The sequence below is a fragment of the Calonectris borealis genome, chromosome W, assembly GCF_964195595.1.
Source record: "Calonectris borealis chromosome W, bCalBor7.hap1.2, whole genome shotgun sequence".
NCBI classification, from domain to species: Eukaryota; Metazoa; Chordata; class Aves; order Procellariiformes; family Procellariidae; genus Calonectris; species Calonectris borealis.
This window is the reverse complement of record NC_134351.1, coordinates 23,165,356-23,453,713: the sequence shown is the minus strand read 5'-3', so window position 1 is coordinate 23,453,713 and position 288,358 is coordinate 23,165,356. Positions and strand designations below refer to the sequence as shown.

The 288,358-nt window shown below is 40.2% G+C and overlaps 2 protein-coding genes and 1 long non-coding RNA gene across 15 annotated transcripts; 1 reads left to right on the top strand and 2 right to left on the bottom strand.

The window, feature by feature from the left end:
• Positions 1 to 53,753: 53,753 nt before the first annotated feature.
• LOC142074744 (uncharacterized) lies at positions 53,754 to 57,895 on the bottom strand. Of its 2 annotated transcripts, XR_012670692.1 has the most exons (4): positions 57,827 to 57,895; positions 54,960 to 55,208; positions 54,590 to 54,726; positions 53,754 to 54,486 (listed from the first exon to the last, which is right to left on the bottom strand). It is a non-coding gene; the product is annotated as an uncharacterized LOC142074744 (long non-coding RNA). The 2 variants fall into 2 exon arrangements; XR_012670691.1 differs by having other exon boundaries at positions 54,590 to 55,208.
• Positions 57,896 to 66,406: 8,511 nt separating this feature from the next.
• Positions 66,407 to 274,226, top strand: LOC142074878 (nipped-B-like protein). Of its 12 annotated transcripts, XM_075135801.1 has the most exons (48): positions 66,442 to 66,995; positions 100,765 to 100,819; positions 145,453 to 145,596; positions 148,347 to 148,512; positions 149,714 to 149,844; positions 155,605 to 155,704; positions 159,111 to 159,262; positions 160,300 to 160,460; positions 163,766 to 163,859; positions 183,898 to 184,530; positions 207,357 to 208,862; positions 222,250 to 222,432; positions 225,249 to 225,446; positions 225,592 to 225,663; positions 225,749 to 225,838; positions 227,005 to 227,108; positions 228,692 to 228,778; positions 234,154 to 234,385; positions 234,692 to 234,843; positions 235,229 to 235,309; positions 236,399 to 236,499; positions 239,366 to 239,504; positions 239,706 to 239,788; positions 240,813 to 240,945; positions 241,873 to 242,016; positions 244,477 to 244,566; positions 244,814 to 245,028; positions 245,129 to 245,231; positions 246,178 to 246,276; positions 246,380 to 246,526; positions 247,721 to 247,855; positions 252,168 to 252,266; positions 253,480 to 253,533; positions 254,711 to 254,819; positions 255,384 to 255,520; positions 257,759 to 257,899; positions 258,226 to 258,319; positions 258,430 to 258,584; positions 258,850 to 258,940; positions 262,277 to 262,450; positions 263,005 to 263,195; positions 264,005 to 264,112; positions 268,131 to 268,331; positions 268,741 to 268,887; positions 271,063 to 271,358; positions 271,682 to 271,856; positions 272,489 to 272,674; positions 273,233 to 274,226. In XM_075135801.1, exons 3-48 carry the CDS (start codon positions 145,533 to 145,535, stop codon positions 273,596 to 273,598), a joined length of 8,319 nt encoding a protein of 2,772 aa, XP_074991902.1. In that variant the 5' UTR covers positions 66,442 to 66,995; positions 100,765 to 100,819; positions 145,453 to 145,532; the 3' UTR covers positions 273,599 to 274,226. The 12 variants fall into 12 exon arrangements, with proteins under 12 accessions (XP_074991913.1, XP_074991905.1, XP_074991902.1 ...); XM_075135804.1 differs by lacking the exon at positions 100,765 to 100,819 and having other exon boundaries at positions 66,437 to 66,995; positions 272,489 to 272,715; positions 273,233 to 273,505; XM_075135800.1 differs by lacking the exon at positions 100,765 to 100,819.
• On the bottom strand, positions 100,351 to 101,751 carry LOC142075015 (uncharacterized). The gene is given in 1 exon segment (XM_075136006.1): positions 100,351 to 101,751. A coding segment is annotated over 1 exon segment (1,401 nt).
• Positions 274,227 to 288,358: the final 14,132 nt, after the last annotated feature.

Here is a 288,358-nt window from a genome sequence, read left to right as displayed (position 1 = left end):
CTGACAGGAGTCGCCTCCAGAGGCTGAGGACTTGTGCCCCTTGTCCAACTGCTTTGTCAATGCCCCCTTCCCTAGAAAGGGATCCCAGCTGCTTGGCTTCCCTACCCTCTAATTCCAGGCTACTGGCCCCGTTATCCCAGCATCGGAGCAGCCAGGTGACAATGGGCTCGCCTGGACAACGGCTGAAGTCTTTTCGCATATCTCGCAGCTCACCCAGGGATAGGGATGAGGTGGTTACCATCTCATTTACGGGTTCTGCCTCCTCCTCCTCCTGTTCTCGTGATGGCCCTGGTTCATCTTCATCCCTTACTAAACGAGCTGATTTTCTTGTGCATTTTCTTTTTTGTGTAGGGGCGACTGATACCGGCATGGGTTGGTTCTCTGTCGCAGGGGGCAGAGGAGCTGCCGTGCCTGCCGTGGGGGGTGAGGGAGCCGCTGTGCTTGCCGTGGGGGGTGGGGTATCCACAGGGCCTGTTGCTTTGTCATCAGCTGCAGAGATGTTTCCTTCCCCTTGGGGGTTCTGAGTGGTGTTAAATAGGGCTCGGTAGGCGTGGGCCAGGCCCCAGCACATCATTGTAGTGATTTGTGTCTCCCTAGATTGGCCAGGGTGACAGCATACTTTTTCCAAATATTCTACTAAATTTTCAGGGTTCTGCACTTGTTCAGGGGTAAAGTTCCAGAACACTGGGGGTGCCCATCGTCCTAGGCATTTGCCCATGCTATCTCACTCGCCCTGCCACTCATAACTATCCAGCCTTGGGGCAGATCTCTGGATGACATTCTTGAATTGCTTACTAACCTTGGATAAAACCACAACAATATTCCCAAGGAGTACCAATAGATGTATCTTAACTACCCAGGGATGTTCAAGGTACTGACAAGTTATTTTAACAAAGGAGATGACATCATAGAGGAAGGTAGCGAGGGTGCCATTCTCTATTTCCTCCATAAAAAATCTCTCAGAGGAAAAGGTATACTTGCTAATGGTCTCCATGAGGTGGTACCCGAAATACAGAAACGGCTTCATTATGAATCCCAAATACCAAATAACCCCCAATGCCAGCGTTTTAGTAACAAATCTCCCAGGCAAAACGTCATTAATCACTGCAGAGCACAGCAGACTACAAAACCCAACTCCAATCTTTAACAGGTACAGCAAAAACAGGAGCATGGTGCAGAACAAATTAATATGTTACCAGATATAAATTCCTTAATATGTTCTAATTAATCTGTCGTTATCTCAACCCTTCGCCGCCTCACGTTGGGCGCCAAAAAGGACTGTCGTGGTTTAACCCCAGCCAGCGAATAAACCCCACGCAGCCGCCCGCTCACCCCCCACTCCGGTGGGATGGGGGAGAGAATCGGGAGGGCACAAGTAGGAAAGCTCCCAGGTTGAGATAAAAACAATTTAATAATTGAAATAAAACTAAGTAGAACAGTAACAATAACGATGAGAACAACAACAATAACAGAATACACAAAGCAGGCGATGCACAATGCAACTGCTCACCGACCGCCGACCGCGTGTCACGAACGGGGGCGAGCCCCCCCCCCACACCTGGTTTTTATACTGAGCTGATGTCACATGGTATAGAATACCCCATTGGCCAGCTGGGTCCACCACCCCGGCTGTGCTCCCCACTCCCGGTGCAAGCACCACCCAGCAACAGCCAAAGCATCAATGGGCCATCAACGCTCCTTTCACACTAAACCCAAAACACAGCACACCCCCCAAGCTACTGGGAAGAAAGTTAACCCTGTCCCAGCCGGAACCAGGACAGCTAGTCAAGGACTTTTCAGCTTCCCATGCTCTGCCAGGTGCACAGGAAGCTGGGAGGGACCATAGTCAGGACAGCTGACCCAAACTGGCCAATGGGGTATTCCGTACCATATGATGTCATGCTCAGTATATAAACTGGGGGGAGTTGGCTGGGGGGCAGCGATTGCTGCTCAGGGACTGGCTGGATGTTGTTCAGCGGGTCGTGAGAGGTTGCATCACTTGTTTTTCCTGGGTTTTGTTCATCTCTCTTTCTCTCTCTCTCGTTTTCCTCTTCATTACAATTATTATTATTATTATTGTTGCTGTTGTTGTTGTTGTTATTATTTTATTTCAAGTATTAAACTGTTCTTATCTCAACCCATGAGTTTTCTAACTTCTGCCTTTCCGATTGTCTCCCCCATCCCACCGGGGCCAGGGAGGGTGAGTGAGCAGCTGTGTGGTGCTTAATTGCCAACTGGGGTTAAACCACGACAGGTCTGATACGGCTGTTATAAAGCTAGCGAATAAAAAAAAGAAGTTTCCATTAGCTAGCTCCAGATTATCTTCCTTGATCACTATGGAAGAAAGGAGTATACATTTTTTTCAATGTTGTCTTAATGATGCCATAATCCTTGCATTTTGGTAAAATAACCTCACTCTACCTACGATGAAAGAGACAACACTGGTAGGAAAACCTAACAATTAACTGTTGCCTCCAGTCAAGTTTGAGAGTGTTTAGTTTGCACTGCATCTCGGCGTGGCAAGGGTGTGTATTATTAGAAATTGCTCATGTGGTCTGTATTCCCACCTGTGCACATCTGGTGGGACTTCCTGATCATAGCGTTTTCTTCGTTTAGGATGAGATCTTCAGCACCAACGATTCAGTGTTGTTTTCAGTAAATAATCATCAGAACCTGAGCTTACTCCTACCCTTTTCATCTGTGTCTGTTTTCCCTAAGGGTGTAAGATCTCTCACGCACCAGACATCTCCACTCTTAGTACTGAAACAAGCTTGTAATGCTAGCAGGCATGGCAGCTTCTCGTTTCATTGTTGACGAGGTTGTTATCCAAAGTCAAGTGTTGGGAATGAGTCACTTCACAATTAAATAAAATGTTTACATATCTCTTCAACCATATTATTTTCATTTCTGTTACACCTGCTGCTTTGTTTTGGTCCTTGTATCTCTATACTATAGAAGTAAAAACCATCAAAAAGACACTCTCCTCAGACCTCAACTCAGAAATTAAAAATACATAGTAGAAGCAGCTGAATCAATTTATTTTGTACTACAGGTCAAGGTAATTTATTTGCATTCATTTTTCAGTATTACTGAAGCTTTGCCCACTCCTCTTTTCAGAGCTTTCTTTGTCTCTTTTGAAATTCAGTGACTGCTCTCATATTGCCTCAAGTGCTTGGAAAAATCTTACTTCCCATGTGGAAGGATTCCCCCGTCTCTCTCAAAATACACCTTAAAACTTACCTCTTTTCCCCAGAGTGATAGAAAAAGAGCCATTTATATTCTGGTTTGCAAAAGGCAACAAGCTTTTAGGAGAGAAGAGACTGCCATTTCCACACAAACCTGACTCCTCAGAAGAATTGTATTGTTCTTAGTTTCACACCTTGCAGTTGGAAGGAGTCATAGTAAGGATATTAGCATTGGTTAAAATATTTCTTTTCTGCCCTATATATTTCTCAGTGTGTAAGACTTTTGCTGCACAGCCTGTGTAAATGCAGGGTAGCTGCAATCACAAAGATAAATACACACACTGTGGTGCCTCTTTGAAGCTCTGCAGTTTCTATTATTATTGTTCTTCTCTTCATCCAGGTATACCTCTTTGTTTCAAGTCTGTAGGAAACATAACACTTAACCTCATGGAAGGATTCTGTATTGCATCTCCTGTTTCGAAGTGGAAGGCTATAGTGGTTCTTTAGTTTCAGGTCCCACAGCCAGTTTCCCTCAGGCAGGCTGACAGCATTCTTTCCATCTGGAACCTTCAGAGCTTAATAATTTCTGAATCTCACATTCATTTCCAATATGCCTATCCATATCTCAATACATTTTTGTTTTTACTTTTTCTGTTTACAATAAAAATGTACATAAAGCTTCAGTAAATATATTAACAACATGGTATGTGGAGCACATTATACCATAAAATCACAGCAATCAGATTAGAAAATAAGTTTTATGTTAAATAGGAAGAAAAAGGAGAAGCAAAGCAGGAAGGAGCATAGAGTAGAAGAAGATAAGAGGAAGAGGAGGAGAAAATGCTTCAGTTATGAATGCAAGACAAAAGCAGTAATGTCTATAATTAAATTATTCTTCCATTAACTTGTAATCTATACAGTGTTTTCTCATATAATGTAGTTTCACTTAATGTTGTGATCTCTTCTTCCAGGCTTTTTTCTGTTTTCCAGTATCTTAATATTTTTCCACTCATAATGCTTATAGCTATCTATGCTGGATATTGACATGACATTAGTTACACCTGTTTTACACTCAAAACAACCTCCCACTTTTCTTCCAGAGCTCTCACTTCATTCTTCACATTCTTGTTGCAGGAATCTCTTACTCCCCTATCTGACAACCTAAGACTCTCCCAAGACTCTCCCTTCTGACTGTTATGTTTGTAACACAGGCCTTGATCCAACAAAGTAAAAATAAATGCAGTGTATCATGAATAAGTGAAAGTACATGGAGTCAAATATGTGCATTAGTTTCCACTGAATCAGACCTTACAGTATTGTGTGAATAATCAGGACGTTATTGCATAGATATTTGTATTCTTCTCCAAAATTCAAATGCACAAATTGCACATGACTCTTCTTCTGAAAATCTGACCCTAATCTCAAGTGTATATTTCAAAGTTCAATTTATCAGATTTCCATAACAGAATGTGGTACTTATTACTGGTAGTGTCATTCTGCAGGTATTTTTTTTCTCATGAATCTCTAGTTCTCAATTTTGCACTGAGGTAATTAAAAGAGATGAGTTAAAATGTGAAAATTACTTTCATTATTAGAACTCATAAAAACTAGTAGATTGAAACAACTAACAGATTTTTCCTGTTGCTCCTAAAATATTTTATTTTTAACTATATATTCTAATTACGTCTGACATGCATTCAACTATCTAAGTCCATATTCTCCTGTTCAGACTTCAACCAAATCAAGAAATCTTTATTATGCTAGTAAGGAATGAAGAATTGTACTTAAAAACAATGCCAGTCCTATATATTTACTAATTCTTTATTAGCATAGATCCAATATTGAGATAGACCCAAGAAAACACCGAGAGTTATTCTGTTAAACATAGCTTACAGCGCAGTGGAGATCTGTATCATTCCACTGGAAAGAGCAGGAATGCAAAGTAGCCCTTTTTACCCTCAGCTACAAAAAGGCTGCAATTCTACTTGGCATTTTCATGAGCTGCCCAAGGCAGGGAGAACTCCTGAGCCATTCTTTCCTCTGCTCATGTGTAAAAGAGAACCTAGCTCCAAGCAAGCACCTGAAGATGTGGTTCCCTAAGAAAGGTACTTTGCCTTCATTACAACTGGTAGAAAGAAACAACTTCCAGTCATCTTTTGACTCTCAAGAAAATTATTAACTAGGTCAACCTTTAAAAGAAAATCAATTGTGTCTTTGAAATGAAATAACAAATAGAATAAAATGTTGTTAGACGTTCCTTAAAAAAATCCTATTTTTTTCCTGAAAGCATATGTGGTTTTGCTCTGATAAAGTTCAGTCCTTCTTATCTGCAAAAAAGCAAGTCACCTAAGACTCAAGAGAAGCTTGTAACTGTACAGAGGAAGCTATGTCTATGAATACTGAGTATTAATCTTAGATCTAATCCTATAGAATAGTCTATTAGTATCAAGCAGGATGTTTAAATACTTTCCAATTTCCCTCTTAACAGGATTATCTATCAAGATAAAATGTAATCTCTTTCATTATTCACTCTGGTGATGAAACTGTCTTCCTCTCCTATCACAAATGACCTGCAAATATCCAGGCTGGTCAGTGGTGATCAACAGCATGTCATTTCATTGTGTGCAGATGGCAACAGTATCTGGAAGCAGAAATTTCGCTGCAAACTCTCCTGAGAGTAGCATATTAAAATATTGCCTTTGTGGAGGGTTGATGTGGATGCGGTAGGCCACTTACCATTTAAATAAATGTTGACATACTTAAAGGTTTTAAATATATCAACATTTAATTTACAAAATGACAGGGGAGTGCGTAATATGCATACACTGGTACTATAACACACCATGGCTGTGAAAAATAAAAAGCAGCAGTTGATGCCCCATGTGTAGAAATAATATGTTGTTTCTGTAGCTGTTCCTTGTGCGTTGTGCTATTTTTCTAAACAACCTTAACCATGAAAATCTGTAGGATACACTTAATATATTCAAAACACAGAAATGCTTCCCCACCCTGCTGTCATAGTGTCATAGTATACAGAGGGAAGGCATCAGGCAAAGAACGAACTTCTTCAAGAACATTAGCATTTTCTAATAAACAGTTAAAAAAGGAGGAGGAAAATGAAGTTGACACTTTTGAAGTGCAAACATGACAAAAGGGAGAGGTACTATATTCAAACACTACTGTTGCAAAAAAAATGTGAGTACAAGTATTTGCACTGAGTAGCTTATAGCCCAGAATAAAGTCTCTATGTCCTTTCACTGAATTTTCTTCACTACAGTGTAGATCCCATTTAAATAAATGGAAAATGGTATTTTCATCTTTTAAAAAAAAAGACAAACAAGAGGCATTACTAATGACAATAGATCTGGCTGGCTACCGTGTATCTCACTAGGGTCAGATATATCTGTGGATAAAACACTTAACATAAATAAAAAGCCAAAATTGGGTACTGAAAGGACGACTTTGGTGTTCACAAAATACTCTGAACAAGACCCTGACAATGAAAATGACCTTCCTGTTTCTGAGGAATATCTCACTGCTGTAAATGTATTCTAGTGGTAATTCTAATAGCGCATTTTTAACACAGGAACTTGCAAGTCAGACTGATTTCCTGAATCTTTCACAAGGGATTGGGTGTGTCTGTTCAGAAGAGTGCAAAAGTAAATTGTAATGAATAATTAGCAGCACACCTTGAGAACAGAGAATCCTCTTTTCCAGTGATACAGTAGTTTTCCAAGTCTTATTGTCAGAAGGGATAAGAAACCATTAGAGAAACCAGACCAATAAACCCAAGCCATTCATTGCTACAGAAAATTTCTGACTTTTCTATCTAAATCTGACGGAAATTAAGTTGTTTGTGAGTGTAACACAGCCTTACAACAATTTCCTGGGAATTGTGAAATATGAATACTACTTTGTACAGAATGCCATCGTAGGGAGCAATTCCATCTCAATAACCCCAGTACATTTCTCTGCTTCCAGATGCTTGGGAATTTTTCTGTTGAGCGTCTATCTACAATTTCTCTCTTAAATTCTTCAGATTGGATCATTATGTGTTTTTCCTTTAAGATTTTCAAATTTTGCTCTAAAAACTTGGAGGTCTTGAGTTATATTCCCTTCAGAATCCTATTCAAGCAGTTCCTTGCTTTCACTATTTGTAGTTAGTTGAAAATATGCCTCAGAAGTTCCTGTCTGTGCTTGCTTTTCACATTTAACAATCAATTCTGTAATTCCATTGTCATTTTCTGAAATGTATACGGTGCTTTACGCAAATCTAATAGGAATTCCAATGACCACAGATCCAAGAAGCCACTTGAAAACCTAACAATTGTCAGTTTTCCTGTTTCAGCCATTTTTTTCCATTTTACTCAGTACTCAGCAAACATAAATAACTAGATGATGTTACAAAAAGAACTTCCATTCTGCATGTGCTTACAATGATTAAGATTATAGGATTCCTTTCGAAATAGATTCAGAATACACAGCTGTTGTTCATTTTTAAAACAGTATTTCTTCCAGTGTTTCTCTTCTTCACCTCATTCACCTTCTGTAAAGTCAGTCCAAGGAATTTTGAGGGAAGCATTTAGTTTTAGGAAATTGTCGTGGTTTAACCCCAGCCAGCGAATAAACCCCACGCAGCCGCTCGCTCACCCCCCACTCTGGTGGGATGGGGGAAAGAATCGGGAGGGCACAAGTAGGAAAGCTCCCGGGTTGAGATAAAAACAGTTTAATAATTGAAATAAAACTAAGTAGAACAGTAATAATAACAATGAGAAAAAAACAATAACAGAATATACAAAGCAGGCGATGCACAATGCAACTGCTCACCGACCGCCGACCGCGTGTCACGAACGGGGGGTGAGCCCCCCCACATACCTGGTTTTTATACTGAGCATGATGTCACATGGTATAGAATACCCCATTGGCCAGCTGGGTCCACCACCCCGGTTGTGCTCCCCACTCCTGGTGCAAGCACCACCCAGCAACAGCCAAAGCATCAATGGGCCATCAACGCTCCTTTCACACTAAACCCAAAACACAGCACACCCCCCAAGCTACTGGGAAGAAAGTTAACTCTGTCCCAGCCGGAACCAGGACAGTATCCACCCCTTATTCTATACCATCTACGTCATGCCCAGGTCTCACATTTTCCCATACATTCCAATTAGTCACCACTACTTTTCCTGCCTTTTGATATATATGCACAGAGAGATATCATTCCCTTAGTCCATGGGCCATCCCTCTAAAACGTCCGTTGAGTTCATTTAGTCCATGACTTTGGGCTCCATCTGTCATAACAGCCTTTCAGGGCAGGAGAGATGGTGTGTGCTGTTGGACTCCTGCATGCGGAGGCCAGTTCTGGGTGCTCGTCCGGTTCTATCATCGTTGCACCTTGCTCAGTTTCATTGGAGTTCATCCTAGATTACTCTGGGTGATTCTTACTGTAATACTGTTAATATGGCATATGGTAACCATAGAAGTGATGACATACAGTACTATGTAATAACTAACATAATACAATTCAGTTCATTGGCTATTTTCACCCAAAATTAAATCCCCTTGAGGTACACACCGGACTTCCCCATCCTTTCTCATCACCCACCAAGTGCACCCAGGTCCCTGAGCAAAAGCAATCCCACGGATGGGTTTTCCCTTCCCAGAGGCAGGAGTAACCCAGACTGTCTTCCCCAGCATATTTCTCATATGCACGACAGGGACTTTATCTCCATCTACAGTACGTAAGGGTTTGGATTGGGCAGGGCCAGCTCGAGTGACAGATCCCCTAGTGTTGACTAACCAGGTGGCTTTTGCTAAATGTGTGTCCCAATGCTTGAATGTCCCACCACCCATTGCCCTCTCTGTAGTCTTCAGCAGTCCATTGTATTGTTCAATTTTCCCGGAGGCTGGTGCATGGTAGGGGATGTGATATACCCACTCAATGCCATGCTCTTTGGCCCAGGTGTCTATGAGGGTGTTCCGGAAATGAGTCCCATTGTCTGACTCAATTCTTTCTGGGGTGCCATGTCGCCACAGCACTTGCTTTTCAAGGCCCAGGATGGTGTTCCTGGTGGTGGCATGGGGCACAGGATATGTTTCCAGCCATCCTGTGGTTACTTCCACCATGGTGAGCACATAGCACTTGCCTTGTTGGGTCTGTGGGAGTGTGATATAATCAATCTGCCAAGCCTCCCCATATTTATATTTCAGCCATTGTCCTCCATACCAAAGAGGCTTTACTCGCTTGGCTTGCTTGATTGCAGCGCATGTTTCACATTCATGGATAACCTGTGCAATAGCGTCCATGGTCAAGGCCACCCCTCGATCATGAGCCCATATATATGTTGCATATCTTCCTTGATGGCCTGACGCATCATGGGCCCACCAGGCCATAAATAATTCACCCTTATGTTGCCAGTCCAGATCCACCTGAGACACTTCAATCCTAGCAGCCTGGTCCACCTGCTGGTTGTTTTGGTGTTCTTCAGTGGCCTGACCCTTGTGTACGTGAGCATCTACGTGACGTACTTTTACAGTCAGGTTCTCTACTTGGGCAGCAATATCTTGCCACAATGCGGCGGCCCAGATGGGTTTACCTCTGCGCTGCCTGTTGTTCTGCTTCCACTGCTGCAACCACCCCCACAGGGCATTTGCCACCATCCATGAGTCAGTATAGAGATAAAGTACTGGCCATTTTTCTCGTTCAGCAATATCCAAGGCCAGCTGGATGGCTTTCACCTCTGCAAACAGGCTCGATTCACCTTCTCCTTCAGCAGTTTCTGCAACTTGTCGTATAGGACTCCATACAGCAGCTTTCCACTTCCGATGCTTTCCCACAAGGCAACCGGACCCATCAGTGAACAGGGCATATTGCTTCTCATTTTCTGGTAGTTTGTTATACAGTGGGGCCTCTTCGGCACGCGTCACCTCCTCCTCTGGGAATATTCCAAAATCTTTGCCTTCTGGCCAGTTCATGATCACTTCCAAGATTCCTGGGCGAGTGGGATTTCCTATTGTCGTGGTTTAACCTGGCAGGCAGCCAAATACCACGCAGCCGCTCACTCACTCCCCCCGCCCCCCCAATGGGACGGGGAGAAAATCGGAAGGGTAAGAGTGAGAAAAACTCGTGGGTTGAGATAAAGACAGTTTAATAGAGCAGAAAAAGGGAAAATAATAATGATAATGATAAAACATACGAGTGATGCACAATGCAATTGCTCACCACCCGCGCTGACCGATAACCAAGTAGCGATCGGTACTTCCTGGATCACGCCTACCATTCATATACTGAGCATGACGTCACATGGTATGGAATACCCCATTAGCCAGCTGGGCTGGCTGTCCTGATTATGTTCCCTCCCATCTTGTGTACCTAGCTCAGTCAGTAGGCATGGGAGCTGTCCTTGGACTAGGAGGGCACTTAGCAACAACTGAAAACATCAGTGTGTTATCAACATTCTCCTCATACTAAATCCAAAACACAGCACTAGGAAGAAATTTAACCCTATCCCAGCTGAAACCAGGACACCTATTCGGGCCTGTTGTGTGATCCGTGCGACCCACTTACTCCACATAGCATCGGTTGCATGATGTGTAGAGGGGACCCTCCCTTTGAACATCCAGCCCAGCACCGGCAGTCGGGGTGCCAGGAGGAGCTGTGCTTCAGTACCAACCACTTCCGAAGCAGCTCGAATCCCTTCATATGCTGCCAATATCTCTTTCTCAGTTGGAGTGTAGTGGTCCTCAGATCCTCTGTATCCCCGACTCCAGAACCCTAAGGGTCGACCTCGAGTCTCCCCTGGTGCTTTCTGCCAGAGGGTCCAGGTAGGGCCATTCTCCCCGGCTGCGGTGTAGAGCACATTCTTTACATCTTGTCCTGCACGGACTGGCCCAAGGGCTACTGCCTGAATTATCTCCCGTTTAATTTGTTCAAAGGGTTGTTGTTGCTCAGGGCCCCATTTGAAGTCGTTCTTCTTCCTGGTCACTCGATAGAGAGGGCTTACGATCTGACTGTAATTTGGAATATGCATGCTCCAAAAGCCCACAACGCCTAAGAAGGCTTGTGTTTCCTTTTTGCTAGTTGGTGGGGACATGGCTGTTATTTTGTTGATCACATCCATTGGGATCTGACGACGTCCATCTTGCCATTTTATTCCTAAAAACTGGATCTCCTGTGCAGGTCCCTTGACCTTACTTTGGTTTATGGCAAAACCAGCCTTCAGAAGGATTTGGACTATTCTCTCCCCTTTCTCAAAAACTACTTCTGCTGTGTTGCCCCATACAGTGATGTCATCCATGTATTGCAGGTGTTCTGGAGCCTCACCCTGTTCCAGTGCGGTGTGGATCAGTCCATGGCAAATGGTAGGGCTGTGTTTCCACCCCTGGGGCAGTCGGTTCCAGGTGTACTGGACGCCCCTCCAAGTGATAGCAAACTGTGGCCTGCACTCTGCTGCCAAAGGGATGGAGAAGAACGCATTAGCAATGTCAATTGTGGCATACCACATGGCTGCCTTTGACTCCAGTTCGTATTGAAGTTCTAGCATGTCTAACACGGCAGCACTCAGTGGCGGCGTGACTTTGTTCAGGCCACGGTAGTCTACTGTTAGTCTCCACTCTCCATTGGACTTTCGCACTGGCCATATGGGACTGTTAAAGGGTGAGTGAGTCTTGCTGATCACTCCTTGGCTCTCTGAGGTAGGTTTTCCATCCCAGTTCCTCATGTCCTCTCCATGGTCACGCAGGTAAAACCACAGGGTGCCCCGGGGTGTGTACCCACGATGTCTCCTCTCTTGAGCAGAGGGATGCTTGCTCCTAATGGCTGAGACACTGGCCCGTGCAGGTGGGGAACAGGACATATCCTCTTTGAGTTGCTGGACCTCCTGAGACAGTTTCTCCACAGCAGAGACACAGGCCCGTAGGGAGGAAGAGAGACTTTCTTCATATTGCCGGAGTTGGCCAGCCAATTCATCCACTGTTTGTTCCTCTCCATCTCTCCAGGTCATTATTGCCAATGAGTTGGCATGAGACGCTGGTGCGCTCCGTACAAACTTCTGCCACATGGGTCGGGTGCATTTGACTTCATCTGGGTCTTTGCATAACTGCTCGTTTTTCAGGTCATCATAAATCACTTCCAGCATGGCTAATTCCCTCAGGTACTGGATACCTCTCTCCATGGTGGTCCACTTGCCTGGGTGGCATATAACATCTTCCTTGAAGGGATACCTTTCCTTCACACCTGACAGGAGTCGCCTCCAGGGGCTGAGGACTTGTGCCCCTTGTCCAACTGCTTTGTCAATGCCCCCTTCCCTGGAAAGGGATCCCAGCTGCTTGGCTTCTTTCCCCTCTAATTCCAGGCTACTGGCCCCATTATCCCAGCATCGGAGCAGACAGGTGACAATGTGCTCGCCTGGACGACGGCTGAAGTCTTTTCGCATATCTCGCAGCTCACCCAGGGATAGGGATCAGGTGGTTACCATCTCATTTACAGGTTCTGCCTCCTCCTCCTCCTGTTCTCGTGATGGCCCTGGTTCATCTTCATCCCTTACTAAACGAGCTGATTTTCTTGTGCATTTTCTTTTTTGTATAGGGGCGACTGATACTGGCATGGGTTGGTTCTCTGTCGCAGGGGGCAGAGGAGCTGCCGTGCCTGCTGTGGGGGGTGGGCTAGCCGCTGTGCCTGCTGTGGGGGGTGGGGTAGCCGCTGTGCCTGCCGTGGGGGGTGGGGTAGCCACAGGGCCTGTTGCTTTGTCATCAGCTGCAGAGATGTTTCCTTCCCCTTGGGGGTTCTGAGTGGTGTTAAACAGGGCTCGGTAGGCGTGGGCCAGGCCCCAGCACATCATTGTAGTGATTTGTGTCTCCCTAGATTGGCCAGGGTGACAGCATACTTTTTCCAAATATTCTACTAAATTTTCAGGGTTCTGCACTTGTTCAGGGGTAAAGTTCCAGAACACTGCGGGTGCCCATCGTCCTAGGCATTTGCCCGTGCTATCTCACTCGCCCTGCCACTCATAACTATCCAGCCTTGGGGCAGATCTCTGGATGACATTCTTAAATTGCTTACTAACCTTGGATAAAACCACAACAATATTCCCAAGGAGTACCAATAGATGTATCTTAACTACCCAGGGATGTTCAAGGTACTGACAAGTTATTTTAACAAAGGAGATGACATCATAGAGGAAGGTAGCGAGGGTGCCATTCTCTATTTCCTCCATAAAAAATCTCTCAGAGGAAAAGGTATACTTGCTAATGGTCTCCATGAGGTGGTACCCGAAATACAGAAACGGCTTCATTATGAATCCCAAATACCAAATAACCCCCAATGCCAGCGTTTTAGTAACAAATCTCCCAGGCAAAACGTCATTAATCACTGCAGAGCACAGCAGACTACAAAACCCAACTCCAATCTTTAACAGGTACAGCAAAAACAGGAGCATGGTGCAGAACAAATTAATATGTTACCAGATATAAATTCCTCAATATGTTCTAATTAATCTGTCGTTATCTCAACCCTTCGCCGCCTCACGTTGGGCGCCAAAAAGGACTGTCGTGGTTTAACCCCAGCCAGCGAATAAACCCCACGCAGCCGCCCGCTCACCCCCCACTCCGGTGGGATGGGGGAGAGAATCGGGAGGGCACAAGTAGGAAAGCTCCCAGGTTGAGATAAAAACAATTTAATAATTGAAATAAAACTAAGTAGAACAGTAACAATAACGATGAGAACAACAACAATAACAGAATACACAAAGCAGGCGATGCACAATGCAACTGCTCACCGACCGCCAACCGCGTGTCACGAACGGGGGCGAGCCCCCCCCCACACCTGGTTTTTATACTGAGCTGATGTCACATGGTATAGAATACCCCATTGGCCAGCTGGGTCCACCACCCCGGCTGTGCTCCCCACTCCTGGTGCAAGCACCACCCAGCAACAGCCAAAGCATCAATGGGCCATCAACGCTCCTTTCACACTAAACCCAAAACACAGCACACCCCCCAAGCTACTGGGAAGAAAGTTAACTCTGTCCCAGCCAGAACCAGGACAGAAATAAAGGATGAATTAACTGAAATAAGTTAATAGGTATCATGCTCATATTTAAGGACCTTACTCTGGCCTATAATAATTCTTAGTTTATCTGGTTTTATCATAATGATTGTCCAGTAGCCTAGCAGCATATTTTTTTAATAACAATCTCACTATCTTGGCAAACACAAAGGTGTGTTCATTTCTTGGTGACACATGAAAATTATGTAATTCATTTCTTGGTGCTACGTAAAAGTCATGTAATTCATAATTCTTTTTATATCCTATTGGAATCCTTGTTGATTGGAAATACTATATGTAACGTATCCTGGTTTATTCAAGTCATCCAGTCCCTAATGCTTTTTTTTGCATCCTGTACAAGGCAACTAGGCAAGTGCTAGGTCTGTTGGATAATACTGGGATAATACTGTATCCTTCAACTTATTGTCCCAGCCTTTCCTCTCAAAAGAGTGGGATTTCTCCATTGAAGTCATTTCAAATTCCTTTGACATTCAGGTGTCTTTGTGTTACTGTATGAAACAACCCTTTTCATCCAGGACATTGTAATCTTCTCATCCCCGCTTATTTTTTGTGGTTGGGTGCCTACCTGGAAATGCAGGCCATAACTTTATGTATGTCTTGAGCCAAATAAGCCAGCAATGCTGGCAAACAAGCAGTCTTACCTTCTCATTGTTCCCACCTCCTCAACATTTTCCTTGTCCTGGCACAAGTGCTTTCCCAGCCACAAAGTGAAGCACCTGGCAAAACTAGCACAGGCAAAAAGTAATGTTAGTTCACTGGCTGATAGGGTTCACTGACTGCATGAACACCTGTGCTAGGACAGACAAGGGGCTGATAGCAACAGTGAATTAGGAGAGCAGGACAACTTTGTTTTGGCAATGCTAGCTTATGCCAACTTAAACCATCTACCTTAGTTTCAGTTAGTTTATTTCTGGAGTCACAAACCACTCTTCAGTCAAACTTTGTTTGTCAAGAAAACCAACCAAATCTTCGTTGTTGCAGGCTTATCGGAGCTTTGTCCTATTGCTCAGTATCAATGATTCTGCGATTCTTGGAAAACTGGAGAAAACTAGGTAGTTTTATGCATTTGTTCCTTTTATTAAAAGGACACAACCCTCTTGCCTGACACCACTCATTTGTATTGTGATCTCTCCATCTCTTAATGAAAAATGTTTGTCCTTGTATCCAATCATCTTTCTTTCATGTTCTATTTTAATTAGATGCACTCCTCAGTTTTTATAGCTCACAGAATTTTATTTGCAAAACACAATTCTTACTATCCTTGCAGGTACTTGCTATTTCCAAATTCATGTCCATCTTTCCTATATATTATACTTTTACATTAATACCTAAGTCTCACAGAAAACTTCACTCAAAACAGTTTTTGAGATTTCATCCTCTTCAGCATTTCAGAAAGCTAGTTTTCAATTCATTCTGTCCATATGCATTTTCATTCTGAGAAACATTTTCTTTCAAAAAACTTAAGGTATTTAAAATATCAAGTAATTTAATTATTCTAAGAGGTCATGGCAAGAGAGGTCAACAGCTACCTACTTTCTGAGGCTATTGCTACTCATGTTTGCTTATACCACTTGGCTGGGAAGCATGAGTAGCTAACACCCCTGAGTACAAAGAAGCTTATCTCTACTGTAGCACAGCACGTATGAGGGTACCTTAGGCATGTCCAGGTTTGATAATCCATATTGTTGATTCCAACAGCCAGTATATTCTTCTCTACACTGGTGCTTCAGCTACATGCATTTAGCACTAAGATTTCCAGGAACAGACATGAGGCTCTTTGTGCTTCACCAGCTAGATCTGTTTCTCAGTATGCTGTTGGAAAACTTGTCTCTTCTTTCTGTATCTCTTAGTGGAAGTGATTTCAGCTCATCTATATATTTTAGCTGAAAACCAATAGCTTCTAACTTCCTGTGTGAGACCTCCTCTGTGAGATGCCACACTGGCTGGTCCTTGCTGCACCTTTACAGCTTAGCTATGAATGTTGAACAGATTGAGAACTTTCTGCTACTTCAGATGCTCTTCTGGAAAATAGATTTGATAGTTGAGTCTACTGGATTGTCGCAGGTGATCTATGACATAAATTCCCTAGCTAGACTGGACTTAGAGTGGTGTGCTCTAATCCCCTTGGACTGTCCTGAGTGGCCTACAGTTACCTGCTGCATGAGACGGTTGCCAGGATCCTCTCTCTTAAATAGGAATGCGTTTGGGATGCCATAAGTACGTTAAATCTAGGCTCCTGGCAGACGAGAGACTTGCTCTAGACTAGCCAATCCCTCTGACAGTGAAGAAGATGACAACATGGACTCTGGTGGTTTGGCAATGAGGGTCCTTCCCCTATGTCCTTGGTTTCCTTGGTGTCAGTTACCTATGACACCTTGTCACAAAATCACAGGGCTTTGGACTGTCAGAAGTTCAAGTTCAGCTCCTTGCTGAATATCTCATACAACTTATCATAGAATTGGCAGGTAAGATGAGTTCTTGTCTTCTTTGTAGACATAATACAGCCTTGATTTTCTTGAACTTGATATTTGTCAATTTATGTGAAGATGCCCAGCTTCAACCCAGTATCTTCATATTATTGCCTGGGAGCTTTCCCAGCAGTAGAGACCTATAGCTAGGCACAATCCAGACAAACATTAATCACACCTCAGGTCTCATAGGTTGTACTACTTTGTGCCAGCACTATAGCTCCTCACAGACACAGATTAAAAATAACTGCTTTGTGGACTGCTAGGCACAGCCTTTTATAGAGCCCTCTGGAAGATGTGGCCTGCAGCTGTGGAGAAGTGGTAAGAATATGAGGATGAGAGAAGGGGTTAAGGTAGTAGAGTGATTGATAGTAGTTAAAGGATTAGTCTGATACTTTGTTGTGTAAATTAACTGAGGCCCTCACAAGGACAGTTCCTGATAAGAAATAAAAACTTGCCTTAAGAACCAGCTAAAACCAACCCTGCAGTTTGAGCAAGAGTCAAGGAACAACTGAGCCTGCGCAAGAACAAAAGGTTACTAGCGGTGACGAAGAGGAACCACTAACCTTCATCCCCACGACCCCCCGACGACCACCACTAGGAGGCAATGCGCAAGCGCAGATGGGAGGGGTCTATGGAAATGACTTCTTGGAATTCATTTTAATACAAAGCGGGGACAGGTCATGCATATGTATAGGCGTATTACAAAACTCTATGAATATGTAATGTTTTACTGTATATATTTATGGTAAGCGCCACGTTGAGGCACACACGACTTTGGTGGGACTACCCCCCATGCCGCCCAGTGCTGAATAAACATACCTACTTTACAATCTCATAGATTGTGGAGTCCAGTTTCCGCAAGTCAGTTGTGGCGAGCCAGGCAGGAGACTCTCTGCTTCACCGTGGGATCGGCTGAGGAGCGGACGCCCCTGGGCGCGCCCCGAGCACTTCCTCGGAGGGAACTCCGCTGCCAGCCGCTCACCGTGGGAGTAGACAAGAACCTCCTGAGTCCGCGGAAAGAAAAGGTATGTTTTAGGAGAGGGGCCTGTAAGTCGTACGCGTGGCCGGGGCTGCTGGTAAATCACGCAGAGACGTCTGGCGTGCAGCATAGTCCCTGTATGGTAGGAGGGTACCCTGCATGGTAGGGGATTCGCTGACCGATAGAGCGGCCGCTAGCGATCTTGGGAGTAGATCGAGTGAATCCGAGGTTTCCGCTGCATCCCAGTGTTGGGAGCCAGGACGGACCTGCTAATGACTGGTATATAAGAAGCAGGAGAAGGGTAAGCGGACCTCCTCGCAATTGCGATTGGGTCATCTTTACGGTTGCAGCTGCTGGGTGGGAGTACAACTAGTCTGAGGAGTTGTACGTGGCATGGCCATAAGTATTATCATCTGTTGCAACAATTTATTGTGTGACTGAGTGTCTGTGTTGTATGAGTGAGACGCAGCACAGCTGCGAAGCGAGTGCGGAGTTCTGATCCGCGGTTCCGTAATCTCCGCGAGGAGAGCGGCCGGAGACAAATGAAGTGAATGATAGGATCGAGCCTTTGTCTTTTGTGTACGAAAACATTGTAAAATTTTGTGGAAAAGCAGTATTGTATATCTAGAGGGTTCTATGATAAGAAAACCTCCGATAAAATCACTGAGACAGTGCGGGAAGGAAAACCAGTCCCGGAATCTTATCAAAGGTTAAAAGAAAAGATCAATAAAGGGAAGATATGAAATGGGTAACATTCAAAAGGGAGTCTTGAAGAAAAGCCCCTTGGGCTGTGTGCTTGCTCATTGGAGAGATATTGTTGGGACTGGAGGGACAGAAAGTAAAAAGACTCTTATTAAGTATTGTAATCAATGGTGGCCGTTGTATAAATTAGAAAGTGAAGCTAAGTGGCCACTCAATGGATCAATAGACTATAATACTCTCCTACAATTGATGCTGTTTCTAAGGAGAGAAGGGAAGTGGGATGAAGTTTCATATGCAGACATGTTTTTTTTACCCTCCGAAACCATACGGAGTGGCAAAGGGACTGTGGAATGGTGCCACCACAGGACCCTATGGTACTCGCACTTGAGCAAGAAAATAATAAGAAACTTAAAGGTAAACTGAAGCGGTGTTGCTTGGCATGTAGTATTGGACAAAGGTGTATTAAAGAAACAAAATTCACCAGGCACCGGAACCAGAGCTAACTGACTGCTTAGAAACCATTGAAGCAACGTATGCAAGCCAACCAAATCTGAAAGACAGCCCCGTAGAAGACGGAGAAAACTGGTTCACAGACAGAAGCAGCTATGTCCTGTGTGGTAAAAGATACGCGGGATACGCTATTACCACTAGTCAGGAGATAATAGAATCAAGACCTTTGCCCCTAAATACCTCGGCACAGAAAGCGGAGATAATCGCTCTAACCCGTGCCTTGGAATTGGCCCAAGGAAAATTGTGAACATTTATACAGACTCAAGATATGCCTTCGGAGTTGTGCATGCACATGGGGCAATCTGGAAAGAAAGAGGGTTATTGAACTCTCAAGGAAAGAATATTAAACACGCAGAGGAAATTTTGAGACTGTTGGAGGCAGTACAACTCCCTGAGAATGTGGCAATTATACACATCAAGGCACACCAGACAGTGAGCTTGGAATTGGAAAGGGGAAATGAGCTGGCGGACAGAGAGGCAAAACAGGCAGCCAAGGCAAAGGTAAAAATAGAAGGGGCTTTAGTCCCTGATGGGCAAATCTCCCTAGAAGGTAAGCCAGAATATACCAAAGAAGATCAGAAGCTTATTGCAGACCTAGAAGGGTCATATAATAAAGAGGGGTGGGCTCTCACCCCACAAGGGAAAATAATCATTCCCTCCTATCTAACATGGTCTCTGATAAGGGAAGAACATAAGAAAAGGCATTGGGGGGCAGAGGCCCTATATAAACACCTAATTAGAGAGATCGTAGCTAGGAATCTATACACCACTGTGAGACAAGTGACTCAGCAGTGCGATCTTTGCCTCCAGACTAATCCCAAGAATACCCCCAAACCAGAAATGGGCCAAATTGGGAAAGGCAATGGGCCTGGGCAACAATGGCAGAACAATTTTTCAGAACTCCCAAGAAAAGGGGGGTATCGATATTTATTGGTATTAACTGATATGTTTTCAGGTTGGCCAGAGGCATTCCCTACCAGAACAGCCAAGGCTCGGGAGGTAACTAAAATATTAATACAAGAAATAATACCACGTTTTGGGGTTCCAGCAAACATATCTTCTGACAGAGGACCACATTTCATCTCAAAAGTAGTACAACAAATTAACCGCCATTTGGGCATAGATTGGCAGCTTCATACCCTGTATCGTCCCCAGTAGAGTGGCCAAGTAGAGAAAATGAACCACTTAATCAAACAGCAGTGTCCTGGTTTTGGCTGGGATAGGGTTAAATTTCTTCCTAGTGCTGTGTTTTGGATTTAGTATGAGGAGAATGTTGATAACACACTGATGTTTTCAGTTGTTGCTAAGTGCCCTCCTAGTCCAAGGACAGCTCCCATGCCTACTGACTGAGCTAGGTACACAAGATGGGAGGGAACATAATCAGGACAGCCAGCCCAGCTGGCTAATGGGTATTCCATACCATGTGACGTCATGCTCAGTATATGAACGGTAGGCGTGATCCAGGAAGTACCGATCGCTACTTGGTTATCGGTCAGCACGGGTGGTGAGCAATTGCATTGTGCATCACTCATTTTGTATATTCTATCATTATTTATTATCATTTTCCCTTTTCTGTTCTATTAAACTGTCTTTATCTCAACCCACGAGTTTTTCTCACTCTTACCCTTCCGATTCTCTCCCCGTCCCACTGGGGTGCGGGGGGAGTGAGTGAGCGGCTGCCTGGTATTTGGCTGCCTGCCGGATTAAACCACAACAAGCAGATTGTGAAATTGGGACAGGAAACTAACTTGGCCTGGCCTCAGTCTCTTCCTTTAGCTGTTTTGCACATACGAACTAGGCCAAGAGCAAAGGATGGACTGAGCCCTTTTGAAATCTTGTATGGACGACCCTATAGAATACAGAAAGGGATGACCACGCAAGCCGGGGATGAAATCATGACCTCCTACATGGTTGCATTGGGGAAACGACTCAGAAAGGTTGAGAAATATGTGGTTGGGACTCGAAGCAGGGGTTTGGATGGGCCTGTACATAATATACAACCTGGAGACTATGTGTATGTAAAGTCTCTTGCAGAGAAAACTTTGGAGCCGTAGTGGGAAGGACCATGCCAGGTACTCCTCACCTCCTTCACAGCAATCAAAATCAAAGAACAGAGCGCCTGGATCCATCATACCAGAGTGAAGAAGGCACACAAATCTCCATGGAAGGTCACGCAAGCCCAACTGGGAAAATTATTTTTTTCACGGTCATAATTATGTTTTGGGCGGGGGGAGCACTTCTAGCCAGAATAATATTGGGCAACCTTGGTCTCAAGCTTATATCGGATACACTGGATCCATGGGGATACATTCTGATCGAAAGGGTGCAAATCTATCTACCGTGGTTATGCACGGAAGTCAAGTATACTTAAAAGAAGTTCTAAAAAGAGTAGAAAAGGATGGAGAACATAAATGGTGGGATACACTTTTCGGATGGTCACCCACTGCTACAGGTATCCTTAATAACTTGTGTCACCCTATTATTGTTCTCCTAATTTTGTCCTGTATTAGTACTGTTTTATCTATAGTGCTATATGTTCTAAATTGGCGAATGGTAAAAAAAATGAGGTATTTGATATATGCTCATCAGCTCCGACAACAAATTGAAACAGACAAAAATCTTGGAATAATATAAAAGGCATTAATATTAAGTAAAAGAATTTACTAACTTTTTAGAAAAGGGGGGACTGAGAGAAGGGGTTAAGGTAGTAGAGTGATTGATAGTAGTTAAAGGATTAGTCTGATACTTTGTTGTGTAAATTAACTGAGGCCCTCACAAGGACAGTTCCTGATAAGAAATAAAAACTTGCCTTAAGAACCAGCTAAAACCAACCCTGCAGTTTGAGCAAGAGTCAAGGAACAACTGAGCCTGCGCAAGAACAAAAGGTTACTAGCGGTGACGAAGAGGAACCACTAACCTTCATCCCCATGACCCCCCGACGACCACCACTAGGAGGCAATGCGCAAGCGCAGATGGGAGGGGTCTATGGAAATGACTTCTTGGAATTCATTTTAATACAAAGCGGGGACAGGTCATGCATATGTATAGGCGTATTATGAAACTCTATGAATATGTAATGTTTTACTGTATATATTTATGGTAAGTGCCGCGTTGAGGCGCGCACGACTTTGGTGGGACTACCCCCCGTGCTGCCCAGCGCTGAATAAACATACCTACTTTACAATCTCATAGATTGTGGAGTCCGGTTTCCGCAAGTCAAGGACTTGCTATAAGCTTTTCAGAAGGGACAGGCGAGGAAGGAGAGGCGGTGGGGTAGCCCTGTATGTTAGGGAGCGCTTCGACTGTCTAGAGCTCGATGGTAGTGATGACGAGGTCGAGTGCTTGTGGGTAAGGATGAGGGGGAAGGCCAACAAGGCAGATATCCTGCTGGGGGTCTGTTATAGACCGCCTAGCCAGGACGAGGAGGCAGATGAAATATTCTACCAGAGGCTGGCAGAAGTCTCACAGTCGCTAGCCCTTATTCTCGTGGGGGACTTCAACTTTCCGGATGTCTGCTGGAAATACCACACGGCAGAGAGGAAACAGTCGAGGAGGTTCCTGGAGTGTGTGGAGGATAACTTCCTGACGCAGCTGGTAAGCGAGCCCACCAGGGGAGGTGCCTTGCTTGACCTGCTGTTCACGAACAGAGAAGGGCTGGTGGGAGATGTGGTGGTCGGAGGCCGGCTTGGGCTTAGCGACCATGAAATGGTAGAATTTTCGATACTTGGTGAAGTAAAGAGGGGGGCCAGCAAAACCGCTACCATGGACTTCCGGCGGGCGGACTTTGGCCTGCTCAGGACATTGGTCGAGAGGGTCCCTTGGGAGACAGTCCTGAAGGGCAAAGGGGTCCAGGAAGGCTGGACGTTCTTCAAGAAGGAAGTCTTAAAGGCGCAGGAGCGGGCTGTCCCCATGTGTCGAAAGAAGAACGGGCGGGGAAGGCGACCGGCCTGGCTGAACGGGGAGCTCTGGCTGGGACTCAGGAAAAAAAGGAGAGTTTATCACTTGTGGAGGAAGGGTCAGGCAACTCAGGAAGAGTACAGGGATCGCGTTAGGTCGTGCAGAGAGGAAATTAGAAAGGCAAAAGCCCGGCTAGAACTCAACCTGGCCACTGTCGTGAGAGACAACAAAAAATGCTTTTATAAGTATGTTAATGATAAAAGGAGAGCCAAGGAGAAACTCCATCCTCTATTGGATGCGGGGGGGAACGTTGCCACCAAGGATGAGGAAAAGGCTGAGGTACTCAACGCCTTCTTTGCCTCAGTCTTTAGTAGTCAGAGTGGTTATCCTCAGGGTACTCAGCCCCCTGAGCTGGAAGACAGGGACGACGAGCAGGATAAACCCCCCATAATTCAAGAGGATGAAGTTCATGACCTGCTATGCCACCTGGACGTTCACAAGTCTATGGGGCCGGATGGGATCCACCCGAGGGTACTGAGGGAGCTGGCAGAGGAGCTTGCCGAGCCGCTCTCCATCATTTACCAGCAGTCCTGGTTAACTGGGGAGGTCCCGGACGACTGGAGGCTCGCCAGTGTGACTCCCATCTACAAGAAAGGCCGGAGGGAGGATCCGGGGAACTACAGACCGGTCAGCCTGACCTCGGTGCCGGGGAAGATCATGGAGCGGTTGGTTTTGAGGGCGCTCACGAGCCATGTCCGGGACAACCAGGGGATCAGGCCCAGCCAGCACAGGTTCATGGAAGGCAGGTCCTGCTTGACCAACCTGATTTCCTTCTATGACCAGGTGACCCGCCTAGTGGATGAGGGAAAGGCAGTGGATGTGGTCTACTTGGACTTCAGTAAGGCCTTTGACACTGTCTCCCACAGCATTCTCCTAGAGAAGCTGGCGGCTCACGGCCTAGACAGGTCCACTCTTCGCTGGGTAAAAAACTGGCTGGACGGCCGAGCCCAGAGAGTTGTGGTCAACGGAGTTAAATCCAGTTGGCGGCCGGTCACGAGCGGTGTTCCCCAGGGCTCAGTACTGGGGCCGGTCCTGTTCAATATCTTCATCAATGATCTGGACGAGGGGATCGAGTGCTCCCTCAGTAAGTTTGCAGACGACACCAAGTTGGGCGGGAGTGTTGATCTGCTGGAGGGTAGGAAGGCTCTGCAGAGGGACCTGGACAGGCTGGATCGATGGGCCGAGGCCAACTGTATGAGATTCAACAAGGCCAAGTGCCGGGTCCTGCACTTGGGCCACAACAACCCCAGGCAACGCTACAGGCTTGGGGAAGAGTGGCTGGAAAGCTGCCTGGAGGAAAAGGACCTGGGGGTACTGGTTGACAGCCGGCTGAACATGAGCCGGCAGTGTGCCCAGGTGGCCAAGAAGGCCAACGGCATCCTGGCCTGTATCAGAAATAGTGTGGCCAGCAGGAGTATGGAGGTGATCGTGCCCCTGTACTCGGCACTGGTGAGGCCGCACCTCGAATACTGTGTTCAGTTTTGGGCCCCTCACTACAAGAAGGACATGGAGGTGCTGGAGCGTGTCCAGAGAAGGGCAACGAAGCTGGTGAAGGGCCTGGAGCACAAGCCTTATGAGGAGCGGCTGAGGGAACTGGGGTTGTTTAGCCTGGAGAAGAGGAGGCTGAGGGGAGACCTCATCGCGCTCTACAACTACCTGAAGGGAGGTTGTAGCGAGGTGGGTGTTGGTCTCTTCTCCCAAGTAACTAGCGATAGGACAAGAGGAAATGGCCTCAAGTTGCGCCAAGGGAGGTTTAGGCTGGACATTAGGAGAAATTTCTTTACTGAAAGAGTGGTCAGGCCTTGGAACAGGCTGCCCAGGGAAGTGGTGGAGTCACCATCCCTGGAGGTATTTAAAAGACGTGTAGATGAGGCCCTTAGGGACATGGTGTAGTGGGCATGGTGTGTTGGGTTGATGGTTGGACACGATGATCTTAGAGGTCTTTTCCAACCTGTATGATTCTATGATTCTATGATTCTATGATTCTTGGACTGCTAGCAGCCCACAAGGCCTGCAGAGTTACTCTTGGAGGACTATAGTAGGCAAAGAGTCAAATTTGCTGAGGACCACTGTATTGGGTCTGTCTGGGATGGAGTTAACTTTTCCGATAGCAGCCCTCATAGTGCTGTGCTTTGTACTTGTAGCTAGAACAGTCTTGATAACACACCAGTGTTTTGGCTATCGATGAGCAGTGCTCACACAGCATCAAGGCTGCCTCTCCAACCCCCACCCCCAAAGGCTGGTAGGCTGGGGGTGGGCAAGAGGTTGGGAGGGGATATAGCCAGAACAGCTGACCCAAAGTGACCAAAGAGATATTCCATACCATATGATGTTATGCTCAGCAATAAAAGCTAAGAGAAGGGGGGGAGGGGGGGCATTCGTTATTAAGGCGTTTGTCTTCCGAAGCAACCGCTATGCGTACTGAGACCCTACTTCCCATGAAGTGGCTGGACATCACCTGCTGATGGGAAGTAGAGAGTAATTTTGTTTTGTTTTGTTTTCCTTTGCTTCCACGTGTGGCCTTTGCTTTTCTTTATTAAACTGCCTTTATCTCGACCCACATGTTTTTCATCTTATTTTCTCCTCCCTTTCCTGCTGAGGAGGGGGACTGATAGAGCGGCTTGGTGGGCACTTGGTGGCCAGCCAAGGTCAACTCACCACAGTCCTTTGTGGCTCCCCATGTGGGGCATGAGACAACGGCAGTTTTGAATTAAGCATGCTATAGTTATAGTAGTTATTAAGTGGCAGCTTCTGTGCAGATTACAGGGTTTGCCAGCTGCACTGCTTATCTCTTTATTTTGCTGAGCTTGGGAACATGTTAATGCAAACAATGGCTATGCCCTTTGCCCTGGCATTGATGTCCTTACTGTGCGAACTATCTCATGGAGAAGATGAGGGAATACACCTCCCTCTTCCTATCCGGGATTGATGTGGGTGGTTTTACTGCGCAGGCTCCTGAGGTCCTTGTTCACCTTTACATGAGCTGTTTAATACTACTAATAAATACTGTTGGCATACTGTCAGATTTGTGGAATCTGGTGTCGTCCTGGCGTAAGAGGAGACAACTTTTGGGTGAGGCGATACTGAAACTTGCCCAGAGGCAGCCGGTCCCTGGGTGGCAGGGTGTGTGGAAGAATTTGGGCAGGTGCCTAGGGCAGTTATCACCTCCCATAGCCTGGGATTTTACACCTGATCAGGCAAGTAATCCTGGTAAATTGACGTGCCACCTGATAGAAGGGTGCCTTGCCTACCTCAATGAAAACCAACAGCCTCTAGCACTGTACTGGGGCTTGGCCTGTGCCTATCGAGCCACAATTCAGTACTATCAGAGGACTGTGGTTAAGACAGGGACCCAAACTACCTCTGAGAATGCCATGACTGAGACTGGGACACAAACTACATCTAAGAACATGATAGTTGAGAGAGGGACCCAAACTACATCTGAGGACACCGTGGTTGAAATAGGGACCCAAACAACAACTACAGTAATTGCCCCAGTAATGAAAAAGTAACAGTGGACAAGGAGGTCAACGGGTCCATATCATTGATTAGTAAGGGAGGAGGAAGAAGAGGAAGGGTTTGATCAGGAAGCCAGTCCTTCAGCAAAGAAACAGAAAGAAGTGAGAGAAATCAGACAAGAGGCAGAAACCACCCGGTCCCTGACCTCAAAAGAACTTCGAGACATGTGGAAAGATTACAGCTGCCAGCCATGTGAGCGGATTGCTGCCTGGCTGCTCCAATGCTGGGATAGCAGGGCCAACACTCAGCAATTGGAAGGTAAGGAAGCCCAACAGCTGGGATCCCTTGCTAGAAACTGGGGGAATGACAGAGGAATTGGAAAAGAGGCAGCAATCCGCAGTCTCTGGAGACAGCTCCTCTCAAGTGTGAGGGCAAGATATCCATACAATGAAGATCTTGTGAACTACCCAGGAAAGTGGACTACCGCGGACGAAGGCATCCAGTACCTGAGAGAATTAGCGGTGCTGTAAGTCATCTACGGTGATCTAGACAACGATGAGGTCTCCAAAGATCCAGATGACATCCTGTGCATACAGGCCATGTGGAGGAAGGTGGTCCAAAACGCCCCAACATCATATTCTAATAGCTTGGCAACAATGTATTGCCCCGATACGGATACACCAACTGTGGAGAGAGTGTCTTCCTGGCTCCAAAACTTTGAAGAAAATCTCTGTCCCTCCTCATCCCCATGGGCTGGCACCTCAGCTGTCAGGAGCATCCCACGGAGTCAGTACCCTCCTGTGCATGCCGCATGGCGCACTCTGGTTCTTCCTGAGTGACCAAGGGGAGGACATGAGGGAGTGGGATGGTGAACTCACCTTTAAGCTGGAAGCCCATGTACACAAACTGAAAGGGAAGACAGCTGTTAAGAAGGGGCCACCCAAGAAGGCTGTCAGCTTAGTTGCTGTAGAGACACAAGACGACAATCAGCGATCTCCCAGACATAGAAGGACTAAGATCACCTCCCTTGATCCTAGTGAGGGGACTTCTGCAAGGGTCAGACAGTGAATACTCTGACCAGGAACAGGAATAGAGGGTCAGGAGGAGGAAAGGGATGACTGGGTATACTGGACTGTGTGGATTTGATGGCCTGGCACATCAGACCCACAGGAGTATAAGGCTCTCGTAGACACCGGTGCACAGTGCACCCTGATGCCATCAAGCTATAAAGGGGCAGAACCCATCTGTATTTCTGGAGTGACAGGGGGATCCCAAGAGTTAACTGTATTGGAGGCCGAAGTGAGCCTAACCGGGAATGAGTGGCAGAAGCACCCCATTGTGACTGGCCCAGAGGCTCCGTGCATCCTTGGCATAGACTACCTCAGGAGAGGGTATTTCAAGGACCCAAAAGGGTACCGGTGGGCTTTTGGTATAGCTGCCCTGGAGACGGAGGAAATTAAACAGCTGTCCACCTTGCCCGGTCTCTCGGAGGACCCTTCTGTTGTGGGGTTGCTGAGGGTTGAAGAACAACAGGTACCAATCCCTACCACAACAGTGCACCGGCGGCAATATCGCACCAACCGAGACTCCCTGCTTCCCATGCATAAGTTGATTCGTCGACTGGAGAGCCAAGGAGTGATCAGCAAGACTCGCTCACCCTTTAACAGTCCCATATGGCCAGTGCGAAAGTCTAATGGAGAGTGGAGACTAACAGTAGACTACCGTGGCCTGAAAGAAGTCACGTCACCATTGGGTGCTGCCATGCCGGACATGCTAGAACTTCAATACGAACTGGAGTCAAAGGCAACCAAGTGGTATGCCACAACTGATATTGCTAATGCATTCTTCTCCATCCCTTTGGCAGCAGAGTGCAGGCCACAGTTTGCTTTCACGTGGATGGGCGTCCAATACACCTGGAACTGACTGCCCCAGGGGTGGAAGCACAGCCCTACCATTTGTCATGGACTAATCCAAACTGCACTGGAACAGGGTGATGCCCCTGAACATCTACAATACATCAATGACATCATCGTGTGGGGCAAAAAAGCAGAAGAATTGTTTGAGAAGGGAAAAAGAGTAATTCAGATTCTTCTGAAAGCTGGTTTTGCCATAAAACAAAGTAAGGTCAAGGGACCTGCACAGGAGATAGAGTTTTTGGGAGTAAAATGGCAGGATGGACGTCATCATGTCCCTATGGATGTGATCAACAAGATAGCAACTATGTCTCCACCGGCTAACAAAAAAGAAACACAAGCTTTCCTAGGCCTTCTGGGATTCTGGAGAATGCATATTCCAGGTTATATTCAGCTTGTGAGCCCTCTCTATCAAGTGACCCAAAAGAAGAACTATTTTGAGTGGGGCCGTGAGCAACAACAAGCCTTTGAGCAGATCAAACAGGAGATAGCTCGTGCAGTAGCTCCTGGGCTTTTCCATACAGGACCAGCTGTGCAAAATGTGCTCTACACTTCAGGTGGGGAGCACGGTCTCACCTGGAGCCTCTGGCAGAAAACACCAGGAAAAACCCTAGGTCGATCTCTAGGGTTTTGGAGAAGGGGGTACCGAGGATCAGAAGCCCACTACACCCCAACTGAAAAAGAGATACTAGCAGCATATGAGGCCGTTCAAGCTGCTTCTGAAATTGTTGGTACTGAAGCACAGCTCCTCTTGGCACCACGATTGTGCTACACTGGATGTTCAAAGGGAGGGTCCCCTCTATACATCACACAACCAATGCTACATGGGGTAAGTGGGTAGCGTTGCTCACGCAACGGGCTCGATTGGGGAAAACCAACCACCCAGGAATCCTGGAAGAGATCATGGACTGGCCAGAAGGCAGAGATTTTGGAGCATCTCCTGAGGAGGTGGCTTGTGCCCAAGAGGCACCACCATACAATGAGTTATCAGAAGATGAAAGGCATTATGCTCTGTTTACCAAGGGATCCTGTCATGTTTTAGGAAACCATCGGAAGTGGGAAGCTGCTGTGTGGAGTCCCACACGACAAGTTGTTGAAGCCATTGAAGGAGAAGGTGAGTCAAGTCAGTTTGCAGAAGTGAAAGCCATCCAGCTGGCTCTACAGATTGCTGAATGAGAAAAGTGGCCAGTACTCTATCTCTATACTGACTCATGGATGGTGGCAAATGCCCTGTGGGGGTGGTTGCAGCAATGGAAGAAGACCAATTGGCAGCGCAGAGGTAAACCCATCTGGGCTGCAGCATTGCGGCAAGGCAGCGCTGCCCAGGTAGAAAACATTGCTCTAAAGGTATGTCATGTAGATGCTCACATGCCCAAAAGCCACGCCACTGAAGAACACCGAAACAACGAACAAGTAGACAAGGCTGTCAAAATTGAAGTGGCTCAGGTGGACCTGGACTAGGAGCATAAGGGTGAGCTATTCATAGCTCGATGGGCCCATGGAACATCGGGACATCTAGGGAGAGATGTAACATACAGATGGGCTCGTGATCGAGGGGTGGACCTGACCATGGAGTCCATCACACAGGTCACCCATGAATGTGAAACATGTGCTGCAATCAAGTGAGCCATGCAAGTAGTCTCCCTGGAATAGAGGGCGGTGGCTGGGTTTTCGATATGGCGGGGCCTGGCAAATTGACTATATTGGACCACTGCCATGAACACACCAAGGCAAGTGCTACATACTCACCATGGTGGAAGCGACTACCGGGTGGCTAGAAACATACCCTGCAACCATGCCACTGCCCGAAACACCATCTTAGGCCTTGAAAGGCAAATTCTGTGGCGACATGGTACCCCAGAAAGAATTGAGTCAGACAATGGGACTCATTTCCAAAATAACCTCATAAACTCCTGGGCCAGGAAACATGGCATTGACTGGGTGTATCACATCCCCTATCACCCACAAGCCTCTGGAAAGATTGAGAGATATAACGGACTGTTAAAGACTATGTTGAAAGCATTGGGCAATGGGGCATGGAAGCACTGGGATATAAATTTAGCAGAAGCCACTTGGTTGGCTAACACCAGAGGATCTGCTAACTGTCCTGGTCCTGCCCAAACAAAGCCCCTACATACTGTGGGAGGAGACAAGGTCCCCGTACTGCATAGGGAAGTGGTTGGGGAAGGTGGTGTGGATTGTTCCTCCCTTGGGAAAAGGCAAACCCATTCACGAGATTGTCTTCGCTCAAGGACCTGGGTGTACTTGGTGGATAATGCGGAAGGATGGGGAGATCCAGTGTGTGCCTCAAGGAGATTTAACCTTGGGGAAAAAATAATCTGTGATGTGAGTTGTATGTTGTGGGAAGTAATGTAGCAGGAACTACCTGAACTGACAAAGAATGAGCTTCGCAAGGAACCAGGCGAGTGCAATGATGACCCAAACCAATCTGGTGTTGGCACCCAACAATCGAACATGCTGCTTCTCCTGTCCTGAGCGCCCATCTTGACAGATGGGGCCCAAGTCATAGCCTGTTCTTATGAACATTTGGGGGAGTGGCAGAAGCCCATGGAATGGGAGAATAATATGTATTTGTTAAGGGACAGGGGATAGTAGTTAATGAGAATGTATACATCTGTATGTTGGGTATAAAGATGGTTTAAGTATGTAGTATAAGTTGTAAGTGTTGGTAAGAAGGGATTTCAGTAATGAGAATTAGATACAATGGGATAGTTAGAAGATATATAAATGTATTAAATTATGTGGGACTTGAGCATGACGCAAATGGTATGGAATAAGGGGTGGAGATTAGATTGGGTCTGGCTGGGATGGAGTTAACTTTCCCCATAGCAGCCCTCATAGTGCTGTGCTTTGTACTTGTAGCTAGAACAGTCTTGATAACACACCAGTGTTTTGGCTATTGATGAGCAGTGCTCACACAGCATCAAGGCTGTCTCTCCAACAAAAGGCCAGTAGGCTGGGAGGCAAGAGGTTGGGAAAGGATATAGCCAGAACAGCTGACCCAAAGTGACCAAAGGGATATTCCATACCATATGACATCGTGCTCAACAATAAAAGCTAAGAGAAAGGAAGAGGAGGGGGGGTATTCGTTATTAAGGCGTTTGTCTTCCAAAGCAACCGCTATGCGTACTGAGGCCCTACTTCGCAGGAAGTGGCTGGACATCACCTGCTGATGGGAAGTAGAGAATAATTTCTTTTTGTTTTCCTTTGCTTCCACGCGTGGCCTTTGCTTTTCTTCATTAAACTGCCTTTATCTCGACCCACGTGTTTTTCATCTTATTTTCTCCCCCCTGTCCTGCTGAGGAGGGGGAGTGATAGAGCGGCTTCGTGGGCACCTGGCGGCCAGCCAAGGTCAACCCACCACAACCACGTGAGTCATGAGCAGAGCAACAGAAAAGAAGCATGCACTAGTGTGCTGGCTTTGGCTGGGATAGAGTTAATTTTCTTCATTGTAGCTAGTATGGGGCTATGTTTTGGATTTGTGCTGGAAACAGTGTTGATAATACAGGGATCCAGTTAGCAGATACATAGATATGGCACCTTCTCTTTAAATCCCTTCAGCAATTTCCACTTAAGGCAGATTACATTACTTACTTAGCTATAATCAGGAGCTTCAACACTGAACTCTACCTAATCTTGTCTGATTAGAAAGCTAATGCTCTGTTCTGGTGATAGGATTTATTGTGTTCAAGATTTCAGCATGTGAGTGTCTCATGATAATTTCTCCTTTAAATTCTCAAGGTGAAGATCTTTTACTACCTGCATCATTAAATACAAGAAGAAACACTTATAAACTGCCTTCTAATTTTTCATGCAGCTGATAAATAGAATGATTTTATTCTTGATAATTATTTCCTTCATTGAATTACAGGCTCAGCAACAGAATCTTCAGAAACACCATGATTTGCTAATTTGTATGGGAGGTTTTGATAACTGTAAATATAAACAGAAAGGTAATCTATTTTTCAACAATATTTTAAAGGACTAAGGTATTTAGAAGATAAGATATTAATTTTGTCTGTAAAAAATTTTTAATAATGCCATTTTCTTAGCTTACAGAATAAAGACATTGAACACAATGCAGTATATAGTAAGATTTATATTAAAATTATATCCAGTTAAATCTTCCTATCCTACTTGTCTTAGAAGAACTTCTAAGAGAAACATCCTACCACATTAGAACAGCTGTCACTCAAAATATGTGATGATCTACAACATTCTACTTGAATAAATATCCAGTTAAGAAGAGTATGCAAGTCTTCAGTGGAGTTAAACACAAAGCCATATTCATAATCAACAAGTACATTGGTATTCTAAATATGTTCTTAGGGCCCTAACTTACATCATTGAAGTTCATGGAGTTTTAGTCATTCTGGTTAACATGAGCAGGATCGGAAGCTGTCACAGAGTTTTAACTCAAAGACAATGGTCTGTCATGATATTTACCTGAAGTTCATTAAATCCTTTGAAATTTTTGACACAAATATGTTACCTGTGGAAAAGTTGGGTAATCAGGGAATACACCTAAACTTCCAGATTGAAAATTGACTCATTAATTTTAGTGAGGCAAAACCAAATGTATATGAAGATAAACATGATGATTATTATTTTTCTTATTCAGGAACAATTTTTGCTTTTCTCAGGCCCTAACTGAAAGTGTTTCTCACGTGCATTATTCTTAATTACCTCAGTCTCCTTAGTTACCCTGCTGTAACTGCTGTAGGAATGGGGATCATTGTTTTGTTATGGTTGTGTACAGCATTTCCCAGTGTGGGAGAGTAGGAAGGAATGGGACTGACCTGCAACAAAACCAGTAAGCAGTAACTCTGCAGAAACTTCATACCATTATGTTTAGGTGAAGTCTTGTAGGTAATGTTACTCCACCCTTACTTTTGCGTCTTTTCCCAAATAAGTTATTAACAGAAGAAAAGGATTCTGTTTTTAGCTTATATTTGAAAAATCATACTTTCTTGAATAAAATGTTATTGTCTTTAAAAATAAAAAGCCATTTATCTTTTCAGAAGGTGGACCTGAAGAAATCCATTTCTCAGAAAATGATGGTAGAAAAAAATTAATCCTTTCAAACAACAAAGTTCTTTCAAAATTCCTTTGCAGTAATCTCCTTATAAATTATAATAAAATAACTACAGTAAAATTATATTATTGATAAAGAAAAACACACGAGAAAATGGAAATATCAGAGCTTCATTAGCCAAGTCATTTGCATCAGACATTATCAGTGCTTGCAGTGGATGTCCAATAAAAAAAAAATCTGATTTTTTGAACAGATAATGTAATCTTTCTATGTGTCCAAGCACTGAATTTCACTTTGTAATATAATATAGTCTTCATCCACTCCTTGCTGTTTTGTAATATTCATAATATGTATAATATTATGAAACAATAAGGAAAGGCCAAAAGACAAACAGACGGCTCTAAAGTGAGATCCAAAGATTTAGTTTCCTGGGGGATAAAGCACTGTCACTAGTGACATCTCCTCTCTCACAGGTGCAAGAATTACTGAGAAGAGGATAAGATCAGAGAAGCAGAGGGAATAAAAATAAGAGATGGATACAAAAATTGGACCAGGGGAGGGGATTGTTATATAGATTCAAAAAAATTAGTACTCTACAAAAATACAAGAGGATTAAATAAACTAATATGGTCAGTCTCCCCAAGTAGCTAAGTAGTTTGTTTCCCAAAATTTAGGAAGGGCTTTTTTAAAGGATTGTTTTAAAGGGAGAACTGCAAGGTTGACAATAGGTAATAGTCATGGAATGAATAAGAACTGCAGCAGAAGTGGAGGCAATATGAATCCACAGATTTAAGTTGTAGTCCAGAGGACAAATAAACAAATGGACACAATGGAGATGCTGAATGACAGAACTTTTTGGGGACTTGATTTTTAAAAAATATCATTAATATATGATCACAGATGAGTGAGAGTAGGGATATGAGAGATCAAAACCTTAATTTCTGAAGTACTTATTAGCAAAAACCTTCATAATATAGCAACCAGAAAAAGCAATAGGGATTAAACAATGATAAGCTGTACTTAACTGGAATGGTTATGTACAAAGAGCACATATTTAGATCTCTCTTATGAAATATGGAGGTATCAAGTGAATTGCCCATCACTGCAAGCAAAAATTTACATATTTTTTTATAAATTAGTGGGACTGAAAAAGACATGTTTTCACTCTCACTCTTGTACCTTTATCACAAGATTACTTGAGAAGCCCAACACTTCAAAGAATGAAACGAGTGCTGTCTGTGTTAGCAAGTAGCACAGGGCAATAGGAGTCCATTTGTGCAGTGAAATCATCGATGCTGAGGACCAATGTCCTTTCTGTCTGTTTTGCAGGCCTCAGTCCCGTGAACTGAATGACCATTAGTGGTTAGACTGCGTTAGGTGCACTGGCATGCACATCCTGGTTCAGCATTCTCTGAGACTGTTTTGCAATGCAGACCAAAGCTAAGTGAGATGGTTGCTTCAAAACTAAAAAACTAATGAAGGTGCACCTTTAATTAATTTGATGATGCTAAGTGAATATTGAACCAATACCATGGCCTAATGATAGAATAGTGTTGTAGAAAGCACTTTTTTAAAGAAACACCACCTTAAAGGAAAGGCATTGTGGACATTGAGAAAATCAGATGATGATGAAGGGAAATAAAAACCTGATAAGGTTTATCAAGGTTTACTTTTAAATATGTGTCACTTTTCTACAGAGAAACTAATTCTTTTCATATGCAAGTTTAGGATTTACAGATTAATTTGAATCAAATTTAACTAAGTGCTAATGCACCCAAACTTGCTAACTTTATCCCTGGAAAAACACTGAAGACGCCCCAAAAGGAATATGATTAGGTAAGTTTTCAGACCAGATATTCAAATCATGTAAAGCATGATTTGAAGTCCTACTGAAACCAACAAGGTCTCTTTTCTTGTTTACTATTATTATCTGGGTTATCTACCACCCAACAGCCTTGATCATGGTCCTAAGTAATGAGCAAAAATAAAGACGTTACCTGTTTCAAAAAGATTACAGTATTACCTTCAAATACAAGGAAATTAAATAGATAAGGTGGGTGCAAGGAAAGGGGCAACAAAGTAGCAGTTAAACAAGAAACAGTTATTCAAAATGATATAACTGTTGCTAAAAATGAGCACAGTATAGTCATTATAAGCATCGTGGGAAAAGATTTGGAAAAGAACTGTGAAACAAATTACTTCATTGGTTTTGTCACAAGAATTTTTCCCAATCACAGGGACCAGAGGAGAGAAAGCATAATGGATGCTGCCTGAAGGAGTAGATACTTGTTGGGCAGAAGAGACTGTGAATGTTGCTGGGGTGAAGACTGAAATCAGCTTTCCCATACATCTGTAATCCAGCGGAGCAGGACAGGTGCTAGTAATAAAACCTCTAGAGGACAGGCAGTGGTTGTTTTTACTGCAATAAGTAAAAACTAAAAGAATATGACATGAGAATACTGTCCATTTTTTTCACTTCAGAAAATGCAACAGAACTGAGTTGCTACATAATTCTCTAGAAAATGTTTCCTCCTGTACTTCTTCAAGATGCATCCTCTACATTTGTGAAAAGTAAAATACAAAATAAGTTAAATATAGGTACTTAGTCATTTGCTTCAACTGGTCCACTGTAGGCACAAAAAACCTGTATCAAATATACAAAGAAATAAAATCAGATTAGTCTGGATTTCCTTTTATGGTTACCCTTCCTTGGAAAACGTTAAACAGCAGAAATAAAAATCATGAACTTGGAAAAAGTGAATTTCCATTCTGGAGATGACCCCTATACTCCTTGTCTTTCCTAATATCACAAACATACAAAGGCTGTGTTATACAACATAAGAGCAAAATTGTAATAGTTTGTTGGAATAATAGCTGCTCTAGAAGCCATGCTATCTTCTTTAGAGCCTAGCTCTATTTCCTTTTAAGTGCATAGGAAATTCTTACTGACAGTATTGGATTTTAGGTCAAGCCCCTTATCATCCCTGAGTGATTCATCAAGCAAATGCATCAAATACACAGAGCAAAACTATACCACAACCATAATACATACCTTAAATAAAACACAGAAGACACTGAAATGTGTTATTTGAAATAAAATCCACCCAACACACACAAGAAAAGAAAGCAGACTAACCAGTGGGAGCTACTTCCAATGCTTACGCAGGAAAGTCATCATCATCACTATTGGATTTAAAATCTACAACCCATGATTACCTTGGACAATTCCAGGTTAGCTTATATCCTTAAACCATCACAGCTACCACACCACTCTCATAACATCTGAAATGTAGCTCATTAATAATAAAGTAAATATAATAATAAAGCAGAAAGTATCAAAAGCAAATCAATAAATCAAAGGCAATTTTTGATAGCAAACTCCTTACTGTTTTTAACTTGAGAAGGACTTGTATCATCTATGAGTTGCTGTAGTCTGTGGGAAAAAAAAAAAAGTTAAGAGGCAATAAAATTTATTATTCACTAATGTGCATAGTGTTAATGGCCAAAGAGCTTCTTGACTGCAGCGCCATACTTTAAATTTCATTTAATATAGTTTGATATTCTAAATGTAGTACCACAGTCAAGACCAGCCTCAAGACAGCCACTGCAGCGGCCAGGGAATCAGATTTACAAGTGATGCTCTGCAGCTGTTACCTAATGCAGATTCATTAGAAATAAATTATTTAAAGATAGGTATAATCTGAAGGGTTTTAAATCAAAAGACTACATCAAATCAGTCCTCCTTGAGAAAGAATTCTGGCTTTACCTTCCTTATATTACTGTGGATCTACAGGTTACTTGGAGGAAATACATTCATATAGGCCACAAAAAACATGTTCATCATCAATGTCTCATTAGGGAGATGGAATTTGTTTATATTCTTTCTTGCAAACTCACATTCCAGCTGGAACCTAAAAATGCAGGTCTTCTGCTTTTAAAATCACAATGCAAATCTTTACCTGCATTAATAGAGGACAATCATTCAGATAAAAACTATGTTTATTTACCTTGCCACTACTCTGTACCTTCTTCTCATAGCTGACTTTATTCTGTAAAGTAGATATAAAATCTAAGAATCATAAAGAATTGAAAGGAAACTCATTTAGTCCATTCTCTTGCCCAAAGACAAGATCTAAACTATTCACTGCACCTGTCCTTAAACCTTCAGTGACAGAGATTCTACAATCTGACCAGGCCATCTACTCCAGTATTTAACTACCTCAGTGTGAAAATGTTGGATTTCTTTTCTCTAATGCTTAACTTAAATTTTCCTTCCTGCAAACTGAGCTGTTATTTCTTGTCCCATCCAGAGCAAACAATGGTGTTCCCCTTGCCATTTTCAGATACACTTTGCATATTTGAACACAGTTCTGAAAGCTTCCTCAAGCCATCCTTCTTTTGGCTGAACAGCCTGAATTCATTCAAAGTTGTTAGGCGGGTCATGTTTTCCAGCAGGTTATTCTCATTGATCCTTTGTAGGTTTTCTCCAGTTGTCCACAACTTTCTTGAAATACAGTGATCAAAACTGAACAAAATACTCCAGTTTAGGCTTTATCAGTTTCAAATACAGTGGACATATTACTTCATATATCTTACTGAGGATATTCTTATTTAAGCATCTAAATATTGTGCTTGATTATTGGACAGTAGCATGACAGTGCTGACAGATATTCGGGATACCTACTAGTACTCCCTGATCTTTCTTTACAGATTTGTCATTCTCCACCCTGCATTTTGCATTTGATTATTCCAACCTCCTTCACTTTGAAATATTTTTCATTTATGCCCTTAATATTTTTTTTCTAAGTGTCTGCTGGCATTCCTGAACTCTTTTTTCCATTAGAATCCTTTCCTATGGGATTTTGTTTACTAATGGTATTTTTATTCTCTTCCTAGGAGTCATGAATTCTAGAATTTAATGACCACAATCACCAGTGTTGCTTTTCACCTTCAAATTCTCAAATAACTCTATAACCATGATTTCAATCTCAGATGCACTTCACCGTTTTCCTTCTTACTGTCTGAATCAAAACTTTGGCCAATATGTTCCAAGAACTTGTCCATACTTTGCATCCTGCTACATGCTATACTTCTACCAAAGTTCAGCCTAGTCTGAAATGATCTCATCGCCTTGGGTTGATGTTCTATATTTGACTAAACATGAAAGCACCTTTGTTATTTTTCCCTTTTATCACCACTATGGACTTTAAACAGGTTTATCTCCTGACAGATTCTGCCTCTCAGAGCAAGCATGTATGCCTCAATATACGGGGTAATATCTTATTCCTCTTCTTCTGTCTGTCCTTCCTAATAAGGTTTACCATTCTATATTCATATTTCAATCATGAGACTTATCCTATGAAGTCACTGTTAGGCCAAACAGATCATAATCTTGATTAGGTAATAAGATTTCCAGCTTTTCATCTTTATTTTGATACTTTTTGCATAAGTATACCATACTAGAAGAAATTACTTAACATAGTGGTTTGTAAATAAAACATAAACTCAGCCCTATTCCTATTAAATTCAATTTAATTCATCTTGGACAGTTAGTTTTTATCTGCTTAATTTGTTTTTGTTCTCACTGCACAAAAGGGTGCTTTACCGACTAGGTTTCCAAACAGTGCAAAATGTTAGCATGTTTTTTAAACCTGGCAAACCTGTAACACTAAAGCAAATCATCCACATAAAAAAAATATAATTTATTAATATTAAGGGTAATAGAACTTTTTCAAAATGAGAAAATGTCTGATGCAAATCTTAGATGCAAAATTTTTCAACAACTCAATAATGCTGGGAAAATGTCAAGCTATGGTAATGTCATTATTAGCCTATCACCAAATACCTATCCCAGTGTGAAAATATATTTATATTATTATGATTTTGTTACCTTAGAAAAAAAATATTTTGAAGTTGTTTTATAGACCTGTAATTCTAAAATATATCAGCTACAACGAATGGAGTGTCTGGTACAATTTCAAAAGACTCCTTACACTTTCATTTAATTTCTCTTAAGATCATTTACAGCCCAACATGAAAACCTTTTAAGCCCATTGTTTCTTTTTGAGAGTTCCTTTAATTACTGTTTTAGTAAGATATTTAACTTACTAATATAAATTAGAATGTATCTTTTGTGGAAAGTGCAACTTAATTTGAATGTTATTTTAATGTATTGTTCATTTTAATGTATTTTTTTTTTGTCTTGTTCAATGAATCATTTATGAACATTCTAGGAGGTAAATAATATGATTTGGTAATAATAGTACAGTACATCTGTTATGTCTGAAGCAATAGTTACTCAGAGTCCTAGGAAAACTTAGGAAAATTAAATGGTCGCAGAATTGTGAGCAAGAAATTTCTCTGAAAATCCACATTTCAATCCATAAGATTCCCTAGCAGGACATGCACTTAGCCAGTGAAATAGAAATCAAAGCAGTTAGTTACCATTTAACAAGCTCTTTTGTTGATCAGACTAGAGGGGAATCACACTGTCTGTAGCAGCTACTAAAATGTAACAATACAATTTTTAAATAAGCTTTTTCCTGGGTAAGACACACCACATTGTTCTTCCAAATTCTGAGGGCTGTTCATCACTGCAGGCATGCAGTATGCAAATTAAACTTCTTTGCTCCAGCTGAGGCTGTACTATGCCCACTGAGCAATTCATCTTTGCAGGAAAGCAGGCAGTATTTGCACCATTAACCTTCCCTGAGATTTTACTGGGGGGAAACTTTCTTCATCATTTTGATGTGATTACATAAAAATCTTGGTATGGAAACTACCCTAAATAGAAACATCTTTGGATATGTCCTGGCCATGGACCTAGTATCTGCAGTCTTATCCATTTGGGGCATAGCACAGACTGTATACGATGCTTTAAGACAATTGTAAACTGTTTTTACCCTTTCCTGTGACACGTTCAGAATGCGTCTGCTCTAAATTATATCAGCAGAAACTGACATAATTTAGGAGTGTACATGAATCCTAAAAAAGTTTCTTTGAAAGAGTAAGTTTATTTGAAAAATGAAAGTCTCATAGTGAACACTAAAGTAACTGTTGCTCCCCTACCAAGTTTGAATACTCTAATAGTCTGTAGAAATAAGATTTGTCTGGGGTACTAACATCAATAGATTATAGACCTCCACAATCAAAATAATAGCTTGCTAGATATATTTGCTTCTCTTTTGCTACATAAACCTTTTAAATTCTCTAATAGAAAAAAGAGGATTTTTTTCCTCTTTAATATCTTGATTATAGCCTTAAAGGCCCACATGTCAGAACCCCTCACAATGAAATGTTCACAAACTAGTAAGAGAAAACAAAATACTCTGCATTTTTAAACTTCTAAGCAAAAAAAAACCAAAACCCAAACCAACAAAAAATACAAACAAACAAAAAAAAACTACAAAGAAAAAAATAGGGAACAAGCACATAAGAATTTAACTGAACTGCTCAATTGTTCTACTTTCCTGTTCTTTCTCATTTAGTCCTTCTTCCCTTGACTGTTTATCTAAACTGTAAACTATTTTGGGTGAGGGAGTTGTTTTCTCACTTTCATATTTGTCAGTAAAGATTGCTGGCATTCTGTACTAACAAGTAACTGTTATAAACAACAAGAAGTATATTCTCTTTCATACAAACTCGCTAGATTTTTTAATGATCGAGAATGAGAATTAGAAAACAGATTCCATACTTCAGCCTAGAAAACTGGAAATTAGCTGAGATGAAAGGAATGAAAGAGCCAGATCCCAGGAGTTAAGGAAGAGATGTTGATAGTGCCAACAGCGGCAGGAAGCAATGAAAGGACCTAATGTTAAAGGACTGGAAGGCACATAAAGGGTTGAAAATCAGACATGAGTGAATCACTGTAGCATGAATGTGGCTCTCATTCAGAAAGCTGAATGTTTCTAACTAGAAATCTGATATTATGTAGCTCCCAGATATTTGAAATTGCCCAAGCCAAAATGTTGCTGGGAAGAAAATTCCAAGCTTTACAGTAACACCGTACAACAGACAACAGTGACTGGGTCTGAAACAAGGGATGTCCTTTCTCCAGTGGCCAGTTCAGCAGTATCACAGAGAGGCTATGACACAGTTATTTTACAGACATCTCTATCTGCAGTGCAATCCATTTCTTTTTTAATGGAAAAATTTAGTATGTCAAGGGTACCCAAAAGTACTAGTAAATAAGTGATTTGGTTCAAAATGGAAATAAAGAATATGTGTGTGTTTATCACTGTATAACCAATAGATTATCGGATTCTATGAATTGATTTAAAAAATGATTACGTGCACAATGGTATGCACTGAGTCTACTTAAGAGAGAAACATGATAAGGAACTTGTTCATTCATGCAAATAGTCAGCTAGATGTAAAACAGAATAGCCACAGTATGAGAATAATTAATTCATAGTTGTATTTATGGAATTTGTAAGAACACATTAAGAAAGTACAATTCACATTTGCCAGTCTTAAAAATCAGGACTTAAATCACATTGCAGAAGAGCATAAACTGGTTATTAGTTCTGAGTGGCAGTATTTATACCTGTTATGATATATAACCAAAATTTTAAACATTGTGTTGATTAATAAGTTTGCCACTAAATGCAGTTGACTAAGGCTTGGTTCTCAGTGCATTTCTGTAAAATTTTGTGTAAAGCCATTATTTTAATCACTGTAATTGAAATGATGTTACCTGCTTTAATTCAAGAAAAAATTCTAAATAATTTTTCTTTTTTCATCTTGTAAAACTCACGTAATTCCCATATCACAACATAATCATCATCAGATAAAATTATTATTATTAACAATTTTCCCAGTACAGCTGGAACCATAGCCTAGAAAGTCTGATGTTCACTGCAGGCAAATTGGTAGAAACAATGCTAAAACATACAAATAATGGACACATGGATAAATACTGGTATGGGGGAAGTGTGAACTTGGCTTTTTAGAGGCAAATCATGTTTCACAAATCTTTTGGACCACTCTCAGCTCTTAATTTTTCCATTACACGTGGTCTTCCCAGATCCAACTCTCCCTCATTCTTAATATACAGAATGCTCCTATACTCTTTCTTACATTATACTAAATATATTTTCAAATGTCAGCTAGCTCCTGGCACAAGCCCAAATTTGGCAGCAGGTGACACACATAATTAAAAGATGGAAAAATCACTTCTTTGCTCAACACTGACTACTTTTTTTAATGCTGTTGCTTTACCACTTTGTTAACTTACCTGCTATACACTTTACTTTTCCACTTTTTTTTGCTACATTAAGTCTATTTCAAATTTGGAAATCTGATGTCTAAAACTGTGGTTCCAAAAATCATTTACTTCAGTGATGAGACTGTGGAATGTTAATTTTACCTGTATTTTTTTAATGGAGGGTATCTAGCGGTCTCTTGAAATGCCGTTTCTCAAATGCAAGACTACAGTACGTTGTAAAAATGAAGAAAAACTTTGGATTAGAAGCAGAAATGACTGTGGGAATTAAGTAGGGCATGAGAAAAATGTGCTAAAAATATACATGTTCCCAGAGTAAGAAGGTGGACAAGACCATTCTGCAGTAGCTGATGTCTGACCACTTGTATCAGTCAAGGTAAGAGGGGAAATTAAATTGTATGTAGAAATTCCAGCAAATATATGCCACAACCTTAAAGAAATGTCTGTATGGGATTTTTTTGTTTGTTTGTTGTTTTCCTTCCACTAATGCAGCTCTATTGGTGTTTCTAACAGTGGAGGCTACAGTGTAGGCAGGATGCAGGTGTTATCACCATGTCATCTGGTCCTGCTCAGGACAATACTAATAGAGAAAAATGCTTATAGATTTCTCTAGAAAAAGGCATTTTACTGCCTGTAAAGATGAGGTAATAATTATCAATGTTGTGAAGAGAACATTTTTACAATCATAAGAGATATGGTAGGATGGGATGAAGGAGAACATCAAGGTACCTCTCAAGGAAGTCAAAAGGAAGGTCTGAACTGGTAAGGTTCAGACAGGATGTGTTGGTATCTGATGTTAATAATCATACTGATAACAAAACAATCCATACTGGCAAATCTCTTCTTTCCTAAAATGTCTCACTTCCTGCCTAGCAACAACTTGTACCAGTATGTTTTCAATAATTGCTAATATTTCAGAAAATAAAACTAGATGCTGACAAGGAAAACTGCAAAACCCAGTTTAAATTTTTCAGTGCAGGGAGTGAAGCTATTGTTTGATTAGTTATCCACTCTGAGCAATTCATTTAGTCTCTCCGTAAAAACTTCTAACTTACTAATGATTAACAAACTTTTTACAATCTGGTTTAGAGTCACAGATAAAGTGTCACCCATAGAAAACATTAATTAAAATAGCAGTAATTCTGTGTGTATACCTAATTCTGGAATGATAAATGCACTGATTTTCAGATAGCAGTATGCTGAAAGTGTAAACTTTTCTGTGGAACCTTTTCAGATGTTTTTAATTTTTCTGTAGGCAAGATAATGAAAACTAAGATATTATAAAGTCTGTTATCCTTTCCAAACAAAAGTCTTTCAGATAACCTAATTTTAAGTGATTACAATACCACAAAAATACTAACTTTGTGGCATATATTTAATTCTAGTTTTCTCTCCACTGTTGATTTTTTGAAGTTGTACAGCATGTTGAATTCAGAGTTACCTATTGTTTAATTATTAAAATATTCAGTTCAGGCTTAAACTATTTTACAAATTTAGTATGTACTTGTTACAAACAGTATTATAAACATAAATATTACATGAACACAGATGCAACAGCATAAATATTAGCTATTCATGAGGCCTTATGAGATAGGAAGGGAAATCAATGTCTCCATCACTTGGTTGACAGGATTCAGATTTCTTTTTCAACCAGAGCAAGTCAAAGTAGGAATAAAACCTGACTCCCTATTTTAGAGACACTGAACTACTACAGATGTTCTTGCCCGTGGCTTGTAAAATTTCTCAGATTCATTTTTTTGAGAAAATATTATGAATGATATCCTTGTCTCAGAGACAACCATGGTGAAAGTGCCCTTTGACTATGATAAGTTCTCAATTTCAGCCTGTATTTAGAGATTTCTCCTCTCCTTAGATGATTTACTTAGATGCAAGATTATCTTTCCAAACTAATTTTATTATTCAATGCTCCTATATACCATGTTATATTTTCATGGGTGTAGCCTGCATCTCAGATAACCAACACCCTTTTAGAAGTACCAGGCCTTGAGAATAAGCACTTAGATAACATGTAGAGGATCAGAGGAAGGAGAAGGAAAACTACTGGGGAATAAGAGCTCTGGAGTAAATCTTTTGTATGTAGCCCACACTTATAAAACTGCTCAAATGAAGAGGATTTTTGTGTGTTTATTTTAAAGAAACTGAAGTTCCACATGCGAGAAAGAAGTGTGAGGCTTTGAATTGTTACCAGTTACTTTCCATATGTACCATTACTTTCCCACAGCTCTGTAACATCCAGTTGCGATGTTTATACTATGTATTTTTTGTTATAAATACCTGTCTTCCTAAACATATTCATAGCTCCAGTTTCTGCTGCTGTCTTTACATACCTAAGTCCCTGTACGACAAGCAGTTACACACACTGCTCTCTCTGATATAACTAAGGCCCTTCCACACAATCATTCATGCCGTATGGATTGATAGATTGCTATGTGCTGAATTAAGCCATTCTTTTTTAGTTAGGCAAAAGATTATGACTGATGCCATTTAGAATGTCAAATTTCTAAAATATATCTTCCTCCAAAGTGTCCTAATAAGTTTTGCACATTAGTATTATCACCACACATATTTACACATTATTTCATTATTCAGACTCAAATACCTCCTCTCTCTTGAGCAACTTCATCCTTCTTTATAATCCTATCACAGACTGCACTTTCTACAAAACAGGAAAGAAGTTTGTTTAAAAGTTGTCGTGGTTTAACCTGGCAGGCAGCCAAATACCACGCAGCCGCTCACTCACTCCCCCCACCCCCAGCGGGACGGGGAGAGAATCGGAAGGGTAAGAGTGAGAAAAACTCATGGGTAGAAATAAAGACAGTTTAATAGAACAGAAAAAAGGGAAAATAACAATGATAATGATAGAATATACAAAATGAGTGATGCACAATGCAATTGCTCACCACCCGCGCTGACCAATAACCAAGTAGCGATCGGTACTTCCTGGATAACGCCTACCATTCATATACTGAGCATGACGTCACATGGTATGGAATACCCCATTAGCCAGCTGGGCTGGCTGTCCTGATTATGTTCCCTCCCATCTTGTATACCTAGCTCAGTCAGTAGGCACGGGAGCTGTCCTTGGACTAGGAGGGCACTTAGCAACAACTGAAAACATCAGTGTGTTATCAACATTCTTCTCATACTAAATCCAAAACACAGCACTAGGAAGAAATTTAACCCTATCCCAGCCGAAACCAGGACAGTATCCACCCCTTATTCTATACCATTTACGTCATGCTTAGGTCTCACATTTTTTTAAACACATTTCAATTAACCACCACTATCTTTCTTTTTATATATACACATATATATATACACACACACAGATATCATTCCCTTGGTCTATGGGCTATCCCTTTAAAATGTCCATTGAGTTCATTTAATCCATGACTGTGGGCTCCATCTGTCATAACAGTCTTTCAGGGCAGGAGAGATGGTGTGTGGTGTTGGGCTGTTGCATCCTGAAGCCAGTTCTCATTTCGGTACTGCTGCGCTCGTCCAGTTCTATCATCATTGCACTTTGCTCGGTTTCATCGGAGTTAGTTCATTCTTCGTTAATCTGGGTGATTTTCACTGCTATACCGTTGATAGCAACCATAGAAATAATGATATACAATATCATGTAACAGTTGACATCAAAATTCAGTTCATTGGCTATTTTCACCCAGAATCAAATCCCCTTGAGGTACACACAGGACTTCCCCATCCTTTCACATCACCCACCAAGTGCAACCAGGTCCTTGAGCAAAAGCAATCCCACGGATGGGTTTTCCCTTGCCAGAGGCAGGAGTAACCCAGACTGTCTTCCCCAGCATATTTCTCATATGCACGACAGGGACTTTATCCCCCTCTACAGTACGCAATGGTTTGGATTCGGCAGGGCCAGCTCGAGTGACAGATCCCCTAGTGTTGACAAACCAGGTGGCTTTTGCTAAATGTGTATCCCAATGCTTGAATGTCCCACCACCCATTGCCCTCAGTGTAGTCTTCAGCAGTCCATTGTATCGTTCAATTTTCCCAGAGGCTGGTGCATGGTAGGGGATGTGATAGACCCACTCAATGCCATGCTCTTTGGCCCAGGTGTCTATGAGGGTGTTTTGGAAATGAGTCCCGTTGTCTGACTCAATTCTTTCTGGAGTGCCATGTCGCCACAAGACTTGCTTTTCAAGGCCCAGGATGGTGTTCCGGGCAGTGGCATGGGGCACAGGGTATGTTTCCAGCCAGCCGGTGGTTGCTTCCACCATGGTGAGCACATAGCGCTTGCCCTGTCGGGTTTGTGGGAGTGTGATATAATCAATCTGCCAGGCCTCCCCATATTTATATTTCAGCCATAGTCCTCCATACCAAAGAGGCTTTACTCGCTTGGCTTGTTTGATTGCAGTGCATGTTTCACATTCATGGATAACCTGTGCAATAGCGTCCATGGTCAAGTCCACCCCTCGATCACGAGCCCATCTATATGTTGCATCTCTTCCTTGGCGGTCTGAGGCATCATGGGTCCACCAAGCTATAAATAATTCACCCTTATGTTGCCAGTCCAGATCCACCTGAGCCACTTCAATCTTAGCAGCCTGGTCCACCTGCTGGTTGTTTTGATGTTCTTCAGTGGGCTGACTCTTGGGTACGTGAGTATCTACATGACGTACTTTTACAACCAGGTTCTCTACCTGGGCAGCAATATCTTGCCACAGTGTGGCAGCCCAGATGGGTTTACCTCTGCGCTGCCTGTTGTTCTGCTTCCATTGCTGCAACCACCCCCACAGGGCATTTGCCACCATCCATGAGTCAGTATAGAGATGAAGTACTGGCCATTTTTTCGTTCAGCAATGTCCAAGGCCAGCTGGATGGCTTTCACCTCTGCAAACTGGCTCGATTCACCTTCTCCTTCAGCAGTTTCTGCAACTTGACGTATAGGACTCCATACAGCAGCTTTCCACCTCCGATGCTTTCCCACAAGGCAACAGGACCCATCAGGGAACAGGGCATATTGCTTCTCGTTTTCTGGTAGTCTGTTATACAGTGGGGCCTCTTCAGCACGTGTCACCTCCTCCTCTGGGGATATTCCAAAATCTTTGCCTTCTGGCCAGTCCGTGATCACCTCCAAGATTCCTGGGCGACTGGGGTTTCCTATTCAGGCCCGTTGTGTGATCAGTGCGACCCACTTACTCCACGTAGCATCGGTTGCGTGATGTGTAGAGGGGATGCTCCCTTTGAACATCCAGCCCAGCACCGGCAGTCGGGGTGCCAGGAGGAGCTGTGCTTCAGTACCAACCACTTCCGAAGCAGCTCGAATCCCTTCATATGCTGCCAATATCTCCTTCTCAGTTGGAGTATAGCGGGCCTCAGATCCTCTGTATCCCCGACTCCAGAACCCTAAGGGTCGACCTCGAGTCTCCCCTGGTGCTTTCTGCCAGAGGCTCCAGGTAGGGCCGTTCTCCTCGGCTGCGGTGTAGAGCACATTCCTTACATCTTGTCCTGCCCAGACTGGCCCAAGGGCTACTGCATGAACTATCTCCCGTTTAATTTGTTCAAAGGCTTGTCGTTGCTCAGGGCCCCATTTGAAGTCGTTCTTCTTCCTGGTCACGTGATAGAGAGGGCTTACAATCTGACTGTAATTTGGAATATGCATTCTCCAAAACCCCACCACGCCTAAGAAATCTTGTGTTTCCTTTTTGCTAGTTGGTGGGGACATGGCTGTTATTTTGTTGATCACATCCGTTGGGATCTGACGATGTCCATCTTGCCATTTTATTCCTAAGAACAGGATCTCCTGTGCAGGTCCCTTGACCTTACTTTGTTTTATGGCAAAACCAGATTTCAAAAGGATTTGAATTATTTTCTTCCCTTTCTCAAAAAATTCTTCTGCTGTGTTGCCCCATACGATGATGTCATCAATGTATTGCAGATGTTCCGGAGCCTCACCCTGTTCCAGTGCAGTGTGGATCAGTCCATGGCAAATGGTAGGGCTGTATTTCCACCCCTGGGGCAGTCGGTTCCAGGTGTACTGGACACCCCTCCAAGTGAAAGCAAACTGTGGCCTGCACTCTGCCGCCAAAGGGATGGAGAAAAACGCATTAGCGATATCCATTGTGGCGTACCACTTGGCTGCCTTTGACTCCAGTTCGTATTGAAATTCCAGCATGTCCGGCACGGCAGCACTCAGTGGCGGCGTGACTTCATTCAGGCCACGGTAGTCTACTGTTAGTCTCCACTCTCCATTAGACTTTTGCACTGGCCATATGGGACTGTTAAAGGGTGAGCGAGTCTTGCTGATCACTCCTTGGCTCTCCAGTCGACGAATCAGCTTATGGATGGGAATCAGGGAGCCTCAGTTGGTGCGATATTGCCGCTGGTGCACTGTTGTGGTAGCGATTGGTACCTGCTGTTCTTCAACCCTCAGCAACCCCACAACAGAAGGATCCTCCGAGAGACCGGGCAAGGTGGACAGCTGTTTAATTTCCTCCGTCTCCAGGGCAGCTATACCAAAAGCCCACCGGTACCCTTTTCGGTCCTTGAAATACCCTCTCCTGAGGTAGTCTATGCCAAGGATGCACGGAGCCTCTGGGCCAGTCACAATGGGGTGCTTCTGCCACTCATTCCCAGTTAGGCTTACTTCGGCCTCCAATACAGTTAACTCTTGGGATCCCCCTGTCACTCCAGAAATACAAATGGGTTCTGCCCCTTTATAGCTTGATGGCATCAGGGTACACTGTGCACCAGTGTCTACGAGCGCCTTATACTCCTGTGGGTCTGATGTGCCAGGCCATCGAATCCACACAGTCCAGTAAACCCGGTTGTCCCTTTCCTCCACCTGGCTGGAGGCAGTGCCCCTCTAGTTCTGGTCACAGTATCCATCTCTCACTTCTTGCAAACGTGAGTCAAGAATTTCTTCATTGCAATTACAATCCAAAGTAAGATCAGCCCTTCTCCTCTGTCTGGGGAACTGTTCACTGGAAACTGGACCGTCGTGAGACAGGTTTTTCCTGACAACTGGAGCAGCATTTTTCCTGGGAGAACCCCCTTGTGTCATTGTTTTTCCTTGCAACTCACGTACACGTGCCTCTAGGATGAAGGTAGGTTTTCCATCCCACTGCCTCATGTCCTCTCCATGGTCACGCAGGTAAAACCACAGGGTGCCCCGTGGTGTGTACTTTCTATATCCTCTCTCTTGAGGAGAAAAACGCTGACTCCTAATGGCTGAGATACTGGTCCGTACAGGTGGAGAATAGGACATATCCTCTTTGAGTTGCTGGACCTCCCGGGACAGTTTCTCCACAGCCGAGACAAGGGAGGAGGAGATAGATAGTTTCTTCGAAACTTCTTCTTAGTTAGTCTGCTAACTAAGACATCCACCGTTGGTGCTTCTTCCTCTGCCCAGGACAGTACTGCCAACGAACTGGCATACGATGCTGGTGCGCTCCGTACCAACTTCCGCCACATGGGTCGCGTGCACTGGACTTCATCTGGATCTTTGGGCATTTGGTTGTTGTCAAGGTCACTATAAACCACCTCCAGCACGCCTAATTCTCTCAGGTACTGGATACCTCTCTCCATAGTGGTCCATTTGCTTGGGCGATATATAACATCTTCCTTGAAGGGTTACCTTTCCTTCACGCCTGACAGCAGTCGCCTCCAGAGGCTGAGGACCTGTGTCCCTTTTCCAATTGCTTTGTCAATACCCGCTTCCCTAGCAAGGGATCCCAGCTGTTTGGCTTCCTTCCCCTCTAATTCCAGGCTACTGGCCCCATTATCCCAGCATCGGAGCAGCCAGGTAACAATATGCTCGCCTGGACGACGGCTGAAATCTTTCCGCATATCTCGCAACTCACCCAGGGATAGGGATCGGGTGGTTTCCGTCTCGTTTATGAGTTCTTCCTCTTCCTCCTCCCCTCCTCGTGATGGCCCTGCTTTTCCATCATCCCTTTCTAAATGACCTGACTTCCGCTTCCAAGATTTCTTCTTCTGTACAGGGGCGACGGATACCAGCGACGGTTGGTCCTCTGGTTCAGCTGTAGTACCCGTCGCGAGGGTTTGGGTAGCTGCAGTGCCTGTCGTGGGGGTTTGAGTAGTCACTGTATCTGTTGCTGGGGTTGATCTCTGGACAGTATTCCTGAATAGTTTTTTAACTCTAAACAAGGTCTGAACAACATTCAGGAGACATAGCAATATGATCATGCTTGTTTGAACATCCCAAGGATATTCAAAATTCTCAGGGAATATTGTGGACGTCTTCATGAAGAGGATAGAAGAAAAAGGAGTTTCTGAAGATATGGAAGGGAAGGTGAACAAGTGGGAGAAAGTGTCCCATCCTGTCTCCCCCCTAAATTCATCCTCTGAGGTGAAGACGTAAGAAGTGTAATTATTAATAGTTTCCAAAAGATAGCTCCCAAAGAACAGGAATGATGGCAGTGCTGAGTACAGGCTCGTGACCAATAATTTTATCATAACATAAAGCCAGGTCACACAGTATAGCAAAGCAATGACCTTAATCCATTTCCCAGAGATGACCAACCCCACATAAAAACTGATAATCAGCAGTATAGACAGCCAGTAAGGTGCTACATACCACAACTCCAAAAACAGATCCAACAACTCTGAGAGCAAATAAACCAATATTGTGAACAGCGAGTACTAAACTGATATAATGAATGCTTATAACAAATTTGTTTTAACCCCTTCGGGTCAGATGTGTCATTATCTCAACCCTTTGACCCCCACGTTGGGCGCCAAAAAGGACTGTCGTGGTTTAACCTGGCAGGCAGCCAAATACCACGCAGCCGCTCACTCACTCCCCCCGCCCTCCCAGTGGGACGGGGAGAGAATCGGAAGGGTGAGAGTGAGAAAAACTCATGGGTTGAGATAAAGACAGTTTAATAGAACAGAAAAAGGGAAAATAATAATGATAATGATAATGATAGTCCTTGGACTAGGAGGGCACTTAGCAACAACTGAAAACATCAGTGTTATCAACATTCTTCTCATACTAAATCCAAAACACAGCACTGGGAAGAAATTTAACCCTATCCCAGCCGAAACCAGGACAAAAGTACTTTTAATTGTCCGCTTACATCTAAGAGACTATGCATGAGTGAGAATGTATTGCTTTTTGCTAGCCCATAGGAGATTAACCTGTTGTCCTTCAAATAGGGAAGCCGGAGCTTTTCCTCTATCACCATCTAGTGGGGAAGAAACAGGAAGTGCTGGAGGACCATGCAGTGGCTGTGGACCGGCAGTCGGAGCGATTACTTTCTATTGACTCTGCTCCTGTGAACAGCGCTTGGGAATACACTCAGTTCCCGTCACTTTCCACAAACATGCACATAACGTATCTGAACTTCATGAGTATGAAAGCAGGTTCTTGACTGAATGCCCTAACTGATGGATTTAACATTACCTGCTTTATCGGAATCTTTATATCCTGACATCAGATAACTCTCAGATAGGAGATTGAACTGAACGTTAGATCAGAGATATTAAAAAAAAAACAGCCCAATGGCTCTGGGTACATCACCTTTTTTAACCTTTTACCATTTATGACAGAAGCAATCAGAGTATTTTTGAATGCCATAAATTCCATGCATGGAGGTTAAAAATTAGAAACTGTTCCCTAGCTGTTATTGGGAGTAAACATTTGCTACAAATAATGGGTTTCTTGTAAATTAACGAGCCACAAAACTGGCATGAATATTTTAGGGAAATAAAACAAGTGGACATAATTTGCTCAACCCCTGAAACAAGGGCAAGAGGAAGACACTATGGTAAAACATGTCTTTGGGGTAAAAATTCAAAGAATAGAGGAAGACTTGTAACACTTATTTCCCTTTTTGCAACTTTAAAGCAATAACTAACAAAGTGGTAAAGGAAAAATGGATTTCAGGACAAATTTTATATCAAATAGGGCTAAAATTTAAAACATTTATTGGTATTTTGAGGGACATGGTAATTATTCAGAAAATTTTACTAGGGCTAGGGTATTTTAGTGTACGTGCTTCCAAACCAGATTTAAACTATTAAAGAGTGTCATTTCTCTCTTCATATGTCAATATAGAGTTTAGAGTTCTTTTTCTGACCTAGCTATGTATTTTCATACCTAAATTTCTTGTAAATATAATCCTAATACTGAATTTCTTGACATGAGAACTAGACAGAAGCTGACAGATGCCATGAGGGACATTCAGTTTAAAGCACTGCAAAAAAGCATTGATATGGACAACCTTAAATATCAACCAAGGCCAAAAGCGGCCAAGGTGCCTTTTACAAGGAAAGACTGAACCCAGAGTAGAAACAAAGGTTTTATATTATCTCCTTGTTTATTTCTGAAGGAAGAAAAACAAGCTGTGGATTTTAACCACCCCCCAAAGAATCATAGCCATCTGTGAGGCTGTAGTGTGAGAGAAAATAAGTCCTTTCTGGAGTCTAACTGGAGAGGAGATCAGGAGGTCAACAGAATCAACCAGAACTTCAAAAGTTCCCAGTGCTCCCAACACTTCCTCATATGAAAGGGAAAGCTTTACATTTGACTGAAGAGAACCAAAAAACAAAATTCACTGAGTGAATACAGTACCCTTGTTTACCCTTTTTTTTAAACTTGCACAAGTTCTCTAAGCAAAAGCAGACATTTCTCATATGCATTGTATTAAACAAAACCTTGCAACTTATTGTTATTTTGCAAAATGGTTTCCTTCTCTTTTTAGTTTTAAGGGTTGTGGTTGCAGTTGTACACCATGTGTGCTTTCCAGATTAGAAAACTAGGCCTAATGTTGAAATATAAACCAAATGTGCAAAACACTTTTCAGGCAAGAAGTTATACAGATGTAATAAATTTAAATATTCTAATGCCTAGTTTGTTATAGAAAATGTGATACCAGTATTCATGAATTGTCAGACACCAGTACAAGTAACTCACTTTGCTTGGCCTTAAGCAGTCTAGGAGCTGCAATTCATACATCCATTCATACAACTTAGGAGGCTTCTGGAAAAAGCTCTCCTGCACTAGTGCAGGTGACACGAACTTCTTGCAGAAGTTCTTCTACCAGAACTCTTTCCACATGTTCCCTGCTACCAAGACATGCCTAATAACCTTAATAACTTGGAGTAAAAGTAAAAATTTTCTTCTGCATTTACTTTAAGCTATATGCCTCCCTTTCTTCCTAAAAAATGTAAATGTCTCTTACCGTACAGTTCAGTATGGTTTAGAACAGTATACTTTGGGAATTAGAGAATAAAAGAGAATGGAAAGAAAAAGAGTGGTCCAAAGAAGGAACCTTGATCCAGCAAAGATGTCAGAGAAGGAAAATACTGAAAGAAAAATATTTAATTGCAGCCATTAAGGTCAGGGAAAATTCCAGAGAGATTCAGTGCTGTGAACCCAGGAGACAATCTGAGGAAGGGAAATGGGGTTTCTGGAGTTCAGTACAGCCAAGAGACTGAAGAGTCTGAGAACTGAGAAGTCAATAGTTTTTTTATAATGCTTTATTTAGGATAAAACTGAAGCTTTTTGAGGGATTGAATTGCCACTTGAAGTTGAGGGGAAGCAGGAACAGAGAAATGGAGGAATATTTGAAGAAACAGAAATTTTATCTAAATGACCCCTCACATTACATTATTTTAAAAAGTAAGTACATTTACTACATTTTTCTTTAATTCCTCTGCAATTCTAATTGGGAAAGACTATATATCAAAATCCGTAACATCTTACCATACACTTAAATGCTTAAATTGAGAAATGCAGGTTAGGACCCCAGGTCTCAGGTCAGGACACCTCCATGTCTCCAGTTATTGCTCAAGAGAAAAAAAAAGTTGTTTCTGAAAGGTGACTTAACCCACCTGAGAGGAGCAACCGCTCTCCACTGACTGAGGGCAATGTATGTCCTCAAGGGATGAGGAGATTGCTGACCTGGGGCAGCAGGTATGCCGCAGGGTCTACAAAGTTTTCCACTGCAAAACTTAAAAAAGAAAGAAAAAAATCAGTTTACCCAATCAATACTTAAGCATTGACACATATCTCCACAACACTTACTAAGAAGAAAACACGATGGATGACTTTACCTGATGGCATTTAAGTCCATCTCGAGAGTCAGTAGTCGTTTTCCCCATTTCACACTGCCCATATGAGACAGTTCTTACAACCCTGACCTTTCTGTGGTGTTTTAAGTGTGACAGAGCTTGAGGCAGGATCCAAGTCTCTGAAAGAAATAACCTTCTACAGGGGGAGGTTTGGATTTGGCAGAAAAGGAGTTAAAAGTTGAGTGTCGGCGCCGAGGAACCCAGCGGACTGTTCCATTACCCGGGGAGGGGGGAATCTACTTCCACGCTATTAATTATTCGCTATAAAATTAATGACAAAATTTCAAAAGGAGAGCGATAAATAGTCATTATAAAGCACGAGGAGGAGATCTATGAATTAAAAGATGTGAACCTGAGGTAAAATCCTGAGGGCACCTCTCTCCTTTCTCCTGCATGGGCAAGTTCCACTCAGCAGCCGGGTTGGTGTCGCAGCCTGGTTTGAGGGAGGAGGCGAGGCGACACCCCGGTAGCGTGTTTGGGGCTGGCTGGGCGTTTTAGGAGCTTTTAGATCCACTTTTATTTCTCCTTCCAGCATCACCGGAGTTTCCCTCCTCACTGGTGCAGTGGCTGCTCATAACAGGCCTCATTTACCTGAACGGGACTGGGAGGAGAGAAGAAAGAGAGGGCACGGGAGCAGTGATGGGAGATGGGGTTTGGAGTGACAAAGGCGCGGACAGCGGCCACCGCGGGGGCAGCCCGGGGTGCCGCTCAGTCAGGACTCCAGTGGCTTGCTTTAGTGCAAATAATAATATAATCTGACGTACTGAGCAAAAATCTGCTCAGTAGAAGAGGTGTAACAAACAGGCTTGGCTAACGGGAGTCCTGAGCGTAAATGCAAGTAACTCGACCAGATTTACTGCTTAAGAACCGGGGGCTGAGTGACTGAGACCCACCACAGGCAGTTCTCAGGAACATGCTCGGGCATCGAGTGCTTCTCCAGACATCTGATTACACTAATTTTTTTTGAGTATTTTAGATATATTGATTGTGTTCTTTAAGATCGATTTAAAATGTCAGTGTATACAAAAAATACTTTTTGCTATTAAGTGATTATACTGTGGCATCTTTGATTTAGAGGCCCATAATAAATATTTCTCAAGAAAGTGAGGAACTGGGTTCTTTGATCTGCACCTAGACAGAAGGAAACTGAGGGCACTTAAAATGTTCATGAAGTAGGTAGTGTAAGAGCAGCTATTAGTGATAAACATCATACTAAAAATATTTCTGTAGAATCATAAGCATGTGCAGTGCTTCCCAGGCAACTATAAAATGCCAAGCCCACTTCCTCTGAGAAACTCTGAAACTTAAAAGCAAACCAAAGCCACACAGAATAAACAAATTAGGAGCATAAAATGAGGTGAATAGGAGGGGTATTGTCTTTGGGAAGCCCATTTAATTTTTTTTAATGTGATGTTTTCTTCTATATGATTAATAAGAACATTTCTTGTCTGCCCAATTACTCCTAAGTACCAGCTGAGTAGTATAAGCAGTAATACTGTGGCAACACGGTATATATGGAGAGTCCACACACTAAAGAGAAAGAAGTAAGAGATTGAACTACATTATAACAATGGTGGTCCCTCTGGGGCACACCAGTGAAACAGCACCAGGAAGTTTGCATTAATCATTGTTCCTGCGCTATTTGGTTTTTTTTTTGGATAAATAAGGACTTCAGTGCACTAAGCTAGCAATCCAGAACCTTTCTTGAGCTCTACATTAACACATAACCAAAAATAGCATTTAATTAAGAAAAAGTTGCAGTATGTTTTTGCAGTCAAAGGGAAGCGTGTATGCTGGAGGAAACCTATTAGATTAATAGTACTGTAACTTTTTGCTTGGCACATACACAGTTTTAAGAATTTGTCCTTTAAATTTTTGCAGATGAAAAGAAAACATATTCCTAAAGCAAATAATTAGCTATTATTCTACAGCTACCAAAACATGTAGTTGTATTTCTATAGCCTGATTATTACAGCTCTATAACTTCCCTGAAATTACATGTGAAATTTTCTATTTCAGGCATTTTGGTATCAGTATATAGCATTTTGAATTAAATTTTGGGGAACTGGACAAATTATATTTATTACATGTGAAGAGCACCAGCCATAAAGAAGTCTCATATAGACATCTCTGAACTGCTTTTAGAAGAGGGTAAAGCTGTTACAAGGCCTGGTAAGAAAAACCTTCATTTAAATATACACATTTGTTTTTATTGTTGGGAGGGAAGATTATTAAAGGAGTGAGAAGGAGAAAAAAAAAGATGTAACTGCCTGCTAAGGATAATCAGTTTGATAGATCATGAATGTTCAACAGTTACACAGTTTTATACTAACTTCATAACACTATGAAGGTCATCAGAGTGCTGTGTAACACAATGTTTATGATAATGAAACAAAGCCTCAGAGGCTATAAAATATGTATGTGACACTCCTTCCCCCATAGGCCATGTTATATTTTTGAGTTAATCATCAACAATATAGGAATACTAAGCATTTTTCTCTTTTCAAGCTCTAGCTGGTATTAATGAGAAGATTTAGAAAATAAGGGGACCATAAGAATATCATGTGACTAACTGTAAAATAAAACCTTATGCTTTGCATTCAAAATTAAAATGGACTAGAAAAAGCTGCATTTACCTTTATTAATCTAGATTCTAAAAAACAAAACAAAATCCCCAAACTTCTATTAGTACTTGCTTAGATGACCAATTTTTCACAAAACTGCATTCTTAAGGAAAACTCAGATGAGGTTAACATCAAAATACATAGCCTGTACAACTCTACTTAACATGCCCCTAGACTGGACAGTCAACTTCAGTACTTCTGAAGATTACATGGAAACATCCAAGTTTTCATAGTATAAGTAATATGCTAAGCTCTTCACAGACAATCATAAACACAGCACATTTACATTTTAAATAAAAAAAGAAATGAAACATTTGCACTCTATAGTCTAAATGAAGTTTCTGAAACTAGGTGTGAAAAAAATGAAAATGGAAAGATCATATTTTCAAGTCTGCACATATATAACAATTTTTCTGAAACAGTATTTTCATGTAAGTACTTGTTATGCTATACTATACTTTAAATATAAATTTTATAGCATGGGTTTTACAATTAATCTCTTTACCAACAGATTATCCGTTATTTAACTGACTTTTTTATCCAAACGTTATTCAACACAAATACCTTTTCTATAGTATTAAAATGGCATACTCACCAAAGCAAATTTTACATTCACCTTCTACTCAAAGACATAGTAAATTCTTCTTTTGCCTCTATGGGCATTTGACTAGTCTGTAAACATGATTACGAGAAAAAAAACCAAAAAACCAGTAAGATCATTGCTTATAGAGAGATCCTCTTTTAAGCCAGTAGATTCTTGAAGAGAAACAGGTAAAGATTCATATTTTGGATTATTTTTGCTAATGAAGAAGAGTCAAAATAGGAAAAGGTGGCAAGTAAGGGCTTTTATATGCTGCCTCTATCTTTGGGAGCAAGTGAGAAGGAAGCAATCCAAAACATTAGGGAAAACAGAGTCTAATGGCAGAGAAAAGATAAACGTTGCCCAAGGAAATGCAGGAGAAACAAGCACTTTGACCAGAAGAGAGTGATCACTAGCATAGCCTGGAGTAAACACAAGACTGACTTAAGTCTGGAAATGAGGGGAAACAGCAATGGAACCATGGAAGGTATGAAAGTAATGAGTAACTTCAGGAAAATATCTAGTGAATGAAAGTATAAAAAATATTTTATGGGGCATGTGTATATATTTTCCTGTCAGGAAAATTCATATTTTGAATGCTGCCAGGTTATTGTAATTTATGGATCTATTTAGAAGGCAACTGTCTTTAAAATTGGAAATGTATTCTTACATGCTTTGACCTGAATGGCTAGTGGATTGTCTCTGTCAGAAAAAATATATGATGGCATCAGATATTTTGATGCACTCTATAAAGATTGTGCATACATTCTTTTCCTCTGAAACCATGGGAAAATTTCACTCAAAGTCTCAAGTCCTTTTTGCTTGACAGTCATCTTGAATCTCTCTTGCTCCATTTTTCTTAGAGCTACATTCCCAGTGATTGCTCAGACCTGTGTATGGGTTTCTGTGTCTTCTCTGCATCTGTTTCTATGGCATTTTACATCTCTTTTCTCACACATGCCTATCCTCAAAATATCCAATAAAACATGTGCTTCCCACATGTGCCTTTGTTTTGGGTGGTGACATGTACCCATGTTTTTGTGGAGGCTGTTCTTGTTCCAGAAAGTTTAACTACTTCTTACAGTGATTTTAAAGAGCACTGTCTATGATAACTAGCTGTAATATGTTTTATCTAACAACAATATTATGGCTAACAGGCCACCTTAATACATTGAACTCTGTGTGGAAAACATACTAGCAAAAGCACAGGTATACATATTACAGCCTCTTTAGGAGAGTCACTATATCATCTTTCATATGAGTACTTGCACTGGATTGAAATCTTTACTGGGAATACAGTAGAGAAAGTTGGCAAACCTACAAAATGTTCAATAGTAACTCAAAACTATAAATTAACATAAATTAACAATGCTGTGCACACTAGTGTTCTTTCATTATAGTCAAGATTTGTAAACAATTTCCACTTACCTATAACCTTTAAGAAAACTACTCATGCTTATCCTGTTATTTCTCCAAATATATACCTCTTAGGCCGAGATTTTCTATGCTGTTCTTCTCTTCAAAGATGAATTATGTTTCGGGAACCTGAGGGAAGTCATGTAGGTATTTTAAAACAGTGGGAGGACAAATAGAGAAATTTAAACATCAAAAACTAGAATTTAAATACATCATGATACAGAAAGGGACATTTTTCATAAATAGATCATTTTGACTTGATTTTTAAGTTATGGTGTTATGAGCGAAAAGCAGGTGCGGATCCCCCAGGGATGACACACAACACTCAGCAACTGAAAGCTTTGGCTTTAATGAAAGCATAGCGTTACTACGGTGGGAGCCCTGGGACACCGATGCTAATCAAATACGGACCTGACGCAGTGGAGCCCTGCTAGGAAGTGAAGCTTAAAGGAAAGCACCGCAGGGGTGGATAATAAAACTTGCGCTGATTAACATATCATACATATGCAATGTCTTGTTTTGCTCATTAGCGAACTAGCTGATGTAATGTAGGTGCTGTTGTCCAAATTCCGAGATCCGCAGCTGACCGCCCTCGTTGTCGCCTCTGCAGGGATATGTGCAGATGGGGGGGGGGAGGGGGGAGCGAACTATCCTGGGTTAACGTGACAACGAGATAAGATGTGCTTGGGACTCTACATACTCAGATGGGAAGAAGGGAACTATCCCAGGTTACTGTAACAACAAGATAAGATGTGCTTGGGACTCTACATACTCGGATGGGGGAGGCAAACTATCCTGGGTTACCGTAACAAAATCTTCTCGCGCCCTACATATGGCTATTTGAAAATTCCATGCTAACCATTCCTAAAAGGTATATTCTTATCTCAGTCTTTTTTTTTTCCTACTGTAACTGAGTTGCACCACCTAAGCAGAGACATTTATCTGTATTTAATTGCATTGTAAAAGCCCAGGCAGCTTCTCCAAGTCAACAATTCAATTTTATGGACCACTTATTGTCCCTGTCAAAAGTTAAAAAAAAAAAATAAGGCTTTGTGCATCAGAATGCATGGTATTGCAAGTCTGTGAGAAATTAAATCTTTGACAAGTTAATACTGGTTTCTGGCTCACTAAGGGAGCACCCACACATCTTCTGAAGTGCTGACAAAGCAGATGGACTGATGTTTGTCCCTATGACCACACTGAGAAGCAAGTTGCCAATATGTGTCCAGTTACAAAATGGAATATTTTTTTTTAAAAAGAAGTTATAAGAGGAATACTCAACATTCAGAAAATACCCAATGATGTTTTATTTATCCTTACTCCTTTTCCATTTTTATCTTAAAATCAATAAATTACATTTTAGAAGTTATTTTCATTACAAATTGATGTTAACAGCCATAATTTAAAGGACTGCAAAAGTTACTTGTGTTTATTTCATTTTATTGCACAATGTGTGTTTTCTGTTCCTGTTCTCACTGTAACATCCTTTCATAAGGGCCACAGGATGTCTGAAAGAGAGAGGGACATCTGCTGCAGGTTAGAAGGCTGTTTTAGCCACCATATAGGACTTTCTAAAATGTCTTCAACATGAAGAAATATCTAACTTGATAGCCAAATTCCAATCAACTTTCTTTTGTCAGGTTTCTGGATAAAAAAATTAGGTGATTAATTGCTTCAATAAAGAATTAATTGGAAATATGAACATGATTTACCTCTAGGTGGGGGACCACAGTTCCCTCTTACTTACCTTCCTTTTGGCTAATCACTCCAAGGAGACTGCATTAGGTGTGTCTATAAAATGCAATGTAAATGAAACCACCACCACAAAACATTCAGAGACATTGGAAATAATTTGTCTAAAAATTGTGTATTAAAATGTTCGAACAGACCTTGGCACGGGCTAAAATCATGCCAGCTAGTACTTTCCCAAACAATTCCTGGGCACAGTTTGGGAGTTAGTGTGAGTCAGGAACCATTCCCAATGGGCAGTAGATGCATGTGACTATCCTGTTTTGAAAAATAAAAGGGTTTAATAATAAAGGCATAAAACATTGTATGGCTACCAGCCTCAATGCCAGAGAACAGTCCCAGGCATATTTAACCTATTAGTTTATATGTAGCCATTGAATCTTTTGGCTGAGATGGTTAACACTTCAGTATCTGAAGAATGGAAAAGTTCTTTCTTTCAAAGAAGCAGTTTTTAAAGGCCTAAGCCCAAGAAGCTCTTTTAACATACATGATTTGGATAATCATCTCTCTGTCTTAAATCTTCTTTTTACTGTCAAGTTCATTAAAAAGGGAGTGGCAAGGCATTTTAAGCATGATATGATGTTCTCAGATTTCTTTAATCCATACAAGTGTGGCTTTCAGCTTGTGCTGAATACAACAGTCCATTAGGCCAATTTTTAATTTCTGTCCTTTGCCAGAAGATGAATGTCCACATTAATTTGCTGGCCCATGAAGCTGTATCGATTTACCTTTACACCTTAAAAAGTGAAAAAAAAAAAATTGCCCAAATGTTTTTATCTTCATCTTTCAAAATAATCCATAGTGGCCCTCACAGCTCTTGTATGAAATTGCACAGGATTTGTTATGTAACTGACATGCCGTTCTATATCTCTATTATAAAACATGACAGTAAGTTGCTTTCCCAGTGCCTGTCCAAAACAAGACTTTTGAGAGGATAAAGTCATATGAGGCTCAGATTAAAGAAAAAAAAAAAATTGTGGGAAGTTCAGGAAGTTATAGCAGGAGTGGTACCTGCTTCCTTTCTGAAGTTCACCAATAGTGAATCCACAGAAAAGAGCCTAAAGAGCATCTTAGGCAGATTTCAGATTTCTTTCAATGATAATGTATAACTGATCATTTATCTTCCCTACAAAAACAACTGTTATTAGGTCTGTTCTTACAGCCCTAATATAACAATACTGGGACAGTCTACTTGTCCAGCAGAGTAATCTATCACTGACCTCTTTTTCTGTTATATAATGTATTTTATTGTTATATATATTTTATAGACTAAATTACATATTTTACATTATCTATATTTTAAATTTATTCAGAATCCCTAGTGCCTTGCATAATCAAAACCTGACTGTAACATTCAAATGAAAACACTAGAGCTTTGTCTTCTATCATTTTTCCTCCATAGAGAACTGTTTTTTACAAGTATACATTTTAAAAGATATATCTGCCATAGAATTCATATCCCTTCTTCATACAAACAGAAGCACATTCTTAACATGGTAGAGATAGTGCAAGTTTGTCACTTAGAAAAAATTAAAAAATGAAATAGTATTATTTCATTCCATATGAAATTCTTGTTGGCAAATTATGCTAAATAATTAGAATAAGAAAAAAAAAAACAACAAACCTCCATCTGGCTTACCAGAAAAAAAAAATAATCAGTAGTCACCATCAAGTTGTAAACTTAGAGCAAGTACAGATATTTTACTCCTCAATCTGCAGGCTTCCTCGGCTTTTTATTTTACCTGTACCACCGAAGGCCCCATCTGATATTTAGGTTGCTTACTTCTCACGATGAATATTCCCCAGTGAATTAATTACATGGTGCTATTATTTGCTCCTTTGAACTAAAGTCAATGCAAAGAACATAACTTTATCTTACTTGTCATACAGCATTCATCATTACATTCTTCCTATTCGCTGTTGTAGCCCAGCCTTAACACCAGATTCCCAATTATTTGAATACTTAAATTTAGGATGATAGCTATATGATTGCATTACTATATTACATTCAGATAATGAGCTGAGTTACTTTCAATTATTTTAAAAAAATAAAAATTATACCATCATAATGTTTTTTTTTTTTATATATTTTACTGACACATCACATTTATTTAAAAATTCTGCCCAGAAATACATATTACCTATAAATTACTAACAGGTAAATATAACAATGTTTGTGCATCCTATTAACAAATTAAAATGACAGGTACCTGTATATTATACCAGCCCTTAAAGAGACAAAAATGGAAAAGCACAATACATTTTTCATTCATTCTATAGAAAAAATCAAATGACAACAAGCAACTTCTAAGAAAACATTGATGTCAGGTGTGTTTTTACTGTAATATTACATGCTGTCCATAATTTATGAAGCTTAATAACAACATGTAGCTGTCAGGGAAGTTAACATCAGAATGAAAAGGGCAAAGAGGTCTCTTCACTATTTTCAACAGTGTACGCACACATACTGTCTTTATAACTAGAAAGCTTTTTATCTCAGTACACAGTTGTAAACAGCAGCAAGAGAGGTACCTACAACTTAACATATTTTTTTGTGAAAATTGCTTGAGAAATAAATTTTTAAAACTACTGTCTGCATGAAGATCTTTAATTCCTGCCTTTTAAAGTTACACTAAAAATACTGAATTATTGTTTCTCTTTGAAGAACAAGAAATTAGTCTCAGAATAACTGACTGTGCAAATAGCTTAGATTTATGGGAGCCCATTCATTTGTTTAGAGCAAAAGACACATTCTCCCTTGACATTAAAGGTAGCAGGATTAGGTTCTAAAGCTTTACCCTGAAACTTGCAGTTCATTTTCAGGACTATATAGGTGTGGGTTTGTCAGGGGAATTCAGAGAGCTTTGCCTTCCTTTGCACTGCCACCAGCTTTGTTTAGTGCAGTGTACGCTCCTTAGTGTGCCACAGTCATGGTTGTATGACTGCATAGCTCCTCCCATACAGGTTAGGACCACCTCCACCCCATGACTAAGGTCTGGAACAGAAATAAGGTTTAAAGTATCTTTTGATATGCTTTCCGGTAATATTCTAAAATACTTGTTTTTATCCCTTTTTCTGGGCATTTCAGGCATAATGAGATGAACCCCATGCATACTAAAATATTTTTTAGGAACATAGTGAGCCTTCATTCTGTAATAAATTGTTGTGAGTGGACCTTTGAAGACAAAAGGAATACAAGGAACCACTTGTCTGAATGCAATTGAAGAATTTGCACTTTCCTTTTTAAAAGTGAATTACAGTAATATCTAATGGAATAAAACATATTTAAGCATTTAATTTCCCTTAATGAAAAAAAAAATCCTGATTTGCTCATGTGCGTTACAACACCACCTTCTAAAACAACTAATGACTTAAATTAGTTGTTTTCTTGTGCAGGTAATAACGTCATAGTACTCAGACAAAATAGCCATTTCTACAAATTCTTTTAGTTGAATGGGATTTTAAAAACATAAAATGGTCCAGTGACATTCTTACTGGAAAATTCCAGAGAAACAAAGTAGATAAATAGATGTTGTGTCTTACCATGATATTTGTACTGGCTAAACCATATTTGATATGGAAGACACTTGGCATTTGAAAAGCAAAATTTCAGTATTTCCATTTTATTTACACACTAAATCACCAATTAAGAAAAAAAAATCGTTATATAAATAAGTTACTAAAATCACATAAAGACTCCATCAACATGAATTGGTAACAATCAGTTAGAAGTAGACTGAAGTAGTATTCCTGGGCCAACTTTGTCATTTTAGAATCACATTTTCCTTTGAATTCATAGGTGTATATGTCCACATACATATGTGTATGTGAACTCTAAATAGGTAGTTTATTAAACTTTAGTTTGTTACCAAAAGAAGAAGATAAATATTTTCCCCCTTGACTTACAGAGTTGCACTGTATTACAAAAGACTTATGAACATGCTTCATTTACTACACCAATTATTTCTCTTTATTTCAAATGGATAACTTGAAGTTGTGAATGAATAAACAATTATAGGATTGGGACCTTTTATATTAACTTGGAACAAAGGTATATAATACATTTCTTTCAGAGCCCAGTTTACTCTGTCTCCATTAAACTTACATGAGCATGTACCCATTAGATATTAGTATTTCCAGTACTGAATTACTGTATTCTCCAGTGCTATCTTCATTTCTGTACTTTCAAACAAAAACACATACACTTGTAAAACGAACTTTGATTCATCCAACATTACGAATTTAATAGTTTTTAAGCTTGAGAGAGGCATTTTAAATCTGTATTAAAGACAGAGCATTATTCAGGAAATCCTAAGACTTGGAAAGATTCAAGTGCATTGGTGTAAGATACTATCCCTTTGTGCAAATAATATCCATCCAGAGCTGAAAGGGTGTGTTTATATGTCACAATATTTAAAGCTAGCTGTGTCCAACTGTATGGCTGAATCCTGAAGTCCACAGACAAGGAAGGCTTCCTCTAAAAATCAAAGGATTTTTGTCCAAGTACTGAGGAGCAAAACAACATGAGTAGGAAAAGACATAGTTAATTCATCAGATATAAATGATATTATCCCGTTCTATGATTATTCACAGTTTTACCTGTACAGAGGAAAACCAGAAAATCTTTCAGACTAGGACATTCTCTTTCGCCAAACACTCCTTCACAACCCACAGTTAAAATATTTCCAGTAAATCTGGTGGTGGTGGGGAGCATCAGCCTCCAGCAAAGGGTCCTTCATCTGAACATCAGCATTTTCCCCCGTGCTCGTCCAAAAAGGTTGTCTTTAAAAGCTACTCCAGTTCAGTACGTCCACCTGGAAATTCCTCGCCCCGGCAATGCTTTCAGCATCGGGTGTTTCAGTTCCTGCGACACGGCCTATTTACACCCACAGAGACGGACATGAACGATAACAGTAACTCCAGCAAGTGTCCCAGATCTGACACATCTCATCCGCTGGGGTGGGGGGGGACGACGGACTGCCACCTTTGTGGGTTCATTTTAAGACGCCTTTTTAAGTCTGCCTCCTGCGAGGTGGCATTTTGCAGTCCTCCTCCCCACCATCCTTAAGGAAGGCAAAAATAAAACCCAAAACGTGTGTTTTTTTCAACGGTCACTTCATCACAACTCACTGGCTGCCTTCCTCTCAGCGCAGGCCTAAGCGTAAACTCCGGTCTCGTTCCGCACACCAGAAGGGGAGAGAAAAGAAAGAGAAACTCAGGCAGCAGCTGAAGGAGTGGCGAAGGGGAGAGACAGCCACGCAGCGAAGACTCAGTTGTGCCCGCCGCTGCCAGGCGAGGCAAGGCGGAGGGAGCCACTGCAGCTGCAGCGGAGCTGAAAGGGAAGCGGCGTGGAGCAGCGCAGTAGCGGCGGCGGAAGCGACGCTGGTTGAGCGAGTGAGAAAGAGGCAGCGGAGGGAAGGGGGAGGCTGTTGGTGTTTGGCGCCGGTGGAGGGAGTCATTCCTGCAGCTGCACTTCCGGTCGGCATTTTGTTCTGAGAGGGAGCGAGAGAGACACACACACGGGATCCTTTCCTTTCCTTTCCCCTCCTTCTCTTTCCCCTCTTCTTCTTCCCCCCCCACCCCCCGCTCGGTACCGACTCACTGTGCCTAGGCTGCCACCTCCCCCACCCTCCTGCACTCGCATATACAGAGGGAGCGGCGGCGGCGGCCCTTTGGCAGCGGCCCCCGCCGCCCCCCTGCGGCTCGGAGTGTGTCTTGGAACCGGTTCGGTTCGGCCCGGCCCAGCCCGTGTTGATGTTGTGAAGCAGGCTCAGGGGGAAAGGATTTGTCTCGGCCGCTCACCCCCCAGCTCTACATGTTCGCTGCACTGAGGAGGAGACGGAAGAGGAGCCAGCCCCCCTCCCGGCCCGGATTATTGTTGTTATATTATCTCCCCTCCTCCTCCTGCTCCGCGGCGGCGGCGGCCTAGCAGCGGCGGCAGCTCCTCTGAGGAGGGAGGGGGCGGATTTCTCTCCCCCTCTCTCGGATTCTCGTTGGATTCAGACGCCGATTTGCTCAGGTAATCCCCCCTCCTTGTCTCCCCTTCCCCTCCCTGTCTTCTCCAGCAGCGGGCTGGGCCTCCTAGCCCAGGCGGCCCGGCGCTGCCGGGAGCAGAGGGGATTAGCTGTTATCCGGGGTAGAGGGGAATAAGTGGCAACCAGAGGTGTTTATTTCGCAGCCCTCCTTCCTGCTCGCTCGGGTTTGGCGGAGGAGATTGGTTCCTCCCGGGCTGCCGGGAGGCCTAGGCCCGGTGGAGAGCGCAGGCCCGCCGGCCAGCGCCTTTACTCTAGCTCGGGGATTAGAAAGGCGAAGCGGCTTCTCAGTGACAGGCCTCAACGCGGAGAGGAGCAGGAGGAGGAAACAATACAATTAGCCGCAAATGTGCACTGATCCTTTTGCCATATTTACAACTTCACCAGGGCAAGGAAGGAAGGTCCCAGCGCAGACAGCCCTCTGAAGTGGGGAAGGAGTAAGTGGAGGAATAGGGCACGAGAGACAATGTAAATACTCAGAAACAAAAATACCAGCTCTTTTCGCTATTACCTTCTCCTTCTAAACAACTCCGTTCTGAACATTCAAAAGTTCGAATGCACATGGATTTATAATGTGCAGAGGTTTAATATCTAAATAATATAGCGATTGATTAGTGTGTTAATCACTTAGAATATTGATAGCATAAAACTAGCGCTTGTGGGATGATTGTCACAACGTGGACATCTGCAGACCCAGGAAATAGAGATAGACAAGCATATTGTGTCAGGTACTCCACACAATCTCAATGTTCATGTGCTGTATACGTTACAGGAATATGTACTAAATTCAGACGAAATACTATTTTATACTCTTAACAAACAGAAAACGGGAGAGGGGTCGTGTGTTAAAGTGCTACGTTTATGACATTTCAGGGGCCAAGGTGAAGATGAGATCTTACCCTAATTACTTGAGAATCAAGAGTAAATTTAATTAAGTGAAAAGTGAGGAATGCTTAAAAAGTGTCATCCTTTCTTGTCAGGCCCTATCACTTTGAGATCCTGAGGTTGTTATTGGCTGTTTGTGTCCATGGTGTTTGAATATGTAATTAGGTGTCATTTTAACAGGTCAAATGTGTTTTGTAAATGATGGTTGATTAAGTGTCAGGTCTTTATTTATAAATGGTAGCCAATTTACAGTAAAGTAAATCTTGGACTTACTGTGTGGTAGAGTTGAGAGTGTTATTAAAAACTGAGGTAGATTTAAAACAAACACCCTGTGAACTAATAAAAATACTCCTACAGAAATTACATAATTGAGGGAAATTTTAAGATACCAAGTTTCATCTTTCATATAGATGAGATGGCAAACAAGTATCAACATTACATAATTTGTCTATTTTTCAGTAGGTTTTTTAGTTGTCCAGGCAGATCTGTTGTAATAATAAGTGGTTAATGTATCTAATAAAGTAACTTTCTGATATATTGTGTTTAGAGTCTTATAAACTGTGCTATCATGTCTCTGAGTGCCCTGATACATGTTTAAAAGGGTGAAGTTAATATAGCTGTCACGTAGAAGGTGTGTTTTTAATGCTGTTAATCTGTGTAGTAGTCAGTAGCGTGTCCGTGATTTGTATTGGTCAGGGAGCAGTTTGAATTTTAAAAAGCCTGAAGATCCTGCTGAGCCCCAATCCTGGCCTCCCTCCCACTAATCTCCCATTCCTGTCTTTGTGCTGCCTGGTCCTGTTAGACACTGTTTGCAACAGAGCCTCAGGCCTACGTGCGTGGAGAGGAACCATTTACACTATGAAAAAATAGCTTTTTATTTTTAAATTCTGTGAATTGCAGAGGGAGCCACTAGTTGTCTCTAACTGTCCCTATCTCTGTGTGCAGCTGAATTGCTGTTATCTTTTGGTCTGTAGCATGTGTAGAGGTCGAGTGTAACTCTGCTTTACAGGAAAGAAAGGACTGTGCAGAAGTAGTAGTTCTTGGGTAGTTTTCATCATCAGGAAGCGACGTGAGCTCTAGCGTTTCTTTTGTCGTCTGTTTCAAACAGCTCTCATTTTAACAAAAAAGGGTTTGTTAAGTTCACTACTGTTAGCTTATCTGACTTATTTTTCATTTAAGGAGGTTTGCTCTAAATATACCAAATAAGAGCAGGAAATGATCTACTGTAGTTATGTAGTTCCTGTCAAGTTTATCTTGCCAGGGTTGTGTTTACGGCACGCTCTTTTTTTTAATCAGAAAGCATGCACTTTTCTGGTATGAAAAATAGGTGTATTTATAGAGGGAAATTTAAGATGCTGCCCATTTGTAATTTGTAATGAGTTTTTTTTGGTTTTGTTCTTCTGAGCCATATGTGGTTAATCCTGAATTAGTTGCATTATCACAGTTTATGTAGTTGTAAATTTCTTTATCTCAGAAAAATATATTTAGCATACCGAAATACTTAATGCGGAAATGTTTATAAGATGACTTATTTTTGGTTTAGATTGTATTTTTAGCACATTTAAGAGCGTGTGTGTGTGAAGCAGGACTGTCAGTTTCATATTCCTTTTTCCCTAGTGTTAGGAGTTTATACTGGTCCACTGTTTATCACAAGAGCTAGCTGCTTAAGGAGGATGTAGTTATTTTATTCATGTGATAGAAATACAAAATTAATTATTCTCGAGGTGTTGGTTGTAACAATTATTTTAACTGAGAGAGGAAAATAATTTCTTGTTATCTTTTATTTTGTGCTTTTGACTACCTTGTACATTTTGAATTTGTTTCCTGTGTACACAGGTTTTATTTCTTTTTTTTTTTTAGCCTTATGCTATCTTTTAAAGCTGTTTTTATACTTTCTTTTTTTTTTAAACATACCACTAAAAAAATTATTTTTTTACATTTGAAATGTTTAAATTTTGATTTAGGACAAAACAGAACAGGATCAGAGAAGCAAAATTATACCACTAAAACCATTTGCAGATCCCTGCTCTACATAAGAGTACATGTACCCCGGTGCAACCTCATTGCATGTTTGAGACTCCATGTACATTAATGTTCATATGACTCTTCTTGCAGAATCAAGGCAATAGATGGTTCTAACCCAAGGAAATGACTATGGTTTTTTTGTTGTGTTTGTATGATGATTAAGGTAATACAGCCTTAATCCTAAATGTTTCATGCATATATTCCTCTATAATATAAACAAATTATATCTTGAAGGATACTAGATGAAAAATAGTCAAAGTGTGAATTGATTTGAGCCAGGAATTGGTATAACAAGTTTCCTATTGCAATTTTCTGTGTGTTCAGTGGCAAGTGTGGTACTTTTATGTGTGTATTATATTACAAAGTGTTAAAGTCATGGTATTAAATTTATATTAACATTTACTTCATAACTATTGCACAAGAAATGCAAAGTTAGTGGACAATTACTAGTAACTAGAAGGAAAAATATACTTCTATTCTGAATAGACATAGGAAAGAAATTAAATCTTCAAATTCAGAAATTTATGCTTTCTAGGAATTATTCTAGAGGAGTATATAATATTCATCAATGTGTGGATATTTTGACAGCAATTATGGGCATACTTAATTGGAAAAATATGAGTCATGATAACTTTAGAGTTTGGTGTCTGGTAGGTGTGTGCTGGATCGTCCAGTGTTAGAACAGCTATTTAGTGTCGCAAAATACATCACTAGAAATATTTAACACTTGAAAAAACTGTCCATTTCAATATGATACTGCTTATTTTCAATCTTGCCTTTCATATGCCTTTATTAGAAGTAGTACAGGTTAGGTTAGCTTCTGATTTTGAATCATCAGCAGTAACGAGCACTCAGTTACACAGAGATACCTACAAGGAAATGCTCGAAATTGGCGATACATGTGTATTATTGCTAATAACCCTGTATAATAATGATCCTTTTTAATAATCGAAGAAGGAAGTCCTTTTGAAATGACAATTGTTAAAGGCTTGTATTCTAAAAACCTTTAATATAATGTTTTTATTTTATCATTACATGCATACTTCTTCGTAGCTGATCCTGAGAAGTGAGATGTGGGAGAGAAGTGCTTTATAGTGATATCTGCTGCACCCCAGGAGTGAGGAGATTGTGCAGGACCTATGATTTGTGTCTCACTTCCTGTCCCTACTGTTCACTATGGAAAATCTCACTAGCAAAAGGGAGGGGAGAAAGGATTTTGGCCCAACTGTATGTAGAAACTAAAAGGAATTCCAGTCAAATTGAACACAGTTGTTGATACTGTACTTGAAGGTGACTACTTGGTTCACACAAATAACTAAAAAAAATAAACTTTGAAGAACATTTTTCATGTTAAACTCTTTAAGGCAGGAAAAAAATCTAGAAAAGTTTATTTTTATTGATTTTAGTATGCGTATCAGTTGATTCTAAGTGGTTTTCCAATCAAAGATCTCAAAATTCTTTATATGGGTAGATATTTTCATTTTTCAGATTATTGCTGTGGCTTAATTTGAAGCACTTTGTTTCTTGCAGGAGTGTGTATGTGTAGACATGCAATGCATTTTACAGGAACAGTGTTAAAAAAACGCTAGGCTGGAAAGTCAGGGACTCAGATAAGGAAACAGCAGACTAAGATTGCAGAAACAAACGTAATCCATCCCCCTTCTCCATATGCTGGGCCTTTAACTACATTACTGTATTTCCCCCTTACCCTCGTGGCCCCAGTTCAACGGTTCATACAGTGCATGGGAAATCGTAGCTGACTGGTATACTGTTATAACCTAGTTTATATATTTGTTTTTCTTTGTCATTCAGTGTGTAGCCTACTGCCTTATTATCTTCTATATACCATACAAATCTTTCATGAATGCTGAAGTGTTTTCATCTATTCATTTGTAGGAATTATCTCAAAATACATATCTGCACTTCACAAACATTAGAGATTTTTTTTTTGCGCATCTGTAAAATATTATTTCCATTTTACAGATGGAAGACTGAAACTGAGTCAAATAGTGAGTTTGAAAATTGCTTATAAATCTTGTGTAATTTGACATGCTTTATTCTTGAGATTTTTAGAGTTACTTTACAGCACTTAGGAAGTTCATAACATTGTTCTCTTTGACTATTTGTGGTTGTGAGTGCCCTGCATTTCATAGAATCATAAAGGTTGGAAAAGACCTCCAAGATCATCGAGTCCAACCGCCAACCCAACACCACCATGCCCACTAAACCACGTCCCTAAGCGCCTCATCTACACGTCTTTTAAATACTTCCAGGGATGGTGACTCAACCACTTCCCTGGGCAGCCTGTTCCAAGGCCTGACCACTCTTTCAGTAAAGAAATTTCTCCTAATGTCCAGCCTAAACCTCCCTTGGCGCAACTTGAGGCCATTTCCTCTCGTCCTATCGCTAGTTACTTGGGAGAAGAGACCAACACCCACCTCGCTACAACCTCCTTTCAGGTAGTTGTAGAGGACGATGAGGTCTCCCCTCAGCCTCCTCTTCTCCAGGCTAAACAACCCCAGTTCCCTCAGCCGCTCCTCATAAGACTTGTTCTCCAGACCCTTCACCAGCTTCGTTGCCCTTCTCTGGACACGCTCCAGCACCTCCATGTCCTTCTTGTAGTGAGGGCCCCAAAACGGAACACAGTATTCGAGGTGCGGCCTCGCCAGTGCCAAGTACAGGGGTACGATCACCTCCCTGCTCCTGCTGGCCACACTATTTCTGATACAGGCCAGGATGCCATTGGCCTTCTTGGCCACCTGGGCACACTGCCGGCTCATGTTCAGCTGGCTGTCAACCAGCACCCCCAGGTCCTTTTCCTCCGGGCAGCTTTCCAGCCACTCTTCCCCAAGCCTGTAGCGTTGCCTGGGGTTGTTGTGGCCCAAGTGCAGGACCTGGCTCTTGGCCTTGTTGAACCTCATACAGTTGGCCTCGGCCCATCGATCCAGCCTGTCCAGGTCCCTCTGCAGAGCCTTCCTACCCTCGAGCAGATCAACACTCCCGCCCAACTTGGTGTCGTCTGCAAACTTACTGAGGGAGCACTCGATCCCCTCGTCCAGATCATTGATAAAGATATTGAACAGGACCGGCCCCAGTACTGAGCCCTGGGGAACACCGCTCGTGACCGGCCGCCAACTGGATTTAACTCCGTTCACCACAACTCTCTGGGCTCGGCCATCCAGCCAGTTTTTTACCCAGCGAAGAGTGTACCTGTCTAAGCCGTGAGCCGCCAGCTTCTCTAGGAGAATGCTGTGGGAGACAGTGTCAAAGGCTTTACTGAAGTCCAGGTAGACCACATCCACAGCCTTTCCCTCATCCACTAGGCGGGTCACCTGGTCATAGAAGGAGATCAGGTTGGTCAAGCAGGACCTTCCTTCCATGAACCCGTGCTGGCTGGGCCTGATCCCCTGGTTGTCCCGGACATGCCTTGTGAGCGCCCTCAAGACGAACCGCTCCATAATCTTCCCCGGCACCGAGGTCAGGCTGACGGGCCTGTAGTTCCCCGGATCCTCCTTCTGGCCCTTCTTGTAGGTGGGCGTCACATTGGCAAGCCTCCAGTCATCCGGGACCTCCCCTGTTAACCAGGACTGCTGGTAAATGATGGAGAGTGGCTTGGCAAGCTCCTCCGCCAGCTCCCTCAGTACCTCAGATATTTCAACATATCAGGCTCATTGTTTCTCATGGTGGATTCCTAAGAGGTATAGAATGGTTTTTCGCTGATGGCCTTAAACATCTATTCAGTTTCAGCTGTCTTGATCATGCCCAGAGCTGCACAAGAATAGATTTCCTTTCCTGAAAAATTAAAAAGAATCATCCTCCATATTGTGAAGAAACCAAAATCTTTTAAAGTTTATCAGGAAGAACAGAGACAACTACTATATAATTACCCAAATCCTGCAAGTAATTAAACGGCTTGCCTGCAATATTGGAGACAGAGATTCAAAATATTACTTTGTGAACTTCCAGCAGGAACCAGCAACCCTGGAGAGTATCCTAAGCATTGGTTATTGGCTGTTAGGGGTAAAACTCTGCCTCTTAAACCGATAATTGTTGCAGTTGATGTAAACTGGTTGAATAGAAACCTCTGCAGCCTCGTGGTCAGACCATTTCATTGTGATGTCAGTCTGTTGTCCGGCTGCTGTATGGCTCTGTTAGGAAAGCAAGACTGTTCAGAGGTGTAGTAAGCGATGTAGGAAGTACAGGTTCAAATGCCTGATCTGTATCAGGCAGAGAAGTTCTTGAGCTTTTCCTCCCCCATATGGCTTTTTATGTTCTAATCATATGCTCTAGGCATGATCCAGAGGCTGTGGGTATATTATGGAACAGGTAGAATTTTTATTTCTTTCTTTCCTTGTGATGGAAGTTTTCTGTGAAAATAAGCTGCTTTTTTGTTTTTTTTTAAGAGGAGTTGTTTTTTGCAAACTGGCAGTTTCCAGCAAAAGATCTATTGGATGGGAAACGTTTTTTAATTGATTGGATGACATATGTCACGTGCCATATATGGGGCTGGGATCCTGTGAATAATAAAAACAATATATGATCATTTAATGAATGACTATTATAATGCACAAGGGACTGAATTGTAGGTGTAAGCAACCATAATACTGACATTTCTTAATACTTTAATGCTTGGTTTTATAGTTCTAACCTTTTTTCTCTTTTTTTATTATGTAATTTATCAAGCTCCTTGAATATAAACATGTGTCTGTGATAGTGCAACCCCTATCTCTCATATTTGAACTAACAGTCTCTCCTCTATGTTGACCAGGTACTCAGAAAAGATGAGGTTACAAATACTTTGTCTCTGAAATTTTGTTTTCAGGTCTTAGGTTTTAATAGAGACTGTCCCACTGTCTTGTATGTTATTTTCCATTCAGATATGTTGCTTCCTCTTTTTCTTCAGATATGCTTTCTGAATATTAGTGATGGGGGGAAAATTTAGAGAGCCCTCATCAGATGCTACGTACAGCAACTACTTTAGCACCTGTAGAAAAAATAAGCTGGAACATGCTTTTTGCAGTCTAAAAGCTGGGAAAATTTTCATAAGACTCTAATTGGTGAGAACTCATGGACAGTGCTTTGTGGAGATCTAAAATCAGTTTAACTTCAATTTTGTTTTCTGAAGGGAAAATTAAAAATCTGCCTGGTGATTTGTGTTTGTTAAATTCCTAGTTCAAATGAAGGAGATATGTGGTGTTTTTTTTTTTTTTTACTACAGTGGATGCTAGTGTGTGGTGGTGTTTTTTTTTTTTTTTTATAATAGGAAATGAATTTTCTTCTACTAGCATTCTCAGTGATGATTGGTTCTTCCTGGCAGGTTCCTTAAAAACTCTTGTTGAGGCATAACCTGTAACATAGAAAAACTTCAGTGTATCCTAATAAAATTTGGCAGTTATAAGCAATTAGAAACATTGCTTAACAGATTTGCTAGTCAATTTTAAGAATGCATGTTGCTCCCTGCTTGTTTTGTATAGGTGAGGCTGGTAGTGACTCCTCTCAGTTTCTTGACACTTATTTTTTAAAGGCACTGATTTTACTTCTGACTTTGCTAAACTTAAGTCATTTGGGCCGAAATTTTCTATGCTGGGTGACTGCCCGTTATTGACTGACTCTTTTAATAGAGCCAAAATAGTTCACTGTCTCCTAAGGGTCATGCTAGAGAAAAAAATGTTTAAAAAATAATTTTGACCTTTTCTTCAAGTCATTCGAACACCCCCATTCTTTTGGAGAGGAACTTAAAATTTGAGTGAGGTGACTTTTTGCATTAGGGATGTGCATTTTGTTGCCATTTGAAAATCTGTCCAAAAATTGGGCAAGTTATTAGTGTCTGAACAATTAGCTGGCTTCTCTGATTGTAGGCATTAAAGTTGAAAAATTTTGTATGCGCAACAGGACTTTCCTAATAAGTATGGTTCTAAGCAGTGAGATGTGGTACAGATTCTTAGTTTTCTGGTGTCCATTCCGTGCTTATCCACAGTGCTCATTTGTTTGAATGTGAAAAAGACAAGAACTGAGGTTGCAGGTGGCTGGAAGGGTGAACACATGGAGGAGAAGAGTGGTGGACTAGAACCAGACTTAGACAGATGGGGAGGGAATGGGAGTTTGAAGGGCAGGAATTGGGAGGAGAGTGGGAGCTTGGAGTTCCTAAGGAAGTAATGACTGAACTGAGAGGACTGGATAAAGGAGCCGGTGGGGCAGATACAAGTGTCCTTAGTGAAGATACAGGAAGAGCTGTGAAGCAGCCTTAGCAAGAAACTGAGACAGAAGGGTACTCTGGAATTGGGTGTACAGTCAAGGGAAGCAGTTCAGGGATGGGAATGGGTGGGAAGTATGTATTGAGAGAGACCAGAGAGGGGAAGAACAAATTGCCTGACAAGCCAGAAGTACAAAACGAGGATTGGCTGGGCCTGAAAAGTCAGAAGTATAAAATGAGGATTGGCTGGGCAAAGAAGCATTACTTGACACACAGGAATTTGTTGTTTGAATTGTCTTTTTTTTTTTTTTTTTTCTCCTGAGGAAATCACATAGTAAAAAAAAAAAGCTCAGAAATGTGGAATACTTCTTGTAAGAGCAAACGGTAGGGAATTCTGTAGTTCAGATTACTTGTGTAGTCTGCATTTGGCATCTTTGTGAATGCGTTGTGGTAGTCTTTAAGTCTGTCGCCACTATTTTTTCCTACAAAAGGGTGCCTGTTTCACTGACTGTGTAGAATGAATGTAGCCTCCTTAATAGAGATTAAAAAAAACCCCAAAACCCCAAACCAAAACAAACCCACCCCCCCCCCCAATACAAAAAACCAGGTTATATTAATGTCTTCTAGGATTGGCTTTAGATATTGTTGATCCTACCTTGGGGAAAGGAATAGACTCTTGAGATTGCTTCCAGTCCTGTCTTTTATGATTAAATATTTTGATTTCTCTTTGGTGTTCAATGTGTGCCTTAATCACTTCATATCATTAAACCCTGCTCCAGAGACAGAATTCTTAATTTCCTCACGGGCTTTTCTGTGATGTGTATTGTAATATTGGAATGCTTCACAAATACTTATTTGTTTAATGTTTTTGAGGAGAGTATGTAATCATGCAGGTTGGGAACTGAGATGCAAAAGTTGGTCTTTATAACTTTGGAAGTCCAACTGGATTTTAATTTTAAATTAACTTGACTTTTTTTGTTTCATAATGTGGGTGATAATATTAGAACAGATTTTGTTAATTTTGGTTATAAATATGACTAATCAGTTTTTGAAGAAAAATTGGGCTTCAGAGCATGCAGGAAGAAAGGAACACAGAAATATTTATCATTAGTAATAGAAATAGAATCAGATTCCCAAGAGCGGCATTTTTCTGTTTCCTGCTATCTGGTCTGCAGCCTCTTTCACTTCATACTTCTCTCTCATTTTTACTCGGAAGTTGGAGAGTTATGTATACAACAGACCATACAGCCTTATGAATAGCCTCTGATTCATTTCCAGAGCAGATCCTTCCTGTAAGCTGAATGAAGATTGGGCCAGGGGGTGGGAGGGGAATGTTACACAATTATATAATCCAAAAACTGTGTCAGAATTCTTGAGCGCAAGGGGCGTTTATTAACTTTTGATTGACTTTGCAAATGTGATCTTTCAGCTGGGGGGCGTGGGATTTCCTGGTAGAAGTCTAGAAAGCTTTGAGTTGATACACAGAAAAAGTAATGTTTGAGTATTTGTTGATATCAACTTTTCTGTGTTGAATGTTCTGTTTTAGAGGGTTTTTTAAAAGTCAGATCTTCAACATAATTTTAAATGATATGAATTTTAACATACGGAAATGCATTTAATATATCTTTTTAAGCATTGCCTTGTAAACCAGCTGTCATAGTGCAGTAAGGAAAATTTGTAATCTTGAGTTCTGCATCATAAAAAGGAATTGGAGTGAGATCAAAAAGGGACTTTGTTGTTGTGATACTGCTGTTGAACAGGTCAGCCCCTGAGTGTCAATCACAAGTTTGAGATGTGTGAGCATGCAAAATGGAACTCACAACTCCTGTGGTGCTGAGCAAAGGTTCCATATTGGTTAGTCAATAGAAAATATTGAAGATATTTTTACCTCCTGAAAGAGAGTTTAAATCAATTTATTTTATAATCATAGTCTCTCTTTAAGGCTTTTTCCCTGTTCTAATTCATTTTCTTTGCACTGTTAAGTAGTAGTACTCATTCAACAAGAGGAGAAGGGAATACTCGCTATCCCATAAAATCTTAGAGCCAATCGAAGACTCTAATGGATAGCGACAAATGCATGTTTGAACCGCCTGCTACTGAGGAGGATGTTAGAATCTGGGTGTCTGATATCCTGAGCAAGTGCCCTTCCTCTGTCCTGCCGAGATTTTGAGTGAAGGGATGGAGGCAGTGGCTAGTACACAGTGCGATGTACTCAGTTTTGTGTGTTAGGCATGTTCAAAGCATGTGTGTGTGACTGGACTTTCATACTCTGAGGATCTTGCCCAGGCTTAGGTGTAAAACAGATGTTGAGCTGCTTAGTTCTGCAAAAATAGTGGCAGTTCTGGCATACACTGAAGCAAAGCTGTAGGTGAAATTTCCTGGTGATAATTAAGGTGACTAATGGCTTAGAGAGTTGTAGGAACACACTGTGCACTCTAAGGTCACTATTATAAAAGATTATTTAGAGTTATGGCTCTGCATATTTACTCACTGTAGTAATTCCCTCTGGTTCTGTCTAGCATAATGTAAAGTTTAGTCATGTTATTTACAGAAATAGATAATTTATTTTTACCATGGAAAATATAATTAAAATATTTTAGGAATTGCAATAAAAATAGTATAGTTTAAAAAACTGTTTTGTCTGTAATTCTCTAAATATCATTACATGAACAAACCATCATAATACTGCAAGGTAAACATTCTCAGTTTTCACATCACACTGTAATCTTAGCCTGCAACCTGGAGGAAGAATAATAAAAGCTACTTATTTAATTTAGTGACATGTTAAATAATTATATTGAATTAGTAGACTTCAGAATAGGAATTCTCTCTTTTTCTGTAAATGTTTGTGTTTATTCCTGACAAATCCTTTTTCTAGGCTCAAAGTATACATATGATGTCATGGGATTAAGCAAATTCTTAATCGCATCTTGATAAATAATTAGCCAATGAAGTCTTATAAAAAACTCTGTAGATGGACTTCTGATGATTCAACATAACTTGTTAAGTCCTGGCAATTTGAAGTTATTGCATGCTCAGCTACAGTGAATGTTCAATTGTATATATGTAGCCTGTGGCAATTGCGCATAACTTGATTTAATTTAACCCTGTTTCATTGCTGGCTAAGGAAGGTTGAATTAGTTTGCATTTTTCATGGGCTAAGCGTATATGCGCAATTATTGAAAGTTAGCTGATGCACTGTAACTTGAGAGTCTGGGCTAATCAACTTGCCTAAATGTGGCTGAGACTTGGTGTAACCCTATGTGAATTTTGGGAGAGAACGATATTTGTCTGAATCAAACAAAACTGTTCAAGGTCTCCTACCTGCACCTAATTACTGATACAGGTGTAAATTTGAACAAGTGTTTTGGGAAGGACAGTAAAAATGGATGAAATATCTCATTGTAAAATATACTAATTTTGAAATCCTGTTAGAAGATATCATAAAGCTTGTTATAGATATATGCAGATAACTATTTTAAGCAAGAACAAAAAAACCTCATCTGTTTTATGATCATGAAGCTTACATGCTTATGCTATTTTGTAATGAAAACCAAAGAAAAATTAGAAAATAGATGTAATTTAAAAGTGACCCTATAGAAATAGCATCAGTTATCAAAGACGTTAAATTTGCTGTACAGAACTTAGAGGTTTTATTAGTAAAATGACATTCACCTTGATAGAAAGAATTCAGTTTCACGTGCATGGTTATGACAAATAAATATTCTGTAAATTGAGTTGCATACAGGTTCATTAGTGGAGTTGTGTGTCAAATAATGCTTTAAAATTATACTTCTGCAAATGCATTGCCTTCAGTGGGTTTACATAGATATAATTACTTGAAACTGATATATATCAACATATTTGCTTCCTGAAATAAGTTAGAATTTCAGTTGGACTTTAAATAGGTTAGTCCCTAAATCTTAGGGTATTCAAATATAGTAAAATATTTATTCACTGAACTCAGTGATTATAAATTGGTGCACACAAGACTATTTAAGAAGCATTTTTGGTTTTCTTTAAATAATACATCATAATTTTGTAGATTAGATTTACCCCATTAAGACCAACAGTAGCTTTAATGATTCTGTCATAGTTACTTAGCATTGTTCTTGTGGTTGATTATGACAAAACCCAAATTATTGTTAAGTATTTTATGAATCTTTGTGAGTTAAAGATGTTTGTATTTTTGGGGAGTGGGGTGGGTTGTGGCCTGGAGCACTAATTGCTAAGATGTAGTGGTAGGCTCCCACTTGTGATTTCTTTGCAATAACTTTCAGAATTCTGAACATAGTTTAATAAATTCAATGCTCATGTAGTTTACTAACATACTCATCAGTGGTATGTTAATGTAGATGTTAATTAGCTTCAGATAACTTGAGATAATTTTTATAATCACCTGTGTAAAAGGCTTACATATATGATTGGGTAATAACCCAGATATTTTTCCACTGAAAAGGACAGAGTCATGTTTGAAAACTTGCCTTAAAATCTTTTAGAAATAAGAAACACCTACTTGACAGCCAATGTCTTAGAAAAACTAGAAAAGGATGTTTGCTGTGAGTAAACATTAGGAATAATTAGCAGTGGGGGAGCTCAAGTTCTTTGTAATATGAACCTGGAAAACACAAATGTAAACGAATATTGGATAATGTGAAATAGCAGATTAGTACTCTACAGAATACTACTGTCAGTATAAATTTGTGTCTCAGATATAAATATTATCATGTGTGCCAAAGCATGCGGACAGTCATGTCAAATGTGTGGACTGGGAAGGCCACTTGTGGTTCTGCAAGCTCTAATTTATGGTCTTCCGTGGCAACTGTTAAAGAGAGAAAAAAGGATTATGAATTGAGATGTGTCCCTGGATCATGTCCCTTGGGTTTAATGTGAAGAGTTTAAATTTTTTTTTTTTTTTTTTTTATTGAAGAGGTAAACAGCCTGTTGTTACAGGAACAGATCTTGTCCTTGTTGCTACTTCTTAGCTGCTCTCCTCTCAGTTGTATGTTTTATCACAGAGGTTGGTGGTACGTTAGATATTACACTACTGGAAAACAGAACAGGAACTCAGTAGTTTGAAAGCCTGGGTGAATAGCTAGCAAAAGACAGTGTCCCTACCCATATAGGTGCCTCAGCGTCAAATGAAAAAAGGAAAGACAGGGAACTGAGAACTAGCTACTCCTTATTGCTACTTGAGTGTATATGTCAGTCTTGATGCAAGTTTGAGGTAGTTGAGGCCTGATCCATTTCAGCTGCTTCTGGTCTCTGTATAAATGGCATGTGAATGAAACTAGAAGGGTATCATGCTTCATTTTTAATGCTTCTGTATTGCCAGAATATTCCCATAAAGATGTGTAGTCTCTGGGTCTCCTTTGTGCTAAAGTAATTTCCAATTTGGAAAAAAAGCAAATTGATTATATTCCTTCTACAATAGCAAAGCTGCAGAGAACTGAGAATCTTCTCCAAACTGAGCCTGTGACTTGTGAAATAATGTTAATGTTTCACACTAGAAAGATTGAGCTACCTCTCTAAAAGGTGGGTGTATATCACTTGCATCCCAGGGAAGACTGCAAAGATCAGCTTTAGTTTTCCCTCGCAGGTACTGCCCTACATATATATAGCAGTGCTGTGTTTCACATCTTACTTTGTACATACTTGTTTTCATTTGTCAGTGAAGGATGGTAGGCAAACAGCTATAACTGTATTTTTCTCATAACAGGATGACGTGAAATACATAACACTTATTTTAGGATATTTTAAAATGTTTCATTTTTAAGTAATTAAAAGATATCATAATGATAATCCCATTTCAGTGGGGTTTTTATGTTTTTTTTCAACATATGTAAAACTATTTGTGACACTTCAAATATAATTTATCTGCATTTTAAAATCCAACCCCTTGCTAGAAAAAAGGGATACTTCACTGAAAATTGTTGCACTTGAACAAATTACGAAAATAAAGTGCTCAGCATGCAATTGTGTAAATTCTATTAAAATTAAAAAATTAAGCATGACTGAGTAATCTAGTCTTCAGTTTATTTATTGATTTGATTTATCTGCATGATCAATTGTGGCTGTTCATGTATCTGTAGCATATGGGCCACAGTTCACCTTTGCCTTAGCAACAGCTGGGACAATAGTGCTGCCTGAATTCTGTAGTAGAAAGCTTTGTATTAAAGCCTCAGAGAAATTGGGGGCTATAATTAGCCCTCTCTTCCACAGTAGTGAGTTTTAGATCCTTAAGAAAAGAAGATGGTAGTCATTTGGAGTGAAGTGCCTGGAGAACAAAGTACATAGAAGACAAGCAGAACATCCGTAGGTTGGATACAGGCAGAGATGGAAGGATTCGGTGTGGGTTGTCTTGGTGTGATCCTGTGAGGACTGATCTAACTTCATGGAGCAGTTCTTGGGCCTTCTCCATCTGCCCACAACATAGTCAGCTTGGCAGTTCAGTCAGTAACTTGGAACTGTGTCCCTGGCCTAAGACTTGCTTCTCTTTTATTTTAGCATATCAGTTTAGAATTTAGAGATGTATTTATAGGATGCATGTGGATTTTTATTTAATCAATAAAATGATATCTGCAACTCATACAAATAAAGAAAATTCACAAATGGGAAAAAGCAATTTTTGCTGTTTCAGTCATTAATTGATGACCAACTTTCTCATATTGGAAGGTGTCACTTACTCATATAAATAATGAAAAAATATTTGTCATATATTAATGAATAGCAAAGTAGTAGCAGTGCATTTATCCTCTCTGAGACTTTACCAGTCACTTCTTTGAAGAAGTAATTTTAAGAGCACTTTTTTCTTTTACTATGTAGTTTTTTGCCATATTTTTTATTTGTCAACCTCATTATCTCCTTGCTTTTGTAAGTGAGAGCTTGTATATGTGATATAATTTGAATATGCTTTCTGGAAAGGCCACATGAATACTTCAGTAACTGAAGTTGTAAACAGGTTTAACTAAACCAAAATAAGCCGTTCTTATACTGAGACTTAGATTTCTGTATTTCTTTGATGTTATTTTTAATATTCTACTTTAAAAAAAAGTTTTTTATTCTTTTTTATTAGTAAAGGCTTACTCATCTCTTCCCCCTTCCCACCCTCCCCCCAATTTTGAAATTGGCTGTTTAATTGGTAACTCTCATAAGGCAGTGAAGAAGCCACATCATGAAAGACCTCTGGGGGGCGGGGAGGGGAGGAATTCTTGTCCTGTTTTACTTTGCAGCATTGACAGAAGAGCTTGGTTGGGTGGAGTATGAATGAGGCTGTCTTTCTCTGGTTTGTGTTTTATAACATATTAGCAAATGAGAGCTTTGCAAGTGTGTGAGGTGAACAAGATGGAAAGGCTTTAGTCCCTTTCTCACCTTGCAAAATATGAACAGACATATTTCAGCTTGGGTGAGTTGGGTAAGTTTGTGGGAGAAAACTTGATTTCTGAGGGTTCTTGATGGACTTGATAGCATTAATCCTGCTTGCGTTATCTGAGTGTGTGTCTATATATAATACAAAAAGAACTGACAAATGTATTATTTCAAAAACAATTTGAGTACCAGGCAGAAAAAAACCCCAACTGGCAGGCAGTCGAGCTGTGACTCTAACAAAAAATGTCCCTTCTGATTCCTAAAAAATAGTCTTTCAGAATATTTGATTATTTTAGTATGATGTCAGTTGCCTTTCAGTCTGTTTTCTAAAACTATGACGGACATGTCTCAGTGTGTTGGAAATGACTTTTTTTTTTCTTTTTTTTTTTTCTCATAAGGATTTGTCTATCCGACTGAATGTATTAAACCACTGAGATAGTACAAGACCAGACCTTAATATTAACAGTAGTCACGTAACTCTTCTCTGTACTTCAAGTTACCTGTGCAGTATAATTTCTTAGCTTTTCAAGTTCCTAGCTTGAAGAGCAAGTGGCTAAAACATGGTAAGATGATGTAGAAGGTGGTGGTGTTATAAAAGTAAAAACCCAAAGCCTTGCAACTTTTAAAGTTTCCAGTACCTTATCAGCAGAGAGCATTTCTGCACCCTTTGTCTAGTCAGGTACCATAGACAGCTTGTGCCTTATGACTCTTGAAATTGGATGACTGATATTAAATTGTAAAGCAATGCCTTTTTCTACCTACTGGTCAAGAGATCTCAGTCATGTTGTGGCAGAAATCCTGACAATTGGATAGCAATTTTTTTTTTTTTAAGTTAACTCTTGGTTAACTTAAAAAAAACCCCAAAACAAACAAAAAACCCAACCAAACAAAAAACCAAACAAAAAAAAAAAACAAAAAAAAAAAACCACCCCAGTGAATTGCAATACGCTGTTTTTGGGAAATGGTATACAAACTGATATTTTTAAAGAATGTTTTCTTACAGTCTCTTGATTAAGCTTTGCCTTAACCATATATTTTGGATTTAACTTTGAATTTGCCATTTGCTTAGTAGGTCTCACTGAATTCCTGTGTAAGGTTATACCTTAGACAAATTATACCTTGATCTCCAAAAATGTCAGTGGTACTTGAACTAGGTAGTTTCAAAGACTCTCTCTCGGTTTCTACAACCAAAGACTGACTTGTAATGCTTGCTTATAATTTCTCAGAAGCACCAGGTGCTGGAGCATGCAGGCTGAAACCGGTAAAAGTGAGGGAAATCTTTCTTAGCTGACCTAGGCAATGAAATTGCTTTTCAGAGGGATTAAAACCACAAACAAGTATTATAAGAATTAACTGGGGGGAAAAAAAAAAAATAATGAAAAGTTTTTGGATAAGAAAGGCATTTTCCTTTGTGTTGTGCATTACCTAACATGTGGGATCTATTCTTAATTGAACTCTGTTGCTAGTGGGGCTGTATCTGATTGTGAGCAGTATAAAAACTGACACGGCCTATGATTAAATCATTTGCTGGACTAATGCAGTGTTGTAAAGCAGTCATAATTCTGAAACTAAGTGCCATATGTGCCTGGATAGGTTTGAGGTATCTTTGTTGGTCCTACTCAAGCAAAAGCCTCTGTTTCTTCTTACTGCTCATGCCGACTGAAAGATTAGTATTGTTTTGAATATGTCATGCTGTGATGGGTTGACCTTGGCTGGCCGCCAGGTGCCCACCAAAGCTGCTCTGTCACTCCCCTCCTCAGCTGGACAGGGGAGAGAAAATATAACGAAAGGCTCCTGGGTTGAGATAAGGACAGGGAGATCACTCACCAATTACTACCATCATGGGCAAAACAGACTCAACTTGGGGAAATTAATTTAATTTATTACCAATCAAGTCAGAGTAGGGTAATGAGAAATAAAAAACAAATCTTAAAACACCTTCCCCCCACCCCTCCCTTCTTCCCGGGCTCAACTTTACTCCTGAATTCTCTACCTCCTCCCCCTGCAGCAGCGCAGGGGGACGGGGAATGGGGGTTGTGGTCAGTTCATCACATGTTGTCTCTGCTGCTCCTTCCTCCTCAGGGGGAGGACTCCTCACACTCTTCCCCTGCTCCAGCGTGGGGTCCCTCCCACGGGAGACTGTTCTCCATGAACTTCTCCAACATGGGTCCTTCCCACGGGCTGCAGTTCTTCACAAACTTCTCCAGCGTGGGTCCCTTCCATGGGGTGCAGTCCGTCAGGAACAGACTGCTCCAGCGTGGGCTCCTCTCCATGGGGTCACAGGTCCTGCCAGGAGCCTGCTCCAGTGTGGGCTTCCCATGGGGTCACAGCCTCCTTCGGGGGCATTCACCTGCTCTGGCGTGGGGTCCTCCACAGGCTGCAGGTGGATATCTGCTCCACCGTTAACCTCCATGGGCTGCAGGGGGACAACCTGCCTCACCATGGTCTTCACCATGGGCTGCAGGGGAATCTCTGCTCCGGCACCTGGAGCACCTCCTCCCCCTCCTTCTTCACTGACCTTGGTGTCTGCAGAGTTGTTTCCCTCACATATTCTCACTCCTCCCTTCTGGCTGCTGCTGGTTCCCACGCAGTTTCCCCCTCACCCCCCCTTCTTGAATATGTTATCACAGAGGCGCTACCACCGTCGCTGATTGGCTCAGCCTTGGCCAACGGTGGGTCCATCTTGGAGCCGGCTGGCATTGGCTCTAACAGACATGGGGGCAGCTTCTGGCATCTTCTCACAGAAGCCACCCCTGCAGCCCCCCTGCTACCAAAACCCTGCCATGCAAACCGAATATACATGCTGCAAACAGCAATGCAGAAAATATAAGCAACTGCAGGTATTATTCTTTCTTTTAATAAGTTGCTTAACAGGCAGGTCCTTTAAGTAATAAAGTTCTGATCTGTTATGTTCATAACTTATATTTTTAAGTATTTGGTACAGTCTTTTTTTCTTATATGACCTATGTTAAATGAATGTAAGAAGCACAGTAGCCTGAAGAGCAGCCCTAAAGCAGAATACTGACAATATATGGATAGAGAAAATCTTGATGACCACAGTTCTTGTACTAAACTAAATTAAAACTCATTGAGCGATTCATCAGGAAAATAATAAAATCCATTCCTGAAATAAGCAGTTTTCAAAAATGGTGAAAGAGTAGCTCATTACCTCAGCTGTGTAACTGCCTTCTAAACTAAAAGTTGCAATAACCTTTCAGTCTCAGGAAAGATGGGATAATTTGTGGGTACATGAAGTAGGTAAATACAGTTATGTTTACAAGTTTATATAAATAGGGTATACAAGTTGTACCTTGTGTATGACAACCAACAAGTGTTCCATGCTTTTCAAGGAGAATATTGTTCACAAGAGATTTCAGGGTGGACAATGCAAAGGACTTGTGGTGAATCTAGGAAATGTACTTTGTATACAGAAGACAGAACAAAGCCTTTGGCTGTTAGTGTGAAAGGGGCTAATGGTAGAGGGAGCTGGCCTTATTGACAGCATGGAGGAGGTAGAATGGAGCATGATGTGAGACAAAGTATGTAAGTGATATGTAACATCAACTGGGAAAAAAATATGCTAAGTCTTGTAGCTGTAACATAGTGGGGTAGAAATGGAAGCTGGTTGAAGGGACAAGACAAAAAGGTGGACTCAAAATGCCTAGAAGACAGTTGTAACAAAGTAGTATGCTGTAGCCTGTGAGGACAAAATCGGTCTGAAACCAGAATCTAAATGACATGATCAGTTTAAAAAAAAAAAAAATATGCTGACAAACTGGAGGGAGTGTGACAGAGGACCACTAAGACGGTTAGGGGGCTGGAGCATGAAACTTTGAAGAAGAATCTGAGGTAGCTGGGTTTGTTTACCCTGTTGAAGAGAAAGCTAAGAGGGCTTGAAATGCTGCCGTTAACTAGTTAATGAGCATTTATATAGAAGATGAAGACGAGCTCCTCTGAGGTGCACAACAAAAGAAGCAACAGCTGCTGTTGCACTAAGGGAAATACTGATTGGATTTAAGGGGAAAAAAATTCAAGTGAATCTCTGTCCTTGGAGATATTCAGAACTTGACTGGGTAGGCCCTTAGAAACCTGATGTAACTTTGAAGTTGCTCCTACTTTGAGCAGAGTGTTGGTCCAGAGGTCCCTCTAAGCCTAAATAGATCTATGATTTTGTGGTAACTTCTGTTTAGAATCATTATCTATACTTGTGTAGCAACAGGAGTTATTGAGTGAAAGCAGTGTTAAAATATGGGACCAGTTAAATCTTCCTTGGATGACATATTCAATATAATCCAAGTGTGAACATGAAGTTTCATTTAAGCAAAATACTTGGCAGTTAATCTCCTGTCTAAGATGAGTTATATAGTACCTCTCATGGATTTGATGATATAAAATATTTCAGTTAGATGAAGATGTTTATCTAAAAGGTAGCTTTTAAAATGTATTTTCAAATTTCTGTCTCTAATTTACTGCATTTGCATATGCAGTTTTTGAAATTGTATGTTTAAATGATGTAAGAAAGAGTGGGAATAGTTGTACTAAAATATCTTGCACAGAGGTGTTTTCTACAGAGTGTTACTCAAAGCAATCATAATTACAAGTTCAGTTACTACATAAGATTTTTATTCTTTTCTCATATTCCTATGGATGGACTTTTTTTTGTAGATAGAGGCTGTTGTATAGCTTTAACTCAGTGTTCTTTCACAGTAGTGATATTTAAAGAATATAGTTTGATCTTTTCTAAAGAACATATTCTCTTAACTACTGAAAAGTTATATGCTGATATAGGATCTCATTTTGTAGGTAAGTGCAAGAAGGAATGTACTTTTATAGTAAAACAGTGTTAAACGTTAAAAGACTGTTAATAGTAAATACAAGTACTGAAGATGGATCTACAAGCTGTTTAAAATTGTGGATTTGTTAATAAGCCATGAATAAAAAAAATAAGTTAATTGTATCACTTGTGGATTTAAAGCTGCTAACTATTGTCAGTACAAGGAAAGATGGGAATACCTGTAAGGAAAAATTTGATGATGTTGACAGCTGCAGAAATAGAAGTAGAATGAAATTTAAGTGCCAAATGTTGATGCATTGAGAGATTCATTATTAGAATTTCTGCTATAAGCAGACAGCTTTTCAGCTGGGTATGACAGACGAAGCATAAGATCTGTGTATATTAATATTATTACAAAATACCTCATCAGTCATCAGTAAAATCAGACTATTAAAAAGCATATGCAGTTTCTGAATCCATTAGGAGAGGTATGTTTGTGTAGAGATATTCAAGTATCAGAGTATATGCATTGACTTTGAATCTCTGCGTGCTTCCTTTGTGCTCAGGAAAAAATAATCGGATGATATCAAATGTAGAGGTTAGAAAAAAGAATAGGAAAATTTCTTTTATGTGAAAACATATTTTGTAAGAGGAGACTCTCAGCATAACTTACGGTGCAGCAGTCTGAAATAATTTGTTAACACAGTGTCGTGGTTTAACCCCAGCCAGCAACTAAACCCCACGCAGCTGCTCACTCACCCCCCTCCTCCGGTAGGATGGGGGAGAGAATCGGGAGAGCACAAGTAGGAAAACTCCCGGGTTGAGATAAAAACAGTTTAATAATTGAAATAAAATGAAGTAGAACAGTAATAATAACAATGAGAACAACAACAATAACAGAATACACAAAGCAGGTAATGCACAATGCAACTGCTTACCACCTGCTGACCGATGCCCAGCCCGTCCCGAGAAGTGAGAGCCCCCCCTTCCCAGACCACGCCTCCTAGTTTATATACTGAGCATGAAGTCGTATGGTATGGAATACCCCATTGGCCAGCTGGGTCAACCGCCCTGGCTGTGCTCCCCGCCACCAGCTTCCCCTGCACCTGGCAGAGCATGGGAGGCTGAAAAGTCTCTGGTGCAAGCACCACCCAGCAACAACCAAAGCATCAATGCGCCATCAATGTTCCTCTCATACCAAACCCAAAACACAGCACCCCCTCCAGCTAATGGGAAGAAAGTTAACTCTGTCCCAGCTGAAACCAGGACAGTATCCACCCCTTATTCTATACCGTCTACATCATGCCTAGGTCTCACGTTTCCCAATGCATTCCAATTAATCATCACCACTTTTCCTGCCTTGTGATATATACACACAGATATCATTCCCTTAGTCTATGGGCCATCCCTCTAAAATGTCCATTGCGTTCATTTAGTCCATGACTTTGGGCTCCATCTGTCATAACAGTCTTTCAGGGCAGAAGAGATGGTGTGTGGTGTTGGGCGGTTGCACGCTGAGGCCAGTTCTGATTCCATTATTGCTGCGCTTGTCCGGTTTTATCATCGCTGCGCTTTGCTCGGTTTCATCGGAGTTCATTCTTCGTTCATCTGGGTGATTCATACTGCAATACAGTTGATATGACATAAAACAACCATAGAAGTGATGACATACAGTATTATATAGCAATTAACATCATACAGTTGAGTTCATTGGCTATTTTCACCCAAAATCAAATCCCCTTGAGGTACACACCGGACTTCCCCATCCTTTCTCATGACCCACCAAGTGCACCCAGGTCCCTGAGCAAAAGCAATCCCACAGATGGGTTTTCCCTTGCCAGAGGCAGGAGTAACCCAGACTGTCTTCCCCAGCATATTTCTCATATGCACGACAGGGACTTTATCCCCCTCTACAGTACGCAATGGTTTGGACTCGGCAGGGCCAGCTCGAGTGACAGATCCCCTAGTGTTGACTAACCAGGTGGCTTTTGCTAAATGTGTATCCCAATGCTTGAATGTCCCACCACCCATTGCTCTCAGCGTAGTCTTTAGCAGTCCATTGTATCGTTCGATTTTCCCGGAGGCTGGTGCATGGTAGGGGATGTGATATACCCACTCAATGCCATGCTCTTTGGCCCAGGTGTCTATGAGGGTGTTTCGGAAATGAGTCCCATTGTCTGACTCAATTCTTTCTGGGGTGCCATGTCGCCATAGGACTTGCTTTTCAAGGCCCAGGGCGGTTGGCATGGGGCATGGGATATGTTTCTAGCCATCCGGTGGTTGCTTCCACCATGGTGAGCACATAGCGCTTGCCATGGTGGGTTTGTGAGAGTGTGATATAATCAATCTGCCAGGCCTCCCCATATTTGTATTTCAACCATCGTCCTCCATACCAAAGAGGCTTTACTCGCTTGGCTTGCTTGATTGCAGCACATGTTTCACATTCATGGACAACCTGTGCAATAGTGTCCATGGTTAAGTCCACCCCTCGATCATGAGCCCATCTATATGTTGCATCTCTTCCTTGGTGGCCTGAGGTGTCATGAGTCCACCAATAATTCACCCTTATGTTGCCAGTCCAGATCCACCTGAGTCACTTCAGTCTTAGCAGCCTGGTCCACCTGCTGGTTGTTTTGGTGTTCTTCAGTGGCCTGACTCTTGGGTACGTGAGCATCTATGTGACGTACTTTTACAGTCAGGTTCTCTACCCAGGCAGCAATACCTTGCCACGGTGCGGCAGCCCAGATGGGTTTCCCTCTGCGCTGCCAGTTGTTCTGCTTCCACTGCTGCAACCACCCCCACAGGGCATTTGCCACCATCCATGAGTCAGTATAAAGTACTGGCCATTTTTCTCGTTGAGCAATATCTAAAGCCAGCTGGATGGCTTTCACCTCTGCAAACTCACTCCATTCACCTTCTCCTTCAGCAGTTTCTGTGACTTGGCATATAGGACTCCATACAGCAGCTTTCCACCTCCGATGCTTTCCCACAAGGTGACAGGACCCATCAGTGAACAGGGCATATTGCTTCTCGTTTTCTGGTAGTTTATTATACAGTGGGGCCTCTTCAGCACGCGTCACCTCCTCCTCTGGGGATATTCCAAAATCTTTGCCTTCTGGCCAGTTCGTGATCACTTCCAAGATTCCTGGGCGACTGGGGTTTCTTATTCGGGCCCGTTGTGTGATCAGTGCGACCCACTTACTCCACGTAGCATCGGTTGCGTGATGTGTAGAGGGGACCCTCCCTTTGAACATCCAGCCCAGCACCGGCAGTCGGGGTGCCAGGAGGAGCTGTGCTTCAGTACCAACCACTTCCGAAGCAGCTCGAATCCCTTCATATGCTGTCAATATCTCCTTCTCAGTTGGAGTGTAGCGGACCTCGGATCCTCTGTATCCCCGACTCTGGAACCCTAAGGGTCGACCTCGAGTCTCCCCTGGTGCTTTCTGCCAGAGGCTCCAGGTAGGGCCATTCTCCCCGGCTGTGGTGTAGAGCACATTCTTTACATCTTGTCCTGCCCGGACTGGCCCAAGGGCTACTGCCTGAACTATCTCCCGTTTAATTTGTTCAAAGGGTTGTTATTGCTCAGGGCCCCATTTGAAATCATTCTTCTTCCTGGTCACGTGATAGAGAGGGCTTACAATCTGACTGTAATTTGGAATATGCATTCTCCAAAAGCCCACCACGCCTAAGAAATCTTGTGTTTCCTTTTTGCTAGTTGGTGGGGACATGGCTGTTATTTTGTTGATCACATCCATTGGGATCTGACGACGTCCATCTTGCCATTTTATTCCTAAAAACTGGATCTCCTGTGCAGGTCCCTTGACCTTACTTTGGTTTATGGCAAAACCGGCCTTCAGAAGGATTTGGACTATTTTCTCCCCTTTCTCAAAAACTTCTTCTGCTGTGTTGCCCCACACGATGATGTCATCAATGTATTGCAGGTGTTTTGGAGCCTCACCCTGTTCCAGTGCAGTCTGGATCAGTCCATGGCAAAGGGTAGGGCTGTGTTTCCACCCCTGTGGCAGTTGATTCCAGGTGTACTGGACGCCCCTCCAAGTGACAGCAAACTGTGGCCTGCACTCTCCTGCCAAAGGGATGGAGAAGAACGCATTAGCGATATCCATTGTGGCGTACCACTTGGCTGCCTTTGACTCCAGCTCGTATTGAAGTTCTAGCATGTCTAACACGGCAGCACTCAGTGGCGGCGTGACTTTGTTCAGGCCACGATAGTCTACTGTCAGTCCCCACTCTCCATTAGACTTTTGCACTGGCCATATGGGACTGTTAAAGGGTGAGCGAGTCTTGCTGATCACTCCTTGGCTCTCCTGTCGACGAATCAGCTCATGGATGGGAATCAGGGAGCCTCGGTTGGTGCGATATTGTCGCCGGTGCAGTGTTGTGGTAGCGATTGGTACCTGTTGTTCTTTGACCCTCAGGAACCCCACAACAGAAGGGTCCTCCGAGAGACCGGGCAAGATAGACAGCTGTTTAGTTTCTTCCGTCTCCAGGGCAGCTATACCAAAAGCCCACTGGTACCCTTTTGGGTCCTTGAAATACCCTCTCCTGAGGTAGTCTATGCCAAGGATGCACGGAGCCTCTGGGCCAGTCACAATGGGGTGCTTCTGCCACTCATTCCCGGTTAGGCTCACTTCGGCCTCCAATATAGTTAACTCTTGGGATCCCCCTGTCACTCCAGAAATACAAATGGATTCTGCCCCTTCATAGCTTGATGGCATCAGGGTACACTGTGCACCAGTGTCTACGAGCGCCTTATACTCCTGTGGGTCTGATGTGCCAGGCCATCGAATCCACACAGTCCAGTAAACCCGGTTGTCCCTTTCCTCAACCTGGCTGGAGGCAGGGCCCCTCTAGTCCTGGTCATCGTATTCGCTGTCCACTTCTTGTAAGTATGAATCAGAAGTCCCTTTATTAAGGTCGGAAGTGGAATCAGCCCTTCTACTCTGTCTGGGAAACTGCTCACTGGAAACTGGAGCAGCAGTTTCCCTGGAAGGTTCCTCTCGTGTGTTTGTTTTTCCTTGCAACTCATGTACCCGTGCCTGTAGGACTGAGGTAGGTTTTCCATCCCACTTCCTCATGTCCTCTCCGTGGTCATGCAGGTAAAACCAGAGGGTGCTCTGGGGTGTGTACCCATGATATCCTCCCTCTTGAGCAGAGGGTCGCTTGCTCCTAATGGCTGAGACACTGGCCCGTGCAGGTGGGGAGTAGGACACATCCTCTTTGAGTTGCTAGACCTCCTGAGACAGTTTCTCCACAGCAGAGACACAGGCCCGTATGGAGGAAGAGAGACTTTCTTCATATTGCCAGAGTTGGCCAGCCAATTCATCCACCATTTGTTCCTCTCCATCTCTCCAGGTCATTATTGCCAATGAGTTTGCATGTGACGCTGGTGCGCTCGGTACAAACTTCCGCCACATGGGTCGGGTGCATTTGACTTCATCTGGGTCTTTGAATAACTGCTCATTGTCCAGGACATCATAAATCACTTCCAGCACAGCTAATTCCCTCAGGTACTGGATACCTCTCTCCATGGTGGTCCACTTGCCTGGGTGGCATATAACATCTTCCTTGAAGGGATACCTTTCCTTCACGCCTGACAGGAGCCGCCTCCAGAGGCTGAGGACTTGTGCCCCTTGTCCAATTGCTTTGTCAATGCCCCCTTCCCTGGAAAGGGATCCCAGCTGCTTGGCTTCCCTACCCTCTAATTCCAGGCTACTGGCCCCGTTATCCCAGCATCGGAGCAGCCAGGTGACAATGTGCTCGCCTGGACAACGGCTGAAATCTTTTCGCATATCTCGCAGCTCACCCAGGGATAGGGATCAGGTGGTTACCATCTCATTTACGGGTTCTGCCTCCTCCTCCTCCTGTTCTTGTGATGGCCCTGGTTCATCTTCATCCCTTACTAAACGAGCTGATTTTCTTGTGCATTTTCTTTTTTGTATAGGGGCGACTGATACCGGCATGGGTTGGTTCTCTGTCGCAGGGGGCAGAGTAGCTGCTGTGCTTGCCATGGGGGGGTGGGGTAGCCACAGGGCCTGTTGCTTTGTCGTCAGATGCAGAGACCTTTTCTTACCCTTGAGGGTTCTGAATAGTCTTGAACAGGGCTCAGTAGGCATGGGCCAGGCCCCAGCACATTGCAGTGGTTTGTGTCTCCCTAGAATGGCCAGGGTGACAGCATACTTTTTCGTAATATTCTACTAATTTTTCAGGATTCTGCACTTGTTCAGGGGTAAAGTTCCAGAACACTGGGGGGTGCCCATCGTCCTAGGCATTTGCCCATGCTATCCCACTCGCCCTGCCAGTCATAACTATCCAGCCTTGGGGCAGATCTCTGGATGATATTCTTAAATTGCTTATTAACCTTGGATAAAACTGAAACAATATTCCCAAGGAATACCAATAGGTGTATCTTAACTACCCAGGGATGTTCAAGGTACTGACAAGTTATTGTAACGAAGGAGAAAACGTTATAGAGGAAGGTAGTGAAGGTGCCATTCTCTATTTCCTCCATAAAAAACCTCTCAGAGGCAGAGGTATAATTGCTAATGGTCTGCATGAGGTGGTACCTGATGTACAGTAATGGCTTCATTACAAATCCCAAATACCAAATAACCCCAATGCCAGCGCTTTAATAATAAATCTCCCAGGCAAAACATCACTAATCACTGCAGAGCACAGCAGACTACAAAACCCAACTCCAATCTTTAACAGGTACAGCAAAAACAGGAGCATGGTGCAAATCAGATAAACTAATATTGAGAACAGATGAATCAATATTGTGACCAGCAGCTGTTAACAGATATAAATTCCTTAAGATGCTGTAGTTAATCTGTCGTTATCTCAACCCTTTGAGCCCCACGTTGGGTGCCAGAAAGGACTGTCGTTGTTTATCCCCAGCCAGTAAATAAACCCCACGCAGCTGCTCGCTCACCCCCCACCTCCGGTGGGATGGGGGAGAGAATCGGGAGAGCACAAGTAGGAAAACTCCCGGGTTGAGATAAAAACAGTTTAATAATTGAAATAAAACAAAGTAGAACAGTAATAATAATAATGAGAACAACAACAATAGCAGAATATACAAAGCAGGTGATGCACAATGCAACTGCTTACCACCTGCTGACCGATGCGCAGCCCGTCCCAAGATGTGAAGCCCCCCCTTCCCAGATCACGCCTCCTAGTTTATATACTGAGCATGAAGTCTTGTGGTATGGAATACCCCATTGGCCAGCTGGGTCAGCCGCCCTGGCTGTGCTCCCCGCCACCAGCTTCCCCTGCATCTGGCGGAGCATGGGCGGCCAAAAAGTTTCTGGTGCAAGCACCACCCAGCAACAACCAAAGCATCAATGGGCCATCAATTCTCCTCTCATACCAATCCCAAAACACAGCACCCCCTCCAACTTCTGGGAAGAAAGTTAACTCTGTCCCAGCCAAAACCATTATACATGGCTTCTGAGCTCCAGGTGGCTCATGTCTTACTAGCTTAGAGTGTTTACTGAGTGATACTCTATTCTTTCATGTAGTCATGCAACAATTCCCATACTTTTCTTCTCTCTTGTTCCACTTCTGAGCTTGTGACCATTTTGGGTGTAGGGTTTTTTTTCTTTTGGGGTTGTTTTTTTTTTTTTTGGAATTGATGCTTCTGCTGTTAAATTTGTCATATCTGTAAACTGCTTGTGTTCTACAGCTCCATCTTTACGGGGTTGCTGAGGGGTGGTATAAATGAGCTCCCTAAATATTTTGGAAGGGTTCACATCTGGAAAGGAGAGGAGCTACAGGCAAAAATGATGGAAGAAAAAGGGAATATAAGCTGACTCTGAATAATTCTAGTCTGGAAATTGATATGAAGCTCTAAAATGCAGAAGAATGAGATACCAGAATTACCTTCCAATAAGAATGATGAAGACAAAGTGTTTAACTAGTTAAGGAAGAAAAGTTGATGAAATTATTAAATGCTTGAAATACGTTACGTGATATTATTGATAAGGGTGTGATAAATTGTTTAATAATTTCTGTTGTATTTAATGTGAAAAAGATAAAAAAGAACCTGAATATTACATTACAGGACTGCTATATTTAGTCACATTCAGTGTCAGAGAATTACTGTTACATCTCCAGCTCCTGGTAGTTTTAGACTGTACCTCTCTTTGAAAAAGAACTTTATTAAGTATCTAATTTATTCAGATGACTTTCTAAAGTGTATTCTTAATGTTTTATTTTTACATTGATAGCTAAAGTTTCTGGTTTTTTTTTTTCTGTTGGGATTGTGGAATCATTGCTATTACTAGAAGGTGAGATGAATTTGTCTCCCTCACTTTGCGCATTTGGAACTTACTATTTATATGTAAATCCACTGGTGCTAATAGGATTAAGGTTTTTTGGATATCTGACGGTGGAAATGAAACAAACATTTATAGTGTTGAACTGTTTTCATTGAAAGATTTGTGCAAGTGTAATGCAGAACCTAAAGTAGTGGTGTGCTTGAAAGGAAGAACCTGATTTGATGCTGTGGTTGTAGGTGGATGCTTGAAAAGACAAACCTACTTGCTTTGCATGTTGCTTTTTCTTTGAAATGAACACAATAAATGGTGGTGTTGATTGTAGTCATACTGGTACAGGAGCTATTTGTTCGAGATATGAGAATGGCATTGTGCTATTTGATTCACAAAAATGTAGTTAAGACTCTGTTTTGGAAAGCTTACTTTCTAAATGTATATTGTATTATTTGTTCTCTTTAACCAAAACTATTTCTGTTGCTAAGGTGCATTCCTTCCTTTCAAAGGAATAGGCTTGTCTGTTTCATTTCTAGTCTAAAATAGTTTTAGTCTGTCCTCATGACTTTTCAATGGGGACATTTGTGAATGCTTTTGTAAATGATCATGTTTGATAGGTTTTAGAAATTTAAGTGTGTGGAGGGGATGTGGGAGGCTGAGGAGTTTTGTGTTCTGTTTCCTGTTTAACTTATGGCAGAAGTGCCTAGAGTCTCAATCAGGTGTACCATTCCATTTCTGTTCAAATTTGAAGAAATGTAGACAAAAGGGATAAAGACAGAAGAAAAATTGAGGCACGAAGAGGTGAATTTGACTAGGTCATAATCACACAGCAAATGAATTGATAGGCAAAAAGGAACCACAGTCTTTCTAGCCCAGTTTGGAGCCCCATTCTTTTGCTGTGATTTCAGTCCATATGCTGGGAGCTAAAGAATGGGTTGGTTATGACAGACAAACCTATATTCTATGAAAATCAGAGAATCCGAGTTTTATCACCACCTTGGACTGCAGCCCTATAACAAAGGCAAAGGACTTAGTGATGAATCTTCCCTTCCTTCCCCAGCAAGGTCAGAGCTCCTCAGGTGAGGAGTGGAAGACACTTCTCCAATTCCCCTATCCCAATAACTTACTAAACAGAGTGAATAGCATCATGATACTTGGCTGTATTGTTATTCTTTACTCGGTGTTAATATAATGAAAGTTTCAGATAGTATTACTCATTTTGTCTGAACCACTTGTAGTCAGCAGTACACAATTCCTGTCCCTGGCAGTAGAAGAAGCATGAAAACTTTCAAGTACTAACTGCTTCTGTTATGCTTTTTTCCCCCCATAAGTTTTTTGATTAGTTGGAAATTATTTGGAACTGGTTTGGAAGAAAAATTTTTTAAGTCTGGCAGTTACAGAAAGATAAATATTTGAAGTTCTTGAAGTTCATAAAATTCATGTGAAACAACAAAATTTCTAGGTTTGCAAAATTTAGAAGTTCATGCAAGCAGATTCAGTTGTATCAGTGAAGTAAAGCTACAAATGAATAGGGGTTGAATGAGACTTTGATTATATTACTTTAACATTCTAGGTTACTGTTGGTTATACCACCTTCATTTTCATGACTTGCTAAATTGCAACAGCATTTCATCACGAGCCCTGTTCTTTTGAATCGGGGATTTGATAAGTCACCTCTAACTCTGAGTTAAATTGCTGGTATGTTCAACTTGCTGACTGTCGTGTGTCACTTTCTGTAGTATTTCCCTATCTATCAATAAATGTTTCTTAAAATCGTGAGTGCTATGTGATTCCTTAGCTTGATTTCTTACAGAAAGAAACACAGTTGTACCAAATTCTGAACCTTCTCTGCCAGTATCAGCTGTATCTGGAAGAAGAGTGCAAGTCTTAAGTTTTAAGACAATTTGTTATTGCAGGCTTCATGAAGACTGTCTTGGCTGAATGTGGTATAAGCCCTAATTAGTCCTCCCCTGCCATGTTATCTTAGAATAAAACAGTCATAACTTCACTTTATAGCATTGACCAGCATCCATGTAGCACTGAATTAGGAGTAGGATGTTGTGTGTCTGTATTTAGTATATCTAGATAGATAAGGGTTAAAGGGTGATGTTCAAGTTAGTGTGAAGGTAGGATACAAAGCTGCATGAAACAAGTTCTCCTTAGTTCTCCTGCATGTGGAACAGCTTGTTTTGTACTTTGTATCTGCCTGTACCAGGGAGAGAAGCAGAGAAAGTGTCTTGGGTCATATCTAGAGCTTCTGATGATAATGCCTTGCTTCTTTCCATCCCTGGCAAAATATTTGGACTCTATGAAGTGTGCCAGAATTCTTGGATTACAGGCTTAAATGTTAGTTGGTTTTAAACTGTTCTGGCAATACTGGGACACCACTTTGAGAGGGCAAACCTTGCAATTTTAGGCTACTTCGTTACCAGGAGGTACACTTAAATAGCAAAACAATCCCCCCCCTCCCAACCTGAAATACATTTTTTTAAATTCTCACGTGCTTTCTTTCTAAAATCTAAAAAATCCCTTCTAGTCTGTAATAAAATTGAGTCTATAATGGAGAAACACTTCTGACCCAAATTATGAAGACATTCATTTCCATTATTCTTGTTGCTTTTTTTACATACAGAGTTCTGCTCAACTTGATGAGGTTTTTTGCATTAAACTCTTGAGTGGATGTTAAAATTACAAAAAAATCCGTTCTCCTTTACATCTGTGGAAGTGACTACTATCAGTTCTCATTGGTAGCAAAGGGTAATTTATAAGGAAAACTGCCTTGACTTGCCTGTCTTTCTCTCCTACTCTATGTGTAGCGTTTGTTGCAAAAAGCAAGTGATTCAGGTTTTCATGATGTTGAAAACTTCCCAGCACTCAGCTTGAGCAAGAATGGATTTTGTGGCACTTGCAAGGTGAAGGTTGGGAGATGAGTTGACTGTGCAATGGAGAAGTACAATAGCTGACTTTGAGGAGGAGCAGATGACTTAAAAAACTGTGGATTCTCCAACAGTGGCTCCCCTCACATTAAAAATCTTCAAGAATCATTGGTAGATACTCACTGCTGTCATTATCATCAGTGCCATCCATGGTTTAAATCTGCTTTAGCTGTCGTATGAGGTAGAATTGGAAATGCTGCATTGTGTTTCCATTTCCAACATGATAATGCTGCACTATATTCTTGAAATCTTTCTTTAGTTATCTTAGAATATTTAAATTGCAACAATGTTGACGCGCGGAAACAAACTCTATAACTCGAAAAGAATTATAAAGTAGGTATGTTTATTATGGCGCCGGGTGCAAGGGGGATCGCTCCTCCTAACTTGCACACCGGATCATGAAACAAGCATCCATTTATTACACAAAACATGCATATTCATTACGGTAGGTTGGGTTATTACAATTAATAGGCGTAACTATGATGTCATCCTCAGGTACTCAGTATCATAAATCTCCTCCTTCTGGCGCTTGCGCACTGCCATCGGGTGGTCGTCTGTTGGGGTCTTTTGGATGAAGGCTCACAGTCTTCTTCACCATGTATTTTCACCTTTGGCCCAGAATGCTGAGTTGGCTGAGTTCCAAATCGCAAAACCCGGTCTCAGCCAGATGACTGCTTCTTGTAGACAATGGAGTTCCTGTTATCTATGCAATTCTTGCTTGCACCCAGGTTGCAGCGTCTTGCCTTATTCTTCAGTGTGTTTACAACAGCATCTATCTTATCTAAGTTTCTAAGCTACAAATAGGTCGCGTTAACTTTTATCATCCTATTCTTCAAGTCCCCCCTTTTCTTTTTCCTTTTGCAAATTCTTTTGCTATATAATGCCATTCCTGGTGAAGTATTTACCCTCTTCTACTTTTTGTCTTAGCCTGTGCCTCTTCCATTCTTCATAAGTGTTTCCGGTTTGTTTACACATCCACATAAAGCACTGCAACATACAGCAAACTACTACTCCGAAAATAATGAGCATAATTACTGCTATAAAGAGCTGTTTGAGCCACGTGAAATTAGGTAACCAAGAAGTAAGCTTTTTCCAAAGTTCAAAAAGACCCAGTGAGGTATCATCCTGTGTTACCTCGTGTAACACCCTTGACTGCTGCCAGATACGTGTTATGTCTGTTTCAATCCTTTGTTCTTGATCTATATAGGAAAAGCAACTTTGATTTATTACCAGGCAGACCCCTCCCTCCTTTGCCGTGATTAAATCTAAGGCCATACGATTTTGCAGGACCACCTTACTGAGGGATGATACTTCAGTTGGCAGTCCCAGGACAGCATCTATGGTAAGATTTTCAATCTTTTCCACAGTGGCTGAAATATTTACTATAGCCCTTTCTAATTCTCTTACTCCTAACTGGGGAAAGTACCATCTCACAAAACTATGGAAAGCTGTTGGCCTTTCCGCGAGGGGATTAGTCGGGACCTCGCGTACCTTTCGCCAGTGCGTTCGTATAATTCCTGGTGGAGGATGCGAGTGATTACATACTCTGTTCTGAGGAATTACATATCCTAAAGTACAGATCCCACTCTAATAATTGGGTAATGATTTCCTAGCACGCCCATCCCCACACAGCCACCAGATTCCTTGAGGGGTTGGACAGCTAGGCACTGAACTGACCGAACTGCTTTCCCATTGGATTGACTGATTATGATAGACTCCCTTTAGAAATACTTTTAAGTCCCTCATTTTTGTTTCGTTTTGATAGTCTAAGTCACCCAAAGTGTCAATCGATGTTTTATCTTGCAAATTAATAATAGTTATGTTACTCAACCCAAAGTTTCCAAAGTGGGAGGCTTTAGTACATCCTCCAGCACTCTTGTTTCTGCAATTCTCAAAAAATATTTTCACTCCTTCATCCCAGAGTTGCAACTCAAATTTAGGCCTTTCTTCCCTATTTGTCGCATTGGTTTTACATTTTAATTTAGATGCTTTTCCTTTTTTCCACATATGTACTTTAGTGGCTTCATAAAGTATGGACCAGTTAAAAACCAGAACTCCAAACATAGGTGTTTCTAAATTTCCTCTGGGAAGAGCTGTACAGATCCAGCAGTCCGAAAGATTCAGACGGTCTACTACCGATTTGGTCATTTGTATGTACAAATTTTGATCCCATGCGCTTATGGTTTTCAACCATAGGCCTACTATACCCATGATCAATGTCCATCTCTGCGTTGAATGCGTAATTTCAAAGGTCCAGATGGTGTTGACTTCCATTGTGGTCGAGGGGCTTTCTTAACTCTAGTATGGTGTATCCACGATGCTTGTTCCTAAATCTTGACTGCCATATGAGAGGTCAGCAACACCTGGAACGGACCTTCCCACTTTGGCTCCAGGGGTGAATCTACAAGAGATCGTACATATACATAGTCACCAGGTTCAATATTATGCACAGGCCCATCGAGGCCTCGGGCTCTAGTTCCCAAGACCAATTTCTCTGTTTCCCGAAGCCGCTTTTGCAAGCTGTTGTGGTTTAACCCCAGCCAGCGAATAAACACCACGCAGCCGCTCGCTCACCCCCCCACCTCTGGTGGAATGGGGGAGAGAATCGGGAGGGCACAAGTAGGAAAACTCCCATGTCGAGATAAAAACAGTTTAATAACTGAAATAAAGTAGAACAATAATAATAACAATGAGAACAACAACAATAACAGAATACACAAAGCAGGCGATGCACAATGCAACTGCTCGCCGACCGGGTGTCACGAACGGGGGGTGAGCCCCCCCCCACACCTGGTTTTTATACTGAGCATGATGTCACATGGTATAGAATACCCCATTGGCCAGCTGGGTCCACCACCCCGGCTGTGCACCACCCAGCTACAGCCAAAGCATCAAGGGGCCATCAATGGCTCCTTTCACACTAAACCCAAAACACAGCACACCCCCCAAGCTACTGGGAAGAAAGTTAACCCTGTCCCAGCCGGAACCAGGACAGTATCCACCCCTTATTCTATACCATCTACGTCATGCCCAGGTCTCACATTTTCCCATACATTCCAATTAGTCACCACTACTTTTCCTGCCTTTTGATATATACGCACACAGAGAGATATCATTCCCTTAGTCCATGGACCATCCCTCTAAAATGTCCGTTGAGTTCATTTAGTCCATGACTTAGGGTTCCATATGTCATAACAGTCTTTCAGGGCAGGAGAGATGGTGTGTGGTGTTGGACTGTTGCATGCTGAGGCCGGTTCTGGGCGCTTGTCTGGTTCTATCATCGTTGCACCTTGCTCAGTTTCATTGGAGTTCATCCTACATTAATCTGGGTGATTCTTACTGTAATACTGTTAATATGGCATATGGTAACCATAGAAGTGATGACATACAGTACTATGTAATAACTAACATCGTACAATTCAGTTCATTGGCTATTTTCACCCAAAATTAAATCCCCTTGAGGTACACACCGGACGTCCCAATCCTTTCGCATTACCCACCAAGGGCACCCAGGTCCTTGAGCAAAAGCAATCCCACGGATGGGTTTTCCCTTGCCAGAGGCAGGAGTAACCCAGACTGTCTTCCCCAGCATATTTCTTAAGTGCACGACAGGGACTTTATCCCCCTCTACAGTACGCAATGGTTTGGACTCGGCAGGGCCAGCTCGAGTGACAGATCCCCTAGTGTTGACAAACCAGGTGGCCTTTGCTAAATGTGTGTACCAATGCTTGAATGTCCCACCACCCATTGCCCTCAGTGTTGTCTTTAGCAGTCTGTTATATCGTTCAATTTTCCCGGAGGCTGGTGCATGGTAGGGGATGTGATAGACCCACTCAATGCCATGCTCTTTGGCCCAGGTGTCTATGAGGGTGTTTTGGAAATGAGTCCCGTTGTCTGACTCAATTCTTTCTGGGGTGCCATGTCGCCATAGGACTTGCTTTTCAAGGCCCAGGATGGTGTTCCTGGTGGTGGCATGGGGCACAGGGTATGTTTCCAGCCATCCGGTGGTTACTTCCACCATGGTGAGCACATAGCGCTTGCCTTGTTGGGTCTGTGGGAGTGTGATATAATCAATCTGCCAAGCCTCCCCATATTTATATTTCCGCCATTGTCCTCCATACCAAAGAGGCTTTACTCGCTTGGCTTGCTTGATTGCAGCGCATGTTTCACATTCATGGATAACCTGTGCAATAGCATCCATGGTCAAGGCCACCCCTCGATCACGAGCCCATCTGTATGTTGCATCTCTTCCTTGATGGCCTGAGGTGTCATGGGCCCACCAGGCTATAAATAATTCACCCTTATGTTGCCAGTCCAGATCCACCTGAGCCACTTCAGTCTTAGCAGCCTGGTCCACCTGCTGGTTGTTTTGGTGTTCTTCAGTGGCCTGACTCTTGGGTACGTGAGCATCTACGTGACGTACTTTTACAACCAGGTTCTCTAATCGGGCAGCAATATCTTGCCACAATGCGGCAGCCCAGATGGGTTTCCCTCTGCGCTGCCAGTTGTTCTGCTTCCACTGCTGCAACCACCCCCACAGGGCATTTGCCACCATCCATGAGTCAGTATAGAGATAAAGTACTGGCCATTTTTCTCGTTCGGCAATATCCAAGGCCAGCTGGATGGCTTTCACCTCTGCAAACTCACTCCATTCACCTTCTCCTTCAGCATTTTCTGCAACTTGGCGTATAGGACTCCATACAGCAGCTTTCCATCTCCGATGCTTTCCCACAAGGCGACAGGACCCATCAGTGAACAGGGCATATTGCTTCTCATTTTCTGGTAGTTGATTATACAGTGGGGCCTCTTCAGCACGCGTCACCTCCTCCTTCTCTGGGGATATTCCAAAATCTTTGCCTTCTGGCCAGTTCGTGATCACCTCCAAGATTCCTGGGCGACTGGGGTTTCTTATTCGGGCCCGTTGTGTGATCAGTGCGACCCACTTACTCCCCGTAGCATCGGTTGCGTGATGTGTAGAGGGGACCCTCCCTTTGAACATCCAGCCCAGCACCGGCAGTCGGGGTGCCAGGAGGAGCTGTGCTTCAGTACCAACCACTTCCGAAGCAGCTCGAACCCCTTCATATGCTGCCAATATCTCCTTCTCAGTTGGAGTGTAGCGGACCTCGGATCCTCTGTATCCCCGACTCTGGAACCCTAAGGGTCGACCTCGAGTCTCCCCTGGTGCTTTCTGCCAGAGGGTCCAGGTAGGGCCATTCTCCCCAGCTGCGGTGTAGAGCACATTCTTTACATCTTGTCCTGCCCGGACTGGCCCAAGGGCTACTGCCTGAACTATCTCCCGTTTAATTTGTTCAAAGGTTTGTTGTTGCTCAGGGCCCCATTTGAAGTCGTTCTTCTTCCTGGTCAAGTGATAGAGAGGGCTTACAATCAGGCTGTAATCTGGAATATGCATTCTCCAAAAGCCCACAACGCCTAAGAAGGCTTGTGTTTCCTTTTTGCTAGTTGGTGGGGACATGGCTGTTATTTTGTTGATCACATCCATTGGGATCTGACGACGTCCATCTTGCCATTTTATTCCTAAAAACTGGATCTCCTGTGCAGGTCCCTTAAACTTACTTCGTTTTATTGCAAAGCCGGCCTTCAGAAGCATTTGAATTATTCTCTCCCCTTTCTCAAAAACTTCTTCTGCTGTGTTGCCCCATACGATGATATCATCAATGTATTGCAGGTGTTCTGGGGCCTCACCCTGTTCCAGTGCAGTGTGGATCAGTCCATGGTAAATGGTAGGGCTTTGTTTCCACCCCTGGGGCAGTCGGTTCCAGGTGTACTGGACGCCCCTCCAAGTGAAAGCAAACTGTGGCCTGCACTCTGCTGCCAAAGGGATGGAGAAGAAGGCATTAGCGATATCAGTTGTGGCGTACCACTTGGCTGCCTTTGACTCCAGTTCGTATTGGAGTTCTAGCATGTCTGGCACGGCAGCACACAGTGGCAGCGTGACTTCGTTCAGGCCACGGTAGTCCACTGTTAGTCTCCACTCTCCATTAGACTTTTGCACTGGCCATATGGGACTGTTAAAGGGTGAGCGAGTCTTGCTGATCACTCCTTGGCTCTCCTGTCGACGAATCAGCTCATGGATGGGGATCAGGGAGTTTCGGTTGGTGCGATATTGCCGCTGGTGCACTGTTGTGGAAGAGATTGGTACCTGTTGTTCTTGGACTTTCAACAACCCCACAACAGAAGGGTCCTCCGAGAGACCAGGCAAGGTGGACAGCTGTTTAATTTCCTCCGTCTCCAGGGCAGCTCTACCAAAAGCCCACCGGTACCCTTTTGGGTCCTTGAAATACCCTCTCCTGAGATAGTCTATGCCAAGGATGCACAGAGCCTCTGGGCCAGTCACAATGGGGTGCTTCTGCCACTCATTCCCGGTTAGGCTCACTTCGGCCTCCAATACAGTTAACTCTTGGGATCCCCCTGTCACTCCCGAAATGCAGATGGATTCTGCCCCTTCATAGCTTGATGGCATCAGGGTGCACTGTGCACCAGTGTCTACGAGCGCCTTATACTCCTGTGGGTCTGATGTGCCAGGCCATCGAATCCACACAGTCCAGTAAACCCGGTTGTCCCTTTCCTCAACCTGGCTGGAGGCAGGGCCCCTCTAGTCCTGGTCATCATAGTCGCTATCCACTTCTTGTAAGTATGAATCAGAAGTCCCTTTATTAAGGTCGGAAGTGGAATCAGCCCTTCTACTCTGTCTGGGGAACTGCTCACTGGAAACTGGAGCAGCAGTTTTCCTGGAAGAACCCCCTTTTGGGGTTGTTTTTCCTTGCAACTCATGTACCCGTGCCTGTAGGACTGAGGTAGGTTTTCCATCCCACTTCCTCATGTCCTCTCCGTGGTCATGCAGGTAAAACCACAGGGTGCCCCGGGGTGTGTACCCACAATGTCTCCTCTCTTGAGCAGAGGGTCGCTTGCTCCTAATGGCTGAGACACTGGCCCGTACAGGTGGGGAGCAGGACATGTCCTCTTTGAGTTGCTGGACATCCTGAGACAGTTTCTCCACAGCAGAGACACAGGCCCGTATGGAGGAAGAGAGACTTTCTTCATATTGCTGGAGTTGGCCAGCCAATTCATCCACCGTTTGTTCCTCTCTGTCTTTCCAGGTCATTATTCCCAATGAGTTGGCACGTGACGCTGGTGCGCTCCGTACAATCTTCTGCCACATGGGTCGCGTGCATTTGACTTTATCTGGGTCTTTGAATAACTGCTCATTGTCCAGGACATCATAAATCACTTCCAGCATGGCTAATTCCCTCAGATACTGGATACCTCTCTCCATCGTGGTCCACTTGCCTGGGTGGCATATAACATCTTCCTTGAAGGGATACCTTTCCTTCACGCCTGACAGGAGCCGCCTCCAGAGGCTGAGGACATGTGCCCCTTGTCCAATTGCTTTGTCAATGCCCCCTTCCCTGGAAAGGGATCCCAGCTGCTTGGCTTCCCTACCCTCTAATTCCAGGGTACTGGCCCCGTTATCCCAGCATCGGAGCAGCCAGGTGACAATGTGCTCGCCTGGACGACGGCTGAAATCTTTCCGTATATCTCGCAGCTCACCCAGGGATAGGGATCGGGTGGTTACCATCTCATTTATGGGTTCTGCCTCCTCCTCCTCCTGTTCTCGTGATGGCCCTGGTTCATCTTCATCCCTTACTAGACGAGCTGATTTTCTTGTGCATTTTCTTTTTTGTATAGGGGCGACTGATACCGGCATGGGTTGGTTCTCTGTCGCAGGGGGCAGAGTCGCTGCCGTGCCTGCCATGGGGGGTGGGGTAGCCGCTGTGCCTGCCGTGGGGGGTGTCGTGGTTTAACCTGGCAGGCAGCCAAATACCACGCAGCCGCTCGCTCACTCCCCCCACCCCCCCAATGGGACGGGGAGAGAATCGGAAGGGTAAGAGTGAGAAAAACTCGTGGCTTGAGATAAAGATAGTTTAATAGAACAGAAAAAGGGAAAATAATAATGATAATGATAAAATATACAAAATGAGTGATGCACAGTGCAATTGCTCACCACCCGTGCTGACCGATAACCAAGTAGCGATCGGTACTTCCTGGATCACGCCTACCATTCATATACTGAGCCTGACGTCACATGGTATGGAATACCCCATTGGCCAGCTGGGCTGGCTGTCCTGATTATGTTCCCTCCCATCTTGTGTACCTAGCTCAGTCAGTAGGCATGGGAGCTGTCCTTGGACTAGGAGGGTACTTAGCAACAACTGAAAACATCAGTGTGTTATCAACATTCTCCTCATACTAAATCCAAAACACAGCACTAGGAAGAAATTTAACCCTATCCCAGCCGAAACCAGGACAGGCGTGGGGTAGCCACAGGGCCTGTTGCTTTGTCATCAGCTGCAGAGATGTTTCCTTCCCCTTGGGGGTTCTGAGTGGTGTTTAACAGGGCTCGGTAGGCGTGGGCCAGGCCCCAGCACGTTGTAGTGATTTGTGTCTCCCTAGAATGGCCAGGGTGACAGCATACTTCTTCCAAATATTCTACTAATTTTTCAGGGTTCTGCACTTGTTCAGGGGTAAAGTTCCAGAACACTGGGGGTGCCCATCATCCTAGGCATTTGCCCATGCTATCCCACTCGCCCTGCTACTCATAACTGTCCAGCCTTGGGGCAGATCTCTGGATGACATTCTTAAATTGCTTACTAACCTTGGATAAAACTGAAAGAATATTCCCAAGGAGTACCAATAGATGTATCTTTAACTACCCAGGGATGTTCAAGGTACTGGCAAGTTATTTTAACAAAGGAGATGACATCATAGAGGAAGGTAGCGAGGGTGCCATTCTCTATTTCCTCCATGAAAAATCTCTCAGAGGAAAAGGTATAATTGCTAATGGTCTCCATGAGGTGGTACGTGAAGTACAATAACGGCTTCATTACGAATCCGAAATACCAAATAACCCCCAATGTCAGCGTTTTAGTAACAAACCTCCCAGGCAAAACATCATTAATCACGGCAGAGCACAACAGACTACAAAACCCAACTCCAATTTTTAACAGGTACAGCAAAAACAGGAGCATGGTGCAGAAGAAATTAATATGTTAACAGTTATAAATTCTTTAATACACGCTAGTTAATCTGTTGTTATCTCAACCCTTCGGTGCCCCACGTTGGGTACCAAAAAGGACTGTCGTGGTTTAACCCCAGCCAGCGAATAAACACCACGCAGCCGCTCGCTCACCCCCCACCTCCGGTGGGATGGGGGAGAGAATCGGGAGGGCACAAGTAGGAAAACTCTCGGGTTGAGATAAAAACAGTTTAATAATTGAAATAAAACTAAGTAGAACAGTAATAATAACAATGAGAACAACAACAATAACAGAATATACAAAGCAGGTGATGCACAATGCAACTGCTTGCCGACCGCGTGTCACGAACGGGGGGCAAGCCCCCCCCACACCTGGTTTTTGTACTGAGCATGATGTCACATGGTATAGAATACCCCATTGGCCAGCTGGGTCCACCACCCCGGCTGTGCACCACCCAGCAATAGCCAAAGCATCAAGGGGCCATCAATGGCTCCTTTCACACTAAACCCAAAACACAGCACACCCCCCAAGCTACTGGGAAGAAAGTTAGCTCTGTCCCAGCTGGAACCAGGACACATGCTTATTACATAATCAGTTAATATCTCATTTCCCATCTAAGTTGATGTTCCTGCCTGTACAATGTAAGGCCTCCCATACATTATTTCAAAAGAACTTAACCCTTCCTTAGTTCTGGGCTTAGTTCTTTTTCTCAGGAGTGCCAAGGGCAATGATTGGGGCCAAGATAAATTGGCCTCCTGTCCCAATTTTAGAATTTGCAACTTAATCAGGTGGTTCATCTTTTCCACTTGACCACTTGGTTGTGGATTATACGGGGTATGTAATTGCCAATCTATTTCCAAAAGCTTGCTAACTTGCTGAACAACTTTTGCAATAAAGTGAGGGCCTCGATATGACGAGATTACCGCGGGAACTCCAAATCTTGGTTTTATCTCTTGCAATATTATTTTAGTTACCTCTTTAGCTTTGTTAGTTCGGCAAGGGAAAGCTTCTGGCCATCCTGAAAAGGTGTCTGTCAAGACCAACGGATATTGAAACCCCCCTTTTCTTGGGACTTCCGAAAAATCAATTTGCCACTGTTGTCCTGGATAATTTCCTCTCCCTATTTGTCCAAATTGGGCCTTGGATCCTGTCTTAGGGTTATTTTGCAAACAAATCTCACACTGTAATGTTATCTGCTTAACAGTAGTATACAGGTTCCGAGCGACTATCAGTCGACTCAAGTATTTGTATAGGGCCTCTACTCCCCAGTGGGATTTTCTATGTTCTGCCATAACTACAGCCCGTAACAATGCCAATGGTATTATTATTTTTCCTTGTGAAGTTTTTGCCCACCCATCTTTTTCTATCTCTCCCTCCACGTCTTCAATTAATTTCTGATCTTCTTTAGAATACTTAGGTTCGCCTTCAATTTGTATTTTACTGTCTGGGATCAAAGACTGCACCTCTAAATCATTTTTATCTGCCACCCTTTTGGCCTCGCGGTCTGCCATAGCATTGCCCATTTCTTGAGAGGTGTTTCCTCTCTGATGAGCTTTACAATGCATAATAGCCACCTTTTTGGGCAACAATACTGCTTTCAAGAGCCTAAGAATTTCTTCAGTATGTTTTATATGTTTTCCTTGAGTAGACAGGAGTCCTCTCTCTTTCCATATAGCTCCATGAGCATGGACTACTCCAAAAGCATATTTGGAGTCTGTCCAGATGTTAATTCTCTTGCTTTTGGCTAGTTCCAGTGCTCGAGTTAGAGCTATGATTTCTGCTTTTTGTGCTGAGGTGTTTGGGGCAAGAGCTTTGGACTCTATTACCTGATCCGCAGTGGTTACCGCGTATCCAGCTTTGCGGACGCCTTGTCCAACAAAGCTGCTTCTGTCGGTGTACCAGGAGTCTTCAGCAACTTCCAGCGGCTCCTCTTTTAGGTCGGGTCGGCTGGAATAGACTGCTTCAATTGTTTCCAAGCAGTCATGTGATACTGGTTCCCCCGTGGTCCCTCTAAGGAAAGATGCTGGATTGACAATGTTAGTGACCACTATTTCCACATCATCCTGCTCCACCAGGATAGCTTGGTACTTGAGGAACCTCTGAGGTGAGAGCCAATGCCCTCTCTTTACCTCCAGTACCGCTGACACAGTGTGAGATACCAGTACTGCAATCTTTTGGCCCAGTGTGAACTTAAGTGCCTCTTGAATGTTTAATGCTACTGCAGCTACTGCCCTCAAGCAACTGAGCCAGCTCCTACTTACTTCATCAAGCTGTTTGGAAAAGTACACCACTGCCCTCCGATATGGTCCTATATTCTGGGCCAAAATTCCCAAGGCTATTCCCTGTTTCTCATGTGAGAATAACCAAAAAGGTTTGGTGGTATTCGGTAGTCCCAGAGCTGGTGCCTTCATTAGTTCTTGTTTAATCGATGGAATGCCTTGTCTGCTTCCCCGTTCCATCTAAGGTCTCTCGGGCTGGATTTTAAAAGCTCATAAAGCGGTTTCACCAAAAGCCCATAATTGTAAATCCATAGACGGCACCACCCTGTCATGCCTAAGAAGGTTCGGAGCTCTTTAACTGTTTGGGGCTTAGGGGTCCGACAGATGGCCTCTTTTCTTGCAGCCCCGAGTGTCCGCTGTCCAGCCGTGATCTCATATCCGAGATAGGTCACCAGTTGTTGAGCTATCTGAGCTTTCTGTGGAGAGACCCGATAGCCATTTAGTCCAAGAAAGTTTAACAGACTGACTGCCCATGATATACACAGTTCTTTTGTTTCAGTGGCTATCAATAGGTCATCCACATACTGTTCCAACTCCGTGTGGTCGCTCCCATTGTTCTAGATCTTTGGCTAGCTGATTACCGAAAAGTGTGGGGCTATTTTTAAACCCCTGTGGTAGAACAGTCCATGTTAACTGTGCCTTTCTTCCAGAGTCTGGATTCTCCCATTCAAATGCAAACAGCAGCTGGCTTTCTGGGCTCAAGGGTAAGCAAAAGAAGGCATCTTTCAGATCCGATATGGTAAACCAAACTAATTCAGGTGCTAATTTGGTTAGTAATGTATATGGATTTGCCACAACAGGGTGCAGATCTCCAACAATTTTATTAATAGCCCTAAGGTCCTGTACTATTCGATAACTACCGTCTGGCTTCTTAACCGGTAGGATAGGAGTGTTATATTCTGATTCACACTCCATTAATAGCCCATACTTAATGAATCGGTCAATTATAGGTCGGATTCCTTCCCTATCTTCCGTTCTAAGGGGGTATTGTCTAATCCTTACAGGCTGTGCCCCTTGCTTCAGTTTAACTATTATTGGAGAGGTATTTTTCACCCTTCCTGGTATTTCTGAAGCCCATACTCCTGGATATACTTGGTTCTGGATTTCCTCAGGTATTCCTGAACCGACAGGAGTATTTATAAGGGCTAGACTCAAAATTTCAACAAGCCGATCATTTCCTACTCGGAACTCTATTTTTCCTTTCTCAAATCTTATTTCTGCCTCTAATTGTTCTAATAGATCTCGCCCTAATAGAGGTCTTGGCGAATTAGGCATATATAAAAATTTATGTATCCCCAATTGTTTCCCTAACTTAAACTTAAGAGGTTTTAAAAAATACGCCTTCTCACTCTGACCAGTGGCTCCCCTTACCGTTACAAAATCATCATCTACAGGTGTCAAAGCTTGATTTAAAACCGAAAATGTGGCCCCATTGTCGACCAGAAACTCCATACCCTGCTGTTGTTTTCCTAGCTCTAAGGCCAATACAAAAGGGTCTTGAGGTGCTAAATTTATACCGCACTCCTTGTGCCATTCCGGATGGTTTCGCAAAGTGAAAAACATATCAGCATAAACAACCTCATCCCATTTTCCTTCCCTTCTTAGAAACAACATTAATTGTAACAAAGTATTATAGTTCAAGGTTCCATTAAAGGGCCATTTTTCTTCATCCTCCAACTTATATAAGGGCCACCATTGATTACAGTATTTTATCAAAGTTTTCCTACTCATGTTCCCACCTGGGGGTCCCCCTATATCCTTCCAATGTGCTAAAATACAGCCTAAGGGGCTCTTTTTCACAATACCTCCACTCTGTTGACCCCCATCCTGCTTGCCTGATTACAACAAATATACTTCAATATAAATTTTAAAGGTACAACTATTTTCAATATGTCGGTATGTTGAAGATATCTTTCTCATAACCAAAACTCATACATATGTTACCTCATTCACTTCATTCGTCTCCGGCCGCTCTCCTCGCGGAAAACACGGAACCGCGGATCAGAACTCCGCACTCGCTTCGCAGCTGCGCTGCGTCTCACACATACAATGCAGACACTCAGTCACACAACAGGGCCCGTTACGCTTCTCACTCACACCACAAACTGTATCAATTAGAATAATAATCCAGCTCACATATAGCATAAATCGTTAACTGTAAACCGTTTGCCACAAGTCCACACAGATCAGTTTAAACCATAATACACGGTACCGGATTTTACAACAGATGACTATAATTATGGCAATGCCCCCTACAACTCCTAACACTACAGTTAGGAGACCCCAAGGCACTTGAGGATACCACCTTATGGGGACTCAAACCCCAAACCCCAGGGGCGAGCACCAATGCTCTTTACCTCGCGTAGGACGTCTCCTCACAACTTACAGGTATCCCCTTATTCCATTATAACATACCTGGTCCGCTAAGAATGGTCCTTGTCTGTCCCTGCGATGATCTGGGTGAGTGGGGAGTCCTCCCGAGAAATCTCGGGGGCACCCAGAGGAGTCCCGTCCTCAGCAGGCCTTGCAGCCAGACAGAGAAGGTCCCATCTGGGGTGCCAAATGGACGCGCGGAAACAAACTCTACAACTCACAAAGAGTTATAAAGCAGGTATGTTTATTATGGCGCCGGGTGCAAGGGGGATCGCTCCTCCTAACTTGCACACCGGATCATGAAACAAGCATCCATTTATTACACAAAACATGCATATTCATTACGGTAGGTTGGGTTATTACAATTAATAGGCGTAACTATGATGTCATCCTCAGGTACTCAGTATCATAAATCTCCTCCTTCTGGCGCTTGCGCACTGCCATCGGGTGGTCGTCTGTTGGGGTCTTTTGGATGAAGGCTCACAGTCTTCTTCACCATGTATTTTCACCTTTGGCCCAGAATGCTGAGTTGGCTGAGTTCCAAATCGCAAAACCCGGTCTCAGCCAGATGACTGCTTCTTGTAGACAATGGAGTTCCTGTTATCTATGCAATTCTTGCTTGCACCCAGGTTGCAGCGTCTTGCCTTATTCTTCAGTGTGTTTACAACAGCATCTATCTTATCTAAGTTTCTAAGCTACAAATAGGTCGTGTTAACTTTTATCATCCTATTCTTCAATTCAACGTTATCATCTTATATTTTAAAAAAATCTGGATAGCATGAATTTGTGTAAGTTCTATGTTTTACTGATACTCTAAACTGCTTTGATCATATGTATAACTTCCATTAGTTTTTACTCTGTCTGGGATACCCATTGAAAATTTCTATTGCCAATGACTTTCAATTCTATAGTCAAAGTATGCAAGTTTAGTCTTTATTTTTTTCCACCGTAAATTCCTCCCAGCTTCTAAAATCTTGAGTTGCATTAGTTTCCTCGGTTTTGACTTGTGATCAGGCAGCTAGAACTGTGTGAGTTATCATTAGTGTAAACTTCATGATATGTAAAATATGTAGCCTATGCATTATGGTCTTAAAATAGTAAACAAGCAAAATGAATGTTTTATCTTTAAAATTATCAGAATGAAAAATATAGACTGTCATCATCCATGATGGTATACCTTTTGCATGTAGTATGTATAAGTTTGGATGGTGAGAGGATTAAATCTAGTTTACTTGATTATTTTTTTTTAAATGTTATATTAGTTACTGTTTTTAAATGTTATGTTACTGGTTTACTTAAAATTTATGTAAAGTTACTAAAATGTTTTAAAATTAAAGAAGTGTTTGCAAAACTAAACTGAACATTCTCAAGGTAATGACAGTAATTTCTTGAGGGAGATTCTACATGGAAAGAAAATTCAGTCTACACAGATTGAGATGAGGGGACAGACCTTTAGAAGTTGCTGCAAAAATTACAGGAACTAAGAGGGACAAATGAGAACCAGTGTTATAGGGTCTAAAAGTTCGACTGCTTTTTTGTTTAGTCCTCAGTAATCTGGTAAAGAGGAAAAACAAAATTATCAGTCTGTGCTGGTTATTGGTCAGTTCTGTAGTTTCTTACAAATTGTGCAAATATTGCTGAACAATGTCAGAAACACAGAATAATTTGTAAAACATTCAGTTGTGTCCACAGGTAAAAGAAAATGTTAATATATCTCAGTATCTGTACAGGTAGTACAAAGCAGCAGTCCAGCAGCTGACAGTGTAATTCTTTGCATCCAGTAGCTCTGTAGCTGTCATTTAAAATTGAATCTTAGATTACTGAGTAGTTAGCTTAAAAAAACCCCAAACAAAACCAAAACCAAACTGTACAACCACAGAACTATTGTATGCTTCAGTTTTGCATGGGCCAGTATTTGTTTAGCTTTCTGAGGCAGAATTCCAACTGAAACCAGTAGGAAGTGTGTAAAATAAGTGTCAGAGAATCATGCGTAGTTTTTTATCTTGACTACTTAATACATACAGACATTTCTTTTTTTTTTTAAACCCATTTAAACTATATCTGATGGCTTTACCCATACCCAGAGAAGGAGCCAGTGTTGTGATTTTTAGGATAGGCATTTATTAAAACAAGATTCCTGGGGATTATCTCTTCAGAAGATGGAAGGATTTAACATTTTGTTAATCCATAGATAATTGATACCTGAAAGATGTAGAATGAAGCTTACTATAAGTTGATCAGCGTCAAACCTGAAGAGACACTTAATTTCTCTCTTATAAGACATTCTTTATCAGATGAGATACAGAATCAATTGGTGCTTTGGTGGGAAATTGAACTTAAGTAGATAATAAAAAATTAAAGGATCTATTATCCATTTCAAAGACAAGATTTCAGTTGCACGGAAAAGCTATGATAAGAGGTTCAGCATCTCAGAAGAAATCTTACACTGAGATCCTGGCTGTTCATGATTGTTACTAATTCTGTTTCAGTGTTCAGAAAGATAGTAACATTAACTTGAAACTTTTAAATGCCTTGTATGTCCAACCAGAATTACTGGAGAAGTTGCATTTATCTGCAATTAAAAATTGTGTATCTATTATATAACAGCTGACATGAAGCATGGGACAAAATAATTTTGTATTGTAATTTGTAAAATGAAATAAGTTCTGAGAGATCCTTCTTTTTTGAAAGGCACATTATTATAAATGAGTCAATATCATTAGTCAAACACTTCAGTGAGATTAGAATTTTGCATTTCTTCCACAGTGCTTTCTGTTTTTGTTTGATCTTTGTTGTATTCAAGCCTGAGATCTCATGGACGTTGCAGAAGTCTTTGCCTTTTTCTACAGTGTTTTTGATCTTTGATTTTGTTATTTGCCAATGTAACCAATGCTCTGTTAAAGTGAGCAATTTTATTTTCTAAACCATTGGTGATCAGTGTTTTCATCAAGTTACATTTTATTGTGGGAAAATATTTTAGTGGGTTTCTGAGTTGTTTTTTTTTCAAATGATCTTTAAAAGGTTACTGTTACGTCTTTCCTTTCAGATTACCCGTTAAATTTTGTTAAACAATTAAGAAACTGAAGTAGTTCACCAACTAAATATCAGCTCTATTTAAGTCCCTGTTTTAGATGGAGTAAGTAGGGATGTTAAAACTTAAAAAAGTGGCTTTGATTCATTTTTTGCTTTACACATTCTCCCCCTATCCTCCTTATGGCAAGCCTTTGTAGATAGTTTTTCTGCTCGCTGTATGTTCTTTTTATACGTGGCTTTGGTGTCTTGATGAAGTTTGCATTGTTGCTTCCCTGCGTAGAGCAAAGGAAGCATACATACTGAGCCTGGGTGCCTCTGGATTATGGCCAGTAATTGTGATGTCATTCTTTAACAAAAAAGGAAATTCTGAGAACTTTCAAGTCAAGTAGAACTTCATGAACTGACAGGAGAAGTAGAAGACTATACTTTATGATGGATTCTCTTCTTTTAGAAGACTTGCCATGTGCATTTGAAGACACCTTAGATTGTATTTAGGAGACCAATTTCTTTCCTGCATGATACCTACTGCAGTTTTTTTGCTTGTCTCTTTGCGTAAAGTCTTTCTTTAAAAAAATCATTTGCAGTCAGCAAGTTTTCTGAATCAGCACTGTACAAGGTGTATGTGAATATTTTCACTCATTCTCATGCTGATGTTTTGAAAAGCTGTGATGTGCAGTACACGCACAAGGAAGGAAAGATTGCTGCTGGAAGATGTTATACTGTACATGTGTAGAGATGTTTTTAATAGGCTTATATGGACCTATGCAACTGTGTTTGTGGTGACATGGTAGTGGCTTCTGGAAAGGAGCTCCTTGTTTTTTCTCTGTATTTGTTGGCCAGAAAAAACTTCAGTTGAATATAGTTTAGGTAATATGTGTTTTGTCGTGGCCTACACTTACAGTTTATTCTCATGCAGTTTTATCTAATACAGGGTTGCAACACCTTTGAGAGAAGAACATAGGAAGGAATTAGCACGATTTCAATTATCTTCTGAAGCTAAATAAAAAATAATTAAAATGAAAAACTGATAGTGGATGCACATCTTCCATCACTATCTCCATATAATAATAATAGAATAATAGAATAGTTTGGGTTGGAAGGGACCTTTAAAGGTCATCTAGTCCAACGCCCTCTGCAATGAGCAGGGGCATCTTCAACTAGATCAGGTTGCTCAGAGCCCCGTCCAACCTGACCTTGAATGTTTCCAGGGATGGGGCATCTACCACCTCTCTGGGCAACCTGTTCCAGTGTTTCACCACCCTCATTGTAAAAAAATTTCTTCCTTATATCTAGTCTAAATCTACCCTCTTTTAGTTTAAAACCATTACCCCTTGTCATATACACATTTCCATTTTTGAAATCAATGCCAGAAGCCCCCAAACCCATTTTCTTTGGCAGTAAAGATGAGGCAGTTTGAGGCTCTTCATTAGATGCTGGTTTAGAATGATAGAATGATACAATCATAGAATCATTAAGGTTGGAAAAGACCTCTAAGATCATCGAGTCCAACCGTCAACGCAACACCACCATAGCCACTACACCATGTCCCTAAGCGCCTCATCTACACGTCTTTTAAATACTTCCAGGGATGGTGACTCAACCACTTCCCTGGGCAGCCTGTTCCAAGGCCTGACCGCTCTTTCAGTAAAGAAATTTCTCCTAATGTCCAGCCTAAACCTCCCTTGGCGCAACTTGAGGCCATTTCCTCTCGTCCTATCGCTAGTTACTTGGGAGAAGAGACCAACACCCACCTCGCTACAACCTCCTTTCAGGTAGTTGTAGAGCGCGATGAGGTCTCCCCTCAGCCTCCTCTTCTCCAGACTAAACAACCCCAGTTCCCTCAGCCGCTCCTCATAAGACTTGTGCTCCAGGCCCTTCACCAGCTTCGTTGCCCTTCTCTGGACATGCTCCAGCACCTCAATGTCCTTCTTGTAGTGAGGGGCCCAAAACTGAACACAGTATTAGAGGTGCAGCCTCACCAGTGCCGAGTACAGGGGCACGATCACCTCCCTACTCCTGCTGGCCACACTATTTCTGATAGAGGCCAGGATGCCATTGGCCTTCTTGGCCACCTGAGCACACTGCCGGCTCATGTTCAGCCGGCTGTCAACCAGCACCCCCAGGTCCTTTTCCTCCAGGCAGCTTTCCAGCCACTCTTCCCCAAGCCTGTAGCGTTGCCTGGGGTTGTTGTGGCCCAAGTGCAGGACCCGGCACTTGGCCTTGTTAAACCTCATAAAGTTGGCCTCGGCCCATCGATCCAGCCTGTCCAGGTCCCTCTGCAGAGCCTTCCTACCCTCGAGCAGATAAACACTCCCACCCAACTTGGTGTCGTCTGCAAACTTACTGAGGGAGCACTCGATCCCCTCATCCAGACCGTTGATAAAGATATTGAACAGGACCGGCCCCAAAACTGAGCCCTGGGGAACACTGCTCGTGACCGGCCACCAACTGGATTTAACTCCATTCACCACAACTCTCTGGGCTCGGCCATCCAGCCAGTTTTTTACCCAGCGAAGAGTGTACCTGTCTAGGCCATGAGCCGCCAGCTTCTCTAGGAGAATGCTATGGGAGACAGTGTCAAAGGCTTTACTGAAGTCCAGGTAGACCACATCCACTGCCTTTCCCTCATCCACTAGGCGGGTCACCTGGTCATAGAAGGAAATCAGGTTGGTCAAGTAGGACCTGCATTCCATGAACTCGTGCTGGCTGGGCCTGATCCCCTGGTTGTCCCGGACATGGCTCGTGAGCACCCTCAAAACCAACCGCTCCATGATCTTCCCCGGCACCGAGGTCAGGCTGACAGGCCTGTAGTTCCCCGGATTCTCCTTCCGGCCTTTCTTGTAGATGGGCGTCACACTGGCAAGCCTCCAGTCATCCAGGACCTCCCCTGTTAACCAGGACTGCTGGTAAATGATGGAGAGTGGCTTGGCAAGCTCCTCTGCCAGCTCCCTCAGTACCCTCAGGTGGATCCCATCCGGTCCCATAGACTTGTGAGCGTCCAGGTGGCGTAGCAGGTCGTTAACTGCTTCCTCTTGGATTATGGGGGGTTTATCCTGCTCGCCATCCCTATCTTCCAGCTCAGGGGGCTGAGTACCCTGAGGGTAACTGCTGTGACTATTAAAGACTGAGGCAAAGAAGGCGTTGAGTACCTCAGCCTTATCCTCGTCCTCGGTGGCGACGTTCCCCCCCGCATCCAACAGAGGATGGAGATTCTCCTTGGCTCTCCTTTTGTCATTAATATACTTGTAAAAACATTTTTTGTTGTCTCTCACAACAGTGGCCAGGTTGAGTTCTAGCTGGGCTTCTGCCTTTCTAATTTCCTCTCTGCACGACCTAACGAGATCCCTGTACTCTTCTTGAGTTGCCTGCCCCTTCTTCCAAAGGTGATAAACTCTCCTTTTTTTTTCCTGAGTCCCAGCCAGAGCTCCCCGTTCAGCCAGGCCGGTCATCTTCCCCGCCCGTTCTTCTTAAGGCACATGGGGACAGCCTGCTCCTGCGCCTTTAAGACTTCCTTCTTGAAGAACGTCCAGCCTTCCTGGACCCCTTTGCCCTTCAGGACTGTCTCCCAAGGGACCCTCTCGACCAGTGTCCTGAGCAGGCCAAAGTCCACCCTCCGGAAGTCCATGGTAGCGGTTTTGCTGGCCCCCCTCCTTACTTCACCAAGTATCGAGAATTCTACCATTTCATGGTCACTAAGCCCAACACGGCCTCCGACCACCACATCTCCCACCAGTCCTTCTCTGTTTGTGAACAGCAGGTCAAGCGAGGCACCTCCCCTAGTGGGCTCGCTTACCAGCTGCGTCAGGAAGTTATCTTCCACACACTCCAGGAACCTCCTCGACTGTTTCCTCTCTGCCGTGTGGTATTTCCAGCAGACATCCGGAAAGTTGAAGTCCCCCACGAGAACAAGGGCTAGCGACTGTGAGACTTCTGCCAGCCTCTGGTAGAATATTTCGTCTGCCTCCTCATCCTGGCTAGGTGGTCTATAACAGACCCCCAGCAGGATATCTGCCTTGTTGGCCTTCCCCCTCATCCTTACCCACAAGCACTCGACCTCGTCATCACTACCGTTGAGCTCTAGACAGTCGAAGCACTCCCTAACATACAGGGCTACCCCACCGCCTCTCCTTCCTCGCCTGTCCCTTCTGAAGAGCTTATAGCCATCCACTGCAGCACTCCAGTCGTGAGACTTATCCCACCATGTTTCCGTGATGGCGACTAAGTCATAGCTACCCCGCTGCACAATGGCTTCCAGCTCCTCCTGTTTGCCGCTCATGCTGCTTGCATTGGTGTAGAGGCACTTGAGCTGGGCTGCCGATTTCTCCCCCGACATTGGCGTTCCGCCCCTAGGCTCTTCTCTAGTGAGCCTGGTTTTATCCCCTTCCCCCTTCGAATCTAGTTTAAAGCCCTCTTGATGAGCCCCGCCAACTCATACGCGAGAATCCTTTTCCCCCTGTGAGACAGCTGAACTCCATCTGTCCCCAGCAGGCCCGGTGCTGTGTAAACCTCCCCGTGGTCAAAGAAGCCAAAATTTCGCTGATGGCACCAGCCCCTAAGCCATGTGTTGATCCGATGAGTTTTCCTGTTCCCTTCAGTATTCTTCCCTGCCACTGAAGGGATCAAGGAAAACACTACCTGTGCTCCCGATCCTCCCACCAGTCGCCCCAGTGCCCTGAAGTCCCTTTTGATCGCTTTGGGACTTCTCTCTGCAACCTCCTCACTGCCAGCCTGTATAACCAATAGCGGGTTTTAATCGGAGGGCTGTACCAGACTAGGGAGTTTCCTAGTAATGTCCTTCACCCGGGCCCCAGGGAGGCAGCAGACTTCCCTGTGGGATGGGACTGGCCGGCAAATTGGGCCCTCCGTCCCCCTCAGAAGGGAATCACCTATGACAATTACCCTCCTTTTTTTCTTAGCAGAGGCAGTCGTAATGCATGGGGCTGACTGACTGGCCTCGGGCAACCCCCTGGATGGGCCTTCATCTGCGTCCTCATCTGCGTCCTCGTTTGTCTGGCCCTCAAGTTCCAGGGCCCCAAATCTGTTGTGTAAGGGCAACTGGGAAGGTTGAGGTGAGGGAGGCCGGGCGGGGATTCGCCTGGCACCCCGAGCAGGGAGCTCTGTCCATTCCCCTCCGTCTCCTGGGTCCCCTCCTTCTGCCTGGTGGCAAGAGGGCAGGGGATCCTCCGCTTCTTGTGGAGCCTCCACTTGCTGCCCTTGCCTCAGGGACGGTAGGGTGCGGCTCCACCAATCTATCTCCCTCTCGCACTCCCTGATACTCCTTAGCCTCTCCACTTCCTCCTTCAGCTCTGCCACCAAGCTGAGCAGATCATCCACGTGGTCGCAGCGCACACAGGCGTCGTCTCTGCTGCCCTCTTGTACAAGGGACAGCCTCAGGCACTCCCTGCAGCCGGAGACCTGGACAGATGTATGTTTGCGTAGGGGCTCCGTCTGGGTCGCCACGTTTCTCCTGGCGATGGCTTTCGGCCGAGTGGATACCATGGCCAGATCCTCTTCTGGGAGGGCGATGACCACGAGTTGAGCTAGCCTCTGGAGCCTGGAGCGGAGCTGCGCCCTGCTCGCACGCCCTGCCGGCGCGAACTGCCGCGCCACGGACTTCTGACGCGCCACGCCCTGTTTGCCCGCCCTGGGGGCTGCTCTTGTATCTGAGGGGGTTTGGCCGCCGTCCCTCCTGTCCCCGCCCACTCTGAGTCAGAGCTGCCGCTCGTCAGGAGCTCACTCCTCCGGCTCGGGGCAGGGGGGCTGGGGCACCCTCTCGCTCCCTGCGCTTTTGCCTTCGCGGTTTTTGCCGTGGTTTTGCCGCTTCGGGAAGGGTCCCCCGGCGCGATCCTCCGCTCCGGAGCCCTTCGCCTCATAACAATGTTTGAAACTGTCTTTGAAGCATTTCTTAAGTAACAGTCATTTAGTTGCAGAGAGGTTCTTTATTCCAGATGCTGTTCACACACTTTTTCTGCTACGGATTTGTTTTGACTGTTTAAAATAGTACCTATTCTAAGAGTTTAGATTTTTAGTTTTAGTTTAGATTTTTAAATTTTTTTTTTAAATCCACAGAAGAAACAAAACTTCTTTAGCAATTTAAATGAGATACCTAACCCTCTGGTTGGAGATTAGATGTGTAAACCTCTATTCAGGTGATACTGGGTGAATTGCTTAGTGTGACCTGAAAGTGCTATGACTCCTCACTAGGAAGGAACTGAGTCTTTTTTTTTTTTTTTTAATTTCTCTTCCTGCAAAATTAAACCCTTTGAATTGTGGAAAATATGTGCAAATAAAACCTCAAGCTGGTGGTATAAGCATGTATTCTCCAATAGTCAGTACACAGATACAATGGGCGACATACTCCAGTTTAAATGCTGCTCTAGAGTGTTCATGTATGGGTAAAGCCTTTCACCTCTCCATCAAAAATCATTCTGTGCTGGAAGGGATAGAACGTCTAAAGCTCTTGACATCTACACCTGCAAATAGATGTTAGTGATTTAATTTATTCCAGCTATATTTGTTTAGTTTTGTAATTCAGTCCATTTAAATGCGAGGTTGAAAACCTTTTATTTGGGGGGGGAGGGGAGGGGGAAGTGTGAATATGATTTTCATGCATCTTTAGCATACAACATGGAAATGCTGAATTTATTACTGTTGTCCTGTAGTGTGCACCCAACAGAGCCCCACAGCATCTTGTGCTTTTCCAAATATACCCCTATCCCGGTACAGCAGTGTTCCCTATAACCTTTTGCATTACATAGTCCTGCCAGGCTGCTGTCATCATTCACAATCCTTTCCCTATCCCTCATGAATGTTTGGAAAATCCTTATTATACGGTACACAAATTTCATGCTTGAAGCAGAGGTGGAGGACAGAGAAGACATTCTTAAAGTTACCTTTAAAATGTTCATTTGTATAATGACAGTGTGTTTCGGTTTGATAGTCAAGGAAAAATATCTTTTGCTCCCTGTAATTTTTCCAAGAAATTAGGGTGACGTAGGATTGGTGGGGGCTACCCAGGTCATCAAGTTTAGCTCCTGCAATAGCTATAATGATACAATGATTGTCTACCTCAGAAGAAGCCACGTAAAATTCACTCCATGTACCGTTTTAATTCGTCTCATAATTTCATTCTGACAGCATTACCATACAGACAGTATTACCTGTAGAAACAGAGAATTATTAGTAGAGCAAGATATTAAACAATTGGGGATGCAAGTATAAAACAGTGGATAGAGAGGTGATGGATGGCAGGGTATTCTTGTAGGGTTTTTTTGCAGTTTTTTAACTTATTTTCCAGTTGTTCTCTGTAAGAGCATTGCCCTTGCTACTTCTTTGCTGCTGAATTTTGTGTTACACAGCTATGAAAGGTCCTGACTGGTGGTTAGTAGTTCCAGTAGCTATACTAAAACTGTTCTGTGGACCAGTAAATTTGTTCTTATTGCAGCTGATTGTTCAAGAGACATTTTCTTTACTAATTTTCAGGGGGGGTGGAAGTTTCTATTTTGGGGGTGGAATATTTCAGTATGTATTTATCCTTCAAGTTTTAAAAATCTATTGTAGTTCATTGCTGTACCCTAACAGTCATTTAATAATGAATTTATGATCTGGTAATTCTTGAAATTAAATTATGTGAAATAACACAAAAAAATTACAGATTTAAATGCAACTATATGACCTTTTCATTCTTAGCTCCTTTACTTCAGTAATGTGTAACATTTGCTTTTCTAGCTTAATAACGAATTAAAGCAACGCTATTAGCTTTTAACCCTTTCAGTTAATCATCTTTCTTGTTATGGAATAAGCATATTGCAATTACCAGCTGCATTTCACTTTTTACCTAAGTGGTTACCTCTGCAAAGGCTTATCTAGAGAGACACTCTCTGTATATACTAAATTTCTCCTCATGGTTATAACTTTGTTTATTTTGGCCTTTTTCTTTCTCTGCTTTGTAAAATTAGATTTCCAAATGGAAAGCAGTATTTCAGATAAGGAGACTATTAATTTGTCATATAGTTTACTAAGATGGAGTATGCACTAGAAACTTTTGCAGACACATTTGTTATGAATTTATATATGTGTGATGTTTTCTTGGTGGTCCTAGTAAAGGTGCAGATTTTGCTGATGAGTAATTTCTGTCAGTGAATTGATATAAAATATATAAAAATATGCTCTTAACAGAAGTTGTCGAACTAGGGAATTGTGCTTTTTTTTATAGCTAAAAGCTTAAATGCTGACTGAAGCAGTAATCAGAGGAAAACTGATTACTTTCTGACTGCCTGCTCTTTTTTTTGAACATTTTGTAATGATATATCTCTCTTCCCTAGTTTGTATTTATTTGTACTAGTTAAAGACAGACCGGGAAGTTCTGCACTCTTCAGCAGTGGACTGTGAAAGAAGGAAATGTCAGATTTTAGCAGTGAAGGATAGGCCATTTCCTCCTCACTTTAACCCCCTAATCATTAGTTTATAGAAATAACTTGGAGTCCTGATTATTATTATTATTATTATTTTGTATTGATCTCCATCTCTCATTCTGCTAGTTTTCTAGTTTTGGAAAGACATTTAATATTGAATGATGTAGTTAAAGCAAGATAAGGAAGCAATGTGTGGCAGATTTTGATAATGCCTTTGAAAGTATTGCTGAGTTCCTGATAAAGGTCTATGCTAAGCTCTGATCATTTACTCTTTCTTCAGTTTTTGTGCCTTAATCAGCTTTTAATTTATTTGTCTCCCTCTGCTTGGTCACCAGTTTCTATTACAAAGTCTCTTACAGGTTGTTCTAGAAACCATTTGACATCAGTTGTATGTAAATTATATTTTCACAAGCACCATCTGTAGTCATACTTCTCATGCTTACATAATTCTTGCAGTTAAAATGCCATGACCTGGAATCTTCATGAGTTGTGGAGTTTGGTTTCTTAGTATCATAGTTGCATGTTTATTAGTTTTATGTTTTAATGGGCATTTAAACTACTTTTTCAGATACTGAAAGTAGGACTTGGTAGTATAAAAATCAGAAGGTCATGTAGTGCCTTTTTGAAAGAGCTATCCAGTTTTGACCACTGCATCCCTTGAGAGACCTGTTCTTGATCATTTGCATTTTTCAGTTTGTTCTTTGATCTTCAGTCATTTCAAAACTGTCAGATGAATGCCACCAAATCCTTTTCTTTAATCACACTGCTTGAAGCAGCTCCTGTATTTTGGATGGACTCCTGTATTTGATGATAAAATGTGCTAAGAAGAGGGAAACTGTCTTACAGTTCTTGTCAAGACTCTAATAATGGTGTGAAATTAAGAGAGTAATCTAAATTCTTCTGTACCTGGAGATGTTTTTGATTTCCTGATATTTCTGTACAGGACTCATCAGTGCTGCTGTTATCTAAAGGCTATAAATGTATTTAGATGTTTTAAATTAAATCCTCGATTCTATGAATAACATAACTGCCTCCCTCTTCTTCATCACCAGTTTCTATTATAAAGTCTCTTATGGGTCATTCTAGATACAACAGATTTCAAATTGTATGTAAGCTATACACTCAAAAGCACCATCTGTAGTAACACTTTTCATATTTATGTAATTCTTGGATTTAAAAAGTCAGGAAGAAGTACCAGCTGAGGCCTTCTTTAGACAACTAGAAGAATCCTCACATTCCCAGGCCCTGGTCCTCATGGAGGACTTTAACCACCCTGGTATCTGCTGGAGGGACACCATAGTAGGGCACAAGTAATTCAGGAGGTTTTTAGAGTTAATTGACAATTTCCTGACACAGGTGACTGGCTGATGAGTGATATGCTGTCCTTACAAACAAGGAAGAACTGGTTGGGGATATAGGTTAGGGCAGCCTTGGCTGCAGCAATATGAGATGGTGGAGTTCAGGATCCCGAGAGGAGGGAGCAAGGCAAATAGCAGGATCATAACCATGGACTTAAGGCTTTGACCTGTTCAGGGGTCTGCTTGGAAGTATCTCTCGGGATACAGCCCTGGAGAGAAGAGAGATCCAGGAAAGGTGGTTGATTTTTCAAGGATCACCTTCTCCCAGCTCAAAAATGGTCCATCCTGACGTGCAGGAAGTCAAGCAAAGGTAGCAGGAAGTCTGCATGGAGACCTGACAAAACTCAAATGTAAAAAGGAAATATAGAAGTGTAAGCAGGATCAGGTGACCCAAGAGCATGCAGGGATGTCTGAGCATGCAGGGATGGGGTTAGAGAAGCCACATCCTATCTGGAGCTGTATTGTGAAAATGTGAAGGGCAACAAGAAGGGTTTCTACAGGTACATCAGCAGCAAAAGGAAGACTGGGGAAAATGAGGACCCACTTCTGAATGGGAATAGGGACCTAGTGACAAAGAGCATGAAAAAGGATGAAGTACTCAATGTTTTCTTCGCCTTGGTCTTACCAGTTAAGACTGGTCTGCAGGAATCCCAGGCACCTGAGGCCAGTGGGAAAGTCTGAAGCAATGAAGGCTTACCCTTGGTGGAGGAGGATCGTGCTAGGGAACATTTAAACAAACTGAACATGCACAAGTCCACGGGACCTGGTGAGATGCATCCATGAGTGCTGAGGGAACTGGCCAATGTCATTGTGAGACTACTCTCAATAATCTTTGAAAGATCAAGGTGATCGAGGGAGGCACCAGAGAACTGAAAGAAAGCAAATGTCACCCATATCTTCAAGAAGGGCAAGAGGGAGGATCTGGAAAATTAAAGGCCAGTCAACCTCACCTCGATCCCTGGGAAGTTGATGCAACAACTAATCCTGCAGACTACTTCCAAACACATGAAGCACAGGAAGGTGATCAGGAGTAGTCAGCATAGATTTATGGAGGGGAGATCATGTTTAATAAGCCTGATAACCTTCTATGATGAGATGACTAGCAGCGTGGATGAGGGCATGTTGATTTTTTACTTTAATAAGGCTTTCAACACAGTGTTCCATAACATCCTCGTAGACAAATCAATGAAGTACAGACTAGATAAGCAGACAGTGAGGTGGATCAAAAACTGGCTGAACTGCTGGGCTCAAAGCATTGTGAACAGTGGCATGAAGTGCAGCTGGAAGCCAGTCATCAGTGGTGTACCCCAGGGGTTGATACTGGGACCAGTACTGTTTAGCATCTTCATTAATGACCTGGATGATGGGACAGAGTGCACTCTCAGCAAGTTTGCAGACAAAATGGGGAGGAGTGGTTGATACACCAGATCAGTGTGCTGCTATTCAGAGAGACCTCAACATGCTGGAGAACTGGGCAGACAGAAACATCTGTCAGTTCAACAAAGGAAGATGCCAAGTTCTGCACCTGGGGGGTGGATAACCCCATGCAACAGTACAGGCTGGGGGACAACCAGCTGAGAAGCAGGTTGGCAGAAAAGGACCTGGGGGTCCTGGTGGATACAGGGTTGAACATGAGCCAGCAATGTTCCCTGTGGCAAAGAAGGGCAAACGGCATCCTGTGCCTCATTAAGAAGAGTGTTGCCACGAGGTCAAGGGAGGTGATTCTTCCGCTCTACTCATGAGTGGTGATACACATCTGGAGTGCTGGGTTCAGTTCTGGGCTCCCCAGCACAAGACAAACATGGGCATACTGAAGTGAGTCCAGCAAAGGACCATGAAGATTGTTAAGGGATTGGAGCATCTGGTATTTGAGGAGAGGCTGAGAGAGCTGGGACTGTTCAGCCTGGGGCAGAGAGGGTTCAGGGAGATGTTATCAATGTGTTGATAAGATACCTGATGGGAAGGCAGTAAAGAAGATGGAGCCAGACTCTTCTCAGTGGTGTCCAGTGGCAGGACAAGAGACAATGGGCACAAACTGAAATATAAGAAAGTCCATTTAGACGAGAAACTGTTTGGCTCTAAGGGTGGTCAAACATTGGAATATGGGGGGGTTATGGAGTTTCCATCCTTGGAGTTATTAAAAATCTGACAGGACACAGCCCTGAGCAACCTGCTGTAGCTGACCCTGCTCTGAGCACAGGGGGATTGGACTTGATGGCCTCCAGAGGTCTCTTCCAACCTTGACCATTCTATGATTTTTTCTTCACACATAACTCCCTTAAGACAGAAAAACGTACTCACGTTGTGCATATCATCACAGCTGGTAAGCGCCAGCTATCTATTACAGAATTCTTTTATAGCATTACTTCCTGATTTCAGTAACTTATCTTTCACACATATTTTACTGCCAGGAAATGCAAAATCTGCTTCTTGTCCCACGTATATTTCAGAAATGGCAATTTATTTCCTAGATACTTTATCACTCCTTTACTTTTAAGGCTCTTGCATTAGCATATATAGGAAGCTTTATGGGATGTGGTGTTTTTTAAAAATATGTCCTTTCACATGTGCTAATTTTACTAATTAAAAATATCTTTTTCACTCCTCTTATTTTTCCTTGGAAAGCCATTAAGTATTCAAGAAGTTACTGGGGGCTTGGTTTTGTCTGTGTTTATGCTTTAGAGCTGCTTGTGCAGTGTGAGCATATAAACCACTTTATTACAAAGAATATTCTTACCATCATAACAAAATTGCTGCTGACCATCTGTTTCCATTGGATCCTTCTGAGTCAATAGCATCTATCACAAGTTTCTTTAATGGGATTTTGATTTAAAGCATCAGCTTTAAAGTTTTTAGGTGTGTTAGTGGAAATTGTGATGACCACTTTCTGCCACAGAGATAAAACAGTGCTTTGAGCTTAAGGGCCACATCCTACCATCCTTATGTATGCAGTCTGCATTGATACTTCATTCTAAGGAATAAACATGATAACAAGAAACTGGATTTAGACTTATGTCTAATTTCACTGTAGCAGAAGATGTATTAATTCTAAAAGGAAAACACAGTTATAAAAGATGGTACTCATGAAAACTGAGAAAAGTTGCAAAGTGTTTCTCATGAACAATGCTGAAAAAAACATTGCTATTGAACTGTTGAAACTTACCTTGGGTTTTGTTATATTTCATTGGAGCTTAACATTTGATGAAATTTCTGCTTTATAAGTGGCTATACTCTCTAATTTTTGTACTTACTGATATAGTAAGTATCAGAGGGAATTGTCACTTTGGAGACTCGTAGTGTGAACCTTTCCAGTTTCCTCAAATTATTATCTCAAATAGATTTCCAGCTAGAGCTTATTCCTGTATGATATGCAATGGAATTCAACTTTCCTTTAATAATAGAAACCCTTTTTGTCCATTATGTATTAATAAGTGGTGAGGTCTTTGTTACTAAATTAACTTCAAAAGAGGTAGAAAAACATAATGGAAATTTTATGGGAGTGATTGACTGCTTACAGCTTTCCAAGATTGCCTGTCTCACATAATATCCTGGACACTGAAACAGCACTTGTATAAGAGGTTTTGCATGCTTTGTGAAGGCTAGATACCAAAATTGCCTTCTGAACTAAGAACTTGGAATCAGCTCAAGAGCTATAGCAAGTCCCAGTGCTTTTTCCATCTAGTTTCAAAATCTGTGGTGAGGAGTGATTCTGAAGGATTTTCTTCCAAGAGGAACCTGAGGTATAGTAAAGACATTTCTAAGAACCAATATCTTAAGGAGTTGTTTCTGTGTATGTGGTTTTTTGTTGTGCCTTTTTTTTTAAAAAAAAAAAAACCAACACCTAGGATGCAGTTTTCATCATCATTCAAGCTTTGGATGATGTACTGTCAAGCTTTGTGTGATAGTGTCGTGGTTTAACCCCAGCCGGCAACTAAGCACCACACAGCCGCTTGCTCACTCCCCCATGGTGGGATGGGGGAGAGAATCGGAAGAGCAAAAGTGAGAAAACTCGCGGGTTGAGATAAAGACAGTTTAATAGGTAAAGCAAAAGCCGCGCACGCAAGCAAAGCAAAACAAGGAATTCATTCACTACTTCCCAGTGGCAGGCAGGTGTTCAGCCATCTCCAGGAAAGCGGGGCTCCATCATGCGTAACGGTTACTTGGGAAGACAAGCGCCATCACTCCGAACGTCCCCCCCTTCCTTCTTCTTCCCCCAGCTTTATATGCTGAGCATGACGTCATATGGTACGGGATATCCCTTTGGTCAGTTGGGGTCAGCTGTCCCACCTGTGTCCCCTCCCACCTTCTTGTGCACCCCCAGCCTACTCGCTGGTGGGGTGGTGTGAGGAGCAGAAAAGGCCTTGACTCTGTGTAAGCACTGCTCAGCAATAATGAAAACATCCCTGTATTATCAACACTGTTTCCAGCCCAAATCCAAAACATAGCCCCATACTAGGTACTATGAAGAAAATTAACTCTCTCCCAGCCAAAATAAGCACACAGAAATAGCAGATGAAGTATTTAGCTTTAATTAGATAGTGATTGATAACATCTTGTAATGGTAATATCATGTTATGTTTAAGTTTAAGGCTCAGCTTTGTAGTGGATCACGTAGTATTTGGGGGAGTTTATCATCAGTAAAACTCTGCAGGTGTATTAAATGAAAGTTTAACTAAATAGAAGTTTTATATTTAAACTATTGTAATGCAGACTGACAGTTTAGTATAGTACACAACTATTTTACTGCCTTTTTTTTTTCTCCAATTAGAAATGGCATGGTTTTGCTGGTTGGAGATGTATTCTTTGGGGATCAACATACCTGTTTTTCATCCTGGTTGAATAACTGTAGTGGTTGTTCTAAACTATAGGTACAGTCTAATTTGGGAAGTAGAAAAGTTGGATCCTTGGATCCAGTGTTTCCAGTTCATCCACTTCAGCTGGTTGCAGAGAGCTTATTTAACCAAAAGTCTGCATATTTGTCAAAGCAAGAATAGGAAGCCCGTGGCTCATACTGAGTACTGGCACTTAAAGCTGGAAGCTGAATCTTTTCCTGTGAATAGAATAATGATGACTTTGTTGCTTCCACTGACCACGTAGGAATAAATGCCTCTGTCATTATGGATACTTCTAATTTTCTTTAAAAAGACCGTTCCAGTTGGAGATGTTGAGTTACCCGTTTCTTTTTGCAAGATGCATTTAAAAAGCCTCTGGTGGTTTGTGTTGGTTTTTTTGTTTGTTTGTTTTTGTTATTGTTCTTTCTTACAGTAAAAGGGATTTTTTTTGAAATATGACTATTCTGTGTACATGTCAATTCTCTTCAAGCAAGTAACTTAGTTTCTGTCTTCCATCAAACTAATACACAAATAGGTATAAAAGCCAAAAATAAAAAATACAGCATGGAATAGCTTTGGGAAACGAGTAAACTTAAGTGTAGACTTAATTCTTTGCAGAATTTAGTGCAATTTCTGGATTACTGATGCTCTTTTACCTTGTGATGACTTTTATAGGTGTATGTACTCTTGGCGTGTGATTATATGTTAATTGTAACTTACTCGGTCTAAAGAGGTTAGTGTGGTTAACTTCAGGGAAAGTTTTTGCTTTGTTACTGTCAGTGTCAAGATTAGAAATGTTAGATGCACCTTTCCTTGGGGCCTTTGGAATGTAAAAGTCTCACTATTTTTCTTTAAAATTGAAATGGATAAAATGCCTACTTTTAGAGGAAGAGTTGAAAAAAATAAAGTATTCTGCAATTGTTGAAAATATTAATTTTGTTAATATAACATTGCTCAATGGCTTGTTTACACTTTTATCTTTGGAATAGGGAGCCTCAGTTTTTGGGAAATACTTTCTTCCTCAGTTTAATAAAATATGTTGTCTAAATGGCTGAATTCTGAATTGGTTTTGGATTAATTTTGTTGTAGAGCAAGTCAGGTAGTTATATGCCATGTATAATAAAGATTACTGCTAAAGAAAATATGTAGTCAGTTTGAGTACACAGATATATTTAAAAAAAATATTACTTTTTATTTTTATTTTTTTCCCAGTTTCTGGGCAGTCTGATCTTGGTGTCCCTGCTTGAGCAGGAGGTTGGACAAGATGACGCCCAGAGGTCACTTCCCACCTCAACCATTCTGTGATTTTGGGAGAAAAGCAGTGAGATACGCAAAATCATGGATGCATGCACACATTAGTAGTTTTCTATTCCTTCCTTCCCCCTCAAAGGGGGGCGGGGGAGGGAAGAAAGAAGGGAAAACAAGTATAGGCAATATCTTTGGTATTTGTTGCCATGGACTATCTACCTTATTGGTACTAAAAGGCTTTGTTCAGTGCGGTGGAGAGTAGTTGCAGTGTTAGCTTGATGGTACTTTTTAGTCCTGTCAAATTTTAAGTTACTTGTTTTCTGCTGTTCCTTGTGTTGCATACTGAAAAGGAGAGCTCTACAGAAATATCTTCATGGGCAGACCATGTTTTATGGAGGAATGGGATTAATACATAAATCATGGACATGAGGAAAATGATAAGTAGTTGGGGCAGGAGAAAGGCAGGTCAGGAAAAAGTAAGATTGTGTGTTGTGCCTTCAGTCACCTAAAAGCTGTGTTCGTAAAAGTTTTGGGAAGTGTAACTGTCTTCCTTTTGACTCATTTGTCTTTGTGCTGTCCTCTGAGTCAGCAGAAGCCCTATTCTGTAAGAGGACGGGAATCCCGGTTGTAGTTACTGATTGCATGTATTTAACATCATTCTTCCATCTTCTTTCGCAGTCTCTATACGTGCGCATGCATGTATGCATGCACACCTGTCTGAGGAACTGAGCTGCTGCTTTCTAACTCTGTGACTCAGCCTCATAATTGGGAATTGTGAAAGACAGCTGGCGAAACATAGACCTAAAGGAGCAGAACAAAACCAGACTAGAATAAAAAGACATACAATTAAAAAAAAAAATAATCTTGGATGGGAAAAAGGGCAGTGAAGGATAACTTGTTTGGTTGGTAATCACAGTAAGTTTCATAGACAGTTTTGTAAGCTCTTTGGCCTTCTTTGTCTCCTCCTTGTGCCTTCTGGAATTGCTGTGGAAGGAGGAGGTAGCCATTATAGAAGTGCCGTGTTCTGTGTTTTTCAAAATAGTCTGCAAATGAAGTGAAAATTTTTATCACAGTTCTTCAGTGGGAAAATTTCTCGGCTTTTTGTGTCATGGATTATGGTCTTGCTTTTCTCTTTTCAGTGAAAATAAAATCCAGTATTGATCGCCCACAGTCTAATCTCTTTATATGACCTGCAGTGTTTTTACTTGGTCTCCTGTGATATGCCTTGGTTTTGACATTGTTCTCCCTCTAGATTGACAGTTGATCAATCTTGAAATGTCATAATGAATCTTCTGTTTTCTTTTATTTGTTCTACCCACTTTTATTCTGATTGATAAGTTTATACCAGAAGTTATGACAGAAATTTCCAATGTGATACTTTGAATTTTCCCTATTTCTTGGAAAACCAAAATTGAAGCTAGATCACAGACATATTATTTGTGTTCAGCTGAACTATTTCAAGATGTGTGACTGACTTTGTCCAAGTAATTAGAAATAAAGGAATTACTCAAACCTTGTCTACATAAAGGCACTTAAGGCTTTTAATGTAAATTAACAGGAGAAATTAATTTTAAGTGGTTTATTTGAGCTACATTAAACATTTGAGTTGATATTCTCATTCAGAATTAGTAGCTTGAATTCAGTTGTTTTTATTTTACTGTAAAATTAAGTTGTGTTGAATGAACTCTCTTTAATTTGAAGAAAATTTCCACCTGGTTTGAGGTGGTTAAATCTGTTAAAGAAAAAAAATCAGATTAGTGTTTTTGGGAATTTCTACGCATAAGGATGTTTTCTTCAAAGTAGTGTTCTTCATTGTACTTGTTTTATAGTAACTGGTTTGTGGTAGTCCTTTCCACACAAATATTTAGCTGTTGTTTTGCTCCAAATTATTACTTCTACAAGAATGCTTTCACTGTTAACAGCTATTCCATATTCCTTTGTATTGCTGCTGGGCTTGATGCCTTGTAGAATTATTCCTGCAGTACCCAGTGGAGGTGAGCTGAGTGTTTAACACGGACAGGTCAAACATTAAAAATCCCCAAGCCTTTTTGTGCATGGCCAACATAATTTTGAGATTCCACCTGATTGTTATTGATGGAACATTTGTTTATGCTGTGACATTGGTAATTTTGGAAAATTTGAAAGTTGGGAAGTTTAAGCTTGACTGAAGCGATCATAGCCTGTGAGCAGCTTTGCAAACCAATTGCTGCAATTGCCAGGTAGCTTTGGTTTAGATTTGTGACATCTGCAGCCTATCAAGAGTAGGATATGGAAGATGATCAGTAAGGTGAAAGAGACACTGCTTTAGAGAAATGCTTTTCTTGGAACTGCGTCCCTTTTTTCAGCATGATTTGCGAGCTTAAGAAACTTCTATCACGTTTGTGCTGCAGACATAGGAGAACCAGCAATAGCAGCAGAAGTTCAGGATGACATAGGACACTTTCCTAAGTAACTGTATGAATCCTTCCCCAGACCTACGAAGGCCATACCCCAATATAATAATTTTCCTAGCTATTGAGAGATACCCGATTCTTACAATCTAGCCCCAGTTGCTCATGGTGAGCTGTTCATCATTTGAACTTAGTTGATTAACAGTAATTCCAACACAATACCTCTAGATGTTGTGTGCTGTATGCTTCAGGGCTTATTAATAACTTTGAATATGTGTGCTTTCCCAGCTGTAGTCTCCATTTGTTTCCTATGCTATGTCTTTGAGTTCATTGTGCTCCAAAAGTTTAGCTGACTATAATGTTCATATGAAGAAAAGCCTTTAGTCAACAGACTGTGTGTGCAGTTGGGAAAAAGGAATATCTTGACTGACTAGTGATATTGTTTTACATGCTTGTTGATAATCTCTTTATTTATAATGTTCATAGGAATGACTACCTGGAAGATAATAAAAAAAATAAAATGCCATAAAGTAGAGAGTCAGGGATTCCTGACACTAATCATACTTTTGTAGTCACAAAATCATGAAGCTCTACATTTTTAGGATTGCTAAATAGGATAGTGTATGCCAAAAAGTTTATGTAATCCTGAATTTTAGAATATAAACGCTAACTAAAATCAGTTATCAAGAGATGAAATTTTTCATGTTTGAAGTATCTTACACAATTATTTTATTTATTAGACACTAACACTGCATTTATTTTTTTCAAAGTTACTTTTGCTCTTGTGTTTAATCTTTCTAAGCAATGTGTTTTTGCAAGATGTTAGTAATGTTAATTAAAATGTTAAATTCCATTGATTATTTTGGGATTTTTTTTTTATAATGTTAGCATACTTTCCTTTAGAGAGAGTATATCTTATCTGTATGTTGCATGAGCAATATAAACTATCTCTTGTAAAATGAACCAAACGGAACAAATTTTGGATAGTGAATGCTATAAAATTACAAAAATAATTGCATTACCAGTAATTGTGCAAATGTATACAATAGGGCAATACAACCAAACCTCTTTATGTGGTTCTGCACATAGTCGGTCAAAACACTGATTTATTTAATAATTTTCTGCCTAATGATCATGGCACTTGTTTATCTGCAAGTCCCTCCGTCTAATAATTTTGGAAAGCATCAGCTAATTTCAGTTATATTTTACAGGGGGTGAAAGTCTCAGGACAGTTTAGTTTGTGAAAATTGGTTGTTGGATAGAGGAGATACTCATGTCCCCATTGAGGAAGAGGCTGCAGCATATGCCGTCTCTCTTCCATCTAGCAGCTCAGAGGTGTGGGAGTTGATTTGATGTGAGGGGAGGAAACTGGGTGTGTTACAGAGGGCTGTTGTAGAGCCTTTGGATGGAGGAATTGCATCGTTGTGGTGAGGGGATGAGGGGGAATAATACACCAATCCAGAAGAAAAGCATCTTAACCACCTACAGTGCTGTACAGCATCTCTCTTAGATGTGCATGGAGCTTAAGTTGAAAAACAGGCAACAAGATTAGGACAAAAGTGAATAACATATCACAGGTCAGTATTAATTCCTATATAAAAGGACAGTGAGCCGCTTTTGAAATGCAACACACTAAATCTGTTTATATAGAATTTTCCATTGGCATTTATTGTGGATCTCTAAAGAAATGTTATAGTTGTGCATCTGTTTTCTTAGTGTGTATTAAAGAAGCTTAGAGGTATTTTAATTGTTTTTCAAAGCCAAAAAAGAGGCAAAAATGGTGTGAATGCAAAACTTGTGCAAAATCAGCTACTGCCTCAACAGGTATATTTCTTCCCAGTTTTGTTTTATAAAGGTTATGAATCATCTGAGAGAGTTCAAGGACAGAAGTGCAAGATTAAAAGTTGGAAGAGACTCCTGAATTAAATAGGTTTTGGTCCAGTGTTTAGTCACTAGGTTTTCAACCTGGTTAAGATCCAACCTAATTAAAGAAAGAAGTGTCTTTAAAATATAAGTAATATAAGTACACATTTTTTTTAGAAAAGGGTAACGCTACTACCAGCTAACATAAATGAGACATTCGAGAAAAAGTTGAAAAAAACCAAGTTACTACTTCCTCTCTCATACCTGTCACAACTATTTTGTTAACAAAGATGTGTGTTGCAACCTGAAACGCTCTCCATTTGACAGAGCTGACCTACCGAACCCTTTTAATTGCTCTTGCTCTTCTACACATCTCTTGGCTATTTTCTTTCAATAAAATGAACTGTATCTAATATCAGCTGCTGCTCGTGTGCCTGAGCAAGCAAAAAGGCTGTGCTCACCAAAAAGAGCACGATTACAGATGTACTTTCTTTGTTGCAATAAAAGTTGCATGTGGAATATGTAGTGCAGATGAGAAATAAATGTATGAACTACTGAAGTAGCTCGGGGTTTTCCCTTTATGTTTGAATTTCTCAGCTATGCTTAATATCATGATTGCTTCCAAGCAAAATTAGCTTTTTACAGTTTAATTCTATGTTCGCTTCTGCAGAACAAAAAGAATTCAGTAGCTCTCAGTAGTGTCAGAATCTTTGACATGGAGAGGCTCATAAAGAGGATATTTATTGTTTAAAAAGATGTAAAAGGAGCAGTAATAAACTCCCTGAATAACTGGATTCTCCCTGACAGAAGTTTTAGCTGCTTTATTTTGCAGAACTGGTGAACATAACTACCCTACTAAGGTATTTCATGTCTAATAGCTATTAATGTTATTGTGCCTGCAAAAATAATGTGTATTTTATATAGCTTAACTTTTTGAAACATACCAGTTCTTTGGTTTAGGTTTTGCTACCTTATCAGTAGGACTTGATCTTGTATCACTTTTCTAATGAGAAGGAGCCAGTAGTATCTTATTTTGGAACCAGGTGCAAGATTTTTGTTCCATTCACTTAAATTTAATCGCCATGTTTTAAGAAGACAACTGAGCTGCCTAACAGTAAGGCTCTTTAAACAGATTCTGTTTTGCGTTAGTTCTCTAATGAAATAGCAGGAAATACACTTTCCTGTGGAACAGTATTCTTGGTTAATTGCATAGCTCCATCGATGCATTGGGCGTTTTCCTTGAAAATCAATAATTCTGAGATTTGCATTTTCCTCTTTGGCTGAAATAATCTACACTTGTTGATCATCACAACACTTGTAAATATAATTTGGTTTTCTGCAAATTTTTGGGACAGGTTGTGTTGCCCTAATGAATGGGCTTTTACTTGATGCTTAAATGTCTTATTTGTGTATGAAGGACTTGATATGGGCTCATTTTAAAGAGTTCTAAGTGCTAAGGCACCTGAATTAAATATTTGAGATGTTATTTTTAAGTGGAGAACACTGTTTATAAGTGCTTTTAAATTTTTATATAAAAGAAAATGAATAAAAAGGAAAAGCTTCCTGTGCTTACGAGAAGAAAATGGCTTTAACAGAAAAAGGTACTGATGCTGTTGGGGACTGTTGTGGTTTAACCCGGCAGGCAGCCAAACACCACACAGCCGCTTGCTCACTCACCCCTGCCCCCAGTGGGATGGGGGAGAGAATCGAAAAAAAAAAAGTAAAATTCATGGATTGAGATAAAGACAGTTTAATAAAACAGAAAAGGAAGGGAAAGTAATAATAATACTAATTATGATGATAGAATATACAAAATGAATGATGCACAATGCAATTGCTCACCACCTGCCGACCGATACCCAAGCAGCGATCGCTACTTCCTGGACCACGCCTCCTATTTATATACTGAGCATGTATACTGAGCCAGTCCCTGAACAGCGATCGCTCCCCCCAGCCGACTCCCCCAGTTTATATACTGAGCATGATGTCATATGGTATGGAATACCCCGTTGGCCAGTTGGGTTAGCTGTCCTGGCTATGCTCCCTCCCAGCTTCTTGTGCACCTGGCAGAGCATGGGAAGCTGAAAGGTCCTTGACTCTGTGTAAGCACTACTTAGCAACAACTCAAACGTCAGTGTGTTATCAACATTCTTCTCCTTCTCATCCTAAATCCAAAACACAGCACTATACCAGCTACTAGGAAGAAAATTAACTCTATCCCAGCCGAAACCAGGACAGGGACCTATTCCTTCTTTTCAGGAAACTGTGTTCTAATGAATTTTCACCCTTTGTGATTGCAACGTAGCAAGAAAGGTAAACATTTCCTGCTAGACATTCATGTAGTGTAGATCAGGGAAGCTGCATACTACCCATAGGTATCTGCTCTCTGCACATGCTTAGTTTTTTTTTTTTCTTGTTGTTGTTTGTGGGTTTGTTGTTGTTGGGGGTTTTTTTCTCTTTTTTTTTTTTTTTTTGTGTTTGTGGTGGTCCGGTTGTGTCAATTCCTCTCCTCCCCCAGGAAGAGTTATTACAGGTGCAAAGCACAATTATGCTTTACGTTCGTTTACCCTAGTAGAAACTGTGTGTGCGCTCCTGCGTTAGGGGGCATCTTTCCTTGAATCCACAGACCTCTCATGCTGTGTATGCTTCCACCCCCTTTACTGGGGTTTCTCTTGCCATTTACTGTGGTGTCACTGCCACTACTATCACATGGGCAGCAGAGGCATCAGTGTCATTGTTATCGAATAAACAGCAGAGACCAAAGGAATGTGGCAGTAGCCACAGAGGAAGAAGCTGGTTACTCTAAAGTTTTTTTCTAAAGGTTGCTTTATATTCAGAAGCAACTTACACTTGGCCCAGTACAGTACTTTTCACTAAGATTTCTTTTCTTATAGTAGTTGTAGTTTGTAGTGATTTGAGCAGCTATTATTGGAATAGTTTTAGGAAAACACATTATGCTAATACTGGTTTAGAAATTATACTAAATAATTTTTATCTCAAACTTTTTAATTTTTCACTTGCTTTGTCAGCATCACTCAGATTCTGCTGGCTGATCACTTTATGAACCAAACATACGGATTTCACTTAGTATACTGAATTTCATCTGGTTTGGTGCTTCTGGGATTTCTGTATTTCTATTTTCAAACTTAATTTTTTGTAGCCAGTATTGTAGAAGGTGAAACTATTCTGTATATGCTGTGAACTTCCTGGTTTTATAAACGCTGATGTGTTTTCATGGGCTTTTATCGTTAATAATGAGTCTTCTGGATTTCTGACCCCCCCTTTCTCTTTGCCTCTCCCCACATGCTGCCCCCCCCCGCCCCTTGGTTGTTCAAGTTAGGTTCATATCAGGTTTCTTGCGTTGCTATTTTAACCTTAGACAGCTGCATCAGTGATTAATTGCTGTTCATTTCCAGTACTGACTTTTTCTGAGATTGAATTAGTGTTAAGATGCTTTATGTTGTGAATGTGTATGCTTCTTTTTTCCGTGTAACTTAAGTGTTAGACTGTGTTTTGGCAACCATATCTCTTTCCTTAGTATTTTTTTAAAGTATTTTTAAAAGCATTTCGTTCTGGAAACTTGTAACAGAAGTACTGTCATTGAATCAAACTGTAGCTCTGGTATGGAAACCAGAAATCTGCCCTCTTGTGGGTAAATCTGTATGATGTACTCAGTCACGGTATCTTATTTGAATGAGAACTAGAGGATATTAATTCATTTTCTTTCTGCATCTCTCCCTCAATTTTTAAGAATTTTTTTTTTTTTTTTAGGACAGTTTATGGACTGATAACTAGTAGAGCTTCATGTAGTGTCTAACAAGAAAAGTAGTTTATTGCAAAATGTAGAAGCTTAAAACTGGCTATGAGGCAAGGCTTCTTAAATTTATAATAGCATGTTTGCTGTTTTAAAAGAAAAGTCCACTGCTCACCTAAAATATAAAGTAGCTAATAAATGAGTTGTACTGGTTTACTTTGTGCAGCTGCAGAAATCAACTTTGATCATGGTGCTGCAGTTACATCAATACAATGCTACTCAACATATAAGAAATGAGAACCACTTTTTAAAGTATTTTCATTCTAACTAAAGATTTCATAATCTAAACTAAATAAAACATAACTGTATTTAAAGTATTCTATTTAATAGAATGCTTTTAAAAAAGAAAACTATAGAGACCTAATACCCTAGCCCTTCTTTAAAATTTAATTTAATCCACCTAATTTTATCTCTAATCTTCTCAGAAATATATTAGGTTAGTCATATATAAGTTATTTTTTAAATCTAAAGATATAATAAGTTAAAGAATACCCTGGAGTATGTGAAATGAAACATTTAAACATACATGCTAGATTTCTGAATCCTGTGGTGTGTTACTTATCTTTGCATTACTACTGAGCCTGTGTATTACTGCACATAAACAGATTTTTCCCTTTATTTTGTTTTCCACTGTTCTCATGCATGTACATAGCTAAGCCATGGAAGAACTGTTATTTTTGTTAAGGAGACAAGAATGTATTTCAACCAAGAGGAATGTTTCATAAATGCAGAGCTTGAACCTTTGTATGGTAACTAGTGGTCAGAGTCCTCTGGTCGTTTCATTGATAGTCAGATGCTGCAATATCTGAAAAAAAATTGCAGTTTGTTTCTTTTTTCTTGGCTTTTTGTGGGTGTTTTTTTGTTTGTTTGTTTTTGTTTGGTGGTGGTTTGGTTTTTTGTTTGTTTGTTTGGTGTGGGGTTTTTTTTGTTTGCTTGTTTTTCTTCCCTGGTTGTAGTCTGTCTTTTTGCTGAGCGATCACTGATTCTTTACCTAAATTGTTCACAACTTACTTTCATCTTCTTTTCCTCCCTTAATTTTACCCATGCCTGTCCATTCTCTCTAAAGAGATTTTTTTTTCCCCTGTTAGTTTTCCACTCTGCCATTAACCCAGTACTATGGTGAGAAATGCAGTCTGGAGAAGAGGAGGCTCAGGGGAGACCTTATCGCGCTCTACAACTACCTGAAAGGAGGTTGTAGCGAGGTGGGTGTTGGTCTCTTCTCCCAAGTAACTAGCGACAGGACGAGAGGAAATGGCCTCAAGTTGTGCCAAGGGAGGTTTAGATTGGACATTAGGAAAATTTTCTTTACTGAAAGAGTGGTTAAACACTGGAACAGGCTGCCCAGGGAAGTGGTTGAGTCACCATCCCTGGAAGTATTTAAAAGACGTGTAGATGAGGCGCTTAGGGACATGGTGTAGTGGGTATGGTGGTGTTGGGTTGATGGTTGGACTCGTTGATCTTAGAGGTCTTTTCCAACCTTAATGATTCTATATAGAGAGAGATGAGTTGTTGAGAGGATCCGCATGACATGGCCTAAACCTTGTGCCACTGAAGGCAGTCAGTATTTTCCATGTCCATGTTATAGATTGTTTTACCAACCACATATTTACTTTCTACTTTAAAAAAGAAAACAAAACAAAACATAAAACAACCCACAACATTTTAAATTTAACATTTTGATAGGAATTTTCTTTGGAATGTTAATTTGCAGTAAAGGAGAATATACATAATTGACAAAAAAAAGGGAAGAAGATAACATACAGAAGTAGCACTTTAAATGTGTAGTTATTATCCATAGCATAAACTTTTTTAATATTACTTTCCTTGCTATCTTGGCTTGGCTTCACTTTTTTTATTGTTTATTATGATGATAGCTTTTCATATATTATTCTCAATATATGCTGCCCTTTCACTGTTTTCCTTTCACTAAGGGGTTCTTTGTATCACTTCCTTTTTGCACTGTAGTTTCTTCCTCCCTGGAATGTCTTCTATAATATCCGTTGTTTCTTATAAAGCAGCAGGAGTCTAAATGCGTATATACTGTATATGCAAGACCTCCTTTGCATATATGTAAATTGGGTTTCTACTTCTCTGTTTGAACTGCTACACTCTGATGCATTGTTTAAAAGCTTCCCAATGCAGCAGTTCTTTGATTTCCTTAATTCAGCTAATATTGACTAACATTTTCATTTTTTTCAATCTAGAGGTAGAAATGCTGTAATACGGGTAATAGCTACTGTACAAAGCTGATAATGTAAAATTTTCTAAATATTGATAAATGTTGATTCTTCTTGACTAATTGCGAGCTGCTACAATGTATTACTTTTAACTCTTGTTACAGTTGGGGAATGAAAAAACAAAACCAAAACCAAAACACAACAAAACTTGTCTGTCAGTCAAACCATTAATTGTTGCATGCTGTTCTGATGTTTTGTATGAAAGAATGTATCTTATCTTGAGCTGTCAATTTTTTTTCCCTAACTGCTTGATATTTTGAATTCCCTTAAAGAGTGAGTTTAGTAATGTTCCCAGTGACATCAAATTCGAGTTCTAGTTTCACTGGACCTCAGTCTCTGGTTCTGGAATTGAATCCCACCTTGTTTGCCAGTTGTATAACAGATGCAGTTTTGCTCTCAACACAACAGATGTAATATTTGGACCCAAATATTCCCATGTGGTTTCTTCATATTGTGTTTGTTGTATAAACTAATCCCATCACTTAATCCCACCAGTCTGTCTTTGTCTTTTGTTTACTCTCATCTGTTTACCCACATCATCATACTTACGGAAACTTCATAGTGTAAAGACAGACTTCTTGAATCGACGTGCTTAGTTCCCAGCTGGTGCAGGCAACCACATCCTGTCCCTTCTGTAACATCTGTATGATCCATCTTTAAAGTAATGGTGTTGCTTATCTATGCTACTACTCCTAATGGAAGGCTGTTCCAGAAGATGGCAGCTCTGATGGTGAGAAGCTCCGTTCTGATTTTCTTCTTGCTTGCATTCATGGCCCCCATTTATTGTTGTGTTAACGTTGCCCTGTAGCATTCTTCCTTTGTAACCTTCTTTGACTGCCTTAGAGAGAGCAACCGCATCCCCTCTTGACCTTTGTTTTGTTAGCTAAGCAAACCAACCCCTTCTACTCTCCTCTTAGAAAGCTTACTCTTCCCCTGACCATCCTAGCTCTCTACACTTGTTCCACTCTCAGATCTGGATCTTGCCAGTTCAGGTTTCTTATCATGTATCTGTGGAGAAGGTTTCTAATTTAAGTGTCTAGTTTTGGAGGAATTTTTCCCATTGAATATCTATATAATTTAATTATTGTGGCAGTAATACCAGGAAAGAATTTGCATTAGTAGTGACTGCCTCTGATGTTTACAGCTTTCCCAGGCAATCAGGAAGGGAAAGTGAACAGATTTCCCCCCCCTTGTTTCTGTGTTACATACAGGATTTCCAATAATACTGACTAGTGACGTGGCCTTAGTCAGCTTTGATGCAGTTTCAGTCAGGAGGGGAGAGATCATCAGACATGACCTTTTTCTTGTATATACAACTTATGTGTGAAGGGTGCTCTTTAACTACTTACCTTTCAATGAAAATTTAAATTTTAAAAGTGTTGTTAGCTCTTGTGGGTTTGCTGTTGCAGACTCATTGTGGGAAAAGTTAAGTCTTTTTTTTCTTTAAGAATTGCTTATTTATGGAACTAAAGAAACCACTGAAATTCTGTGTATATTGGTATTCATTTCGGGTAAAGAAACTCCAGTATCGAGTAGTATTTGAAACTGCTCTGGGTGTTTGAAGGCTTTTTTCTCCTGGATTAAAAAAAACCCAAACACAACCACCCACACAGCATATCTATCTGCAGCAGTTTCCTTAACTAGTTTTCTGCACCTGTAATGTACTATATTTTTAATAAACAAATGTAATTTAGTGGTGGGAATGAGCCTGTGGCAAGTGCAGCAAAGGAAGTCAACTCATTGTCAGTTCTGTTTAACCTCAGTGTTGGGTGGGGTTTTTTTGTGTGTTGGTTGTGTCGTGTCCGCCCCCCCCCCCCCCAAAAAAAAAAAAATTCAGTTGTGTGTAGATAGGGAAACTTTGAAAAGTTAACTTCAGTGGTTCATGAAAACTTTCAGCAGGAAAAAGACTTATAACATTCAGTTTCCTTGTCTTGCTTGGAATCTGTACATATGTATTAGCAGTGGTGTCCTATATATTGTCATTGGTGTGGCATAAGAAAGAATGAGATAAAATTACTAAGGAAATGACAGTGATCTTTTGGTTTATATGTACTGTATATGTAATTTGCAAAAATGTTGGCTTGTAAAGTAAGTGTAAGCAAATCACGATTTCAGCATCCTCAGTAGACAACATAAATGCTGACAGAAGTCGTCTTTTTACTATTTCACAAACTGTTAACACAGGAGCCTGTCTATAATAGGTAAATGTATATATATCAAGTTTCTTTCCTTTAATTTATTTTGTTTTTCTTCAGAAAATATCATGCTCAATTTTTGTCATTTCATTAGTATAACAATAGTGGATTGTAATGTGTGATCTTTGTAAATTTTTGTTGTTTTGGAACTGCAGTTGAAATTATTGTGATGATCTCTTTTTTGGTTTTTTTTTTGTTTGTTTTTTGTTTGTTTGTTTGTTGGGTTTGGTTGTTTGTTGGTTTTTTTTTTAATAGTGTGGACTTCCTTACAATTGGGATCTTTATAGTTAGTGAAAACTGGATGAACAAATTCCTTTTCAGTAGTTGAATATAAACTGTGCTGTTTTACAGGAAATAAATGAGCTAGTTCAGTGGTGACTAAGATTTTGTATTTGTCACTTTGTTTACTACTTGACTTTTGCATCTGTAAATTATTCCTTTTGTTTTTGCTAGCTTCTTATATGAAAAATATCTCCTTCTCCAAAACTGGGAAGTGAATATAGCAGCTAATTACTTAAACTGGTTATGGATTAAGTGCTGTCCACTGCAGTATGAACCAACAGAAGTGTTGTTACCAATTTTTGAGTTGGTACTGTATAACCTGAGCAAATTTTCTTTTGATTGCCTTATCTTTCATTGTTTTTGGTGAAGGGCTCTGCTTCTGAGACCAAAAGCTTGCCTTTTGATTGCTTAATGCCATTTGATATTTAAATTCTACATTGTTCTATCCACTTTTGACAAAATTTACTTAGTATGCAGCTGAGGTTATGGTCTGTGTTTCATTTATGTTATTGAATTTAAAATTCTTTTAAGTAAACTGAGAATTTTAATTTGGTTTTGTGTTTTTTTTTTGTTGTGTTTTTTGTTTTTGTTTTTTTTTTAGTGCTTGGGAGATGGGAAGTAATGATAGCTGGCACCTGAACTAAAATATCTGTGTAGGCGCTACCATCCCAGAACTTCAGGATGAATGGGGATATGCCTCATGTTCCCATCACTACTCTTGCAGGGATTGCTAGTCTTACAGACCGTAAGTACTCTTCTTTTTTTCATCTTTGCTATGTTCTCTTCTACATCTTCAGTAAATACCTGCATTTTCAAAATACTAAAAATAGTTTTATTTTTAAAGTTCTTAAAAGTAAATCTGTTCAAAATGAGATTTGGTGTTAAAAATGTTAATTTTGTCATTGCTTGAATTTTAAAAATATATTCAAACAAAATATGCTAATTTAAACATGAAATGAAATGAAATGTAGGTTAAAAAAACCCCTTAAGTAAACCTGAAAAATAAAATATAGGAATTCATTGTTTGTTTGGAATATTATTCAGTAACATATCTGGGTACCTCACAAATAAAGAAAAACATATAAATGATAAAATACTTCTAAAACATACATCTCATCATCTTCACTGAAGAGAGAGAGAAGATTAGACTGATGTTCAGCTAGAGAGAGTTGTGGAATATGCTGAATATACTTGAAACCTAGTTCCTTAGTTTTGGACAAAGTACGAAAAAGTTGCTCTAATTAGCAGGTGCAAAGAATGGCTGCTAGAATGGAAATAAGCAGCTGAACCTATGAGGCTTCTTTCTTGGCTGTTCAGCCTGCCAAAGGAGCAGATGAGGTGTGTGTGCTGTCTTTAAATAAGTCAGGAAGACAAAATGCAAGGAAAGGAAAAGAACTATTTACATTAAAAGTTGATACTGGTGCAAAACCAAATGGTTATAATCTGACTAGAAATAAATTTCTAGTGGAAACTAAGAGGAGATTTATCATTACTATAATGAGGTCCTAGAACAACCATTTCAATAAGAGAAGTTGGGACAAAGATGCATCTTGTTTATAAAGTGTAAGCAAGATTTTATACCTCGGTTGTCTGTCTGAGGATAATTGGACTCAGTGACCCGAGTGCTTCTTCTGAGCTCTTGCTTTTATTATTATACTGTTGAAATTTGGAGACTTTCCAAGAGACACTGAAAGTATATACCCAGCAATTGAATTTAATTGCCTACAGTGAAAAAAGCAGATGTATTTGAGAGGAAAAAAACACTTCTTCATGTCTTTCTGATATTCTGAAATATCAAATTGGAAGATGCTGCTTATGTATTTATATGTGTATATATGTATCATTATGTGTGTCTAATAATGGGCCATCAGGGTGCAAATCATATTTCTGGGCTATGGGCAGTTTTCCAGCACTAAGTATTTACGGGTAAGGTTCTAAAGAAGTCAAAATACTTAACTGGTAGAAGTCACTGGTCAGACTCCTAGTGCAAGAGTTTCTTGAAACACTGAACTACCTTTGGTGGGATTAGCCCTTGTGTTAGGTGCATTTGCTTCTTTATCTGTCATATTTATCTGATGATTAGAAACTCAGGAGTAGGTGAAAGAGAAAGGCTTGTCACTGCTTTACCTTATTTCTCTCTATGTGAAAAGAAGGAACTGGAATGGACAAGTCCTGTTGCCCTAAAAACATGGAGGACATGATGACTAGAGGCAGTAGAGTAGGCTTAGTTTACTATCTGAATTTATACTGTTTTAATAAATATGTTTTGCTGATCTTGCTAATTTTTCCAAGTTTCAAGGCACATTCAAGGTAATCTAATGCAAGTAATGAAAGCTAGCTATTTTAATATATTATACGCTTTTATTTGAATTGCAGTTTATTTCTAAATACAGTAATGATATACATTGTATAGGGGGAAAAAATACTGGAATTCTGCCCCCCCCCTTTTTTTAAAAGAATTTCAAAATATAAAAGAGCCAAAAGAGTATATTTCACAGTTGTTTTTTTCTCAAGCTATTTCTAATGTAATCAGCCTGGGAACTTGAAGTCAGAGTCAGCTTGTTTTTGTGGACCCATGAAAGTGACTTTCCTATGTAGCAGGCTTTTTGGCCTCTTCTGGCTTACCCTCGTCTCTGTAGCCCTGCCAAATCATCTGGTCAAGGCTTCTTATTTGGTACACTTCCTTGTTATGCCTGTAGACCTAAGAATGCTCTCTGAAAGTATAGTATGCTCGTTTATAATCTGATTGAAGTATTGTGATAGGTGTTTTCATTAAACAAATCTTTTTACCAAGATTTGTGAATAGGTATATTGACTGAATTGACATTTTAGTGATCATTCCAACCAACGATAATAGCCTTTTCTTGAGAAGATTGCTTACATAGAAATGAGTACAACAGGAGAAGAATAAACTGAGAATTTAATTAGTGGCTTAAATTGGTGGTTGGGTTGTTTAGTTTTTTTGGTGGTGTTTTTTTTTGTTTTGGTTTGGTTTTTTTTTTTAAATCTACCCTCACCATACAAAGTGGAAACACTAATTAAATATGAAGGTCAGAGTAGAAAACTTAAAGTATATTATCAATGCACTTACAGTACTGCATGCAACAACAAGGATTCTGTATTTCCTTCCTTCCCTTTATCCATGCTTTCAGCTCCAAGAGAAAACTGCCATAACATTAAATAAATTTATATTCTGGAATGTTTAAAAGTATGTTTTTATTCATAATACTTGCCTTAGCACAGTTAAATATTTACAATAATATAGTAATATAACTTATGGACTTGACTGCATTAGTTTGTTTAAAACAGAGTCCAGCCTTTGTGTGTGTGTGTGTGTTCATGATTAAAAAAAAAAATCCAGAAATCTTCCCTATATTTCAAATGTAGTTGTCAGGTTTTCTTTCTTAATCACATGAGGGAGTAATAAGGTGTCCATCTTTGTATGCTTGTGTTTCATGAAATGATTCTGAACTACTTTCTATTTTCTGATAACAGTTTTGAACCAGCTGCCTCTTCCATCACCTTTACCTGCTACAACAACAAAAAGCCTGCTTTTCAATGGACGGATAGCTGAAGAGGTGAACTGCCTTCTGGCTTGCAGGGATGAAAATCTGGTTTCACAGCTCATCCACAGTCTCAATCAGGTTTCAACAGATCACATGTATGTATTTTGAACTTCAACTATATCAGATCACCATCCTTATTCCTTGAAATTAAAATGAACTGAATTGAGAAGGGTGTTTGTGAGAATCTGAAAATTAGAATGTGCAGGTTTTTTATTAGGCTTGTTTAGCAGATTACCACTGTATAAGAGTCAATTGTTTCAGTCAATCAGAATGTTAGTAATTGTTCAACAGCCCTTATGCATAACTAATTTTTTTTTAATAGATCTGCTGCTTGTTCCATTCTTGCTAGTTAGGAGTGCAAACTTTGTGGTATTGATTGTGTAATAGTCATTTGTGTTCCACTTTGGTTAATAATGCACATAGACAAATTATATACCCAGTAGTACACAAAAAGATACTTTTTTGAGACACCCATGTAAGACCCATGTCAGTTCTGATTAGATATTGAACTTAAATATTTTAAGAATTGAACCAGCAAGTATGCTAACGTATTCTCATTTTGTTAATATATGTTTTGTTTTTTTTTCATTTTTCCCTGGTGTCCTTTGAATTGTCTTATGTTGACAGCCCTGTCTTTTTCCTACATGTTCCAATCAATTGTTTTGATCAAATGGAAGTAGCTTTTAAAAGTCCTCAAAGCAAACAATAAGTGAAAGCATGGATGCATTTATAGAAAATCCATTACATTTTTGATGGTTCAAAGAGAATCCTGTGATGTCAAAGATATGCCAGTTTTCCTTTTTAAAATAAAAGATTCTCAAAGCTTTGGGCTGCAACCTGAATGTTATACATTCACGCATATCTTATTTTCACTCCTACAATAATACTTTCTTGATGTTATGCCAAAGCATTCTTCTTTTATGGAGAAGATCATGATACAAAAGTGGGCATAAGAAACTTTTTATAATAGTCTGAAACTGACAGCCATGTATATATATGTGTGTTTATTAACAGAAAATAATTTTGAAGGCTAGTAGGAATACCTCTTCTTCCATTCCTTAAACAAGAGAGGAAAAAAAAAAATAGAGGCAGGGAACAGTGCCTTGCAGACTTGTTTTTTTTCTATATTTTAACAGTAAATTGTCGTCTTTTGGTTTGGTTTGGTTTTGGTTGGGGTGTTATTTTTGGTTGGGGTGTTTTTTTGTTTTTTTTTTTTGTTGTTGTTTACTTGACTCATGGTTTCTTATAATTTGAAAATGCATTTGCCTCTTTATTTGCTTACTTCCACAATTCCAGAGAATTGAAAGATAACCTTGGCAGTGATGATCCAGAGGGAGATATACCAGTCTTGCTGCAGGCTATCCTGGCAAGAAATCCTAATGTTTTCAGGGAGAAAAGCATGCAAAACAGATATGGGGTACAAAGCGGTAAGGATTTTTGATTATTTATTGATTGTGTTTTATGTTGTTCTGTAAGTTTAGGGGACTGATACTAACCACAAATATATATGGAGCACAACTGTGATATTTATGCCTTACCTTGTATTTGATAGTGATATAAAGCAATTATATTAGAATAAGCATGGAAATAAACTCTACCGGGTATTTTTGTAAAAAATAATGTTTAATTTCACTACAAAGTTTAATTTCTGGGATGAGTGATTGGATTTTATTTTAAAGTAATTTTATTTGAATTTCTTTATGGCTAGGTTCATATATTTGTCTTAGTAAATAATTGAAGTTGGGAAAATATGCCTTGATCTTACTGAGAATCTATACGATTATAGTGTATCATTGTAGTGGTAGTTCTTAATAGTTCTGGGGTAAGGAATAAGGTTGAATGAACCATACTTAACAGCTCCTCCCTGCCATTCCTCTTCTCAGCAATTTGTGATGCCCTACAGATTTTACTGTTTCAACAGCTAATTCTTTTCTGAGGTTTAGTGAGATATACTGCTGGATAGCAAAGATGGAGAAGGGGAGAAACCAAGTAAAAGATTAATCAGACAGATTCTACTTGTAGATCTGGAGACTTCTTTATTTGCACCTGAAATCTTTTCTTTAAATACTAAACTATGAAATGAGTAGGAGAATTTCCAGAGTTTTTGCAGTGTGAGAATAAAGCTTTGCTAGCATTGTAGAGATATAGATAGAAGTGTTACTGGAGTCCACAGGGGATAGAAAGTGTAGGGTGTTTTTGGAGGGGAAAAAAAATGAGATTATTAAGTTTGTTCACTTAGGCTAGTGAGTAAAAAGCCATACAATATTTGAAAAGAACTTGCTAAGGACAGAACACATAATGTTCCTTGAAAGAATGCAGAAATTTCCTGGAATGAAAATGTGAAAGGCAGTGCTAAATATTTAGTAGCTCATTGATACATATATCCTGAAATTTAAGCTCTAAAAACAGTCTCCAGATTCTGGGTTTGGTGGTAGCCGTGGCAGAGTATGATTTTTCCAGCTGTGGGAAGAGTTGTGACTGTCCTGCCAGTTTGCAGAGTGGTTCCACAAAGAACATACGCTTGAATCAGAGTTTTCCACCGGTTTTGTAGAGTAAAATAATTTTTTGCCAGTGCAAAAGGGAGACATTGTTTCTGAAATTATTTGTTCCAGCAGAGGCTTTTGAAAGAAAGATGATAAAGTGAGTTATTTTCTTTCTAATTTTTGCTAATTCTGTGCCTCAGAGGGGGAAACACTTTTGCAGCTTGACTCAATAGGTTAAGAATAATCCTTAATCCACCTCTATCTTTAGTAAATGTGCTTTGGCCTATGCTTGAAGGAAGGTACTAGTACAGAATTAAAAATAATTCAACATGAAACTTAAAAGAATAGTTGATGTTATTTTAATAAAGTTAAAGTGGTTTCAGAGAACCAGAAGAGACCAGGCTTTAAAACTTCCTTGAATATTTAATTTTATTTTACATAATTCTGTATACTTGTACCAGTGCAAACATTGCAATGTAAGTGTGAAATTGGAAAAATTGAAAGAAAGGGGGAAGAGGGGAAAAGCATAGCTGTAGACCAAGTATTTTGAGAAGGCGGTGGCCCTGGAATGAATGTTTGGAAAAGCTAGGCAAAGTGTGACTTTATTTTCTATGGAAAAAGGCCACACTCTTACCTGGAAATAGGGGGATCTTTAAGCTAGATGCTGGCAAATTGTGGTAGCCTTATTAGCTGTTAATACATCCCATTCAGATCTCCAAGGCCAAAGGAGGATATACTGATGTGTTCTGGCAGCAAAGGTTGGGTTTTCTTCTGCTTTCTGAACAGATTTTGTAATCCCTGTAGAGTCATGATTTGTAGAACAATTGGGGGTTTGGTAGAGATCTTATGTAATGCATTTGCCAGCTAGAAGAATGAAATTTAGGCTCTTTTCTAGTATTTCAAATTCATCTCTTCTGCTTTCCTTACTGTCTTCCTTCTGAATATTGTCCTTCTGCCTTCTGTTGAGTCCAGCATGCGGTGAAGTCAGCGCTGGGTACTGTGACCCAGTATTTGTAATGCCCAGAATTGAGAAGGAACGAAGGCAGCAGGACTCCCTGTCTATTTACTCAGCCTGGGGTGGGCCTCTGCACCATGATCCCTTGAGTGTCAGTTCCAGCATTAGTATGGACAAACTGAACTCAAATTCATTTCTCCCAGCCTTCTTTTCTAACGCAAGAACAGAAAGACCACCTGGCTAAAGAATTACATTAAATGTGGAATAAAATTCTTGGTTCAGTACAATTTGTCAGGAAATAAAGGCATCTTCAGAAAGCTAAATATTATGTTTTGAATACTTGTGAATATAAGGTAAAGCACAAGCAGAATTCTGTGCTGATGTTTTTTTCCAAAGTCATATTGATTTGTAGCTCAACACTAAGTTTAGACCAAGAATTGTTTTTAGTTATGATGAACAAATAGTGCAAGAAAGATGTATTATGTGGACACTTTTTTTGCTTTGTGTCCTGGGCGCACCCCGCCCCGCCCCGCCCCGCCCCGCCCCACCCCCCCCCCCCCCCACCTCCACCCCCAAAAAATTGCTGGCATATTTCATTTCAGGTAATGTAGCAGCAGCAGCGTTCAAACTCTTATTCCCTGTCTTTTGATAACAGTCCCATTGTTGAAACAGTCTTCACACAGATTAGATTTTTAGTTAGATTTTTCAGACTGTTTTCTGTTACTAGGTTGTCTGAACAGACTGAGTCACATAACCATGCAGCATCAGGCCTAACTTTGTACAAGGGCAGCATGTTAATTTTATTTTAGACCTTTTTCATCAGATGATGGAGAAAGTTCTGGGTGCCATCTTTCAACTACATCTGTCTTGCATCTTATAGTGTATGAGTGAAGTGGATTTCTTTATTTAAAATTAAGATATTATTTAGTTTCAGTTTTCATAATAATTTTTTCTCTTTTCCCTCTCAACACTTTGGCTTTGTCTTTCAGCAGATATGTGTTGGAAGATCAGCTAAAATAATGTATTGCAATAGGTTAGTATTCATAGCATAGTTAGGGTGCAGAAAGGACTTAAAATTCACTTTAAACTATTTACCACAACTTGTGCATTTTTGAGGATTAAAATCTTATGCATCTTTCCATAAACGTCAATTACTTAGATAATTTTTTTCATTTATACAAGAATTCAAGTGCACGTGCCTGTAAAAGGGAAAAACTTTGTAGATGTACGCTTTCAATAAGAGTGTATATTTAACTGAAAAATCACCTGTTGGTGAGCAGTCCTAGCTTAAGCATGCATGATGCTGTAATACAGTTTAATCATAAAAGACTTTTTCTGTGATCTTGAGCTGTGTTTTTACGTAGTACGTTCTTTGGCATTTAGTAGGAATGCTAAAGTGGATTTATGCGTATCACTTTTTTCCAAGCAAAAAAAATTATAGTCAAGACTGGGAGTATGTGTTAAGGAAACTCATTCTAGAAATGTTATTACTAGGATGATGTTTTCTCAAAAGTTGCATTTAAAATAAATTCTTAAGTATTTTAAGGTATGGACATGCACAGTGGAGCCATAAATCTGCTGCTTAGTGATATGACAACAATGTAAAAAATGTACAAGAAGATATTTTAGTGTTAATGGCCACAGACTAATTTCAACTCTTTTTTAGACTAAATGTTTGGGGCTTATTTTTACTCCTTCCTCATTACATCATTACTAAGCAGACGACTTATCTGTCTGGAAACTTTGGAGACACTGTTGTGGTGGTTTTTTTTGTTGTTGTTGTTGGTTGGTTGGGTTGATTTTTTGGTTTGGGTTTTTTTTTTTTTTTGGGTGGGGGGAGGAGGGGTTGTGGGGTTTTTGTTTGTTTGTTTGTTTGTTTAAGTTATCTAGATTGTGTCCCCTGTGTCGCACGTGCCCCACCCCCCCCCCCGAGATAGAGAGGTGAGAACTGTTTGTCACAGAATAAGTTTTAGGGTTTTTTAAATGGCATTAAAAATGGATCCATTTATATATTTTCTGTCATTCTTTTAAACTAAAAACTACTGCATCTGTGGTTCAAAACGTGTTTTAAATTTAGGGAGGAGAAAACAAATAGATATGTTTTTAAAGTATTTTAAAAGTGCAGTCTTTGCTTTGAGCATAAAATGAAACTTTGTCTGTATAGTTCATACTCATATGGGCACATTCTGTCAGCTTTCTGTACATGAATGTTAAGGGTTAGTAGTTTGACTAACTACTACCTAGCTGTGGTGAGAGTGGCTGTGAGAGGTGAACGGGCAGTGGGCATGCCAAGTGCTGCCTCCAACACAAAACCCCTCGAGTTTCTTCCTCACTTGCCTCTGTGCGAGGCAACCAGTGTCCATTTAAACAAATTTTGCAGGAGTTGAGGAGTCCCCTTCTGTTACTCGGGACAATTAAATGTTCTCTGTACTGAAGTATGGAGGTCTCTGATTTTTTTTTTTCAGCACAACATGGGACTTTCACTCCTGCTCTGGGCTAGTTTGCGTGTGCTAATGTACTTGGAATGTAGCACTTCATACCTACCCGGAGGTAGTAACGGCTGCATACCTGGGGGATTATCACATCTCTTCTCTGCTGGGGAGAGGGGAAGAGAAAAGAGGGTGACAGGGAGGATTTCTGAAACTAGTTTTGCTTGTGTGAATATTGCAGTAATTGAAATTGGTGATAGTAATTCAAGGATTGATGGCTCCCAAACACTCTGGATTGGGGACTACTGTCAGCCTTTTATCTAACCTTTGGTTTAAAATATTTGCATTACTGATGTGCTTTTACCCACAGCTGTGGATCACTTGCTGTAGCTTCCCAAGCTGCAGCATGCACATGAATTCTGACGCTGTTTTAGCTGCAAGACATTCAATTCTGTCATTAAAATCACCTGGTTAAAAGTCATATAAGTTTTTGTGTACCTGCACCACTTCAACTTCCAGTGTCATGCAGTGGTTAGGAAATTCTTTATACCTGTATTGAAGAGAGGAAAAAAAAGTTTCCTTTAAATTCTCCCTAATAAAGATGCGAGTTAGTTTCAAGCACATTGGTACTTGTGGCTTGCCATCTAGTACAACTCCTGAATTTCCAAAGCATGACTGTGGGAATCTACAGGCTGTGGGAGTCTACAGGTGGGATATTGGTGGTTCTTTGCAATTGAAAATATTTCAGCACCTTCTTTGATAACATTGTTTATAAGCGTGGTGGTGGAGGTGGAATAGAAAGCTTTTGTCCCTGGGTAGAAAGGAACCACTAAGGCATTATGGGAGCAGGGAGAATATCTTGCACCACTCAGCCCGAGATGATTGTTTGCTGTACTTGTTCTAAAAATGGGAGATAAGTTTTCTGTGTTCTTCTGACTTGTTGTGAAGTTTCCAAATCTTTTACTTATCGGCACAATGAGTACTGTACACACCAGTCTGGGGTGTGAAGTATATGTCCTGTTATAAAATGTTTCTATTTGCTAGCAGGTTTTTGGCTAAGGAACAGAGGAAGGAACTACCGTTGATATTTATGATTGAATTAATACTGCTTTAGGGAACGCTCTTTTTATGTCATAGTGTAAAATGGACATCTTACATGGAATCAATCTTTTTTTAATGTTTTCTAACAGTTGTAGGTAGAAGATGTTAATGTCTGTAAAGTTTATAATCTCTTCGTATATAATAATTTCTGAAATGAGACACTTCATTGATTAAAAAGGAAATGCATGTAAAGTAATGCTGCTATCTTCTTCTTAATAGGGATGATGATGTCGCAGTTTAATATTTCTCAGAATTCCATGCGAGGTAGTCCTGCATCTTCCAATTATCAACAAACCACTATCTCACATAGCCCTTCCAGGTAACGCTTTCTTCTAAATGGGGTGGGATGGGCAGTGAACTGCAAATTCTTCCTACAGTGACAGTCAATTCTTGTTGCAAGTATGTGAATGGAAGATGATCAGTGTCAAGACAAATTTTGCATTTGTCTGACAGCAGGGTGAGTTTCTTCAGCTGGCAAAGAAACATATTTTTGTTAGTAAATTAATCTTTGTATTCTAAGGACTAGTCATGCTTCCCTGCTCTCTCTCCCTCCCATAATTTTGGCAAACTTTCTTTCCTGCTTAAGGAATCCCCCTGCCTCCTGTCACCCCTCCAGCTGTTCTCTACCTGTGGCAGAAGCTGAGTCTGGTGGCAGGAAGATAGGAGAGAAGAGGCTATGTGTTCCGGCATGTATAACAGTACCAATGTGACAGGAGGGTGGGAAATAAGGCTTGTAAAAGCATGGAGTACTGCTGTAACAGTTATACAAAAGGCTGTTCAGAGGAGGATAGGCCCAGTAGTTTGGCCAGTCTTCCAGCAGCTTCCTCATCAACTTTCTGGTTCTTTTTCAGACTTTGAGTGTCGGCAAGTAGCATGTACCTATAATCCAGGCCTTTGTTAATATGATAAAGTACTCTGGACTAGAGGAAAGAGTTCTGAATGTAGTTTCAACCCAGTTACTGGGCTTTAACAGATTTCATCTCCAGTTATTAGATATCATTATTAAAATAGAATCATAGAATCATAGAATCATAGAATCATACAGGTTGGAAAAGACCTCTAAGATCATCGTGTCCAACCGTCAACCCAACACACCATGTCCACTAAACCATGTCCCTAAGCGCCTCATCTACACGTCTTTTAAATACTTCCAGGGATGGTGACTCCACCACTTCCCTGGGCAGCCTGTTCCAAGGCCTGATCACTCTTTCAGTAAAGAAATTTCTCCTAATGTCCAGCCTAAACCTCCCTTGGCGCAACTTGAGGCCATTTCCTCTCGTCCTATCGCTAGTTACTTGGCAGAAGAGACCAACACCCACCTCGCTACAACCTCCTTTCAGGTAGTTGTAGAGCGCGATGAGGTCTCCCCTCAGCCTCCTCTTCTCCAGACTAAACAACCCCAGTTCCCTCAGCCGCTCCTCATAAGACTTGTGCTCCAGGCCCTTCACCAGCTTCGTTGCCCTCCTCTGGACACGCTCCAGCACCTCCATGTCCTTCTTGTAGTGAGGGGCCCAAAACGGAACACAGTATTCGAGGTGCGGCCTCACCAGTGCCGAGTACAGGGGCACGATCACCTCCCTAGTCCTGCTGGCCACACTATTCCTAATACAGGCCAGGATGCCGTTGGCCTTCTTGGCCACCTGGGCACACTGCCGGCTCATGTTCAGCCGGCTGTCAATCAGCACCCCCAGGTCCTTTTCCTCTGGGCAGCTTTCCAGCCATTCTTCCCCAAGCCTGTAGCGTTGCATGGGGTTGTTGTGGCCCAAGTGCAGGACCCGGCACTTGGCCTTGTTGAACCTCATACAGTTGGCCTCGGCCCATCGATCCAGCCTGTCCAGGTCCCTCTGCAGAGCCTTCCTACCCTCGAGCAGATCAACACTCCCACCCAACTTGGTGTCGTCTGCAAACTTACTGAGGGAGCACTCGATCCCCTCGTCCAGATCATTGATAAAGATATTGAACAAGACCGGCCCCAGTACTGAGCCCTGGGGAACACCGCTCGTGACTGGCCGCCAACTGGATTTAACTCCGTTGACCACAACTCTCTGGGCTCGGCCGTCCAGCCAGTTTTTTACCCAGCGAAGAGTGTACCTGTCTAAGCCGTGAGCCGCCAGCTTCTCTAGGAGAATGCTGTGGGAGACAGTGTCAAAGGCTTTACTGAAGTCCAGGTAGACCACATCCACAGCCTTTCCCTCATCCACTAGGCGGGTCACCTGGTCATAGAAGGAGATCAGGTTGGTCAAGCAGGACCTGCCTTCCATGAACCTGTGCTGGCTGGGCCTGATCCCCTGGTTGTCCCGGACATGGCTCGTGAGCACCCTCAAAACCAACCGCTCCATGATCTTCCCCGGCACCGAGGTCAGGCTGACCGGCCTGTAGTTCCCCGGATCCTCCTTCCGGCCCTTCTTGTAGATGGGCGTCACATTGGCGAGCCTCCAGTCGTCCGGGACCTCCCCTGTTAACCAGGACTGCTGGTAAATGATGGAGAGCGGCTCGGCAAGCTCCTCCGCCAGCTCCCTCAGTACCCTCGGGTGGATCCCATCCGGCCCCATAGACTTGTGAACATCCAGGTAGCGTAGCAGGTCATTAACTTCTTCCTCATGAATTATGGGGGGTTTATCCTGCTCACCGTCCCTGTCTTCCAGCTCAGGGGGCTGAGTACCCTGAGGATAACCACTCTGACTACTAAAGACTGAGACAAAGAAGGCATTGAGTACCTCAGCCTTTTCCTCATCCTTGGTGGCAACGTAAATAAACTTATTTCATTTCAAGTTAGTGTAATTGTTTTGGCAAATGAAATGCTCTGTATCTGCACAAAAACCAGTACACTTTTTTATTTTTATATCTAAAAGTGATATTGAAGAAGTTTTTTTGAATTGTGAATATTACAATATGCTAAGTCTTCTCGAAATCCTTGCAAAATCCTTGTGTTATATACTTTGCTATTTCTTTCTATGGAAGCTTACCTTTGTAGAGTTGCTATCTAGAACTGAGGGTTGTGAAAGCATGTATTGTACTTTCTGAAGTATTTATTTGGTTTATTTTGATTTTGAAAAGCTCATATAAGAATATAAGTTATAACGTTACATGTATTATTGTCACAAGCCTATTTTATTTTTATGGCTTCCTATCTTTAGGATGAGTCTAAGATAAAGCCAGTGAAAGAATAAGTTGTATTCAGTGGACTTTGGGTCAGGTCCTACCTAACTGCCTATCACATTCCTATATCTTGTCAGTATAGTTCTGTTAGATGAAGTTCTTTGAAATCTTACTGGAAAAATCCTATTTAGAATAGATGGCTCCTTGTTAAACCTAGCAAGCTAGTTGTTATATGATAATTAAACCTTAGCTGTCACTTTCATTCAAACTTCTAGGACTAACTTTTGGAAATTGCATATCTTGTTTTAGTAAATCTGCAGATCTTATTTTAATAAATATTTGTGTCATTGTTTCCTTTCCCTAGGTGGAGGTCTTATGAATGCTTTTTATTCTATTCTTTACTTTTACTAATGCAGTACCCAAGCTGTGGCTCTTAAGTAATAATTGAAGTTGGGAAGGTATCGATAGCTTAAAATACTGCTTTTGAAGGGTTTTCTTGATTGTGTTGGAATTTTGTCTCTTACAGAAGTTATAATGTTCCAAAGGTATAATATTCCAAAAGAAATAATAAATGTGTCTAAATTTGCTTTTCCAACTTTTTAAAACTTTTTTTATTTTATTTTTAGCCGGTTTGTGCCACCACAGACAAGCTCTGGTAACAGATTTTTGGCACAACAGAACAGTCCAGTGCCTAGTCCATATGCTCCTCAAAGTCCTACAGGATACATGCCATATTCACATCCTCCAAGTTATACACCACATCCTCAGATGCAGCAAGGTAAGTCTTTGATGTTTGTTTTATTCTCCTATCTCATGTCAGCTTTACCTTCATGTGCATGTTTCATGGCTCTCTAATTTCTTTGAAGGAGTCGCATGCTTAATGCAAATCTTTGAGTTGATAGGGAATTTTTTGGGTATGTTTAAGCATTGCTTTCTTGACTGTACAGAGTGGTAGAAAAAAAAAGGAAGAAGAAAAAGTAAAACACATGTTCATGTTACACTGCTCCTCCCCTATGTACACCCATTTTGCATAGTTGTCACGTATACATGACAATAGAAAAATCAAAACAAATCAAAAACTTTTATTTGTTAGCTATGGCAATCATTTATCTGTACTAGCGAAAACCTAATTTTTGCCAGTATAATGTAAGTTTTGCTGCCAGCTTATTTAGCCTTACCAAACCTTTGTAGTGTAGACTAGACTAAGTTGGCTAGAATTATGCTCAAGGTATGCAGTAACTGGCAAAGATGACCTTCAGAATGAATGGATTTCTTTGTTCTTCCCTTTTCTAAAAACAATCTTGAACAACATGAACACTGTTAAGTATCTAGGCTTTTTTTTTTTTTGGTAAGTAGAATTCTCGTTGGATTCTTTTAAATCATCTGTTCTTAAAGTTTAGCAATGTGCTTAGAATTTATATAGCTGTTCTGTATGTAATGTGTGTCTCTTGAATACCTTGGAAGTTACTAAAGGTAGTGAATACAAATTATATAGAGGAAAATAAAGTTTTCTATAACCTATAAGAATATGATACTGACTGTAATTAGGATATATGTGGAGAGAAGCTTGGCTAATCTGTACATGGAATTTAGGTTTTAAATCCTCTCGAAAATTCAAATCTTAGATATCTAATTTTATTCAAGGTATTTGTGGCAAAAGGATTCAATCAAGAAAGTTGGATTCTTGTTCAGATTCCAGACCTCTTGCATCCAACTCATTAATATCCACTATTATGGTGTTTTCTGTGAAATTTTTTAGAGTTAATGACCATGTGAGTATATCAGTATAGTTATTTATATTTTTTTGTATTTCAGCTTCAGTGTCCAGTCCCATTGTCACAGCTGGGATGAGGAATCTCCATGAAAATAAAGTTTCAAGTCAATTGTCTGGAAATTCAGCTAATCATCATGCTGATAATTCTAGACATGGCTCAAATGAAGACTACCTACAGATGGTGCACAGGCTAAGTAGTGATGTATGTTACCTAGATCAGTTTATTATGATAAAGCAAATATTTACTATGATATAGCAAGTATGTGTTTAGCTGCCTTAGAAGTCAGATATTTTACTATGTTGTTGTTGATGTATAAAACCACTGAAAATATATTTCAGTTTCAGATGTGTATACTCAACTGTGCAACTTTAATGTGTGAGATTTAATTTTTTCTAGATCTCTCTTTCCTTTGGAACAGTTTGTAACATTGATTTCGATAAAATTATGAAAAGTAAAAAATCTTATTCATATGTGATTTTATTTTAAAGAAATAGTAGTGTCTCTGCAATTATTGTAGCAATATGTTGATGCAAACAATACTAGATTCTAAATAGGTGTATAGTTAACTTGTCTTTCTGAAGATCCCCATAACTGTCAATTAGCCTTAACATATTTGAATAACCTATTGGGTAATATAGTAGTGTTGTCAAAGGCAAAAATTCCTTTGGACACTTTTTCTTACTGGTCTATTATGTGCTTTTATGGCCTGGTTTCTTTATAAGAAGTTTTCCCTTAGTGACTTTAGTTCACGTAGGGGAAATTCTTTCTGAAATCTTGAATCTAAAGGGAAAAAAACCAGCAACTTTCTCCCACAGTGTTTTGAACTTCTTAATTTTCTTCTTAATGAGCATCTCATCCTGTGGATGAAGCATGTTGGGATTCTTCTTTACAAGTTTGGCACACAGTCTCTTAACAGCTCTTAAGGGGAGAGCACTGAAGTTTCATTTTTATTTTTTGACTTTAGCTCTTTGAATAGTGTGGTCATAGTGATGCCTACAACAGTAGGCATAACAGTAGTTACAAAACTTCTTCAAAACTTGGTGGCAAGCAGGCCTTTTTTTTTCTCTTTTTTTTTTTTTTGTGTGTGTGTTTTATTTAGCTTACAAAAACTGTGGGCAACTCTTGTCTTCCTAAATTAGCTTGTGGAAGCAAAAAAAAGTGTTGTATTCAGCAAGTGAACTATTAACACCAGGCTCCCTAAATCCCTTACCAGGATTAATACACTAGAACTCCAAGAGAGTTATTAGTTTTATTAGTCGTCTTTTCTTAAAATGCAAGAATTATGCTGATTAAAAATATTAGCTAAGAAGTAGTATCTTAAACAAGAGAGTTTTTTAATGAAGGAATATATCATAATACACAATCATCAGATGTTTTTCTCAGTCTCTGCTTCAGCAATGTAAATTCTTCAAAATAAGAAGCTGTTCTTGGCATTAAGTGTACGTATATCCCCCAACTATGTTAAAGGTACGCTTTCAAGAGAATCTTGGTTTTTTTAAGACAAGATTTTTGGAAAACTTTAATATTAGGATAATTTATTTCACAATGTTTAAAGAGGAAGTATTTAAAAATATTCACACCTATTTTTGTGATCCAAGCAATGCAACTGTATCCTAGTTCATGGAACTTAGAAATGAAACTCATTCAAAACTGACAGACTATGAAAACATAAAACATACCCTCATTGTTCAGTTTAATTGGAGAAATACTAAAGGTAAAAAGTAATTATACCTTTAAAAGCTCATTTTAGTAGCTATCATGCAGAAAACAGTTTGAATAATTTGGATTAATTAAATTTTTGCATCTATGTATGAATAATAAGCTTAATCATAATGTTGCAGCCTTTTCAGAAGCAGTGTGACCTTTGGCACAGATATTTATGAATGAGGATTATTAAATCATAAAACTTAAAAACTTTAATTATTGTTTAGTCTTTTTCTTAGTTTTAGGGTTTTGTTGGTTTAAAAATTATGAATAGTTACAGGATATTGTGTATTTGCAATATATGATTTTTACAAAATCAGCAAGTATACCCTTGAAGGCTCACTGTGCATATACTCAATTTAAGGACCATTTTTGGATAAACTTGAGAACATTCCTCGAATATAAGTTTGTGCTTACATTTCACCATTTGATGAAGTTCTGAACTAGGAAACAGTAAATAAACACTTCTGAAAATTTGTCAGCTATGGTAGGAATGGCATGTGTACCTGAAAGGTCATCTACCTAGTTAGTCTGTTTAGTTAATTTAATAAAAGGCGCCTTTGCCTGTGTCCTTGGCAATCATGGGTAGAGGACCTCTCCTGTCCTAAGAAAACATATATGCTAAAAAGTTACTAAGCTGCTTTTTTTTTTTTTTCCAATATTTTGGGGTTTTTGAGATTTATTACAATTCAAAGATAAGTCAGGTTTGAAAAAAATCAGCTTCGTAATTTCAATGTATTAAATAAACGAGTAACTTGTACATCAGGAAATTAATTCATTTTGACTTGCAATAAAACACATGTAAGTTTAAGGTATAGTTCTTTTTATTGCATTGAATCTGAATATTAGATTTCTTTGCACATGAGGCTTTCCTCACGTGAGGCAACAAGTCTTTTTGCAAGCACTGTTGCAAAAATAAGTGTAATTAATAGCACAGCATGAGTTTTAGATTCATTTTGCTGTGGGAGGGGAAAAAAAAAATCGAATAGAATTGTTTTCTAAGTGCCCATGGATGGTGAAACTGATGAAATCTGGTTTCTTACTGATTTATATTCTTTGCCTTGTAAGCACCTTCAGTCCATAAATATCAAACTTTTTTTCCTTTTCCCTAAGCAGTGTGAACTATGCCTTCACAAGGCGTAACATGTACGGTGGCTAGTCTACTGCTATGCATGTAGAAATTGGCTGTTTGGCCATTGTCAGAGGGAGCATGTAGTTGCCATCCATCTATCTCAGCTGCTGCAATGGGAGTGCTACAGATTTTGTTCAGTCCTGATGTGTCTATGCTGGAGGGTATAAATACAAAGTGTTAGTTTGCTTAACTGTAAAAGTTAGATGGAATTCTAATAAGCTTTAAGGGTAGGTTAAGTGAAAAAATGGTGAGTTTGTTTTAAAAAAAAAATCTACTTTTTATGCTCAATTTCTTTCAGTTGGTATTGTATAGAGTTCATCTTTCTGCTTTTCAGCTCTTTACTATGAGTGCATGTAACAAAAAACTTCTAAATGGAATCTTAATGTCAACCAAAAGTGCTTATTTAGCTATAAGACATATACATAGATTTTTTTTTGTGTGCATGTTCTAGTTCTGGATTCTTAAGGCTGATTGTGCCCTGGAATGTTGCCTATATAGTAGTCTAATAGCAGTCTAAATTACAAAGATTTTTATATAAATAAATATTTTTCTAATATTTGTTGTATGCTTTTTCATCCAATCCATTTTATCAGTATATGTATTAATTTCAGTCTTTATTTTATCAAGTGTTCATGTTCATAATGTTAATTTTTTATCGTTGTCACTTTAGGATGGTGATCCTTCAATAAGGAATGCTGCATCTTTTTCCTTGAGGTCACCACAGTCAGTCTGCTCTCCAGCTGGAAGTGATGGAACCCTTAAAGGTAGTCTAGCAGTCATATATATCAATGTATTTTTTTCCCAATTTTAAAGAACAGAGAGTTTAAAGAGGTATTTAGTTAGTTCTCCTGACTTCTGTATTCAAATAGTACTAAAGAGTATGTCATTAAGTTTTGGATACAAAATTATTTTGAGCCCTGATCCAGAAGAAATTTCTGAAGGTCCAAAAATTGACTAATCATACTTTAAAACAAAGCTCAAATTCATGGAGGACAGAAGAATTTTAAATCCTTTCCAATATGAGAATTAAATTCTTTATAAGAATGGTTTCAGTTGCTCTGATTTAAAGGCAGCATTATGAGTATTGAACTCTTAATCAGCTCAAAAGTGTTTTAACATGCAATGCTTGTCTTGATTGCAATCATCAAATTTTAAGAACGTGAAATTAAAAGTAGTTCAATGAACACAATATATATAGCATAAATGAAGCCTGAAAACCTTAGCTGTGGAGAAGGAATAGGGTGAACTGTCAGTCAGCTGAGAAAATAATTCTTTATGCTAAAATCTGGAATGCATACTGCTGTTTTTAGTAGTATCCCTAAGAAGCAATGACTGAGATACATGAGACTTAGCAAGGTAGGGGTTTGGGTGTATTCTTGGTAATTTAGGTTTTCAGTGCTTATGCATTTACATGGCAGTAGTAAAAAGATGCAACAGTGCTTTCTTCTCTTTAGCCCTGAAACAAAATTAAGTCTTTCTGGATGGTCAGGTTAGGTGGAGAGGGAGAACAGGAGATGGGGGAGATTCCAGAGAAGGTGAGGGTATTGGGCTTGTGCAGCCTGGATAAGAGAAGTCTTTGTGGGGGGGATGGGAGGGGGGGACGGACGGGATGACACACAATGGACGGACATGACCTTAGAGCAGTCTTCTCATACCTGTGAGGAGATTATCAGGAAGACTTGAGTCAGGCTTTTCACGGTGTTGTGGAGGAAGGATGAGAGACAATGGACTTAAATTGAAATGGGAGGTTCTGACTAGGTATAAGGAAAAACTTTTTCACTATCAGGACAGTCGAGCATTGGAAAAGCCCAGAGAATCTGTGCATTTTCCATCCTTGGAGGTTTTCAAGACCAGGCTGGATTAAGCCCTGCATAATGTGGCCTTGCTCACCCTGCTTTGAGCACGAGGATAGACTAAAGACCTCCTGAGGTCCCTTCTTAACTGAATTATCCTATGATCCTGTGACTGCTAAATGATCTCTGTGGTTCATCTTCTGTGGGCATATACTGTGTTAAACAGTGATAGAAGAAATGTGGCTCAAATGCAAGTGAGAAGTACTTGTATAGCATGCCAGCAGCATCAGTATTTTAGGAGGTCTTGTGCTAAAGGACTTGTAAGACTTGTGTGAATGGCAAAGACTAAATGTAGTTGTTTTTCTTTAATTCAGTACACAAAATCCATGTTTGTTTGAGCCTATCAGTTTAACAATATTGTGAATCTAAGCTACTTCCACTCAAATATATGATTACCACTCAGCCAGAAGAATATTTGATTTTTTTTTTGGTTAAAGTCGCTGCTGTTTCAATTGGTTGTCTCGGAACCCATTTTGAAGGGATACCTTTTCAGGTTATTTCTGAAAACAATCTGATTGTACAATTCAGATTGTAATGTTTCACCATTAGAGGGGCTGAAAAAGTGCAAGAGGAGCTTTTTGATTTATTTACCTGTACGTTAGCTTTACTTTTCTCATTGATAAAGCACACAACTGAAATACTGTTACTAATGGTGCTGCCATTTTGCCTTCTTAAAGAGATTAATGAACCCTGACCGAGAGAACCAGTTCTTGATGCTGCAGGAATCTTGCCAGACATTTACTACCTCTAATCTTGCATTTTAGAAATGTATTGAAGAGGTGTGGATAATTACAGTGTTACTTAGAATATGTGATCCCTGATAGTGAGTTTTTGGCCTATGATTTGGAGTGAAAGCGATTGGTTATGTTGATAAATTTTCCAGTGATGAACAAACAGGCAAGTATCTACGCTGTTTTTGTTGCTACTCTCATTAGTCCTTGAAAGTTTGGTTGACAAGTCGCAAACTTTGATAAAGAAAATTAACAAAATATTTAATTGTTTGTTTGGGAGGACAAAAAGAATGGCACTAGACATCATCAGTCCAGAGAAAGATCACAGGAAGGATGTTATAATATCTAAGCTTTCTTATATAACATAGAAATGTGAGGCAATTACTGAAGGTACGGGTACAGACTGCATTTCTGTACTTCTGACATGGAAGTAGCAAGGACTTCTGGAGACTTGGAGAATGTGATTGTACAGCCTTGAATTACTTTAAGACTGAACAATAGCTGTCTGACTGACAGAATCTGAATGAGGAAGAAGTTTTGTTTGCAACTCAGGCAAATATTTGAGAGATGGCAGAAGTTACATTTGTTCTTTTGGTTGGTTATTCATTTATTCAATGGAGTAAAATTTCTCTGTTACAGAAATTTTTGCCTCACTTCTGCTCCAGTAAAGGTACCAGAGCAGCTGAAGTTTTATCCAGAAGTTCTAGGCTGGTCTTTATCCTTTCTTTTTAATGTAAATTTTATATTTTTAGCTATGCAAACAGAATAGTGGCTCTGCTTTCATGCTATCATCTGTTACCACATCTGCTTTCATAGAAAATTAATTTCTATGAATTCATCTATGAAGAAGTAACATGAGATATTTTCCCTCTGTTGAGCTCACAAAATATTCTGTGGTATCCATTACCCAAGATCGATTACTCATCAAAATCCTTTATCCATTTGTTCTACTTTTCCACTACTCTGGAATCTCAGAAAAGATTTTTTTTTTTTTTTTAATTAAGACAACTTCTAAAGATCTGTATAAAGAAAAGCCTTCCACAATGGTTTTAATCCATTGCTCTCCAAAGAGAAGAGTTCATATATTTACAGTCCCCTTTCCATACAGTTTCCTAAACTCCTGGGAAAACATCTGTAAGGAATAGCAACAACCCTTATGAAACTATATAATTTTGCACTCTTTTCCAGAAATAAGTTGTATTCCCTCCAGAAATTGTTAATGGGTACTTGATTATTTTCTGAATAATTTGGAAAGATTACTTTTATTTTCTTAGGGATTTATAGGACTTCTCCAGAGAGATTCCTCTACACTTGGTCTTTGAATGTATAGTGGGTGGCAAGAAGAATTAGGAATCTTCTCAAGTCTATAGTACAGACTTCAGTGCTCTCAAAGGTACTTGTTAAGAAAAATTATCATCTCACCCTCTCTCCTTCAAAAGAAAGGTGGAAGAAATTTATTCAAAGATATTTTCTGACAGGGCCAAAATAAACATTCATTCTTGTTTCTTTCTTCAAGTCTTAACTTTTTACTCAAGGGTGCTTCTGAATACAGCAGTTCTAAGCTAGAACAGCCAAAGCTGAGGTTTTTCATGAGGCATTTGAAGCTCTGGAGAAAGTGGTGGGACTCTTCCCTGAAAATTATTGAAAGAGTATGTGGAAAGTGAATATAATTTGTCCTGAAAAACCTCCCAAATGTATGTTGTTCTTTGTCTGTCTCATATGCTATCCCTTTTAAGTTTGAATTTTAAATTAAGTTATGCTCTTTGAAAATGAATGTCAATATAGTCTGTTAATCAAAATAAGTAATAATTTATTTATATCTAGTACAAAACTTGGGAAGATTTCCAGTTTTTTAGAAAATACAGCAGGAAAGGGCTTGGGGGCTTTCCATATTCATACCTTCATGTTGGATGAGCTGTACCAGTATCACTCCCAATAACTTCAATCTATTTTTTTTGTTAAAATGTCAGTAATGGAGTTTCCTTACTCTTGCCATGCAACCTGTTCAAATTCTTAGTGCTAGAAAGCTTTTCTCCTAATGCTTTGCCTGAATCATTTTTGTTGCAGTTAGGCATGACGCTTCTTGAGTTCTTTCCAGTGGGCAAGGAAAAACAATTCACGTCTTTTTTTTTTTAATAGCAATCATTTACATATCAAAGAATGTTATCGTGCCTTGCACTAATCTAATCTTCTACAGACTGAACAGTGCAGTTTCTTTCTATCATCTTTACATAAGTAATAATTTCTGAGCTTTTAATTCTTTGATGTTTTTATCTGAATTCTAATTGGTCTGCATTTGTCTTGATGTTGTACTGCCCTAAGTCATAGATAAAACTCTATTTGAAGACTTAGAAGGATGAGTAGTCAGAAAAGTACTGTAGAAGACCTTATATGATACTACTGTTATATATGAATATAGCTGCTCTTTGGTGATAACTTAGATTCATGTTGCAAGCTGTTATTGTTATATTGCTGTCTTTCTGTAGAGCTTATCTATCTTCCTCTCATGTTGTTACAATTGCTCTTTCTCAGGATGAATAAAAAGTTTGTGCTGCTTCTTACTGAATTTCTTTTGTTTCAAAAGGTTATTGCAATTAGTCAAGAAAACTGTAAATTTTGATTCTGTTTTTAAAAGCAGTTGTGGGCCTCTCTCTCAAACGCTTGACACCAAAAGCTCGTTATGATCTTTAGATTAATAAAATACTCTTTAATTCTGATACACGAAAAGTTATTAATGACAAATATTTTATACTACTATTCTTAAGAAGTGCTCTGGAAAGCTGCACTTGTTCACCTATACTCCGTTCATCCATTTTTACCAAGAACAACTGATACTCTGAACACAGTTTTGCAATAGGGTATACTGCAATCTTGCAGTATTTTTGTCTAGACCATACTTCCTCAGCTTCTTAGTGAAATTGTTATGAGAAGCTATATAGAAAGCCATGCTAAAGTCCAGGCATGACACTCGGTTCTCCTTAATCCACAAGACCTATTGCTTTACAGAATAAAATTATTTTGATTTGATGATACTTATTCTTAACAAATTCACTTTGGAATACTACCTCTTTGTTATTATCTCAATCCTTATAGAGAAATTGTTCTTCTAGTATGTACTTAAATCATACAGACTATGTATAATACTCTGGGCAGTCCTTTACCATCCTTTTGAGGGGACTGTTTTTCCCTTTTGAATCTGCTGGAGGCACAAATTCTCAGGATGATTATTACCAATTCTGAGATTGGTTTAGCCAGGGTTCCAGGGTGAATTTGTCTGATCCCATTTTCATGAAAACACTCAATTTATGTCAAGGTGGTAAATAGGATCATATTAAATTAAAAAAAATGAGACTTTTCCATTTACACATTGTAACTGCAGTCTCTTAAAATATTTGGCAGTAGTGTGTGAATGTTCCTCAGGATCTGTCATCACCAGGTTCTCAGCTTTTTCCAACAGACAAACATCAGTATGAGTGCAATATGGATACTCTAGTCTTCTCCTTCTCCAGCTTCTGCCTTCAAGAACTTATTTACAGAATAATTACTCAGATGTGAAGTCTAATAATCCACATGTAGAAAATATGCATTCATTAAAGCCTCTCTTTCAAAAGACTTTTCAGTAAAAAGTCTGGAATGCTGTGTCCAGGTTTGACAAACAACAATTTGGTACCCACTTAAATAATGTTCCTGGAGTCTCGAGGATCACTTTGCTATGGATTTAAAAAGGCGTAGCACTTGAATGTTCCTGATGTTTCTTTCCAGTGTGCTATGAACCAAGTATTAGCCATCAGTCTTCATTTGTTCACTAGTAGTTTTTTTCTGGCTTTCCATGCATAGGGAACAATACTTCTGGCAAAAGAGCATGTAGGATGGGTGAAACGCTTTCTTTCAACATCTGGGAACCTTTACCTGCAAGGGATTTAAAGGAATATGGAGATACTATTTCGATTGACCCTTTTGAAGTTGTTGTTGTGCAAGTGGAAAGCTAATAATTCTTTAAAATTCTTTAAAATATGTGAATCCTAAGTTCCTGGTAACCTTAATAGTTGTTTTTTAACCATGTGGATCACAACAAAGAATGTGACCAGTGGTGGGACTTTGGTGCATCAGCTTTAAAAGGCGAGTGGTCTTTGCTCTGAAGAGGCTCAGAGATGATCACAGAAAGTATCATGAATGTTTAAATAAGATGCGAGTAGAATGGAATAGAATATTTCAGTTGGAAGGGACCGACAATGATCATCTAGTCCAACTGCCTGACCAATTCAGGGCTGACCAAAAGTTAAAGCATGTTATTAAGGGCATTGTCCAAATGCCTCTCAAACACTGACAGGCTTGGGGCATTGACCACCTCTCTAGGAAGCCTGACCACCCTCTCAGTAAAGAAATGCTTCCTAATGTCCAGTCTAAACCTCCCCTGACGCAGCTTTGAGCCATTCCCATGCATCCTATCACTGGGTACCAGGGAGAAGAGATCAGCACCTCCCTCTCCACTTCCCCTCCTCAGGAAGCTGTAGAGAGCAATGAGGTCGCCCCTCAGTCTCCTTTTCTCCAAACTAGACAACCCCAGAGTCCTTAGCCGCTCCTCACAGGACATGCCTTCCAGGCCTTTCACCAACTTTGTTGCCCTCCTCTGGACACATTCAAGGACCTTCACATCCTTCCTAAATTGTGGGGCCCAGAACTGCACACAGTACTCAAGGTGAGGCTGCACCAACACTAAATACAGCAGGATAATCGCCTCTTTTGACCAGCTGGTTATACTGTGTTTGATGCACTCCAGAATGTGGTTTTGCCCTCTTGGCTGCCAGGGCACGCGGCTGACTCATATTGAGCCTGCTGTCAACCAGCACCCCCAGATCCCTTTCTGCAGGGCTGCTCTCCAGCCATTCTTCTCCCAATTTATACTTGTGCCTGGCGTTACTCTGTCCCAGGTGCAGGATCCGGCACTGGGGCTTGTTAAATTTCATGCCATTAATTGATTGCCCAATGCTCTGATCTATCTAGATCCCTCTGCAAGGCTTCTTATCCCTTGAGAGAGTCAAAAGCGCCTCCCAGTTTGGTATCATCAGCAAACTTGCTAATGGTGCGTTCAACTCCTGCATCCAGATCGTTGATAAAAATATTGAAGAGAACTGGCCCTAGGATTGAGCCCTGAGGAACACTACTGGTGACCGGTTGCTAGCCAGATGTAGCCCATTCACAACAACCCTTTGAGCCCTGCTATTCAGCCAGTTCTTCACCCAGCGCACCGTGCACCTGCTCATCTCACAGTTGGACAACTTGTCCAGAAGGATGCTGTGAGGGACAGTATCAAAAGCCTTACTAAAATCCAGGAAAAACTACATCCACCGCTTTCCCTTCATCCGCTAGGCAGGTGACCTTATCATAGAAGGATATCAAATGAGTTAAACAGGACTTTCCCTTTGTGAACCCATGTTGACTGTGCCTGATGATTGCATTGTCCTTTAAATGCCTTTCAATAGCACCCAGTATGATCTTCTCCATAATTTTTCCAGGTCCTGAGGTTAGACTAACAGGTCTGTAGTTTCCTGGGTCTTCCCTCACGCCCTTCTTGTAAATTGGAACAACGTCGGCTAGGTTCCAGTCATCGGGGACCTCCCCAGACTCCCAAGACCTTTGGCAGATGACCGAGAGGGGTCCTGCCATAACATCCACTAGCTCCTTCAGTACTCTGGGATGAATCCCATCAGCCCCAATGGACTTGTGAACATTCAGCTGATACAGCTGGTCCCTTACAATTTCAGTGTCCACAAGTGGAAATTACGTTCCCGCAGTCATGGTCCTCCAACTCAGAGGACTGGGCAGCCCAAGGTCTATAAGTATTATTGAAGACTGAGGCAAAAAAAGCATTGAATGCCTCCGCTTTTTCTTCATCCCTGTTTGTCAGGTGACCATCTTCAACAAATACCGGTCCAATGTTTTCTCTAGACCTCCTCTTGCTATTAACGTACTTAGAACAGCCTTTCTTGTTGTCTGACACAACACTGGCCAGTTTCAACTCTAGTTGAGCTTTGGCCTTTCGTGTCTTCTCCCTGCATATACGAACCACGGCTCTGTAATCTTCCTGCAAAGCCTGACCTTGCTTCCAGAAATCATACCATTTCTTTTTCCTCCTGAGTTCCAAGAGGAGTTCCCTGTTCAGCCAAGCCGGTCTTCTGCCCTGCTTGCTTGACTTTCGACACAATGGGATTGCCTGCTCCTGTGCTTCTAAAAGGTGGTTCTTAAAAAATGACCAGCACTCATGGACCCCTAAGCCCTCAAAAGCAGATTCCGAGGGGACACTGCTAAGCAGCTCCCTGAGTAGCTTAAAGTTTGCTCACTTGAAATACAGAGTAGCAACTCTTCTGACCTTTTTTCTCATTACACCAAAAATTTTAAACTCAGCCATTTCGTGATCACTGTGGCCAAGACAGCCACCTACCATGACATCTCCCATGAGTCCTTGTCTATTCACAAACAACAAGTCTAGGAGGGCATCTTTCCTAGTTAGCTCCCTGAGTACTTGTGACAAGAAATTATCTCCCACAAACTTCAGGAATTTCTCAGACTTGCTCGTCACAGCAGTATGGTATTTCCAGCTGATGTCTGGGAAGTTGAAATCTCCCATAGGGACAAGGGCTACCGATCCAGAGATTTCTCCTAATTGCCTGTAGAATAACTCATCAGTGCTGTCATCCTGGCTGGGCGATCGATAGTAGACACCCACTATGACATCTCCCTTGTTTTCCATCCCCCTAATCCTCACCCAGAGGCTCTTGACCACATCATACCTAACTGTAAGGGCTGTACAATCAAACCTCTCCCTTACATATAGTGCGACACCTCCACCTCGCCTGCCCTGCCTATCCCTCCTGAACAGCCTGTAGCCTTCCATCCCAGCACTCCAATCGTGGGACTCATTCCACCAAGTCTCACTAATACCAATGATATCATAGCTCTGGGAATGGACCAAGGCTTCCAGTTCATCCTGTTTGTTTCTCATACTGCGTGCGTTGATGTAGAAGCGTTTCAGATATACTCCTGAAACTTCCGTGCTCCCAGGAGCAGTGTAAACATTCCCACTAGCATTGCCACCCTCAGGCGATGCCATGCCAACCTACTGCAATCCTGTTGGTATCCCCTTCCCCCATGGATTCTAGTTTAAAGCCCTCTCAGTCAGTCCCACTAGCTTACACCCAAAGATGTGTTTTCCCCATCGGGACAGGTGGATCCCGTCAGGCCCCAGCATACCTTGTACCTCGAAGACTCTTCTGTGGTTTAAAAACCCAAAGTTTTGGTGGAGGCACCAGTCCTGGAGCCAGGTATTGATGTCTTGGGCTCGTCTGTTTCTTCCAAAGTCTCTCCCCATTACTGGGAGGATTGAGGAAAACACTACTTGTGCTCCTGAAAATTTTAGCATTCTTCCCAGGGCCCTGAAATCTCTTTTGATTGACCTTAGACTTTTTGTTGCAATATCATTAGTAAACACATGAAAGAGCAGGAGTGGGTAATAGTCCGAAGGCTGTACTAAGCTTTTCAGTCGTCTGGTGACATCTCTGATTTGGGCCCCAGGGAGGGAGCAAACTTCCTTGAAAAGAGGGACTGGTGTGCAAACGGGTGCTTCTGTTCTGCACAGGAGGGAGTCACCAATGACCATAACTCACCGTTGTTTCTTCTTGGCGCTGGTCTTAATGCAGGTCTTGTTGCAAGGGGTTGGTCTCTCTGACCTTGGCAAGACTGCTTGCATAGGTTCCTCCTCTTCTATCTCACGATGCGCTTTGTCTACCATACCCAGGGCCTCGTACCTATTCTGTAAGGGTATGTTAGAAGGTAAGGAGGAGTTTCTTTTACAGCTCTGTGCAGAGTACTGTGGCATAATTAGAAAGTGTGCAGACAGAAACTGTAAGATTTAGATGTCAGTGATGTGTGCTATCTCCTGGACAGAAGCTTATTTGTTTGCTACCCAAGTTACTGATGTACAATGAGCAAGTGAAGCTATTCCATGCTAAACAAACAAGTAGTGTTTTTGAAACTTTATGTTTTTAAGACGACTAAGTTACTGTCAATGCAATGCATGTTATAGTTGGTTGCATTATAAAGGAGATGATAAGAAATCAGTCAAGAGTCACAGAAAAAAAAGTGTTTACAAATTGCTGCAGTAGTTGATAAAACTTCTTCCATACTCAGTGCCATCTACCACTAGGAATCAGTAGGAAAACTAATTAGTACAGAGAACCAGTCCCAGGATTATCATGGGTGGTCAGGATGACTGTTACTGAAAGACTGTGGAGGTATTGTTGATGGGTGTATTTGTTCTCTGTAGAGGCCTTATTTCCTATGATGTTACCTGCTTCGCAGCTACATTTGGCATTATCTGGATGACCATCAGTATTTGCTGTTGTCGTGGTTTAACCTGGCAGGCAGCCAAATACCACGCAGCCGCTCACTCACTCCCCCCACCCCCAGCGGGACGGGGAGAGAATCGGAAGGGTAAGAGTGAGAAAAACTCGTGGGTTGAGATAAAGACAGTTTAATAGAACAGGGAAAATAAGGGAAAATAATAATGATAATGATAAAATACACAAAATGAGTGATGCACAATGCAATTGCTCACCACCCGCGCTGACCAATAACCAAGTAGCGATCGGTACTTCCTGGATCACGCCTACCCTTCATATACTGAGCATGACGTCACATGGTATGGAATACCCCATTAGCCAGCTGGGCTGGCTGTCCTGATTATGTTCCCTCCCATCTTGTGTACCTAGCTCAGTCAGTAGGCACGGGAGCTGTCCTTGGACTAGGAGGGCACTTAGCAACAACTGAAAACATCAGTGTGTTATCAACATTCTCCTCATACTAAATCCAAAACACAGCACTAGGAAGAAATTTAACCCTATCCCAGCCGAAACCAGGACAGTATCCACCCCTTATTCCATACCATTTACGTCGTGCTTAGGTCTCACATCTTTTTTTAATACATTTCAATTAACCACCACTATCTTTCTTTATATATACACACATATATATATATGCACGCACAGATATCATTCCCTCGGTCTATGGGCCATCCCTCTAAAATGTCCATTGAGTTCATTTAGTCCATGACTTTGGGCTCCATCTGTCATAACAGTCTTTCAGGGCCGAAGAGATGGTGTGCGGTGTTGGGCCGTTGCATCCTGAAGCCAGTTCTCATTTCGGTACTGCTGCGCTCGTCCAGTTCTATCATCGTTGCACTTTGCTCGGTTTCATCGGAGTTAGTTCATTCTTCACTAATCTGGGTGATTTTCACTGCTATACCACTGCTATATCATAGAAATAATGATATACAATATCATGTAACAGTTGACATCAAAATTCAGTTCATTGGCTATTTTCACCCAAAATCAAATCCCCTTGAGGTACACACCGGACCTCCCCATCCTTTCGCATCACCCACCAAGTGTACCCAGGTCCTTGAGCAAAAGCAATCCCACGGATGGGTTTTCCCTTGCCAGAGGCAGGAGTAACCCAGACTGTCTTCCCCAGCATATTCCTTATGTGCACGACAGGGACTTTATCTCCATCTATAGTACGTAAGAGTCTTGATTGGGCAGGGCCAGCTCGATTGGCAGATCCCCTGGTATTGACTAACCAGGTGGCCTTTGCTAAATGTGTGTCCCAATGTTTGAATGTCCCACCACCCATTGCTCTCAGCGTAGTCTTTAGCAGCCCATTGTATCGTTCGATTTTCCCAGAGGCTGGTGCATGGTAGGGGATGTGATAGACCCACTCAATGCCATGCTCTTTGGCCCAGGTGTCCATGAGGGTGTTTCGGAAAGGAGTCCCGTTGTCTGACTCAATTCTTTCTGGGGTGCCATGTCGCCATAGGACTTGCTTTTCAAGGCCCAGGATGGTGTTCCTGGTGGTGGCATGGGGCACAGGGTATGTTTCCAGCCAGCCGGTGGTTGCTTCCACCATGGTGAGCACATAGCGCTTGCCGTGGGGCGTTTGTGGGAGTGTGATATAATCAATCTGCCAGGTCTCCCCATATTTATATTTCAACCATCGTTCTCCATACCAAAGAGGCTTTACTCGCTTGGCTTGTTTAATTGCAGCGCACGTTTCACATTCATGGATAACCTGTGCAATAGCGTCCATGGTCAAGTCCACCCCTCGATCACAAGCCCATCTGTATGTTGCATCTCTTCCTTGATGGCCTGACGCGTCATGGGCCCACCGAGCTATAAATAATTCACCCTTATGTTGCCAGTCCAAATCCACCTGGGCCACTTCAATCTTAGCAGCCTGGTCCACCTGCTGGTTGTTTTGATGTTCCTCAGTGGCCCGACTCTTGGGCACGTGAGCATCTACGTGACGTACTTTTACAGTCAGGTTCTCTACCCGGGCAGCAATATCTTGCCACAATGCGGCAGCCCAGATGGGTTTCCCTCTGCGCTGCCAGTTGTTCTGCTTCCACTGCTGCAACCACCCCCACAGGGCATTTGCCACCATCCATGAGTCAGTATAGAGATGAAGTACTGGCCATTTTTCTCGTTCAGCAATGTCCAAGGCCAGCTGGATGGCTTTCACCTCTGCAAACTGGCTCGATTCACCTTCTCCTTCAGCAGTTTCTGCAACTTGGCGTATAGGACTCCATACAGCAGCTTTCCATCTCCGATGTTTTCCCACAAGGCGACAGGACCCATCAGTGAACAGGGCATATTTCTTCTCGTTTTCTGGTAGTTTGTTATACAGTGGGGCTTCTTCAGCACGTGTCACCTCCTTCTCTGTGGATATGCCAAAATCTTTGCCTTCTGGCCAGTTCGTGATCACCTCCAAGATTCCTGGGCGACTGGGGTTTCCTATTCGGGCCCGTTGTGTGATCAGTGCGACCCACTTACTCCACGTAGCATCAGTTGCATGATGTGTAGAGGGGACGCTCCCTTTGAACATCCAGCCCAGCACGGGTAGTCGGGGTGCCAGGAGGAGCTGTGCTTCAGTACCAACCACTTCCGAAGCAGCTCGAATCCCTTCATATGCTGCCAATATCTCCTTCTCAGTTGGAGTGTAGCGGGCCTCGGATCCTCTGTATCTCCGACTCCAGAACCCTAAGGGTCGACCTCGAGTCTCCCCTGGTGCTTTCTGCCAGAGGCTCCAGGTAGGGCCATTCTCCCCGGCTGCGGTGTAGAGCACATTCTTTACATCTTGTCCTGCACGGACTGGCCCAAGGGCTACTGCATGAACTATCTCCTGTTTAATTTGTTCAAAGGCTTGTCGCTGCTCAGGGCCCCATTTGAAGTCGTTCTTCTTCCTGGTCACTTGATAGAGAGGGCTTATGATCTGACTGTAATCTGGAATATGCATTCTCCAAAAGCCCACAACGCCTAAGAAAGCTTGTGTTTCCTTTTTGCTAGTTGGTGGGGACATGGCTGTTATTTTGTTGATCACATCTGTTGGGATCTGACGACGTCCATCTTGCCATTTTATTCCTAAAAACTGGATGTCCTGTGCAGGTCCCTTGACCTTACTTTGTTTTATGGCAAAACCAGATTTCAAAAGGATTTGAATTATTTTCTTCCCTTTCTCAAAAAATTCTTCTGCTGTGTTGCCCCACACGATGATGTCATCAATGTATTGCAGGTGTTCTGGGGCCTCACCCTGTTCCAGTGCAGTGTGGATCAGTCCATGGCAAATGGTAGGGCTGTGTTTCCACCCCTGGGGCAGTCGGTTCCAGGTGTACTGGACGCCCCTCCAAGTGAAAGCAAACTGTGGCCTGCACTCTGCCGCCAAAGGGATGGAGAAGAAGGCATTAGCAATGTTAGTTGTGGCGTACCACTTGGCTGCCTTCGACTCCAGTTCGTATTGAAGTTCTAGCATGTCCGGCAGGGCAGCACTCAGTGGCGGCGGGACTTCGTTCAGGCCACGATAGTCTACTGTTAGTCTTAAGTCTCCATTAGACTTTCGCACTGGCCATATGGGACTGTTAAAGGGTGAGCGAGTCTTGCTGATCACTCCTTGGCTCTCCAGTCGACGAATCAGCTCATGGATGGGGATCAGAGAGTCTCGGTTGGTGCGATATTGTCGCCGGTGCACTGTTGTGGTAGCGATTGGTACTTGTTGTTCTTCAACCCTCAGCAACCCCACAACAGAAGGGTCCTCCGAGAGACCAGGCAAGGTGGACAGCTGTTTAATTCCCTCCGCCTCCAGGGCAGCTATACCAAAAGCCCACCGGTACCCTTTTGGGTCCTTGAAATACCCTCTCCTGAGGTAGTCTATGCCAAGGATGCACGGAGCCTCTGGGCAGTCACAATGGGGTGCTTCTGCCACTCATTCCCGGTCAGGCTCACTTCGGCCTCCAATACAGTTAACTCTTGGGATCCCCCTGTCACTCCAGAAATACAAATGGGTTCTGCCCCTTTATAGTTTGATGGCATCAGGGTACACTGTGCACCGGTGTCTACGAGAGCCTTATACTCCTGTGGGTCTGATGTGCCAGGCCATTGAATCCACACAGTCCAGTAAACCCGGTTGTCCCTTTCCTCCACCTGGCTGGAGGCAGGGCCCCTCTAGTTCTGGTCATAGTATCCATCTCTCACTTCTTGCAAACGTGAGTCATGAATTTCTTCATTGCAATTACAAACCAAAGTAAGATCAGCCCTTCTACTCTGTCTGGGGAACTGTTCACTGGAAACTGGACCGTCGTGAGACAGGTTTTTCCTGACAACTGGAGCAGCATTTTTCCTGGGAGAACCCCCTTGTGTGATTGTTTTTCCTTGCAACTCACGTACCCCTGCCTCTAGGGTCAAGGTAGGTTTTCCATCCCACTGCCTCATGTCCTCTCCGTGGTCACGCAGGTAAAACCACAGGGTGTCCCGTGGTGTGTACTTTCTATATCCTCTCTCTTGAGCAGAAGAACGCTGACTCCTAATGGCTGAGATACTGATCCGTACAGGTGGAGAATAGGACATATCCTCTTTGAGTTGCTGGACCTCCCGGGACAGTTTCTCCACAGCCGAGACAAGGGATAGTTTCTTCAAAGTCCCGAAGTCTGCTAACCACCTCATCCACCGTTGGTGCTTCTTCCTCTTTCCAGCACAGTACTGCCAACGAACTGGCATACGATGCTGGTGCGCTCCGTACCAACTTCCGCCACATGGGTCGGGTGCACTGGACGTCATCTGGATCTTTGGGTGTTCGGGCGTCATCCAGGTCACTATAAACCACCTCCAGCATGCCTAGTTCTCTCAGGTACTGGATGCCTCTCTCCATAGTGGTCCATTTGCCTGGACGATATATAACATCTTCCTTGAAGGGATACCTTTCCTTCATGCCTGACAGCAGTCGCCTCCAAAGGCTGAGGACCTGTGTCCCTTTTCCGATTGCTTTGTCAATACCCGCTTCCCTAGCAAGGGATCCCAGCTGTTTGGCCTCCTTCCCCTCTAATTCCAGGCTACTGGCCCCATTATCCCAGCATCGGAGCAGCCAGGTAACAATATGCTCGCCTGGACGACGGCCGAAATTTTTCCGCATATCTCGCAACTCGCTCAGGGATAGGGATCGGGTGGTTTCCGTCTCGTTTATGAGTTCTTCCTCTTCCTCCTCCCCTCCTCGTGATGTCCCTGCTTTTCCATCATCCTTTTCTACACGACCTGACTTCCGCTTCAAAGATTTCTTCTTCTGTACAGGGGCGACGGATACCAGCGACGGTTGGTCCTCTGGTTCAGCTGTAGTACCCGTCGCGAGGGTTTGGGTAGCTGCAGTGCCTGTCGCGGGGGTTGGAGTATTTGTAGTGACTGTTGCCAGGGTTTGAGTGGCTGCAGTGCTTGTCGCACTGGTTGGAGTAACTGCAGTGACTGTTGGCGGAGTTTGAGTAGCTGCAGTGCCTGTTGCGGGGGTTAAAGTAACTGTAGTGACTGTTGCCGGGGTCTGAGTAGCCATAGTGGTTGTTGTGGGGGTTGAAGTAGCCACGGTGGTTGTCGTGCGGGTTTAAGTAGCTACAGTGCCTGTCGTGGGGGTTTGAGTAGTCACTGTATCTGTTGCTGGGGTTGATCTCTGGACAGTATTCCTGAATAGTTGTTTAACTCTAAACAAGGCCTGAACCACATTCAGGAGACATAGCAATATGATCATGCTTGTTTGAACATCCCAAGGATATTCAAAATTCTCAGGGAATATTGTGGACATCTTTGTGAAGAGGATAGAAGAAAAAGGAGTTTCTGACGATATGGAGGGGAAGGTGAACAAGTGGGAGAAAGTGTCCCATCCTGTCTCCCCCCTAAATTCATCCTCTGAGGTGAAGACGTAAGAAGTGTAATTATTAATAGTTTCCAAAAGATAGCTCCCGAAGAACAGGAATGATGGCAGTGCTGAGTACAGGCTCGTGACCAATAATTTTATCATAACATAAAGCCAGGTCACACAGTATAGCAAAGCAATGACCTTAATCCATTTCCCAGAGATGACCAACCCCACATAAAAACTGATAATCAGCAGTATAGACAGCCAGTAAGGTGCTACATACCAAAACTGCAAGAACAGATCCAAAAACTCTGAGAGCAAATAAATCAACATTGTGAACATCGAGTACTAAACTGATATAATGAATGCTTATAACAAATTTGTTTTAACCCGTTCGGGTCAGATGTGTCGTTATCTCAACCCTTCGTGCCCCACGTTGGGCGCCAAAAGGGACTGTCGTGGTTTAACCTGGCAGGCAGCCAAATACCACGCAGCCGCTCACTCACTCCCCCCACCCCCAGCGGGACGGGGAGAGAATCGGAAGGGTAAGAGTGAGAAAAACTCGTGGGTTGAGATAAAGACAGTTTAATAAAACAGGGAAAAAAAGGGAAAATAATAATGATAATGATAAAATATACAAAATGAGTGATGCACAATGCAATTGCTCACCACCCGCGCTGACCGATAACCAAGTAGCAATCAGTACTTCCTGGATCACGCCTACCCTTCATATACTGAGCATGATGTCACATGGTATGGAATACCCCATTAGCCAGCTGGGCTGGCTGTCCTGATTATGTTCCCTCCCATCTTGTGTACCTAGCTCAGTCAGTAAGCATGGGAGCTGTCCTTGGACTAGGAGGGCACTTAGCAACAACTGAAAACATCAGTGTGTTATCAACATTCTCCTCATACTAAATCCAAAACACAGCACTAGGAAGAAATTTAACCCTATCCCAGCCGAAACCAGGACAGCTGTTCAGTAATGATACAATGACCTTCCCAAATCAGTGGAGAATCTCTTTTTATCTCACAAGTTTTACATATTCCTGCCATACAAAAAGAGTTTGTACAACGTTTTTTTACTGATACTATGGAATATCAATGACAGAAAGTCAGTTATTTTTTCCTGAATTACCGCACAGCCCTAGATTTAGACTCAAAATCTGCCTGCATATTTCTCTATTCTAAAAGAATATTCTGAAATTTGGTTAATTCCCAAAGATAATTTCCGAAGATCATTGTATGATTTACTACATTGACAGCATTTTGTAGAACAGATCTTCTCAACCTTCGAATCTCGACTGGTTCAGCAAATAAGATCATACCTGTCTGTCTGTGTATTCTTTCCATAAAAACATTTCTTCTGTTATCAGCAAGTCTTTTAAGAGCTTTGTTCTCAGACATATAATGGCTCAAGCCTTCCCCTATAGGAAATATTCCAGACTGACTTCAACAGTAATATGCACAACTCTCTCTCTAATGGGTGATGTTTTGTCTGAATTCTAAGCATCCAGCAGAATGTGGTACATGTTCAATGTGTGATACCTGTTCAAAACTGTTAATGTCTGTGGTAGAATGAAACTGTTACAGAATGCTTCATCTTTTTCAATTTCTTTTCACCTCAGTACATAGGTATTGTAGCTTCTAAGCTGCTTTGTTGCCAGAGGCTTAGCCATCATTAGACATTTTGGAAATATGTGAAGTTATTGCCAGAACATGTACTCTTAAAATGCCGCTTATAGGTCTTACTGTCAACACCTTTCAGGAATTTCCTTCAGGAGGAAGATACTTTCAAATAGCTATTTGTAGTGCTGCCTAGGAGAGGGAAAACTTTACTTTTGTTTTTTCATTTACTGGATTCTAAGTACGTTCAATGGAATGCGCTGAAATCCTTCTGACTTCCTCAGGTCTACCCAAAGATAAAAAGAACCACCTTATCTGTTGCTGCAGTGTTATTTTTCAGCATGAGAAATACCAAATGAATACAAATCAGAACAATTTTGTCAAATTTTAGGATAAGTCAAAGTTTAGGATAAGGGAGAGTCAAATCCGTGTCCTCTATTTGAAGTGTAACTGTGAAAAACGGTAAATGTTCCATTGTTGCAACTTCAGAAGTATTCATTTAAGAGATAATTCAAGAGTAAGATGTCAGTAAGATCTCTTTGAAAAGTTTTGAGCTGCCTCTAATATTTGTAGAAATAAAAATGCAGCCTGTATTTCCAGTGAGTGGCAGTCATTGCCTTAAAAGAAATTAGTAGCTAATGGTTTCTGCTATACATTACACTGAGACAATCTTGTAAATTATTGTCTAAAGAGACAGTAATTAGGAGTAGTGTGTGTGTATGTGTGGAGGGGCCATCACAAGAATAGGAATCTCTGGTGGAAGGCAAGTGTGAGATCTTCATAGGGTGTAGCCAGGTCTTCAGTACTAGTGATTGAGTGTGGTGTCTAATTTGAGGAGGGGAAATGGAGTAGTGAAAAGATCTTGAGAATCAGGATGAGTCAAAACAGGGCTTCCCAACATTGTGGATTTTATTGGCAGAATATGGAGTTGTTGCTGATGGTCAAGAAAGGTAAGATAAACCCATTTTATACCCTGCTCTACATACAGAGGTTATAGGACTTCTCACAGAATGTACTAGGGAGAGAAAATAAATATAGTAGTCTGTGCAAAGAAGTCATCAGTAAAGGCACACCTTTCATTTGAATTGAAGCTTTGCTAGAGGTATCCATTCTTTTTTTCATCTACAGGTCAGTACATTGCTTAATGATTCTTAATATTTCTTAAAATATCTGATAGAAATTTAAGCTTCAGAATAAAGCTGCTTTCTTGTTTAGTGGTGTATCTTGAATGAAGTACATGGGGACTTGTATTCCAATTAGTTTTTGAGTGTTGTTAGAAGTATTGACCTATGATGACCTAAAACATAACGACTAATAATAATCTCAGTTACTGCTTTTTGAAGATCAGTATTCCCCAGTGGATGAATGGGATCAGATAAATGTTTGCTTTGTTTAACAAGAGGAGGCTGGCCCTATTGGTCCAGCCAATAGGCTTTTCTTTTTTTTTTTCCCCCACACCAGTATTCCTTTTTAAGCCAAAAATTATAGCTCAGAATTATAATTGGGACGGGTTGAAAAGCTTCTCTGTTTTTCAAAGCTTTTTCTGGGTAACAGTTATGGGGAGCTGGTTTAATTTGAGGAACAAAAAATTTAATGTGATTAATTGGAGAATGTTTTTAATAAAAAATGTTCTCTCTTAAAAATTTCTCTAGATATACTCAAAGCCTGAAATGGGTGCATGTAGAAATAAAAATTCATACATTTAAAAAAAAAAGAAAAAAAAGAGGGGAGATAAGGCAGGGAATGATAGAAAAATGCTCTAAGACAATTATTTTTTTCTAGATAGTAATGAGTGGGGGAGGTTGGAATGAGTTTACCTAAATTTAAAAAAAAAAACAAACAAAATGGTTGAAAAGGAACTGTCAGAATCAAAGTTAAGGAGGTTGTGTATGTTTTGATTTTTTAATATATATATTTTTTAAATTACTTTAAAATGTGTGGCTGAAATGGCTAATGCCTATACACTGATCATTAAGTCTTCATCACTGGACCTTATTAAGAATCTTTTTGATATTTCCTTTTTCTGTAGTCAACTTGCTTTCACTGACTATTTTCTAATAGTTGATATTCTGAACCTGCAGGTACTATTTTTATTTATTCTTTTTTGGTGGTGGGTTTTTTGTTCCATCTTCTCTGAAATGATCCCTTCTCTACCTGCAGTGGACGGCTAAAATTCCTAGGAAATACACTGCAACTATCTGGATTACATCTTGATCTAGGAATGATGTGGTTCCTACCAATCTTATTTAGACCTTTTGTGAACACGGATATATGTACAAATACATATTAAAATTATGTAGGTTATATTTAGTGTGTTTTTATATAAACATGGAACAACATAACTGTTCAGTTTTTCTGAATTATTATTCTAGGATCAAGACAACCTTTAATCCAACAATCTCAGCCTCCACCTTATTCATCACCTAGAGATGTTCCCCCAGACATATTGTTAGATTCTCCAGAAAGAAAGCAAAAGAAACAAAAGAAAATGAAGTTAGGCAAGGATGAAAAAGACCAGACTGAAAAAGCTGCAATGTATGATATCATTAGTTCTCCTTCCAAGGACTCCACTAAGCTTACATTAAGACTCTCTCGTGTAAGATCTTCGGATATGGACCAGCAGGATGATATGCTTTCTGGTTTGGAAAACAGCAGTATGTCAGAGGGTGATATTCCTTTTAATGTGCAGTACCCAGGACAGACTTCTAAAACACCCGTTACTCCACAGGATGTTAACCGCCCATTAAACGCTGCTCAGTGTTTGCCGCAGCACGAACAGACAGCTTTCCTTCAGGCACAACAAGTGCCTGTTTTACAACAGAACACTTCAGTTGCTGCAAAACAACCTCAAACTCCTGTGGTACAGACACAGCAACAGGTTTCGCAACAAGGAACTATAACGTCATATGATGAAGTAGAATTGGATGCATTGGCTGAAATTGAGCGGATAGAACGTGAATCAGCTATTGAAAGGGAGCGATTTTCAAAAGAAGTGCAAGATAAAGGTAAAAGGATTGTGTGTGTGTATATACTATATATATTATATAAATATATATATGCATGTAAACCCCATATATATATATATATATATATATATATAAAAACCTTCCTGTCATTGTCATATAGTTCAATTCTGTTTACTCAGTGTAGGTGGTTCTATGACATTCATCTCCATTCCCCTCCAACAATGAACTGTAATCTCTCATATATGCATATTTTTAATATCTGGTATTCTTTATTTGGGATCTTAATGGATGGAAAGTGAAGTTCTTATGTTTCAAAATTCTTTTTAAGCTACTCTTATATTGAACCATGAGACTGAATGAAGTACAATTGACGTTGTTTATAGTTTCTAAAATCCCAGCAGTACCATAAGTAAAAATTTGTAATAAGTTTTGGTAGTTGAATTATTAATTAACTATCTATGTTGCCTAATTTAAGAAAATACAGGAAAACTCTTTTATGCCATTTCTATTCATATCCCAGTTTGAACCTAATGTGAAGGAGGTGTTAGATTAAAATCACATCTATTCTTTTAAAGGCACTGTAATGATTGGGTAATATATACTACTATATTGTCTCCAATGTTTGTTCAACTGGATATTAATTATTATGTAGGCATTATAAGTTTTAGAGAACTACCATATATCTATATGGTCTCTATCACAGAACCAGATGAGCCTCTGAAATGTTTGATCTTCACTTCAGTAGCTGTACAGGTTGTCTTAACTGATTTCATTGAATATATCCTCTTTGATTTTTTTTTCTTTTTCTTTTTTCTTTTTTTTTTTCCTGTTGTTAACTGGTTTGACGGTCTTAGGCTTCAGAAATATCAAAAGTGGATGCAAAACCCACATGTAAATCTTGAAGATAAGATGTGGTTTATAAAGTAGATAGTGATAGGTTAGCATAAGTATTTTTCAGAAGCTTCCTCTGCACTGTGTTTAACTTCTGAGAAAAAAATCTTTTATAGTATAATGCTAATTTATTAGATACTCCCAAAAAAAATCTTGCAGAGTGGAAAACGGTGCAGATTCTGATTTTGGAAGTTCATAGGTGAAAATGGTCGATTGTGGACATACTTGTGTGGAGGCAACTAAATTTACATATGGTTTGGGTCTTTAACCAGCAGAGAGAGCACGAGTTTTCTCCCTGTTCAAAGATTTTTTTTTTCTGGTTTTAAAGATGCCTGGAGAGAGAGAGAGTGTGAGTTTGGGGTGTGGGGGGGTGGGTGTGTGTGTAAATGTTCTTGTTGCAATTACTAAAAGGATTAACTTTTTAGGTATTTCTTATTTGGTAACTAAATCAAGTCTTGTTAGAAAACATTGTTTGTGAATATACGGAGAAAATGGGTGTTCACCTCAAAAGAGATCTCTACTGCCTTTAATTTTGATTTAATGAAATGGCGGAATTTACTTTGCTTACATCTCTTCTACTAATTTTAAATTTATTTATGGAGAGCTTGTGGTTTGTCTTCTACTACTTAAAAAGCTACTTTTATATCCCCACACTTCGAGTAGATTCTCCAGCACATTTTAGCTGAGAAGCATCTCAAAAAATGCAGTGTATTTTTGATGGTGCACAGCAGCCTTCAAACACTTAGAGCAAGACTAAAACACTCTTTCTCTTTTGTTCTGGCTTTCAGGAGATGTTGAACATTAGTTGTGAAGTTTGTTTACCATAATTTCATAGCCATGGGCAGACTCCGATTTGTTTCTTTTGGGGAAAGGAGTGATTTTTATAGAATGTGATCTCTCCCTTTCACCACTGCTCAATAACCGTCTTACCAAATAAGGATTCCAACCTTATGCTTCCCTTCTACCTGCATCCTCTGACAGGTCTCAGTTCTTCCTGAGTTCCTGCAATTGCTATGGATCAGGTGCAAGAGTTGCTGCCTTATATTGGGACAAATGATCACCATTTATTCACTGGTGGTAAGTTGCCCCTATGCTAGACAGCAGCTCTTTTCACTTTAGCTGCTGAGGTTTCAGCCATGAATGAATAGTATTGAGTAGAAGGATTTTTAGCAGTCTTGGGACAGATTTCCTGAAAAGCTGTTACCTTGGAGAAATTTGATTCTTATTTTTTGGTAATGCTTTTGCCATTGCTTGTAAGTTTGTACTATGTCTGCAAATTTATACACTCTGGGATTGTTCTAGTTATAGCCGTTTGGTTTGGTGTGACTGCAGGAGGAAGCTTCCTCTATTGTTCCTATGGGAATACGTCTGTTAGAAATATATCCAGTAACTCCTAAATATGTCATTCATTTTTGTGAAGTTGCTTACTGTATTTATGCAAAAGCCTGGCATTTGTGCATTTTAGTACATATACTGTAACTTCAGATCACATTATGTCAAGAAAATAGTGTGACTGTAGCATGTACTTGGTCTAATTAGAAAATAATGCTAGCTGATGCTGTACATAGCAAGTGTCCCTCTAGAGATCTTACTCTAGATGCTAGCACATGATAAAATCTGCATGAAAGCATCTTTGCTGCTTTTGTAATTGAGGCATGGGAATACATATTACAGTCATACTACACTTTCTGTGTAGGCACGCGTTGTTGTCTTCCATAAATTACTTTGAATAGAATTGTACTCACAAGTTTCGATATAAGATTAGCAGTCTCTTCTGTCCTTTTTTTAGACATGAAATCTCTACAGTACTATGCTTCATCAAAGGTTTTCAGATGCTTCTTTTTTAACAGTAAGGCTTTGGATGGATATGACATGTTCTTTCTGAGGTTGGGAACCAGTAGTGCGGTGGAACTGTTTATTCCAGAGGAGAGGCAGAGATGTTTTTTGGGGGGGTTCTTGCTAAAAATTATACAACTACTACACTTGCCTAAGGCAATACTAAGGTCTTTTTTTTTTTAACGCTGAGGTCCTTTTATAATGTTTGGTACAGGTGGGAAATGGAGATTGGAGTCCTTTAGAAATTATAGTACTTTCTGTAATAAATTCCTAATTCTAACAAAACTGTTAAAATATTTAGCTTCCACCAAACAAAGTCTCTCAAAGTAGGAGGCAGTCTCCATTCCAGAGGTGGAACTAACACAGGGTTTTGCAGAAGTGCCGCCTTCTTTGAAAAGCAGTGTATCTTTCTGGAACCTGATTGTCATGCTTTTGCTTTCTGAAAAAGGAATTCTTAGTGCAAAAATCACTGATGCAAAATCTAGCAGATTTGACCTAATGTCTATCCAGATATGCATAAGAAGAGTTTTTATAATATAGACCTTTTGCCTCCATATCTGAGTGCTTTTCAGAGCTCTGTTTTTATAATTCTATCCTTTTGGTCTATTTGGATTAAGTGGATTATATGGTCTTTTCATCATGATAGAGAGGTGCAAAATTTGAAAAAGTTGGTTTCGTCCTTGTCCTCTGTGTGGAAGGACAAGAGTCCATCTCCTCTTCCTACTTTTTCCATCAAGGAAGTCTCTCTGTATTGATTAATTTTGCAAGTAATTTGTCTGTATCTGTTAATGAAAGGAATAATTGGAGAATTTGGAGATTAAGGCACTCAGCACTGAAAGTTACATTCTAATACATCTATTATGTTTAATAGCCTCAGAACAAACAAACAAGTCCATGGAACATGACAAGCCTCAGGTTTTCAGTCCCCATTGCCTCCCTCACAATGGCCTCTATACCCTCATCAGATACAAGTTGTCAATCAATACTAGATCATATCTTCTCTTTTGAAAGGATGTGTAATATCACAGAGAGATCCAGCTATTGTTTATCAAGACTCAGATTATTTGAGTTGAAAAAAAGTGATTCGGAAGGGTTAATACAGAAAGGGATTATCTTTTTCCACAACAGTCGTCAACAAGTGAACCATCCTCTGCTTAGGTACATCAGGATACCTTTCTAAAGAAATTAGAAATAATGAAGCTTCACGCATGCTTTCTTCTAATCACTGTCAGTAGTCACATTTCCTGTACTACTCGGTGCTCTTGAATGCTTTCAAAACAAGTAGAGGTCCATATTCTGAACCTATTTTGTTCACTTAACTGGAGCTGTGCTTAGTTCACATTCTGAAGTTGACTACTCCAAGAAAGTACAGGAAATCCTGTGGAGTTTTAGAAAATTATGTCCCAGGAATTTCTGTTCTTCTCAGGAATCTTTTTTTCCTTGAGGGGGGTTGTTAAGGGAGAAATTTCATTTTGGTAACCTCAGTTCTTTGCATTAACTCGTGCTTTGCCACTGTTCTTATACAAGTGGGTTATTTTTGTTTATAGTCAAGTAGTTCAAAGCTAGTCAGTCACTTTCAGTCTAAACCTTTCCCAGAACATTACATTAAGTTCTTCTTGTTCTTCAAGATTTAGACCTGCTACTGAATTAATTTTCAGGGTCAAGGTTTCTATCTCAAGATTTTTCATGCTTTTCTAAAGACCCCAAATACTGTGAATCAAAAATATTTAAGATATTAATGTTAAAAGGAGCTCTGAGTCTTCTAGAAAGGGGAAAAGGGAAGATAACCTTGAAAATTACTTGAAAAAACAGAAAGCAACCCATCTTTTTTCAGAGACTCTTTTTCAAATTGCTTTAGTTTTTTATTTTATTCAGATTTGCTAAATTTTAATTTGAGCTCTTCCATATATAGTATTGTGTGTTCACTGTTAGATTTTAGGCTACTTCAAAGATACTTTTATATAATGCAGCTGTCTTAACAGATTAAGGAGTTCTACTTTTACTTGTAAAAGGCACTGTTCTCTGGAGTTTGTGAGAAGATTCATGAAATCATTAATCACTAACCATTTCATTGGGAGGCTAATAAATATTTTTTTTTAAACTTAAAAGCATTAGAAGCATTTTTTAAATGAGACAAACCTACTAGTTTCTGTGGGTTTTTTTCCCCTATATATTTTACCTCTGAGGATCCATTTTACCCATTTTGGAATCTTACTGTAGATACTTTGAATTAGGAAGAAGGGGAGCTTTAATAACTTTATTTCCAATAATTGGATCACTTAGGGGGCATTTGGATGCCTGCTGTGGGCCCTTCTTTTTTTAGTTCATTCCAAGCCCATAGCAGCAGACACACACATCCCAAGAGTGTGAATCTGCCGGAGCAAAACTCAAAACTACAGTTATAGGTAAGTAAACTTTTTCTCTTACCTTTTAAGTTCTTATCCAGCTCCTTTCCCTTTCTCCCTATTACCCATCTTCCCCCAAAAGTCCCCCAAAGAGGAGACTAACAGAACTCTATTAAGAATTAATAGTTTGTTTACATCTAATTTTATGTAGCCGATGAATGAAATGACAGAACGTGTAATTATAACCAGTATATTACCATTCATTTCCAAAAATATGTTATAGGGGTTTTATTTACTTAAAAATGGAGATACGAGTGTAGTCATTTGTATAGTAATCTTGCAGAAGATTACAGTCACTAATACCAGAAGATGAAATGAGACAGTGTAAAATATAATATTTTATATGTATAATATTTCCCAGAGGAAAAGGACCTGGGGGTGCTGATTGATAGTCGGCTGAACATGAGCCGGCAGTGTGCTCAGGTGGCCAAGAAGGCCAACGGCATCCTGGCCTGTATTAGGAATAGTGTGGCCAGCAGGAGTAGGGAGGTGATCGTGCCCCTGTACTCGGCACTGGTGAGGCCGCACCTCGAATACTGTGTTCCGTTTTGGGCCCCTCACTACAAGAAGGACATGGAGGTGCTGGAGTGTGTCCAGAGGAGGGCAACGAAGCTGGTGAAGGGCCTGGAGCACAAGCCTTATGAGGAGCGGCTGAGGGAACTGGGGTTGTTTAGCCTGGAGAAGAGGAGGCTGAGGGGAGACCTCATCGCGCTCTACAACTACCTGAAAGGAGGTTGTAGCGAGGTGGGTGTTGGTCTCTTCTGCCAAGTAACTAGCGATAGGACAAGAGGAAATGGCCTCAAGTTGCACCAAGGGAGGTTTAGATTGGACATTAGGAGAAATTTCTTTACTGAAAGAGTGGTCAGGCCTTGGAACAGGCTGCCCAGGGAAGTGGTGGAGTCACCATCCCTGGAGGTATTTAAAAGACGTGTAGATGAGGCCCTTAGGGACATGGTTTAGTGGACATGGTGTGTTGGGTTGACGGTTGGACACGATGATCTTAGAGGTCTTTTCCAACCTGTATGATTCTATGATTCTATGATTGTGTCTCTATGTAGTAGGACAATGTGAGAATCGGGTATCATGTATTTTGTGTATACAAACTTTCATTAGGTCTGCATTTTGTAGTGTTATGTAATGGATGAAACTGGCACCTCATGTAGCTTTCCCAAGAAAAAGCAGGTTTGCAACGTCCGGTTCCTATAGATGAGAGACTTTTCTTGTTTTGTGTTCAGACATGTTTTAAGAAAAGTAAGGGGAAGAAATTCCTCTTCTATCTAGAGAAATTGCAATGAAGTGTTGTAATGTTTCCATCTATCTAGGAAAAATTACTTTCTTTTATATTTTTTTAAAGAAAGAAATACTGATTGAGTGAAAAACATGTTTAAAAAAAAAAGTAGAGGCATTTTTTAATGGTGTTTACTTTCTTTTGGTGCTTTTGTGTAACATGAAAGCAAATTCCCATGTTTATCCCAGGTTGTGCTTTATGTAGGGTAGTGCAGAAACCTGCTCTTGTAAGCAGGTGTAGAAAATAAATAAAACCCGGAAGTTTGGTAAGAAGTGTATTTTATTTTTATCTGTAGCATAAACTAAGATTAGAAAATTAAATATAATTTGCATGTGGCATATGCCCTTGATTGTACCTGATAAATGGATGGGAGGATTTATAATATTACTTACCCAGTAATGACTTTATTTTGTTCTGGGACAGTCACTTCTCTATAATGGATTTAAATCTTGATGAAGAAACGGCATGTATAATTAATAAAGCTTATTAACAGTTTAAGCCCAGCATTTCTATAGTTCATAGTCACTAAGTTCACTCCAACATCAACCTAAGATGACACAGACTTTTTTTCATTATCATCCCATATAAATGTTACTGGATCTAGTTAATTGAAGATATTTTTGAATGCAAGGTATGATGTCAAAATGGAATCAACATCTGGAAGGGAGATTAAAAGTGTTCACCAATAAATTTCAAAGTCATTTGCTTATTACTAAATTCAGGGAGGTTAAATTACAGCTTCCAGTCTCTAAACAAGTGGAGATGCTTGATTATAATTTGCTGTAGTTCAGTTCTTGTTATTTTCTAGTGTAATATTTCTTTTGTATTACTATAGTTGACAGGGAATAATGAGTTACCAAACATCCTTAAGTAGAAAAATTCATAAGATCATATTTCATTCTCCAGTTATGCTGATTACGTTATTGTCATATTTAAGAAAACAAGCAGAACTTTACCAAAATGAAGATTCTGAATTCTGCTACACCCTAAGGCATGTCAGAGACTCCTATAGTCTTTGGGGGTTTTTGGTTGTTTGGTTTTTTTGGGGGGGGGTTGTTGTTTGGGTTTTTTTGTTGTTTTTTTTTTTCTGAATGAGTTTGGACATCCCTCCTGATGGGCTTTCTTTTTTGCATAGTGACCAGAAGTTTGATAAAGTCTCTCAACAGATTGCTAAAAATTAGCAGCTGTTTCTGTTCAGATTCTCAGAAATCCCTTCCCCTGAACTGCAGCAGCTGGAAGCCCTCTGGTCTCTACTTTGGAGACTTTGAAATTATGTTCTGTTCTATAAAGCTTCCTATACCAGGATAATGACTGTACTTTCTTAGTTTCTTCTGTAAGGGAGCAAGCAGTGAGACTAAAATTTTTGACCTATGTTTGCTGAGTCTCTCCTTCAAGGGGAGGAGCTAGTGCTGTGGGAATCTCTTCTACTGATAGGAAGGGGTCTCTTGGGTTGTTTAATTCTTTGCTTATTGGAATATGGTTTTGGGGGGAGGTCAGGTGAGTGCAAATTCTCATGGCCAGTAATGCTGAACGTTCATGGAAGAGTAGAAAGATAAGAATGGATATTTGCCCTTACTCCATTGATAGGTCATCCATCAGTACCATTAAAGTAATTTTAAATCTTCCTTGTATCTGGATTATATTGATTGATTTAGATTCTTGTGGTCTACACAACACTGTTGGTTGGGGGGGACGGCGCTTGGACAGCTTCGAAGAGATCTGTGAAAAATAACTAGGAAAAGAAAACAGTTGTCAGTAAACATAGATTTGTTATTTAGGTGTATGGTTATGTGTTATTTGTCGAAAATTCCTAGTCTTGACTGTTAGCTTAAATAAGATAAGCTTGTAATTGGCCTCTGGCTGACTTGTCTTTGATGTTGTTCAAAAATGGAAGGTTTGACAATAAGTAATAACTGCTTAGGACTGGTATATTTGGTATAAATTTATTCATTGCTGATTTAAATAATGCAAATAAGTGGTATTTCAAATGAGTGGAGGCATATCCCAATAATCTTTGAAGAGTGTTAGAGCTTTAAAATATTAAACTCTTAATTGTTATGCTTTAAAAAAAGAAAGTTTGTACTGGAGTCATCAAAATGGTTCATCCAGAATTCAGCATTAGAGGATCAATCTTCTTTGTGGTTCTGAAGAGGAGTACATTCACATTTAACCATCTTGGATATGAAGTCTCCAACTGAATTCCTCACAAGGTGTAAATGGGGAAGTGGTAATTTATCTGTTGTGTCTTCAAGATCATTCAAGATCATTCAGAAATCTCTGGATTTTAAAGTCTACCAAACAGTATTAATAGAGTGGAGTGTTACCATTCTGCTAAAACAAAGCTCAGCAACCATGCATGTGGTTCTTATTTAGACTTATTACCTTTTCACAGGTATTTACAAAAGGCCCATTTCAGTTTGCTAGGACAAGCAGTTCTAGAAGTTTTTAGGCTATCATCCTATTATACTCATTTGTTGAAAGAGTTTAATCTGGGACTTAAGACAATCATCGGGTTTGCAAGAAAGCAGTAACATCGGAGACTTCAGCACTAGTGGTGTTCTGGCCACTGCTTTGGAAAGTTTTCAGATTAAATGGAAGAATGGAGATACTTCTTTAATACAGCTCCCCTCATCCAGCTGCTGTCCCTAACGCTTGCTCAGCTTCCGAGTATATCCGTTTTCAGGATGGATATTCTTCAAATCACGATTGACTTGCAGTTTCAGCAGAAATGTATTCAAAGGTATCTGTGGTTATTCCAGTGCAATGTGTTTTTGCACAAAGGTTCTGCAGTAATTAATTAATTTCTAAATCTGAAAGTACTCATTGTTTTGACACGCAGATATTTCCAAAGATGAAGGCCACAACCTGTCTCCAGGAATACTGTTCATAACAGGACAGGTGAGACATAACTACTTGGAAATCCAGCTAACCTTTTTTTCCATTTCAAACTTGTGGTTCCTGTAATATTTTGTTTCTTGCACCACAGTGACCCATTTAATTTGACAGAACATCTCTGCTATTTTTTTAGAATAAGGTAGTTTATGATCTTGCTTTGAGTACCAAGTTACTGCCTTTTGGTGAGAATGTTGCAATGTAAAGAGAACATCCATGCAGATTTGCCAAGCCAAAAGAATGCATACATAGGAGAATAACTGGGATCAGACTGTACTCTGAACTGTCATAAATTTGTTCAAGGAATTGAAGAAAATGTAGATACGTTTTGGATGTATCTACATTCTTGGGGGGGGGGGAGGGAGGAATGAATAATGTTTCTAAAAAGAAAATAATCTGAAAACAACAAACTTGGATACCTGATCTCTAATAAAGTCAGAAAGCTCTTCTGTGGCTTACTACATATTCCTTTTATTACGAAAACTGTTAAAAAGAGTGAAGCAAAAAGATCCTGATCACACTTTATTGGTCTCAAGAGCTTGTGAGCCTACCTGTTCAGAACTGTGGCAAGCTTTGAACCTAGGTCTGCAGGATTTGAAAGAAAAATATTAGTCTGATATTTTGGCAAAGTCCTAGATCCTAATAATAAAAAGAAATTCTACTATCTAAGGAATGAAGTGGACGAAGCTTGGATACTGATGCCTTGAAGGATATGAAGTATATTTGAATGGATATTGTAAAAGTTCCTAAGTTCATCTGTTCGTTAAGACCCTATAAGGGGTCTTGGGACTCATGCCTTAACAAGGCAGATTTATGCAAACTTGCATATATTTGATTGTAAAAGAGAAGACCTGAAGACATCTGTTTTCAGAGGTTAATTACTCTCCTCACTTCTCTGATACTTTCTTGATATAGAGTTCAAAGTGAGTTCAAGATTTGATAAAGCCCTCGAAGCCCAATGGTGTTTTTCACCTTTCATATTTCTGCAGCTATGATGGCAACCTAAAAAGTTTTTGTGCTCATTCAGTGGAGTTTTTCCATTATGCTCAATGAAGATAGTGGTACTATGTACTCATCCTACCTTTAATGCCCTAGTTCAACCTGATATTTTATATACTTGGGCCAGCTTTTTTATCCTAGATCCAGAAATCTCATAGAGGCAAAACAGTAATGATCAAGTCTAGTTCTGAGGATCGCCATCAGGATGCACTGGAAATATGAAGAAATCTGTGAGTAATCTGTAACTCTGTCTGCAATCACCTTGTCGTTTAGGAAAAGAAAACTTTGAAGGCATCCCTTTCTTCTCAGATAAGATGTCAACAGGTTGTGGTTATAACTTACTAAAACATCAGTACTCGGTTGTCAAGAGAAATCAAGAAGATGCATCAGAAGAGCTCTGTATTTAGAGGGAATATGCCAAGTTGTGATGTGATCATCTATTTATATGTTCTCAACTTACAATTTGACGTTTTGGATGATGATGAAGAGCAGCATTTTGAACCTGGTCAGTTATGGAAGTTCAAGAGAGAAAATTGGTCCTACCTGAATTGTTTTGGTTGTTTAATCTTGGAGCCCTCAGCATGAGGGCTCTGAAAGGTGAGTTTTGGTTGATCCAGCTACAGCAGTTTAAGGCATCACAGCTCCTGGCCATTTGCCTTGCTCCTATAGTAGGGGTAGCAGAAGGAAACATTTGCTTAGCTCTTAGCTGACTTGTTCAGTCTGGTAGATTAATGCAAACCATCTTCACTAGTGCCTTAAGCTGATGCAATGGACAATGAAACGCTCTCTACATCTGTCCAGGTCTCCGGCTGCAGGGAGTGCCTGAGCCTGTCACTTGTACAGGAGGGCAGCAGAGACAACGCCTGTGTGTGGTATGACCACGTGGATGATCTGCTCAGCCTGGTGGCAGAGCTGAAGGAGGAAGTGGAGAGGTTAAGGAGTATCAGGGAGTGCGAGAGGGAGATAGATTGGTGGAGCCGCACCCTACCGTCCCTGAGGCAAGGGCAGCACATGGAGGCTCCACAAGAAGCGGAGGATCCCCTGCCCTCTTGCCACCAGGCAGAAGGAGGGGACCCAGGCAACAGAGGGGAATGGACAAAGGTCCCTTCTCGGCACGCCAGGCGAATCCCCGCCCGGCCTCCCTCACCTCAACCTTCCCAGTTGCCCTTACACAACAGATATGGGGCCCTGGAACTTGAGGGCCAGACAAATGAGGATGTAGATGAAGGCCCATCCAGGGGGTTGCCCGAGCCGAGTCAGTCAGCTCCATGCATTACGACTGCCTCTGCTAAGAAAAAAAGGAGGGTAATTGTCATAGGTGATTCCCTTCTGAGGGGGACGGAGGGCCCAATTTGCCGGCCAGTCCCATCCCACAGGGAAGTCTGCTGCCTCCCTAGAACATTACTAGGAAGCTCCCCGGTCTGGTACAGCCCTCCGATTGCTACCTGCTATTGGTTATACAGGCTGGCAGTGAGGAGGTTGCAGAGAGAAGTCCCGAAGTGATCAAAAGGGACTTCAGGGCACTGGGGCGACTGGTGGAAGGATCGGGAGCACAGGTAGTGTTTTCCTCGATCCCTTCAGTGGCAGGGAGGAATACTGAAGGGAACAGGAAAACTCATCGGATCAACACGTGGCTCAGGGGCTGGTGCCATCGGCAGAATTTTGGCTTCTTTGATCATGGGGAGGTTTACACGGCACCGGGCCTGCTGGCCACGGATGGAGTTCAGCTGTCTCACAGGGGGAAAAGGATTCTCGCGTATGAGTTGGCGGGGCTCATCGAGAGGGATTTAAACTAGGTTCAAAGGGGGAAGGGGATAAAACCAGGCTCACTAGAGAAGAGCCTAGGGGCGGCACGCCAATGTCGGGGGTGAAATCGATAGCCCAGCTCAAGTGCATCTACACCAATGCACGCAGCATGGGCGGCAAACAGGAGGAGCTGGAAGCCATTGTGCAGTGGAATAGCTATGACTTAGTCGCCATCATGGAAACGTGGTGGGATAAGTCTCACGACTGGAGTGCTGCAATGGGTGGCTATAAGCTCTTCAGAAGGGACAGGCGAGGAAGGAGAGGCGGTGGGGTAGCCCTGTGTGTTAGGGAGTACTTTGACTGTCTAGAGCTCAATGGTAGTGATGACAAGGTCGAGTGCTTGTGGGTAAGGATGAGGGGGAAGGCCAACAAGGCAGATATCCTGCTGGGAGTCTGTTATAGACCACCTAGCCAGGACGAGGAGGCAGACGAAATATTCTACCAGAGGCTGGCAGAAGTCTCACAGTCGCTAGCCCTTGTTCTCGTGGGGGACTTCAACTTTCCAGACGTCTGCTGGAAATACCACACGGCAGAGAGGAAACAGTCGAGGAGGTTCCTGGAGTGTGTGGAAGATAACTTCCTGACGCAGCTGGTAAGGGAGCCTACCAGGGGAGGTGCCTCGCTTGGCTGCTGTTCACAAACAGAGAAGGACTGGTGGGAGATGTGGTGGTCGGAGGCCGTGTTGGGCTTAGTGACCATGAAATGATAGAATTCTCAATACTTGGTGAAGTAAGGAGGGGGGCCAGCAAAACTGCTACCATGGACTTCCGGAGGGTGGACTTTGGCCTGCTCAGGACACTGGTCGAGAGGGTCCCTTGGGAGACAGTCCTGAAGGGCAAAGGGGTCCAGGAAGGCTGGACGTTCTTCAAGAAGGAAGTCTTAAAGGCGCAGGAGCAGGCTGTCCCCATGTGCCTTAAGAAGAACAAGCGGGGAAGACGACCGGCCTGGCTGAATGGGGAGCTCTGGCTGGGACTCAGGAAAAAAAGGAGAGTTTATCACCTTTGGAAGAAGGGGCAGGCAACTCAGGAAGAGTACAGGGATCTCGTTAGGTCGTGCAGGGTGGAAATTAGAAAGGCAAAAGACCAGCTAGAACTCAACCTGGCCACTGTCGTGAGAGACAACAAAAAATGTTTTTACAAATATATTAATGACAAAAAGAGAGCCAAGGAGACTCTCCATCCTTTATTGGATGCGGGGGGGGGGGGAACATTGCCACCAAGTATGAGGATAAGGCTGAGGTACTTAACGCCTTCTTTGCCTCAGTCTTTAATAGTCACAGCAGTTACCCTCAGGGTACTCAGCCCCCTGAGCTGGAAGACAGGGATGGTGAGCAGGATACACCCCCCATAATCCATGAGGAAGAAGTTAACGACCTGCTATGCCTCCTGGACATTCACAAGTCTATGGGGCTGTCCTGGTTTCGGCTGGGATAGGGTTAAATTTCTTCCTAGTGCTGTGTTTTGGATTTAGTAGGAGGAGAATGTTGATAACACACTGATGTTTTCAGTTGTTGCTAAGTGCCCTCCTAGTCCAAGGACAGCTCCCGTGCCTACTGACTGAGCTAGGTACACAAGATGGGAGGGAACATAATCAGGACAGCCAGCCCAGCTGGCCAATGGGGTATTCCATACCATGTGACGTCATGCTCAGTATATGAAGGGTAGGCGTGATCCAGGAAGTACCGATCGCTACTTGGTTATCGGTCAGCGCGGGTGGTGAGCAATTGCACTGTGCATCACTCATTTTGTATATTCTATCATTATCATTATCATTATTATTTTCCCTTTTTTTTTTCCCTGTTCTATTAAACTCTCTTTATCTCAACCCACGAGTTTTTCTCACTCTTACCCTTCCGATTCTCTCCCCGTCCCGCTGGGGGTGGGGGGAGTGAGTGAGCGGCTGTGTGGTATTTGGCTGCCTGCCAGGTTAAACCACGACAGTCCTTTTTGGCGCCCAACGTGGGGCTCGAAGGGTTGAGATAACGACACATCTGACCTGAACGGGTTAAAACAAATTTGTTATAAGCATTCATTATATCAGTTTAGTACTCGATGTTCACAATGTTGATTTATTTGCTCTCAGAGTTTTTGGATCTGTTCTTGCAGTTGTGGTATATAGCACCTTACTGGCTGTCTATACTGCTGATTATCAGTTTTTATGTGGGGTTGGTCATCTCTGGGAAATGGATTAAGGTCATTGCTTTGCTATACTGTGTGACCTGGCTTTATGTTATGATAAAATTATTGGTCACGAGCCTGTACTCAGCACTGCCATCATTCCTGTTCTTTGGGAGCTATCTTTTGGAAACTATTAATAATTACACTTCTTACGTCTTCACCTCAGAGGATGAATTTAGGGGGGAGACAGGATGGGACACTTTCTCCCACTTGTTCACCTTCCCTTCCATATCTTCAGAAACTCCTTTTTCTTCTATCCTCTTCATGAAGACGTCCACAATATTCCCTGAGAATTTTGAATATCCTTGGGATGTTCAAACAAGCATGATCATATTGCTATGTCTCCTGAATGTGGTTCAGGCCTTGTTTAGAGTTAAACAACTATTCAGGAATACTGTCCAGAGATCAACCCCAGCAACAGATACAGTGACTACTCAAACCCCCACGACAGGCACTGTAGCTCCTTCAACCCGCACGGCAACCACTGTGGCTACTCAAACCCCTGCGACAGGCACCGTGGCTACTTCAACCCCCACAACAACCACTATGGCTACTCAGACCCCGGCAACAGTCACTACAGTTACTCCAACCCCCGCGACAGGCACTGCAGCCACTCAAACCCCGGCAACAGTCACTACAAATACTCCAACCCCCGCGACAGGCACTGCAGCTACCCAAACCCTCGCGACGGGTACTACAGCTGAACCAGAGGACCAACCGTCGCTGGTATCCGTCGCCCCTGTACAGAAGAAGAAATCTTTGAAGCGGAAGTCAGGTCGTGTAGAAAAGGATGATGGAAAACCAGGGCCATCACGAGGAGGGGAGGAGGAAGAGGAAGAACTCATAAACGAGACGGAAACCACCCGATCCTTATCCCTGAATGAGTTGCGAGATATGCGGAAAGATTTCGGCCATCGTCCAGGCGAGCATATTGTTACCTGGCTGCTCCGATGCTGGGATAATGGGGCCAGTAGCCTGGAATTAGAGGGGAAGGAGGCCAAACAGCTGGGATCCCTTGCTAGGGAAGCAGGTATTGACAAAGCAATTGGAAAAGGGACACAGGTCCTCAGCCTCTAGAGGCGACTGCTGTCAGGCGTAAAGGAAAGGTATCCCTTCAAGGAAGATGTTATATATCGCCCAGGCAAATGGACCACTATGGAGAGAGGTATCCAGTACCTGAGAGAACTAGGCGTGCTGGAGGTGGTTTATAGTGACCTGGATGACGCCCGAACACCCAAAGATCCAGATGACGTCCAGTGCACCCGACCCATGTGGCGGAAGTTGGTACGGAGCGCACCAGCATCGTACGCCAGTTCGTTGGCAGTACTGTGCTGGAAAGAGGAAGAAGCACCAACGGTGGATGAGGTGGTTAGCAGACTTCGGGACTTTGAAGAAACTATCTCCTCCTCCCTTGTCTCGGCTGTGGAGAAACTGTCCCGGGAGGTCCAGCAACTCAAAGAGGATATGTCTTATTCTCCACCTGTACGGACCAGTATCTCAGCCATTAGGAGTCAGCGTTTTTCTCCTCAAGAGAGAGGATATAGAAAGTACACACCACGGGACACCCTGTGGTTTTACCTGCGTGACCACGGAGAGGACATGAGGCAGTGGGATGGAAAACCTACCTTCATCCTAGAGGCACGTGTACGTGAGTTGCAAGGAAAAACAATCACACAAGGGGGTTCTCCCAGGAAAAATGCTGCTCCAGTTGTCAGGAAAAACCTGTCTCACGACGGTCCAGTTTCCAGTGAACAGTTCCCCAGACAGAGTAGAAGGGCTGATCTTACTTTGGATTGTAATTGCGATGAAGAAATTCTTGACTCGCGTTTGCAAGAAGTGAGAGATGGATACTATGACCAGAACTAGAGGGGCCCTGCCTCCAGCCAGGTGGAGGAAAGGGACAACCGGGTTTACTGGACTGTGTGGATTCGATGGCCTGGCACATCAGACCCACAGGAGTATAAGGCTCTCGTAGGCACCGGTGCACAGTGTACCCTGATGCCATCAAGCTATAAAGGGGCAGAACCCATTTGTATTTCTGGAGTGACAGGGGGATCCCAAGAGTTAACTGTATTGGAGGCCGAAGTGAGCCTGACTGGGAATGAGTGGCAGAAGCACCTCATTGTGACTGGCCCAGAGGCTCCGTGCATCCTTGGCATAGACTACCTCAGGAGATGGTATTTCAAGGACCCAAAAGGGTACCGGTGGGCTTTTGGTATAGCTGCCCTGGAGACGGAGGAAATTAAACAGCTGTCCACCTTGCCCGGTCTCTCACAGGATCCTTCTGTTGTGGGGTTGCTGAGGGTTGAAGAACAACAGGTACCAATCGCTACCACAACAGTGCACTGGCGGCAATACTGCACCAACCGAGACTCTCTGATCCCCATCCATGAGCTGATTCGTCGACTGGAGAGCCAAGGAGTGATCAGCAAGACTCGCTCACCCTTCAACAGTCCCATATGGCCAGTGCGAAAGTCTAATGGAGAGTGGAGACTAACAGTAGACTACCGTGGCCTGAACGAAGTCACGCCGCCACTGAGTGCTGCCCTGCCGGACATGCTGGAACTTCAATACGAACTGGAGTCGAAGGCAGCCAAGTGGTACGCCACAATTGACATTGCTAATGCCGCCTTCTCCATCCCTTTGGCGGCAGAGTGCAGGCCACAGTTTGCTTTCACTTGGAGGGGCGTCCAGTACACCTGGAACCGACTGCCCCAAGGCTGGAAACACAGCCCTACCATTTGCCATGGACTGATCCACACTGCACTGGAACAGGGTGAGGCTCCAGAACACCTGCAGTACATTGACGACATCATCGTATGGGGCAACACAGCAGAAGAAGTTTTTGAGAAAGGGAAGAAAATAATTCAAATCCTTCTGAAATCTGGTTTTGCCATAAAACAAAGTAAGGTCAAGGGACCTGCACAGGAGATCCAGTTTTTAGGAATAAAATGGCAAGATGGACGTCTTCAGATCCCAACAGATGTGATCAATAAAATAACAGCCATGTCTCCACCAACTAACAAAAAGGAAACGCAAGCTTTCTTAGGCGTTGTGGGTTTTTGGAGAATGCATATTCCAAATTACAGTCAGATCGTAAGCCCTCTCTATCACGTGACCAGGAAGAAGAACGACTTCAAATGGGGCCCTGAGCAACGACAAGCCTTTGAACAAATTAAACAGGAGATAGTTCATGCAGTAGCCCTTGGGCCAGTCCGGGCAGGACAAGATGTGAAGAATGTGCTCTACACCGCAGCCAGGGAGAATGGTCCTACCTGGACCCTCTGGCAGAAAGCACCAGGGGAGACTCGAGGTCGACCCTTAGGGTTCTGGAGTCGGGGATACAGAGGATCCGAGGCCCGCTACACTCCAACTGAGAAGGAGATATTGGCAGCATATGAAGGGGTTCAAGCTGCTTCGGAAGTGGTTGGTACTGAAGCACAGCTCCTCCTGGCACCCCGACTGCCGGTGCTGGGCTGGATGTTCAAAGGGAGGGTCCCCTCTACACATCATGCAACCGATGCTACGTGGAGTAAGTGGGTCGCGCTGATCACACAACGGGCCCGAATAGGAAACCCCAGTCGCCCAGGAATCTTGGAGGTGATCACGAACTGGCCAGAAGGCAAAGATTTTGGCATATCCCCAGAGGAGGAGGTGACACGTGCTGAAGAAGCCACACTGTATAATAAACTACCAGAAAATGAGAAGCAATATGCCCTGTTCACTGATGGGTCCTGTCGCCTTGTGGGAAAACATCGGAGATGGAAAGCTGCTGTATGGAGTCCTATATGCCAAGTTGCAGAAACTGCTGAAGGAGAAGGTGAATCGAGCCAGTTTGCAGAGGTAAAAGCCATCCAGCTGGCCTTGGACATCGCTGAACGAGAAAAATGGCCAGTACTTTATCTCTATACTGACTCATGGATGGTGGCAAATGCCCTGTGGGGGTGGTTGCAGCAGTGGAAGCAGAACAACTGGCAGTGCAGAGGTAAACCCATCTGGGCTGCCGCGTTGTGGCAAGATATTGCTGCCTGGGTAGAGAACCTGACTGTAAAAGTACGTCACATAGATGCTCACGTACCCAAGAGTCGGGCTACTGAGGAACATCAAAATAACGAGCAGGTGGACCAGGCTGCTAAGATTGAAGTGGCTCAGGTGGATTTGGACTGGCAACATAAGGGTGAACTATTTATAGCTCGGTGGGCCCATGACGCGTCAGGCCATCAAGGAAGAGATGCAACATATAGATGGGCTCGTGATCGAGGGGTGGACTTAACCATGGACGCTATTGCACAGGTTATTCACGAATGTGAAACGTGCGCTGCAATCAAACAAGCCAAGCGAGTAAAGCCTCTTTGGTATGGAGGACGATGGTTGAAGTATAAATATGGGGAGGCCTGGCAGATTGATTATATCACACTCCCACAAACCCGACACGGCAAGCGCTATGTGCTCACCATGGTGGAAGCAACCACCGGATGGCTGGAAACATATCCTGTGCCCCATGCCACTGCCCGGAACACCATCCTGGGCCTTGAAAAGCAAGTCCTATGGCGACATGGCACCCCAGAAAGAATTGAGTCAGACAACGGGACTCATTTCCGAAACACCCTCATAGACACCTGGGCCAAAGAGCATGGCATTGAGTGGGTCTATCACATCCCCTACCATGCACCAGCCTCTGGGAAAATCAAACGATACAATGGGCTGCTAAAGACTACGCTGAGAGCAATGGGTGGTGGGACATTCAAACATTGGGACACACATTTATCAAAGGCCACCTGGTTAGTCGAATGGGATCCACCCGAGGGTACTGAGGGAGCTGGCAGAGGAGCTTGCCAAGCCACTCTCCATCATTTATCAGCAGTCCTGGTTAACAGGGGAGGTCCCGGACGACTGGAAGCTTGCCAATGTGACGCCCATCTACAAGAAGGGCTGGAAGGAGGATCCGGGGAACTACAGGCCAGTCAGCCTGACCTCGGTGCCGGGGAAGATTATGGAGCGGTTCGTTTTGAGGGCTCTCACGAGCCATGTCCGGGACAACCAGGGGATCAGGCCCAGCCAGCACGGGTTCATGGAAGGCAGGTCCTGCTTGACCAACCTGATCTCCTTCTATGACCAGGTGACCCGCCTAGTGGATGAGGGAAAGGCTGTGGATGTGGTCTACCTGGACTTCAGTAAAGCCTTTGACACTGTCTCCCACAGCATTCTCCTAGAGAAGCTGGCGGCTCACGGCTTAGACAGGTACACTCTTCGCTGGGTAAAAAACTGGCTGGACGGCCGAGCCCAGAGAGTTGTGGTGAACGGAGTTAAATCCAGATGGCAGCCAGTCATGAGCGGTGTTCCCCAAGGCTCAGTTTTGGGGCCGGTCCTGTTCAATATCTTTATCAATGATCTGGATGAGGGGATCGAGTGCTCCCTCAGTAAGTTTGCAGACGACACCAAGTTGGGCGGGAGTGTTGATCTGCTCGAGGGTAGGAAGGCTCTGCAGAGGGACCTGGACAGGCTGGATCGATGGGCCGAGGCCAATTGTATGAGGTTTAACAAGGCCAAGTGCTGGGTCCTGCACTTGGGCCACAACAACCCCAGGCAACGCTACAGGCTTGGGGAAGAGTGGCTGGAAAGCTGCCTGGAGGAAAAGGACCTGGGGGTGCTGATTGACAGCCGGCTGAACATGAGCCGGCAGTGTGCCCAGGTGGCCAAGAAGGCCAACGGCATCCTGGCCTGTATTAGGAATAGTGTGGCCAGCAGGACTAGGGAGGTGATCGTGCCCCTGTACTCGGCACTGGTGAGGCCGCACCTCTAATACTGTGTTCAGTTTTGGGCCCCTCACTACAAGAAGGACATTGAGGTGCTGGAGCGTGTCCAGAGAAGGGCAACGAAGCTGGTGAAGGGTCTGGAGCACAAGTCTTATGAGGAGCGGCTGAGGGAACTGGGACTGTTTAGCCTGGAGAAGAGGAGGCTGAGGGGAGACCTCATCGCGCTCTACAACTACCTGAAAGGAGGTTGTAGCGAGGTGGGTGTTGGTCTCTTCTCCCAAGTAACTAGCAATAGGACAAGAGGAAATGGCCTCAAGTTGCGCCAAGGGAGGTTTAGATTGGACATCAGGAAAAATTTCTTTACTGAAAGAGTGATCAGGCCTTGGAACAGGCTGCCCAGGGAAGTGGTTGAGTCACCATCCCTGGAAGTATTTAAAAGACGTGTAGATGAGGCGCTTAGGGACATGGTGTAGTGGCTATGGTGGTGTTGCGTTGACGGTTGGACTCGATGATCTTAGAGGTCTTTTCCAACCTTAATGATTCTATGATTCTATGATTCTCTTTTGGAAATGTGAATGTGTCTTCCCTTCTGCTACAGGTGATAACCTCAGTTAAAGGCATGGGGCGGATAACTGATAACAGTAATGTCTTAAAGGCTACTGTTAGATCCACCATCAGAGATTTACAGGAGTTATTCAGTGTGGCTGACATTTTTGGGTTAAAATGAAAAAGCTGACTGACTTTTTCCTAAGAACACAAGTTTCTCAATTTGTGTTTCAAAATTTAGAGAGTTTTAATTGAGAAATAAGGTAGTGATATGTGTGTGTATGTATGTATATTAATGTATATGTTTAAAAAAAAAAAACAAAAACAAATTTGAAATCTATCAATCTGGAAGCTTCTACTTCATGGCCATTCCTAAGACCTACCATGAAGCTCAGTGAGGTCAAAGCCCTCTTAGTCACAGGGAGAAAAATAATTTTTGTCACTGTGTGAAGGTTTCAAAAAATACATTTGTTTTTATAAGTAGTGTAGGGAAGTTAATCTATATAACCTCTCATATGAATCCAACAGTTGTTGTTGTTGTACAGAAAAAGCAAAAATCGCCATGCTAAAAAGCTGCACCTTCGATTCGGCAAATTTATTTTGCTTTGCATGTCTACCATAAAGTTGGCAGGCATTCCTACAGGTTTTTGTTGAACTTTGAAAAGTTCCTTATTTGCACTTGACCAGTTTCTGCATGGAGTTTATTGTATCTGTCTTTACTGTCTTCCAGCCATTAAATGTTGTACATAATTTTGGAGTTTTAGGAAGTTAGAGTTGCACAAATAGATTTGAGAATGAAAATGATGGAAAAAAAACGCAAATCTGTTCACATCACTGGAATTGACCATGTTACTACTTGTTACTGTGTTCTAATGTTAATTTTGGAGATGATCCTTCAAAGTTTTAATTCTTCTGAATAAGAATCTTCTACAAGTATAGAAGAAATTAGAAGTCATATGTTATAATTCTGGTTTACAACTTGAGAGGTTGGGTTTTTTTTTCCTTAGAGTTTAATTCCCTTTTCCTTGATTGCATCCTCCTTACCCTTCCCCTGCTCCCAAAAAGAGAGCTGGCTCATTGCATCTGGTGATAAGGCACCACAAATCTAGGCGCAAAATAAGTTATTTTTCTTATATTGCATTTGTGGTCTAGATGTTTTGACAATAGATCTACAACAGAATTTCCAACCTATGTTTGGTCATTACTTAGACTTAAAATCATATTCCCTGATTACAGAGAAAATCATTGCTTTTTTTGACAAATTACAAAGTGATAGTTGAGATATGAGAATATAAGCCTTAGTGCAGGTAGGACTTTTGAGTTTCATGGCAGAAATTAATTTTAGAGTACCATGTTGGTAATATAAATAGGTTGTATTTTAAATGAATAGAACATACTCTTTTTGATATTTCCATGTGCTTCTCATTTCTATGAATTCTACCAAATTACAGGGTGTGTGGTTGGCTCACTTTTTATTTTTCTGTATTCTACTCTTAATGATTTTTTTTAGTGTAAACTGAAAGGATTATTGCAGAGTCAAGCTCTTGACACTACATAAAATTATCACTGAACTTTTTATTTCATCCATGAAAAGCATTATGGTTGCAAAGGGAAAATAATCAAGCTTTTAAGTGTGTAGTGGCCCCCCACCTAATATATATGTGTTATGGTATAGACTCCAACTCTTGATATACTCCTTGTTTCAAAGAGAAGCATGGAGTGTTGGAGTTATTTTAATCATTTTTGTTCATTTTTCGTGTGTTCCTTGGCTACAATATGTGTGAAGTCCAACTGATGCACTGAACCAAGTAGGGAGAACCTCTGTCTTAATCATTGCAGATCCTTGCTTAGTTCATGTATAATGAAGCAGACTGAATCTGTAGAAGAGAATCTTTTATAGTAATATTCCTCAAAACTTGCTTCAAGTGTAAATTAATATTTTTTTTTTTTTGGTCGTTATGTATTGCAGCTGCTTTATTAGATGGTTCTCTTGGGAATTTTACAGGGACTGATTTCATATGTTTTGAGGGTGGTTTTTTAATGATTAATTGGCACGTGGTAGACTGACAACGAATGATAGTCTGAATACATTAAAAAGTATTAGTTAGAGAAGTTCTATCTTGCTTTTAAATTCAATGGGTTTTGTTGTGTGTGCACATACATGCTGAGGAGGATTAATTGGTGAGGATGGAGGCGAATGGACATTTTTGCTTGGATATTTACCTGTTTCTATCTATAGCATTTGTGATTTTTCTCTTTTAATTTGCAGATAAGCCTCTGAAAAAGCGAAAACAAGAAAACAAACCACAGGAGGCTGGAGGTGCTACTGGGGGAAATAGAGCAGCTTCTCAGGAGACAGGTTCTGCAGGAAATGGGGCGAGGCCAGCGTTGATGGTTAGTATTGATCTGCAGCAAGCAGGAAGAGCGGACTCTCAGGCAACAGTAACTCAGGATTTGGACACCATCAAAAAACCTGAAGAAATTAAGCAGTATAATGATGGGTTTGCGTGTGTTCCCCAAGAAGACGCTGCTGGAGTTCTTAAATTTAAACCTGAAAACCATCCCGAGATTTTTAGGAAAAAGTCAGACTTTGAGGGTCAAAAGACAGATATCCAGCAAAATGAAAACAGACAAATGGAATTTCAGCAAAATGTGAGCAGGCGGTTGGAAAGTAAACACAATGAGAACAAACAGGTAGAAGCTAAACATGAAAGCAAGCATGAAAGGAGACAAATGGAAGTGAAACACAATGAGAACAGACAGACAGAATCAAAACAAAATGAGAGCAGGCAAATGGAGATGAAACAAAATGAGGGGAAACAAAATAATGGCAAGCAGGAAATAAGGCAGAGGCCTGAAACGCCAAAACAGAAGAGTGAAGGCAGGCCCGAAACGCCAAAACATAGACATGATAACAGGAGGGACTTGAGTAAACCATTGTCAGATAAGAAAATTGAAATATCTAGGCATAAACTAGATGTGAAATCTGATCCTTCAAGGATAAAATCTGAAAGTAGATCTGATCCAACAAAACAAAGGCCTGATGGGCGTTCAGTTTCTGATACACCGAGGCGTGACCATGATAGCCTTAAACAAAGATCTGAGGACAGGGAGGAGTCAGAGAGATACAGAGGAGATCCATCCAAGATTAGAAGGCCTGAATATTTGAGATCCTCAAACAAAAATGAACATGATTCTAAGCATGGTATTAAATCTGATGGTTCAAAAATTGAGAAATTTGAAAGGAAACATAGACATGAGTCTGGTGAATCAAGGGAAAGGTTTTCTTCTGGGGATCAGAAATCAAGACCTGACAGCCCTCGCATTAAACAGGAAGATAAAGGAGATTCTAGTAAGTCAAGATCTGATAAACCTGGTTTTAAATCACCCAACAGCAAGGATGAACGAAGGACAGATGGTAATAAGAGTAAAGTAGATAGTAATAAAGCACATGCTGACAATAAAGCAGAGTTTCCCAGTTATTTGTTGGGGGCAAGATCTGGCGCATTGAAACATTTTGTCATTCCAAAAATCAAGCGTGATAAAGATGGCAATGTCACTCAGGAGTCAAGGAAAACTGAATTTAAAGGTGAACAGAAGGACAAAGTAGAGAAGATTGGGCTAGTTGAAGATCTAAATAAAGGAGCTAAGCCTGTAGTTGTCCTTCAAAAGCTTTCATTGGATGATGTGCAGAAATTTATTAAGGATAGAGAAGATAAATCAAGGGGCTCTTGTTTTAAACCTAACAAGAACAAGTCATCCAAATCTAATAAAGGTAAGATTTTTTTAATGTTAATTGCATTATATCTTGTACACTCCTGTTCTTTTAGATTTGCTGCTCCTGTGGTTAGAAATTAAATGCAAACGTTTGATAGTTTATATGCTTGCTTATATGGTGATTTTGGGGAACAAAGTGAAACTTGTCTACGGGATTGTCATTACTGGAAATCTTGCTACAGTGTAACTGAAATTATTTGTTTACTCCAATGCAAGTTCCTAATGTGGGAACACTTAAATAGTCTTAAGCTGTACTTCAGATACATTAGTTTAATCTGGCAATTTATCTAGTTAAACATAACTGCTATATGAATGTTTTAAACTGGTTTAAGTGTGTCTGTATAAGGGACTGGTACTACTGTAACTAAATCAGTGTAGCTGGAGTGGTGGGAAATACTATGTATACAAGCCCTAAGATTCTTTTATATTTTTAATTGGAAATGAAATGTGTTTTTCCAAGGGATGTTTTGACATGATGAAATAAGAAGGCAGTTACAAAGTCCCATCTGCCTCTTTTACACTATAAATACAACTCTGTTGGGAAGCCTCCACACTTTAGGCTGTGTGACAATAAGCTTACAAAAAGGTTCTGTCTTTAGGAGAATTCAGATATTGTTGTCTCTAGGGTCCAGTGTATGTGGAAAGAGGAAAGGAACTGGTAAAGAGTGGGCTGGCATTTTCAAATTAGTAATATGAACAGGAAATTATTCAGAATAGTTTGTAGGTTTGATATTTGATTGATTGTCTCTTCTGCAGATTTAACACTTTTTTTATAAGATTGCTTTTCTTCTTGGTGCTATAATTTTGGCTTCTTTGGTTTCAGACTGAAGTGGATCATTTCACATTGTGAAATCAATGTTACTAACTGGTCAGGGTTCCTTTTTTAATGTTTAGCATTTAAAGCATTTAAATTTCTTACATATTTATGTTTATAGAGCTGTCATGTCTCAAAAATAGACAAATAAAGTGGCAGGGGAGAGGATTTCAGCTGTATACAGGATTATTTATGAATGCAGTTCCAGGTATATCATTGCTCATGAATTCAAGATTAAAATGTTTTCTTACAAAGTTGATCTGATAAGAAATGATGTAGAAATCATCTTTGTGAATGTATAACTATGTTTATGTCCATGTGTACAGAGTTGATATCTGTATAATGAATTTATTGTGCTACATCTGTTCTCTATCTACTAACCTGATTGTATTGACTCTTAAACACTTAATAATTCAGGATGAGTATTACTTATTTGTAAAATATTAGCCTCCTTGTTAAATATTTTCTCTTTATCCTGGAATTATGAACATTTCCCCTCTCCCTTTTTGAGGTTCAAAACAGGCAAAAATTCCATTTCTAATAATAATAGGTATCTAGAGTCGGACATAAAAATATGACATCTTTGCTGTCAGCTTAGTCTAAAGATTTCAGATGAAACTTTTGTGTTCTTGATAGGGAATACTGAAAACTTTCTGATGGAATTCAGCTCTAGTCTCAAAAGGATAGACTTTGAATTCACACAATTCTATGTGCAGAAAATCAGTAATTTTTAGAGCCCTTGGTGCCATATACAGTGCATGTATGCTTTCTAAAATGTTTCTGAAGTAGACTTTTTTGTAGTCTGTATTGTATGTGGTTATTTATATAGTATATTTTAGTAATGTGTAAAGGTTTTAATGACTCATCCAATTGGCATGACTCTAGTAGCTGTGTCACACATGAGCAATGCATTCATTTTAAAGTCAGGTTTATAACTTTTCTGCAATGTTTTTGTGTATTTTATGTTTTCTGAAGTCATATATTTCTTACATATTCTGAAATAACTTGGGACATATTTTCCAGGGGAAAAAAAAAAAGTTTGAATCTGATATCAGTCTCTGCTATTGTATCTAGAATAAGATTCTTACAATGGTACTAGAAATAAGTTTCATGGAAAGAATAATGTTGTAACTATGTTTCTCTTACAAATCAAGTTTTGAGTGTTCAGCCAGGCAGATTTTGGAGAAAGTGTCTTTGAACTTCAGATTTTTCATGTGTATTTTTAGTTTTACATTTTTTTGCCCAATTTCCTGGTAACCTGCTTCCTAGGATATATTATGCTAAATAATTAGGTGAACTCCAGTGTTTTAAAAGGTTCATAATTCATAAAGATATCTCTTCATAAGCCAAAGTCTATTTGTCAACAACTGACTGATATAGAAAATATTCATGTCATTTCCACAATGTCCTCACTACAATTGAGAGAAATAGCATTCACTGTTTTACTCCATGCCATTTTTAGTTATAAACATTTTAATATACTAGGAGATGTAATTTTCATAAACATTCTTTATTTAGTTCATCCTATATTTCTTAACAGATTGTAGCAAATCTTTTCTAGTGTTGCCTTTTAGCATCATTATTCCACTTCTTCTCGCATCCCTCTTATTCCATGTAGCTTAGTATATTTTGCTTTATCTTTCCTTCTTTTACCCCCTTGTATTTCTTGTCCTTTGTTTTTCCTTTCTCATCCATCCCTCCCCCAAGAAAATGTCTTCTCCTGGCTTTGTCACGTACAACATCATTGCTGTGATTTATCTGAAATCCAGTTTAAAATAGGATTAGTTCAGCTAGTTCAAAACACCATTTAGATAGTCATTCTGTCTTAGGGGACTAATGCCCATTCATTATAAAACTCAGTAAAATTGACTTGTTTTAAGCTAAAATTAATGCTATGTATACTGAAAGTCTATACAACTTTTTACATTGTTTCAGTAAACTTTAAATTTGAAAATCATACCTTGCATTGTACTGTAAAAAAACAAAGTAACATTTTAATCAAATTTTATAGACAGGTTTGAAATTTTGTTATTATATGAATAGGATAGCCGTAGTACACGATTGTTAAGATTGAACCATCCCAACAGTCCCTTTTGGCATTTATAAGGAAGAAACAACATTTTTTTCTCTCTCCTGATCTTTGAGCAATTTTCTGAAAGATGCACTCTAGCTCAAGAGGAAAGTTATGGAAGTTTTTTTTCATAGTATTTTTGTTAAGGGGTCTTACGGTGAAATTTTGTGGCCTGTTTTGTCCAGGTCAGAATGAATTGTAACACTTTTTTTCTTCTGGTTTTAACATCTGTGAATGCCTTTTATCCTGGTTTTAATGCAAATGTATGTTGTTGGGGAATCCATGAAACTTTTCCCTTCGAGTTTGTGCCTGCAATGAGGAGGTCATGTTTGCTATCCTTTCTTTTCAGAGCTTCAGTGAATACCTTCTCTGCTGCTTCTTATAGCTATACTGATCAGCTATGTTGAGATGGGAGTTGTTACCAGTTTTACAGTTACTGCATTCTGAACAAGACAAATTTTACTTTGTTAAAGTATGAAACAGATATGAGTAATGAGAGAAACTGTAACTGTGTTAAGATGTCTGAGTTGGTTTATAATATATTTGAAGGATTGGCTTTCCAAAATAAGCACCACATATGTAATGCAAGTTTTAGTTCTAGGACAAATGAATGCATGTTTTTTAAGACTTGTGCAGAAACACCTTTTGGGTCTTCAAATATCACCTAAAGAGACTTTGTTGTTTAAAAAAAAAAGAAGTGATAATTTCACTGAAGAATCTAATGCTGAATGCTACTCCTTCATTGTGTAGATTGTTATTATAGGATTTCATTATCTGTACAACACAGAACTTTAAACACAGGTTTTCATTGCTCACTACAAGTCTTCCTTAAATATACTGTGTTCTCTGCTGTTATGATCTGAAATTTGAGTGAAGATTTGCCATTTCTTTAAAGGTCCTCTTCATATTTTTACAGGTGCAACTAAAAAATTTACTGCTGCTTAATCATCTTTATGTCGTAGAGTTAAAACAATGCTTCTAGATTTTTCTGTGTTCTATGTTTGTGTGTTTTTTTTTTTTTAAATTCCAGATGACTTTTTCAGAGCCTATAATAACTATAATTTGTAGTCAGTGGTAGGCTGTAGCAGCGTAAAATTCCATGGTATTTGTGTAACATGATGGTACATCTTTGAGTTCTAGCACTGCTGGAAACAGTCTCACTTGTGAAGCAGAGTAATCAATTAGGCACTCATCTTCTAGGTAAGAGTGACAGGGAAAAAGGGAGAATTAAAGGATGAAAAGCTGTATCCAGATTGTGTTGGCTCAGTGAGCCAACTTCTGATGCTTCTCACAGTCTTCTGGGCAGCACAGCAGAGCTACTCACCAATACTTTTTGGTACAGCTGAAAACTGTAGACAAAAAGGGAGTATCAATTTTAAACATTTGTTTAAATCCTTCATGTATAGGACTTCTACAAAGACAAAATTGGCAAACCTTTGAGAAAAACAGCTTATGGATATTAACTCATCAAGAAAACTTTAGAGTTCAACTCAAATTTATTTCCAAAATAACAATCTCTTGATGCTGAAACAGACATACTGTTGTACTCACTGAAATCAGTGGGGCAAGCAGCTGTGCTGCAAGGAAATAACTGGAGTAAAAGCATATTTCCTTTGGAAAGGAAAAGGCTGCAACTCAGCTTGCTTACTACAGATTGTGCTTTTGTAAAGATAACCATTGTGAAAGTCCGTAATTCCACAAATCTGAAATTTGGAATCACTGTTTTAGAGTTCCTGGTAGCAACTGCATTTGCATGTGGGAAGGCCAGAGTAATAACCCATTAAGCATCTTGCATGTGTGTGCACTGCCAGGTGGATCAAGCATGTCATAACTTTCTCTGAAGTTCTCTAGTAAATTATGCCACATTTCAGAGAAGTAAAGGATATATTTCATGGTTTACAGCAAGGAGTTTATCATGATTCTTCTCAGCTGAAGTCTTTAAAGCTTCTCTTAAACTCTAAATTTAACTGAATTTGTAGAAAAAACCATCACTTCCATAAGAATTCTACAATCTTCCTGGTTTTCCTCTTTTCTGAGATATTAGTGACTACTTCTTTTCAACTTAACTAGTCTAGAAGAGGAGCTGGCTGTCCCTCATGGCATTAGAAGTATTTAAAGATATGTTGAGTTTGCAGAGGATCCATTTTAATATACACTTTGTCCATTTAGCCCTAATTAATTTTTTTTTCTCCTTTCTGGACTGAGCAGGTTCATAGTTTGAAAAATATTCCAGGCATTGTTTAGTCAAAAGCCAAAACCAAGCTATATATAACCAGTTAAATCCAATAGTCTAGGAAGATCTCAGTTCTCTAGCATGGATTGTTCCTATTTGCAGGGATTTTTTTAGGCATGGTGTGTTTGTCCTATCCCAAAAGATATGTTGGGATGTATGTGGGCATTGTACGTACTCTCTGGGGCCTTCGTTTTTGGTGTTAGTTTTTCAGAAGTAGATGTTGGATAAAATTATATCGGTAGACAGCAGGAATTCAGCAGTTGCACACTGGAGTCCTTTCTTGTGTTGATCTGTTACCAGTACAATAGGAGACATTTTTAGCACACTGCTTTGCCTGGAGGCTGCTTGAGTTATTTCTTTGCCACTAAGGTAAATATTTTGATTCTTGTTCTCACAGTTGTTCTTAAGTCTTCTCTGGATAATAAGAGTGAACTTTGCATGTTGCACATCTAGGTCTTAGCAGCAATAATAAACTTGACCAAATCTACTAGTTTCATTGTACTTTGGTTCATCCGAAATATGATGCTTTGTCTGTTTGCAGATTTAGGAGTGCATTGTTTAATTAGTTCACTTTTGAAAAATTACTTTGGCACGTGTAAGTGATAGAAATCATCAATCATAAATTTCAGATTCCAAACATTAATGGTAACAGAAAATTACATGCTGTGTTTTGCAACTGTACAAAACATCTTAACTTTTTAATACAATAAATTGAGTTGGCTTAAATTTCAATGCATATGTTCAAAAGCAATGACAGCAAAATCCAAAAGCAATCCCCTGACACTCTGATTCATAAAAGTGAGGTTTTGTGCAGCACTGCATTTATTTCAATTGCCGATCTTGCTCCATTTTACTCTGAGTGCTGCTATATTTTTTGTGAAGTATCTTACAAAACTAGACTTCTCTAGCCTTCTTTTATCGATTTTTATAAAGACAAGAAGTCAGTGAATAGCAATAAGGAATAAAATAACTTGTGGCTATAGTTGCTGCAGCAATCGGATAGCTTGAGGAAATCATTGATACCAATGTAATGTGAGTTCTCATGCTTCTTGGCATCTTTGGAGAGTGTGCGTTGGGTATATTCCTTGCTCTCTGTCTGGATCCTTCAGGGTGCTCTTTGGAAATCTCTTCCCTCTGTCAAAAAATGTTTCTTGCTTCTAAGAGTATTTTGTGCTATTGTAAAATCCTTTTTGAATCTGTGCTGCTTAGCTGTGGGCAATGATGACCTCTACTACATCTTGGAATTATTCAGTTCCTGTGTCCGGATTCTTCTCTGACCTACCAACCTGGCTGGGTCCCATTTCTCAAGGCCAGAGCGAAGGACTGGAATATAAACAGGGAAGCCTGAACCTCTCCTTTTGTTTAGCCTGAGGCTGAGCGCCTTCCCTTTATGCCAGTATTGGGGTAGATGAGGAAAAATGATTTTGAAAGATGTGTTCAAGCAGGTTCTATGGAATGATATAGGACATACTTCTTCCTAACACTACTTCTCTCTCCCTCCCGCCAAATCCATTGCAGCAGAGAATCCTGTGGGCACAGTCCCTTGGGCGGTGGTGAGGGGATCTCAGTCTCCCACCCTCTTTCAGGCGTGTGTGTGTGTGAGCTGAGCTCAAGAGTTATCCCTTCATGGATGTAGTCAAAAGGTGAGGGTAAGGGGCTCAATAGAGGGTTATATCCTGTTTATAGGATGTAGCTGTATATCCTTCCACAAACTTTAAGAGAATGGGAGAGGAAAGAGGAAAGCCACTGAAATAAATGGACGACTACTCAGATTGTCATCAGTATTCATCTTGATGGTGTGTTTTTCAGCTGATGATATGGTATTGAGATAAAAGTGGAACTTCTGTCTTATGAGCAGATGTACTTTCCTCATACCTTAAAATTGCTCTTTGAGAAAAGGATTGCAATTTCCCTGTGTTTCCCCTTCTGTTCTTAAAACTCTCCAGGGCACAGAATTATTTGGAGGAGTGTGATGCTGGTGGGCAAGGGACTCTGATCACCAAGGACTCGGATATAAAGAACATACTGGAGCATTTTAAGGGAGAGCACAGTGGAAAGGATATAATTAAATTTGCACACTAAGGGATAGCTGAAAATTTTCGGCTTTAACCAGTAAGCTGTTCATCAATCACAGGTAGTCATGTGGCCCTTTGCACTGTAGTGCCTGAGTGCTATACTGTAACAGTACTTAACTATTTTAAAAGTGTGTTTATTTTCCAAGCATCTTTATAAAGTAGGGAAGTACTTTTATCCCCTCTTTTTTCTTTTAGTTCTTAATCTAAAATAGAACCTTATCTGCATGAGTGGTTATAGTAGAATTAAGCTGTGAGTCTGTGCTGTTGTAGTTACAATGACATGGCTATCCAACAAGAAAGAAGGCACTCTTGTTACGGAGTAAGAGTGTATTTTATTTGATTTAGCACAGAGTTTGAAGGTTGTTTGAGCTAATCCAGAAAGAAACTGCTTTCCTTCCTGTATATATGTCTGACACAGGAGGTTTTATCAGTGTATTTATAGTGGTGACCCAAAATGACTTGAGAAAGTTAGACAGTAAGCTGGTGATACATAAGGGAGGTAGACCCAAAACCACTGGGTTAAACTGGGTTAAACCACATCCTCTATCAAATGTTCAGAGAGGACATGTAAGGAAGGTGAGCTTGGCCTCTGTGGAATAACAGCAAGACTGGATATACTAGTCATTAGCAAAATAAGAAGAGTCCAGTAGGCAGTTAATGTCTTCTGTGGCTAAAAAGGAGTGAGGGGAGGGCAAAATTGAGCTGTAATCTGTAAGTTTTTATTTTTAATGTCAAAATGAAGATGTGTGGCAATTCATTAGTGTAGAAGTTCCAGAATGTGGGGAGTGGCTAAACTTAAATTTCTAAACACTGAGAAATGCAAAGTTAAGATTCATATCCCCACCCCAAACAAGTGGCACTGTTCCCTCTTAGACCCTTGTGTGTTCTTTTCTATAATGTCTTGATATTTGGAAAAAGTTGCATTTTAAAATACAAGGTATAGAGATTACAAATATGAAGTTGCATTAACAGCAGTTTTGCTTATACTTTGCAAAGTATTACCACACAGAAATGGAAAAGACAATATTTATGGGAGTCTAACATATGCAAAAGACTTCATTAACATAAACCTTAGTTTTGAAATGAACTTCAGGGGCAGTTTTTCTTCAAGCACTTGTTCATTTGTTGCAATAGATGTATGTGCATGTGCAAACAGGCCATTTTGATGTCACGAGTATTTTAAAGTAATCATATAAGCAAACTGATATGGATTGTTTCCAACTGTATTAACTGTCTCTTATAGTTATGGAAGTAGCAGTTCGGAGTTTAGGTTTCTAAATGTTTTTGAATCTTGATGGCTTGTTAGTTAGTAGGAAATTACACCAAAATGTAAACCATACATCTGTTTTCCATAGTTTGGAAAGCAAAGATAAATCATTACTGAGAAGATAACAGAGTTTATTAGTGTTGGTTTTGATTTTATGGCAGGAACAGACTCTCTGATCCTGGAAAGCTGACCTAAGTGTCAGCAAGCATCATCCCCTTTTCCATAGCTACTTGTTTGAAGTTACCATATCAAGCCAGGTGAAACTAATCTGAACACACTGATTGTTGTGTCAAAATATAGTTGTGCTGTCCATATTGAATGGATCTAATAAAAGTCCATAATGATGTTACGTTTTTGGGTGGGTTTTTTTATGTTCAACCTCTCTTGAAGGCATTCTGGTGATGGATGCATCTGCCTGAATCAGGGAGATCTATTTGACTTGCAAATTCAAGGCAAAGTGATTTTGGATCCTTCTAAAGATTAGATTTGCGTAAATATTAGCTAAATTTAAAGGCTGTTCTACAAACTTGAAACCACCCATCAAGTTATGAACAAAAAGCAATGCTGAACTTTGAATCAGATCTGTGCCTTGCCATTCTTTTTTTTAAGCCATACGTGAAGAAGGGAAATACTATATCCACTAGACATTTGTAGAACTCTTTCTACTATACGTGGCAAAACCTTTTGAAAAGCTTCCCAGATTAAAATAGAATATGGGAGGAGGTTTACAGACTAATTCATTTTTAGCTAAGATTTTCTGGCTGGTTTTTAACTGTTTTATATTTTGTCAATAATTGCTTGGTGAGAAACAAGTATCTTGACGGTCAGTGGATATTCAGTAACAGCTGAAGATTCTTGAATATCTTCTGTAAGAAACCTTTTGATAATGGCAATCAAACAAAAACAAGCATATGTTCTTCCTTCAGCAAGCAACTAGTAAGTCATGAACAGCATTGCATAGGTTTGGAAAAGCACTGAAGAAGTGGTTGTTCATGTATGCAGTTCTTCAAGATGAATTGTTGATGAATTTTTCTTACAGCTAGTCTGTGACTTGCCCTTCAGTTTCACTAATGTGGAGTTTATCAGCATTGTGATTCCTTACAGTGGAACAAAGATTTGGTTAGGATGGCACTTTTCTTGTGGGTTTTTTTTGTTTGTTTTAATAGTTGCAGCAGCTTTGAGAGTATGTGTAAATGATGTCTGAAGAACACTGATGCCTATAGTCCATTTCAGGCATACTGTATATGCTGATCACACGCATTGCAAAAAATTGAGTTATTCTGTTGACGAGGACAGATTTTCAGAAAGCTCGGTTTACTGGAGCAATCTTATTAACTTGTGGAGTAACTTTTTAGTAAAGTTACTTTCTCCTTTGCTATTTAAAAAGCCATGCAAGCTAGAGTCGAATGTAACTGAATAAAGTGGAAGCAGGAAAGTAGGTACCAGGTCTTAGCAAACTTATCAAACAAATTGAAAAACTGAAGGTGATCATACATGTTTTTGTAGATGCTTTCAAATGGTTTTGTGTTCTATATTCTTTTAATCATTTTTGAAAAGTATCCTGTAAACTGAAAAGGCATTAGTATGGGTTTTATAACCTAATGTTTGTTGCCATGTGACTGGATTCTTATGGTGAACTGGATTCTCTTAAGTATTTCTTTACTACCCTGAACAAATAAATACTACATTTATTATAAAATATGGAGCTATAAAAAAAGGAATTTAGTAAGATGTTTCTAGTGAAGATTGGGTTGCCCTGACTCAACATAATGTAAGTAATAAAGTAAAATAAATATTAACAAGCTCTTGAATGGAGTCCCACAGTATATAATATCTCTGAATTTCTTCGGAAAGGATGGGGAGTCCTTTTCCATGTATATCAGAATTGTTCATACATGTGCAGTCATACTTAACTCCTTTGTACTGCATGAGTAAAACTCTTTTTAGATTTGGTTATTTACAATCCTCAGCAGCTAAGGAAACTGGGCATGCAGCAGACTTGTTCCAGGGAACATTGTGACAGAAACAAAAACTTTATAGATGGCTTATAGAGCACTTTACAATAATTCTATTTGTTCTCTTTTCTGCTATTCCCTTCTTGAATAAAGAAAGCTTTTCATATTCCCTAATAAAAGAAAAAGGGGGAAGCTTATACTGTCATCTGAAATATCTCTAACAGGAGATAGTGCAGTTCAAGCATTAGTTGAATTTAGCATTGGAGAACATAAAAAACTTGGAACTTTTGAGAAGGAAATAAAGTTATTTTTCCAAATATTTAAAGTACTTGCATTTTTATTTTTTCGTTGATGTCTAATTAACACTGTGGTAATTGACTTATTTTTAAAGATTGAGTAGTGTTCTACCCCATGAACAAAATCAATAAGGAAAGCAAGAATAGATATTCCTAGGAGGTAGGAGAGTAGTAGCCTGTGATTTTTGTTTCTTGTTTCGTGTTTTTTTGGTTTTTTTAAGGGTTTTCTTACTTAAAATATATCACCTTTCATCTTACTGAGATGTTCTTTGTGCACAGTATAAGGAAAATAAAGAACAAATTCTGTTCTAACAGTTCCTCAAAGCAATGATCGCAATCTTAAAATTACTTCATGAAACATTCAGGCATAGTTCTGAAATTGAGTTTGAAATTGAATTGAATTAGAATTTGGTCATGGAACTCTTGCCATTACTGATTTGTTTTCTTTTCTGATTTCCTCTCCAAGCAATCTGTCTTACTAGTTATTCTGTTTTTAAATTTACTTTTCATTGTAGACTAGTAGAGGCTTAAAGATATATTTGTAGAAAATACTCCTGTTAGTGTAAGCGCATGTAGCCCATCTAGCTTTTAAGCATCTGTATGAATCTTAATGCAACTTTTGTTCCTTTACTTGCAGCTGTTTTTTGCAATGTCTTTGGCCAGATTTGCTGTAGGCTTTATGCTCTGTGTGTTGTCCCACTGATTCCAATGAAATTACCAACAGTGCATGAAATTGAGAATATGTGTTAAAAAAACAGGATCTGAGGCCCTTTAGCGATTTCACCTGTGGAAATTGTCTTAAAACACGTATGTGCAAATTTTCCTCTAGTCTAGGGCTGAATGTAAGCTAACTCTCTTCAGACACTGTATAGGTGTGCAAAGAGACATGAAGTATTAGTATGGGGACACCACTGCTCAGACATGGCTATGCAGCGCCCAGATTAGACCTGACTGGCATCCAGTCAGCTGGTGGTACCCACAGAGGAACTGATCTGTCCGTGCTGTCATACTTCTTCCTATCTTCAATCAAGTGCCCAGCCCACGAAGAATAACCATTTCACAGTGCCATGGTAAACCACACTGTGAAATGTTTTCTAGCATTTTTGAAAGCAATATTGAGAATTTAGGTAACTTTGGCAGGTGGTGATTATCAAAGGATGGCAACTTAAAGCAAATAAATAAGAGTGACCATAGAATGGGGGAAGCAGGGACAACTTTTGCTGTCAGTTTTACTTTATAGATATTTCCCTACCTCAGTTTGAAAACCCCAATATTTTAAGTTAAATCTTTTTTAAAAATGCACTTAAATGGGATGACTTGCTGAACATACCTGAGAATTATAGAAAAATAATTTTCTGATCATTAGTTTCATTGCTTATAGGCAGATTTTATGGATGTAGAGATATGTGAAACCAGTAATATATGAGACTTTTTAAAAAATTTTGTTGCTGGAAACTATTTTCTCATATTAAGGCTCTTTCTAATTCCAGTTAAAGTTGTTGGGGGGGGGGGAAGACTAACCTTGGATTAGAAGACAGGATATTAGTGTAAAAATGGAAATAAATTTTAGAAAGTTATGTTAGTGATATAGTGAATGCAATTAAAAAGTGAATTATCATCCAGAAGATGATTTCTTGGAGGATTTTTTTGTGTGTGTATAGCAATTGGCAGGTGATTTCCTCTCTATCTAAATAATATAGTATGCCTTGGGAAGGAGAGAGAGGCACTTATGACAAAGGCATTTGTTCTGTTGTTGGAAAAAGGTTAACAGTTTAGTCCGATAATCTTAAAAGCTGTGCAATAGGTTCTTTGATAAATAAAGATAAGACATCAAATAAACAAAACCCCAAGAAATACTTTTGAATTAATTTGGTTTCCTTGTGTCACTTGTAAAATATTTTGACTGTAAATTTCCTTCATACTGACTGCATATGGGCCCAATCGTAGTTTCAAAATGTGATGAGAATTGTGTGATGATGTCTAACTATTTACCTCTGTGGAAAAGAAACCTGATGTTGTCCAGCTTGCTGTTTGTCTATATTAAATAAAAATCTTTCAACTATGCTTTGTAACAAAATCAAGGAAAAATTTGGGTTGCATTATAAAACTACTAGTAGGAGGTAGGAAAAAAAATCTGCGGCAGAGGTTGGGATGTCAATGATTTGGTCTGTATTTAGGGATAAGACCCCAGAGATTCTGCCACAGATTGTCTCTACCTACTGGAAAAGGGAAGATTACTGTCTTGTGTACACTAAATAATATGAATGAAAATAAACAGAACTGTTTATATGAGGCATAATGAATCCTTAATTTACCTACACTGTTAGAAAACTTGTTGAATTCAGAGGATGAACCGAAATAAGACTAAATTTTGTGGAAGTAGAGCAAGGATTTCTTTTTACAAAGGAAATTCACCAATTTGAATTTGTTTATATGCCTGGCAAAATATTTTATTGAAGGAGATGTGTATGCAATTTATGATGTTAATTTCTAATTGCAGTGTGAACAATAAATGCAACTTTAGAAAGGGCTGTCAAATACATCCAAGTATATCTAACTGTGGTATTATTTATTAGTGGATATACTGTAAGCAGTTCCTGAGAAAGGACTGTAGTGTTGGGCCCTCATTATTATCTTCAGGTTCACATTTACTCTTCTTGCTCTCCATTAATAGGTAGCATAGATCAGTCAGTGTTAAAGGAGTTGCCTCCTGAGATCCTGGCAGAAATTGAATCCACCATGCCGCTTTGTGAACGTGTGAAAATGAACAAGCGCAAACGTAGCACAGTTAATGAGAAACCAAAATATGCTGAAATCAGTTCTGATGAAGACAATGACAGTGAAGAAGCTTTTGAATGTAAGTAGTACATTGTTCTGTTCCTACTCCTAAAGAAGGCTAATATTTTGCTTTTACAAAAAGATATACTTTATTTTTATATATAATAGCGATACCTCTGATCTTTATCAAGGAAGCAGAAAAGAATGTCCTTTTGTTTGTTTTTTTTTTCTTTTAAAATATAACTGAATAATGCTGCTTTGACCGTGAGTATGAGATCTTGAGGTAACTTGTAATCAGATGATTTGCTTCATTCAGGATTCTATATTCTCTGTTTACCGTATCATTTCACCTGTTTATGATGTTAATAATCTGGAACAGTGAATTAAAAAAAGAATAAGTAAAGCAAAATTATTTAAGTTGGTTGGGAATGGAGAGGATTGTCAGGAATTTCAGAGAGATCTTAATCTACCTATTAGCCACAGTGGCTGTTGAAATTCTTAAATGCAAAGTAAAGCAAATTAAGGAAAACTTTCACAGTAATCATATGCTTTAAGGGATTCTAGGTTCACTATATCCACTTGAGATCGGGCCATCATTCTAAACAATTCATTGAGAACATCTGGTTTAAAAATAAATTATAATATTTCTCAAAGGATACTGTAGAACTGAACTGAGTTAAAACAAGAGACAAAATGATCAAGAGAATTAAAGATTTGTGACAAGTACACTGAATAGATTTGTACTGTTACACATATGTATTTCAGAATTCTTTTAGTTGTCTAAAATTGAACTTTAAAAAATATGAAATAGTGATTGTTATAGAAGAAGAGAAATTTGTTTGAGTATCTCATGAAGAAGGGGCATTCCGTTAAATTAAATGATGAGAAATTAAAAATTGATTAAATCATTCTCATACAATAAGTGCTAAATGTGTTATTGCATAAATGTTTGGCTAAATGTGTTATTGCATAAATGTTTGGCAGAATTCAGAAGGAAATTGGGTGTTTATATTCCGGATAGTCTTTATTTATGTATAAAATTAATAATAACTCTTGAAATATTATTAATACTTACATTTTTAGTCAATTTTATCTACTTCAAAATAAACTTTGTAGAGCAGTGACTGATTGTGAATAGCTGTTCCCATGTTCATCTTATTTGCCTTGCAGAGCCAGCACAACTGTAACACATTCTGGTTTGTCATGCAGCATTAATAAACTGGTCAATTTAAATTTCTGCTGGAAAGCAATATTGGAAGTTACTTTTCTCATGGAGATGTAGCTGGGGTCAGAATTTGTCCTACAGAGCTTAAATTGATACTGATGATTTGTAAACTGTGGAGGCAGATTTCATCTACCTCCACAAAATACTGTCTCATGGGGGGAAAAGAATCAGTTAAGATGTGTAAAGTCTTTTCCGATAAACCCCCTACTTTCTTCTCCAATATGCTCACTTCAGGTATCCCAGACAGCTCTCCATTTCTTCAATCGCAGTTAACTCTCAACCATTTTAGAACTGACAGTGTTAGTAGCTCAGGCCTTGTGAACGTGACTGTACTGCCTCCAGAAGCATGTCTGATCCATAAGCAGAACAGCTCAAAGCATGAACTAAGTTATTACCTTAAACACTTGGACCACCTCTGTGTAGAAGTTTTGTACTGTTTTCAGAAGTGGGAGCCCTCTAGGGTGCAGTGCAGAGCATTAGCATCACCACAGGTTCAATGTTGTTGTTTTTATTAGTTCTGAGCCTGGGCTGCCTATTGACTATATCCTGGTACTATACCAGGTGTGACTATATCCTGGTATGTTTCCTATGCTTCTCAATAAACTGGGGTTGTAGAAAGAACTTGTCAGTTCTGTTCCAGTTCTGTATGAATGCTTGGAGCCATTTTGCTCAGAAACAACCCTATATACAGTCATACCTCTCTAAACTTCAGGAGACTTTGGTAGAGACACACAGATGTCAGGGGTGTTATATGCAAGTTCACAAGAATAATAAACTCTGTCAGTCTAGAATGTAATGTTTTGGAGCCGTTTTGATCTTCACAGCACAGTCTGTGTTAGAAATCTCTTTGCTAGCCCAGTTATCCTGTTACCTTAGATAATGGAGAGTTGGCTGATTTCATGGATGAAATTACTTCCTCCTCCATATCCTTTTTCTATTACATCTTAGCACCCTCTCCCCTTCAAGACTGCCTTTGAAAACAACAGAGAACTCTCCATTCCCCCCCCCCCTTTATTTCCACCAAGTCTCTGTTTCTGTATAGAACATTTATCCGTTTTTCAACGTTCAGTTCTGCGGGGCTTTTTGGTCCTGACTGAAAACTGGTTATAATAACCTTCTGTGGTATATACTTGCTGCCTGGCCCAGAATTGTGACTCCAGCTTTCTCCTTTACACTGAATTTCCTGTGATATATATAAAGACAAAATTTTAGTTGTCTTGGCAAAACAGAATATCTTTAAGCATCTAGGTTGCCAAGTCTCATTGGAACTTGCTGTGTTAGATGGGCAAAGCAATCACTGAATTGGAACATGGACACCCAGTAATAGTCACAATTTAGATAACTGAAGAAATTATCTCAATGTTCTCTTATGAAAGGATGAAACTTATTTTGATTTGTTCTACTTTCCTTACTTTGTTTAAAAGGACAAATGCCCTATAAATTTGTATTTTTAAATGTTTGCTGGTCTTTGCCAGTTTCAGGCACAGTTTTCATGTAATTCAAAAGAAATTGTTAGAATAATGCCATAAGAGAATTTTATATGATAGTTTTAGAGTGTTCACTTGTTTTACAGAACATCTATATGGTAGTGTGTAACTTGTAAATGTATAATTTTGAGCTATTAAAAGTAGAATTTTTGTACTTATAATGAAAATGCATTTCATTTCTAGCTTCTCGTAAAAGACATAAAAAGGATAGAGATGAAGCTTGGGAGTATGAAGAACATGACAGAAGAAGTTCAGGTGACCATAGGAGAAGTGGTTATTATCATGAAGGAAGGAGGACTTCTGGTAGTGGCCGTTACCGTAATCGCAGTCCCGATGACTCTGATATGGATGATTATTCTCCTCCTCCTAGCCTCAGTGAGGGTAACTGATTTTAAAAATTTTATTTTCTTCCATAATACTAGTGCATTTTTAAAGGATATGTTAAACATTTTAAAATAAACATCTTTACATGCAGTATTGAATATAAGTGTAAGAAATGTAAACAATCCTTTATTCTCTTAATTAGTGGCTAGAAAAATGAAGAAAAAAGAAAAACAAAAGAAGAGGAAAGCTTATGAACCTAAACTAACACCTGAAGGTAATTTTAGAAGATTTATTTTCTACAGTTTGTATTTTCTGTTTTGTATATAAAATAATTATATATACATTTCTTTTTTCGCCAGAAATGATGGATTCTTCGACTTTCAAAAGATTTACTGCTTCAATAGAGAATATTTTGGAAAATTTAGAAGACATGGATTTTACAGCTTTTGGTAATATGTCAGAAATTTTCAAAATGCTTCCCCCAATTAGAAACACAAGAAACAAAAAAATTTGCATCTCAGTATTTTCAAAGTTCCTTCTTTGTGATTTAATTGCCTGTGATACATGCTACGTTATACTGTATTTATATGGCTTCTACCTTGAGTGGAGGCCTTTAACTTTCCAATTTCACTTGCTGCTGCAGGAAGAAGATCCTCCTTCTTCCTCCCTGCAGAATCCAAAAGGGACATAAATCACGAGACAAATAATAGTCCCCTGGAGTGGAAAGGATACCTCTTTGGGATGTCATTAGGGTGTTATCTTCTGTCAAAAGTATCTTTGTAAAAAACACTAATGCAAGATGGTTCTCTTGCCAGTAATGTCTGAGGCACATAATTTTGCATCTGTTGTGGCCTTTGGCCCAACAGAGCTTGATTTTTCAATTCAGCAGCAGAGTGCTTATGCACTTATGGGTGAGGCACTGAATCATTGTATGCTCCTTATCCATTTCAGTGGAAAATAAGCCAGCTTAGCATAAGTGTCTGACAAAGTAGTTCAGGTTGACCAAGATGACTTTCTATTGAAATGGATAATGGAGCATTCGTTAATTTTTTTCCTACCATCTTTGTCACAAGATTAGAAAAAGGGGAGGAACATAGTAAACAAATCACTACAGCAATGATGTCTACAACCTTGGATTAAAAAGTGAAGTAATTGGTTCTTTCTATATGTCTTGTAACATCATGGGTTTTTTTGTAAGGGTAAATGTGATTAAGACGCAGTGTATCCCAAGGTACTTAATTTCCTATGTGTTTTTCATCTATTGCCCTTCCCCAGATTTGAACTTTAGAATTAGGACTACAATCATTTAAGATTTGTTTTACTGAAATGAGGGTGATGGCACAAGAGCTGCAATAAATGGATTTTGTTATAATAAAAATATTTTTAATTTATGACTTTCAGTCATATTTAACAAGTAGTCGTTTTAACACAACCAAAAGTTGTCATCATCAGTCTTCATTAGATGGAACTATTAGATGCTAGCTATTTGGAAAATCAGTTCTTTTTCTTCAGTTGGCTTTTTCATATTGGCTGTAAAATATTGGTTTCCTTGAAGTCTTATTAGAAATATGATTGTTAGGTTTTTTGTTTTTTTTTTTTTTTTTTTTTTTTTAAGGCGATGATGATGAGATTCCACAGGAATTGCTACTGGGCAAGCATCAGCTTAGTGAGTTGGGTAGTGAATCTGCAAAAATCAAGGCAATGGGCATTATGGACAAGGTACATCTTCATAGTATTTAACTCTTTTTGAACATTTAATTTTGTTAAACATACAAAAACTTGTGTCCCCTGTAATATTCCACCCTCTTCAGGTGTGCATGTGACAGATACTGTGAACAGTTGTGCTTCTGCTGACTTAGCTGAAGTGCTTAAAAAGTTACCACATCTTAACTGTTACTGTCTCTGAAGCTGACACATTTTTGTTGAATGGTCCTTCTCTGTGTTAGTGCTGACTCAGAGCACTATATGCCAATAGGTAACACATGCCTGAGCAGTAAAATCTAAAATAATTAATCTACTTTCACAAAAGCACATCAACCTATAGGCTTTGTTCCTTACAGCTAGTGTTGAGCAACCACAGTAAAACAGAACCTGCTGGCAAAGTCAAAAAATCCACCTTTTCTGATATATGCTGTTAGTGCAATGTAAATGTATGATGTCTACCCAGCATCACACTGAATTGCCTACTTCCTTCCTCTCTCCAAAGAGCCCTTTCAAACTTAGAAGATTTAATGCCCCAGGTGATAAGAAGATTAATTTTCTGTAGACTGCATATTGTGGTTTCTTGGCCATACTCTTCCCAACTTCAGTTCAAGGGAACTTTCTGTTGGTATCACACCTCTAGAAACAATGTTCTTGCTTTCCTTATCTTCCTAGAACTCTTGGTTTTGGGCAGTCTTGTGTTAAATTCTTACTCTGCCTGCTCATGACCACTTACTATGCTTATGAAGTGTCTGTGAAGCCACTTATTATACAAGTCACTCTGAAGGGTTTTCTTTAATCCAAGATTTAGATATTCTTCCTGGTCTTTTCTTCGATCTCCCTACCTTCCTTTGTAGCGTGTTATCAGCCTGAGTGTTTCTCTTTCCTGATAGTTCTCACCCTTAACCTCTGTTCCCTGTTTTTTTCACGTACATACATACATGTATACATAAAATCAGAATTTTGTTGCTTCTAAAGGCGAGCACCAATAGTATCTGGATGAATGAAACTGACTCTCCTGGAGTTTAGCATATTCTACAGATTATTTAATCATAATTCTGTACAACATCAGTAAGTGAGTTTGAGTTACTTTTTTTCAACATGCTAGTTTTTCAAAGTTAATACAGTTATTAAGAATACGTTTCCTTTTTATTAGCACTCAAGTATCAGGGAATTTTATTTCTGCTTGTCCATAGAATTTGGATTTTCTCTTAATAAAGCTCTATATGGTCAGTTAGAATTTATGACTGATACTTGGATTTGGTAAATTTCTGTTTTAGAAGCAAAAGTGTATAACTATACAACATTAATTACAGATGTGCAGTTTTAAATACATTTCTATGGATTTTGCTGGTTGAAAATGCAGTTTGACTGCAGCCTTAGAACATATTTCACTAGTTTAATTCTATTATCAGCATTCTCAGTCATGCTGTGTCAGAAACCAGACAAGTCAAGATCCAATCCTTATCTCAGATTACTTACAATTTAAGTTTGTCAGATTACATAACATGTTCTATCCTTCATCCATGGACATTTTTTTCAGCAATTTGGAAGCCTTTATGTTCCTACAGTTCTTTGATGTGTTTTGTTTCTTGTTTTAGCTCTCAACAGATAAAACAGTAAAAGTCCTGAATATTTTGGAGAAGAATATTCAAGATGGATCAAAGCTTTCTACATTACTTAACCACGTGAGTTTCAAATTACATCGTTTCACACCATTGTGTAGAATAGGGTTTTCTTCACTTGAGTCCCATATAGTGATAGTTTCAAATACTCTGTGTGTGAAAGGAATTTCTGATTTAATATGTATATGATTAAGAGATTGCCAAATTTTAAGTTTTGAAGTAAAATTCAATTGATTATATTCTTTCAGTACTAAAAATGTTTTACTATAGTACTGATAACTAACCGATGTATTGGGAGCAATTGAGTTGTCTTTTGACTTAATTTTAAATATTATACTTTCATCCTGAAATATTCATGGTAACTGGTGTAACTTGCACCATCGGACATTTCTTTGCTACTTTTTTACATGTCCATAAAACATCCCTTACACAATGGAAGAAGTATTACAGCTTTCACGTAGAGCATATTCTTCTCCCGAGCATTAAGAACTGAGGAAGTGCTTTATTTAGGTCTGCTCTTATGCTGCAAAGTTGAAGTTATCAATGTAAACAAAATTAACAGGAAGTTTAAGATATTAGGGTTTTTTTCTGATATACCTAAAACTACATGGGGATCTGGAGTTTTTTACGAGGCTGAAATGTGATATTACACATTTTATTTATTTATTTATTTATTTCTACACTTTCTAGTCAAAACAATATTCTAGCAAGAATAGAGTTCTTGAATTTTATGGAAAAAATCCTTGATCTGCAGAAATAGAGAGTAATTGTGTATATTGGTGTCGTGGTTTAACGCCAGCCAGCAACTAAGCACCACACAGCCGCTCGTTCACTCCCCCCTGGTGGGATGGGGGAGAGAATCAGAAGGGTAAAAGTGAGAAAACTCTTGGGTTGAGATAAAGACAGTTTAATAGGTAAAGCAAAAGCCGTGAGCGCAAGCAAAGCGAAACAAGGAATTCATTCACTACTTCCCAGTGGCAGGCAGGTGTTCAGCCATCTCCAGGAAAGCGGGGCTCCATCACGCATAGCGGTTACTTGGGAAGACAAACGCCATCACTCCGAACGTCCCCCCCTTCCTTCTTCTTCCCCCAGCTTTATATGCTGAGCATGACGTCATATGGTATGGGATACTCCGTTGGCCAGTTGGGTTAGCTGTCCTGGCTATGCTCCCTCCCAGCTTCTTGTGCACCTGGCAGAGCATGGGAAGCTGAAAAGTCCTTGACTAGCCTAAGCACTACTTAGCAACAACTCAAACATCAGTGTGTTATCAACATTCTTCTCATACTACATCCAAAACACAGCACTATACGAACTACTAGGAAGAAAATTAACTCTATCCCAGCCGAAACCAGCACATTCTCCACCCCTTATTCCATACCATTTACGTCATGCTCAGGTCCCACACTATGCAATACATTCTCATTAACCACCACCCTCCTTCCCATCCTTTGATATAATACACGGACATCATTCCCTTAGTCTATGGACCACCCCTGTGAAATGTCTGTAAAATGTCCAGAAAATGTCCATTGAGTTCATTTAGCCCATGCCTTTGGGTTCCATCTGTTATGGTGGTCACTCAGGACGGGAGAGGTGGTGTGTTGCATGGAGTTATTGGGCACCAAAGCCAGCTCAGGTCGGGTCACTGCTGCGCTTGCACTGCTTCTTGTAAGGCTTGTCCTCCATTGGTTCAGGTGGTTCCTGCTATAGTAATTCCTATAACATGCAACTCAAATCATGGGTTACAACCATTTAAAGGTATATCCATTACAATCTCCACCCCTGGTCCCTCTGGACCAGACCATAGGGTTTAACATTGCGATGAACTCCTCCCCTTGCCCCTGCTCCGGCTTGGCCTTATCCACAGACTGCAGTCCCTTAGGGGAGTACCTGCCCCAAGTGGAGCCTTACCTATGAGCCACAGTCTCTCCAGGGGTATACCTGCTGCGGCATAGACTTATCCACAGCCACGGTCACTTTGAGGTCCACCGGCTCCAGTGTGGCCTTACCTACAGCCACAGTCCCTTCAGAAGTAAACCTGCTCCAACATGGCCTTACCCATGGCTGCAGTCCCTCCAGGGGTGTACCTCCCCTGTCATGGGCTTATCCACAGCCACATGCTTTGAGGTGCTCCAGCATGACCTCATGCACAGCCACTGATGCTTCAAGGTGTACCTGCTGCAGCATGGACTTATACGCAGCCACAGATGCTTCAAGGTGTACCTTCTCCAGCGTGGACTTATCCTTGGGCCACAATACCTTCAGAGGTATACCTGCTGCGGCACAGACATAATCACGGCCACAGACGCTTCGAGATGTACCTGCTTGGGCATGGGCTTATCCACGGCCACAGACGCCTCAGGGTGTCCTGCTCCCACGTGGACTCATCCACAGGTCACAGTCCCTTCGACTCGAGTTCACACTGGAGTTCCAGCCTGTCCAGTACAGCAGCACAGAAACAGCAGCGATGCCCTGGCCATCTGTTGTGGTTTAATCTGGCAGGCAGCCAAATACCAGGCAGCCGCTCACTCACTCCCCCCACCCCCCCAGTGGGACGGGGAGAGAATCGGAAGGGTAAGAGTGAGAAAGACTCGTGGGTTGAGATAAAGACAGCTTAATAGAACAGAGAAGGGAGAATAATGATAATAAATAATGATAGAATATACAAAATGAGTGATGCACAATGCAATTGCTCACCACCCGCGCTGACCGATAACCAAGTAGCAATCAGTACTTCCTGGATCACGCCTACCCTTCATATACTGAGCATGACGTCACATGGTATGGAATACCCCATTAGCCAGCTGGGCTGGCTGTCCTGATTATGTTCCCTCCCATCTTGTGTACCTAGCTCAGTCAGTAAGCATGGGAGCTGTCCTTGGACTAGGAGGGCACTTAGCAACAACTGAAAACATCAGTGTGTTATCAACATTCTTCTCATACTAAATCCAAAACACAGCACTAGGAAGAAATTTAACCCTATCCCAGCCGAAACCAGGACACCATCTGCCAGCGCAGGCGCATGGCCATTGCTGTTATCAAAATGTTCCCATGCACAGCATAGTAAGATGATCAGCAGTCCAGCAGTACAGCAAGCAGCAAAACCAAAAAGCAGCCACTAACGAGCACTAGACTCAAATATACAGTAAGGCAAGCAAGTCCCATGGCAAGCACAGGAGCCTGCCAATTAATAGCTAAACGGCAATAACAGCTATAAATTTGATCGAGCACATTCCAATCATACCTGTCGTTATCTCGAACCCTTTGAGCCTCACGTTGGGCGCCAAAAAGGACTGTCGTGGTTTAACCCCAGCTGGCAACTAAGCACCACACAGCTGCTCGCTCACTCGCCCCACAATGGTTTGGGGGAGAGAATCAGAAGGGTAAAAGTGAGAAAACTTGTGGGTTGAGATAAAGACAGTTTAATAGGGAAAGCAAAAGCCGCACGTGCAAGCAAAGCAAAACAAGGAATTCATTCACTACTTCCCATTGGCAGGCAGGTGTTTAGCCATCTCCAGGAAAACGGGGCTCCATCACGCGTAGCGGTTACTTGGGAAGACAAACGCCATCACTCCGAACGTGCCCCCCTCCTTCTTCTTCGCCCAGCCTTATAGGCTGAGCATGACGTCATTTGGTATGGAATACCCCGTTGGCCAGTTGGGTTAGCTGTCCTGGCTATGCTCCCTCCCAGCTTCTTGTGCACCTGGCAGAGCATGGGAAGCTGAAAAGGCCTTGACTAGCCTAAGCACTACTTAGCAACAACTCAAACATCAGTGTGTTATCAACATTATTCTCATCCTAAATCCAAAACATAGCACTATACCAGCTACTAGGAAGAAAATTAACTCTGTCCCAGCCAAAAGCAGGACAGCTGGAAAGGAAGAATTTGAACTTGAAAATAAAAACCTGAGACACATTATTTGTACCTAAATATTTTCATCTAGATAGTTTGTTGGGTTTTCAAAGTTTCAGGATATGGTTCTGAATGTCTTTAGCAGTATGAAAAATAAGTGAAAAGAAGGTGCTGGTTTACCTGCTCTAATTCAGTATGATTGAGTCTTTATGCCAATGCCTTTCAAGTGATATTTTTCTTTTAGCTTTTTGTAGTAAAACTCAAGATTATTAAGCAGTTAATGAAATTGTCCAATCCTTGCAATTCAGAGACAAAGCTTTGATTAAAAAAAGAAGCAATCTTTAGCCAAACAAGTTTTAGATTTTTCTTAAAACCCATTAAACATGATTCAGGTCATTATGGCAAAGAAAGCCTCTGCTAAGGAGTAAGCTTACTTCTTTTACAGTGCAGTGAAAATATCCTACCTCCATGTCAGGATATTTTTCAGAGGTAGATTGCACTTGCAGATTCTTTTCATTTCTACGTTTAATGAGCAAAAAAACCCAGAAAAGATTTAAAACTACTTGGGTTTTTGTTTTGTGGGGTTTTTTGTTTGGTTTTGGTTTTGTTTTTTTTAAGCTTCCTTTGTGTAAGGAACAAATGATTTAAAGCCATTCTATGCAAGAAATTTACAGGGATCTCCTGATTTGCAGATTTCTGTTGATTTTTCAAATATATATATCTCTCTCATATATATAACGCACTGTGATATTTTTAGATTCTCTTACCCCAACGGGAAAAAGTTGATATGGTTTCACCAACCCCTTATTTTTACAAGGAAAGCCAACAGTGTTGAACTGTGCTGTTATACAGGCAGGAAAGAGTCTTTTTCTCTGTAGGCTATATCTGTACCAGAGAAGTTTTTAAAAATTCCACCTGGTTTTGCTATTAATAACATTATTACAATATTTCAGTAGTGCTGGGTGGTCATAATTAACCTCATGTATGTTTGTTTTTAGAACTTGTACAAACACAGAAATACAGAGATTCTATACCCTGTACTAAATCTAAATGGTCATATTTGATAAGAGATGTTTTAAACCCATTGATAATAGATGAGTTGGTCTGTGAAGTGGAAAAAGTTGTATTCTCATGAGTTTTGTGTGACTTAACAGTCTTTTTGTGTAAGAATTCCTTCTAGCAGCAAAAATTAGACTGATCAAAGCAGCAACTGGTGTGCATAGGCTGCTGAAGAAAACACTAGATGAATGAGTTTAGATTTTGATTAAGGTACATCATTCTTAAGTAGAGAATGTGGCAATCTTCCTTCATAGCGCTTCCCGATGATACACAGAAAGCTTCTTTGTGTTTTATCAGAAGAATACAGTGAGATATTGAAGACTTGTAACTTAGGGTTAAAAACCTGTTGCTAGTAAAACAAACATTAGTTGATTTCTAAAACAAACTATTTTTGTATCATAAAGGAAATACAACATTTTGTATGTGTGTGTATGTAAGTATATTAAAATAATGTTATCTTTTACTTGGTAAGGATAAAAATTTGACTTCTTGTTCACACTATCTTGTTTTTTCTTGCCTGTTACAGAACAATGACACTGAAGACGAGGAGAGATTATGGAGAGATCTTATTATGGAGAGAGTGACAAAATCTGCTGATGCTTGTCTTACTGCTATCAATATTATGACATCACCAAATATGCCTAAAGCTGTATATATTGAGGATGTAATAGAAAGAGTTATTCAATACACAAAATTTCATTTGCAGAACACTCTCTATCCTCAATATGATCCTGTGTATAGAGTGGATCCTCATGGTGGTTAGTATGCTAAATGTTTTGCATTTAGTGTTTGTTGTCATATACATACCTTCAGATGTGGGTGTCCAACTTCAAGAACTGTTTTAAAAATCTTGGATCCAGAATTCAGAGCAATTATGAAAATATGAAATTTTTGCTTTCCAGCTGATTCTACTAAATAGTTTTTCTTCTGTAAACAATTGCATTTACAAATCTGTAGCCATGGAGTTGTTTTGGGGACATTTTTTGAGGGAGATGATCATCTTTCTAATATTTGATGTAAGTGAAACATTGAAAAAATTAATAAAGATATTTTTTATTTTCTAGGTGGTGTTTTAAGTTCAAAAGCAAAACGTGCCAAGTGTTCCACCCACAAGCAAAGAGTTATAGTGATGTTGTATAACAAAGTTTGTGACATTGTCAGCAGTTTGTCAGAGTTGCTAGAGATACAGCTTCTTACTGATACAACTATTCTTCAGGTAAGTTTTATCAGAAGAATTTCTGTCTGAGAATGTTTTTTTTTCTTTTCCCAGAGAGACTGTAAAGTGTGATTGTCTCAATGACATGAAGTATGAAATCAGTACAAACTCTTGAATTATTAATATCAGTGATTAGTTTGTTGTGTAGTATGTAATCTGCAGAAGAGCATTTAATGTTCAAATCTTTAATGGCTTTTATTGTACACTTAAGAAGAGTTTAACCTGATTGTATTCAAATATCCTTTAATAACTTTATTTGCAAATAATATGAAGTAATACATGTTGTTGAATACCTTACCTGCTGAATGAATAACCTACTTGTGAAACTGCCTAAATATCAGTTTGTTAGTCAAATATATTTACGATAACTTCTTTCCATTGATAGGTATCATCTATGGGAATAACACCTTTCTTTGTAGAAAATGTCAGTGAACTACAGTTATGTGCCATCAAATTAGTGACTGCAGTAAGTAATTTTTAATTTGCAGTTTCATGTTCCTGTACTTCTGAGAGTTATTAGGGAATTTACATAGGCTGTATTTTTGCTGGTAGAGAATTGGAGTTTAGAACTAATTTTTTTCTTGCATGTTTTTACAGTTTGGTATCATAATCTAGGAACAGTATTAAATCTACCTGAGCTGCTCCTATTTGCAGAGTACTCTATAGGAAGAAATAGCCTACTTAAGCCAAGGAATTTACTTATTTTTGATTATGTTGTTTAAAGTGTAAACACTTAAACCCTTCCTCTTACCTGTCCTTTCTTGTCTTAAGAAATCTTAACAATGTGTTTTTCCTTATTTCCTTTGTTAAGATTTGAATTTATGCAATGGAATAAGCTATAGCACTAGTAAGGTACTTCTATATAATAGAATAAGTCCTTTTCCTCAGAAGAGGTGGCTATGTGAAAAATTCACGGGGCAGATAAAATATTATTTCAGGAAAACTGCAGTGCAACACAGATGTGTTTGTTCAAGTGGAAGTTTTCCATCTTTGTAAGGATGATGTACTCCAGTATTTATAAAAGTAATTCTGCCTAAACAAAAGGAGAGGCAAACTCTACAATCCTGACCCCGTAAATTGAAAGAATATTTAATGTCAGGCAAACATTAAAGCTTAGGATATGAAGTAAAACTGGTTTCTCAAATGTGCTCTAAAACCATACATGTGTTCATGTTAATTTATGTTACCATAGAGTTTTGCTCTATACCGGAGTCTGAAAGCTCAGCATTACACTGTTTGACTTTCTTATACAGTGTATTGTACCATTGGCAGAAATTTTTAAAACATACGGTATTTTTAAGAGCTATTACACATTTATGCTATCTGAAGATTTTTAAAAATCTATATTTGAAAAAGATTTTATGTATTTTATAAAGAAATGCTTGCTTTGAAAAAACAAAGCAATGCATTAAAAACAAGGTATGCATTAAATATAATTTATTTAAATGTCATGTAAAGTGTATGTTTCTATATAAAATTTTTAACAATCTATTTAACGAGCGATATTTTATGTAACGATAAATAATTTTTTAACAATCCTGTAATTGTTAAATAGGTGTTCTCCAGGTATGAAAAACATAGACAGTTAATACTAGAAGAAATTTTCACTTCCCTTGCGAGACTACCAACTAGCAAGAGGAGTTTGAGAAACTTCAGGTAATTTCTGATATAGATTGATAATTTGTAGACAGTAGCATTTACAGTTTTGTAGATGTAGGATTTTAGGCTTCAGTATTAACAACTTCTTTAAAAATCTGTGACTCCACAAGCTGCGCTTTGTTAGAGGTTGATATTTCAAAACCTCTACAGTGAGAGCAGAATTGCCTGACAAATGTATTTTGTAATAATCACTGTTTCTTATGCCATCATATTTATGCCTGCTTACAAAAATAATTGAAATATCTTATTATTTGTCTCGCTAAGGATGTAAATGAGTGTAATGTTAGTGTGCATTCAAAGGTTTTTTGTTGGAAAATTCTTTGGTTCTGTTTGTATGGATTTTATTTAATTTCTTCATTGCTAAAGCTTAATAGGAAAATTCTGGCTGAATTTCTTTGAGGACACACTCAGAGCACTCTTTCCAGGAAATCAGTCTAATACTTTGAATGAGTTTCGTTTAGGAACTACTCAGTTCACTTTAACTGTCTTTTAAGCACTTCAGCTGGATTTCAGTGCATCTTCTGAATAACAGTATAGGTTCAGGTTCCATTTGAGAAAGAATCTGACCTGAACTGGATTTCAGTTAAAATTGAGGTTGGACACTAAATTATTCTAAAACATTTGTTGTTGGCGTTGATTTTGTTCCTTGCTTGCATACATCTTTTCCCTGGAGACAGACAAATTGTCAATGAAATAGGTTGTCCGATCCAGGGTGGATGAACAGGAAATATCCAGGAAAAGAAATTCACTGAAACTTTGAAGTTGAATTCAGCAACCTTAATGTTAACATGAGTGCTTGTTCCTAGTATTTCCTATTGTTTTGGTTATAGATATCAGAGAGATCTAGCAAATAGGAAGGTGGTAGGCATAGGAGCATAAATGGTAGATACCCTCTTTGGATTAGGACCTTCACTAGAAGGAAGTCACTATCTCAAGGCTACGACTGCACTGTTTATCTCTAGAGTCCTAGCTCTTATGTGTTGAAGGACATTCCCTGTCTGTGGCTACAGTCATGAATGGTACAGCTTACCTAAAATTTGATATGAAAAGATTTTCTCTGTACAAGTAGTCAAAGATAACTTCATAAAGATAATAATTGCAATCTGTTTTGTGCCCAGTTATTATTTTGATAATTTGGGGAGAATTATGTCAGAGATTATCACCTTTTCATATTGTTAAGGGTAGCATTAAGTGGTGTTGATGTATGTATGGGTAGTAAACACCGTACTATTTGTCAGGTTAAATCACTTGGAAGGGGAGAAATGTGAGGTAGAGTGTATTTGTACTGGTCATACCAACTTAAAGACACTCTTGCATGCTGAAGTTTATAGGCTCTTATGCTACCTGAGATTACCATAGGTGTAACTCTTGTAGAAGTCAATCCAGGTCATGGTCACTATTTTCTCTTGTTTAAAAGTCCTGCACATTTCACATACATTAAATAATATATAAGTAATAAATTATTAGGACAAGTTTGGTGTATTTTTTTTCATAGAATTATAGAATCATAGAATAGTTTGGATTGGAAGGGACCTTTAAAGGTCATCTAGTCCAACCCCCCTGCCGTGGGCAGGGACATCTTCAACTAGATCAGGTTGCTCAGAGCCCCATCCAACCTGACCTTGAATGTTTCCAGGGATGGGGCATCTACCACCAATCTGGGCAACCTGTTCCAGTGTTTCACCACCCTCATCGTAAAAAATTTCTTCCTTATACCTAGTCTGAATCCACCCTCTTTTAGTTTAAAACCATTCCCCCTTGTCCTGTTGCAACAGGCCCTGCTAAAAAGTCTGTCCCCATCTTTCTTATAAGCCCCCTTTAAGTACTGAAAGGCTGCAATAAGGTCTCCCCAAAGCCTTCTCTTCTCCAGGCTAAACAACCCCAACTCTCTCAGCCTTTCTTCATAGGAGAGGCGTTCCAGCCCTCTGATCATTTTTGTGGCCCTCCTCTGGACCCGCTCCAACAGGTCCATGTCTTTCTTGTGCTGAGGACTCCAGAGCTGGATGCAGTACTCCAGGTGGGGTCTCACCAGAGCAGAGTAGAGTGGCGGAATCACCTCCCTCGACCTGCTGGCCATGCTTCTTTTGATGCAGCCCAGGATACGGTTGGCCTTCTGGGCTGCCAGCGCATATTGCTGGCTCATGTCCAGCTTTTTGTCCACCAGTACCCCCAAGTCCTTCTCGGCAGGGCTGCTCTCAATCCCTTCATCCCCCAGCCTGTATTGATACTGAGGGTTGCCCCGACCCAGGTGCAGGACCTTGCACTTGGCCTTGTTGAACCTCATGAGGTTCACACGGGCCCACTTCTCGAGCTTGTCCAGGTCCCTCTGGATGGCATCCCGTCCCTCAGGCGTGTCGACTGCACCACTCAGCTTGGTGTCGTCTGCAAACTTGCTGAGGGTGCACTCGATCCCACTGTCTATGTCATTGATGAAGATATTAAACAGTACTGGTCCCAATACAGACCCCTGCGGGACACCACTTGTCACTTTTTAATGTTGTGTTGGAAATGGATATGGCATTATACATAATAAGCCTATTAGTAAGTACCTTAGCATGTAGGTGTTTGATTTATTAAATATTTCTGTAGATTTTTCAGCTGCTGAACTTCAGAGATACTCTGATAGCCCATCTGTGACCTGTTTCAGTTCATCTCTTCGGCCTGAGAATAATACTTACTGTTTTTGTTAGACCAAATCTTTCACTGCACAAGAGAGAAGCAAATGACTAGATAAACGTCTAGAACACAGATTTCTAGCTGTAGTAATAATTTTAGAAAGATGTTATTTAGGACCAAAAATTTTTGTTTTGGTTTGGTTTTTTTGTTTAGTTTTAGTGTTAATGCTGTCTTTTCTTATTAACAGGTTAAACAGCAGTGACACTGATGGAGAGCCTATGTATATTCAGATGGTAACGGCACTAGTTCTGCAGCTTATTCAGTGTGTGGTGCATTTGCCATCAACAGAAAAAGATTCTAATTCAGAGGAGGAATCAAACAAAAAAGTAAGATTTTTTTAGAGCGCCATAATTTTTTTTTTGTGCAGGAATGACTTTGTAGGTATAATATTTTACGATGGTGCTCTAGTAATTAAGCATTGTAATTTTATGTCTGCTGTAATTATTTGATGAATGAGAAATGCTGATCTGGAAATCATATTTCTGTGTATGCTAAAATATTAGACAAATAAATCTTGTTATTTTTAGGTGGATCAAGATGTGCTTATTACTAACTCGTATGAAATAGCCATGAGAACAGCACAAAACTTCCTTTCTATTTTCCTTAAGAAGTAAGTACTGTTGCATTCTTTAGTGTATTGATGAAACCAACTCCGAATAAAATGTCACACCTTAAGAAAAGCCAAACTACTTTGCAATGCTAAATGCCTACTAATAAAGTTACTTATAACAATATACTTTATAGATCCCTAAGAGAGCTACCTGTCTGGACAAAAATTTTTATGGAACAGAAATTCTGCAGGGAGTTCTTTACACATTTAAGAATCTGTCTGATAGTTTATGTAGGATCCTTTTATCAGGGGTCTTTTACTCATCTGAAGCATGGAAGAAAAGGCTGAGTAAATATTTAAGTGGTGAAACCAGATTCTTTCAGTCATCAGAATGACAAAGATATAAAAAAACCTAAAATTACTTTCATTTAGATAAAGTTAGGAATGTCAATAGCTCAACAGGGAGAAAAAAATATACCTGAATAACCAAAGGATTTGTAACAAAAAGTCGTGAGGTTTTTATCATGTTAATTTCTACTGTTAAACTGAAAGGCTATTTACGAGCCATCTAGCCATCTCTCTGCATACTTCTGGTATCATTAAAGTTAGGGATGCCACATATAAGTGAAACACTATCAGGTATGTTATCTTTTGATTTTTTTACATTCTGATTTTAACCTTTGTGGAGCATAATACTGAGATGTCTTATCACTGTGAGATGTCAGACCAGGTTTAAGGACACAACACCTCCTAAATACCGCACTCTAGCTTGAGCTTTAGAATTTTACCTACTTTGTCCATCCAAGTTAATGCAGACTTTAACTCAAAACAATAAATAAAAAAATCTTAGGAACAAAATTCTACTATCCTGGATTAGCTGCTTTACTTGCAGCGCAACTTGGAGTGATAACTGTTTAAACTATTTGTCCGTAAATGGATAAAAACAATTTTTCTTTCGGATTTTTTTTTTAGAATTGCATAAAATTGGTTTTCTGGTTAAACATAGGATTACTTCTGTTTACATCAGAAGAAAAGCTTAAATGGCTCTTAAATTCACTTATAAAATGCATTTTCTTTTAAACAGGTGTGGCAGTAAACAAGGGGAAGAAGATTACAGACCACTGTTTGAGAACTTCATTCAAGATCTTCTTTCCACAGTCAATAAACCGGAATGGCCAGCTGCAGAGTTGCTACTTAGCTTATTAGGAAGGCTATTGGTAAGGGATTCTTGTTTTTAACTGTTATATTAATTTATTTCTTATTACAATGAAACTTGTTTATTTCAGCTCAAACTATTACAGGAATGCTTTCTGATTGTTGACACACACATGCAGCATTTAAGGATTTTCTTACATGTATCACTATTATGTAATGCATAGAAAATAAAATTTAGGTCAGAAGATCATTGATATGGAACTTAGTAAGGTCATATGTATACAGTTTCTCATGGAAGTCCACTTCTACTATTCCATGACATTTTCCACATTAAAAAATGCCATTGTATAGCATCTAATAAGTGTAGATATTAATTGGGAATAAAGTCGGACTAATAGCTGTAATTATTCATGTTAAATACTTCTCTAGACTATTCCTTTTGCACAGAACCTGAAAACAATCAAGTAGTTTGGTCTTTTACCAATAATAGTACATTTACTTATGGAATGTGACATTTTACAGAATGTGAATTTTTTCGTTGACGTGTTTTTTGAGAGTTGTTCTTCAGTATTACAATGTAATTAACACAGTAATTTGAGCTGTTTCTTGGAAAAATATTTTATGGTCCTGTTCCAGGTAAAATGTAGCTTTCTTTATACTTGTGTGAATAATGAGGAATTTGCATTAAGGTGCTTAAGATCTATGCTATTGCAAAGGATATCTGCTCTACTAGATGTCCAGTTTATTTTAAAAAAATATATTTTTTAAAAAAACTCTAACAGGCATATTTGTAGAGAGAGAGACCCAATAAAGGAAAAAACATTAATGTAAAGTAAGGAGTGTATCTGTGATGTAATAGTAAATTAAATAATTTTATGCAGCATGGAAGTTAGGTGGAATTTTTAATAAGGTCAAGCAATGTCTTGTGAGAAGAATCTCAGTTGCATACATAAATAATTTTTTATAAAAGTTTATTCTGCTTTTCTTAGGTTCACCAGTTCAGTAACAAATCTACAGAAATGGCATTAAGAGTTGCATCACTTGACTATCTTGGAACTGTAGCTGCAAGACTCAGGAAAGATGCAGTCACTAGCAAAATGGATCAAGGATCTATAGCCAGAATCCTCAAACAGGTGTGTGAGAGATCCCATGCCAGCTGGATTGAGATGTATCCATTTAAAAATTTGAACATCTTAAAGATGTGTGAAAAACTGGCGTTGTGGAGAATGAGTTTTCATTGTTGTTCAGATTTCTGAATCAAATATACTCAATTTATAAGTATCTCATTTGTTAGTTCATGTCTTTCTCACACCATCTCCCTAGTGATAATATTAAGTGGTTAATTACAATGGTAAAACCAGTTTTCTTGTGACAATATAGAGGAAATAATGGAGTGACAGTTGGATTCTATCTTAAGAGGCCTTAAAAATATATGTGTGTGTATGTATGTGCATTTGCTATTGCGAAGTGGTAATTGGACTTATGGCACTCATACACAGGCTTTAGAGAGTTAAACTGTTAGGCCTGTAAGGTTAGTTTTTATGTGATGTAACTGGTATTGGTCTTGGTCTTTTTTTTTTTTTTTACTGGACTTACATATATCATTCATTAGAGAATGCATATTTGCATTTCTGCTAATGCTGCTTATCAAAATGTCTCCAAATCTGCAAGGGTGGCAGCAATTAACAAAGCAACGTATGCATTTGGGCTCTCTATAGCATATAGTATGATGAGAAAATCTCAGGTCTTATGTGTCCTTTTAAAAATGTGGACTTGCACATTTCTTATGGATGCTACACATTTCTTTCTGAACTACTAATTGTTCTCAGCATGATTAGATCTAAAGTTGAGTAGTCATATCAGGTTCATTTCCCTTTCAGTTACCTGAAAAGACTCCAGATCCATTATATGTATTTTATAATGACTGTTACAGATTTATGTTGAAGGAAAAACTTGTGCAATTTACAGGCATTCAAATAAAGAATCAAAATTCATCTACTCCTTTATGAGGCTGATACTTCCCATAACTTTTGTCAATTAAAATATTGTACTACGTATAGTGTCAAATCTTTATGTCCGTGGCTTAATATAATTTATACTTCTATGTGCTAAGGGGTTATAATTCTTCGCTGGCGGTGATTTTGACAATTCTACATTAGACTTCGTAGGGAAATATTTTAGAAGAATCCTTTTCTCTTTCCTTATCTCCAGAAGTTATATAATAGTATTGAAAGATATTCTAAAAAGATACATACCCAAGTGGTGACCTGGATTTTTCTATTTGTTTTGGGTTTTTTACAGGATCAGGCAGCAACTAGGCATTGGCATCTGCAGAAAATAAAATTGCTGTGGGCAATTGAGTGCTAAAAGCATTTTTTCAGTTACTCGGGAAACTTAACATCAATGATGGTAGATAGTACCATCCGTACATTGTGGAAGGTGTATACTATACAGTACCATCAGTCAGAGTAGACAGTGTGTTGTTTATAAATGATTTGTAACATAAGAACAAATAACTACTTGAAAATGTGTACGTGACAGCTAAGCTTCACTTTGTTGTTCAAATGGCAAGAAATAAGATCCATTGGTAGACATATTCAGCTTTAGTCATCAGAAAGATCTTAAATTATTGTTTTCATTCAGAAATTAACTTATACCTCTACAGATTTTTCTTTCCTGCTGAATTGAATACTTAGATTCTGTTGGATATTTCCTTCTACCCTCTGATATCATTACCAGGATATTCCCCAATGATTGATGAATGCTTATAACTCTGTCTACTGTGGTTTGGACTCATGAACCGTAGAATTAGATTTAGGAGAAAATCTATTCTGTTTTGACATTTTTAAACAGTAGATTTTTTTTCATAGAAATCTGTCATAGATTGTCAAGTTGATTTGAACACTTGTGCATGCTTTTCATTAGTTTATCTCTTGATACGCTGATCTTCTGGACTTGTAACTGTACCTTTTTCCACTTGCTGATGTTTGCAAGCTATATTACGTGCTTCATTTGTGACAAGATTCTCAATCTGTGCTGTTCATACAGAAGTTAAGATGGTTATAAGTTACAAGGTTTATTGCCGAAGAAGAAAAATGTTTTGTAGCTGAAGTTTAAGCCAGAAATTATTCTTCTACTTTTATTATCAATATTGAATATGATTTGTTGCAGGCTTCACAGTTTCTTTTTGTTTTTTTCTGGGTTTTTTTTACTTGTTTGAAAATAGTTAGGCAGTTAAGGTTCATCAAGCAACTTTTTTTTTCAGCCTTTTATCCACAGAATTTAACATTGGTTGAAGGCCAGACTTTCAAATCACAATTTGCACATATATTAGGGTGCCAAATATATATTAATAAACCTATATTAGTATTATGTGCACTGTAGACATGTTTTGAATTTTTTTAGACTTTGGAGCCACAGTCTAATTTGGTTTAGTCTGTATAAAGTTTAGAAGTAATTGATTTAAAAATTGTTAGTTGTATTGATAATTGCAGAATATTAACTTCAGTGTATTTTATATGTGGACATGCAGATTTTCAGATGATAATTACCACTGTGCAATATTCTATTTTATGTCTTTCTATTTTTGATAGGTTTCAGGAGGAGAAGATGAAATTCAACAGCTGCAAAAGGCTTTGCTAGATTATCTGGATGAGAACACAGAAACTGATGCATCATTAGTGGTAAATTTCAGCTTTCTGATGTCAAGTGTATATAAAAATAATTTCAGTAACACGTACTGAATAAAATTATTTTCGGTCATGCATATTAGTGCTTCAATTAAATTGTCACCCTAACATATACTGTTGATTGTGTTTTCCAAAATATGGTTGATGCATTAGACTCACTTAATCTCATTATAAATCTGTTAATTTCACTCTTCTATATCTGTTGGTTTTGTTTTCTGTGTATCCTGCTGTATTTCTCCAGTTTTCTCGGAAGTTTTATATAGCGCAGTGGTTCCGTGATACAACTATGGAGACAGAGAAAGCAATTAAATCTCAGAAGGATGAGGATTCATCTGAAGGAACTCATCATGCAAAAGATGTTGAGACCACAGGACAAATCATGCATAGAGCGGAAAGTCGTAAAACGTTTCTTCGCAGCATCATTAAAACCGCTCCATCTCAGTTCAGTACATTAAAGTACGTTTCAGCACCACTGATTTCTTTATTAACCATGCATTTGACATTTTTAATCATTTTTTATAAACATGTCCTAATTAAAACATTGGATTTGTTGCAGGATGAATTCTGATACTGTGGACTATGAAGATGCATGTTTGATTGTTCGCTACTTGGCCTCTATGAGGCCATTTGCCCAGAGCTTCGATATTTATTTGACACAGGTAAACTGTGCTGGAAGTCTTAGTACAGTGAAACACAGTTCATTTCTGATTCCAAACACTTTTGCGGTAGTGTGCAATATCTGTTCATTGTTGAGCACAGGTATTTAACAGGCCATGATAACACCATGTGTTTTCATATTCTGTATTGATGACATAAGTGCTTATATTTCTTTTTCTTGCATGCATTTCATATGTCATATTGTACATACATTATTTTATTTGTCTGTGTATGTATATGGCAAAATCATTATCTTAGATGTACACAGTAAAAGGATAATTACAAAATGTTGAAATCTTTTTTACAGTTTCTGTAAGATGCATGCTCATTTGGTAATATTAACTCATTAAAATGATCTTAATTTGATTTGAAAATACAAGCCAACTTGGTCAGTTGCTTGCAGTGCATGTTACTGTCACTTTGGAAGCTGTTGTTTGACCAGTGTGGTTTCTTTCCTTTTTCTGGGAGAAGAGCTCTAACATGTTGTCATGGTGACATGTTTGAACTCCAGTACTGGTTTAGTTGTTTAGTTTAGTTTAGGTTGTGTTACTTATATTGATCTGCATACAGAGCCATTCTTAAAATTATAGTGCCCAAATGCAACTCTCCTGTTGAAAGAACCATGGTGAAAGCCACAACCAAATGGCAAAAGTAGAGTTTAAAATGAAGGGACTTAAAGTGAACATATGGACCCTGTGTAAATCCTGTTTGGACCAGTCTTGGAGATGTAGCAAATCCTAGTAAATATCCATGCTCAGTTATCAGTGCCACAGAACATCACTTGCATACACCTTTTTACTGTCTGAGAAGATATATACAATTTTTAGTAGACAGATATTCTTATTTTAGTTAAATCATTTCCATGTTAATCTGCTGCATTTTTGCCTGTTAAACATTGTTTGCTACCTTCCCAAAGCAATTGAATCTTTGTTTTTGTTCTCTTATTAGATTCTGCGTGTACTTGGTGAAAATGCAATTGCTGTTCGAACAAAAGCCATGAAGTGTTTGTCTGAGGTTGTTGCTGTAGACCCCAGTATTCTAGCCAGGGTAAAAAAAATGAAATATCCATCATGCACATGTGTTCTTCTGTCACGCTTGAAAGAAATCTTTATTTCTTATTTTGGATCTGTGTTTTATTTGTTCTTTTTAGCTGGATATGCAACGAGGTGTTCATGGACGGTTAATGGATAACTCCACTAGTGTACGAGAAGCAGCTGTGGAGCTGCTTGGCCGATTTGTGCTCTGTCGTCCTCAGCTTGCTGAGCAGTATTATGACATGCTGATCGAAAGAATATTGGTACGGTGACTTGTGATATTTATGATAAAATAAGTGTAATTGGAAAATTTGTTTTCAACTGAGTTTATATTTTTAATAATATGGAATGATGATCCCAAGAGTAAGTTATATCTTATTATTTTAATGGGGATCATCGTGCTTTTAAGACCAACCTTGTAAAATGCATCACTTGTTTCCAGTGAGGCTTTGTTACATCAAAAGGTAAACATACATAGAAAGATGTACCGCATCAGAACCAGGATTATATTCCTTTTGTTTCCTTTATTAAGGCACAAATTAGGTGAAATGAGGAATTTTGCCACATCTCTGAAGTCTGAGATATGGGTCATTGAGGGCAGTTCAGTAGCGTGGGTGATGATGAAAGATCTACAACACAGTAATCTAAAGTTGCCATTTGTAATCCAAAAGAAAAAAAGATAAAACTATTTTGTTTTTCTATGCTATGTTTTAGTGGTTTAAAAGGCTTCTTATTAGAGTTTTTGTATAAAAAGTGTTTTTTGTCTGGATGTTCAGATAAAATACAATGTTAATTTAACTGTAATATAACACTAGCTTTTAGCATCCATGTCAGGTTTTTAGTCAAATACTACTCATTTGCTATAGTTACATGATAAAACATGTTTGTGAAGGGTTTTGGAGATGTGCATATGAGCATGCATAAAGCCGTTCATCCTGACATTCAGATTAAACAGGTTTTGAATAAGGTAATATGAAATGAAGCTCCTCATCCATCTCCTTAGACGAAGCCTAGGAAAATGGAAAAGATTTGCTGCATGTATCTTATCCATAAGCTTTATCCAAAGGCTTTTGAAGTATTACAGTCCAGATCTACAAAGGGTCTTCTGTGTTCCAACAAAGTAGCTAAAGCATCATCACATCTAGCTTGTAAGCTCTTGAATTAAGAAGTGGAATTATACGTTTGCAACATCATGAGCTCTTAAATGGGAGGGTATAAATGGAGGAAGTGTTTCAGTGTTCTGGGGACTCAGCCAGAACCTTTAGAATTGTTGCAAATAAAGTGGTACGAGTTATGCTGACCTTTTGTACAAATGCACTCCAGAATATTTTAGCTGCCTTTTCTAAATACGTTTTGCAGGTCAGATTGGGTGATCTTCAAATATTAATTCATATAATACATAAATTAATTAATATGTCTGATTTGTTTTCAAGAGCATAATGCCTTTCTTCTCACAGGATACTGGTATCAGTGTCAGAAAGAGAGTCATAAAGATACTTAGGGATATCTGCATTGAACAACCAACATTTCCCAAAATTACGGAGATGTGTGTGAAAATGATTCGGAGAGTCAATGATGAAGAAGGCATTAAGGTAGAATGAAACATATCCTTCAGGATTTTAATTATCATAATGTGTTCTATATTTTGACCAAAAAAAAAAATCAAAAAAGTATTTCATTGCTCCTTTGTAATTTTTATGGTTTTTATTCACTTTTAATTTTTGAGAGCAAATATCTTAGCTTTCTACATTGCTGTTTGACTTGGTTTTCTTTCTTTTCTTCTATTTTCTTCAAGTTCTTGCTGACAATCAAAAGATTTTAAAAAGTTATTGTCTAGAGTTTGTTTTTTTTTTTCTTCTTGCAAGTGTTGTCTCTGGTACTTCTCTATTCTAACAAGTAAAATTGGCATATAAAACTCCTTTCTGCAAACAAAATAAACTTTAAGTCAAAATTAAGTACTTGATGTTAGTATATGCCAGATTTGCAAGTTCTGCGTATAAAAATTATAAAGTATTCATCTGTGCTAATTTTGCATTAATTCTGAATGTTTAATGAATCAGTTATTCCCCCTAAAATGTTACTTATGTTATCATATTCTAATCTTTCTACAATGTATATGCAGAAGGGCATAAAACTAAGATTATGTGTTGAATCATAAACCTGACAATGATGTTTTTTGTTTGATTTGGCAAAAATAATTTTTAAATTATGTAGATGAAGGATGAAGGATGTAGATGAAGGTCCATCCAGGGGGTTGCCCAAGGCGAGTCAGTCAGCCCCACGCATTACGACTGCCTCCGCTTAGAAAAAAAGGAGGGTAATTGTCATAGGTGATTCCCTTCTGAGGGGGACGGAGGGCCCAGTATGCTGGCCAGACCCATCCCACAGGGAAGTCTGCTGCCTCCCTGAGGCCCGGGTTAAGGACATTACTAGGAAACTCCCTAGTCTGGTACAGGCCTCCGATTACTACCCACTATTGGTTATACAGGCTGGCAGTGAGGAGGTTGCAGAGAGAAGTCCAGAAGTGATCAAAAGGGACTTCAGGGCACTGGGGCGACTGGTGGAAGGATCGGGAGCACAGGTAGTGTTTTCCTCGATCCCTTTAGTGGCAGGGAGGAATACTGAAGGGAACAGGAAAACTCATCGGATCAACACATGGCTTAGGGGCTGGTGCCATCAGCGAAATTTTGGCTTCTTTGATCATGGGGAGGTTTACACGGCACCGGGCCTGCTGGCGATGGACGGCGTTCAGCTGTCTCACAGGGGGAAAAGTATTCTCGCGTATGAGTTGGCGGGGCTCATTGAGAGGGCTTTAAATTAGATTTGAAGGGGGAAGGGGATAAAACCAGGCTCACTAGAGAAGAGCCTAGGGGCAGCACACCAATGTCGGGGGAGAAATCGGTAGCCCAGCTCAAGTGCATCTACACCAATGCAAGCAGCATGGGCGGCAAACATGAGGAGCTGGAAGCCATTGTGCAGCGGGATAGCTATGACTTAGTTGCCATCACGGAAACATGGTGGGATGAGTCTCACGATTGGAGTGCTGCAATGGGTGGCTATAAGCTCTTCAGAAGGGACAGGCGAGGAAGGAGAGGCGGTGGGGTAGCCCTGTGTGTTAGGGAGTGCTTCGATTGTCTAGAGCTCAATGGTAGTGATGATGAGGTCGAGTGCTTGTGGGTAAGGATGAGGGGGAAGGCCAACAAGGCAGATATCCTGCTGGGAGTCTGTTATAGACCACCTAACCAGGACGAGGAGGCAGACGAAATATTCTACCAGAGGCTGGCAGAAGTCTCCCAGTCGCTAGCCCTTGTTCTCGTGGGGGACTTCAACTTTCCGGACGTCTGCTGGAAATACCACACGGCAGAGAGGAAACAGTCGAGGAGGTTCCTGGAGTGTGTGGAGGATAACTTCCTGACGCAGCTGGTAAGCGAGCCCACTAGGGGAGGTGCCTCGCTTGACCTGCTGTTTACAAACAGAGAAGGACTGGTGGGAGATGTGGTGGTCGGAGGCCGTCTTGGGCTTAGCGTCCATGAAATGATAGAATTCTCAATACTTGGTGAAGTAAGGAGGGGGGCCAACAAAACCACTACCATGGACTTCCGGAGGGCGGACTTTGGCCTGCTCAGGACACTGGTCAAGAGGGTCCCTTGGGAGACAGTCCTGAAGGGCAAAGGGGTCCAGGAAGGCTGGACGTTCTTCAAGAAGGAAGTCTTAAAGGCGCAGGAGCAGGCTGTCCCCATGTGCCGTAAGAAGAACGGGCGGGGAAGATGACCGGCCTGGCTGAACGGGGAGCTTTTGCTGGGACTCAGGAAAAAAAGGAGAGTTTACCACCTTTGGAAGAAGAGGTAGGCAACTCAAGAAGAGTACAGGGATCTCGTTAGGTCGTGCAGAGTGGAAATTAGAAAGGCAAAAGCCCAGCTAGAACTCAACCTGGCCACTGTTGTGAGAGACAACAAAAAATGTTTTTACAAGTATATTAATGACAAAAAGAGAGCCAAAGAGACTCTCCATCCTTTATTGGATGCGGGGGGGAACGTTGCCACCAAGGACGAGGATAAGGCTGAGGTACTTAACGCCTTCTTTGCCTCAGTCTTTAATAGTCAGAGCAGTTATCCTCAGGGTATTCAGCCCCCTGAGCTGGAAGACAGGGACGGCGAGCAGGATAAACCCCCCATAATCCAAGAGGAAGCAGTTAACGACCTGCTACGCCACCTGGATGCTCACAAGTCTATGGGGCCGGATGGACCTGGACAGGCTGGATCGATGGGCTGAGGCCAACTGTATGAGGTTCAACAAGGCCAAGTGCTGGGTCCTGCACTTGGGCCACAACAACCCCATGCAACGCTACAGGCTTGGGGAAGAGTGGCTGGAAAGCTGCCCAGAGGAAAAGGACCTGGGGGTGCTGGTCGACAGCCGGCTGAACATGAGCCGGCAGTGTGCCCAGGTGGCCAAGAAGGCCAATGGCATCCTGGCCTCTATCAGAAATAGTGTGGCCAGCAGGACTAGGGAGGTGATCGTGCCCCTGTACTCGGCACTGGTGAGGCCGCACCTCGAATACTGTGTTCAGTTTTGGGCCCCTCACTCCAAGAAGGACATGGAGGTCCTGGAGCGTGTCCAGAGAAGGGCAACGAAGCTGGTGAAGGGTCTGGAGCACAAGTCTTATGAGGAGCGGCTGAGGGAACTGGGACTGTTTAGCCTGGAGAAGAGGAGGCTGAGGGGAGACCTCATCGTCCTCTACAACTACCTGAAAGGAGGTTGTAGCGAGGTGGGTGTTGGTCTCTTCTCCCAAGTAACTAGCGATAGGACGAGAGGAAATGGCCTCAAGTTGCACCAAGGGAGGTTTAGATTGGACATTAGGAGAAATTTCTTTACTGAAAGAGTGGTCAGGCCTTGGAACAGGCTGCCCAGGGAAGTGGTTGAGTCACCATCCCTGGAAGTATTTAAAAGACGTGTAGATGAGGTGCTTAGGGACATGGTGTAGTGGGCATGGTGGTGTTGGGTTGACGGTTGGACACGATGATCTTAGAGGTCTTTTCCAACCTTAAGGATTCTATGATTCTATGATTCTAAATTGCTGGGTAATTAAGAATACACCTGTAATAATTTTGTATCACACTTTCAGTGGGATTTGAAATCTGCAACTTTAAAGCTGCAGCATATATTTTTACCACTTGAGATACATTAATGCCAAGTGGCTTTCAGAGAAGACTGTTAATCAAGAAGTAGATGAACAGCTGGATCCAAGGTGCTGCTAGGAAAGGAGGATGACCTTGTTCTCTCTCCTCTTTTCCAACAACCTCAGAAAGACGAGGCAGTATCTGCAATGTATTTTTTTTTTATGTCTCCATGGATGAGGAACACTTCTTACAACCATATGCTTTATAAGTAATTCGGGAATAATTAGTTCACTTTCATTCTATTCCTTCTTTTCCTCCATCCAAAAACATTGGAAGGGAACCGACTTCCTATGTTTGGGTAGGGAGACTTGGCGCCTCTTTCTTCCCCACCTTGTCACAGCTGTTCCGAAAATGCCAAAGTAATCTACAATTGCTGCTAATTCTGCTGTAGAAATTGTAATCTTGTGTTCGGTTGTCAGCTTCTCAGGGTACTATGTTTTCCTGAGGAATGCAAATTAGTGCGGGAAAGTGGTAACTCCATTTTCTGTAGCATCAGTTCCCAGTGATCTTGTTAGTGAAGCTTGCTTAGAGTCCAGTATAACTGCTGTAATAGTAGATCTGGGTCTGTCTCAGATAACATTTTCTACAACAGTCTCACTTAGGTTGAATAATTCCTTACGAAATGGCATGTATCGTCAACAAATCTATTGTATGGATGTATTAGAAGTAATACCTTCGTGCCAAGATAAGCTTATTTATTTCTGCTGATATATTTTTTTTCCTTCAGAAATTAGTGAACGAGACATTCCAGAAGCTCTGGTTTACTCCAACTCCACACCATGACAAAGAAGCAATGACCAGGAAAATACTAAACATCACTGATGTGGTATGTTAAACAGATTTGAATTAAGTTGCATGCAAAATTTGATTATGTTTTTAGTATCTTTGAAAAATTGTCTGTAGTCTTTTAGAATACAAAAAATATGCAAGTAATTTAATTATCAGATGGTTTTCTTTATATGTCTCCTGACATTGAATATATGCTAGAATTATTCATCTGATGGAACAGGCTGTAGGAAACTTTAAATGCTCACTAATCTGCTAGCAGTGATAACTGAGACCACATTATATTCAGGTTGTGTAAAATACTTGTTCAGTTAAAACACAACAAATTTCTGTTATATTTAACATTTTCCAGGAAATGCTAGTAGCAGCATATAGTTAAGCCTAACTAAGAAGTTGTCTCTTAAAAGAAAAATTTCCTCAACTAATAGCATTTGTTTTGAAAGGTTAATAAGCTGTTTTAACAAATACAGGGTCATGTTCTAACCCAGGGTAAACTAGTATCTGCATTATTTTATCTACTTTTTAGGAGCAGCAAATTAAATAGCACGTCTCAAAAAAAAAATCTGTTTCAAATAAAATGCTTATACATTTGTAGTGAAAATGTGTTGTGTAAAACCACTGTGCTGAGAAGGTATTTTAATATCAATTATACCAAGATGTAAATATCAAATAAAAGTACTCGCTTTACTACTTAAAATTATGGGTTTAAACTCCATCCTGCTTTTCAATATTTTTACTAAATGGTAGTGTAGTGTAGTGTGCATTTTTCCAGACTGAGAATTCAGTCGATTTGACTTCAGCTTAATTTTCAGTTCTCTTGCCAATTCTATTTTGGAGCACCTGTGAGCTGTTCCTGACATATACCAGTGAAGGCTTAGTTTGTTTGTATAAAAATATGTATATGCATATATATACACACATGTTCATTTTTAATATGTCAGGCTTGTATTTGTGCTTTAGTCTGTACAAAATGTTGTTCTACGAAACCAAAATTTGGTTTACATTAGAGCCAGCACTCTCCAGTAAAATGTGTAGGCCTTGTGTTGTATGGGATACAAATTCTGGGATCACTTAAATGGTGAGAACTATTTTTCAAATGTAGAAGACAGTTTCTGATCTCCAAAGATATTGTACTGAATGTATACGAAAATATATCTATGCATGTTTACTGGTCTTTTAAGATGACATCTGTATTGAAGTAATTTTTCTTCAGATGCCTTTTTTAACCAGTTTATTCTCAAAACTACTTTTAGGTTGCAGCTTGTAGAGATACAGGGTATGATTGGTTTGAACAGCTTCTTCAAAATGTAAGTAATGAATTTTGAATGTATGGCACAATCATTGTAAGAATTTTAACATTTCTTTTGGTACTAAAACGCATTGAAGGGAGACTACAAGAGCAGTCCTTTACAGTAGACAAATACAATTCATGCCCTTTAAACATCTGACCTTTTTTTAAATCTTCTTTGGTGTAATTTTCTTTGTCTCCAACAGTAGTTTCTTTCTTTCCATATGATCTGTTTTAAAAATACTTCACTTTTTGTTTTGGGGAGGGTTTGTGTTTGTTTGTTTTTAATTTCATGGTCTCTTCAATAATGAGTGATGTAACATGAAGTCCACAGCTAAGATACTTAATTCTGAAATGAGGCCTCTAGTGTAATGTAGATTTTTTAAAATGGTAGATAAGTGTATTTTCATGTCCAATATATTTGTTACACAGTTTATAGAAGCAGTGAATCTTCAGAGTATAGCTTACTTCTACATTATATTTTACTCTGATTTTTCTAAGAAATTAGCTTGCTTTGTTTATATCTCTTAGCCTGTGTTATCTTTCTCCTCTACAACTTGTATGTCCTCATTAATTTTCAAGCAAAATTAACAAAAGCATGCATGGGGAATTAGAGGTCTCCAAAAGATTTTACTTTAGCCTGGAGTGCCATGAAAATAGGTAGCCAAGTAAATCAAAGTGCCTCTTAATGTCTGCACTGAAGAAAAAGCTATAGTATGGGGTCAATTAAATTAACTGATTAAAATGTTCATAGAACTATGTTTCATCTTAGTTTGATATTTTTGCTTAGTGTCAAAAACAACGTTCCTTTTGAATTTGCTTTTTTTTTTTCTAAGCGTTTTAAAAAGCCTTCTAGCTCCTATTAGTTACTGCTGGCAAGTATGACTACATTATTGTTTTCTGCATTATTTCATTAAGCACAAAGTTAGCTTTCATCCCAACGCAAAAATCAGTAGAACTGTTCTCTTCTGTCTTTTTGTCGCAGTTAATTTTTCTTTACTTCTATTGCATTTTGGTTTGATTTTTTTTTACTTCCCTTAATTTTTTCTTCACCATGTAACTTTTATGGAGAAGTTAAATGCTTTTGTAGTGCAAAATCCTTGTGTATCTGTAGTAATTGTTATAAAACCAGCATGTATCCAATGTAAATGAATGCACCCTTAATACTAAATCATTTTCTGTTTCATCTGCTATAGCTGTTGAAGTCAGAAGAGGATGCCTCATATAAACCTGTGAAGAAAGCCTGTACTCAACTTGTTGACAATTTGGTTGAGCACATTCTTAAATATGAGGAATCCTTATCAGGTAATATTGTTTACAACCCAGTAGCTCCTTTGAATTTTATATGATACTGTAACAGTGGTTGTTCAAATTACTATCGCGAAAAGTTACTGTTACAAAATTCCTATTACGAAACCGATGGTAATGAATTATTGCATTTAAGTTCATTATGAACTTTTGAGCACTGTATAATAATAAAGCTTCCCTAATTTTCTCTAGCTAACCACAATAACAGAACTACTTTTAAAATAACTTGTTCAAACTTTTAGATCACTAAAACCAAAACAAATGTGGCAAACTTTATTTGCATTAATATGTTATACAGTTATAGGAATCATTGGCTGGGCCAGTGTTCTGTGTACAGTAAGTAGTTTAAAAATTAGTGATGTCTTTGAAGCATCTTTGCTTCTTATTTCACATATTTTGTGATCACATACAAATGTTAACACATTATGTTCTCATCTCTAATAAGAATATTCTGTATTGATCTTGAAAGATATGTTATGAAAGAGATATTCATATGATGTTTTGGCCATATGTTTTTCATTGCTCAAACATTACTTTGTGTATTTTCTATTTTTTTTGCAGATTCTGACAACAAAGGTGTGAATTCTGGTCGCTTGGTTGCTTGCATAACCACTTTGTTCTTATTCAGCAAAATCAGGCCCCAGCTAATGGTCAAACATGCCATGACCATGCAGCCATACCTGACCACTAAATGTAGTGTAAGTAGAGAAAATTAGAAAATCAGTCTTTTTTTTTTTCCCAGATAATTAAGCATGGAAATTAATGGCTGTCTTGTATGCTTGATGAAATTGAAGGTAGGAAAAGAGAAATAAAAATTGTGTTTCTATTTCATGAGTATCATATCTTCTGAAGATATTAGGTCCTTTTGATGATCTCTGTAGCTTCTAAGATGCTGTTCCTCACCCTCTACCTCCACATATTACAGCCAAATGAAACTGAAACCTGTGCTGCCTCTTTCCTTTGAGGACTAAAACCTAGTTTTTCACCTGTTATGAAATAATTTCTTAAAATTGTTTTGTTTTATAGTCACAGTCTTAAAAGTAGTTAAGATTTAACATATGAATCTTAAGACTAAAGGTATGGTTCCATAAGATAGAGTGATCTAACATATAGCAAATATATCAGAAGGAAAATGTCCTGCTCTATCCTCTTCAGCACTTCACCTCTCCCTTCCCTAGCTCTGGTGTTTTTGTATTCCCCTGTGTTGTGGTTTAACCCGGCAGGCAGCTAAACACCACACAGCCGCTCGCTCACTCCCCTGCCACAGTGGGATGGGAAAGAGAATCAGGAGGAAAAAAAAAGTAAAATTCATGGATTGAGATAAAGAAAGTTTAATAGAACAGAAAAAGAAATAATAAAAATAATAATAATAATAATAATAATAGAATATACAAAATGAGTGATGCACAATGCAATTGCTCACCACCCGCTGACCGATAACCAAGTAGCGATCGCTACTTCCTGGAACACGCCTACCATTCATATACTGAGCATGATGTCACATGGTATGGAATACCCCGTTGGCCAGCTGGGACAGCTGTCCCGGCTACGCTCCCTCCCAGCCTCTTCCAGAGCATGGAAGCTCAATGTCCTTGCCTAGCATGGTACTTAGCAACAACTAAAAACATCAGTGTGTTATCAACATTCTTCTCATACTAAATCCAAAACACAGCACTAGGAAGAAATTTAACTCTATCCCAGCCGAAACCAGGACACCCTGTAAGACAGTTTAGCTCACAAAAATGGTAGAGAGCTATAATGCTGAACCCCCCGTTCTGGTAAAATGGCCCCCCTCCTCTGAAACATTGCGTCGCTTTCTGCCATTTTGATTAGCACAGTTGGCTCAGTGAAGGTTGTGATGAACCCCTGATCTGGCAGAAGGAGCAGGGCAGGTTCATGCAGCCATGGCTCAAGGAAGAGCTTGGCTGGGTGGGTGGCAGCAATCCATTACATTAGGTCAGCTGCCCAGGGAAGGGCAGGCTTGAGAATACTTGTTATCGGCTTAGCTTGTAGGTATAGCCTAGCATTTTACAGGTTCAGCCCTGGAGCATTCTCTAGGCACATCTACAACAGACTTTTAGAGCTGCTTCTGATCAAACAGTATAGGAAAGGGTTATCTGATTATTTGCTTGCTGCAACATCTCTTTAGTGCGTTACATAAGTTTTGTACTTATACAGGTTGAGATGAATTGTAGAATTACCACTGTCAGCTCGAATATGTTAAATAGCTTGATAGTAGCATTTGGGAATTATCCTATCGTGATTAGTGAGCTTGATTTGTCAAAAAAGTCAGTTTCTAGCAGGATGTATATTTAATATATAAATGTTTTCCATAGATTCCTCACTTACAATACATATACAGTCATGATAACGTAAACCAGTAATCATTTTAATTGTAATTTCTATATTTGTGAGCATTATTATCTATTTTGTTTAAGCCACATTCAGCCATAGCACAACTTCATTTGTTGCCAATACCCATTGCCAGGTGTTTTGTGTTCTCTAGTGTGCATGTGTCAGGAAGAGTTCCTAGATTTGTTGTAGGACTCAAAAAAATTATCAGGACCAAAAGTTTTCAGGTCTGTCACAGCCTTGATGAGGGGTGAAGGTCTGCTTCTACAGATTATTTTTTTTTTCCAGAAGTTCTGTAGAAAACAAAAACTTGCTTTCAAAATAATATGTAATTTAAAAGCAGATGTAAACTATATAAATATTCTTTTAATTCTTTACCAAATATCTTACATAAGATACATAATTGTATTATACTATTATGCAATTGTCTCATATTAATATGTATTTGTATGTAATTGTATTATATTAATATGTATTATGTAATATTAATACATATATATATATTACGTAATACATATTAATAATACTTAGCTTATAGGTAACACAGCCAGAAATGTTAAACGCTATAAATACTGTTGTTTCAGACCCAGAATGATTTCATGGTGATCTGCAATGTTGCAAAAATCTTAGAACTTGTAGTGCCACTAATGGAGCACCCAAGTGAGACCTTTCTTGCCACTATTGAGGAAGACCTCATGAAACTCATCATCAAATATGGCATGACGGTAAGCTTTTAATTGCTACTATTCAGTTGATTCCATTTCACATTGTGAAATACATGGTTTTGATTTAAAGAAAGTCTGTCTTCATTATGAAGATAACTTTTGAGACATGAAAAATTAATGTTCTTTGTTTGCTGGTGTTTGTATGTGTTGTTGCTATATTTTAACAATTATAAGTTTGGGCAGGTTTTCAGAGCAGTCTAGGAGATGGACATTACATCTGTTAGATCGTTAGTTTTAGTTCTACACAGTTTTTTTGTACATAACTTCACAAAAATCTCAGTTTTAACTTCTAAATATATAACTCATTTGTTCTTTCTTGATCCTAGGTTGTTCAGCATTGTGTGAGCTGTCTTGGAGCTGTTGTGAACAAGGTCACCCAGAACTATAAATTTGTGTGGGCCTGTTTTAATAGATACTATGGTAAGTAAAATCACAACATGTAATTGTCACTTTTCAGTTTTGGCTACAAGTCTTGTCTTAGGGATACACCATGATTAAATACTGTGATCAAAACTTTTATCTTACTGTAGGTGCACTTTCTAAATTAAAAAGTCAACACCAAGAAGACCCCAACAGTACAATACTTACTGCCAATAAACCAGCACTCCTTAGATCACTTTTCACTGTTGGAGCATTGTGTCGGCATTTTGATTTTGATCAGGAAGATTTTAAGGGCAACAGTAAGGTAAAATAACTTGTATTTACTCTCCACGTCTTATGTATATTGAATGCTCCACTTCAATTTGAAAGCACAGTATTCCTAGTCCCTCAAACCTATGTATTTTTTCATAATGCATACAATATAGCTTTTTGGTTTGTAAATACATGGTTTTGCAAAGGCCATGCAGTAAGATTGTGTTTCTCCTTTTTAATATTTATGCTTTTTATAAGAGATTAAAAACATCTGTTTCATCTTCAAATAGCAATTATTTTTGTTTTAATTTCCTCAGGTTAACATTAAGGATAAAGTACTTGAACTGCTGATGTATTTTACAAAGCATTCAGATGAAGAAGTACAGACAAAAGCCATTATTGGCCTTGGTAAGAAATATTAATAGTTTTTATTATTCTGCTATAGTAAAAATCCATGCATTTCAGTAGGAATTCATTTATTTGTGTAGTGGCAGGGGAGTTTGTTTAAAATCAAAGTTCACTGCATGTTTTATTTGAGAACTGGCTATAGAAATGTAGTCAAAGGGATACTTTGAAGTTGCATACTTCTGAAGCAGAGTGGATGCTTTTGACAGTGAATGCCTTTTTGATGTGTGACCAAGTCTTAGAGAGCATCAGGTTTCCAAAGTAATGGAGATGTTATTTTTTCCCCACATGCAAGTACGTTGTAACTCCAAATCTTGTTTTTCAGTCCACAAGGTATGGTTAAAGAATAACTAGAAAAAATGCTGAAAAAACTGAGAATTTTAAGTGTAGGGGCAGATATTCCGCAGGAGTCAAGGGACCTCTGGCAGTTTATACCAACTGGGGGATGCTCTGTGAGATTTCATGATGCATTGAGATGATGTCATAGTCTAAATATTACAGTTTGTTTTGGGATTTTGGCAGTATTTCAATTTTAAATAGATTCTTTATCTGAAGGCATTAGTATGGTATCTCAATGACTTGCAGTAGTACATGAACTTCCATTGAGTGGTTTGTATCATGTTCATCCTCTGCTCAAGGACAAAAACTGTACATGTGAGAGAATCTTGTTTGGGCAGATAAGCCTTGGTTTCTGGAAGAGTTCAGTTCATGGTTATGGCTTAGTCTAAAGAAAGTTGTCTCCCATGCGTGTGAGCTTGCATTGTATGGTTTAACTGTGGACAAGAATTTGCCTCCTTATGCTGCTGTTTAGGTGGCTTTTTAGATATCCTGCTTCAGTTCAGGCTAGGGAGGACTCTGAGGATAAGGACTGAGACCGAATCTTGATTTGATATTCTGTGAGGAAACCATTTCAGACAGCTGAGTGGGATTAATGGCTTTAGAGTTGCCTCTGTTGCAGGAGCAATGCTACAGTGTTCTGGACTAGCTGGAGGTTTTTCTAGGCATTGTATCAAGATGCACAACACTTACTGTAGTCCATTCTAATTTAATTGTCCTCTACAGAATATTGCACGTGGGATAGGGGCTGTCTTCCTAACCATAGACACGATTGCTTTACTCATGGATGCTGAGAATGTTGCATTTGTCAAAAATATTTCTAAATTACAGACTGAACTGTGATCAGGGAAGAGGAGAAAACAGGGGTGGCTATCAGTAGGCATTCTTCAGATTTATTTTTTTTCTCTGCCTGTAAGCGTGTCAGTCTTTATTTTAATTAAACCTCAGACAACTGTTTTCAGTGATATATTAATCTCATCTAAGTACTGGTGCCATTTTGAGGGTAGCTGCTGGATGTACAGAGATGTGGTAGGCAGTGCAAAGTTCTACCTTACAGGCTGGTAATTGAGCCAAGTTGTCAAATCCATTCAACATTTGTGTGCAGCAATAAGGTCAAAATGACTAGCTAATTCAACATTTATATACAGTGAAGGCATCATGTGAAGAGTGTGTGCTTTCCTATCGGTAATTATTAGTATGTCCTTTCAGTAAGGACACTCAACAGTTTTAGCCTTTGCTTTGGGATGTGTCACTGCTGTTGAGGGATTAAGCTTAACCATAAGCTTAATGGTTATGGTTATGCTTCTCTTCCAGATGTGTGCTTGCAAGGCAGATTGAGGATACAAAATTTTGTTAGTAAATTTAGCTAAACCTGTAAGTATCTAACAGGTAATGTCTTACTCAGCCAAGTTCAGTGCTTACTCTTAACAGAGTGAAAACAAAGGTATGAAGAGAAGTGGTGTGAGAGCAGCCCCGAGATGTAAAGTCAGTCCTTAAAAGAACACAGCAGATGCCTTTTTTCATCTCCTATGACAAATTCTTATGCCAAGTAAGATTTCTTCCCTGCTTACAGGGGATGGAAAAATAAGAATTCCCCTGAGAATACTGGTGGTTTTAGACTCTTTTAAGTAAGTGAATGAAGGAAAGAAAGAGTTATGGATTGTTACACATACATGCAAGTGCTTTTCATTTTTAAAATTAACCTTAAGAAATGGGTTGGACTTTCTCAGAGGTGGTCAAGTTATAAACATCAATATACACCTGTATAGAGTGCACAATTATACTACATACTCCAAAGAGGAGCATCATTCCTTTTTCTTTCCCCTCTTTCCCCTCCATCTCCCCTGCTTTCTCTCCTCTTCCTGTTTTGAGACTGAAATGAGATCTTATCACACTGCGGTCTTGCCCTAGACTTAGCCTTTACCTGCACTTTCTTTTCTGTGTGCACAGAGCCAGTTTTAAAAACCTGACTCAGTCTTCCCTTTGTTACAGCCACTTTTATACATTGCTTTTGCATAATTTTATTTGCTTTCATTTTTTCCCCCCATTCTTCTTTTATGTTTATATGTTTTCTGTGTGTTCATTCAGAATCTTAGTTTCCTGTGGTCATGAAAAATACACTTAATGTCTACTTTTCTCACAGTCTTAAAAAAAATGAATTAAGTAGTTAAACAGTTTAAATTGGGAAGTTATGTTCCCATTACTGTTTTTTTATGATACTCTGTAAGAGTTTGTCGGCAGCACTTCTAAATCTACATACATGATCTAAAATGATATATACTGTCACTAATTTAGATCAAAGTTTTTATGAAATAAAGACTTCCCTGACTATAAGAATAACCAGTTGTTTGTCAAGGGTAAGGCTGCAGCTAAAAGCAGTTCTATAGTGTGTATCTTCCAACAGATGTAGTCTTGGGAATGCTTCAGATAGTTTTCAAGAGAAGACCTTAATAGGTATATGAATAATGACAGTGAGAGGTATAAATTTTATTTTACTGTGTTCACCATGTTTTTTCTTTTAAGATTTTTTTTAAAATACTCGTGTTATTTATCAATTTTTCCACATTTGCTCTGCCTCCATATGAATAACTCTTCACAGTTTCAGCAGAATGTTTTTCTCCAAATGCATTAGAAAACCAATGGGTAATTTTTAGCAACGTTCCTCCCTTGCTCTTGGGAGAGCTCCTAGTCATTCAGATGCAGACCAGTACACTGGACATGCTTCCAGACCCGTATAACTCTTCTTAGTGCAACTGCCCTGGGTCAGCACCCTATCTTTATCTGTCAGACAGAGTCATGGCTAATAGAACTGTCATGGCTAATAGAACTTCTTATAAGCTTGAATGCTGTCCATATGAAAAAGCAATACTATTTGTACTAGAAAAAGCTATGCTGTTGGGAGGAGATAAATTTCATACCTCTGTTTTGAAGAAAGACTTAAATAGCAGAAATACAATTTCTAGATAATAACGTGGAATATTTCCTCTTTTCTTCCACCCTTAGGATTTGCATTTATACAACACCCAAGTTTAATGTTTGAACAGGAAGTGAAGACTCTGTACAACAGCATTCTTTCAGATAAGAACTGTTCAGTAAACTTAAAAATCCAGGTGTTAAAAAACCTCCAGACCTACTTGCAGGAGGAGGATACACGTATGCAGCAGGCAGACAGAGACTGTAAGTGTCGAGTTCTTGTGTACTAATGAGGCATGCAAAACCTAACTTTCTTGCATACAATTACTATATATGTGAACTGAGTCACTTAAGATTGTTATCTAATCAATAATATTGTACACAAAGTATCTTAGAATAATTTTCAAAAATTCATTATGTGCATGGGTATATTGAGAAGTGTAGCTTATTATTTACTTTCAAGATGTATAAATCCTGAAAGCAATCAGGAATGCATAATTGCTGTAATGATGGTAGTAATACTTTTTATCAAAATCTTCTCTAAGGTTAATTTGCAGATACAAAATAAGAAATACAAAATAAGAAATTTTAAAAATTAAAACCTTTATTGAGGAACAAGACTTTAAAGTCTTGTCTCTTTGGTTTTTTGAAGTATATTTGCCATCAGACTGTTCTATGTTTCATGAGATCATAAACCCATTTTAAGACAGCTGAAATGTGTATGTATTGTAAAGCTTAAAGATCAGTATGCATCAAGTAATGGCAAAGTAAATGATTATACTGTGGTGAGTGTGCTATTGCTTTTGTCCTTTTTACAGGGAAAAAAGTAGCAAAGCAGGAAGACCTGAAAGAAATGGGTGATATTTCCTCAGGGATGAGTAGTTCCATCATGCAGCTATATCTCAAACAGGTCCTTGAGGCTTTCTTTCATACCCAGTCCAGTGTACGCCACTTTGCTCTAAATGTCATTGCACTGACGTTAAACCAGGGTCTCATCCATCCTGTTCAGGTATGGTAGGCTTTTATGATGGGGTTTTTTGGTTTTTGTTATTCAGGTTTTCAGAGGGTTTTATGCTTGCTAGATACATTTCTAGTTTTTCTCTTCCAGCTATGTTACAGTAATTTCTTATTGTAGCAAGGGACCTTTACAGAAAGCATATTTTGAAATCTGTTTTATGTTGTTTAGCCAGTGAGATTCCAAATGCTGTGTTGTCTTGTCTTTGGATCAAGATGTAAAAGCCCAACCAGTGCCTAAAGAGCACTTACAAATGTACATTGGAGCATATTTCTGTTATACTTAGAAATTTCAGGTGTATGCCAAGCTGTTTTCTTTATTTGATTCTTTATCCTGAAAAATGTGTCAGCTTGCCTCCACCTCAATCCCCATGTCCTCCAAACACTATGGAATTCCAGAGTCAAATGTCAGAACTTCAGTTATCATCTCCATTATTCTTTGCTTACATAATATTTTTTGTAATTTTTTTTTATACCACAGCCATTGTGCATGTTCAGTCATAAGTGGTGTTTTCTTTTTTTTTAAATGGCTTGTTTTTGTAGTGTAAATTGACTTTAGAGTTTGAGAGAAATGGAAATACTACCTGAAACCTCACACAACTTCTATCATTTATAATGCTGGTCTCTTGTGTATTTTGTACTATTTGCTTGCAAAAAGTAGTCAGGTAGTAAGTTGCATAGAGCTTCCTATTCTAGTTTCTGCAGTAGTCAGAATATAAAAAGAACAACAGTGTAATAGAAGAACAAAGAGTGAGAAAGAGGAGGTACAATGACTCTGAATAATCATTTCGTTTCTTTTTCAAGTGTGTGCCATACTTAATTGCTATGGGCACAGATCCAGAGCCCTCTATGCGAAACAAAGCTGACCAGCAGTTGGTGGAAATAGACAAAAAATATGCTGGGTTCATTCACGTAAGTAATTCTAATTTATCATTTAACAAAATACTGTTATGTTCGCTGGTGACTTAACACTTGAATAGGCCTCAGCTGCAGAAAAAGAATATAAAGTAACAAATAAACAATAACTATAAGCATTTGTAAAGAAGATCCTGACTCTTTCCCCTGTTTGGAGATTTCTGTTCTTGGAAATAGAAAGGATATAATAATTTGAAGCATCTCTTCCAGTCTAAAATTTCCTTTAATTTATAATTCATAGTAGTGTTTTCATAGAATCATAGAATGGTTTGGGTTGGAAGGGAACTTAAAGATCATCTAGTTCCAACCCCCCTGCCATGGGCAGGGACACCTTCCACTAAACCAGGTTGCTCAAAGCCCCATCCAGCCTGGCCTTGAACACTTCCAGGGGCATCCACAACTTCTCTGGGCAACCTGTTACAGTGTCTCACGACCCTCACAGTAAAGAATTTCTTCCTAATATCTAAGCTAAATCTACCCTCTTTCAGTTTAAAGCCATTACCCCTCGTCCTGTCGCAACAGGCCCTGCTAAAAAGTCTGTCCCCATCTTTCTTATAAGCCCCCTTTAAGTACTGAAAGGCTGCAATAAGGTCTCCCCGAAGCCTTCTCTTCTCCAGGCTAAACAACCCCAACTCTCTCAGCCTGTCATAGAATCATAGAATCATAGAATCATTAAGGTTGGAAAAGACCTCTAAGATCGTCGAGTCCAACCGTCAACCCAACACCACCGTGCCCACTAAACCATGTCCCTAAGCGCCCCATCTACACGTCTTTTAAATACCTCCAGGGATGGTGACTCCACCACTTCCCTGGGCAGCCTGTTCCAAGGCCTGAGCACTCTTTCAGTAAAGAAATTTCTCCTGATGTCCAATCTAAACCTCCCTTGGTGCAACTTGAGGCCATTTCCTCTCGTCCTATCGCTAGTTACTTGGGAGAAGAGACCAACACCCACCTCGCTACAACCTCCTTTCAGGTAGTTGTAGAGGACGATGAGGTCTCCCCTCAGCCTCCTCTTCTCCAGGCTAAACAGTCCCAGTTCCCTCAGCCGCTCCTCATAAGACTTGTGCTCCAGGCCCTTCACCAGCTTCATTGCCCTCCTCTGGACACACTCCAGCACCTCAATGTCCTTCTTGTAGTGAGGGGCCCAAAACTGAACACAGTATTCGAGGTGCGGCCTCACCAGTGCCGAGTACAGGGGCACGATCACCTCCCTAGTCCTGCTGGCCACACTATTTCTGATAGAGGCCAGGATGCCATTGGCCTTCTTGGCCACCTGGGCACACTGCCGGCTCATGTTCAGCCGGCTGTCGACCAGCACCCCCAGGTCCTTTTCCTCCAGGCAGCTTTCCAGCCACTCTTCCCCAAGCCTGTAGCATTGCATGGGGTTGTTGTGGCCCAAGTGCAGGACCCGTCACTTGGCCTTGTTGAACCTCATACAGTTGGCCTCAGCCCATCGATCCAGCCTGTCCAGGTCCCTCTGCAGAGCCTTCCTACCCTCGAGCAGATCAACACTCCCACCCAGTTTGGTGTCGTCTGCAAACTTACTGAGGGAGCACTCGATCCCCTCATCCAGATCATTGATAAAGATATTGAACAGGACCGGCCCCAAAACTGAGCCCTGGGGAACACCGCTCGTGACCGGCCGCCAACTGGATTTAACTCCGTTCACCACAACTCTCTGGGCTCGGCCGTCCAGCCAGTTTTTTACCCAGCGAAGAGTGTACCTGTCTAGGCCATGAGCCGCCAGCTTCTCTAGGAGAATGCTGTGGGAGACAGTGTCAAAGGCTTTACTGAAGTCCAGGTAGACCACATCCACAGCCTTTCCCTCATCCACTAGGTGGGTCACCTGCTCATAGAAGGAGATCAGGTTGGTCAAGCAGGACCTGCCTTCCATGAACCCTTGCTGGCTGGGCCTGATCCCCTGTCCTCATAGGGGAGGTGCTCCAACCCTCTGATCATCTTCGTGGCCCTCCTCTGGACTCGCTCCAACAGGTCCATGTCTTTCTTGTGCTGAGGGCTCCAGAGCTGGACGCAGTACTCCAGGTGGGGTCTCACCAGAGCAGCGTAGAGTGGCGGAATCACCTCCCTTGACCTGCTGGCCACACTTCTTTTGATGCAGCCCCGGATACGGTTGGCCTTCTGGGCTGCAAGTGCACATTGCTGGGTCAGGTTGAGCTTATCATCAACCAACACCCCCAAGTCCTTCTCCTCAGGGCTGCTCTCTATCCATTCTCCACCCAGCCTGTATCCATGTTTGGGATTGCCCCGACCCAGGTGCAGGACCTTGTACTTGGCCTTGTTGAACTTCAGGAGGTTCGCATGGGCCCACCTCTCTAGCCTGTCAAGGTCCCTCTGGATGGCATCCCTTCCCTCCAGCGTGTCGACTGCACCACTCAGCTTGGTGTCGTCTGCAAACTTGCTGAGGGTGCACTCAATCCCACTGTCCATGTCCCCGACAAAGATGTTAAACAGCACCGGTCCCAATATGGACCCCTGAGGAACGCCACTCGTCACTGGTCTCCACTTGGACGTCAAGCCGTTGACCACAACTCTTTGAGTGCGACCATCCAGCCAATTCCTTATCCACCGAGTGGTCCACCCATCAAATCCATGTCTCTCCATTTTAGAGACAAGGATGTTGTGTGGGACAGTGTCAAATGCTTTGCACAAGTCCAGGTAGATGGTGTCAGTTGCTCTTCCCTTATCCACCAATGCTGTAACCCCATCGTAGAAGGCCACCAAATTTGTCAGGCACGATTTGCCCTTAGTGAAGCCATTTTGGCTGTCACCAATCACCTCCTTATTTTCCATGTGCCTTAGCATAGTTTCCAGGAGGATCTGCTCCGTGATCTTGCTGGGCACAGAGGTGAGACTGACTGGCCTGTAGTTCCCCGGGTCTTTCCTCACTGATTAGTACATAAGAGCATTTATTTGATAAGAGGTAAGGACAGCTGTTTCATAATGTTTAGCAATGATTTTCCTGTATCAGTAGACTAGGGAAGAGAACACCTTGTAAAAGTAGAGGTCCTTAGTGTATATGTATTAGAACGTTAAGGCATCAAGGCTTTATAAATTGTAATCTAAGCAGAAGGAGCATGGGAAGGTGTTAAGAACCGAGGGACCTTGCTGAAAGGAAAATCTGAGGGCTAAGTGAGGACTTGTGGAGTTGTGGCATAGTGCCATTAGTTCTGCTTAAGATCTGAAATTGAGCTGCAGCACCCTCTCCTTATTTCAGAAGGCCCCAGTCTTGGTTCAGTGTGTGTACTACATTGTGGGACTTCCCAAATCTGATTCTATTCAACTGGAGCATTGCACTGTTCATGGCATCCAAACAGATACCTAATCCAGTAGGTGAAGGCTAGCAGATGAAATTTGCTATGTAGGCAGCTGGGATTTAAGACAATGTATAGATGAAGAGACAACTATGTTGAACAGAAGCAGAGGTGGTATGAGGAGAGTGGGATATGCAGCCTAGCTAGAGATTTTCTGTTCTGAAACTAGAGCAGGAGCCTTGAAGTAAGTAAAATCATCTGGAAATTACAGAATATATGCAAAAAAAACTCATTTTCTGTTTGTCAGTCCTATTGTAGTAATATGGACTCAGTTGTTGGTTTCACTACAAGTGACATCAAGCATACACATTTGGTAAAATATTCTGTTCATGTACGAAAACATTTCGGTATTCTTGAAAATTGTTTAAATTGGAATACCTGGCTGCAGTGGGTAAACAGATTAGCTGTATGTTTCTAACATAGAATTTACGGTGAAAGCAGTTCACAAGACATTTTGATCTCTGCCACAAATTCTGTTTTAACCTGTTTGCCAACTCAAAAGGTTGAAGTGCACCTTAGTGCATGTTTGAAAGTTAAACTTCAGATGAGCATCCACTTAAAAGGAAATAAGCTAAAAAATGAGCTAGCAGTTTCTGTTGACAGGCGTTTGTTTAATTTTCCACTTTCAGTTTTACTGCTTGAAAGCAATGGTTTAAATAAAAATAAATACTTTTCCATTTCAGATGAAAGCAGTGGCTGGTATGAAGATGTCTTACCAGGTACAACAGGCAATCAATACCTGCCCAAAGGATCCTGTAAGAGGTTTTAGACACGATGAATCATCCAATGCATTGTGTTCACACCTATACTCCATGATCCGAGGGAACCGTCAACACAGACGAGCATTTCTAATTTCTTTACTCAACCTCTTTGACGATACTGCAGTAAGCATCACATTTCCTTCACTTAAAAAGAAAATAAAATCTAGCATTACAAGCTTAAATTCTCCTTTTACAATGTATTTTTATGACATAATTATTGATAACTTTATTTCCCTAAGGTACTTTGTTTTGCTTTGTAATATAAGGTATTTACCTATATAATAGAATGCATTTGTTACTTTTGCATCATTCTGTACCTTTCTGTACTCAGTTTGGATTGATCAGAAATAATGTATCTTCAGGTATGACTAAATTTTGCATCTTTACATGTTGTTTAGAGTGGGATTGGGGGGTATGTAGAATAAAATTTGTGATCATGTTTTTGCTCTAGACTGTTAGGAACACAGGATAAGTGTATAAATCTAAGATATTTGTATGTATATTTATATGTACTTTTTTTTTTAACTTCCAGAAAACAGAGGTGAATATGCTCTTGTACATAGCAGACAATCTAGCCTGTTTTCCTTATCAAACACAGGAAGAGCCACTGTTTATAATGCATCATATAGACATTACACTATCAGTTTCTGGTAGCAACCTTCTACAGTCATTTAAAGAGGTATGTGCATTTATATTTTGGTATATTTATTATGGTGGCAACATAAGCTTCTCTATAATTTGGTCAATTTTTCAGTGAATACAGTACCGTTATTATGATATGGACCAGTAGTGTTACTTTGTAACCGGTAGTTAAAAAACAAGCAACCCTTTCTGTTCTGACCTGCATCTGGTAGACGCTAGTTAAAAACTTGCCTTATGTTGCTGCTTATGTTATTGAAAAAGAATGACAAATTTTGAGATCTTAATATTAAATCTATATCATTCCCTAATATTGCTGAATTAATTGGAATTAATATTAATTGCATGCATCTGGGAAGTACATGAACCCAGAATCATCATGAAATATTGGTTTGTGGTTGTTTGTATAATTTTAATAATAAAATCCAGTTTGCTGTTTCTTTTGTTGTCAAGTAGCTGATGGCAGTTGCATGTGTGTCGCCTGGGAGACTTTAAATACATTGTTTATTGCAAGAAAAGAGTGCACTATATGTCTTTTCTTAAGGTAGCATATAAGAACCCCAATAATGGTATAGTATCTGTTGTTATGGCAGTACACAACCCTGTAAGAAAAAGGCCTCTGTTTCTTAAAGACTTCAGTGTCTTCATTTCCTGGACAACTTTAACAGTAGAAGGTCCAAACTGTCAGGAAACAAACCCATTTCTAGAATTTCCAATCCGACTAGTAAGTACAAGTCAGAGTTGATACCTGGAAAGTATACTGCTTTGAATTCTCACCCTACCAAAGTCGATTTTTAATCTGCTAGAAAGAGACAGTACATTCTTTAGATGGGGGACCAGTGTGTAGCACCAGCACATAGAGGATGAGATCCTACTTGGGACATCTTAAGTTCTGTGTTATGAAAAATCATACTATGTGCAGTAATAATTCAAGTGTGAAATTCTGTAGCTCTACAAGTAGTAGAACTGATTATTAGTAATACTATATATGATGACTTGGGGGTTTCTCTGGTCAGCAGTGTAATTAGTGTCATAGAATTTTAACAGAGACAAGGATTAAAACCAGCTTGGACTAGTCTGTACCAAAGTACATATGGAAATATATGTAACATGCAAAAATTATATTCAGGTGAAACAAAAATGGAATTTTCTTCCTGATTTATTTTATTTAGCCTTCTACTGCATTTCACTGTCTCCGCTAACAAACTTGAGCAGTCTTTTTAAGAATAACATGCCAGTGGAGTACTTATTGCTTCAGTTCCTTCTGTAACCACCTTGCAAAAAAATGTGGACTTTGGATCAATTTTTCAGGGGCCTTGGATTATAATTCAGCATCTTTTTGCCATAAATAATTTTAATCTTTGAATATAAATAATAAAGCTGCCCGGAGGAAAAGGACCTGGGGGTGCTGATTGACAGCCGGCTGAACATGAGCCAGCAGTGTGCTCAGGTGGCCAAGAAGGCCAACGGCATCCTGGCCTGTATTAGAAATAGTGTGGCCAGCAGGACTAGGGAGGTGATTGTGCCCCTGTACTCGGCACTGGTGAGGCCGCACTTCGAATACTGTGTTCCGTTTTGGGCCCCTCACTACAAGAAGGACATTGAGGTGCTGGAGCGTGTCCAGAGGAGGGCAACGAAGCTGGTGAAGGGCCTGGAGCACAAGTCTTATGAGGAGCAGCTGAGGGAACTGGGGTTGTTTAGCCTGGAGAAGAGGAGGCTGAGGGGAGACCTCATCGTCCTCTACAACTACCTGAAAGGAGGTTGTAGCGAGGTGGGTGTTGGTCTCTTCTCCCAAGTAACTAGCGATAGGACGAGAGGAAATGGCCTCAAGTTGCGCCAAGGGAGGTTTAGATTGGACATCAGGAGAAATTTCTTTACTGAAAGAGTGCTCAGGCTTTGGAACAGGCTGCCCAGGGAAGTGGTTGAGTCACCATCCCTGGAAGTATTTAAAAGATGTGTAGATGAGGCGCTTAGGGACATGGTGTAGTGGGCATGGTGTGTTGGGTTGACGGTTGGACATGATGATCTTAGAGGTCTTTTCCAACCTTAATGATTCTATGATTCTATGATTCTAATATCAAGTTATGAATTAATAACATTGTTCAGGGAATTCTTCCTAATTTAAGCCAATAATGATTTTGCAAAGATTTTTTAGAAACGTACATGATGCTACTTACCCTAATTTTGAATGTGTGTTAACTTCTCTGTCTCGCAGTCTATGGTGAAAGACAAAAAAAAGGAAAGAAAGCCTTCATCAGACGAGGAGACTGAGAGTGACAGTAACAGTGGTAGTGAGAGCGAAAGTGAAGAAGCAGCTTCTAAGCCTCGGAGGTTACGGAAACGAGTAGAATCTGATTCAGATTCTGATGAAGAAAATGATATAAATGCTGTGATGAAATGTTTACCAGAAAATTCAGCTCCTTTAATTGAATTTGCAAATGTCTCCCAAGGCATATTATTACTTTTGATGCTGAAACAGCATTTAAAGAACCTCTGTGGATTCTCTGATAGGTAAGAATATTTAGATAATAGGCCATCTTGTTATCTAGCGAGTTCTTTGTAAGGATTAAGTTTGGAAGTTTTTTTTTTTTAAAGTTGATTGTTAATAATTGTTTAAGCAATAGATTTGTATAAGAGAAAAAACATAAATGTAATAGGTTGAATGTAATGAAACTTTGGCTTAGAAAAAGCAATGATTTAATTTCTTACCAGGATGTCTATTGTATATGGAATGATTAAAATATAACTACTTATATTGAAGATTTTAAAAGCTTTTCCTTGAAATTGCTTTGGACTTTCCTTAAAAGCTCTTCCCTTCTGTTTTCTTTAAACAGTAAAATTCAGAAATATTCTCCATCTGAATCTGCAAAAGTTTATGATAAAGCGATAAACAGGAAGACAGGAGTTCATTTCCATCCAAAACAAACTCTGGATTTTCTGCGGAGTGATATGGCTAATTCCAAGATCACTGAAGAAGTGAAGAGGAGTATAGTAAAACAGTACTTAGATGTGAGTAAAGTTGCTTTGCAGAAAATCTGAAATCCTTTCAAACTAGGTAACAGTATAAACTTGAAAGTAGATGCTGATGTATTGGATGAACATTTCAAAATGTTAAGTTCCTGGTAATCTTATGCGATATACTGATAACTCACTATTTCCTTTCAGGAAGTTTAGTAGGATTATCTTTCAAAGTCTTCTAATAAATTTAAACACAATAAAAATTAATTTCAACTAAAGGATATTCATCTGTACAGAGTATTTTCTAATTTCTGGTATCTGTCTTGTATACCTCTACCATATAACTTGTTCACTTTATCCCTGTTTCCATCATAGGAACAGAGACTAGATCTAGTGTGTTTACCTTTTTTTTCTTTTTTTTTTTTTTTTATTCCCAATTCTTTAAAATATTAACTAGAGAAAACTTGCAATTTTGGAAACATAGGAAGAAAGCTTTTACATATCTACTAGAAAATGAAAGTAAAAAGTTTGTAGAACAAAACACAAGCTGTTGAAGTTTGAAGTTGTCTGACATTTGTTTTACCCTGTTTCTTTCTCTTTTCATTTGGTTTTTATTTAATGTAGTGTGATATGAATGTCTAATTTTAAATTTAGAATGTGGACTGATCTGTTTTTTTTAATAGTTCAAGCTCCTTATGGAACATTTGGATCCTGATGAAGAGGAAGAAGATGGAGAGGTGTCAGCTAGCACAAATGCTCGGAACAAAGCAATTACCTCGCTGCTTGGAGGAGGCAGCCCTAAAAACAATGCAGCTGAGACAGAGGACGATGAAAGTGATGGGGAGGATAGAGGAGGAGGCACTTCAGGGGTGAGGCGGAGGAGGAGTCAACGTATTTCGCAGCGTATTACGTAAAATTATTTTTATGTGCTTATAAATGTCAGTCTATTATATTAAATGTACACCAAGTAATGTAATCCACATGAAAGAAAGCATTTTGTAGATAGAGATTCTCTACTTAACCGTTTATACAACTTTTGTAGAAAGTTTAACAGAAAAGACAATAAAAAAAACAAACTAGAAAATGAGATTTATCCCGTATAAAAATTTATTAATTTTCCTTTGGAATGTACTGTGTGTTATCCTTTTTATTGTTGCCAAGTTTTTATGTAGCTTTATGATTCGTGTGTATATATAATTTTATATATCAATAAGAGATAAAGACACGGGTACAAATTAAGAGTATGTGGTTTTACAAGGATATGTTAACCCCTTGGCGCTGGCGGTCGCGGTGCGTCTCATTGCCGGCAATGGAATGTGTGCCGGGAAATCCCAACTCCCGGCGTCAAGGGATTAAAAGCAATAAAAGCAATAATTTCACTAAAGTTCTTTTGTAACACTTGGTCTTTTTTCCCCCCAATGTTTTAGTCATTGAGAAGGTCAAAACGAAATTCAGACTCTACGGAGTTGGCAGCACAGATGAATGAAAGTGTTGATGTCATGGATGTCATCGCTATTTGCTGTCCAAAGTACAAAGACCGACCACAAATTGCAAGAGTAGTACAGAAAACCAGCAATGGCTTCAGTGTTCAGTGGATGGCAGGCTCCTACAGTGGCTCCTGGACTGAGGCTAAGCGCCGTGATGGCCGCAAACTGGTGCCTTGGGTAGACACTATTAAAGAGTCAGACATTATTTACAAAAAAATTGCTCTAACGAGTGCTAATAAGCTGACTAATAAAGTTGTTCAGACTTTACGATCGCTGTATGCTGCCAAGGATGGAACTTCCAGCTAATGAATTTGTACATGCAGCCAAATTTACAGGAATTGAAATAACAGAAAAACTTGAAATATCAACTTTCTGGCAAAAAAAAAATCAGTTAAATGAAGAGTAAGAATGGAACCTGGGACGCAGGAAAAAAGAAGGAAATGTTTGGTAAACATTTATGTGGGAGCATCCTTCGCTGTTGTGCAGCAGAAACTTCTCAGTTCATTTTTACTCCCACTGTATTATAGTTTAACAAAAAATTGTTTATATCTTGAAAAAAACTTTCTGTTTAAAAAAATAAACAAGTGAATGTTGGAAATTAGTCTGTTAATGTTCTTAATAAAGTGTTCTTGGAGTTTAACCTAGCAGCGGATGGCTTTCTTTAGCTTAGCCCAGTTTCCAGGGAAGTATTGTTTCTCCAGGCTGTAAAATGGCAGAATCTCCTGGATATATAATTTATTCTGTTGAAGAAAAAAAAACAAAAAAAAAAAAAAAGAAAAAAAAGCATGCAGTATCTATGACCTATCTTCAGGAGGAGTTTTTGTAAATGTAGATTTTGATGTATTAGGTCACCCTGAAATAATACAAGAAAAGGGATCCCCAGCAAATCTGGTGGAACGAATACTGCAATAAATTTTTTTACTTCTCTTTGTTACTTGTCTGTTTCCATTTGAATTTCTTATTGTAAAGATCTGTTTAAATCCATTTATATTATTTTGCAGTCTTTTATGTAAAATTTACTATATTAGTGGTTTTCAAAACGACATAAAATATTGTTTATACAGTTTGTATAGGCTGACTTCTGAATAATTGGTATCTTTTTATTTTTGTCCCTTAAAGGGTGTGAACACAAGTTAACTCCAGGGTTTTATTGTATCCTGCAATATTTAGTATTAACTATATGATTTAGCACTGTGCCAAACACATTTTCAAGAGTACATTTTGATATAAAAAGAAACTATAGTTTATTCCTTGTATGCTTCAATTTCTTTCTAATGCTGTCCAAATGGTAATTTATGATAGTTTAAATTTGGGGAAAGCTGAATGACTATTCTGCTTGGGCTAACTGGCCATGTATGCATTTCTCTGGGTTAATATAGAGAGGTTTGTGTGAAAAGGAGATAGCTACCAGTATCTGAGGAGTGAATGGGTATGAATCTGGGTAATTACGCTGCATTCCTTCACAAATGAATTTTTAAAAAAAATATTTGTATATTAGCCTATTTTTTTTAATAATTGAAAGATGTTTTCACATTTTGTAAATTGAAAAAATGCTATTGAAAGCTTTCAGAAGCATTTGTTTTGACTACGTTGCCACAAGCCTTTCATAAGCAGTTCACCTTTCTAGAGAGTAACAAAAGCAGCAGATTTGCAAACAGAAAAAGTCTAAAACAACTAAACTTTTTTTAGGGGAGTATTAAACCCTGCTGTGTTTTCAAATGTTTTTATCTAAAACAGGTGTTCCTCAATAAGTAAATCTTTCTCTTATGTTTATTTTCTTTTACGAATTTAATTTATGGTAGGAGGCTGTTTTTATGAAACTAGCTTGCAGAATTCTAACGCATTATTTGATTTGTGAGGAATAGTAACAATATTCCAAAATATTCTCATGTACAGCAAAAACATTAAACTGAATTGATTAATAACTCCTCAGAATCTAGTTAGTAATTGTTCCTATGGGAAATGCCTTTTTGCTGTTTCACCACTGGAATTTTTCTGAACAGAAATATTTTCTCACCTTTTTGTTTTCACTGTTCATGGTGTTTTCATCACTGTACAAAAAGCCACATCTTGTGCTAAGATAGGTATTGTTAAAGTAGGGAGAAGTAGAAAAAGCAGAAGTCACCCCTGCAGCTCTGGAAGCAGGACATTTTTGTAGCAAACGATGAAATACTGTATTTCTCAGGGCCAGGAGCAGCTTTTATAGTGGGAATTTCATACTTTGAGAATAGAGGGATTGTATGACATGTCACATGTTACTAGCAGAAAGAGTTGAAAATACTTCACAAAGAAACTCCCGAATGATAAAAACAAGAATTTCATACAGATGCAGTCTAAAATGAAGTTGTCACTAGTCTGTTAGCCATTTCTGATGCTATTTATATTAAAGAATCTTATTTTTAATAGGTAATACAAACGTTTCCTTTTTCATAAACAAATTGTTTCCTGGTCATGTGGCTTTCCCAATAGCAAAGAGGTTTTTTTATTTCAATTTGTTTGGTATTTATTAGAATAAAATTATCAGAAAGAAATTATAATTAAACAATAGAAACCTGAAGTCTAAAGTTGTCTTAGTTGAGAGGATTTGGACCATTACTATATTGTGTAATATGCCAAAGGGCATACATGCTCCTTGATAGGATCTGTTGGCTATAATATAGACTTATAAAATTAATTATAGATTATTGAATAAATTGAATAAGATTCTCACTAGTTAAGAGTTGAATTTTCCCCTTCTGTACTACCCAGAGTAATATCTAGTTTTGTTTTGCCTATCACAAACATTCAGATTACTTGCTGTGAAAGAAAAAGGTAGCAGAGTTCATTTTTGGGAAACAAATTCCTGTTAGCTGTGTATAACATGGGCTGATGATTTTCAGAGATATGAAATAGAAAGCCCGAGGCTGCAGCTGTAATCTGTGCAGTGCTCAGTCTCTGAGTAGCAGTCGCGGGTTTACCAATATGAACCACGTTATTGGCAACAGCGCTTACCAAGATAAGGGGTTTTTTTTACATAAAAAAAAAAGTTTTTTTAAAAAAAAAGTGCTGCAGTGCAGTAATTGATATAGTAACAGAATTTTACTCCTTTGTGTTGACATAGCTTTGTAGTATTTTTTTCACTGTATGGCTATAGATTTTTACATACATAACTATAATGATTATTGAATTTTTTTATTCTTACTGCTTTCTCCCTTTGAGTACAAGTTCTGTACATGGAAACTTGTTGCAGTAGCTTACCTAACAAAGGGATATTGTCAAGCTTTTAGAATTAACACTAACCATATTGTACTCTTTAAGAAAACACAGACACTTCCACAATCTAAATAAATAAGAATTAAATTATTATTTTTAATCTTCCACTTCAGTACTGTAAAATTGCAGAATAATTCTTGAGTATTTTCATTATCTGCAACTATAAAAGATCACAATAGTTTTTGACAAAACTTTAATTACAGATAAGTATTTTTTTAAATGATTCAGTAATGCCCTTTTGTATTTTTTTGAAGTTCTCTATTGCTTATATTAACAACTCTAACACGTATAAAGGTAGGCATGGGCAATATTCAGCATAAGTATTTTAGTGAGGTGTGGCCATTAAAAAGCTATTTAAAATTTAAGTCAAACTTTAGCCTTTGTTTTGCTGTTGTGGTGTCACTAGTGAGAATATTGTTACTGTGAAATAATTGGATTGTGCTAAACATTAGCTCTAACATGAAATACCTTGTAGCACTGAAATAGTTCTTAAATGTCTATGTGGCTCATGACAAAAAAATTTTGTAATTGTGTCTGACTCATCTGGTGCTAGTTAAGCAGCAGGATGTTCTGCCTAAATGCAGGTGTTAATAATGTTCCAGGGTAATGAATGGATCAGTTCAATTGATCCTTACTCTAAAGCTAACACATTTTAACTCTGAGCCCCAGACAGATATTAATGGAGTTGAACTCAAACACCTAATGCTTTTGTTATGTGCCCGACACTCCTAAGTCTTATGCGCTAGAAATAGCGAGAGCCCAAGGCACAAGTTTGCTTCCACTCACCAAAGAGCCACATCGTAATCATACAAGAGTTTCCATATCCCTCAGAGAATTTGTCATCTTATCATTAAAGTACTGAGTTGTAATGGGTGAGTTCTTAATGTAAGTAGTGAGTTTTTAGATTTAATGGTTCCTTGACTAAATATTAAAGTGTTATTGTTATATACAAATAAATTCATAGTATTTTCATATTTCATTTATTTAAAATAAATGTTTTAAGAGTTCAGTTTGGACCTTTCCAAAATGAAACTTGCAAGTTTTTATCCTAGAATGCGCATACACTTCGTTGTTCCCTTTCTCATTGTGCTCACAATGCTCAAATTATGCCTGGGGCACCTATAAGGCATCCAGGGAATCCATTTTTGGATTATTCTGAGAGAATTCTTGCCAGTCTATGTTCAACACATCAGACATAACTACGTAGTTTCTAGTTTCTACATGATTCAAATGCGGTTTCCCACCTAATTTTGGACTTCTCTGTGTTAGGAAGGAATAATTTTCATTGGCATACATGCAACTGCATACACTACTTGCAGCTACTGCGTTAAATGTCTCCTCCAAACATCCTCTTCAAAAAATCCTTAATGTGAGGGTTGGTTTGGGGGGAAGTGAGGGGGTGGGAGGGGTGAGTTTATCCTGTGTGGAACAGCAATAGCTCGGGCAACCAAACACCAGTGTAGTGGTTGTACAAGTGTGTGGCATGCATTTTAGCAATCATCTGTCCAGGCAAGGGAGTCTACAACACTGGAGTTGTGAAAGTACGTTACCAAATAACTGACTGTCCCAGTTACAGTTTGTGACACAGAGTGGCAAGTATTTCTCAGTATTTCAGTGACTATTTAAAGAATTTTTTTGTTTTGACTTCAAAAGAGCTTTTCTCCGTAACTGTACTTAGTGAAGCTGTGTTGAAAGGCTCATATTTTTGTTTTGAAAACACGTATCCTGGCTGCTAAAAGCTAGAATGGTGATTTAGCTGATTTCCACCCCCACCTCCCCAGGTGTTTATGTTTGTAATGTAGCCTCTGTCTTTTGGAAGCTGTAGTTATGAGCACTAAACCATGTTGCATGGGACACCTCTTTGACTGCTAGGTTTGGATGTAAACACACCCCCCCCATTTTTTTTGTCAATCAGCTCATTTCCAAAGGACTTCCTCCTTACCCTTCCCCCAAAATAGCTTCTGAATTTGTTTTACCTATCCTTTATTTTGCAATACTCTTCCCAATTATAGAGGACTACAAAATTTGTTGGAAACAACCCGTCTGTCACTACAGTTAAGTTAGTTTTGAGAAACCGTACAGGGAATCATCTGTTTCTTTCTCATTTTGACTTCACAAGCAGAGACTGAAGACTTACGCTTTCTTTGGACAACAGCCTTCTTTTCTATCTCTTTTACTTGTTTAGTTCTCTTGTTAGGGTTTATGCTTGTACAGAAATAATACAGAACCTGAACTGCACTTAAATTGCTATAAGCCAGAAATACATGCGTAGAGGAGAAATTCAATGGATTTGTGCTTCCTGCTTAGACTAAATGTGCTCTGTGAGCACAGGCAAATGAAGTGTAATAATTCCTTGAGAAAATCCATTTGTTTCAAATTCATGAGAATTTTTTGATTCTGAAGAGTTCTGTGTGGAGATGGATTTTCAAATTCAAGGTCAACCTTGAACATCTCCTGTCTGATGCAGTTCTGAACAGTACCACTTCATCTTCACATACAAATCTGCAGGTCAGATTCATGTAATACTAAGTTCTCTGTGAATTGGATCACTCCTCATCAATTCTTTTTATTTGCTGTCCAAAAGTACTGGTTGGAAAAAAATAATAATGCACATAGTGGGATTTTCTAAAAATCCAACAGCTGTTACACATTTTATAAAATTCTCAGTTCTGACCAGCTCAGTAGCAAGTCAGAAAACTCAGAATTTTAACAAAAAATTATTTTAGAACTCAGTTTTTCAAAATCAGCATCTGTGATGATTTGATTAAACTTGTGCCCAGTTGTCAGAGATTTCTGGAAAGGCAGAAATTTATTCCTTAAATAATTTATTTCTCAAATAATTTATTCCTCCAAAAGGTCTGTCTGCTATGTTCTCAAAGTATCAGTAGTATTTTAAAACCAAAGCACCACAAGGAAGGGGGAGGATTATGTTCTGAACTAGAAAGCAAATTTCTTTTGAAGGTATTGCTCTACTTGAGAGAGAGAGAGGATTCCTTTCCTTCCCTTCATATTGAAATCCATGTGAGATAATTGAGGGCAGAAGTTGTCGCTAAGTCTGTGTTCAGCCTTCAAGTCATCCAGACCAAACTTTCCAGACCAACCATGTACAGTCTTCTACACACCTACTCTTTGGGCAACTCTGATTAGTACTGGATGCTCCATGGTTAGTGGAATTTTTTCCTACCTTCAATTTTAAATGGTGGCTGAGAAACCCACTCAAACAGGCCACTTCCTTAAATGTCTTATTAAATACTTTTAGGAGGGTGCACATAGTTGGTCATCACAAGGCGTGTATTTCTCTCAGAAGGTCCTTTTCAACTTTGTATTTTCTGAACTTACCTTCCTTCTATTTTTTGTGTCTTTATACATCAGAAAGAGAAAAAACCCCTTCCATTATTTTAGCTTATTTAAAAATATTCCAATTGAGGATCAGAGTAGTCTGTTGATGCCTTACCTCTTCTGCCTTACATAAAGCTGTGCAATGTGATTTCAAAAGCAAGTTTCAGGGTCGTATTTATTCTGTGGGTAGTAGCTATTAATGAATACTTGTTCCTTTTTCTTACAAAATTTTACAAATTGTAGTGCAGACTTCAGCACATGTTCCAATGCCAAGTACAGTTTCTTGAAGCCTGTGTAGGATCTTTAAAGTAGCTTGTTCCACAGCTAAACACACTCTCTTCCATCTTCAGAAGGTATGAGCGTGACTTTGAGGAGCTAGGAAGCCCAAAATGCACCTACCTTTCCTTGTATGTTCCCTGTGAATGATACCTATTTCTCTTTCTTTACTGAGGCAGTATTTTTGGAAATAAAACATAGATGCCAGCCCTGTGTATCTTAAGCTGTCTTTTCACATAATTTGACATCTCTTTAGTAGTCCCTTGGTTTAAATATCTCAGCCAGAGCTCTGACAAAGAGACAGATGACTTCTGAAGATGTATAGCTAAAGACAGCCAATGACTAGTAAGTACCACTTTCTTTATTACTCTCTGAGTCCCTTAATAATCAAGATATCATATTAAAGAATAAAGATTGTCGAAGTAGTATCTTCTTACTTTTCTAGCTTTGTCTTTTTCCTCTTTCTATTTTAATTCTTTTGTTTCCTTGGGGTTTTTTGGTTGGTGGTGGGTGGGTTTTTTGGTGTCTCTTTTTGTTATTGTTTTTTTGTTGTTTTTTTTTTTTAACTTCCTGGAAGAAAGTTTTTTTCTGGAAGAAGTTCGTTTTGGTTTTTTTTAAGCTTTCTGACTGAAGCTACCAAAGAAATCAAAGACAAAAACATATATTAAGATGTCAAATGTGTGGAATTAAGTACAAAATATAGAAAAAATTGTTTCAAACAGTCATTCTTATAAAAAGGATATCTAAATTCAAGTTTCTAAGCCTATGTATATGATTTAACCCAATAAAATAATCTTATGCTTAAAGCTGTGAAATTTCAGTATTTTGGAGTCAGGTGGAAATGTCTCACTACTAGACTGCTAAACGGAATTTAGGTTTCTTCAGGTGGGACTCCAAAAAAGTGTTACTGTGCTTTAGGAAAATAAAAATTGCTGTAGCTTGTGCCACTTGAGCCGTTCTAAAAATTCAAACCCTTCTTTTTAAAATACTTTTTCTCCATTTCTCATTTTTCTATTAGGTTATTCTAACTAAGTATACATGAGATCATATAGATTCTATTTCCCACATTTTCCTCCTCTGTATTTCCATATGTATTTTCTTAACTAATTGATACTTCCATCTTTCTGCAACTGATCTGTTTCATAACATACTCTATTTGGCTTATGTGCAGAGTCTTTTGGTTAACAAGCAGACAGGTAAATCAGTAGTTCTCTCATGAAAACAGGACTGTGTGCTAGTATTAATTTTTGCTCTTCCTTCCTTCCTTCCTCTGCATCTCTCTCCAGCAGACACTTGGAAAAAGGAAGAGGTGATCTCTTACCATGGATACCACTTTCAAAGAGTACAGTAAAACTGAATTTGGAGTTAGCCCTTCCAGTCCAAGGTTCAGCCAACTGCAAGCTGTCATGTGGCTCTCTGCTCTTCTTTTCATAGATAATGTCTCTGTTAATTTTTCTAGTAGGACCAATGGGATATTTGCTCTCACTGAGGATTATGCTTGTGGAAGGATTTTTATTAAATAACGGACATCCTATGAACACTCCAAGCACTGAGGATTTGTTAACAACAGTATAAGGCAAAGGGTTGCTAAAGAGCAATTGTGGTTTTAGAGTCTCTGAAGCGATAGCAGAATAGGGAAGCAGGCTGAGAAATGTAACTATCAGCAGATTAGGTAATGGAATGCAGGCGGGGGAAGCGTTCGCGTGGACACCTGCTTTTGACCAATCTGTGTATATTAAGATTCGTGTGCTTGCTGACTGTAGACCAATAGGGGGACTAGATGCATGTGTATCTAGGTAGAAGAATGTATATAAACCGAGCTATTTGGGCAATAAAGCGGCATTAACTTGATCACATTGGTCGCTGTGTTGTGTCCGAGACTTCCGCGTCTGCATATGCTGTTGGTGGCTTTGCCAGAAGTGTTCCTATTTTGCTTTCATCTTGTAGCCAGAGCCAGTACACAACCTCTGCCAAGCCTTTTAGAGATCTTCCAAAACTTACTTGCTAGTTTTCCTGTTATGAGTCAGAAGAACAGGTGTTTACATTCACCTCAGCATCCCACTATGTTCCTACTAAGTCTGGACCTCCCTTTGCTCATGGGATAGCAGGGGGAAACATGAAAGCATCACCTACTGTTGCCTCCCAACTGTTAAGTTCTCAGAAGAGAATGATCAACAGAATATCAAAGTACTCCAACTGATAAAGTATCCAACCTGTTTGTATGTGTTAAAACAGCTCCTTTTGGCTTCAAAAGGATGCCTTGACCTTGCATCACACTGCTGTGTCCATGTTGACTTGAAATCTATTCTCATGATAGACAGAGGTTATCTCAATCATCAGGAAGACCAGTGTAGCCACCTACCCTCAGTTAAGGATTTTAAGGCAATTCTAAACTTTTTTGTTAGCAGAGCATTGCTGAGGTGGCTGCATCTTGCTTTTCCAAGTAAAAATTGTCTATCTCCATCACACAAGCTCCTGCACACATTTAATTGCTGCTGATGCACACCTTTCAAGATTCTGACTTTACAGAAACCTGCTCTAGTCTAGTTAGAGAATAACAGAGATGGTGATTTATATCCCTCTCTGTCCACTTATCTCTGGGACATATTTTTCTTCTAAGTTCCTCAATGACCTATGGAAACTCATGGTTGGGGGAGATGATTGTCTCAGCTGCATTTCGCAGAAAAGAGCTTCTGTTCACAGCATCACAACATTGGATTGTTTTGCATTCAATAAAATAGAAATTACAAGTCACTACTATGAAAACAAAACAAAAACAAGGCTAAGCTCTTAAGATCTTTTGTGAGAGATATGTGCCTCATGGCACAAGAGATAAATTTGTACATCTTTTTTCATCAAATGCCAGTCACGAAAGGTCTTTTTGCTGTCCTTCCTGAAGAAAGTAAAATACCAGGCAGTTTTTTCCGTCAACTGGTCTTTGCTCCTAGTATCCTGGCAGTTTACCGTTAAGAACACAACTCTGGGAGGCTAAAAAAATCATCATAGTCTTTCATCTACAGCTTTCTCAGGTATGGGCTATCAACCCATACCAGACTTCTACTCACCTCACCTCACCTCAGAGTCTACCTGGTGAGTAGAAGTCTGGTCAAAGACCTTGTGGCATGTTACAGCACTATGTGTAGAGAAGTCTTTGTTCAAGGGTGGCTTTGTTTGAAACTGCTTTCAACTTAACTGGAAGACATTCCATTTGCAGCCTTTTATTCTAACAAAGTGGCCCTGAAATTGTTGTGATCATCAGCTGTTGCATTAGCAAAACTTTTTACTTTAGGTTGGAGCTGATGAAAGGAAAGACGGGTTGTGTATTTTCTTGATATGACAGAACCCTTCATTACTTGGAAGGAACAGCTCTGCTTCCCCCCCTTTTGAAAACAAACAAACAAATATCACTTTTATTTGGTGCAACATACAATGACATGATGATACAATTTCTAAAGTATTGCTTTCCTGATTACTTAACAGCAAATTTTAACACAGGGCTCACCTGGGGTATATTGGGGATTTCTCTTGGATAAGAGGGATGTGATGTTTTTGAAGAGATTGCAATGCTATCTATCTGCTTATGAAAGGTAGATGTTAGCATAATGGATTAATTTGGGTTTCTTTCTTCCATCCACTTTGGTTTTGCAGTGCTTAGAAATTACATGAGAGAGAGCATATGTGTCAGGCTGTGCTTCTCCCACTCCTAACTGGATTCATTGATGTTTATGTAAAGCTCATTAGACATGGGTTATTAAATGCAATATTTCTGTGCAAGCATTTCCAAATGCAGGCCCAATTATTGCTGATCAAAGTAACGACATTGCTGATCAAGGTAAGGAAGGTGAGAAATATTTACTTTCTGCTTCCCAGGAGCACTAGTAAATGAGGAAATCGCTGTTACAAGGAAACTTACTTTATATTTTGATTCTCTGCCTGTTCTTCCTGTGTTGAAGAGCATTTCTATATTTGATGTGCAACAGAGACATACCTGTAAACAAAAGCGTGAAACAGATAACTTATAAAATTTATAATAGGTGCATGTAGTGCTGTTACCAAGTTTCTGGTAAAAGTCTGGAGGGAGGTGGGGAAGAATATGACCATTACATGAATAAATACAATATATGGTTTATTGGAATTGCTTGTCATTTGCTCTTTTTTCCTCTGATATATTACATTTTACTGGTTTTTGATCTCCTACTTTTGCTCTTTCTTATTTCCTGCCCTCAGAACTTAGTCTTGCTGATATCATTATGGGTCTAGAGAATCACTGGCCCCAAAGAATCATCAGATTATTGGAAAACTACCAAGTGGAAGTCACATTTGCATGAGAATCTGATGAAGAAGGAAAATTGTTGTTTTTCTTGGCTGGCAGAAGAAGGGAGAGGTATTTTGTCAGTCAGGATATGCAATTATAGAATTCATTGGAGGACAGTAGCAGAGGGGAGAATTATAGAAGAAAACTGAGGCTAGAGGAAGCCTGTCAAAGGAATATCAGACTGCAAGTGAAGGGGAGAACACATGTAAACAGGTAAGAGGCTATGAAAAAAAAAAAGGGGGGGGGATGGCAAATGTGAAGCGGACTTCAAAACAAAATTAGCAGAATGAAATTGAGCTGGATAAAGAAGGATAATGGTATTTACCAACTTCCTTGTTGTTTTCCAAAGTTTCAGTTTCTGGAGTTTGGTGTTTGTTGAGAATCTTAAGCCTTCACATTTCAGCATGAGCATTAAGTTCTATTTCAACTCTGCAAAAGAGACTTAAAAAGCTTTGATCCCGAAAAGTTAAGACAATAATAAGGCAACTAAATTGTAATATGGGATTTGTAAATACATTTACAGTTGCGTTTCAACTAAAATTCTTTACAGAGACATCAGAGAAAAAATATTTTTAAAAATATGTTTCTAAAAGGATGCAATGATTTTAGGAAATGGTTTAAAGTTTTTTTGACTTGTTTGAACCTCATAGCTTCTATGAGAACAGACACCTCCTGGAGGTATTTCTTAATGTATATTTTAAAATTTCATTTAGAGAGTGGCAGTGTAGAAGAAAAAAGACTATCTGCTCCTCTCAGAAAAAGACCTACTAAAAAGTTTCATCTCTTGCCCTAAAAAAAAAAAAAAAAAAAAAGAAAAAAGGCATCACAGAAGAGGAGAAAGTAAGTGTGTGCAAGAAAACTTCTCTTGAGTCTGTGGGAGCAGGGGGGTTAAGAAAGGTCTTAATGATCCTATTCCCATGTGTAGGAGTGCTTTTTCATACTGCTGTGACTCTGTAGGTGCAGCTCTACCCAGGTACCTGCTTCCATCACATCTCAGGCAAAGCAGTAGTTTAGCGTTGTTCTCGTGGTTGGGAGGTCTCTGCCCTTGTTTTAGTGATTTGTGATGATATGGATCAGGAAGTAGTTAAAGAAAGGATTTCCTTTGCCACTGTTAAAATGAAATGAACTGCTCATTTGCATTTTTTCTTCTTTTAGCACCTGGAGGTACATTGCTTGAAGAAAGTGGACGAGCCGTCTTACTCCTGCAACCCCTCAGTAAAGGAACAAGCAAGTGCTGCACCACCACAAACAGTAAAGTGTGTGTTAAGGAATAAGATATGTGATGAAAGACTGTAAAGGTCCTTCAAACATCTTCAACATCCTTTTTATAAATGGAATTCTTACGCCTTGTTTCTGCATTTCCTCCCCCCCAAACTTATCTGAACATTCTGATCTTCAGAGATCTACTGTCAAGGTCTGCATTCTTTACAAACAAGTTTTTACAAACAAGTAAAGCCCCTTTAGGGGAGCAGGTACACTGTCCTAGTAACCCATATAACTCAACTGCTAGCAAACTACCATGTTTGTTATCTCCAATCTTGTCTGGAGAGTTTTTTAAATTATTATTTTTAATATGTTTGTGCATCACAGCATATGCATTAACATTTAATGACTGTAATGCTGTAACTATCATCAAAAACAAAGTCTGAGTCTGATACAGTTTTTACAAGCCTTTTAAGCCATGGTTTATGAGTGACTGTCTTGTCTCTGACTGCTTTCTCTTCCTTCTCACAGCTGGCTGTGATCATAAGGAGACTTTCATACTTGGCTAAAATAGGATGTTTCAGATTTTTTTCCACCAAGAACAGAAGGTACTTACTGATGATTTCTTTGCTGCCACTCTGGAGAAAGACAGTTTGAGACTTTGAGTAAAGTCACAGTTTCATGCTTTGGTCTGGCTCTTTGAAGGTACTTGCCCTTTTCATTTGGAGATGATCACTCCCAGTACTGAGTCTTGCACTCTGGCCATTCCTGTGGGACAAGCTGATGCAGACTCTGAGGACTGCTAAAAATACACAGCCAGTTTTGATCTCTGAGCCTACAGAAAATGTCAATTCTATCCTGATACGTGTGTAATCCTGTAACAGGCTTTCTTTGAAACATATTTCTTGATGTTTACCAAGATGCAGCTTCACTCCAAAATATGCAAAACAAAATTTTTTTTTAAACTATTACAGTATTGGCTGACAGTAATTAACCACTGGAACTTAACACACTTTTGAATTCCATGAAAAATTCAAATTTCCTCACTACAAAAATAAAAACTGCTGCTGTTGGGTAAGAGTCACCACAGCTGCATCTGTTCGGGTTACTACAAATAGTTTATGGCCACTGAACATATGGAAAATTTTTTTACAAACATCTGGGGGCTGCTAGAAGAGCTCTAACAAGACAGCATTATATAGATGGATGAACAGTGATATTTTTCTTTACCTCAGTAAGTACTTGTCCTTAGTGTCTTATACTGGTGTCTGATTTTCCTAACAAAAGTCTGTATTTACTTTATTGCTGCCTGACTATTTGTACCTCTTTCTATCATTCAAACTGTTTTAAGATTTCTCTAAACTATTATACAAGTAAGCTGGGTTTAAAATACTAGGGTAGTGCACATGCACATGTACAGTCATAGTGGTACACAGGCACTAACAGTGCTCCATGTATAAATCATTATACAGCAGAAACTAATGAACTCACTTTTATTAAATCAGTTTATCACAATTGTTAAGTTACAAAAATCACTTCATCAGTAATGATGTTAAATATTAAATACAAAGGTAAAACAGTTGTGCAGTTCTCTTAAAATAGATGTCCTGGTTTCGGCTGGGATAGGGTTAAATTTCTTCCTAGTGCTGTGTTTTGGATTTAGTATGAGGAGAATGTTGATAACACACTGATGTTTTCAGTTGTTGCTAAGTGCCCTCCTAGTCCAAGGACAGCTCCCGTGCCTACTGACTGAGCTAGGTACACAAGATGGGAGGGAACATAATCAGGACAGCCAGCCCAGCTGGCCAATGGGGTATTCCATACCATGTGACGTCATGCTCAGTATATGAATGGTAGGCGTGATCCAGGAAGTACCGATCGCTACTTGGTTATCGGTCAGCGCGGGTGGTGAGCAATTGCATTGTGCATCACTCATTTTGTATATTCTATCATTATTTATCATTATTATTTTCCCTTTTCTGTTCTATTAAACTGTCTTTATCTCAACCCACGAGTTTTTCTCACTCTTACCCTTCCGATTCTCTCCCCATCCCACTGGGGGGGCGGGGGGAGTGAGTGAGCGGCTGCGTGGTATTTGGCTGCCTGCCAGATTAAACCACGACAATAGAATAAAACTTTTTATGTATTTGAGAGGGGCAAAGTAGCTGACCCAGAAGCTCTTGTTTAAGACCATTGGTCTTCATTGACCAACTATATTTAGTTCTTGTTGATTTGAAGACATATGGAAAGCAAACTACATGTTAAGGAATTGAATATCATCTAGGCAAGACTGAAAGCAATGAGAGTTTCTGTGCTGCTTAAGAAGACAACCAATGCAAGCCTCGTTAAATTTTAAGTAGAATAATGATTATTTTAAAAAAATGAAACCAAACACCAGCAACTGTTTGGAAGTGCACAGAAACTGAGAAATTTTGTTCACTTGTCTTCCACATCTGCTACCATAGCCTCAATTGCATTCCAGTCCAGTTTGCTGAGGATACTTCCCATGCTTTCAGAAACACCATCAGTGTCAATGATGTTGAGAGGAGAAAAACTAACAGTATGCAGTGCAGAGGCCTATTGGAGGAAAAGAAGATGAACCGAATCATTGTGTATCATTCATGGACAAGACCTCCGTATAGCCAGTAGAAATGATCCTGCTCTTTTCAAACATGTCCTAA

Bases quoted from the DNA above. Each gene is read 5' to 3' on its own strand.
- LOC142074878 (XM_075135800.1), top strand. From the start codon at position 145,533: ATGAATGGGGATATGCCTCATGTTCCCATCACTACTCTTGCAGGGATT. The intron at 234,844-235,228 runs GTAAGTTTTATC...TTCCATTGATAG, and splicing joins CTGATACAACTATTCTTCAG to GTATCATCTATGGGAATAAC. The intron at 268,888-271,062 runs GTATGTGCATTT...TCTGTCTCGCAG, and splicing joins TTCTACAGTCATTTAAAGAG to TCTATGGTGAAAGACAAAAA.